Source organism: Bicyclus anynana, chromosome 3 (assembly GCF_947172395.1).
Source record: "Bicyclus anynana chromosome 3, ilBicAnyn1.1, whole genome shotgun sequence".
Taxonomy (NCBI): domain Eukaryota; kingdom Metazoa; phylum Arthropoda; class Insecta; order Lepidoptera; family Nymphalidae; genus Bicyclus; species Bicyclus anynana.
Genome location: NC_069085.1, coordinates 11,636,523 through 11,924,880, shown reverse-complemented (window position 1 = coordinate 11,924,880; position 288,358 = coordinate 11,636,523). Strand labels below are relative to the sequence as shown.

The 288,358-nt window shown below is 35.9% G+C and overlaps 9 protein-coding genes across 15 annotated transcripts in view; 4 read left to right on the top strand and 5 right to left on the bottom strand.

Annotated features, from left to right (window-relative positions):
• LOC112047418 (protein ultraspiracle homolog) overlaps positions 1–10,504 on the bottom strand; it is a 57,349-nt gene extending 46,845 nt beyond the window's left edge. The window contains exons 1-2 of one of the 6 annotated variants that reach the window (XM_052891251.1): positions 10,401–10,502; positions 10,205–10,293 (exon numbers count right to left, since the gene is read on the bottom strand). In XM_052891251.1, the coding sequence (XP_052747211.1) occupies positions 10,205–10,229 (25 nt within the window). In that variant the 5' untranslated portion in view covers positions 10,230–10,293; positions 10,401–10,502. Of the gene's footprint in view, positions 1–3,762; positions 3,959–10,204 lie in introns of those variants that run through there. The other 5 variants (XM_024084541.2, XM_024084536.2, XM_024084540.2 and 2 more) reach the window with 5 other exon arrangements.
• Positions 10,505–11,181: 677 nt separating this feature from the next.
• Positions 11,182–15,959, top strand: LOC112047407 (glucose-6-phosphate 1-dehydrogenase). Its single transcript, XM_024084524.2, has one exon. It carries the CDS (start codon positions 11,427–11,429, stop codon positions 12,909–12,911), a length of 1,485 nt encoding a protein of 494 aa, XP_023940292.1. The 5' UTR covers positions 11,182–11,426; the 3' UTR covers positions 12,912–15,959.
• Positions 15,960–20,266: 4,307 nt separating this feature from the next.
• On the top strand, positions 20,267–52,226 carry LOC112047416 (RB1-inducible coiled-coil protein 1). The gene is made up of 23 exons (XM_024084532.2): positions 20,267–20,460; positions 22,320–22,462; positions 22,845–23,038; positions 23,498–23,742; positions 24,671–24,798; positions 25,648–25,859; positions 27,282–27,493; positions 27,948–28,130; positions 29,147–29,319; positions 29,922–30,108; positions 31,562–31,845; positions 32,120–32,176; positions 32,561–32,687; positions 34,440–34,972; positions 35,705–35,954; positions 36,590–36,760; positions 38,175–38,293; positions 39,639–39,801; positions 41,379–41,516; positions 42,236–42,347; positions 45,833–45,913; positions 46,486–46,705; positions 47,754–52,226. The coding sequence occupies exons 2-23, from the start codon at positions 22,395–22,397 to the stop codon at positions 47,857–47,859; spliced, it is 3,963 nt and encodes a 1,320-aa protein (XP_023940300.1). The 5' UTR covers positions 20,267–20,460; positions 22,320–22,394; the 3' UTR covers positions 47,860–52,226.
• A 2,161-nt stretch (positions 52,227–54,387) lies between these two features.
• LOC112047422 (transcription factor glial cells missing 2-like) lies at positions 54,388–62,649 on the bottom strand. Its single transcript, XM_024084547.2, has 4 exons — positions 62,465–62,649; positions 57,383–57,705; positions 56,541–56,885; positions 54,388–55,998 (listed from the first exon to the last, which is right to left on the bottom strand). Exons 1-4 carry the CDS (start codon positions 62,473–62,475, stop codon positions 55,304–55,306), a joined length of 1,374 nt encoding a protein of 457 aa, XP_023940315.1. The 5' UTR covers positions 62,476–62,649; the 3' UTR covers positions 54,388–55,303.
• Positions 62,650–112,650: 50,001 nt separating this feature from the next.
• LOC112047405 (meiotic recombination protein SPO11) lies at positions 112,651–116,365 on the top strand. The gene is made up of 8 exons (XM_024084522.2): positions 112,651–112,861; positions 112,939–113,110; positions 113,182–113,325; positions 113,612–113,805; positions 113,923–114,068; positions 114,262–114,399; positions 115,020–115,191; positions 116,219–116,365. The coding sequence occupies exons 1-8, from the start codon at positions 112,651–112,653 to the stop codon at positions 116,350–116,352; spliced, it is 1,311 nt and encodes a 436-aa protein (XP_023940290.1). The 3' UTR covers positions 116,353–116,365.
• A 7-nt stretch (positions 116,366–116,372) lies between these two features.
• LOC128199873 (uncharacterized) lies at positions 116,373–117,462 on the top strand. The gene has a single exon (XM_052891173.1). The coding sequence runs from the start codon at positions 116,854–116,856 to the stop codon at positions 117,361–117,363; it is 510 nt and encodes a 169-aa protein (XP_052747133.1). The 5' UTR covers positions 116,373–116,853; the 3' UTR covers positions 117,364–117,462.
• On the bottom strand, positions 117,413–266,990 carry LOC112047423 (inactive dipeptidyl peptidase 10). 2 transcript variants are annotated; one of them, XM_052891171.1, is made up of 18 exons: positions 266,431–266,990; positions 256,730–257,002; positions 149,042–149,287; positions 147,366–147,469; positions 142,202–142,400; positions 138,326–138,400; positions 137,704–137,756; positions 134,281–134,492; positions 133,052–133,272; positions 132,181–132,284; positions 131,966–132,095; positions 131,055–131,295; positions 129,580–129,895; positions 128,686–128,835; positions 127,496–127,681; positions 126,607–126,764; positions 125,599–125,804; positions 117,413–124,297 (listed from the first exon to the last, which is right to left on the bottom strand). In XM_052891171.1, the coding sequence occupies exons 3-18, from the start codon at positions 149,153–149,155 to the stop codon at positions 124,169–124,171; spliced, it is 2,598 nt and encodes an 865-aa protein (XP_052747131.1). In that variant the 5' UTR covers positions 149,156–149,287; positions 256,730–257,002; positions 266,431–266,990; the 3' UTR covers positions 117,413–124,168. The 2 variants fall into 2 exon arrangements, with proteins under 2 accessions (XP_052747131.1, XP_052747132.1); XM_052891172.1 differs by having other exon boundaries at positions 266,630–266,990.
• A 1,151-nt stretch (positions 266,991–268,141) lies between these two features.
• On the bottom strand, positions 268,142–271,155 carry LOC112047424 (peroxisomal N(1)-acetyl-spermine/spermidine oxidase-like). Its single transcript, XM_052891180.1, has 3 exons — positions 271,151–271,155; positions 270,325–270,531; positions 268,142–269,883 (listed from the first exon to the last, which is right to left on the bottom strand). Exons 1-3 carry the CDS (start codon positions 271,153–271,155, stop codon positions 268,530–268,532), a joined length of 1,566 nt encoding a protein of 521 aa, XP_052747140.1. The 3' UTR covers positions 268,142–268,529.
• Positions 271,156–271,723: 568 nt separating this feature from the next.
• Positions 271,724–287,969, bottom strand: LOC112047415 (venom dipeptidyl peptidase 4). Its single transcript, XM_024084531.2, has 13 exons — positions 287,748–287,969; positions 282,690–282,846; positions 280,063–280,154; positions 279,895–279,972; positions 277,816–277,868; positions 277,184–277,374; positions 276,178–276,347; positions 275,256–275,900; positions 274,942–275,167; positions 274,445–274,595; positions 273,659–273,819; positions 272,872–273,077; positions 271,724–272,296 (listed from the first exon to the last, which is right to left on the bottom strand). Exons 1-13 carry the CDS (start codon positions 287,748–287,750, stop codon positions 272,204–272,206), a joined length of 2,226 nt encoding a protein of 741 aa, XP_023940299.1. The 5' UTR covers positions 287,751–287,969; the 3' UTR covers positions 271,724–272,203.
• Between the last annotated feature and the right edge of the window lie 389 nt (positions 287,970–288,358).

Below are 288,358 nucleotides of genomic sequence, written 5' to 3'. Positions count from 1 at the left end.
GACGACTCAGATGATAATGCGCATACTATAGTACCTAACATTTCACCTTTATAACCTGACTGACCGGAAATCTACATAAATATAAATATACTTAAACAATACACATCACTATCTAGCCCCAAAGTAAGCATACAGAGTAGCTTGTGTTATGGGTACTTAAGATAGTTGGAGACATTAAGTCCGTTAATTTAATCAGAACAGTTCAATAATCCAGAACATTCTAAAAATGAAAGCGAAACATTTTAAGTAATTGGCAGGCGATGATGACCTTAAAGATGACGAAAGACCTTAAAAAACAAAAGCTATTTTTGTAGAAAAAATATAACTTGAAGAGGTTTAAATAAGTATGCATGGAGAACCTAGAATTACTCAATCTATACTAATCATAAAAAACTGAAGAGTTTGTTTGTTTGAACGATAATTTATTAATCTCAGGAATTACTGGTCCGATTTGAAAATTTCTTTCAGTGTTAGATAGTCCATTTACCGAGAAAGACTATAGACTATATTATTCCCGTATTCCTACGGGAACTGGAACCACGCAGGTGAAACCGCGCAGCGTCAGCTAGTATGAAATATAGATATTACATAATAATGAAAAAATCATAATTACACGACGCCGAACTTATGGATGATAATACATTATGTTGAAGCTTGCTTAAATTTTGATTCACTGAAGAATGTACCTGACTAACATCAATGAGACGAAATTGGCATAAATGTAAATTCACCTTTGAACAATCTACTCGTACAGATATCTTAATCGAAATGACAAAATAATAAGATAAAAATTTCTCCAAGTCACGTTATAGCGATTGATTGAACTTTGTACTTATTTATATACCGGATACCGATAACTAAATTCCGATCCAATTTTGGTTTAGTTTGCATTCTCGACCAATTAAGCCGAGCTTTTCGTCTCAGTCTCAGCTGATAAACGCCGAGAATATAGGCCATTGCAGAGATAGTGGAAAATTATTTAGTTTTCTTTATAGTATCCCATACCATATGGGCTACTATAACACTTACAAAAATTAAAAAAAAAAAAGATTCTTACAAAGGAGGAAATATCCCAAGTTTAAGAACTCTACCATACACGTACTCCTTTAAGGATTTATAATAATTGAACGCTAAAAAATGTTGATTGTCGTGAAGAACTCATCAAAATAAATAATTACTTTAAAAATGAAACTGAATTTGCGTTAACAGCAATTGTGCTCAAGGAATTCAAAAATACTACCACGCTTAATCCTTGTCCGGACTACTTTAGTATTTTAGTCGAGTACGAACAATTTTAGGATTTACCGCCCAAAAATCGTTCGTACTCGACTAAAATACTAAAGTAGTCCGAACTAGGCCTTAGAGTACCTGCGTAGAACAAGACATGTAATGAGGAAATCCGCAGGAGAAGCAAAGTTCCCGACGCATTGAAGTGGCAACGGACAGATCAAATCTATCGCAGGATTGATGATACCTCGGTGACGTGTTCAGTGAAATGAAAACCGCACGCTGAAAGGGACCGTGGGGTACTATCTGTAACTCGTTACTTCACGTATTGAATGTTACTCAGGTCCAACCTTAAAAAATTAAGAGATGAAAAAAAGCCTTAATCAAAATGATCAGATTTCTAAGTAATTGTGAACGATCACTACTCAATTACCGGTTAAGTTCAAAAAGTAAATTTAAAAATTATTTTTTTAAGAAAAGAAACAACCGACTTTAAAATTATAAAAATAAACTCATTCGATATCATCGTATTCCTCTTCTGATCACTTTGAAGACTTATGTGCATACGATGTTATTTTTCGCTTTTTAGTTTAATTTTGTGATTTTGAAGTCGGTTGTTTTTCATTTGTTATAAAGATTTTATTTTTCTGTTTTTAGTGTGTCCTAGCATAAGTAACGAAAGCGCCACATTACGGGCAATTCGTTATTGTCATTTTAACACACAATTACTGAACCGATTTTTATGAAAATTTAATAGGACCAATCTGGAAGTGTATTCGTTCAAACAAAAAAAGAATTTGCTAAATTGGTTAAGAAATGACCGAAGTTATGAGGTAACAAACATTAAAAATAAAGAAAAACATACGCGTCGAACAGAGAACATTCTCCTTTCTTTTGAATTCTGATAAGAAAGTAAATATATTTATTTACAAATAATATTATTAATTTATAAGCAAACAACTCGCATTGCAGCGCATGGAGGGTCTTCATGTCATTTCTCCTAAAAAGATGGAGGCCTCTTACCGTTTAAAAAGGCTGATAATGACGAAATGAACGAGTAAGTTTTCCAAATAGGTCTTCAACAAAATCATATTCAAATATCAATCATCAATTTCCGAGGAATAAAGATTTACAATCGTTAAAAAGAAAATCTTAGTCCGACACACTCTGGCCATCATCCATCCAGTAATGAATTCGTTCTATCAAGATTATGCAATCGGCTATTGTTTATTTGTCTCCTATAAATGTATACTAATATTATGAAGAGGTAAATTTAGAGGTAATCTGGATCTACTGAACCGTTTTAGAAAATTCTTTTACCACTAGAAAGCCACGTTAATTGTAAGTGTCATGTGCTATATTTTATCGCCATATTCTCACGGGAACGGGAACTACGTGGGTGAAACCGAGGGGCGTCGGTTAGTATCCAATATAGGGCTGAGAAATTCGAAATCGAATTCGATGGTGGTGCGCAAATTTTCACGCACAATAGCTGTAAACTGATATCAGTCATACTAGATCAGATAATTACTTTGGGTTAAAAGTCATGTTATTATTACTTTTTAACCGACTTCAAAAAAAGGAGGAGGTCCTCAATTCGAGTCTATGTTATATAAAAAAATCCATTAAATAAATTACAAGAAATTGGAACTTGGAAATAAGTAATTTAGAATATTTCAATATTTTTCAACTGTGAATTGATATGTATTTCAGACTTTGGACAATCACATATGCACAAATAGTGCAACATATTGTTCACCTAAAAGAGAAATTCTAATTTTACAACATGAAACTGTGAAGTAGATAGATACGCAAACATTCAAAATGTGCATGACATTTCATAGCTAAACAAAATATTGAGGATTTGTTGTTCATGAGTTAAAAGAAGTATGGGCCTCATCTCATCAGTGATCGCGTTGGCACGCTTTCGACAACTAGTTACATCACCCGCACTATATGTCACTTAAGCGAAGACCATTATGTGTCCTATCTCTTAGCGAAAGTGATGAAAAGCGACACAGCAATGAAAATTCAACGACTAGAACGATAGAAAAGATAAGCATGTTCAGGCCGATGGAGTCAATACACTTCCAACCTTGCAATGTTCTTTACGACTCATGTCTGATAAAGACATAGAGCATAAAACATAACAACTTTTTAGGTATGCAATATGCGCGATGTATCGAGGCTTTTATTTCCAGAAGGTGTATTTTATCTCACTTTGGAACAAAAATATTTAGCTGAATCCAATTTAGTAGATGACGAACCAAGTGAAACTGGTCTTCGATAGCGTTGATGCTGATTTGAATTAAATGTTTGTTTAAATGCCAGTTGTGTCGCAAAACGTTTTTGTTTATTGCTCTCCGAAAATATGGATTATCATATCTACCCACTTAAAAACAATTTATATTCGCAACATTGTCTACTTTGAATAAAAAAATGTCTTCGTGTTTAATTAGCTATTGACAAAATAATCACAATTTTTAATTCTTTGCAATTTTATGGATACGAAACAGATGAGGCAAATGAGATTACATTATCAATCAAGAGAGGCGAGGGCGCATGGGGGCCGCCGTGACGTAGGTCATCAAGACTCGATCAAAACGACGATGTATGCCTAGTGTCCAATGCCGGTTGCGGATCGTACATCGATTTTCGAATGCGTCGCGAAAGGCGCCGGGTACACGACGGACGCGAGCGGCGCCGCTGCTCTGACTGCCGCGCCGCGACCCCTCTTTCCCCGCTCCACCGTTTGTTTTGCTGTATTTTCGTTGTTAATCATTCTCCTTGACCTTGTGCGACGACGAGTGGTCCACTGCACACGACTGCGCGCCCCCCACCCCACCGCCCGCCCGCGCTGCCTGTCGCGACTGCGACGCAGCACACGTGCTTCTGCTACCTTAAACCGCATAGTGCAATTTTCACCAAACCAAACCCAGATTGAGATCACATCACACTTTCATGTTTTAGAGGACTAAATCATTGTTGAAGGAATCCAATTCGGTGGATTTTTTACATATGTAATTCGATCAGCTCTTGGTAAAAATTTATGAACCAAAAGGATTCAAGATGGAACTAAACAGAACCTTTCGTTTGTTTTTCTTAAATTGGTTAGACAAATCTAACTTCTCTTCACTAAGCTATAGATACCATTTTTTTTTTAATATTTGTCAATCATTTAAATAGGACCTATATTCCCGTTCTCCTCCAATTAGTCGTAAAAGACTGTGTTAGAAATGGGTACGACAATATTCGTACGACTTATGTTGTGATGACTCCGTCCCTTTTCCTTTTTAGTCCATAGTCCACAAAGAACCCATATAGCTTCGTCATGTCTGTCCGTCCGTCCGCGGTTTAGTGCAGAGACTGTTACTACTACTAGAAATTCGCATGAATATTTACATTAAAATGTGAACATGTTAAATAAAATCTTGAAAAATATTTTTTTAGGGTACATGTAAAGTGGGGATGAATTATTTTTTACTCGTTTATTTCGTAGTGTGGGGTATCGTTAGATAGGTCTTCAAAGATATGTGGGGTCTTGTCCCTATATTTTTTGATTTAGGGATTCGTATGTAAAATATTAAGCTTTATGAGCTAATTCTTGTTAGAGTCAAGTATCCCTTCTTCTACCGGCTAAACGATTATTGATATTTAAACATGAAAAAATTCACAAAAGTAGGATATACATAATTATAATGAAATTTTAAGGAAAACTATAGCGGCTAATTAGCAATTGTTATTTAAAGAGTAAGAGTAAAGTCGGCCAACATAAATACATGGTAATCGAAAATGGCATACTAATAGGGATAAAAGTGCTAATGTAATCTACGGAACTCTACTCTGCGCGTGGTCCGACACGCACTTGGCCGGTTTTAGTGAAGTTTTTTCTAGCATCGTAAACTTACTGAATTACTTGTAAGTAAGACGACTACAGAATAACTTAGCGGTCCTGTAATCGAAGTTCGGACTGTAAGGTAATTTCTGTAATAATTTTAATAATTTAATTTAGCTTTTATTCTTCTGTGTCTTAAAATATAATATATTTACAGTATTTACTGATAAACATACGTAAGAGTGTCATGTACCTAAATACTTATTACATACGAAGCTACATTATAGCCTCAGTGGCAAAGAGACTGAGACTGAGGTGTTGGTTCGATCTCCGCCCACTAGACTATTGTCCTACCCGCGTCTTTTCTGACTTATTGAAGGGAAACGGAAGTTTTAGTAATATTTGAAAAATATGGATATTCTTCAATAAAAATACATAAACTCGTAATTTTTATATTAACACATATTTTCTGCTTATTATTTTCATTTAATTAATTTGGAACGCCAAAACGTCGCCAAAAGCAACGCCTGATGAGACCCGAAGGCTGAAAGAAAGACAGAGGACGTTACGACTCTCTAAGGGCGTCTCCTATGAGACTCGAACCTCGGCTTAGAGGGCCGTTCGGGAGGGAGTAACCGTGACCTGAGTGAATCAGTCCGGACGCCCCCAAGATCGTGAGTTAGAAAACCCACGTCCGGGTGATGTTAAATATCGGGGACCTCGTCTTCGCCGGCAAAGACGCTGTGTAGCTTGTGTTTGTGTTGCCTGGGAAGCATTGTCGGTTGTCCTGTCATCGTCTGATTACTTTTAAACCATTGGCTGACATGTTATGTAAAGCTATGATGGTGAGTAGGCTTCGTTGAGACTAACAGCGTAACATTGTTTGTGATTATGTATCGAGTTAACCGGGTGCTCTATGTAAAATGTGGAAATTAAAATCTCTATCTGTGCCTCCCTATAACACCGTTTTTTGTGCTAAATCTTTTTCAGTAATCGCATTTTCAAAAAAAAAACACATCAGTTGATACCTTTAAACATCGACTTCATGAACACTATCTTTCTTTATCATCATAGATCGTTATATTATATGTATGTATGTATATATGTATTTATTTAGTTATTATTTATATATAGTATTGATATGTACTGTTATAATTTATATATTTATTTTAATTTATTTATTAGTGTTATTTTTGATGTATTTAATATTATTTACTTTTATTATTTATGTATTAAGTATAATATGTTTCCTCACTTTTTTTTGTTGTACCTATCCATTTCTTTTGTTTAAAATCTCTCCCACTGCCAAGGGTCACTGGCAGAGATCTCTTATAGAGATAAGTGTTTCCTTGTCCACTGTTTTTCTTTTTATTTTTGTGTGTTACTAATATTGGTACCAAATAAATTTTAAAAAAAAGAAACTTTTCAGCAACTCGTGTTTTAAGAATCGTACATGTAAATAATATTACCATAGAGATAGCTTAATTGATTATACTCGTAAGTGAAAATCCATTGCCTATGGCATCGCAACACTTTGAAGGGCACGTTAGGAAGCCCTGCGCCTGTCAGCTTTATGAGCTTGGTTAAGCTTCATGAGTCTGTAAACGTAACGGTCTGCATCGTACGTATTGGACGCATTGCATCAAACGGATTTTATATACCGTAAAATTAAAAGACCGCTTGATGCGATGCATCCGATACATACGATGCGGATCAGTGGACGCCTACCATACTATAGATGATGGCAATATATTGATTTTTATGAGACTTTCGGGTAAATTATCAAGGTCAACATTAATTAATTAATTAATACATAAAAAACTACGATTACCTGGATGTTTATAAAATAAAATCACACTAATATTATAAAGGCAAAAGTTTGTGTGTATACATATATGTAAGTATGTTTGTTCCTCTTTTACGCTGCGGCTACTGAAGCGATTTAGCTGAAATTTGGAATGGACATAGATTTTACTCTGGCTTGACACATAGGCTACTTCATCCCGGAAAAATGCATGGTTTCCGCGGGATTTGTGAAAAACTGAATTCCACGCGGACGAAGTCATGGGCGTCCGCTTGTAAGATTATAAAATTTCAAAATCAATTATAAAAAATTATTTAAGGTACCTATTTAGATAAATATTCCACATTTTTAGCTTCCTTACATTTAATGTGACATTTTTCATTATATGAAGTAATAGTCTAGAACATTTTATACACCTGATTACTAAGAAGCAAATTTTTGGTGAGTAGCTTCATCTCGATGAGACGATCTTTTTTATTTCTTGGCAAAGGGAGTGTATGATGAGTTGGCGAGCAATAGAGACGATTAGAACAGATATATTTTTTAATAGACATATTTTCCAACCCCCCTTGAAAAGGGATAAGGGAAAGGAGATGATTGATCTACCTAATTTCTTATGATGCACTGTAATTTAAAGCGGTTTAATAAATCTGTTATTAAACCGCTTTAAATTAAATGAAGAAATTGTACTTTTTTTTTTTGTTCTCATGCAATCAGTCGACAGACTATGAGCAGAGCTGTTGTACTTTTGTAAATAAATGTTTTTTTTTTTTCAATTATCTTGGGGACACCCAGAGACTGAGACAGAGAGACAAAGACTACACCCAGAGTTGCAATATATTAGCTGTACAATGTACATTTATTTTGATTTGGAAGTTTCCCTTTGCATAACTGTAGCGCCATCTATTACAGATGTACGATATTAACTACAGCGCCATCTTTTGAGGTCATATAAAACTGTTCACAAAATATTTAATATTTTGTTCTACCTTAGTTTTTTGCTCTTGCTCAAATTATAAGGAAAAGTTTAAATAATTTTAATTATACTTTTTAATAAAGTTTTTCAAAAAAATCATATTTACCAAATTAAGCGACAAATAGCTTCGCATTACATGGATTCACCTTGCGGATACCGGGTCCATGGCGTAGCAGAGAGAAAATCTCTGAGCAGAACTCTGTACTAATGACCAATGGGAGTAGGGTGCAGGAATTCATTGACAATCGATTAACACTCCCCCTTCTTCACTTGTATTGTTCTTCCTGCCTTCCCAAATTTGGTAAGATCCTACTAGAAAAGCTTTGGACACCCATGCTAATATAGATCTTGCTGCAGATCTAGAGAGGCCAAGGTCTTGAAGCAAGTTATACTGAGATTATAATGGTAATGCTCTCACATCTATATTTACAGTGTACATACTAGAGAGACAAATATCTTAACATTCCATGGATTCACCATGAGAGTGCCAGGTCCATCATGTGGTAGAGAGAAAACCAAGCAGAGTCCTGGACTTGTGACCAATGTATGTAGGGTTAAGGAATTCCTTGACAATCGATTAACACTCTCCTTCTCTGCTTGTGTTTTTCTCCCTGCCTAGCCAAATTTGGTAAGATCCTACTGGAGCAGCTTTGGATACCTGCTTTAATATAGAACTTGCTGCAGTCCTAGAGAGGCCAAGGTCTTTCAGCAAATTATAGAGAGATTTTGCTGGTCATCCCCTTACACCTACTTCTATGGCATATAGAACCACATAGCTATTTTTAGTTAGTTCATTTGTTTAGGTCATAATATTTATTCACTTTTATACTGTGGTCCTTCAAAACTTTAGTCTCCCATGGCACAGTACTCTACTTTATGCTTAGTTTGTTTTTTTGTACATAATTATCCATACAAAGTCCAATCAGGAGCAGAACCTAGGATTAAATGGGGTTTAATAGAGAAATTTGATTTTGAGCCTGCTTTGAAGAAGATAATTTGTCTTTTAGTTGTATTCAATCCTTTTTGAGCTCTAGCTACTGAATAGCTTCACATATAATTTGAAGTGCTCTATCATGACAATGTGAGTAAAGACCCCTAACCAGGAGCACCTTGCATCCAACCAACAAGGTTCTTGCTGTTCCTATTGCTTCACAACAAATATAGCAAGATTTTCAGTTTCAATGGTTTCAGTTTCAGTTATTCTGATTTGGGAGAGTCATTTGAAAGGCATTAAGATAGATTTTATTAAGGCAGGAGACCAGTCATATAGCAAATATATTATCTAAGATATTAAAGTATAAATACTTGTAGTTTTGTTTTTTATTCTTATTTAGCATGGATCATATCACTGTTTGAAGCCAGAAATAAAGCATTTTATGTGTAATATTAGAAGGACAAAATGTCAACAGAGGCATTTGAAAGAAATTTTTATAATTAGAATATGACAGTATGTTACATCAAACCCACATATCTTGGAGAGTTTGTAAAGCAGTCAATCCTTCCAATTTAATATAGTTATCTAACAGCTCACACTACATACATGTATGTGTTATACACAGCAAGTCAGACAAAACTATGAATAAGGTGAACTATGGTGGTAGGGCATTTTCTTTCCAGCCTATCAGTCTTTGGTCTAGACAGGCCCTTTGATAAATTATTGTCTGACATGTTTACTCTTACTTGATTTTAAACATTTTTTCTTTATCTATTTTACTGAATCAGCTCTGAGGTTGTGATATTATTTTATATGGTTGTTGGTTTGTTTATAAAATAAAAAACATAACCACCACAACAAGTTACACAGTAACTATCCAAGTTTACAGCATTTTAATATATACATTTAACATTATTTTCATTTTTGTTCAACTATGTTTTATAAAGGCTCAGAAGTTGAATGTTATCCATAGTCCACTGTGGACTATGAATAACATTCAACTGGAACTGTGTTACTAATGCTACAGATCACAAGGTACTGAGTTTCTGTCCTAGGTTGAGCTATTAATGGCGAAAAAGATGACACATATGTGTAAATCTCAAAAAAAAAACATGTAGAAACTGAATTGTGGGATTCTAATAAGATTTTTAAAAAATATTAAAGCAAATCTTGTTAATCTTATTTACTAAAAAAAATAGTAAATAAACCCGTTTACCAGTGTAGGTTGATGTCTTATCATACAATGCATATACTGGAACAACAATACTATAACAATATCATTGTTGCTTATAGTGCAGTACATAATAAATGAATAGTATCATACTAGTAACTACCAAAAGCATAATAAATATAACCACAAAGTATTCATGACAATGTATAAATTCATCAATTAAACTTAACATCTAACTAAATAAAACTTCTACTCGCCTGCTTCTCTCGAGGGCTCCATCATCTGCCGTAATTAATTTATTTATCTTCTTTAACACCACTTTCATATATTAGATGATACGATGAACCTGTCAGAAACAAGGTCGTTGAACTAAATATACCTATTTACAATGCAAATAGTTCACAATTTTAACAAATCTTTAAAATTATTGAAAGATTTACTTCAAAACTATACCAGATTAAACCCAATGTAAAATTGAAATAAATGCCGCATATTAAACATTAATTTTATGTGAAGTTAATAAACCCGCACAGTGACAAAACCAAAAAGCAAAAACCATTAACCAAAAACACATAGCGTCACGTCATCCAAATGTCACTCTGGAACTTGATTTTTTTAAACCACCCGCAAACTTTGATGCAAAATTGCTATTCAATTCATATTCTGTGGGGATGTTTTTATCTGTAAAAGTATTGTGCTCAAATGTTGCTCAAGCTTCAAAATTACATTTTACACAGAATATTACCAGTCGTTACATTTCGATTTTCGACCTGAGTACAAAGTTGCTTATGCTTCCTTGGTCCGAAAACTGCTCTATAGATGGCGCTTTAAGGCTATATAGCAGCCTTACAAACCCCAAAGAGTTAATATTTCGAAAAACTATAGTAATGAATACCTAATTACCTACTCTACAGCAGTAAATATGTTCCTTGCTCTACAGGATAAATAAAATATCTCTAAAAATATATCTAAAATAACGCAATCTATGTTAGTCGAAATTTTACAGTTTTTGAGTTAAATTGATTTTTGTACAATATTAAAAAATAAATTTATCTTGGAAACCGTAAAATTTATACAGGATACTTTAGTTCAGAGGGTAATTAAATAGATAGCGTTACTACGAACTTTGTGCAAATGTGCAACGCCTGTATGTAATCTGTGGCCTGTGACACAATATTCTTTGGCTCATGGCTGTACATAATAATCTGTGGCTTTTAATTACTTTTTAATTTTATAAAGTTTTGACATTGATTGAGTTTGAGCTAACTTTATTTTATTTTTTATTTTATTGCGGTGCGCGGTGTAAAGTTGAATACCTCGATAACGCTAAGAAAGATAATTATTGTATTTAATCGTATTTATTTACAAGTGCACTTTGTTAAACTGTGAAACATTTGTTTTGTAATACTTTTTTATCGAATATTTTAATTTTAAGTGTTCGTCGTCTTAGTCTATTCCGAATATTTTACATTTACAAAAATGGAGAATAAAGCCGATTTCCAGTACCCACATACCTTTGTGCTTCTCGGAGCTTCGGGAGATCTCGCGAAGAAAAAGATTTATCCTACAATATGGTATTTGTATCGGGATAACGTTCTACCGCAGAATACAAAATTTATTGGATATGCTAGAACCAAGCAAACTTTGGAGGAAGTTAAAGAAAAGTCGAAAAAGTATATGAAAGTTCGACCGGGTGAAGAAAGTAAATTTGATCAATTTTGGGAGGCAAACGATTATCTTGCTGGTTCTTATGACCGAAGAATCGACTATGAATTGTTAAACCAACATATCAGTAAGTACGAGAAAGGGCCTCGCGCAAACAGAATCTTTTATTTGGCTGTACCTCCTACAGTATTTGAAGATGTCACTGTGAATATTAAAAATGCATGTATAGCTATTAAAGGATATACGCGCGTTATTATCGAAAAGCCATTTGGTAGAGACGATGTAACTTCTGAAAAGTTGAGTAACCATTTGGCTAGTTTATTTAAAGAAGAACAGATATATAGAATTGACCATTACCTGGGTAAAGAAATGGTACAAAATCTTCTAACAATACGGTTTGCAAATCAAATCTTCAGTCCATCCTGGAATAGAGAAAATATTGCGTCCATTTTAATATCTTTCAAAGAGCCATTTGGTACAGAAGGCAGAGGTGGGTACTTTGATAGTTTTGGAATAATACGTGATGTGATGCAAAATCACCTCTTACAAATTCTTTCTCTTGTGGCAATGGAAAAACCAGTAACTCTGAATCCAGATGATATTAGAGATGAAAAGGTCAAAGTGCTCCGGCACATCAAACCTATTGAGCTCAAGGATTTATTAGTGGGGCAGTATGTCGGCAATCCAAATGGACAAGGAGAAGAAAAATTAGGTTACCTGGATGACCCAACAGTGCCCAAAGGCTCTGTGACTCCCACATATGCTGTTGCTGGTATTTACATCAATAACTCAAGATGGCAAGGAGTTCCGTTCATATTACGTTGTGGAAAAGCTCTGAATGAAAGAAAGGCTGAAGTGAGGGTTCAGTATAAAGATGTGCCCGGTGATATTTTTGAGGGTCACCCTAAAAGAAATGAATTGGTTATACGTGTTCAACCTGGGGAAGCATTGTATTTGAAAATGATGAGCAAATCGCCGGGTATGAAATTTGACTTGATGGAAACTGAGCTGGATCTCACTTACAGCATGAGGTATAGAGAAGCTGATGTGCCAGATGCATACGAGAGATTAATTCTCGATGTATTTACAGGAACACAGATGCACTTTGTGAGAAATGATGAGTTGAAGGAAGCCTGGCGCATATTTACACCAGTCCTACAACAGTTGGAGGAGCAGCACATCCAACCTGTTCCGTACACATATGGGTCCCGAGGCCCTCCTGAAGCTGACCAAAAATTGGCTGAATATAACTTCAAGTATTCAGGTTCCTACAAATGGCAAAAACCTACATTACATTAAACAATTCATGACAATTTTTTTGGTGAAGGTATTTTTAGCTCAATTTCTATAATTGCTTTATATTAAATTTAAAGATATTGCCATTGCATAATATTAATGCAAAATATAAGTTAGACATTATGTTGCCTTACAAGAGAGTACAGTAATACAGTCTTATCTTGAGGTCATTTTGAGGTCACCTTAAACAATGTTCATAAGCCTTATTAAAAGCAATAATCCGAGTCTTACTTTTAATAAGACTAAATTTTATTGTCAGTGTTAATATTTTAGTACAAAATTACATGTAATACAAAAAATTATAGTTGTATTTAAATAATGTTACATAGTCATCACAACACTATTATTGTAGGAGTTTGTTCTTGTTGTCATGTTACAGTGATTATGCAGAGGTCAAAGATATCACCTTGAAATGCAGATTTACTGATTATAACGCAAACTGCATTTGTATTTATTTTATTCAGCTATACATTAAATGAAACAAAGGGAATATTAAATTATAATATTGCATTTATAATTTAAAAGAAAGAGGTTTTATCTATTACCATTGTGCAGTTATATGAATGGTTATTGAATATTTGAATATCATATATGGCTGTATGGGCTAACAATCAAATAATCAAATAGTGCTTAGTAAAGTAATGTGACATTTGTAGGTGGTCCATAATCTCTGTTTAAAATCTTTATTTTCAATGCTCATGTTTGATATTAATTAATCACAATTCACAGAAATGAATTTTTTACCAAGCATATTTAGAAAAATTGTGTGACAAAAAATTTCCACTATAAAAATTAAATAAAACTATGTCAGTAGGTTGAAATCGGAAATTTTCAACTAAAAAAATTCATGTCATGATTATACAATAATTTCTATTGACAACTGCAATATTTTGTTTTCCATTTAGTGGTATTGTTGACTTTGATTACTAAACAAATAATTTAATTAGATAAATAGATTAGGTCTGTTATTGTTTCAAGTGGATTGGATGATAAATTGACTGTGATAAATTGAATGCATTTGAAATGCTTGAAAGATAAGTTTTATCGCTCATAGGTACCTATTTATTATGTGTGACCATCAGGAATGAAAGAAAAATCATAAATTTAAACGAATATGCTATTTTGAAAAGGGCACATGTCTGAAAAAATAAAAACTAATTATTTTCCAAACCAGTGTATAATTTCTAAAAGTAACTATTGTGTTGCATTTTGGTGTTAACTAGCCTTCATAAATTACAAAAAATATATTTTTTTAATGAATCTAAATAATTATGTTATTAGATATTTTATATTTGTGAGGTGTATGTATAGAATATCCGACTTATGCCCTATTTGAAATTGCATATTCAATAATATATTGTGAAGTTCTGTTACTTTGCCTACCTCTCAAGTATTTTATTTACTGTCCATCATTACTTGCATTTTTTTTTTTACAAAAGAATAGGTACTTTTAAGAAATGCCCACTTGTAAATGAGCCAGTCACACGGTTATAAAATGATTATGCTCTTATTTATCTTAGAAGTAGATATTCAGTAGTCTCGTAAGATAAACAAGTTGTTAAGGAATTGAGTGTGGAAAAGTTAATTGGACAAATTAACATAAAGTTCGATAACTTGTAAACTTGTTAATTAAACAAAAAAAAGCAAACAATTTGAATTTAATTATTGTATATCACTAGCCGACGCCGGTGACTTCATCTGCCTATAGTCTGAGCACTCCCATTGTAAATAGGCGTATGGCTGGTTTTTACCTATTTATTAATCAATATTTCGTTTTGGTGTTATTTTAAAACTGATATCTTCTAAGATATTCATTGAACCAAATGATGTCAAGGGCAATTTCATTAAAAATTAAGTACATTTTATAATAAAACCTTCATATTGCCTTCTTCAATGAATGGATTATTAAATACAAAATGAATTTTTCAATTTGAACCAGTAGTTTCTCAGATAAACAAGTTCACTTCAGCACTTCAGCTTTATAATATATTGCAGATGTTCCTGTTCCTGCAGGAATACAGGGATTAAATATTGCCTGTAGTACTCAGGTATAGTGTAGCTTCCCAACAATTAATGAATATTTCAAATCGGTTTAGTAGTTTCAGAGCTTATTCAATGCAAATAAACGAGCAAATCTTTCGTCTTTATAATATTAGTATAGATTTTCATACTTTTGAATAGTCAGTTGGTCGCAGAGTTATGAAATTATCATGAAGTTATTACTAATTGTATCTTGATAAGCTAATGCTTATATGTGTGTTGTCATACCTAATTAAGGATAAATATTTTATTTTAAAAATATGGGCAATGTAGCAGGACTTCAAGCTTTAATTGAAATATTAAGTGTTACTCTGAAGGGGGAAATGAATTTGTTATTTGTAAACAATATTGTTATTATTATAAGTACACAACACTTTGTAGGTATATACTAAGTGCTTGAGTACTTTATTGTGGTCACATACATATTTGCTCGTTATCAATCATTTGCTACCTATTTATAAACATTAAAAATGTATAAGTTTACTAGTTTTATATGGGAACATAATAAGTGTTTACACAAATACTATATATTTTTACTTGTTTTTATATAAATAATATTTAGACTTCATAGGTATATAATTAAATAATAATTTATATTAAAATTTAAATTGATTTATATTTTAGAATATTTTGTTTTTGACAATATTTATTCCAGACTCAAATATAAAATTGATCAATTTTGTAAAAAAACGAATACTTTAGAATTTCGTTTTTATTATTCTTATTTAATTTGTAACTATTTATAAAACTTCATGATTTGAAAGACTTCTATGTATATTAGTACTATACCAACAATATGGGATAACTCCTTTACACGGATGGCCTCTAAATATATTTTTATTTATTTTCTGAATTGCTGGCTTCGTAGGTATGTGTTTGTGTACTCAGAAATCTCTTTTTGTAATTTTAATTTTAAAAATTTTAAATGGACCAATATAAGATATTATTTTTGATAACTTTACCCAGTTAGTATAATTAAGAGGTGTATGATATTATATTTTTTTTCATAAATTGATTTTTATTTTGTTCATAATAACTATATATAACTATATAACCAAGTTATATTTCCCTTATCTTGTTTTAACTAGCTTCTGTATCTGTTTTCCTAAGTTTCGTTCTTAATTAAAAATAATACACTAGCAGACGTCACGCGGTTTCACCCGCGTAGTTCCCGTAGGAATACGGGAATAAAATATAGCTTATAGCACTTGGGGATAGTGTAGCTTCCCAATAGTATAATTCCCAATTTAAACATACAGAAGCCTCAATAGCTCAACGGTAAGAGCGGTCGGACTCACCACCAAAGGGTGTTGGTTCGATCCCCGCCCCATTGGTCTATTGTCGTACCCACTCCTAGCACAGTCTTTCCCGACTAGTTGGAGGGGAATGGGAATATTGGTCATATTATTATAAAAAAAGTTGTTTCAGTCAGTTAGGTACTATTTTTATTTTTGTGGGAATTCAAAGAATAAATGTTGCATTTTTTATGGAATTTTTTGTTTGAAGAGATTCTACGAGCAGATTCAATCTATTAATATCTATTATACAAAATCTATTAATTCAATTATACAAGTAGATTCAATCTATGTACAATGTACCTACATACAATAAAAAACCGGAAAGTGCAAATCTGACTATAAGACTGAATGTAAAATTCTGTAAATTGAATTAGCACTTTTAACCTTTAAATAAATAACGAATTTCAAACAGTCTAAGCCGCGGCAGCGGGGCGCCGTTATTTGTAACTTTATGCTTTTCTTCTTTTCTTTTCCCGAAAATTGGGTTTTCGTCCGATGTCAACATTTCGAGACCGTAGAAGCAACGACTATGACTATGTTAGTATGTTCCTTGACAGTTGACTATGACTATTTAACTATTTTTACCATGATATTTGTCTATCTGTGTGTGTATGTGTACGTATGTATTTATAAAACCCTTTGGACGAAATAGGAAGTATTTGTAAAATCAAACTTAGATTTCAAAAAAGTGTAACACTACCAGAGTTTAGTAAAGTTCTACCATATATATTATATATATTAATTTACTCTTTGGTTCTGCCTTTGTTCCAATTTTAATTTGGCGCCAAATGAGTGTACATCTTATCAGTTTTTTTTATTAGTTGGCTTTAAGACTCTGAGGTCTAACTTTTTGAGCCTATCACAGAGTACAGAGTAAGATCACAGACTATTGCACTACTGCAACGGAGTTGCTATTTTGTAAAATATATCACAGAATATACCTACCCAGCATGGCACAAACAGCGTTGCCATCTTGTGGTAAACTCTCCAAATCATGGGGTATTTCTATTCAGTAGGAGAACGGTTTGATTGAGAGAAATGGTGAAGGTTTGTCTTGTGCTAGGAAAATGCGGGATTTTTTTAAATCTGTATCTAAACTTTTATGTGTAAATTGGGAATTGACGTCGTGAACGTTTTAATATCAATATGAAACTTCTGTGGATTATAACAGTCAATTTACACAAAGTTTTACATAGTTAATTATGTTGTAATGATAATACGACAAAAGCCCTAATAAATTAATGGTAAGTGGTGGTTAAATAAATGATTTAAAAATTTATTTTGTAGAATAATAAATTCAAACAGCTTTATTTTCAAGAACAACATATTAATTAATACCAAAACCCAACAAGCTTAAAAATGGCCGACAGTTTATTATTTTATGGCAACAAATTTTGGAAGCTAGCCGGCGATATGTGCTGCCGGCAGCAATGGGTCGAATACCGCCATCCTTTTTATTTAAAGAAAAAGGATTAAAATTAGATGATATTTCAATGGGAACCTGGCCCGACAACATAAGATTGACAAGACAAGACAACTTATTTACGAGTGAATTGCTGTCTTCACTGAGAAGGGGACCGGTCAAATCCTTAAGGTGTTGTGGTGACAGCCCATCTAAGCCACCAGCGGATCAGTTTGGAACTAAGAATCCCTAAGCGTATAGCATCTGCGGAAGTCTTGAGTTTTGAGTTGGGTTACGGCATTATGGGAGGGAACGAAGAGCTGTGATGTTGGCGGGGTGCTTATCCTATAAAGAATCTTTTGCAAGGACGTCATCAGAAAAAAGAAGCTTGGTAGCATTTTTAACAATCTCGTCGCATAATTTTTGTTCTATTAATTTAATTAAATTTTGGTGTAATTTTTTTTTAGATAAATTACTTATGTTGTAATTGTAATTGATGATTAATGAATAATGTTAACTATTTTTAAATGTTAGCTTTCTGTATTCTCCGTTGAAAACATAAAATACTCGTGAAAAAAATCGATTCTTAAGGAGTAAACTCCAAAAAGTGTGTCAGCTCCGACGCACGAATGGAGTTTACTCTTTTCAATAGCAACGCCTGAAAAGTGAAAGGTGCGCAACCGAGGTGCAGCGCTGCGTGCGCGCCCGCTAACAGCGTGCACGTGCGTGCGGACGCGCTAGGCATGTGCACGCTATGGCGGCTACGTACGGTGAAAGGTGCGCAGAATAGGTTGCGCACAAAAACGTACCGAGGGGTATAAATGAAAAATCGATTGTTAAGGAGTAAACTCCAATAAGTTATGACATGACATGCGTTACGTTTTTTGTGCGCAACCTATTCTGCGCACCTTTCACCGTGCGCTGTGCCGCCAACAACTTGCACAACGCACCCATGTGCACGCTGTAGGCGGGTGCGCACGCCGCGGCCTGCTGCACCTCGGTTGCGCACCTTTCACTTATAAGGCGCGAGTATTGAGACGTGCTTCGAGCTAACTTTTTGTTTTTTTTTAACATTCACACTTTTTTTTGTTGGTAAACAGTGCACATCGAGTAGGGCTTTAGTAATACTTATGTTAAAGAAGACTAAATGTATAGAATTGTAAAATAACTAATAGACTTTATAATATACTTCACATTATATATTTTACTCTTACAATGATATAATCATTAAAATAAATTAGAAAGTTAAAAACCAAAAACGTGACACTTTTTCGTTAGTTCAGTTGGTTTTACCCCTCGGATTTTTCTCATACCGGGCGCCTTATATATAAAAAATCGATTCTTAAGGAGTAAACTCCAATAATATTACGCTACAACCAATAGGAGCAAAGTACCGATCAAAAATGTGGCCAAAACGGGGAAAATAATGTTCGGTCGTCGGCTAGTCTTCTTAATATATAAATGCGAAAGGTCATTCTCACGAAATCTCGAAAACCGCTTGACGTATAAATATGAGGCAGGGAGTAATAATGTATTTTATATAGGGCCGGGTTAAGGAGGTCTAGAGGCTCTCACAACTTTGTATGGAAGTCTTTCATTTATTCCATTCCATTCTATATACATTTCTCACTTATACAAGGCTCTTGGGATCAGGGGTTGCTAGGGCCTCATGAAGTACAGGCGCCATGGTGTCGATCGCCCAACTGTTGGAAAATGCCCTCAACGAATGCGACAGCACGTTAATAGTTTCGAAAAACATATTATTTGCAAAATGTTAACGTATTTAATCACGATTTTATTTATATAATAAATAAATATTATTTTTGAATATTTTCATTTAAAAAGTTGGCAACCCTAGAGCGAGGGAACGACGCATGACGTCAACCTTTTTCGAGTTTGCATCTGGCTTCATCGAATTTTATGGATTTATGTAAAACTTAAATTAAACTAAACTAAACGCAAGTAATTGTCATATTAAATGGATAATAACTAATTACACCTACTATTTAAATACAAACATATGATGTCGCTCGGTCTTATGTTGGCTGTTACCAACGCTAGGTGACGCAACTTGTTTCCGTAAAGAATAGGGAGTTAGAGAGGAGGATGGAAGGAAAAGGCGAATAATAAATAAATAAATAAAATAATATGTATTAATTTTATGTTCTGTTTTCTAATTTAATTTTAATTATGTTTGATATTTAAGAAATTAAATATCACGTGTTTCAAATGGTAATAAAAAAAACATCATGAGGAAACCTCACGTGAAGTCTGCCAATCCATATTGGGCCAGCGTGGTGGATTATTGGTCTAAACCCTATTCTGAGAGAACACTCGTGCTCAGCAGTGAGCCGAACATGGGTTGATAAGGAAGTTAATTTAGTTAAATATTATTGTTTTAGTTAGTCTTAATAATTGTGGTTAGATTAAGGTTTGTAATTTCGATAAATAAAAACTGAAATAAAAAATGAAAATAAAAATTACTATTTTTTTCTTTATTTCTACAAGTGGAGAATTACGAATTTTTTTTTTCCTAATTTGGGGAATTTCCCTTTGATTCCCGGGGAATCGGGTAAATAGGGGTTGGCAACGCTGATCACAAAATGTCAGTGTCAGAAACAAGCTATGGTGGTCTAATATTTATGAAAAAAGAAAACTTTGACTGTCATAAAATCAGTGTAAAGCTTAAAGTTTATCTAATTATTGTTTTATTAGTACGTTGCATAATGAAAATCACCTGTTAGTTATTTTAGTCACCTCGAGTATTATATTTATACGATGATTGTAGAGTAATATTAAAAGTTGTGTTTGTGTAAGTATTGTGTACCTTTGTTATTCGATGCAAAAAACAATCATCGTTCCAGTAACCAAGTAGACTGTTAGGCGTAATAGTTTTGATTTTGTAGAATTTTATTTTCACTTCACAAATAACTTCGTAAGTTGACGAAGCATTTTACGTTCCCAGTTCTAGTAACAAGTGCAAGAGTAAATAATCGATTTCTTTAATTCCAATACTTGCAGTGACGTCTGTGTTTATTTTGGGAAAAAATTGCGACTTCTATAATGCACACAATAGAGAGGTTAATAAATTAACAGGTATCTTACAATATTACTTCATATTTAAATAGCATATTTTTTGGAATCATTATGTAGTCTTATTATGTCTCTAAGATACAATATTTTGAGGCCACTAAGATAAAGATTATTCAAGCTATCAAATAGTAATGAGTAATAATTATAAGACCTAGTTTTGATACTGTTCTGACTACAGTCTGCCAAATATGTCCTTAATACCATTGTTATCAATGTATAGTCTAAAAAAATTCCTAGCATTTCTAACATAGTTAACATCCAGTGATAAATCATCATAGATATATATTCCATTGTTACATATTTAAATTAATATGGCATGGATTCATTGTTTGAATAACAAACTGAATAAGATTTTGAGAATAGAAACATGTTATCATTCCAAGAGCCATTAGAGCTGTTATAGCCCAGTGGATATGACCTCTGCCTCCAATTCCGGAGGGTATGGGTTGTAATCCGGTCTGGGGCATGCACATCCAACTTTTGAGTTATGTGCATTTAAGAAATTAAATATGTGAAGGAAAATCAGGGTGAGGAAACCTGCAATCCAGAGAATTTTCTCAATTCTCTGTGTGTGTGAAGTCTGCCAATACGCATTGGGCCAGCTTGGTTGATAATAATGACAAATGATCATTCCAAGTATGTAATCAATATTTTCATATTCAGTGAGTTAAACAAGCTAACACTGTAACTGTAATGCTTTGCTGTTTTGGCATTGTAAAAGTGAGAGGATCCTTATAAATGATAGAGTACACCTACCTGCAGCTTTATTAACCTTCTAAGTAAAAAAGTTATAATTATATTTACCAAAAATTAGGTAAAATTACCGTAGGAATGTGGGATGATGTTACCTCTACTAAAACTTGAACCATTGGAATGGTTAACATATTTTTTATGTGGTTTGAAGAGTGTTCTGTTTACTAATTTAACATTCAAAATATTGTCACCTATATCAAAATATTTATTGCTAACTAGTCTGTTCTTCAATGCCCAATTTCTGATTTCTAGTGAGATTCAGTACCTGTTGAAAATTCATACATCTATTTACTCACACATATTCTGAGCCCTGAAAGATAGATAAGGAACATACAAGAAAATTTAGGTTAAAATTCCTACTTCTGTTCATAAGATATTGAGTTGTTTCATTTGATAAGACTTGAAAGCTAGAATTTATAAAACTTAAAATTAATGAATAAGCATTGTATTAATAGCAGTCTACTTTTAAGTTTGTACAATTATAATAAAATTTCCGGAAATTCTTTCAAATTTGTGTTGATTGGTAAGATGTTCTGTTAAAAAAACCAGTTGTCTGTAAAGTCAATTTACTGACAATATTTGAACGTAACATCGTCATAAGAAAATACTGATGGAATGGTTGCATTTTTCAAAAGAAAATTTACATTTTTCTAAAATACTTTCATAGACCAGAATATATTTTATTTCTTGTAAAAAAAGTTGACAACCCTAGATCGAGGGAATGATGCATTACATCATTTTTTTTTGGTGTGCAGCTGGTTATGTCTGATTATAAGACATTGTCACGTCAAAAATACTAATTCAACCAATATTTATCTTTTACAGCTCACAGTAATTTTAACATATATGAATAACCATGGCATAGTGTTGTAATATAAGCTGCAAAAAAATCAAACAAACATGCTTTACGTGTTCCATGTAGATGCTGGTCTGATGACCACATATGATATGAACCTGACCTTACAGAGGTGAGTTATCTATACTTATAATAAAATTGTAGCAGGTTCAATTCTGTACATTGAGGAAATTTTGAAGTTTTGTTGGAGGGCATTATATAATCGATACTGAAGCCAAAACTATTTTTTTACATTTTTGTCTGTTTGTCCAGTGTTTTTTTATGACCAGATATTAAGGTACTGAATGAAACCAAATTAAACTTGGCACAATTTGATAGGCCATATGAAAAAGGTTATAGGTTACTTTATGTCGCAAATTAAGATCAGAAGTGGGTGAAATAGAGATTGAAAGTTTGTATGGGAAGTTCTTAATTTTCAAGACTAATATTTTTATTATTTGTGTTAGATAGAATTTAATTTTCTTTTGATATATTTGCATTTATAAACATTTCAGTGTGGCCAGCTTAAAGGCTGCCATAGAGAGGAAGACCAAAATCCCAGCATCATCTCTTGTACTTCTTGTAAGTGGAGGGGAGGTTCTTCAGTCGGATCACATGGTGTCCTCCTACAGTGCTGGCACTGACACCAATCCAATATACATGTTTAGCAAACCTTCAGTAAAGGAAAGCCACATAAATAAACAATCTAGTAAGTATGTTTTCTCTTATGCAATAATATTAAGTAAAAAGTACAATATTAAGTAAGCAGTGGTATGGGCGGTGGATTTACAAGACAGAGGACCTGGGTTCAATCCCCGGCTGGGCCTATTGAGGTTTTCTTAATTGATCCAGGTCTAGCTGGTGGGAGGCTTCTGCTTGGCGTGTGGATTTCATCCTACCTACTCCTAACAAGTTAGCCCACTTTCATCTTAAATTGCATTTTCGCTTACCATCAAGTGAGGTTGTAGTCAAGGGCTAACTTGTAGAGAATAAAAAAAAAAAATATAAATACATTTAAGTATTGTGTAGAACTAGGAAACATCACATAACTTTGTTTTTAAAACTCTTGGTCTCCATTACATTGTTTGTTTTACAAACTATGCTGCTATTATGCAACTGTTTCATAATCTACTAAGACACAATATTAATACAAATTGCATCATTTTAGTGTGTGACCTTAGTCCAATAATGGAACTGGAGAGTACAGGGGAGTTCAGAAGTGATACCCGCAGTGCATTTGAGGGCAAATCGGTAGCTGAGCTTAAGAGCGCTGTTGACAAGTGTTGCTCCTCATTACCTAATGTGCATACTGTGATATCCTGTGCAACTTTAGCGGAACAGTTTAGTGAACTGGCACACGAAGTGTCCAAGAGTTGTGATCAACTTGTACACGAACAACATTTACAGCATCAGGTACCTGCTGTTTTTTTAATTACTAGCTGACGCCCCGCATTTTCACACGCGTAGTTTCTGTTCCTGCGAGAATACAGGTATAAAATATAGCCTATGACACCACGAATAACGTGGCTTTCTAGTAGTAAAAGTATTTTCCAAATTGGTTCAGTAGATCCAGAGAATACCCCTACAATACTATAAACTACATCTTTATAATTTAGTATAGTATATGCACTAAAATTTATGAGTTTTTATGTTTCCTAAATTGCCTATGCCAACAATGAAAGCATAAGAAATTCACAGTAAAAATTCTCAGGTGAGATGAGGGAAGCTGATGAAAAAGATCCCTTTCTAAAATTGAAAGACACCTAACTTGTGTCATGCATGATATTTGTTTGTCAATGATGCTGCTATGAATAACACAGTGATATCAAATAGTCTTGCTTGAGATTATTTTTATGATGTCACTGAATTAGCTAATAATCCAGCAGATTTTCCTATGATTGATTTGCTGGCTTGATTTTTATTGACACAAATGATAAATTATCAAAATTTAAACCATGAAGTGGCCTGAAAGATCATTGCCTCCTGTGCAGTTTATTATTTATTCAAAGTTCATTATTCTCAAATGATAGATTGGTTAGTTACTCTCATATCTGATAAGCAATATTTTGTAAACAAAGATTTTCTTTTTTATTTCAGTATTCAAAGTTTTATTACAGCCCAATTTAAACTTCATGACGTTTCGAAACATCGAGCGTCAAACTTAGGTATCAACGGTAACGCAGGAGCGCGGCGGCGGGGTCCCCCTCACCTGCAGTTGCCTCATGCGTTTTGATTTTAGTGTATTTTATCTACTACCTGCGTGCGGAGTGAGACGAGGACTGAGACGAGGATGAATCGGGCTTTTACAACATTATGGTTATAATTTTTTTTTATAATACAGGGATGGGCAGCAGTTGTTGCCAACTTGGAGGACATATATACGGAATATTGCGAAAGATCAACTAGTTTCAAGGAATCTTTCAAAAAACAGCGGCAAAAAAAGGAAGACTATCACGAAAAATTAAATACGTAAGTCTTATTTTAATACATTTTCTTTTGCTTAATATTGTGTATGATATCTCCTAATTTATGATGGTAACACACTAACTTGGAAGGAGTTTAGTTAAGGCTTTAGGCGTAACAAACAAAGAATAAAAACTCAAAGAAAAAAATCAAGCCCGCCTTTGGAGCTCTCTAAAGACTGGCTCTGTAGTTATGAGTAAAATAAGTTGATAATGCTGTTAAACATATAAACTTACTAGATGCCCGCGACTTCGTCCGCCCTTAGACCTCCTTAATCCCGCCAAAAGTCCATTCTTAGCGGACGTCTACTAACTGTAAACTACCTCTATGCCAAATTTCATGATTGTGCGTCAAATAGTTTTCGAAATTTCGTAATTTATATTTATTTATACAGGGTGCTCGGGAGTATTTCACATAACTCTAAGGTTATATTCTTTAAGGAAAATTAATTAAGGAACGTGTGTTCCAAAATGAATATTTTTAGAGTAAAAAATATTTCTTTTGTAAATAGATCTTAAATTGTGTATCCCATTCTTATATTATGACCTAGCCAAGCTTATTCATTGATAAATATGATGAAGTAGCTGACTAGTGAAGTGCGGAGTGCCAGTTGCAATATCTCGTCGATATCGACTGACTTACCACTACGATTACGTATTTTAAAATGCAAGGGTAGATAAAGTCGTGTGTTACACGGATAGACAGAATTATTTGAATTACTTGAAAACATAAAAAGCTTTTTTTTAATTAAAAAAAAAATAGTTATGCAGTTCGGCTCTTATATGTGGACTTCTCAACACCTTGAAGTTGAATACTCCGCAACAACCTGTATATTAAGATGATTTTCTTTTGTAGATTGAATGATGTGTTACGATCTTTGGGGAAGATCCAAATACTACCTGTTCTTCAGTTAAATGCTGAAGCGCACAGGTTCTCCGGTTTCGATGTGTTTGAGGAGACAGAGTTTGAAGGCCATCATTACAAGTTTAGCCAACCCTTGGACAGCAGTTCAGAGAACAGAACAGCAGATTTTGGAACTGGAGTTTTCAAGTTATCTGAGGAGGATGGTAATAAATTCCTTTTAACATGAAAATATTATATGATTATTATCATCTCATATTATGGCATGAGAAATTAGTAATTTAATACATTTGAATGTACTTGCTTTTTGTTAATTGTTAAAACCCAAAAACAGCTTAATCAATCGTATATTTTTTGTTGTTTCGTTTATTTCAAACAATATAAAATAGTATGAAAAATAGCGATAGACAAATATCTAGGGTCACACATCCTAGGCCTGTAAGTGCAAACATGCGACCAAGTGCAGAGAAATAGACAAAATGCACAGACAAGCAGTAGCACAATGTTTAATTGTGTGTCGCGCCAGGCTAAAACAATTTATTATCCAGCTTGTTTTTGTCTTTCCACTCATTCTCAAAATCTTGTAGGAAGTAAAATTATTTTAGTTTGTATGAACAATTGAGGAATACATTTAAATAAGTTATCGTCAATGAAGACCTTGATTTGACATAGCTATTTGTAGATTGATAACATTGAATACCTGTTCTTAATAGGTATTTTATATTTTATTTGTTAACATATTTATTTGGCTTTATTTATTGGTTATTTGTTGATAAAAATCTCTACACGCAGTGGTGTGATATATGCTAAAATGACGCCTATCCTAAGAATTCAATACTCTGGGAATTCTCCATTTGGTACAATTTGTTCAAATCCCAGTAAGATCGTTGACCCTGAGTTTTTATAGAGAGAGATATTTTTTAAAGACTCAAGATATTTTTTAAAGACTTAAGATTGATTTTCAGATACAACTTCGCCACTTTGGTACACCGGCGAACAATTTTCCCTAGAAGAGTGATAAAAAAAATATTTTTCTTAAGAAACATACTTTTAAGTCAATTATTTACTAGATACTTATTTATACATCATATTATCATCTCCATACATTTTTAAACGGGTTTCCTGGGCCGGCGTTGTATGGGCCGGTGTCCATTTCCTTTTATTAGTTTAAGCGAGACTAAAGAACAGAAATATTTTTTTATATAAATTGAGATTTTATGGTCAGGGCCTGTATCCATATGTCACGTTGATTTTCTTTTTACGATCGCTTTTTCGCTTCGAAAATTAAATAATGTATGACATTCGTTATCTACAAGTCACATGATCAAGTTATCGATTGGTATGCCTAGTGGGAGTTTTAAGTATTTTCATACTGTTACTATCGCGTTAACGTAAACGCGAATTTATATGGAATTGAAAAAGTCGTGCAGTAGTGCCATTAGATGGAGCTGTTTCAATTCCTTAGAAATTTGCGTTTACGTTTACGTGATAGTTACAGTATGAAACTGCCACTAGGCCCTATGATTTGTCATTCCCATACATTTTTTTAGTTTTCGAAGCGTTAGCGTTTGTAGAATGAGAATAAAAATGGCTACAGACCCAGTATAGAAATAAATTCTTCATTTCAGTGTTTGAACAAAGACACGCTTCGACCAGCCACGAAGGTGCGACATCCTCGGAAGCAGGTCAGCCGGTGGAGGAGCCTGGCGAGGGAGAGTCATTCAAGGTGGCATCCTGCGAGAGTAAGAAGGAGTTCAGCCTGCTGCACTGGATACTGGCGCAGGGGAATGAGGACTCCTTGCAAGATATACTGGATTACTGTCAGAAGGGATTGGCCTTGGTAAGAACTATTTATTGTATCTTTATTAGGTTTTTAACGGCTATTTATTGGGCTAGGCTCTTTCGTTATAGGATATAAGAATTTCGCTTAGTTTAATGGTTGTCAGTCCACCTGGTGGAGGACGAGGTTATAAAAAGTTGTTAATAACCAGCTGTTTTTTTTACTGTTTCTTAATTAATAGTTATACAACTTAACAGGCACGAAGTCCTACAAATTGCGTGGTACATTGTCTCCTTCCGACGCTCAGAAATTTTCGTTACCTGGTAACCCAGTTAGCTACCCAGAATCAAGAATTTTCGTAAATATAAAAGTTGAGCGTCTGATCAAGATAAAGCTATTCATGGAAAATTAACTGGATAGTAATCAATTGTAAAAATGTTCCACGGATTCTGGGCTATCAAATTGAGAAATAGGTGCATATTATATTACAATTGAAAACAATCTTTTTTACCAGATTGATTCGGAGCCCCTAAAAGAGCGCGAAGAGGAATTGTACCACATACTGGAATATGCGAACGTGCACGGCCTCAAACAGATCAAGGGCATCGAAGACCGCCTGTATGGACTCGATCAGCTGAAAAGCGAAGTCAAAAGAATAGAACGAGATCAACACAAGCAAGCGGCTTCTCTTATTCAGGTATATTTCTTACTAGCGGACGCCCGCGGCTTCGTCCGCGTGGAACTCAGTTTTTCACAAACGCGCTGGAACCATAGATTTTTCCGGGATGAAAATAGCCTATGTGTTAATCCAAAGTAAAATCTATTTCCATTCCAAATTTCAGCCAAATCGCTAGAGTAGCCACAGCGTAAAAGAGGAACAAACATACTTACACACTTACACACGAACTTTCGCCTTTATAATATTAGTGTGATACTTTAGTAGGACCATGATTTTTTTGTTATATGTATCTGCAATCAATCGACAGATTTGGCCAAATAAATTAGGCTTTACCACACAGGAAAACCATAACAGTCTTCAAGTCTGCATATAGTCAAGCACATCAGCTCCCTTTAACCGCTTAACTCTTTCAACAAGTTAATAGCCAGTGGATTGGGATGTTTCAGCAATCATTCTTTGTCTTTCAGCTTATATTTGTTTATCACTTCTAAGACTGTAGGCATTTTTAAATACCAGGGCGCATTGGTAATTGTTCTCAGTATTCTATTCTGAACTCTTTGTAATAATAATATGTAAGAGTTGTAAGTGGAAACCCATATCCGGACTCCATAAAGCCAGATAGGTTTAAGAACTGTGCAATAGACCAGTACTATTGCTAAAACACAACTCTGACTGCATGCCCAACATCCACAGTAAGTTTCGGAATCGATTGTTAAGATTGAATATTTCTTATACCTTAGTAGGCCCATGATGATGATAATAACAATAGATGATGATAAAAATGTCGAACAATAGCTAACTGGCAAGTTTGTCAAGGGTTTCCACTCGAAGTCGCGGGCGTCCGTTTGTTACAAAGAAAAATTTGTTTGCATTGAATAGGCTTTGAAACAACTACTGGGCCGATTTGAAGAATTCTTTCACCATTAGAATCTTATATTATTCCTGATGACCATTGGCTATATATTATGCCCGCATTCCAACTCTCTGCTAGTCTGGTAGTACATAATATTCAGGGGAAAAATTATCTGTTACAGTATCGGGATCGTTTAAATTCGGCTTGCGATCCGTCCGTTCTGCCCACGCTCATGGAGTCTCATCGCTGTCAACTGGACAAACTGTTGGAGGGACATCAAATGTTGGTAGACATTAGACGACGCATCGCCAAGTCCAAGGACGAACTGTCACATATATTGAAAGCTAGACTGGAGTAAGTCATTGGAAATTATGTTTATTATCATCCCTTCGGCTTTTAATTCTTGAGTACTAAGGTTAATTTTAAACGCTAAATGAAAAGTTTGTTGATACGCTATAACAGTAGTATATGATCAAGTTAATATATCTCAAGGATTTATTGTGATCTGTTAATAACTCTGAATTTATCATACAGATTTATTAGTTGTTAACGGAATAGGATCTTTTGAAATTTATGAACAATGTGTTATAACAAGAACAAGGTTTGTCCATGATTATAGGTACAAATGGACAAGGAACTCTAGCAATGACCGTTATCGCACAGAAGTCAAAAGTAAGGTTTCTCTGCAGTACAAGAGACGAACTGCCGACGTGAATAGCGGCGATTGGCTCTTCAGTTGTATTCTGTCCCCCGCACCGATACAATGCGCGCTCTTCCAGTGAACTGCGTTTGTGCGTGTCCATTGTGAACGTGCGTGACAGTACCAATGCGTAGATGTGTTACATTTACTTTGCTTTACATTTACTATGCAGTTCCATTGTTCATAATGCATTCAAGTACAAATGGTGTATGTGTGATGTGATATGTATATGTAACGGCGGTGGGCTGTCCGGCAGGGCGGTGCTGCTGATCGAGAACTCGATGTCGGTGCAGGATGCGCACGCGATGCTGTCGTTCCAGTGCTTCAACCGGCTGGCGCGGTACTTCGGCATCGTGGCGCAGCTGCACCGCGCGCCCGCCGTCTACGTGCGCGCCGTGCACGAGGTGGTGCGCCGGCGGACCTTCTCGCAGGCGCATCTCACGGTGAGTGCTTCACCACTGGCGCGGTACTGCGGCATCGTGGCGCAGCTGCACCGCGCGCCCGCCGTCTACGTGCGCGCCGTGCACGAGGTGGTGCGCCGGCGGACCTTCTCGCAGGCGCATCTCACGGTGAGTGCTTCACCACTGGCGCGGTACTGCGGCATCGTGGCGCAGCTGCACCGCGCGCCCGCCGTCTACGTGCGCGCCGTGCACGAGGTGGTGCGCCGGCGGACCTTCTCGCAGGCGCATCTCACGGTGAGTGCTTCACCACTGGCGCGGTACTGCGGCATCGTGGCGCAGCTGCACCGCGCGCCCGCCGTCTACGTGCGCGCCGTGCACGAGGTGGTGCGCCGGCAGACCTTCTCGCAGGCGCATCTCACGGTGAGTGCTTCACCACTGGCGCGGTACTGCGGCATCGTGGCGCAGCTGCACCGCGCGCCCGCCGTCTACGTGCGCGCCGTGCACGAGGTGGTGCGCCGGCGGACCTTCTCGCAGGCGCATCTCACGGTGAGTGCTTCACCACTGGCGCGGTACTGCGGCATCGTGGCGCAGCTGCACCGCGCGCCCGCCGTCTACGTGCGCGCCGTGCACGAGGTGGTGCGCCGGCGGACCTTCTCGCAGGCGCATCTCACGGTGAGTGCTTCACCACTGGCGCGGTACTGCGGCGTCGTGGCGCAGCTGCACCGCGCGCCCGCCGTCTACGTGCGCGCCGTGCACGAGGTGGTGCGCCGGCGGACCTTCTCGCAGGCGCATCTCACGGTGAGTGCTTCATCGGTTGGCTCAAGGTTAAGTCGACAGGGTCACGTCATAAATTAGGGTTCCGTATATATTTCCACCAAATTAATATTCTACATAGAAAATATGAATTTGTTAATAGACCGAGACTAAAAAAATCGAAATCTCTACCTCTTTCTTCTCTTTATTCCCTTTATAGTACATAACCGTACATAAGAGCCGTGATAGCTTAGTGGATATGACCTCTGCCTCCGATTCCGGAGGGTGTGGGTTCGAATCCGGTCCGGGGCATGCACCTCCAACTTTTCAGTTGTGTGCATTTTAAGAAATTAAATATCACGTGTCTCAATCGATGAAGGAAAACATCGTGAGGAAACCTGCACACCAGAGAATTATCTTAATTCTCTGCGTGTGTGAAGTCTGCCAATCCGCATTGGGCCAGCGTGGTGGACTATTGGCCTTATCCCTCTCATTCTGAGAGGAGACTCGAGCTCAGCAGTGAGCCGACGTCAAATAATAAAAAAAATAAATAAATAAAATATGGGTTGATGACGACGACGATAGTACATAACCCATTCACAAATTGCGCTAGATTTTTAAGAGGTTGTTTGTGTTTCTCTGCTAAGGAATCGAATGAGAATGTTGAAATCGTCTCAGCTATCGTTTTATAGACAATCTTATGACATGATTTTTAACACTAAAATTTTGTTTAATATTTCAGTGGGCAACAGATTTGGCAGAAAAGCTTTACAAAATTCACGAAGAGGAAGTAAATCGCCGCCAAGAGTTCAATTCACATTTCGACGATCACTTCCTCAAGAGTCTGTTCCCCGGCATGACGGACCTGCCGCCGCCGTTCGCGACGCAGGCGCCACCGGCGTTCGACGTCAAACTGCCGAAACTCACTAACGAAGATGTAGAATTTATATCGAAAGCTTTTCCGGATCTTGCAAGCGAAATACTTAAATATGACATGGATGCGCCTGTGAAATTCTTCCAACAGAGGTATATGTTTTTTTCTGTAAAATGCATTATAGTTTGGCAAGTTCATTGATAACATTCCCATTATATGCGGGCGACAGGCGGGAAGGACTGTGCGAGTGTGAAGTCGTACGCGCGGGGCAGGGGAAAGACTGCGCGGGTATGAAGTCGTGCGCGCGGGGCATCGCTACCCCCTTCCTGGCCTGCGCGGGCCATAGGGAGTGTTACGAACGAATTTGCAAAGCTATATTCACTTTAACTGCAACATACTATTACCCTAAATATTTTTTTTTTATAGACTAAGTTCGTCAGATCACGAAGAAAAAGATGCCGATGTTCAAGTTGATTTCGAAAAGTAAGTTCTGTTTAAGTACCTTTGTTGTGCGTCAATCATGAATTTGAAATTAACCAACTTTGCAGGAGAGATAAAAAAGATCTCTTTCAAATATATACCAGCGAATGCCCGTGATTTTGTCTGCGTGGAATTCCCACGGGATCTGTGGATTTTTCGTGATGAAAAGTAGCCTTTATGATAATCTAGAATCAAATCAATTTTCATTCTAAATGTTAGCCAAATCGCTTCTTTTTTCAATGAGCGTTAATATCGTTTTACTCAAATTCGCATTTGAGTCGATCATTTCGATGAAACAACGATTTTTTTTATCTTATGACACCGCATAAAAATCTGAAGTCAAGGATAACTTATACTTGAATAAAAAAAAACTGTTTTTTTCAACAGGGACTTTGAATCTGAAACAGAAACAGATTTTGAGAAGCTAAGCAGACAGAGCGGCTCCCATAAGACGAAAATGGACATTTCGACGAGTTGTGTCCCCTCAACCATGGCTGTGTCCACCGTGACTGAGGTTCGAACCCTGCCTATTATACTGGAATGGAGTCCTAGAGAGGAGTTTGTCGACTCCGAGTTTTATATCGAGGAGTCGCTACCGTCAAGTTTGGAATGGGGCTGCGACGAAAGACAGGCTGGTGCACTTATATCACGTCAAACCCACAGAATAGAGAACGATACAGAATGAGTCTTTACAAGTAAAGCCGGTGAAACTTATAAAAAAAAACAAACGTCACGCGTGCGTCTCCATGACATCATCATTGTTGTTATCTATACTAATATTATAAAGAGGTAAAGTTTGTAAGTTTGTAAGTTTGTCACATTTTTTAAATGGGGTAATCTTCGGAACTACTGGTCCGATTTTGAAAATTCTTTCACCAGTAGAATGCTACATTATCGGGGAGTGCTATAGGCTATATTTTATATTGGTATCATATATATTAGCCGAGTTATCACAGTTTTTGTCAAACAGGTCGGACTGAATATCCTCTTAAACAGACTCATTCGCATGCGCTGCCTTAACTATTGTGTAAAATTGAAATCAATGTATGGAGACTTTATGTATATTTAAAAGTTCTACAAAAACCCGGCGCTTTCATTTACGTAGTTCCCGTTCCCGCGTGAATATGGGGATCAAACATAGCCTATGACACGTACATGTAGTGGTAGGGTAGGGGTAGGGTAGGGTAGGGGTAGTGGTAAAGTTGACATCGAAATTTACGCGGACGAAGTCGCGGGCTTCCGCTAGTCTATCATATACAAACTTTTTTCATCATTTGTATTTCACTAACAACAATTACTTAAATTAATATCATAATAGAGTAATAATCAATAATTAACTATAAAAAATACTTCATCTTATTTATTTAGTTTTTGAACAGTTTTAAAATATCTAAAAACATAAGGCGCAATTTTTCTTGAATAATATTGAAAATTACAAATGCGACGCTTTGTGTCGTACTGACTCGAGAATGTATTCGTTTTTGAATTTGTATTTGGATGGCTGCACTGCCGTGTATCGTGCGCTCTATCTGCCTATTATTCTTTAATCTGTGGTCAAACTTTACCACTCATATATCCTCACGTGAGGAGATCTCATCCTCCCAATTGCATTTTGCGGAATTTTTAAGCAACCCCTTTAAGGGTAATGGAAGTTTACCTCTCCTTTCATTGGCTGTGACTGTATATTGGAAATGTTGCCAAATAAAAAATAAAAAAAGTGGTTGTCTGTATACTCGGTTTACTGACGATAGTTGAACGTGACAACGTCTTAAGAAAATACTGTGATGGAATGGTTGCATTTTTCAAAAGAAAATGTTCGTTTTTCTGAAATACCGTTTAATAATCTTCATAGACCAGAATATACTTTATTTCTTGTAAAAAAAGTTGGCAACCCTAGAGCGAGAGAATGACGCATGACGTCATCTTTTTTCGGGTCGGTTGGCTCCATCGAATTATAAGACGTTGTCACGTCAATAATATAAATTAATGCAGCATTATGTATTTATTTGTTAGTGAGCGTATCTGAGTGGTCGCGTTTTTAGTTGTTTTTCGTTGCTCCTGTCTTCGTCGGCCCCATGTAGCGGTTTATTAATGTTGTTTTATAATATACTAATATATATACTATATATATAGTATATAATATATATATACTAATATATAATAGATGTATATTTTGTTATTTATATGCTTGGTTTTATTTATTTTTGTAACTATGAATGAACTATATTTTTTTAAATATTTTATTTTTATATTCTAATATTTTTAGGATAACATGGAAACATATAAAGTGAACATCGAAAAATTGCAAGAGTTTTTAGGAAAAGTTTTCAGTTTGTGCAAAATAAATATAGTTTTAATAAAAGAAGAGCTTGTTAAACTTAAGATAGAAATTGAAGAGCAAAAGAAGTTTGTTCGTACGAAATATATAGAAATCACTGAGGCTTGGAAAAGGAATTGTGATGAAACAGAGATGAGGTTTCGCGAGCAAACGCAGAGGTTGACAGTGGATCACGAATTAGAATTAAGTGACATGAAAGCATCTTTAAGCGACAAAGATGATTCAATAAGTTTATTAAAGACAGAGAAAGAGGAATTAATATTAGCTCATAGGAAAGAAATAGAAAAATTAGAAGGCGATCATCAACAGACGAAAGATTTGCTTGAAAAAACTCGAGAGGAATTAACGGAGTTCGACAAAAAGCTTAAAGATTTTGAAATTCAGAAGCAGAAAGAGTTTAAAGAAGTGCAGGAGAAAATGCACCTGGAGTACAAAGCAGAAATTGAATCACTAAGATCAAGGTAAGTCAGTTTTTAATGTTTTTTTTTAAATTGTCACTGATACCATCATCTCTATAATACGTTTGGCGGCACCAGGTTTAAAGTTTTACCACAGTTTTTCCTGGTTCACAGTTTATAGAATGTTGGGTAAGGTATAGTGCGACATAAAAGAGTAGAATTTCATAAAAATGGAACTAAAACATTTGCTGTGTGGAAACACCACATTTACTGTCATTATCAGAAAGATCTGTCATTAAAGAACAACCAAAAGCGGATATTCGGATAATTATAAGACGAATTACATTAAATATAATTTATTTAGATGAGATTGATTGAAATTTAATAAATGTAAACCACGAAATTACCTATCTTAGTACCCATATCACATAATACTTCTGGGCCAGATAGTATGTATTTTCCAAATATATTTATATTAATATATTTTTTTAATTTTTGATCTAAATACGACACAACCAATAAACCAAGAACGGGTGTATGTATGTCAGTCTGCATTGTATTTATGAATGTTCAATTGTAGCGTTTGAATTGCTGAACCAATTAATTTGTCTTACCAACTTACTGTTACTGATTGATCCGTCCATACAACGATTTGACTGAGCCTGTGGTGCTGCAAATGACTGTGGGTTGCGATATATAATAATCGACCCATATTTTCATTTGCTCGCTGATTTAGCGATAATAAAGAAGCGCGTGGCAGCTTATCAGACTAATAAAAGTTATGAATTTCCATAGGTTCCGATTAGTAGCTTTAACAAACAATATGGACCGTTCGCCATCAGAGTCTAGTCTGGAGAAAATAGAGAGAACAGACGTGATAGAAATAAGCAACCACAACGCTATTGTGATGCAGACGAAGGAAAACGCTGAAGTGGAAAAGGAGGAAGCTGTCAAACAGGCAACTGAAAAGTGTAAAACAGAGTGGGAACAGAAGTTGAATGCCGAGATATCGTTATTGAAGGCGAAGTACGAGGCGGAAAAAGAGGTCAGCTCAACATATTTTCAATTTCAAAATTGCGTGTGAAATTGTAGCGTGACACGTAATTCTAATTTCAAAGGTTTATATTTTTTCTTGCTGGTCAAAAATCATAACACAAATGCTTGAGCTCACTACAGCGCAAGTAACTATTTACACCTTAGTAAGTTATTCTTCTGATGTTGAATCCATTGCTATGCTCAGGTTTAATTTTTTAATTACTTCTTTGGTCGTAATTCAATCTTCTTTTGAAAATTAAGCGGTATCAATACACAAAACCGCGTCAGACAATAATCTGACATATCTCAAGTAACATCTACGTGTTACGCCTCAAATGTCAATCTTTTCATGGTTAATCACAACCTTCAAACAAAATGATTTAGAAATAAGTATCGCGGTAAAAGAGGCTGAGACTCGTTCTGTGAAAATGAGTTGCCTATTTCAAAAGTGCATGTCTTGACGTCTAATACTTACTGTATTCCATGTCCAGAATATGTATGTATGGGTATTCCATGTCCAGATTTGGCGAAAATGATCACATTTTTATTTATCCTAATTAAAGTTCATTTTAATAGCCGTTGCTTGTGCGGCGGAATTCTCACCTATACACTTTGTATGTACTCACAAAAGAGATAAATTTATAGGTGACAATAACTGAAGTAACAAGAAGGCTGCTATCAGAGAAGGACCGGCAGCTAGAGTTGCTACGGGAGCGCGAACACGCGTTGACGCGCGAGTGTAACAAGTATCGCGAGACTATACAGCAATTGGCGGATCCCGAAACCAACGAATTCGACAATTTACTAAAAACTCAGGTAATGGTAGTTTAATGAATGCAAAAACTTGAAATAGTAGTAAAAATTCAAGTTCAATCGCTACTACTAATACACAATACACTAAGAGCCCGTAAACCCCAGACTTGTCATTTTATAAAAGCTGAAAGTTTGTCAGCTCATGCTCCTACCATAAGTAAGTATGGTAGCCAATTATTAAGTTTTAGAGTAATTTGTACAAACGAAAAAAAAATTTGGATCCACGGCTTTACTAGACACGGGCATAAGTTAGTTATTTCTGCATATCGCCTCCAAAGTAAAAATATCTTTTGTTGGTTTGGGTGCTCTATAATAAGATCCCAAGACTGTGATGGACCTGCCAATGCATAGCTTTAAGCAATGTGTTGAAAAACGTTTAGTTAGTCGAGGTTACTGCACCATTGATGAGTTCCTTAATGAAGATGCTTGGAGGCCGTTGGATCAGCTTCCACCACACAGGAAGTAAAACTATAAGAAATTGTAATGTTGTCAATTGTAAATTATAATATTGTATGATTTTTTTAAAAGAGCAACTGTTGAGTTTCTTACCGGTTACCGAACCGGTGGTAGAATCTTTACAAATAGTCAACTGACGTATCAAAAGTTTATAAACTGAACCTACTTGAAATAAATGAATTTTTGAAAGTTTGGACCGTGGTGGCTTTGAGAGGTAGCAGTAGAAAGCCGGTTTTTTTTATTCTTTACAAGTTAGCCCTTGACTACAATTTCACCTGATGGTAAGTGATGATACAGTCTAAGATGGAAGCGGGCTAACTTAACTAGAAGGAGGATGAATATCCACACACCTTTTCCGTTTCTACACGATATCGTACCGGAACGCTAAATCGCTTGGCGGCACGTCTTTGCCGGTAGAGTGGTAACTAGCCACGGCCGAAGCCTCCCATCAGCCAGACCTGGACAAATTAAGAAAATCTCAGTCGTCCCAGCCGGGGATCGGACCCAGGACCTACGTTTTGTAAATCCACCGCGCATACCACTGACGCAGGCCGTCAAAAAAATTAAAAAGGTTTAAGGACCCTCAACCGTCTTATGTAGAAAATGTATTTTTTTTATGTTTTCCTCGGTATAATATGAGAAAATATATTCCCAGTCGCCAGTCACTTAGCTTCGCGGCAACCCTTCGAAAAACACAATTTAATTTGAATTTTCAAGGGTCTTTAGCGAAGGGTTGCCATGAAGCCAAGTGTCTGGCAATAAATAAATTAATAGGCGGTTGAGGATCTGGATCCTTGAAACCTACTATCTTCTAAAGTCACCACAGTACTAACTCCATAGTTGGTTACGGTACTTATCTAGTATCGTCTCGCATAGTAAGAGCATGAACTGACAAAATTTCTGCTGACTCTCCGTCTATATGTATAAATAAATAAAAAGATATTCAAATATGTATTTCCAGCTTGCAACATTTGAAAACGAAAAAGCACTAATTCAGCAACAAGTTGCTGATTTGAAAAAGGAGCTGGACAAGAAAAATGACGAAGCGGAGATGAGCAGAGAGGATAACAGTGATGGCAAGTATGTATTGGACATCTCGATAGCTATAACAAACTGTCTCGTCGGATAAAGTCGGGGTGTTGAGTTATGACAATGGAAGGGATTGATAGGATAAGAGAGGGAGGGATAGGGCAGGAGGGATTCTTGCACATATGATGTTATAGTAGAGGAGCGCTGGATGCTAAATTTGTTTGCAGTTAGTAAAGCGTCAAAAGGACTGATTACATATTTTGATAGATTAAATGATACTAAGATGTAAATGATTATTTACTGTTTTCACTTTTTGCGGTAAAGTTATAAAACAGTTGTAGAATTATTGAACTCCAGTAGCAATATCAATCGACCTCAAATTGCCTTAACTGTAGTCCTTGGTAGTAATGTCATACGTCATCATCGTCAAACTATTTTAACAGCCTAGGTCTACTCTCCCGCCCAACCTATTTGAAAAAGTGTCACTGTGAATATTATATATCATTTATTTCTTATGGATTTTTCCGGGATGAAAAGCAGCCCATGTGTTAATCCAGAGCAAAATCTATTTCCATTCCAAATTTCAGCCAAATCGCTCAGTAGCCGCAGCGTAAGGGAGTAACAAACATACTTATACAGTTACACACACACAAACTTTCGCCTTTATAATATTAGTGAGATGAGATGTGATATAGTGTGATAAATAACAGATGAGGGTATATGATTCTAATGCCGGATCATAGCCCAGTACACTCCTGACTCTATACTGCTTCATGGCGGCTTGACAGTGATGTATTTGTACTTCGACCATTAATAACAGGACCTGCCTCGCTGGCCGTTACCCCTCTGGCAAAGATCAAAAATCAATGATCTAACGCGTTTATAAAAACTGTTGCTATAGAATCGATGTTTCATTGTTGTAATCGTTTTCGTCGTGTAAAGAGCTCCCTAAAAATGCCGGTTTGTGTAGTTCAATAGCATAAAAAACGGCCAAAAACTTGTAGTTTAGTAAAAGTTGGAGTAACGTTACATTCGTAAGTATTTCTACCATAATTTTATCAAATTTGTAATAAAAAAAATTTCTTAAAAGAATCGATTCTTATGACGGAACAGCAAAAAGTCGATCAAGTAATCGAACATTCTATGTATATATTCTGTGGATAGTCTAAGCGATGTTTGGTTAGTCTGTGTTAAAATTACGCGTGTGTGTATTGCGAGTCAAATGAATAGTTGTGTGTAGTGTATGGACACAGAATATATTTGATGGTGTTAAATGTTTTCGATGTGTGACTTTATCTCGTCCTCCTCAAAAAACCACAGACTTTTTTGTTGGTGTGAATTTGGGTGCGAAACAGGTCCATAGTCTAAATAGTCAAAGTATTTGTATGATTTGTAGATCATCGCCAAAGAAGAAGGAAGGCAAGCGTTCGCGGACACGATGTCACAGTCACACCCCCTTGGGTCTGGCGGCTGGTACATTAAGTCTGTCGTCATGTCTACCGGGGCACACGGTACTCGTGTTGTGGGATCCTTCGCATTTGTACTATACGGTTTTGCAGGTAAATACTTGTTTACTTAGCTTTTGTTTACCATGTCTTCATCATCATCATCATTATCAACCCATTTCAGCTCACTGCTGAGCTCGATTCTCCTCTCAGAATGAGAGGGGTTAGGCCAATATTCCATCATTGGGAATTGGCAGACTTCACACACGCAGAAAATTAAGAAAATTCACCTGGTATGCAGGTTTCGTCACGATGTTTTTCCTTCACCGTTTCACCGAGAGACGTAATATTTATTTATTGGAGGTACATGCCCCGGACCGGATTCAAACCCACACCCTCCAGAATCAGAGGCAGAGGTCATATCCACTGGGCTATCACACCTCTTACCATGTGTGTTTGCTTGTAAACTAAGCCTAATGGAAATAAATTAATTTTGACTTTGACATGCAATTAATGTTGATTTAGGACATTTTGTTATGTTATCATACATGTTACTGTTTGTGGCACCATAGCTTCCGAACGGATGAAGTGATTTCGATTTACTTTTTATTGTATTAATGGTGACTTATGTGCGAGTGTTTTAGACATGTTTGATGAAAAACGGGTGAGCCGTTTAAAAGTTGTGAGATGTGAATGTGGGGAAGAATAATTGAATGTTTGCAAATATACTTGAGTGGACTCTAAAATGAAAGCGCGCTGAAAAAGAATAATGATGATTTGATCGAGAGTGTAATTAATAATTCCTTGACCTTCGGGGGATTTTCAAAATTTTCAATTTTATTTAATTATAACATTTTTAGAAATCTAAAGTATAAATGAATTCGATGGGTTTCGCATAGGAAACATTTAACGTTGCAAAATGATAATTATGTTGTAAACGCATGGTGCGTAATAATGTGTTATGTTCATAAATTTTTATGACTATACCTCTGCCCGTTGGACTGTTGTAGTAGGATCAGGAAATGTTAGCTAATATAAAAAATTATGACATTACAGGAAGCGTCCTGAGGTCATATTTCTGAGGGTGTGGGTTCGAATCTGGTCCGGGGCATGCACCTCCAACTTTTCAGTTGTATGCATTTTAAGAAATTAAATATCACGTGTCTCAATCGGTGAAGGAAAACATCGTGAGGAAACCTGCATACCAGAGAATTAAGTCTGCCAATCCGCATTGGGCCAGCGTGGTAGACTATTGGCCTTACCCCTCTCATTCTGAGAGGAGACTCGAGCTCAGCAGTGAGTCGAATATGGGTTGATGACAGGAAGCGTCGATAATGTTAATTAAATGTTTTATGTTCATGAATTTTTATGACTACCTTTGCCCATTGGACTATTGTCGTAGGATCAGGGAATGTTAGCTAATATAAAAAATTATGACATTACAGGAAGCGTCGATAATGTTAATTAAATATGTTATGTTCATGAATTTTTACGACCACCTTTGTCCATTGGACTATTGTCGTAGGATCAGGGAATGTTAGCTAATATAAAAAAATATGACATTACAGGAAGCGTCGATAATGTTAATTAAATATGTTATGTTCATGAATTTTTATGACCACCTTTGTCCATTGGACTATTGTCGTAGTATCAGGGAATGTTAGCTAATATAAAAAATTATGACATTACAGGAAGCGTCGATAATGTACTTCGTGCACAGCGATTGTCTCGCCGCCCTCGACCTTAGCATACAAGTGAAGAAAGAAAGTGAACGGCGACTCTACGCGGTAGCTACTGTCGAGTCGAAAGAATACTGCTATGCTAGGAAGGTATCTAATCTAAAAGTAACATTATGAAGAGGTAAGGTTTGATTTTTGAAGTGATAAGGGAAGGTAAAACGCTTAATAACGTAAGGGGTTTTCGGCCTCCGTGGCGCAGTGGTATGCGCGGTGAATTTACTTGACGGGGCCCTGGGTTCCCTGGGTTGGGGTTTTCTTAATTGGTCTAGGTCTGGCTGGTGGGAGGCTTCGGCCGTGGCTAGTTACAACCCTACCGACAAAGACGTACCGCCAAGCGATTTAGCGTTCCGGTACGATGTCGTGTAGAAACCGAAAGGGGTGTAGATTTTCATCCTCCTCTTAACAAGTTAGCCCGCTTCCACCTTAGATTGCATCATTACTTACCATCAGGTGAGATTGTAGTCAAGGGCTAACTTGTAGAGAATAAAAAAAAAAAGGGTAACGGCGCCAGTCTGTCTGCCTGCCTTCCTTTTCTTCCTTCGTCCACCTTTAGACCTCCGTAATTTGGAATTATCGCTAAATCCGTTCTCAGCGGACGTTCAAAACTCCCTGCTAAATTGCAACTTTGATCAAGCGGTTTTCGAAATATAGTCCTTTCGCTATTATACATTCATATGTTGAATAATGAAACAATCTTTTTGTATCGTAGTAATTACACTTGACTATTCTTTGATATTTTAATTAAAAGTATTGATAATTTATATTAAAGAGCCATTGTATGAAGCAAATATATTGTGAACGATTCGCAGAACGGGAACAGGTTTAAGATGCCCCGCGGTTCTCGCTTTTACCGAGTGTTCCTGAAGCCTTTGAAGCCGCACCCCCCTCATCCGCCGTGCTGTGATCAGCGCCACAAACAGGGTATGTCTTGCTGCAGTGGACAGGCACACACACACATATAAACAAGAAAACACACAATCACACGCGCATACACATCTAGAAGTAGTTGTACGCACACATTTAGATTCGTTAATCGTTTTAATACTGATGTTTGGAGAACAAGAACAAGAAGAACACAAACAGTTGTTGTTAAATCCTCTATGATTATGATTTTCTGATAATATCCTGACAAAAATGCTATACATCTATATATTTTTACTTAGGGTTGGAATTAAACACCTGGTGACTCATATAAGACTTTATTTCACTCCTTAAACCAAGTATTCAAAACACATTTCAAAACGTAGGCAATTCGTAATCCTAGCTCGTAGCCGAGTTCAGTTATGTTCACTTGTATCGCTTGTGTCACTTAATGTTTACTTCACCCCGTTCTGAAGTTAACTGCCCCGAGCGTTGGGTCTGTGTGTATTTATACCCGCCCAACGATTTCCAGATAATTCTGGGACCACCTACACGCGTGTTGTTTATACCACGGAGTTCGCCAAATCAAAACAATAACAATAGTTAAGCGATCTAAACATCTCGTAAACAACTTGAAGGGGCGAGCGATTATGAACCCTATGTCTGTAGTAATAGGGTTCTCGTAACAATATATTATATAAAAATGAATCTTGAATCTTCCTAAGCGCAAATCTAATCTCGAGAACGGCTAAGCCGATTTCGTAAATTCCTTTGAAGAGAAAAATTTAAAAAGTCAAAAAAAGGGTACGCTAGGAGTAGGTTTAGGGGTAGCTTGGGTAGGTAGGGATAGGCTAGGGTAGGTGTTGGGTGGGAGTAGAATAGGATAGGGTTAGGATATGAGTCAAATCGAAGCTCGACCGGGTCCGCTGGTTACTAATAAATATAATACACGTCGCGTAGCTTTTTATAAGTCGTGGGCTTAACTTTCCACGTAATTTTGTTCACTTATTGGTACACAAATCGAATTATTTGTTAATAATATTACTGTTTGTGTTGTGTTTATTTCATAAAAAAAAAATGCAAATTATAGCTAAATTAATTATTAGATTCCCTCACGTTTTAGATACTTTATTAATTTCGTCAATTTTATTCGTGCAAGTAATATAATTATCTTGTGATTTGTAGTCAAAAAACACTATATTTTGAAAAAAATAATCCGTTCACATGACAGATTTAAAGGCTAATCGTTTAAAGTTGACGAAGTTAACGTGAAGGCTATGCTAATGCGATTGCATTACGCGAAGAAAATATTAAAGGAAAAGGCGGAAAATCGCTTATTTCGACACAGTTTCGTGGCAGTTTCCGATTATTCATCATTTTTCTCTACTGAAAACGTCTGTGTGCGCGCTACTGTTTTGATATGCGTTTGTTTGGAAAACGTGATGAGATTTATAGCAGTAGTCAATTTTATACGGGAAGTTCTTTTGGCTTTAAATGTAGTGTTATGAAGACAGACATGTTTGTGTGTATAACCGGAGAAGCGACTTCTCCTCCATTTACACACATGTGGAATCTTTATCTGTGCGCCTTAGCACTACATTCAAAGGCTTGGATGTAGCTCCTCCTCCTAACAAGTTAGCTTCCATCAGGTGTGATTGTAGTCAAGGGCTAAATTGTAAAGAATTAAAAAAAAAACACAGAAGTCAGTACACAACAACGTGCATTTTATTCTGGCATGTCAATCCCTTGGTTCTACATACAAAGCTAACAGACATCCAGGAATAATCTACCTAATGACGAAACTCCTTTATGATTACTGTCACCGCAGATCGTTTCTGCTTCTCGCGCTCGCACTAGCATAGCTCGCTTCTTAGGGTCATAGTACACATATGAACTCGGAAAGGCATCGTCACCGATTGCATAAGAGTCATTATAGTAGGGGAGCCCGGGATGCTAAATTTGCAGTTTCTAAAGCGTTATGGGGACCGTTTGCATTTTTCAGAATTTTAGCGATTGATTAAGAGATTATTTCCATCAAAATAAGTACAAAACTAATCGCGCTCGTAACTGGAGAACTAAAATATAAGGGTTTTAACTTGTAACTTTGGGACCCTCCCATTCCATTACATTTCGCTCAAATCGTTAGATTTACGAAATACTCGTCTTTTAGTAATTAACTAACCTACTATATCCTCTGCTCTGCTCTGCTGTTCTGGTTAAGTATTTCTAAAGTTAGTTTGTTAGGTTGCCCTAAACGTACCCACCAATATTAAGGGCTCATTGGTGGAGGTACTCAACAACGTGCAAGGTATAGTCCCTTATATCTGCCGCGCTCGAGTAACTGCAAAAATCTCTTCGGCTCCCTCGGCTGTTAAGAGTTGTCGCGGTTCGTGTTTATACAGTGCCTAACCCTATCAAAGTTGATATGTGTGCAATGATCTTTAAGATCAAAATCGAAACGTTTACGCTTGCGTTCAAACCTTCTACCAATGAAGATTATACGCATTCTGTAGGACGTAGGACGCAATCTTACACGCAACGGATTTATTTAGATGCGCTTGTCCTCGTGTAGCAGTATGGTGTTGCTTTGTGCATGAAACCGATTTATTTGTTACGTCGATCCCATTGGTATAATATGTTAGATTCTCAGCTAGCAACATTTTCAGTGTCATGTTGACATAAATACTATTTTATTCAGGCTTTATATTCTTTCGAACCCACAGTAGATTCTGTGAACAAGCACTTGAAATAGATCTCAAATGAAGGGTATAGCCACAAAGCTGAGTAACTGGCGACTTATTGACGCGATTACTCATCACATCCCGTAGACAATATAAAAACAATTACGTGTTATACTTTGACAATTGACGATCTAGACAATTGACTATCTAGAGTTTAGATCGTCAGTTGTCAAAGTATATGCTATGGGAGATAGCAGGTTATAGAGTCTAGAATTTAGACCCTATAACCTGCTATGTCTAGAGTTTAGATCGTCAGTTGTCAAAGTATATGCTATGGGAGATAGCAGGTTATAGGGTCTAGAATTTAGACCCTATAACCTGCAAAGTCGACAGTCCCAACTAGTTGCCTACCGTACTTATAAATTAGGTAAATTAAAATTATAAAACAGCAATTAGCTTTTATAAAACCACAAAACTTTGGTAATCACAGAGTTACAATCTAATAAACTTATGTTATATACATAGATATATGTATCCTACATGTTATACCAATGCGTGTTCGAGCGGGGGCACACGATGCGTTGCGGCGGCGGTGCGGCGCCGGAGCGGTGTCGCTGCGTCGTCTTACATAGAAATTTTTGTGGCGTGCACACGATGCGCTCCAGCGCCGCACCGTACTTGCAACCGAGACGAGACAAGGAGGGGTGAATGCGTTGCGACGTCGGAGCGTTGCGACATAACAACGTTGCGGCGCTGCACCGCTCGTGTGCCCGCTGATGCGGTGAAATGTTTGCGATGCGGCGCCGTAACGAATCGTGTGCCTTCAGCCTTCCGGCACTAGTTGAGCGTTGCCTTGCGTTGCAGATGCAATGCCGGGCAGCGTGCTGTCCATGCTCGGCGGCTCGCGCCCGCTCAAGAAATGGTTGACCTACATGCATGCTCCAGGTCTCGCTTTTGTTTCATCCTTCCATTGTTACCACAGATGTTAGCTTGTGTAGATTTTATGTAAATCATTATATTGCTAGCCTATTTTGTTAATTATTGTGGCTAACTGTTATATAACTATCATACACATAACATAGTACTTTAAAATCATTTGAAAATCATTGTATTTAGTTCAGTGCAGAACGAACAGGAAAATTCTTGACAGTATTTGTTTTTGCTTAAACGCTGCGACGCTCAAAGCGAATCAAACTCAATAAGAATTCTAGTGTATCCTTTCTCAAGTTGATAAACAAACTGCATTGCAAACAATAATGACTGTTGTGTCAATGCTTGTTGTACTGCTACCAAAGACAATTGCAATTGCAATGGATTAGTGGGAATGTAATATATATGAAATAACTGAATAATGTACAAATTTGGAGTTGTTGAATCGAGCCTGTGGATGAGTTACCTAAAAATATTTGTCAATAAAGATGTCACAAATACAAACATTATCAAAAAAAATATCCGTAAATTTAATATATTTAAAGAATAAATGAATATACCAAAACTTGTAAAAATCTTGCCAGCAGATTCACAAAAATCAGTGGACACAAGTCAGTCTACGAGTTCGAACACAGACGAAGCGAGTCGGGTGGAGGTGGCCACTGCAACTTTAATTAATCTAGAGTCCCCTGTGTCCACGTGCGAGGGTGCCGCGCCCGCCGTGCCCTCGGAGGACCAGCTCGACTCCATCGAGGCGAGCGAACAGTGGCAGGTTGCGAGGTTGCAGTCGTCCTCCACGAGTGCTGTGTAGGTATTGATTAGATGTTAAGAATTACTCAGGAACGGGTGCTGTTGTGTCAAAAAGCCGATATTTTATCGATAGGCAAAAAGAAACATCCTCTGGTCATATTCATTACATTTTTCAATAGTAATGTGAATTCGACATTGCGAGGTTTAAAGGATTTCCATTATCGACGAAGGAGACTAGGTTGTTTATGTGATTTTGTCACTTATCATTGTTGAAATATCACCCACAGCAAGTTTTCTGAAGAAGGTCATGTCTTCAATAAAAACCGCTATATTTGTGTTTTTTTTTTGATTATTTGATTTTTATGATTTGACAAGCTGACGCCGCGTGGTTTCACCCGTGTGGTTCCCGTTCCCGTAGGAATATGGGGATAGTTTATAGCTTATAGCTTTCCTCGATAAATGGGCTATCTAACACTGAAAGAATTTTTCAAATTGGACCAGTAGTTCCTGAGATTAGCGCGTTCAGTCAAACAAACAAACAAACTCTTCAGCTTTATAATATTAATATAGATGGAAACGGATTAACTTGTTAGGAGGAGGATGAAAATCCACACCCCTTTCGGTTTCTACATGACATCGTAAACGCTTAATCGCTCGGCGGTACGTATTTGCCCGGTAGGGTGGTAACTAGTGACGGCCGAAGGCTCCCTCCAACCAGACCTGGACTAATTAAGAAAACCTCAATTGGCCCAGTGATCGAACCCAGGACCTCTGTCCTGTAAATCCACCGCGCATCCCACTGCGCTAGGGAGGTCATTTAAAACGCTAGATTAAAATGACAGATTATGTATAAACCACTGTCTGCTTTGTCCAATCTGTTCTAACCATAATGCTATTTACCTTTCCGGTACGATGTCGTGTAGAAACCGAGAGGAGTGTAGATTACATCCTACTCCTAACAAGTTAGCCCGCTTCCATCTTAGATTGCATCATCGCTTAACATCAAGGGCTAACTTGTACAGAATAAAAAAAATGTTTTAGTGCTTTGGTATCCAACGTGTACTCAAATAATATGCGTTCATTAACGTCCAACGTTCCGTACCAGCACTGACATGGAGTGCAGCGTTGGGCGGTGTCCGGGCCCCGAGCCGTTGGAGCTGGCGTTGGGCGGCGCGCCGGGCCCCGAGCTGGCCGAGGAGGCGACCCCCTGACCCCTGCCGCCGCCCGCACACCCCGCGACCCCCTGCGCCGACGAGTGAGACACGCTTCCGTTACACATACAAAGACTGCTGTCTGTCATTATGTACATCAACCAATTCATTTTGAATGATATTATGATTTTGTTCTATAGTGATATTTGACGGATCAAGCAGATGGCTCTTCTGATTAAAACTGGGAAGTTATCGACTATAAAAAGAGCTACACTTTGAGGTCCGTTTATATCTACAGACACAGTGCGTCACAGACAAGTAGCGTGGCAGACACCCACAGACACCGTCTATTCACTACTAGAGACACATTCCTTTTCATGAAAGAAGACCCCCAGACGCGGCGCTAATTTCACTCATTGTCGTTTGGCAATGGCGGTCTTATTGTCATTTATGTAAGGCGCTGTCAATTTTAGTTCAGGTTTCATGAAAAGGACTCTACAGACATGAATTTCACGGACAAAATATTCTTTCCGCGAATACTGGCCGGGCGCGGCCCGTGTCTGTCAACGTTGCGCGGCCGCGTTACGATAGATAATAAACACTGTATAGAAGAATATTATTTTGTCTGCCACAGCACGTGTCTGGCACGCTAAATGTCTGTAGATATAAACGGACCTTTATTCGTTGTCTGTAGTTATTGAAAAATCGAAATTCCAGTGGCTTAAAAGTGCTGCTTCGAGGCTGGCGGTAGTGCTTCCCCGGACATGCTTTGTCACAAAAAGCTCTTATACTAAATAAAAGAAAGAAAAGAATCACCGTGGAATTCGCTATACATATACAAATCATTGTTAATATACTTATACAAATATTATGTACTATTAGATATGTTACTAGCGCGTTGAAAGTATGGCGAACAGAGGTGGCTAATTGTCTTAATTTCATTAAGTCGTATAGGAAACAACGAAAGTTATTTAACCAAATAATACCTTAATATTATATACAATGTCGACTTGTGTGTTTGGGAAGTGTAAAAATTATTTATACATAAATATATAATGTATATAAACACAAAATTGTTCGTGTGCGCTGTGTGGAGCAGCTAAATTGGGATTACTTTTTGCGGTGGTTTTGTTGGCACGTAACATATCTATAGTATAAAATATCATTGTACTCAATACTTGATGTATGTATTAGACAGATGGCAGCTTAAAAGTCCCTACACACTAGCGTTTCTCTAGCGTAGTTATGCGAAATGCTTACAAAAACAGCATTGTTAAGGGTCCTTCCACACTGCAATTACAAACGTGTCAAACGAAATTTTGTATAGCATTGTCTCATGTTTCAAAATAATATTTATTAATTTTGTATATATTATGTTTTAATATTTTTTTTTATCATTTGACGTATTGCTAGATTCTTGATAAAAAATTAGCAATTATATGTACAATGCCAAAAGGGGTTTTTATTTAATATGAATAATAAATTAAAATTATTTTGTGTTTCAATTATTTCTTAAAATATTTACTTTAATCGATCATCAATAAAATGAAATAGGTGGCAGTGTGTGAAGGTCTTATTAATATTTAAAAGGCCACAATACCAATAATAAATATATTATTATATCAATGTTATATGTCACATTAATGTATAAGCCGAATTATGTTAAACACACGCAGAATGATATGACTGCTCGCCTTTGATGCATTATGTCGTAGTCGGTTGGCACGCTGGCACGATACGTCTCGCTTGTGCGGTGAGCAGAAAATAATTACGAAATGAACGGGAAATAAGTGAGAAATTATAAAAATATTTAATTATAAATAAGCGAGAAATGACGATAACACGAATGCGAGAACATTTAATTCTATATAAGCGTGATTTATGTTGGCCAAGGGGTCCGCGACTTTGCAAATATAAAGCAAAAAATAAATGTAAATAATGCAAAAAATAAATGTAAATAATTATTTCTGTTGTAAATGTAAATATTGACAGATGTATAAGCCCAAAACACACAATTGACCAATGGCGGCGGAGTAGTCCCAGTATCGGCATTTTCGTCCCAACACAAGGAAAGAGATAGCGGTATTTCCAATTGCACGCCATTGGTTGAAAGGAGGTCGGTCATATTTAACCTGAAAATCGCACGCATTTTTGAATACTATGTGAAAAAATAGTTCATTGTTGGAAGATTAAAGTATATCTATAATAATTTGTTTTTGCAGCAGTTTAAATAAAAGATAATTATTTTAAAATGCCTATAAAATCCTTTACTTTATTTTATTAAACTTTTTGACGTTTATACAAGATATTGATAAAACGTTATCTATGTTATTTGTGGACATGGAATATTACTGTCTGGTCAAAGTTTGTATGAAAGTGGCCGACGACCTTATAGTAGGGGAGTCTGGGATGCTAAATTTGCAGTTACATTTAGTAGATTAAATCATAGGATTAAATTACATTTTTTTTGCTTTCGCTTTTAGTATATCTGAAGTTGGTTTTTTTTGGTTGCCTTAATACCCAGCCTTACCTAGCTATATTAAGGGCTCATACTTGGTGGAGATAATCAACAACGTGCAAGGTATACTCCCTTATGTTCATCTGCCGCGCTCGAGTAACTGCGAACATTCCCTCTTCGGCTCCCCTACTATTTGTCTATATCTTTTCTCGAGATTACCTCGTTGGTCGCATGTTAGCGCCACAGGTAAAAATGCAGTCAACTTTGTTGTGAATTAAAAGCGGTCACTTCAAAGCATAAATTCTAAATTCGCGATTTACTTCCCCTCCCCCAAACCGCCACCGCTCCCCGGTATCGTCCCAGCGTGTCATCCGTCTTAGTGTAAAACTTATTTAAGATGTGATAGTACGCCAATTTGCGATGTTGAAAGTGATCTTGATTGTGTGATGTTATATTGGTAGACTAGACCAATGCAATATTATATAAACTAAGGAATCGGTGATATTTTTCATTTGTTCGGATACGATTCGGTCGAGTGTGAGGGAAATGCTATGTGCGCATGACCTTTGTAAAATTTTGAATTCATTTTAATATTATGACTTACGGTCAATACTTTACGGGCAAATTGTTTAATGACGTACTTTTCATAATGTCCCAGCATAACGGTGGGCTAGATGAATATATTTCATGACTTTGCTGAAGTTAATAGGTGCAATCGTTTAGTGTTTTTTTTGTGCCCAAACACCATCAGCTGTGTTCTTAGGGATATTCATAGAATATTCATAAAATTTTGGAGATATACATAGAAATGCTCTCGTATGAAATTCGTATCAAAATGAATGTACCATGCACTGAAGTGCATTTTGCATGAACCAGTTCAAATTGCCATTCATATTTTATATTGCAGATGCATTGCAGGGGCATTATGAAAGATGCTTGATGAGTCAATCTTGCCACAATTAAGTATATCAAAGACCGTCAAAATTATTTTAATCTTTATCAAAATACTTATTTCCACCTAATTGAAGTCTTCCATGGTTTTAACGACATGGAACGCAGTATTTCAAAATTTGTCTTTTTTGACAAGTATTTTTCGTATAGATATTGCGGAACTGTTAATGGATATTTTTAAAGTTTCGTATATCAGGTGTCAATGAATTTAGGGTGTAAATTGTAATTATTTTTTTCTTCTGTAAATTGTTAAATTGGATGTACTAAGGTAACTCGTTAAGTTGTCGATTATATTATGTTTTCGGTTAAATGAAACCGAAGTGTAGTGCTACGAACTTATCTGACCCGGTGGCCAAACGGCGGGGTTACGATATTTTAACGAAAAACTGGTATTTACGTAATTTCGTTGAAATAATCATATTTGAATGTGAATGGTGAATTTAAAAACAAAAAATCAGTGCCACTTGATGTAAAATGGCGTAGTCAAGGTCATTTCGTTGAAATAACTATGTTAGAAGATCACAAAAATTAAAATACAACGGTAAACGATGTAGTAACTCATTATTTGAATGGTACACCAAAATACATAATAGGCCCGCAGATAAGTTTGTGGCACTATAGGCATACCATGCGTCTACGACATCTCTTGAAGAGAAAATGACATATTGTCCATTAGCGACAGAGTTAAACTATCGCTGTCTCTTTCAAGAAAAGAGATAGCGATGTTTTCGATTCTGTTGATATTCGTCGACATTTGTCTTTCTCTCGTCTCCAATTAATAAGCCGTTGTCTTAGGCTGATGGTGACGCAGATTGTCTTCAGTTCGAATTGTGTACGTGATTATTTTCTTAATAGTACAAATTTATTAATAGTCTTTTTACTAAGCTTTACTTGGATTGTTTTGCGGTTGACTTTTCGTTAAATTAAATTTTTGTCTTATCGTGTTGTGGTTTATTTTGTCTAAACTTAGTTTCGTACGTAGTGAGTTTTACACAGGTCAATCTATTCATATTTTCTTTTCTTACAAAACAATGATACAGTTTCAGTTTTAGTTTTTTGAGGTTGCATATTTGTAGGAAAAAACAGCCTTGTTGCCAGATATATCTACCCTTTCCCACAGAAAGAAAAGTGATTGTGTTCGGAATACTGGTAACTGGATAGTTGTTGTTGCAAGAACTTTTAAGATTACTTGAAATTATCGATGTTTTTTTATTGATTTCAATGAAAGAAACCAAATTATTATAATAGTTATATTGCTTACACACGGTAATTCTATGTTTATTATTCTGCGTTGATTTGGCGAAGTTTCAGACAACTTTTTACGAATTATAGAGAAAATTTGTTTTTTTTACTTTACTACTGTAAAGTTACCTGCTCTTGTTTAATAGATGATGATCTATTTGCCCAGTGCATAAGTCTACATAAGATGTTCAAATTTAAAATAAAAACATCATTGATAAGTAAAGATAAATACACCAGCACAACATTTCCATCCTGTAATAGCAGTTATAAAAATTTAATGGAATCCATGAAAACTATTTTTTTCCGTTTCGCTTCAAATAATAGTAAATATATTATATACTCGCGGACCTGTGTAATTTCACCTCTATATATAAAAGATGATATAAATATATTGTAAATCTAATATAACTATAATTGGTGATATATTATTGTATTATAGCACAAAATCACTATGATATGAGTTAACACTATTTAATTAGTCTGCTCATAGTTATGTTTATGTAATTAGCGTATGTTTAAAAAAAAATACATTTCTAAAATACATGTCTAAATACAACTAGTTAATGCAATGATCCTTAAGATTTGTCCTACCTTATAAGTCTATTATCTTGATACCTAAGTCATAGAGGTTAAAACGTAGAGCTTCGATTTTTGGTTTGGGTATATTTTGATGCGGGATTTTACTCTCGATTCGACTATTGCCGTGTGATCTAACATCGTTACTCTTGATGTTATAGTCGTATGTAATTGTTTAGTCTGAATTTACGACAAATCGCAGACAAAATGACATTGTCGACCAACAGTGCCGAATTGAAAATATCGCTATCTCTTTCGTTGCGATAGGACGAAAAAGAGCTAGCGATATTTCCGGTTCGCCCGCTTATTCGTCATTTTGTCTTGACGAGATGTATCGTAGGTCGCATGTTAGACCTACTGAAATGTAAACTTGCTATGTTGCGGAAAAAAGAGGAACAAAGAGGAGGTCATATTTAACTTGGAAATGTCCTTTGTTGAGACCTACATGAAAAAATAGTTCATTGTTAGAGGATGCAATTATGACTATAACAATTTATTTCTTAAGTAGAAATGTAGAATAAATAAAATACAATTATTTTAAAATTATTGAAAAATCCTTTCCCTTATTTTTTTAAACTGTTTGGAGTCTAGCCCGTTTAAGCCTTAAACCATACACAGACGTGTGACAAACACAATATAACAAATGTTTAACTGTCTGTAAAGTCATTCAACTATATTTTTAATCTGTGTGTCATTGTCATATACTCCACGCCACGAAACAAGTCCCATAGACGCGGCGCTAATATCTTAATGGCGCTCATGGTCATTTGGTAATGGCGGTCTTATTGTCATTGTGTAAGGCGTTGTCAATTTTAGTTCAGGTTTTAGCCGCGAAACTTCTTTCGTGTTTAGTTAGCTTTCCGTTAGAAACGATTCGTTAGTTCATGCGGCGATAAATTAATATCAATCGATGTATAAATCCTGCTTTACAAGAGTGTAGGCTTCTCAATAAAAACGCTTACAGAAAACGATCTCGCTTCAGTTTCAAATCTCCAGCTCCTAAATAGATTTGACACGTTAGATGTAGTTTTCAGGTTGAACATTACGAATTTTACAGTCTTGCAGGTAGTTATAGTTGTTTTTATCGATCGAAGCACAGACTCTTGCGTCCGATTATAAATTATTATTATTATTATAGCGTTTCTAATTTTAACTAATGTACTCGCTAGTTAAAGCGCAAATAAACGGCAATGTTGTTGTATTGAAAAAAAAAATGGAGGCATGCTTCGTTTTTAAATTTGTTTGTGGCCTTATACATGGCCCCCGATGTGGGCTCCAGGTGTCTCTAAGCTAGTTTACGATGCATACAAGAGTGAGCTTGTACATCCTAAACGTGGTTAGAGGCACAGCTCGGCGTTCGGCCGACCGCTGTGATAGTGCGTGCTGTGCTCTCCTCAGTCCTTTAATAAATGATTTTAATATGGCAACATTAATTGAATAGGGCCTACTTTTAAGGACGTAATGTTAATCACAAATTTTTTGTCTATATAAGTCTGCTTTGTACTGCAAAGTTGTTAATGTATTTTAGCAATATGAATTTTGAAAATTGGTCATCACAGTGTGGTCGTTTGATGCTTCGTAACGCCTGAAATGAGACTTTACAGGATGACAAGGTATTCGGGGTTACTCGTAAATGTAAACGACGAAGTATATTTTATCGTCTGGTATGTGATCAGGTTCGATTCCCTCGGCGATAGTCTTGTCAATGATTATACCTGATATTGTTATTGTAAATAGTGATGGGTTGTTGAATCTCATTTTCAAGATTGGGAGTAATCATTATGTTAACTGAGCCTGGAGCATTTGTGCTGGACCTAAAGTTTATATCTACAGTTTGCCGAATACCTTCTATATCGTAATCGAATAGCTGACCGTTGTTACAAAACGCCATGTTATCGTACATGTCGATGGATATATTAGAGGTACATCTCGCGATTGCATATTATATTATTCTAAATAGTGTGATCGCTTAATGGACTATTTTGTAGTGACCAATTTTATCGTTAGAAAATAAAAAATGTTAAATTGACAATTTTAATGTAATTTTTATATACAATAAATAGACCATTTTATAAAAAAAACATTTGTTTTATTTATTTCACAAGTGAGCACTCCCAAAAACGTTTTATTAAGTCTCGTGATGACAAACAAATTGTCTAACTCTTAACTTAAAGGAACAAATCACTTAGCACAAATCCTTAGGTTTTGATTAACATGTGATAACAACTACAATATATACAATTTACAACGGTTATGTACAAATTTACAATATTAACATTATAACAGTGGACTAAAGCCATTGACGGCTTGCGAATGCTGGACGTCGTAGTACTGTTTGCACTCGGGCACCTCGTGCGAGCTGAAGGCACAGTCTGAATAGTTCCACGTTTGCACATCTAAATTGTTTTGCGCACAATCTTGACCGTACCTATAGTACCTTTGGTCCTGCATCTCCATAACAGGAGAGGAGTTCCTTATGTTCTCCATTGGGTAATATTGCGCTTCTTCTGGGTAATAATTCTGATGGATGTAATTCTGTTGGTCGCAATAAATTTCTGTTTGTTGGTAACCATTGCCGAAGAGTTCGGGGGATGGGGTGTCACTAGATTCTGAGCCGCCTGCAGCTCGCTGCCACTCCAGCCAGTACGCGTCTTCAGGCCTTGAATTCTCACCGTTTAAATCCGCAAATGTTGGGGATGATTCTAAAGTGTTTTCTTCCATTGGGAAGTCGAGGCGTATGGGTTGATCGAGTTGGAAGATTTCCTCTGGATGGAATATGTCGTCAGCTGGAAGAGCGTTTGGATCGTATTGCTGGGGCGGAGGAATTGACGGCGTCGGTTGGTTGGGCGGGATGTACGCAGTGTAGGACTGGTGCTCTGTTGGTGTCCATGCAGCTGACGCGTAAGGTTCCGCTGCTGTTTCAGATCGCCACCGGCAGTTGCATTCGAATGGTCCACACGTGCAAGTTAAAACTGCAAAGAATAATAATTATTACATACTGCTGATATAAGAGCAAAATTAATTTAATGTTAATTTTTTATTTAAATACATGATGAAATTCAAACTTTTGGCTGTATATGCCTAAGACATCAACAACTTATGCCATCAGGTACCTATTTACATCTATTATGCAAACATAAAATAGGTAGCTTTGGCTTTGATTTTAATATTAAAGTATAAAAACTACTGCTACTAAGGCTAAGGCAGATTTTTGTGTGAAACTGAAGGTGCGTCAAAAAGCAGAAAATTTTATCACTTAACATTATCATTCACTGTCTGTGAGTGGTTGAGTTTTATCACTGTATCATTAAAGCCTACTTCGGACTACTTTAGTATTTTAGTCGTATACGTACGATTTTTTGATTATACTAAAGTAGTCCGAACTAGGCTTTAGAATGTGTTTCAGCATTCTTTTAATTTACACACAAATGTGTTTGTGCTGTCACTTTGTTACTGCATCAAAAGCTCTTCCTGAAATAGAATTCAAGATTGATTTATCACATTTGCAACTTACGTCTTTGGTTGTCAGGAATAAGCGGCGGAGGTTGTGGGTGCGTGTTCAACTTCTGTTGCATCATATGCTTTTCTGGTTTCACGGTGAGGATTTTGTCTGCGATTGCCGCTTCCCGCGCAAGGAGCAACGCCAGGCCGCGGACTCTCCTGCCAGCACCGAGCGAGCGTCGCACTTCGCTCGCTCCTTTGGCTTCTGGGCGCGGATGGTCGTGGGAACCCTTCGCTTGGAAGAAGATGGCGTGCTCTGTGTGGCGCCAGAAGTGTGTGACCGGGTAGCCGCAGTGACCGCGGCACGGCTGGACCTCGAGACGACCACCGTTGCACAGACGATTTGGACATGGTTTACCTAAAGAAGACAGATAGTTGGTAAGTTTTAAATGGAAATTATGTACCTACATTTTCAAGTATTTTTGAATACATTTTTTATTTAACTATTAGCTAACTCTGTCGTATATACTGCTAATAGGTAGTCTTAACTATTATTTGATTTATTTTAATGCTTTTTTCTGTTTACCGGTAGAAATGTGATTTGTTTTTTAGTTTGGTATGTAGGCAGTAAGTATAACGAACGGACGCCGGTGTGAAATTCAGTTTTTCATAAATACCTACCGCGAGAACCATCGGTTTTCCGCGATAAAAAATACCTAAGTATTTATATGTTACCTTCTCTATCTATCACTGAAAGGCAGACAGACAGATAAAGATAATAAAAAAATTCGGTATATTATAAATCCTACCTGTACCTAAGCATTTTAACAAACAATTGTTTTTTTTCTGACTAGAATACATAGATTTTAGTTAAGTAGGCACCTTTTTTGAACATTTTAAAAGCTAGAAGCTTACCTTGTTGTTTTTTCCTCGCTTTATCACATATCGCTGGCCGTAAGTGTACACGGGAGCCGTCTGGCAACCTGCATCTGGTGGAGCAGACCAGCACGCCGAGGCAGCTTTTCTTCAGTATGTGAACGTTGTGGTTATTCGTGTTCCTCATGGCCCAGCCGGAGGCGTGTCTGCGGGCCTCCTCACACCCGGGGGGATACACTCTGCGCACGTGGCCGTCGCACCACTCGCCGAAGGAGTCGAAGCTGGTGACACGCGGTACTACCGCGTCGTTGATGTCCCACTCGGGTGTGGCTGGACCTTCTGACATATCCGCACGGCTGGTGCTGAAATAGAATATTCTTAATTATTTTATGTTGGAGAAATCGAATTATAACGGTCAAAGTGAGTTTGATTATGCTTTAGAAAACGGACACTTCTTATGCAGAAAAGTATAGTCAAAAATAAGAAATTTAACATTTGTATATTTTAATGTATATTTTAACATTTGTATATTTAACTCATTAATTTGATTGTGATTACGAAAACATAGATATTATACATAGATATATTTAATATGAACAATTGTATCGGTTTATACGATTTAGATGCAAAAGCGTAACAAATAAATAGATATTTGGTACAGTTAGGTTTGTATCCTTATAATACTCGTGGGTAGTAGCATAGGAGAAAGCTCCCCTCTCAAGTTCGTTGAGCCAATTGCCTCGGAATTGCCTTCTGAAGGGGCAGGCGCTTAATTGGATAAATCGCTTTGTAAAGAAATCATTTCAAAGTAAGCAAGTATGGAGGACGACGCCACGATAGCTACTAACGAGCTTGCAAATAAAACGTTTAGATGTTGATGCAAGTCAACATGTAAACGTTTTATAAGGAAATTTATTTTTTTCGAATTCAATCGTAGGTACATGCCTATTTATCATTTCCATCATTTACTAAGGCTTCAAGTTGCAACGTGATACTATGGGCAAAATAATAATGAAATACTTTATATTAAAAGGATACCTAGGTACTTATTAAATTACGAGTATTTAGGTAAATCTACGACATTCATAATTGACGGGAAATGGTGAGAGGAAAACAGATTTTTTTTTAGTAGGTATGCAGGGATTTTGTTTCATCAACACATAGAGGCTAAAACAATATAAATTAGCTATATCGGAAGGAGATACTTGGGTGTTTTAAACATACCTAAACCTAAAGAATAAACGGACTGGTGGACCTTCCAGAATTATTTTTTTACAGGTACCTACATAAGCTTAGGTATTGTTATTAATTTTTTATTTCTAATTTTTTTCATATCTTTGAAAAGTTTTATAAAACACTGTAACTTATCTATATTTTTTAATAATAAAAAATCCGCGAGTCCGACTGCCTTAAGTACAAGGGTTTAGAGCTTTATCTAAAGTTCCTCACAATACACGCTATTACATGGATTACCTACTGCCTTCCCTATCAGATCTTTTATCCAACAGCTAAGCTACAGTGCAAGATGTGTTCTGTAGTTAAAGCTTTAAAGTGTTGGTGTTTTTTTTTTTATTCTTTACAAATTAGCCCTTGACTACAATCTCACCTGATGGTAAGTGATGATGCAGTCTAAGATGGAAGCGGGCTAACTTGTTAGGAGGATGAAAATACACACCTCTTTCGGTTTCTACACGGCATCGTACCGGAACGCTAAATCGCTTGGCGGTACGTACGTCTTTGCCGGTAGGGTGGTAACTAGCCACGGCCGAAGCCTCCCACCAGCCAAAAGTACCTATCTATCTACCTATACTTTTCAGCGGACGAAAAACGGAGAGAAGGTTATAAATATTAAGTATTCGAAGAGACTTGAATCTAACGGTAGGTATCTACATTGAACATTTCAAATGACAAATAATAATAATTAGGTATTAGTTAAGTAGAATGGTATAGGAAACGAATTTATGATAAACTTTTACTCTAGAAATCAAAGAGATGAAATCTGTAAAAAACAAAATCCACTCAAACGAAGTTACAGGCTTTTTCTAGTAATATTAAATAGTTAAGTAGGCGTACAAAAATACTGTTTAATGTGCGTGTGTGTTATTCAAAGGCCCTGCTCGTCCGGTCTCAATAGGCTTCAATTAAACCCAATTGGCGTCCCCAACACCTTCCACAACTCACCCCAGCTTGACTATTGTTAACGTTCTACCAATAAACATATTTGTTGGTACTTGGCAAATTCGTTCGTAACAGTCCCGATGGTCCGCGCTGGCCGGGGGGCGTGTAGCGATGAATGAAAAAACCAACGACTGATGCACCTCAATTTCTTGCACCCACGATTTCACACCCGCGCAGTCATTCCCCCCGTCGCCCGCATATCATGGGAGTGTCATCAACGAACTTGCCAAGCTATATTTTATTTGGTAGAACATTTTGGGATTGTAATGTTTTGAATCCTTCTAGTTCTTGACTAATCTGACACCTAGGGGTTGAGTTAAAAACCATTAAATACAACTATATTAGTTACTAGCTGACGGCGCTGGTTCCCGTTCCCGTAGGAAGTTCCTCGATAAATGGGCTATCTAACACTGAAAGAATTTTTCAAATCGGACCAGTAGTTTCTGAGATTAGCGCGTTCAAGCAACCAAACTCTCCAGCTTTATTGTATTAGTATAGATTAGTTTTTGCGAAATGGTTGTTTTATGAACTCCAAAAATGAAATAAAGGGTTTTCTCCTAAATATCCATTGTATCATTTTCCTGCTAGGATATTAATATTTCGTAATAGGTAAACTCGTTTGACATATATTAATTTAAGAGATTAATTTAAATTAGTAGTTTTATTTATTTACTAAATACATAAAACAAAAATGGAAATATCGTAGCCTATTCATATTCATTTGATACCTATAGGAACGACTTCTGTCCCTTAACTTCTCTGAGTGAGATAGAGTATGGAAGAATGGTAGAGAAGAGCATAGAACTAGCCTACTGTAGGTCTTAATTTAATCTCAGATTAAGCCCCAACACTTAGGTACCTACTTCCTACCTCCTGATAGATACTATCTAACGTCGCAATTTTTAGGATTCAAAGAGCTCGTCAAGACGCACCTAATACAAATTTTTGGTTAATAAACATATGAGAACTTCTTAAGAACAGTCATATTATGAGGGTATGCCACGGATAGGCAGCTAATGACAGCAAAATATAAAGAAGCGCTGCACAATGGTCACTACAGAGTTAAGTAAGTTTAAGCTCTAAATCCTTTATTTTGGTAGATAGGATTTATACTTAGAGGCACAATTATACGCCCACTTTAATACATTCGCGTCATAGTAAAGAGGGCGGATAATTGTGTCACTGAGTATATATTGGGACGTAGACTTGATACAAAAATTAAGTTGCTAGTATTTTATTCAGGAAGTAGGTACCTACTTAGGACATCATGCAAGATAGGGCTTATTGTGCCTTGCTTTTCCCTTATAAATTTCCCTCAATAAATTATTACTATTGTGATAACTTTTGCGATAAATTGTCAGATTAAATATAATATCAACCAGAGAGATTCCCCAGTCTTTGACCCAGAGGAAGGTAAATGGATTATGAAGGGTTAGAAAAAGAAGCACCCAAGTAGTACCTACTTATGGACTGCGGACTCAAGTGGGTTGAACCCGCTGGGTGCTGACGGCGCGAGACCGTCTTGTTTTTGAAGTCCAACCAAGAGGCAAGCTGTTAATGGTGGTGATGATGTAAGTTGTAGGTACAGTCATGACTCATGGCTTATTCCAAAGATTTATATGCCCATGAAGCCTTAGGTACAATAGGAAGATGACTAGGTTTGAATATATTGATTTTTATGATACGTCCGTGTAAATAGGGTCAATGTTAACTAATTTATACATAAAAAGCAAAGATTGTCTGGATATTTGAAATATAAATGAGATTATATAATTTAAAAATCTATTAAAAATCTTTTATCGTAATTAGATGAAAATTCATACAGTTTTAGCTTCCTTACATTAAATGTGACATTTTTTAATAAATGAACTATTAACATAAACGCAGAAATAACAAAGATATTAGTAATTTTGTTTAAACGCCCATACAAATCTAACGATCATTAATTGCCTACGACGTCATTAGTTCGTGCCATTTTGTATGGGGCGTTTTTCAGATATCTTGTTACTTTTACAAAATCGCTTTACTATTAGCATACTCTTAATTTATATACAATTTAAAAAACTGTCATCATCCCTATTGCAGCGCGAGTCTATAGGTAGGTATCTACCTCTAAGGTGCGATTTAAAATACCTGGAGACATCTTCCTCTTCCCAATCGGCATTGGACATCAATTGAATAAAAATTAGTTGCTTTGCATTTTTATCTCTAGGAAAGGGGTGCAGCTGATCTCTCTGTAAGGACTCCTTGGCGAAGCCCTTGTCTAATTCAATGTTAGGAGTTGCATATGATTATTTATATTCTATATGTATATATAGTATATCTATACCCAGTTTTTAGGTACCTACTAGGTAATTCGTTCTAATATTAGGATCGGTGAAACGAAGGATAATTTACCATGGACAATTTTTTTTTTTGTGGCAACATATACTTACATACAAATTTTCGATCTGTGTAAACTATTTTAATAGGTACCTATCGCTAAGTTGGCATAGATAACTTTATTCTATTATAAAATTTATCAAAAGAAGAAAATTAATGTGTAAAGAGAAACTTCGAAGAAGCTTTCTTTTTCCTATCACTAGTTAGTTAGGTAGGTACCTATATCTAAGCTTATGTACGTATCTTTAAGCTCATTATTTCAATTATCAAACATTCTTTCTCAAATAAATATATAGGACTGACGAATATATTTCATTGATTTGCAGAACTTGGCTAACCTTTTTTTAAATTTGTGTACCATTTCTTTCTTAGTTTTTATTCAAAAAAATCTGTATAATAAATAAATCAAGCCGACGGATGTTTCTATCCTTTATTTAAATTTCGTATTTCAAATCTTCCACTTTAGCTAAAGCGAAAAACCAACTTTTTGTTTAAAAATCACAAAATATGCGCTGTTCACAAAATACGAGAAAAAAATAATAATTAACTTAAGAAACTTACAGGATAACCATCTCCGAAAAAGTGCAGTAAACGTGATGCACAATATCAGTTCTTTAAACAATAAACACTGTCCACAGTCACTGCACACACAAATCTTTATATTGTTCTCTATATCCAACGATTATACTATTTTTTTGTATCCCGCAATCATAGAGTTTGCGTAGCACGCAGCTTACGCAACGAAAGCTTATAGCTCACTGACTTTAACAACAAAAATAAACATGGGGATGATTTCTCCCACCGGCAGATTTAGGAGGGATCACCACAGCCAATCGTATGGCGCCATTCGCCAAGCTCCACCCCATAGTGCCGCTCGACCAATCGTTGAACGCTAAGTAGCAACCAATAGAGGCTTTCCGAATAAATAAGTTACAATTTTCAGGAAAACCGTCGGGTAATTTCAGTGACTCGTCACCTAGTTACATATCGCTTTCGAAAATATCGATTTTTCCGTATGTAGCTGAAGGTAAATGAATATGTGAAGTACCGTTTTTTAATTGCCAGCAGACTAGCGGTGTATCCGATTTTACAGTTAAGTTTTTTTTTTATACAATATATACGTTTAGGTATACATATAAAGTTTATGTGAATTTTTCAAACATGACCAATATTTATCTCTTACTATCTAAGCATACATATTAAATTGAGATAGATAGTCTAGCGCGCGGGGGTAAACCTCAATCAAAATCAAACCTTACCGGTTTTATTTCATATAAAACACCGGCAACCGCATAGAGACCGAAACACTGCTTTCTTGTAATACTGCTGGCGGCAGAAATAAGCAAGGTAGGTAGTATTAGTATTAGTAGTAGTATTTCCCCAAAAGAGCTCTGCTTTCACAAAAAGCACTAGCGAAAGCTGTACGTTTACTACGCTGCTTAGCGTAGGTACGTACCTTTGCATAGAGGCATAAGTTGCTTAAACATTATTTTTCAAGAGTTTGCTATTCTTTTATTAGCGAAATATTTTTTTACGCAGACGTTTCAATTTGAAACGGGAGCATCCTTATGATGATCTGCAATGTTCAATTGCGTATTTCAGTTTTGTAGAAAACGTTATCTAGGTAGGCTATTTAGTATTGTATAGTGTTGTGCACAAGCTTTTTAAATGGGGTAGGCACTATACGATCAAAATGGATGTTTTTTCCAACACAAGTTTGTAATGAGTCCTAAAAATAGGCAGTTCATTTTTGCATCTATGAAGTGCACGCCAATGGTATTGTATAGTTTGTATGTGAGAGTAGACGCGCGTCGTCAGAAGGCTCCATAAACCTAGGTATAACCGGGCCACAAGATCCGAGATCTGCTTGAAATATTTCACTGCTATATGCCATGTCACATGGGCCCAATATCCGCACGAAAAATCTATCGAATTTATTCGTCTGTGTTTTAGACGTCTGTCTTAATACGTGCATGGTTAAAGGGCCGGGCTCATATTTGAGAGGTGCTTGGCTTTGTTTTACGTCTGCTATGCTGGACTATTATCGTAACTACTCCTAGCACAGGATTTTCGCGTAATTGGAGAGAAAGAGGAATATTTATCAACAATATAAGCTCTACAATAATATTACGGGCAATATTTCTGACTTATATTTTCTTATATTTTTTTACAAAATAAATTGTTTGCTAAGTATGTCAACCGCAAACGTTCTTTTTACTTCAATATACTTAGGCTTAGGTAATAAAATACCTAGGTAGTGATAACTATTCCAAACCTAGCTTAGTTACTATAACCGGTAATTAAAAGTAATTATCGATAGCAGTTGTGTCGCAAATAGCTTTAATTGTTGGCAGCTCTATAGATATGCATACACGTACTTGGGTAGATTAAAAAAGGGTGCGAGATGCGGGTACGTGAGTACGTAGGTAGTTAGGTATACCTATACGAATGAAGCGCGACGCGTGCGCGTATTCGCGAATAGGGATGATGACAGTTTTTTAAATTGTATATAAATTAAGAGTATGCTAATAGTAAAGCAATTTTGTAAAAGTAACAGTGTATCTGCGATCATCACTTTCGGAGCTACAGGGATTTAAAGAGTCAGATTTGCGGCGCTGCCGCGGATCCCTGAAAAACGCCCCGTACAAAATGGCTCGAAATAATGACGTCATAGGCAATGTAATGATCGTTAGATTTGTATGCGCGTTCAAACAAAACTACTAATATCTTTGTTATTTGTGCGTTTATGCTTATAGTTCATTTATTAAAAAATGTCACATTTAATGTAAGGAAGCTAAAACTGTATGAATTTTCATCTAATTACGATTAAATATTTTTAATAGTTTTTGATATTTTAAAATCTCATTTATTTTGCAAATATCCAGACAATCTTTGCTTTTTATGTATAAATTAGGTAACATTGACCCTATTTACCCGAATGTATCATAAAAATCAATATATTGAAACCTAGTCATCATCCCCATTGAGGCTTTTACCTGACTGCAAGAAGAGTTATTACTGTTTGAACTTCAAAGTCTTAGTTAAGTCATCATCATCATCATATCAGCCGATGGACGTAGGCCATAGGCCTTTTGTAGGGACTTCCAAACATCACGATACTGAGCCGCTTGCATACAGCGAATCCCTGCGACTTGCTTGATGTCGTCGGTCCACCTGGTGGGGGGTCTACCAACACTGCGCTTTGTAGTGCGGGGTCGCCATTGCAGCACGTTGGGACCCCAACGGCTCTTCGAACTATGTGCTCCGCCCATTGCCACTACAGCTTCGCGACTCGTTGAGCTATGTCGGTGACTTTGGTTATTCTGCGGATCTCCTCATTTTTGATTCGATCACGCAGAGATACTCCGAGCAGAACTCGTTCCATCGCCTGCTGTGTGGCTTTGAGCCTTCTTATGAGGCCCATAATTAGCGTTATTTAGTTAAGTAAATATTTAGATATCTACGTACTTTCCATTACGCAGGTGCAGTATGTTACCTTATCCATGTGTAGACTGCTAGGTCATCTCCTCCCAGATAAGAATTCGGGTGGTGGTACGGGCCTCGGGGCTGTGCCTCCTTGCCCAAGTAAGGCGCGGGAGATCTTGCTCCTCCGATCATGTTCTTCCAGCCCCTTTCGAGTCCTAGTGGCCTATGGCTCGTATTGGGTATCAGTCCAGCCCTGCGCTGCTGATGCTGTTGCTCGCTATTCTGCGCCGTAGCGGTGTCATCTCGTCGTCATCTTCGTCGTCGTAGGTGCCTGGTCTCTAGACGATTTTTCGCGGTGTAGTACGATACCGTGGAGGTCCATTGACCGCGAGCATATGACGTCCCAGATTCCGGATGAATTCCTCTACGGTGGGTGTCCAGGTGTCTCGATGTATAATGTCGTTTCTAACGTAGGTACCTCGAATCTCCTGTGGAAAGAAATTGCCTTTTATTTGCAAGTAATTTTTTGTAATGTGAGCTTGCCGCGATTTTGTCGACGTGGAATTTGAATGGTGTTACAAAAATTATTATCTATATTGAGAAATGATTCATAGTAGGTTTTCAATTTAGCTAAATTTAATAAATTTTCCTGTTTAAACTATGACATTACTGTTAAGCTTTATTAAAATTCGTTCAGTAGTTTTTGTATCAAAGAAACATTAAACGCTATTCATCCATACATCATTACAAAGTATCGCATGTCTTTATATTATGAGTAGGATTAAAATTATTATAATTTCATGAGGCAGCCAATGTAAAACACCGAAATATTTTAAAAACAATCCACTGCGTTGGCGAAGCTTACGGAACCTTTTAGTCGAATAAGCAGATAATCTTATTTAAACATTGCATTTACCACCTACCTATGTTTTAGTTGCTACCTTTTATTTATAAAACAGTTAACACTAAATCGGATTAAATTACCCACCTTAGAACTTAATCTCCGAAAGGATGTTGGCAAAATGTACCTACTACCTACCTACCTTTCAATTATTGCAATCATTTAATCTTTGGTCCCAATTTTAATCCGTCTTAAAATTTTATTGGGTGAAGATTATGTTTGAAAGTATCGAATTCTGGAAAAAGTTGGTTCACTTTCTAGGTCGGTGATGCTAAGTAAACAGATCAACTTTAACATAATACCTATTAGTACCGACAAACGTCTTAAAATATCATCTTGTAGCAAAATAGTAAGAAGCTAAATATCATTTTGGACTAGATTACGGCAACGCGAGACCTATATGAGACAGACAGACAGACAAAAAATATAAAAAACATATTTTTGGCCTCAGTTTCGATTATATAACGCCGTGCAACAAAAAAATTCAGCAAGCCCAAGATGTTCTATTGGTGAATTGATGGAAGCCCCCTTCCGTTGCATTCATTATTATCAATTGACGCCCGAATAAAAGCAGTTAGGTATGTAGTAAGAACAATTTGCGTCCCCTCACTTGTGCGGAAGTCATCAATTCGCGAAATTGCCAACAATTCCGTGACAGAATAAGATGCATGTCGTTCGGTTTGCAAGCGAAACTTCTCTAAAGCTGGATCATTTTCACATGATGCGATATCTACCTACCTAGTAAGAAATATTCGAAATAGCCTACAAGCCCTTGAACAAATACCTGTGAAATGACCCAACGTGAAGAACGCTTAGAAGGCTGTTACTATATCAGAAAATATCTCTGAGCACTCTGCCGTCATTTCTGAGCAGTACAGTGGTGAGTACGCGAGTGAATGGAATTTCTCAGGTACAAATGATGAATTACGACTAATTATAACTGTACGGCTTTGTTACAGTCTTAAAGATGATTAAAAATAAATGTCGAAAATCCTAGTGCCGTACTAAAATGGTGGTGCCGGAAGTCAGAACAAATATTAATTCGTCGACAATTGCAGAAGCAAAATAGGCATTTATTACTTACTGTACGGCATTTTTGGAATTCGTTTTGTACACATATACAGATACTTTACCTCTAAACGCCGTACATACTTCCAGCGCAGGAGTCGAAATATAAGGGTCGCAAGCCTTACTCTTCACTCGCGTACTCACCTGTACCGCTCAGAAATGACGGCTTAGTGCTCAGAGTTATTTTCTGATGTAGTAACTATGGGCCTCATAAGAAGGCTCAGAGTCACACAGCGGGCGATGGAACGAGCTATGTTAGGAGTATATCTGCGTGATCGAATCAGAAATGAGGAGATCCGCAGAAGAACCAAAGTCACCGACATAGCTCAACGAGTTGCTAAGCTGAAGTGGCAATGGGCGCACATAGTTCGAAGAGCCGATGGACGTCGGGGTCCCAAAGTGCTGGAATGGCGACCCCGCACTAGTAACCGCAGTGTTGGCCGACCCCAGGTGGACTGCAGGTGGCTCAGTATAGTGATGTTTGGAAGTCCCTACAAGAGGCCTATGTCCTGCAATGAACGTCCATCGGCTGATATGATGATGATGATGATAGTAACAGCCTTCTAAGCGTTATTCATGTTGGTTCATTTCACATGTATTTTTTTTCAAGGGCTTGTAGTCTATACGTAGCGCAGATTTGAATTGTTCGTTCGTTTAACCTGGAGGGCTACTATCAACTTTAACCTAGCGATCCAAATCCGACGCTATTCAACTTCGGTGCCTATATTGAATCGCTTTTAATTCGTACCATGACATCTCCTAAACTGAATAGCATTTGAATCGTCTATTGTGAATGAATGATCGACATTTGTCTCTGATCTGCGGTTGAATAGCAATATGTTTGAGAGAGACAACGCTACAAAAAGTCAAAAGAAAAGCGCGAACTTTGAATTTACTTTGGTTTTAACTTAAAATTGTTAGTTTATCTTTAATATTATAGTTAAATTACTTAACAAACAATGTATGCTGTTAGTATAATATCAGTTACGATTTATTACGCAGTGTAGGTGGACTGACAGAAGTACCTACCTACCACTTCAATACAAGAATTTCAAGTGGTAGTTTTTACAGAGAAACACGAGACTTAGAGGTAGTTCGCCACATCTATGTTTACACTTCTTAAGCCAGAACATTTGGCCCTAATATTTTGTCAAAAAGTTGTTTAAATATATATTATTTTATGAAACTTTTGTCTGGCACAGAATGCACAATGTACCTATTTTTTATTAATACACTGCACTTACCTACTACACGCATTGCATTTTAATTACTTTACTAAATACACTGCACCACATTACGCACTTTTTTGTTTACGCACATACGGCTTATAAAATTAGCACAACTTCTATAGACATTACCACTATAAATCAAACAAAGGATCCTTTTGTTTCCAAATGAAGCGTCGTCTTTGTTTACGCGTACTTACTATTTATTTCACTATCGTTTTTCATAAAATCGAAAAGTATTATTTATCAAACATCACTACAAGCTTCCAGAAATTATTTATTTACCAATACTAATACTAATTTATTAATTTTTAATCAATTATAAGTAAAATACGTGAAAACGATTCAGTTCCAGCCACAATATAAGTAACTTTATTTGGTCGGCTCAGTTTGACAGCTTAACGATTCAGTTTAGGTTACAAGATGACTTCATAGTACGAGAAGGCGTATGAATGGATTCCGTTAGCGACTCAGTTTAGGTTATTTTTCGCTTCAGCGTCAATTGGTCGGATATAGGACTTCGTGGTACGAAAAATCGAAGCAGTTCAGTTTAGGTCTGCAGTTGAGTCGCTATTATAGTTGATGGTAGGTATGCTGGAATACTTTATACCAGCTTTAGTTTTAGCTTAAACCGGTAAATCATTTCTGGCAGGCACTGGAGAAGTTTCCTTAGAAAGATACCTATGTATGTATGTAGGTACGTCAGTCCACTAAGAAGTAGTAATTGTTTTTAAAAAAATAAATATCACGTATAAAACGGTGAAGGAAAAACGTCGTGAGGAAACCTGCACACCAGAGAATTATCTTAATTCTCTTCGCGTGTGAAGTCTGCCAATCCGTATTGTGCCAGTGTGGTGGACTATTGGCCTAACTCCTCTCATTCTGAGAGGAGGCTCTAGCTCAGCAGTGAGCCGAATAAGGGTTGATATTGAAAATGATGATGAACTGCAACCGCCCATAAGAGAGAAGTATCTACGTATCCTTTATACCTACTCGTAATAAGTCCGATATTTTAATTGAGCTTGCTGAAAATTGCACAAATCACAACTTTATGAACAGGAAAGCAAGGTTGTAAGAATTTTCTTTAAGACCTCGAAACATTTAGGTTAAATTACGAGGGTATTTCAAAGTTTTTGACTCCAAAGATACAATGTAGCCGGCTTAAGTTTAGTAGTTGGTAGAGGACTTAGGAGCGGTTTGACTTTACGAAAACCAACCTCACACAACAAGGCACCTAAGTAAGTACCTATCTATGTTTTAAGTAACGTAGTCGGTTTATAGTAGATTTTACAAGGTGCACCAAGACGGTTAATAAATCTGGCTTTACTAGCTAATGTAGGCGTAGCATATAAGGTTTTTCGGATAATCGTTCTTCCGGCTTAATGTAAGCTTTCTCCAAACGGCTTGTTCAAAAGTTAGCTTTATTTAAACGCGAAAGCAGCATGAAACTCGGTCCATTCGTTTTTGAGCGTTATACAAAAAGCAATGTGTCTTTTTGTTTCCGTTTCCGTATAAAAAAAGAAAGATTATAAACTGAAAATTAGTTATTTTCAGTAAACCTACTAATATTATTAATAGGTATTGATATCTCGTAGATTTTTTCTAAAAAAAGTCTCTAAGAAGTACGTATATCTAAATATAAATAAAAATTAGGTGACTATAAAAAGTTTTAAAGTATAAAACGTGCTTTTATTTGCACTTCAAACTAAGTCTGTACAAGGGGGTGCGAGAGTAAACAACAGATTACTCCACATCGTCGCTACAAGGTCCATCAAAGAAACAAAGGCCATGTGACAATGTACAGTTTTTCTCACCGATATTGTCCCTACAACTACAAAATAGGCGTGATAGCCCAGTTGATATTATGATCTCTGCCATCGATTCGTAGAGCGTTGGTTCAAAAAGGCCGATCAGGGGCACGCACCTCCAACTTTTCAATGATCTGCATTTTAAGAAATTAAATATCACTCCAACACTGCACTGCAGGACATAGGCCTTTTGACGGCCTCCGTGGTGCAGTGGTATGGGTGGTAATGTACAAGGCGGAGGTTCTGGGTTCGATCCCCTGCTGGGCCAATTGAGGTTTTCTTTATTGGTCCAGGTCTGGCTGGTGGGAGACTTCGGCCGTGGCTAGTTACCACTTGCAGTGCACAGGGCAGTTAGTTACTGGCAAAGACGTGCCGCCAAGCGAATTAGCGTTCCGGTACGACGTCATGTAGAAACCGAAAGGGGTGTGGTTTTTTATCCTCCTCGTAACAAGTCAGCCCGCTTCCATCAATTGCATTACCACTTACCATCCGGTGAGATTGTAGTTAAGGGCTAACTTAAAAACCTAACCAACACTGTGCGGGGACCCAACGTCCATTAGCTTTTCGAACTGAACTAACTAGTTAGAGTCTATAGATACACATACCTTATTACTCATAAAGGTACCACATTCTATAGTCATTGGTCTACTTATAAATCAAAGACAGGTAGCGATCTGTCGGTGACAACTGCAGATCACCCTTCGCTACTGATACGAAATCTTCATATCCATCTCCATTCAGCCCACCCCAGCCCCATAAGCCTTTCCACACAAGCGGCGTTCAAACAAAGGATCAAATTAAACAAATCCGCAGACAATCGCGTTCCGACGAACACGAACATGAAAGAGAGTTAATCAAACAACTATTTCTAACTCTGAACAAATAGTACGCCCCCGCGTCTGGCGCAACTGTCAACCTACAAATGCGTTTATGATTGACCTCACAGTTAATACTCCAAGAGCCCGTGAACCCCAGGCCTTCGTCATTTTATAAAAGCTGAAAGTTTGTCATCTCATACTCCTACCATAGGTACCTAAGTACCTTAGCCTATTATGGAGTTTGGTTACGTGGTGGCTTTGGGAGGTAGCAGGTTTTAAAGATCCAGACCCTCAACCGTCTAAGTATAAAGTGTAATTTTTTGTATTTTGCTCGGCATAATATGAGAAATTTTATTCCCAGTCGCGAATCACTTAGCTTGGAAAACCACTATTTAATTTGAAATTTCAAGGGTCTTTAGCGAAGGGTTGCATTATGCATTATTATTTTTCATATTATGCCGATATAAATATACTTTATATTTAGGCGGTATTTACTGGATCCTTGAAACCTGCTATCTACAAAAGCTACCACGATCCCAAATTGGGTACGGTCCTTATCTATAGTAAGAGTATAAGCTGACAAACTATCAGCTTTTATAAAATGACGAAGGTCTGGCTGTCGCTGGCTCTCCGTCTATAAATACAATCGGGTATCGGCTATAACTAATCCGATGATTTAGAAATGCGCAATCGTGTGCCATAACGTAAAGGCAGCTTTGCCGGGTGTTGTATTGATAGTTTTATAAAGTCATGCGCCTGATTTTTTTTTGGCAAAATTCTTTTATTGATTGAGTTACATGTGATTTGTCTTCTTCTAATCTATTGTTGCGTTAAGTTTAAGAATGTAATAAAATATGATATTATATTTTTCTTCTACAGTAAACATAAAACAGTCCAGCGATTTGTTTCTTTTAACAGGTCTTCTGCGTCAGAAAGTAAATGAAATAATTGTATAATAGGGTAGGTGACTCATATCTTTAATATAAACAATATTAATTTCGTCTAGTACATGGATTTTGGGTCTGAAATATATCGATATCAATTAATAAAAGTTAAGGATTTCATAGAGACCTTAATTTAAAAATCATTGTATTTTTTAAAATTTTGCAAACGTCAAATACGAGTTTTGATACTTTATTTAGGTCACACAAGTATCTATAGAATATATATTATAATACAGATTTCAGAAAAAAAATACATGATTGTTATGTTATCGCCGTTTAGTATTGAAAATAGTAGTCTGTGACGGATATGACGTCGCACGGTCTCTGTTGGGTGTTGGCTTCAGTGTGCTCGTGGCGTTCGAGCCGTCCACATCTCTTGTTGTGTAATTCTTTATGAGTTACTTGGGATAGGCGGGGAGAGTGACTTGAGTGGAAAAGGGGAGTGTTTGATATCAGTAAAAGGCGCCTTTAACCCTACACACATCGTTCGCAAGTACGTGACTCCACTCAAGGTCATTCTCTGCCATTCTAGGGTCTTATTTTGGTTACAGTTTGATTTGTTAATTAAGTTGTCCTGACAAGTGTTGTGAATCATAACCTTTGTTCGACATTAGTTTTCTTATATTTGTAATCACCTTTTGAGTCCTATAATATCAGAAGTGGGATAAAGAACTTGTGCCCACAAAGTAAACAAAGATAACGACGAAGTTTTAAACTACCCTAAATCAGGCCAATCGTTTTTCATTTAATTGTTAAATCTGGTATGAGAATTATTTTTCATAAAAAGAGGGTAATAAATTAATTGAGTAAAGTACACCGATGAGTTTTACATTACGGTAAAGTTAAATTCGAATATCAATAGTGTGTGCAATCGTGATTCCAAATTTTAAGGATTGACGGTATAACTTTAGTATTGACGGTATTGACGGAAATTGTTTAGAAATTGTGTTTCACGGTGTTTTTGATGAAATTTTGCGTTTTAATATTATGACAAGACGCGAAATGTTGCCGTATAGATTTTGTGTTAATAATTGAAACTTATAACTGTTTGAAATTTGTAAATTTTGGTTACCGGATTAAGTAACCCCACTGCCATTTTTCGATAAATATGAGTCATACACGACGTTACATACAATGGTGACTTGAACTATACATTACCCTAGATACACAAGGCCCATACACACTCATTCGATTAAAAATGAGTCATACACGACCTTCAATAGTGGTTTGTATACGCTCAAGTCGTCAATGTAAACGCAACTGCAGCAGACACGGATGCGATCCAGGGACGGATGCGCCACCAGGATGGCCGAATGTTATCGCCGTTTAGTATTGAAAATAGTAGTCTGTGACGGATATGACGTCGCACGGTCTCTGTTGGGTGTTGGCTTCAGTGTGCTCGTGGCGTTCGAGCCGTCCACATCTCTTGTTGTGTAATTCTTTATGGGTTACTTGGGATAGGCGGGGAGAGTGACTTGAGTGGAAAAGGGGAGTGTTTGATATCAGTAAAAGGCGCCTTTAACCCTACACACATCGTTCGCAAGTACGTGACTCCACTCAAGGTCATTCTCTGCCATTCTAGGGTCTTATTTTGGTTACAGTTTGATTTGTTAATTAAGTTGTCCTGACAAGTGTTGTGAATCATAACCTTTGTTCGACATTAGTTTTCTTATATTTGTAATCACCTTTTGAGTCCTATAATAGTTACGATTTCGACGATGGCTGATGTTAGTTAGATAAAGTAGGTATATCTATCTTACTTTTTTATAAAAGGATAATTACGAAAAGTACTCTCAACGTGGTCTCTCATATGAATATTTATAACATTGTATTATTTAACAAAAATTAACTTCATTACCTACCTATCTATCATCAAAACTATAAATAATGTAGGTAGGAATAAAATACGGCCCGTAAAAATGATACCTTGGCGCAAATAGCGAATAAAAAGACAAGGTGAAAAGTGACATTGTATGGTTTTGTTGTGAAAAGCCGTGTGTTAGCTAATTTATTGTCGTCCGTTATCTGCGCGATGCGGGCGCGCCGCAGCCATGGCGACCGCCTCCACCGTTTCACATGCAGCGCGTGACTGCGAGGCAACTGCTTCATGTTTTTTGCTCAGAAGGTGTGTTCTGAATAGATAAATATAAAAACTTTTTGAAGAGAAAACTTCTTTATGTGTTGGACACTTTAGGGATACCTATGGAAAAGCAAGTCGCAAGCGTGACCGTTACACTCATCTGAGTGTAATGCCGGCGACGTGCAAGTTTTACCCATATATGGTAATCGTGTCACCGCCGTCTTAAACTAGGCTGGGGCCCTTGGGCACACAAGAGGATTAGAGGCCCTTTTGGAAAGTAAAAGGAAGTAATTATACTAACATTTTTTTTAAGCATGACTATTTAAAGGTAATCAAATACAGTGTGATATAATGTGTCATTAATGATCTAAGAATTCTGCTGGTTGGTTGGGTACGATTACGACAACGGTTTCTTTGGGATGTAACTAAAACAGTAAAGATTCTGAATTGTGCTTTTGTAACTTTTCATAATACAGGAAGCTGTGAGAAAAGGATATCTAATCAATTTCTATTATAACTTTGTAGGCTTTTTTGTTTTCCAATATGTAATAATTATATAATTTAAGTTATTTGACTCAGATTTGAAACAATCATATTGTGTGTTGCAGAAGGATGATTATGGCAGTGATTTTTCGTTTTGCGATCTTCTAACATGGTTATTTTTACTGGCAAATGCTGCAAATGTGACATTATTACGTCAAAATACGAGATTTCTGTAAAATGTTAGGTAACCGTGAAAAATCACTCGTACTTGCTGTTAAATGACGTTATATACGTCATTAATTTAATTGAAATACAGTTCTATTTGTTTAAACATTAACATTTCGTTAATATTTAAAAGAATAGAATATTATGATCAAGAATCAAGTTTAATGTAAAATATATTTATCTAAGTTCTAAAAGAATGTTCAATAAAGATAACTACTGTTATCAATATTTTTTATAGTTGCGTAATAACATCTATATCTTTATTTTTGCCTTTGCAATAAATTAACAACGAGAGAACCCTTTTACAATTATTACGATCTCGATTTAAATTTTCCAAAAAGATTCCGCTTTGCATAAACAAGGGCACAGTGCAATATTTCCGCGTTGAATCTTTAGTTCTCTATGATTTACATGGAAATTATACAAATTGCTCGTGTAACCGACGGTGGCCCTTTGTTGATGATTGCCCCATGTAATTTATATTTATTATCAGCATGTATGAATTCTAATATTTTGCATCATCATAATTATGAAAAGTTAACTTTCTTTATCAGTTAGGTATGTTCTCTATCTTTTAAAAGTTATGAGGTGCCTAAGTGGGTAACTGATACTATAACCTTCTACGTAGACAGATATACCTAAGCGTATTTTTTTATACTATTAGCCATGATTATAACTATGTTTAGGCGGAAAGCCAGGACTTATGTCAGAAGTGAGTATGATCGTAAAGTCTAACGGGTATAAGCAGTCGGATACCTTCTAGGATCAGCAATTCAGATTATCGTATTTAATAAGTTATATTATGTATGTTATTTAATATTGCAACATGATTGTAACCAGTTTTGTGATCGAAATAAAAATAAATAATAATATGAATATGCCAACCCAATATGTCGTTGGTTGGCGGCATATTTTGTGCTAAATTGTCATTTGTGTAAGTCGCTGGCAATTTTAGTTCAGGTTTTAGCCGCGGAATTTTTTTCGTGGCGCGCAGTATACCTAAAAGTTTGTGCAGTTGTGTGACCTGTAAAGAAAAATTAAATTGACGCTCAGCTCAGAGACTCGTTTAAGGAAACACTATGCAAGAAATTATAATTTTGCAATTTATCGTAATTTTTCGTTCCAAAATTTAGCCCGTAGTTTTCGTTCAATTGTGTCCGATCTCACGCTAATATAGCACACTGATTTATCCCAAGGGTTATATAGATAAGTATTAAAAATTGATGAGTTATAACACGTTACAAAGTAATTATGGTCAGTCCATTTCACGCTCACCCTCGAAACAAAAGGGTAGGTACGGGGAAGTTAGGGGAGTAATCTAATAAAGGAATAAAGATGTTGCGTGATAGTGAGATATCATGACGTGGGAACCACCTTGATTGGTGGTTTTTAATTAATTGACGCCTCTAATAGTTCATGTGGCTCGGCGTGGGAATACAGTTTACTTATTCATCGATGGCATTGTGATTTTGTTTCACACTTTTCTCTAACTCTATTGTTCTCAAACGATTTTTTTGTTGGCCATTTTGGTTGAGATGAACCATGTACCTACGCAGGACATAATTATAGTGCTCAAGTGTGTGCGCAATCACAGGTCCACTCTCTATTTCCTCTCTTCACTCTCATAATCCGATGGGTCGGCAGACCGACACTACTGGTGAAAGATCAGGCGCAGGAGCGACGAGCTTTACGTGCTCTCCGAGGCACGGGGGTGTACTAACACCGCCAATTTCTCAACTCCAGGCTGCTATTACGATTATTCTTGTAAGAAAAGCCTCAATAACGTATTTTTTTGTAACTCTGGACCTCATTGTCCGTAGCTGAACCAGTTAACCACGGGAGCAATGTGACAGTTGTTTAATTGAATTGTACTATAATCCCGTAACTATAAAGTACCTGGATATAAGCATAGGTATCTATATGCTGGTGGGTATCTTTCAAACTCTACAGACTTAGTTGTAAAGTATAGTAGCGCTGTTTTACACCTCTACATGGTGTCTCGAACTTATTACCTAATATATTCCCATGTGAAAGAAATATATTTTTTCATAATTGGTTAATATACAAGTAATCTGTACAAGCGAGACCCTGGGGCAATTGCTCTATTTACCACCCCCAAGGGTCGCAGTCTATGGTAATATATATTTGTAAATATTCCATAGATAGATCACTTTATTGAACGTAAGCTGCCAGAAAGCTGCAAAACGAAGATGATCTCTAATTGTTGGTTTGCACAATGCCCGGAAATCGGATATTTCGCATTACGTACAATGATTGAATTCAAAACGCACTCGGCGGACCATTAAATTTTATTTCAACCCGCGAGAGGCAAAGGGTGGCCAAATCGGCAGGGCGGGCATATAAATAATGGCAAAAAACATATTGCGTTTGTTGCTCTGTTCATTATGCGCAATTAGCTACGATTGTGACAACGGCAGCATGTGAACGGATTTCATTGCAAATGTATAATAGGTTTGATCTTTTAACGCGTGCCATTTCTTTGTTCGTTTAGCTTTTAGTCTTAAAATTATTTTAAAGTTACTATATATTTTACTAACACAATAATTTTAATAAGCTATTTATCTATAATATGAAGATCAGTTGCAGATGTAATATTAAAAGATGCTATGTAGCAACTAGGTGGTAATACACACGGTTATTAAACGTGCTTAATTTCTAATAAGTAAATCGTGTCTTCTCCGGTATCTAAAGGATAAAATAAAACTAAAACTAAATTACGACCCATTGATAGGTTGAAAGTTCTACAATCAAAAATTCAAAACATTCTAAATTTTACTTACTTACCTGGAATATAAGATTTACTCCAGGTAATGTATAATTCAAGGGTGGAGGATATATAGCATATAGGTTGTAGATACATTAATATGTTTGTTTTTATTTATTAATTTATATCCTCGTAAGCACGTGAGCTAATAAGTTTTAGAGAGTGCTACAAACAATCTGTAAACGTTGAACAACGGTTTAGAGCGTTTGTTTAACCTAATACTTTATTGACCCTCCGTTAACCGAACGCATTAGTAAAATTAGAGCGGTGGGAAAGGGTTACTAATAAAGGGCACCGCGAATACTTTATGTTTATTGTTATTAGAACAATATTTGTACTTTTGAGATCTACGGTTATGGTTATTGTTGAAAACTGACACGTACCAATGTGACAACACATTACTAATAACTTACGTTTTTTTTTTTACTTAGTGCTTTATTCGTATACCATGATATCAAAAAGTTATGAGTTCAATAACAATCGCGGGATCATAATTTTAGCTTACATAAAGTTTTCATCTTAATATTTAACTGCTTTTCTTTGAAAAATTTAATGTTATACCATTTAAGCGATTTGAAGTCTATTAATAAGATCGTTATTTAAACAACTTTTAGCTAAAACCTTTTAACATTTACCTACTTAATTATAAAATCGATTTTTCACATAATATAGGTATTCGTATATTATCTACACATTTCATGAGACTAAAAAGCCAAGTACCTTGGTAAGTACTAACAAGTAATAATCAAACGCTACATCGAGTATCAATTAAGTATTTCCGCTTAATAGCGGAAATGGAAAAGGGGTCGGATTCATCACCGAGATGTGGTGGTTCGATTCCCGCTCGCTGGACTATTGTGTGCCCACTCCTAACCCAGTCCTTTCCGAGTAATTGGAGGGGAACGAGAATATTGGTCATATTTATTTTTATTTTATGATATGGCAAATATTCTTTAAATATAAAAATAATGGATCTAGTTCCTTTCTCATTTCTCGCATGACAGGTATTATACAATACCGTCACGAGTAGGTTTTCAATATTGTTTGATTTGTTTACTAGATTAGCTCAGTCTATTTTCGTATTCATAAAATCCTGTGAAAGTTTTAGTTATTACCAAAATAAATTTCAATGCTTTAGGTTTAATGGGGTCGGTGGGGTAATAGGTTTTGATCTTATTCTTTGCTGAGAGATAGTTTGTATACAAAGCCTGCTTTTTAGTCGGTTCCTATAATAATAATATTGGCATAAATCCAGAATTAGTATCACATTCATAAACACATACATTCATCAATACGCCACCCTCTGGTCAGAAGTTGGTTTACAAAACAAGGTAATGTCATTACAAAGGCATTGATGTCCATTTAGACACGTATTTTAATCCTATTATTGAATTTACCACGGACGGACACGACACACGCCGCCTGAGTGTCATTGTTTCTATTGTTGTATTGGCTACATACAACTTCAAAATAAATAAACGGCTATGAATTTAACTACTTGTAATAATAGTATTGGCAGAAAGAAAGGAAATCTTTTTAATTACGATTTCATTTTATTGAATTTTTACCATAACGGAAATCTAAATAATAAGATTTCAATATTATCATATTTCTTTTCTTATTTTTTTTCATTAAATAAAATATTTTTTTTTTTCATCAGATACCTACAACTTGAACAAATTTTAAATGAGGTACATTGTTTATAATAAAAATTTAAATATAGAATCAAAATTCGTGAAAATACAGGTGTAGATTTTGTTTCGATGAGTTCCCTGATGTCAAAATTGTAGGCATTTCTTCATTTTATCTTTAAATTAAAAGCTGAAAAACGCTTTGCTACAAAATATGTAGATCCATCGGATTACGTCACTACACCTGAAACTAACTTATTATAAAGACAGTGTTTTATATATTGAAAAATATTTGATAATTTTGAGGGTCTTTTCGAAGAATTTAGGCATTTTCGTTTAAATACTCTGAGATACGATAAGTCGTGTAAACTGGATCGAATAATAGAAAAAGCTCCGAAAAATACACTCGTATAAAATTCCAATAACTAATAATTGTGTGCTTCTTTGGTGCTACTATATACAGAAATTGTCAACGGGTTAACGGGTACTAATATTATATAATAAAGAGGAAAGATTTGTTTGTTTGTTTGTTTGCATTTAATAGGCTCTAAAACTATTGAACCGATTTCAAAAATTCTTTCACTGTTGGGAAGCTACACAATTCCCGAGTGCTATAGGCTATATTTTATCTTTGTATTCATACAGAAACCGAAACCGCGCGGCGTCTGCTAGTATTTTATATAAATGCTTCCAGGTGTTATTTAGGTCTTTATTTCACTTGTATTGAGTACAACTTGTTAACAAAAAACTGCGCACTTTTTAAAAGTCAAATGGTATTGCTATTGACAGTTCATTAATGACACAAGATGCTGGGGGGATGATTAGAGCCGGTGATAAAGTGCACGCCTGTCGGTACGAATTACTGGTGTGACTATACTCGTTAATTTCTATTTTATTTTCGCTGCCTTATGATTACCTACTGTTGTATATTTACTGTCAGCTTATGAGTTAAAGTGTTGGATAGTAATGCGATGCTTTACAGAAGTTCATGGTACCTACAGTCCTGTAATTAACATTAACAATCTTATTTTTCCTATTTTATTTTCACAAACACAGTTCCATACGATGTTTATGCAAAAAGTTGAATAGGTATGTAGTGGGTCATGTAGATTTTTACTTATAATGGCATGAAAAGCGTTAAGCCGCATTTTTATTATTTGTCGTTTATTTATTATTTTTCATATCAGGGTCATTTGATAATCCTACATAGCGACTCTGTCGCTTGACACAAAATTCACATGTTCCTCGCGATGTCGCCTGACGTCCCAAGCTATGTTTACGGGTCGCGCAACATGTCGCTAGTCGATGCTCGAACGAGTCATACGTCGCAGAACATTGTCCCACAACTTTTGTTGGGACAACTACGTGTATGTCGAGCGATAAGTATCGTGGATGTCGCCTAGTGAAAATGCGCCTTTAGCTTTTAACGATGTCTGTTCTCTGGCTTAACAAGTATGATTTGAGTAAATACTTATTACTTACTCAATAAGTTCTATATACCAATAAGTACAGAATAATAACATCATGTAGGCTTGTCTTGTAGTCTATAGTAGGTGTACAACAAGCTTGCCGAACTCTGGCGCAGTTGGTAGTGCTGTGATTCTCTACAAGGAGGTTGAGGAGGAGGAGGTTGCTGGGTTCGAATACCAGCTCAAGTCAGTTTAGAATTTCATATTTTCTAAATTGGCTCAAGTCTGGTCGGGTGACAGGCATCGTTCGTGGCTAGTTACCACCCTGCCAGCAAAGACGTACAGCCAAGCGTAACGAAGACGCGTAGAAACCCTTAGGAGTATGAGTAGAATTGCTTAAGCGTTCACGTTTTCTATTTTCTGTAGGTAGAATAAACTTGTACCTACCTACTTCTTCCAAGTAAGCCCAGTTCCATTGTAGACGGCATTATCACTTTACATCAGATGAGATCGCAGTCAAGGGCTAACTTGTGATTGATAAAAAACTACTCTTAATAAGGATACTACTTACACCTTTTTAAATGATAGCGCCTACCTGTGCGCGTGCGAGGCGCGCTTACGGCACGTGGGCACACGTGGGCGCGCCAGAGCGTGCGCGCACGTGGAGGCGGTCATGTGCGTTTCCTACCTTGCTCACTAAAGTACTTTCTCTTGTCAAATGCATTGGGTGTAAAATGACGTCACTTAAGACACATGTTTAAGGATGTATTCATTTTCTTACGCGTGTTTTACCTGATTAACGAGCGTGTGTCCTGCACGTGCGAAGTGACCACAGTCTGATGGATTTCACCTTGTCTTTAAGTAGCTTTATTTGTAGTATTGTATAGAGCTTTTTTCTTGGATTCATCTGCAATCAGTCGACAGACTATAGGTAGATTAGTGGCACGCAAAACATGGCGTTGGCAGACCTGGGGACAACTGTCCTCAAATCAGCATAGAGTGGAGCACATCTGCCTGTTTTAACTTTTTGACTCTATCAGCATTCAGTAGCCCACAAACCAGTGGTTTTGGATGTTTCTGCAAACGTTTCCGATGTTGTGTTTTGTACTTCTTTATCTCGTCCTGAACTGTTGGCATTTCCAAATATTGGTGTTATTTCAGTGTTGCGTGTAATAAATTGTGTAGAGTTAATGTTATGTCGTGTACTTATCGATTGAAAAACTCACGCTCCAACTTAGATCTTGACATTGCTTTCTATTAGACATGATTGTAGTCAAACGTGAGGCCTTGCCAGAGCCTTACGTATAAAAAACTTTCAACCCAAATTCTTTTATCAAACTTATTTCTGCTAGCTCTTTTTCTTTGAGACATACGAGTACGTATCTGTATTACCGTTTAGCAGTAGAAATTACCAGTAGATGGCTATTTTACACTGATCCACCTACTTGACATTTCGATTTTGAAAACGTCACTCCGTTTCAATCCTACAAAGGAGTGAAAAGACACTGGTGTCGGATGTCCCGCGCACAATGTTGTACATCAAATCGATGCGTTTACGTAAATACGGACCGCCTTTTATTATCTGTGAAGTTCGATTGTGGTTTGAACTCACCCCTCCAGGCCATTCACGACGGATGATTGATCTACGGCAGATTGACAGATTTTTTATGAAACCAGCCGAGGGTGGGCACCAGCGAGCGAATATTAAAGGCAATTGTTGTTTAATTTTTACATTCGTAGGGTGAGTGGAGTGTTGTAATAATGTTTTGATAATAGCGGTATCCGTTCAGCTCATATTTCTTATTCAGAGTGCGTGGGATTCGCCCGTTCCACCCGGTGGTTTCTTTACGGTCAGAACTCTGGTTGAATTTAAAACTTCAATTAAATACTTTACGCACCTTGCTCAATTCGTTTTTAATGGAACCCAAAATAGAAATAGGTACAAACCTATTTATATTATATTTAATTTTTGATTAATAATATCAACTTCTACTTAGTATCTTTCCCATTTTCAATAGGAAACATTTATGCATAAGTGGATAATGTTTTTTCTTGTGTTAAGTATTAGGTAATTGAAATATTTCTGTACAAGATTACGTCGCTGCCCAGTTTCAAATATTTATAACGAAATCTATTCTAATATAGCTGAAGAGTTTGTTTGTTTGTTTGCTTGTACGCGCTAATCTCAGGAATTACTGGTCCGATTTGAAAAAATCTTTCAGTGTTAAAGAGCCCAATTATCGAGGAAGGCTATAGGCTATATTTTATCCCCGTATTCCTATGGAAACGGGAACCACGCCAATGAAACCGCAGGGCGACAGCTTGTTTAAATGTAGCTTCGTTTTGTTTCGCAACTTGAAAATATATACGGTCGAATTGAGAAACCTCCTCCTTTTTTGAAGTCGGTTAAAAATGGCATTAATCGATTCCTTATATTAAACGTTAAATAAGTAGATAAAAGAAAATATAGTATTATGTAAGCACAGTGACTTCAATGGCGTAACTTGATATCTAGTTGAATATCGTTTACTAGTAGCATTTGAATAATGAATACCCAACACACCAAACAAACGATTTTTTATTTTAAATCGTGGCGTTAGCCATTTTTTATGCGCCCGGGTCCATCGACAGCTTGCCATTGAGCGTTGACCCTTGGCGGGTGCTTACTGGGCTTATTTTTTATTTTCCTTCACACAAAGGCTGCAGCCATTCGATAGTTTAACACAATGTACCCACTGATCCTCATTGATCGCCAATTACTGGACATTAAGTACCTTAAACGCTTTTCATATCCGCTATTTGTAGCAACAAATCAAATACGAAAAAAATACAATAGCCGTTCGAAGATTTCTATAGATTTATTGTTGGGGAGTTTTTATTCGTTTATAAGCTTGTTTTTTTTTCTGGCGTAGCTACAAAGGTTTGCGGGAGATTAGCGAAAGTTTTTGACATTTTTGAGATTTAAAAGAAAAATTTAGTTACCTTTTTTTTCTAATCTATTCGCGCCGAATTTACTCATTTATGATAGTCGATTAAAAGAACATAAATGTATCTACAAAAAAATTACTGTTTAATTACAGATATTGCTGATTTAATTAATAATAAATAAAATTTAATATTTATGCTATAAACGTTTAAATAATACCTACTTTTCATTTATAATATTTGAAACGTTTATAATATTTATATTTTTAACGTTTTCTTAGAAATCAAGACTTATCCAACCATATAATAGAACAGATTTTATACACCTAGTCAAAACTAACTATTGACGTATTATATTAGATACTTTTATAAATGCAAAACTCGTGTCAGATAACAAAGCTACCGCACGCGTGACGGCCGCACAAGGTGCGTTGCGGCTCCCGGGCGCAGATACAACGCACAACGCACGAGTACAACGCACAACGCACGCCGCACGCGCCGCTGCCTCCATTGTCGCGCCGGTCACGCTTGTTGAGCGCACACGCAAGAACGCATTATTACATTTTTATTGCGCATCTTCAAAGCTTTGTTACCTTTGTTAGTGCTTTTATATTTGTTTTTTATCGACGCGTCCGACGACGATGTATGTTTTCACGCAGTAATACGCCTATGATTCTTTTAGGGCCGCTCACAAAAATTGTATCAAATGTACAATACAAATTGGTTCTGAGTAGCTACATTGTGGAAAATAATATCTTTATTTGCCGGTATATTTGGATGTATTGTGTCTAACGGCGTATTAAGTCTAATAAAGGAGACGCAAGTATTCAAGAGTTTTAAGTTACTTGCAATACATATAGAAATCAATAAACGTAAAAAGTTACGTAGACAAACTTCTACGTAAAAACCTTGCTTTGCTAGTTGCTCATTGTAGTGCTTTGATTTTTTTGCCTGTAAGATAATGAACATTTTGTCCATAGTTTTTAATTACTAACATTAGTATTTTAAGTTTAAAAAATCAGCGTAGGTACAGAGGATTTCAATAATGCAACTGACTACGTCCACAACGCCAATATAAAAATGTATTGCTTATCAATATTTATTTCAAGTAGTTTTTAATTATTTAACAATGTTGCAGCTGTGTCTAGAAGCATTGTTATTTTATAACCACCCAAATAAAATACTAGATTTTCAAAAACGAATACATTCTCGAATGAGTACGACACGAAGCGTCGCATCAGTGATTTTCAGTATTATTCAAGAAAAATGGCGTCTCATGGTTTTAAATAATTTAAAAACTGTTCACAAAAACTAAAGACAAAAGATGGAGTATTTTTATACTTACGGGTAATTATTGATTATTATGTTAATTTACGTAATTGTTGTTAGTGTTAAATTTTTAAATACAAATTATGAAAAAAGTTTGTATATGCGGTTGTCAAGGACACGCGTGACTTTTGGGTTTCGCCGGCGTCCCCGCGTTGCTTGCAAAGACTCATACTGGATCATCTTTATTCTGTGAGCTTTTACGTAAATGATACAAATTGAACAAATATTCCAAAAAAAATCATTAATAAATTGTCTTTGGTATGGGACCTTTACCACAGTAATTCAATTAAGAGTAAGAAGGAAAAGGGTCAGCTCTCACAATGATACAGTTAATAGCATGTGAAGCTCGTACGTTCATTCATAAGGTCCCATGAATCATGGCACTTGAGACGGTCCTCCGATGTCTTGAGCGTGGTCAGTGTTGGTGAGTCAGCGCCGCGCTGTCTGCCGAACATGCGGGCTGCTCAGTGGGTCAGAGCGCCGGAGATGAGTTAGGAAAATACCTTACATATTAATTATTCGCTTGCTGCTGGGGAGAATAAAGAAAAAAACGAAGAAAAATTGCAATTGGTTATTACTTATTTACTTTATTGGGCTGTGATAACCCAGTAGATATGACTTCTGCCTTCGAATCCTGTCCACGTCTAACTTTTCAGTTCTGTGGTTAAAACAAACGGTTAAGGAAAAACAACGTGAGCTAACCTGCATAATTCAGAATTTTCTTAACTCTCGAGCCAGTCAGTGTACATCCGTAAAAATTCAAACCTATAACAAGCCTTAGCAGCGCGAAAAAGACTTTTAATTTGGTGTTTTCTAATATACAAAATTAAAAAGAAAAAGTCTGCAATACAAAGAAAAGAAAGAAATCGGTCGGCGTGTTTAGCAAAAAAACTTTTAATTAATTCAAATGATTATAAACAGTAACTGCTCAATTTACAAGCGTCGCCACACGACCACAGCCAAATATTGTGATAATCCGCCTCTACATTGTCACTCGATGACTTGATAAAAAATCATATAACGGTCCGTCCGCCATCCCCCGGGACCACTCCACCGAGAGTCTTCTTCCCTTCATTCCCATAATCTATTCCAATTAACTGACAGCCGCATATTGTGATATTAACACAATACATTCATTGCCCTCTCACTTTGCGTGCCAGTGTTCCTCAACCCGGGAGCGTAAAGAGTGATTTATTGCAGGCAAAACTTTCAACGTTAATCAGTTATTTTTTTTATTACTATAGACTTATTATTAAGATTACTTACATACAATTATTAAATAAGGAGCAAGTTAATATGATACTCAAAATATTTTATTAATTTATAACAACGTTTTATTTTTTACACAATTCAATTATACCAGCCAGTATTTTAATTTTTCAAGTAATTATAAATTCTTATATATTCTCTACTGAATAACCAACCTTTAAAGTTGTGGTACCATTTTTGTGTTTATAGTCGTTGTGGTACCATTTTTGTGTTTATATTCGTTTTCATAAACAAAATACATAATATATATATTTGAACTTACAATCGTGCAATCAAGTGTGAACAGACAGTTGTGCTCTTAGAACTATCTTCTTTTAAAGGCAAGCGAGTTACAATTTGAGAAACTGTGGCCATACATACTATTGTCAATGGAAAGTCAACTTTAACTGTATTATAGAGCGAGAATCAAATTTTAATGATCTAGGTTGTCTCCCTTGTGAACTGATTTGCTTAGAGCAGCCTTCTTGTAAAGGCATCGCTTGAATTTAACTGTTTATAAATACATGACTTTTACCACTATTATAATATCGTATACCTAGAACAATTTGGTGACAATGTGATCATTCGATATTTTTTGCATTGATTATATTATTAGAACTCCCGTTGTAATCTATATAAATAAACGTTTTTTTATATTTTTAGCGTCTATGAGTTCCTGCATCATCTACATATCGTGATTCTTTAAACACACGGGAAGGTTTTTCAAATTTGTATAATATGTGCATTCATTGTTTGTCTGTAAATGGCTGTAAAACATCACTACATAAAAACACACAGGTAGTAATCAATAAGAAGATTTGTTTCGAAAATCTTCTGGGTCTCGGTAACAGTGACGTCATACCCATCACACTTTTATCGTCATCGGATAACCGTTACCAGCTAATCCTGACAGATAAGCGAGCCCTCCACCCTCCCTTGATGGCAGCTATTAACGTGATGCTATCTACATTGTCTTTGCCCTTTCCCACAATCACACGAATTAAGGGGTATTAAGGTGGGGTTGATCACAATATATAATCTTAATAGAGTATACATTTTGTAAGGTAAACAATACAATATTTAACTTTGGCAACACTCTCTTTAGTCTATAATGCAATGCTGATAGTAATGTCGGCAGGAGATTGTGGTGTGATCTAATACTCCAATACAGTACCTACTAACTAAGTTCTACTTTGTTTTATTGGACTGCAAGGCACATTAGACCTTAGGGGACCTTGGGATCAGATCATTTTATAAATTTGAAACCTGCCAAGCTAAGTAGCCCATGCTCCTATTTTGGTCAGGCTGTCACAGTTTCTTGAGAGTTTTAGACCAATATATTTTCCGAAGATAAAAAATATAAAGGTATCGTTACAGATCACTGAAAAGTGTGTTTATACCCTAACTTGTTTTGATTTTTGATCAGCTTCTGCGTTACTATAAAACTCTTTGGCGTTGCTGCCTATTGGCTATTTAGTGTTTACACATATCATACAATGTATTGCACTACCTCAGGCATTATAATATGTTAGGCCTATATACCTGTAATTGGCGGCATAAAGATAGATAGATAGATTAATTCTATAATGCACATGAAAAATATAATGAAAGCAAGATAGATTAAATATACAGTAATTCTCCAAATGAGGTCTATCACAAAAAGCTTTACTACTATTACTAAACGGATTACGATTTTTACGTGCACTTTGATAGGAGTCTGTTACATTTCATTGCATTATATCCAATTCTCACGCAGAAACTCATGTAAAAGTATATTTTAATTGTACTAAATTTTGAAACCGAAGTAATAGCTGATAACATCGATACGCCAATAATTGCGATCGATTTGAACGTTGTATCGATTCACTATATTTTGGTAATGAGTGACGTTCTCAGGAGCCAGCGGGGCACTCGGGGGAGACGGTATCGCCGTGTGAGATCTTGATATAACAAATCGATCCGCGGTTATAATGTTTATTGCAACATACTTCTTATTACTGCGGTTATTGTTTGGAATATACTGGTTCCTTTGGTTGGAATTACCTACCAATAAGTATAATATTTTTCTTTTCATTCTGCTGGTAAGTATTCATTTCAATGGGATTTTTTTTCTTTATAAATTAGGCTGGTTAACCATCAGCCTGTGGCTCAAGTGGGAAATTGTAAGGGCCTTTAGAAAAAAGGCAAATTCTTTCCAGTGAATCAGATTTTACTTTATTGCCTCGATTTAAAAGTTAAATTTTTACACTTGTTTGTCTATCTGTTCTCATAAAGAAAACTTCTGGAAATGCAGGCTTCTGTTGGATATTTCTGTACTTTATTTACGTGCGTGATTTTACCGTGCGTTTAGTAAAATTATCGGACCAAGCTACATAGCGTTCCATAGATGACACGTAGAAACAAGATAATTAATAAATTTCATTTGAAACCTTCAGGTTTTCAATTCATACTGTAATATAGAATATTGGATACCTTTTAACGGGAAATTCACCTATTACCTTGAGAATTTCTCTTCTATCTACTTATAAAAAGCTAGAAAAATCGGAAGTATGAAAAAATGTTATTAGAATAATCTTTTTAACATAAAAATTGAACCGACTTTAAAGACATATTTCAGTTATTTTGATTTTAACATAAAATTACTAAACAAGTTTTCATGAATGGAAATGAAATGGAATGGAATAGGACCTTTTTCCTTTCTTTCAAACATAATAAATAATTTTCAAAATTGGTTAATAAATGACGAAGTTATGAGGTAACAACTATTAAAAAAAATATACGCGTCGAATTGAGAACGTCCTCCTTTTTTAAATCGGTTAAAAACTACCGAATTTCAAGCGGACGAAGAGGCTGGCGTCTGCAATAGCTTGGTACCTTCGTTCGTAACACTCCCGATGTTGCGCGCGGGCCGGGGGGCGTGTAGCGATGAATGACACGACTGATGCACGTCACTTCCCCGCACACACGATTTCACATCCGCGCAGTCTTTCTCCTGTCGCCTGCATATCATGGAAGATTTATCAACTTACTTGACTATAGTTTAACTATAGTTACAAAATTTTACAGACTAAGACTTTTAGCAGGTGGGAGGCTTCGGCCGTGGCTAGTTACCACCCTACCGACAAAGACGTACCGCCAATCGATTTAGCGTTCCGCTACGATGTCGTGTAGAAACCGAAAGGAGTGTGGATTTTCATCCTCCTCCTAACAAGTTAGCCCGCTTCCATCTTAGATTACATCATCACTTACCATCAGGTGAGATTGTAGTCAAGGGCTAACTCGTAAAGAATAAAAAATAAAAAAAAATAAAAAAAAAATAAACGGAATGTGAATTAACTATTTTAAATTACTTTTTCAACGCACCCTAAAACTGTATAGTATATTAATGTTTTATATATTTGACGTAGACTAGGAGACTCTTACCGCGGTGGAGCGGGGCCGGCGGGCGGCGAGGCGCGCAGGTGGCCGACACACGATACCCCATTGATCGGGCCGATGCTGCTCGGAGCCTCCTTCATTTGTCTCCTCTCAAAGGAATTCCTCGCAGACAACGCTCACTGCGCTACTAATTATTACAAGCGTCCAAAGATTATTATGCGGAAGACAGTTATGTACCTGCCTACAAATGTAATGGAAGTGCTTTATAATCGTCAAACGCATTCATATTTTACAGTTTTTGTTATACTTTAGTATAGTACACTAAAGTACCTATAACAAAAACTGTGAAATACCAAATTACGTAGAGTGGAAGAATCAGTCCTCGGGGCTATCCAAGAATATGTACCTACCTACTAAAACTCTATTGTTTATAGTATATTAGATAATGATATTCTTACTTCATGAATCAAGATCGTAACCTGGAGATTATTTTGGTTTGTAGTTTCATAGGTTAGGTATGTAAAGCAATATTGAAGTGCACTAAAATGTTCTCGGACCAAGGCGAGTTGTAGGTATTTCATTTTTAAATACAAAAGTCCAACGGGGCGGGGATCGAATCGAATCGATCATATATGTGAACCTACAAAATGAACGTAATTTCTCAATCATCTTTAGTTGGAGAACTTAATGTTTGACTATCTGTCTCGCTAATTATTCTTTGCGTTCGTGCTTGAGTCATGTCTTGCGTGCGCGCACAGAATGCGCGAGCGATTCAAACGAAATGAAAAGCGTTTTGTGGAGTCTCTTCAATGTTGAGAGTGGGCATGTGCGCCGATACAAAAGCTTCGCAGTATTTTGAACTGATTCGCTGTATTTACACGCGTCTATACAATTAGATTGAAGATTACAAGCCTTTAATCATAATCATATTTTGTTTGTTTTTAAAAGTTTTTAAAAGATAAACTGAACCGATTAGGCATACCTAGGGTTTATAAAATAACTGACTGATCCTCACGACTTTGTCTGTGTTAAATATTAATATTTTTTCTCAATAAAGTTTTCATCCCTCATCCTTACAGTTTGAATTTTCTACTTCATACTGTTTAAAAGGAACACAATTGAAGGTAGTTCCCCAGTAGTTTTGGTTACACGTTTACTACGTAATCATGGTAGGTTAAACCAGTAGTAACCAATGACATATCTTTTAATAGTATAATAACGACTATTTTAGCAATCCGAATACTGGAATAGAATGAAATATAAGTAAAGATAATAATTATTAAAAGTAATAATCATTTTTAAAATTTTGGATTCTGTGATCATCATCATCATCATACCTATCAGCGAATGGACGCCCACTGTAGAACATAGGCCTTTGAAACATCACGATCCTAAGCCGTCTGCATCCAGCGAATCCCTGCGACTCGCTTGATGTCGTCAGTCCACCTGGTGTGGGGTCGACCGACAATGCGCTTTCTAGTGCGGGGTCGCCACTCCAGCACCTTGGGACACCAACCTCCATCGGCTCTTCGAAGTTTCCCACCCATTATCACTTCAGCTTCGCGACTCGTTGAGCTATGTCGGTGACTTTGGTTCTTCTATGGATCTCCTTATTTCTGATTCTGTGATAATGACTTAATGTTAATGATAATGTCCGACTGTCCAAACGAATGTAATGAACAAAACTGACAGCTTAACATGTTCTTCGAAACACCTAAAGTAACACCACTAACAGATTAACCGCGGACTGAGATAATTTATTGAGAATATGGGTACACAGAGCTCTATATTTCATAGCCTGGACCTAACCACCAGACCAACGAGTTCTTATTATATTCATATTAATAAATTAATAATAAACAGCAGCCGGACACCGGCACGTGTCTCCGCCCGTATGTTTGTACGGATTCTAACGTCTAGTCTTCCGGTAATTACTTTGCATTTGACCAAACGTTGCTTTTCCATTTTGTCATTAGCAATTGACTATTAATACTTAGATTATTATGAGTATAGGACATAGGGGCTCGCAATTTTCGCGGCGCATCTGCCTAGCAAAAAAGTTTTTCTGCAAAAATCACCTGCGTAGTTACGGGCACGTCTGATTCAATGTATCTGGCACCTAATCAGCGCATATGGATGTCATGCCTTATATGACCTAAAAGATTAATTATATCAGATGTGCTCGAGTATAAATAACATCAGGATATACGTCAAAGGGATATATTCGTATTTTCATCGGATCCGTGTTCAAAGGTATTAATATATACTAATAAAGAATAATTGAGTTCTTGTCTTTGATATTGCTCAGTTAAGAATTTGTGATGGCCAAATCTTAGGTATTTATTAGAGAAAGTACTTTTCTGAAGAAAACCATTTCTTCAGGAATATGAAAAATCATGTTCATCCAGTCTTGAAAATATCAAGGAAAACTAGCGACCTCATTAACCCAGCCCTGCTGCAAAATCCGTTTTTAGCGGAAGTCTACTATAGGGGTAGGGCAGGGTAGGGGTAGGGGTAGGAGTAGGGATAGGGAAGAAGTGCACATAAGTCAAAGCTTGACCGGGTCCGCTAGTATTAACATAATTTTCATGGTAGTTAAGTACTTACCTACTACATACTCATTGTTACCGTAGTCAAATAATTTGGAGGTTGTCAACGAATATCAAATTTAAATAAGTAGATAATTTAGTTAAGTAGTGGTTTTACTTATCTGAAACAGTGAAAAACAATGCAGAAACTTAAGGATATTGCTTTAAAAAAAATCATTTTAAAATGTATATTTATAATTTTTCTTCCTTTTTGGAAAATATAGATATGATCAGCATTTAAAACATTTTGGTTGTCTTACGACATATAAATCAGCGTTTCCAAAATTGACTAAATACAACATGTTTCCTCAAAAAAGTGCTAGTTCACTAAAACATTTCCAAGATAGTTGTAAATTTTCACATTCTATCTCATTTGAGTAAACACTGTATTTATAAGATAGTCAAAAAGCACTAACCCCAGATGCTAATTGAGTGTTTACTAAACATGATAATTCTTTAATCGACGTGTGCGTGTACAAACAGGACTGTATTATATTTTGCAATTATTATGCAATGAGCGTACAATAAAATCGCAACAACTGGATAATCTGGTTTAGCGGGAATATTACAATAGGGTTGCCACAAACACTAAAATAATAACAAAACAGTTTGTAAAACTCATAAATCCATAAAATAACTAACTATCATAATATGATATTTAGTTATTTTACGGATGTATTTAAATTAGGTTTTACTAATTCGCATTCGCAAAATTTAATCCGTCCGATCAATGAAAAAAAGCCAAGTAATGATTGCTGTTTCGGTGAAAATCCCATATTTTCCATTCCCAAAATTCGTTAATAACGTGAGTAGACCAAAGATTTTAAATCCATTCATCTTTACTTTAATAATTTTATTTTATTAAAAGTAGGTAGGACCTACTCATTTAAATAGAGGATAATCTATTTATTACATATTTTACAACATTTAACTATTTATTTTGCCATACCTACCAGACATCAGAGATCATACTTATGATACTTGTATTAAAATTATAAATGTACATGGGGATACGTTAGCATAATCGTGTCCACGTCATAACCTTAAAACATGTCGCATTAATAATGGCCTATGAAAAATATGACTATATAAACAATGAAGATTAGTCAAAGTGTCACAGCCCTGTCCATCCACGTGGGTTACACCTGTGTTAGGCTGTACCAGCTATACTAGGAGGCAATCAACTCGCATCTGCCGAATAGATTATTACGCAATAACTCCATGCTAATAGATTGTCGCATCCAGATGTGCTAGGAGCGTTCGACGAACTTGTGATGATTTTTTAAAGTCCATCGCAGATGCTCGTGGACTTGCGATTTTTTTTATTGAACCTATATTCGAGATTTTTTACTTAGCGTTTATTGGCTAATTTCTTTTTGATCAGATGCCGCAAAACGAAATTTGTCGTAGTTAATTTATTTATTTCTAATTATGAATTTCAAAATGATTATTTTTATTTAAATAAAACAAAATTAATCGTTTCATCCAACTGTAAGTCATCCGAACGTTATTTATGTTAATTTTAGCTTGCGTACCAAATTTCAGCTTTCCACGACTTCAGATGAGGAAGGCGGAAGATCGTGTATGGTGGCGCTTTTGAAAAGGCCTATGTCCAGCAGTGGAATACAGGCTTCAGAAAATACCCTAACAGTTTTGCTGATCGTCAGTCAGTGATGGAATATGAATTAATAAAACATGAAGTAGGATCAATGATTTAATATGTAAATACATACTATTATACAAAATCATTGAAGCATCAATACTAGCTAGCTATACATTTGAAACAACATGCTTAATCATTAAGCATGTTGTACCTACTTGTACCTAGTCTAGTACATCATATCCATATAATAGGCCTTCTAATTAAAAACATAAAAGAAGAGCCTTATAGGTAGTATGCTACAATAGTTATCGTCGTCGTTATCAACCCATATTCGGCTCACTGCTGAGCTCGAGTCTCCTCTCAGAATAAGAGGGGTTAGGCCAATAGGCCAATAGTCAACCACGCTGGGCCAATGGGGATTGACTGACTTCACACACGCAGAGAATTAAGAAAATTCTCTGGAATGCAGGTTTCCTTACGATATTTTCCTTCACCGTTTGAGACACTGATATTTAATTTCTAAAAATGCACACAACTGAAAAGTTGCCCCGGACCGCATTCGAACCCACACCCTCCGGAATCAAAGGCAAAGGTCATATTCACTGGGCCATCACGGCTTTTATATAATAGTTATACATTAATAATAATAATATGATCTTTATTTGTGGTATGCTAATGTAATTACACATATCTTTATGCTAACTTTAGAAATCAAATAGAAGTCATGTGTTTTTTCTGTTTCTATTTCTGGAAATGTTCGCAGATCAATTCTAATTAATTCTAAGTTCAAGCGTTCAGATCGAGGCAGGTGCTATACTTCAGTTAAGATTCATAGAATTAAAAAGTAGATTTTCCTGTATGAACACAAACAAAAAACACACGTTTAGCTATTAGCAAGCACTCGCTCCTAGATCATAAAATTATCTATATTTAAATCCTAGGAAATTGTTGGTAAAAATAAAAAGGATTTAAAAATTATGGGCTAATTTATTTAAATGAGTACTAAGACTTGCAGCGCAACTGTTTTAAATTACACTAGCGAGAAAACCATTGGGGTATATTATTTGAAAAAAAAATAGTGCCATTTTTTTACCATTGTGACCTCTTTAGGGTTCTCTAGACTCTTTCTTATAATAGTTAACCGGTTATAAGCTTATACAGTACTTTTGACGTGTCCAAATCAACTAGATGAAACTTTTGATATCCGATTCGACCCGCATGCAATGATGTTAGAAGAAAAAAGAGGTAGTTAGGTTATATGCGGACCGCAAATGACTCGTTAAAACTAAGCTAATTAGCAAACCTGAGCTCGAGCTAGCTGAGCTTGAGATAAAAATAGCTCGATTATAAAATCGAGCAATTTTAATGTCGAAATCTTTGAATCTGTACCTACTGAAAAATCTGTACTGATGTTGATTTTAAAATGTACACAAAACACTGGGCTTCACTGGGTAGTTTGTTGATGACAAACAAAATATGTTTAAGAAAATAGTTTTAATTTTTTTTTAATTTCAGTCGGAAATATTATTTATTATACGGAACACTCCTCACACCATTTTATTTTAAACTTGGTTGATTTTTTACAATACTTTAAATATGAGGTTAAACAAAAATAAAAGCGGGTACCTAGGTAAAAATACCCAAGTGTGTTACAATTACGTATATGTATGGTGATATTTGCAACTGTTTTTAATTTAGTAATTTTGCCACGGCCTCTAAGAACATAGAGTAAGGTATAATTTCTTTACAGATGTAAAATTTTAAATGGAATACAAAATACGAGTACGCAAGTTATAGGTGTCCAGCCGCAAAGATGGTGTTAAGAGACGCTAAACCTGTTTAAAATGACAATGTACGGGTAATTCCACTCATTAGTGTGTTATCTCAATTACAATACAGCGAAAATTATCTATTTTCAGTCGGTAATTTAGGTTTATTATTGCAATGTGTGTGGCAAATGATACTGACTAATATAATTTTATTATTAGGTTTAGGTATTACCACCGAGTATAATTTGACACATCTGATAGGTTTAATCAATGCGGACTGTTCCAGCAGGCTAATTCACTTATCTTTGTCGTATGCTAGTTGACATGTTTCGTATATGTCAACTAGCATTGAATTTCTATGTAAAAAATGTCATCCGGTGCTTACTGGTAGATATCACACAGTAGGTAGGTAAATGACATTTTGTCAATTGATTTGATGTTTAATACTTAGCTTGTTAATAGATACCAAAATAGTAGCCAGCAGTTCGCTTTCAAGTTTCGTGTTGAAAGGTAATTACTAATTAACTTATTCAAGTGTTGACGATATTCTAGTCTATAATGTGTATTGTTTATGTATATTTATTTATTAAAAAAAAAAAACTTTTATAGCTTCAAAGTTTTACGGTAGAAATCCAACACATAAAGTCATAGTCCAGCGGACATGATCGCTTCACATCCGTTGGACTATTATCGTATAGGGGAAAATGGATTATTGGTTGTCTAGTAAAAGTAGTTAATCTTAAAAAAAACATTATACGCATGTAACACTAAAAATAAAAAAAAAACATCAACGAATATTGTCGCCGCCTTTTTGTATTTATCTTCTTTTTTTATTATTTGTTTGTTTCTTTTTTTGTGGTTGACAAATTAAGTGTATAAATGAATAGGTACATCAAATTGTCTTTTTAAAAATGATTAGATTTTCGTTTTAAAAATATTTTTAGAAGTTTAATTGACAAAATTATTACAGCTGTCGATTGCCATCACTTAATCCCATTGTTCGGATACGTAATACGACGTTTTAAATCGGTGTATATGAAAATATATGATTCGCATTCAGTTTCCCAGTGTGGCACGTGTTGGCAATTGTGGACCCGCATCCACTGATTGGCTAGACTCCGGCGAGACGCAACACCGCTACACTTTCTCCTCCCCTGGCTGTACTGCGACTATAATACTTTGTACTTTATAACCACAGATTAACGAGAGTAAGTCTTTACAAGAAACGCACTGAAGCCGATGATCCCCATTAAAAAAAAACAAACGTCACGCGTCTACTTGACAACCGCATATACAAACTTTTTTCATAATTTGTATTTCAAAATTTAACATTAATAACAATTACGTACATTAATGTAATAATTAATAATTACCAATTAAAAATACTCTATCTTACTTCTTAAGTTTTTGTGAACAGTTTTTAAAATATTAAAAAAACAAGACGCCATTTTTCTTGAATAATATTGAAAGTTACTGATGCGACGGTTCGTGTCGTACTGACTAGAAAATGTATTACTTTTGAATTTCGTATTTGGAGCGGCTACGACACCGTCGTGTTCCGTACGATCCCACTGTATATTATTGATTAATCTGTGCTTATAACAAACTGCCTGATGTAATCACGGGCATATACTCGTAGATAGTTATACAAATAAATTATAAATAAAATTGAAGTGTCTGTCTGTTATTTCAAAATACCTATTTTCTTAAGTGCTTACAAATTATTTACATGATAAAATACAAACAAACATAAATAATGTTTCTTTCTATTTGTCCGGGCTAATCTGAGGAAGGAAGGAAGGCTGAAGAGATTTTAATGATACATTTACTGGAAGATAAAAATAAATGACAGCCTCAATAGCTCAACGGTTAAGGGGTCAGATTCATAACCGTGAATCATAACCGTGGTCATGGTTCAATAATCCTCGCTCGCTTGTAATAGTGGTTATATTTAACCACCTGAAAATTCATAAGCGCGCGTCGATGTGTGGAGAAAGGTTTCGAAACTGCCCAAACAAAATCTCTGTCTCGATATAAAAAAAATCCACGTTAAATGGTATCGTACCGCATCTACAATGAAGTATTTTTTTAAAACTAGACTTAGTAGGTATACGTATAAAATGACACCCAAATTAACCAAGACAAAGTACAAATGATGTATCTAGGAAATGACGTCACAGATGGTTAAAAGATTTATGGCAAATATTCTTAAAAAAAATATATATATATACACTAGTTGGTCACTCGAAATGGACATGTTTGCAATTAAAACAATCTTATTAGTCGAATCAAGATTGTACTTTTTGCTGTCATATTATAATACGTCATGTTTGGTATTCCCAACGATCATTGACGTCAAACCAGGTGGCCTGACGCGATTCTACTGCCCGATGCAGCTTATTTCCATATATATAACTAATGCTTTATTTTATTTTGTAATCTTTGATCCTGGGACAATTTGTTTTCTGAAACTTGAATTAATTATAGGTACTTTAATGTCAATGTCAGAATTCGAAATTCGAAGACGCGCGATTTTGTGTCATAAAGATATAGAGCGCCATAAATGCGACTGCGTAACCTAACTTTTTTATAAAAAAAAGTATATTCGCGCTTGAGTTTTTGTAAAATCCAAGAACCCAGAGCTCTAACTGTAGGTACTTTAATAGTAACAAATACTTTCTTTTTATTATCCTTTTGGGGAGCAGTGTTTTGTTATAAATTTTAATTTTTAAACTGTCTCTTATATTTTTTTAGTTTTAAGACACGAGATTAGAAAATAATAATTTATACATACCTAACTCTCGACCGGGTTATCGTCATTAATTCAACTAAACTAAACATATAGTTTTTCATAATTTTTTTATTAACTAGAAAGACATTATTGCATGATATAAAAAAAAAATTGACGCGAAGTAAATTGCAGACGTCCCTAGCGGATTTAAATAATTAAATTTCTAGTTGACTGAGAATTTAATGTAAGTTTAGAAAAATGTAATTTTAAATATAGAACTTGTAAATGAAAATTAATATATATTTAAATTAGAATATGCTGTGCAGATATCAATATTTGTCTGTTCCTTAGAGAATAAATAAAAAAAATAACAGCTATTTAATATGATGTGTCTACTGTCTATGCTTACACCTTTAATTGACGTAGCCACGACGTGGCCTACAATTAATATTTTTAATGTAGTACCTTGTTATTAATTTTAAAATCGTATTTACATAGCATTTTTACGTTTTCTGAGTTTTTAACCGACTTCCAAAAAGGAGGAGGTTCTACGTTCGGCTGTAGGTATGTATGTTTTTTTTAACTGTATAGTTACGACTTGAATATATTTCATAGAGTTAGTGGCTAATGAAAGTAGAAACTGAAAACGCCCGACAAATTAAAAAAATAACTAATCTTTAAACGTAAATAAAAACGTACATGTGTGAAAACATGACTAATTAACGAAAAAAAATTAAATTGCAATTATCAAACTCGAGTTATTTAAATATTTGCACTATTTTTTTGGGAACGCCCTCCATTTTGTTTTAAACTTGCCGGTCGATTTCAAACTATACGTTCACTAGCCAAACTCTATACCACAATAAGCATAATTAAGTTTAGTAGGTACTGTTGTTGATGTTTAACTTCTATCTTTGTGGTTTTTATATTGTTTCTTATGTAGGTTAAGCATTACTTTGAGCAATATTTTTATTGTTCAAATCTTCTTGACGCGGGCAAAGTTGAGAACAACAAGTAAGTAAATGAAACATTTTATACCATTTAAGATCGAAAAAAAGTAAACATTTATTAATCAAAAATTATTATAATGGAACTCTTTTTTTTTTTATTCTTTACAAGTTAGCCCTTGACTACAATCTCACCTGATGGTAAGTGATGATGCAGTCTAAGATGGAAGCGGGCTAACTTGTTAGGAGGAGGATGAAAATCTACACCCCTTATGGTTTCTACACGGCATCGTACCGGAACGCTAAATCGCTTGGCGGTACGTGTTTGCCGGTCTTTGGTCTTTTGTAGTATTTTTACCTGACTACGGCGAAGCAAAAAGGAAGTGTAATGATTTTGGCAGTCTATGTATGTATGTATCTATGTATGTTCCACCGAAGCGCCTAAACTACTGGACCGATTTTACTAAATAGTGTTGTTCGAAGTTTTTTACATATTACATCCAAAGCTAGTAAAAATACAATGATAATAATTTTTACAAGTATCGCTTATTTAATCAATTTCAGTATTGTAATGTGCCGTAATGTAAAGAAAAATGCACATGTGCCGTAATGTAATATAAAACCTTTATCATCCGTCTTAAAACGAACGGTACTTTTTAAATCTCAGCAAAGAGTTTTTATGTCAGAAAAAGTGCTCAACATTTAATGAACAAAATTAACTTAACTAAATAAATCGGTTACAGAAACACAAAAATATGAATTTACTTTATTAGTAGTACTGACTGTTTTGGTGTATTTGCCGAAAAAAAATCGCACGCACTTGTGCAAAAAATGACAATGTTATGTTTTCCGATGACATCGAAATGTCATCTTATGGAAAACAGGCAAATTTATTATTAATCGTGCTTGCAATATCGTCTCGGCTGTAATTTTCAACTTACCGTACGAGTAAAAGCGATTAAAAAGGATCAATACGCAGTAGGTATACGATATGTGACCAAGCCACAGTACTTACGCTATCTGGAAAAGGCTTTTCCTAATTACTTGGGGTGTTTTGTTTGGTGCTATCAGCGTGTAACGAGCCGCAAATGGGTCTACGGTGATCGCGCGATCATGCGGGCCGCCCTCCGCCCCGCCCGCGCCGCGTCAAAGGCCTTTGTGCCGATATGACCTGGGACATTGTGATAAGCGGAGCGGTTTTTGTAATTTTTTTTATAAAAATTGGTTCATTGCAGTATCAGTGTTCAAGAGGTATTAATGTTTTTGGGTTTAAACAGTACCGACTACAGTATTGTATTGTAAGTACTTTACTAACAATACAAAAAAATCATGATCGTACTGTTACAGAAGTAAAGAACTTCCATAACAGTATAACAGCAAGAATATTCCTGCCAACGATCATAAAAAATGTTTGACATATACGATCAATATACTACTAGCGGACGCCCACGACTTCGTCTGCTTCTTTAATCCGCCCCTATCTCAAAATCCAATCTTAGTGGATACCTACTAACTATAAACTACCTACCAAATTTCATCTTAGTACATCAAGCGGTTTTCGAGATTTCTTGATGAATGACCTTTCGCATTTATATGTCAAGATAGCAGTCCCTACATAGTATATTATGTAGGTTCCACCAAGTTAAGTTCTATTTTGGCTAAAAATTTGCTTAATATTTTTAAATTTTAACCATGATACATTACAAAAACCACCACAAACAACAGTTTGTTTGTTTGCGTTAACAATGCCGAATAGTTTGAGGGGAACACTTTTAATATCGGTCATATAGGACAAATATTCTTTTATAAAAGATATTCGATCGCGGATTAATTGCTACTATGGCAGTGTCCTTAATAGATAAGCTCGCAATACCGAGCGACGGAATCTCGTGTCTATCCTTGTTAATTAGTTTATCTCATATGAGTGCAATTAGCGCTGAATCTGGCACAAGGATGAACGGTGCGCGGTCAAAGCTTTTGTCTTCGCCCCTTTTCAGTTCGTTTATGTGGTGTTGTTTAAACTACCTTTGTAGAGGAAAAGGAAAACAGTCACCAAAATATGAAAACTTTACCCACGTCGTACAATAAAATAGAGTGGAATAGATAGAATAAGTTAGATAAATAACTGTAGCTTACGATAATAATGATCGCATTTTTTGTCGAACCCACGACCTTGTATGTAAGCAGAGCCACCACCCACTGCACCACTTGGTCATCAAATAAAAAGTTGCTGCAATGACTAAATTCATAAAATAAATTTATAAAATTGAAGCTGTTGTTACGGTATCTTGTATTAGCTTATTGACCTGTAACTTTTATCTCGCAAAGTAAAGAAAACAGAACAAGTGCCACTCAGACTCACTCTCCGGGGATTCTGTACTTAGGATCATGACAAATAGTTCAGTAATCGATTTTTTTCGCAGTTTTTGCCGAGCTTTCCGCGAAGTTCAGCTTCAAGCACTTATTCTGTTATATTTTTCATTATAAATAAGAAATAATGCGTCCGAAAAATAAATAAAACATATTTTTCAATGCATATCAAGCCTTTTTATATGAGACCCCATTTGATCTTGTCGCTTCAATTTGAAATTCCAACCGAAAAAAAAAATATATTCCCCTGTTTTTAAGATTGTTACAAATGTATAGTTTGAGATTTTTCCTTTTACTTGTGGTCTAACGATATTACTTGCCAAAGTTCATAGTTTTAGATCAACGAGAAGATTTTACGGAAAGATTTTACAAAAATTATACTAAAACTAGGTAATATTAATCACGAACCATATTTTAGGAACCTCCTGAATTTAGCTTTACTACATTAAGTTAACAAATTATTATTTATTTTGATAAAGAGCAACTGCTTTAGTTACCAGAAATTTGGGAAAATTTTTCTGGCATAGAGCTACTACAAAAATTATACGAAACATTTTTTTTTTGTATTATTCAAAAAAACGGATGACACGCAGCAAGAAGAACCTAATTACCTTCAAATAAAATATATCGTGCGGTGAAAGATAAAATGCCTTTTAAGGGTTACGAGCTATTAAGCTCATTTAAATATCTGCCGTCGCAGGAGTAGGACGTTGCGTTGTAACAATTATGATAATGATATGGATGCAATATGGCCTGTGAAATGCACTTATCGGCCATCGGCACGCGACGGTCCATTTTACTGTGCTCTATGATTATTTTTATATGCTCTTAAAATTCATCATCGTCAATCTAATCATTTAATGTCGTATAGGGTAACAGAGTAGGCTTCATTATTTAAAAAATCATGGTATCATTAGGCTATCTACAGATTAATAGATTCAGATTAACTGCTTCATACATAATTTTCAACAAATAATTCAACCGACTTCAAAAACATAAAATTAAGCGAAAAATAACATCAACAGTTTTAGCTGCTACTATTTGCTGCTACTAAGACTACTATTTTCTATTTCTTTTTAAACACTATCTGAAAACTTAAATCTCTATGATATTCTTACATGGCTGGGAATTAATACATCGCCGGCTTAGTAACCCCTTCAATCTGATCAGCCGGTCGTCTGCGGAACGTCTGTTTTATTTGTTTATTTAGTATTTTTTAAAAGGACTGTGATTGCTTTATTTGAGCCTCAATCGTTATACTATAAAAGCTATAATATTATATAGTAAGTGTAGGTGGCGTTACCCGTGCTCTTACAAAGTTCGCGATGTTTTGTTTGCTCTCTGGAGAGATGCGGATGACCACAACGAGGCCTTGACAGTTCAAGAAGTCTCTCGCCTAGTCGCAAGGGTCCTTGCTCCTGATTTATAGCCTCCCGAAACCACAGGGATTCAATGTGCCTTTGTTGCTACACACTTTTATTGAATAATAAAATTTCTCCACTAAATGAAACAATTTTATTGGTAATAATTTCTTTTTTAAACTTTAAAAGAGCTTAGTAGAAACCATAATGGGTAAGAAAAGTTATTTCTAAATATATTAAGTTTATGTTGCAACTATGTGTTGAGCCTTCTGAAATTATATACTATACGTAGGGTAGTTTTTAACAATACCTGAACGAATAAATAGCTAATTACATACAATACAACTGATACAGGTTTTAATTTAATCATTGTACCTATAGGTATGCAATTCAAACTACTTTAATAAATATTATTATAGAAAAGCTATATAGTTTACAGGCGGTAGCAAGACTTGATTCAGATAACTAAAAACAATCGGTCAAGTCGCCTTTGAAACAAAAGAAAGATTTAAGATATCAAGTAATAAATAGAAAAGCTCTTAATTAAAACATATATTTAATTCATACAATGTTTTTATTTCATTAAGTTTTGTAATGTCTTTATTGCCTGATCCTTTTAATTCCTCTTCTAAATTACGAGATATGAAATAAATAGCATGACGACAATAACATAATGGTAAAACACATTCGTGTTTAAGATAACATCGTTTGGTAGAACGCGAACACGGGGATAATGAGTCGATGAATAATAATGAGGTTTGTAAGTGTGAATCATCAAATATATTTAAATTGTTATCAATTAAAAGCAATATAATAGCGATTTGAGTCGGGTAGGTCCGGCCATATGGCGCGGTGGCGCACGGGTGCAGTTGGGGCCATGAAATGTGTGAACTAATGTTACAAGGACCTTATGAGCGGCGTTAGCTATGCTTCGCAGCTTCACTCGCGTAGACCCTTTTAGCCATTCTTGAGTTATAATTTTATTTAGATAGGTATAGGTACCATACGTACTATGACTAGTAATTCACTGACTATTTTAAGACAATGAAGACTTCACCAAGATGAATGTTTAGCTTCTTGGGTTTGAGTAGACAATGGAATAAAAAACAACATATATTTATGTAGTGTGGGAAATATTAGTCTGAAACGGATATGACGTTAGGTGGCGCGACTTGTTTCTGTAAAGAGTGGGGAGTTAGAGAGGGGTACCGATCGGTTGGCGCTCGTTGTGTGCTCGTGACGTCCATATTACTTGTTGTGTAATTCTTTATACTTGGGATAGGCGGGGACAGTGACTTGAGTGGAAAAGGGGAGTGTTTGTTAACTGTCAAGGGGCCCCTTAATCCTACACACAGCGTTTACAAGTGCGTGACACCACTCAAGGTCATCATTTTCTGCCATTCTAGGGTCTTATTACGGCTACAGATAGATTGATTTGTTAATTAAGTTGTCCTGACAAATATTGTGAATTATACCTTACCTTAAATTTACCGGGCTGTTATTAATAAGGTGCGCAGAAATTTGTAAAAAATACGTAAACTCTAAAGATATTTTATAATAAAGATGCATCTCAGCGTATTCGTCCGCATGGTTCCGCTATTTTAGTGACTCCTCGTGTTCATGTAAATTTGTCGGGCTCAATTGAAGTTAATAGGAATGTTCGGAGGGTGAGGATCGCCAGCTGACGCGAGGTGTGAGGGAATGTGGCCCTCCCTTGATACTCGGCGACGGCTCACAATTGATGGTCAAATAAAAAAAATATTGTTGATTATAGGAGGCCATATACCACAAAGCGCAATGATATAAAGTGTGTTTTACAGCTTGTAAAAGTTATTTTTAATATCTTTTACTACAATCTAGAAGGTTTTATGGTTTTGTATAGTTTTTGTACCTTCTACATACGAGTATATACTTAGAAGTATTATTAGCTCATTCATATTATTTCATAATAAATGGATATGGTTTACATTCATGTCATATGTTTTAGATAGAAAAACTAGGTAACATCAAATTGGCAAAATGCCTATTCACTTCAGCCTTTTATATTAAGTAAATATATAACTATTACATAAAATAATACAATTTGTATTTCTCATCAGCCAAGTAGATGATGATAGATGATTAATGATGATGAAAAAAAAAAATAAAAAAAAAAATTAAAAAAAAATATCGTCATCATCATCATCAGTCGATGGATGTCTGCTCAGCTGCACGAAGTCCTCTTGTAAGGACATCCAATCACTTTGTCCTGATTTCGAATAAAGATTGAAAGAAAGAAAATAAATTTATTGAAATTCAAGTGTTTAAGACAATCTTACACAATCTAAGCATATCTGTCTGTATCCGTAAAACAAAATATGTACGTAATCTTATATGGAGAGAACATCGGTCCTCGATTAACAATGTAATAACAAACAAAATGGATACGAATATATACCTACCTACCAAAGAGTAAATTATTATATAGGGTATACCTATCTACTCATACGGTCAATACATGAAATACTAATTTCCATGCATTGTCTATGGAGGACGAGTGGCAGTGACAGCTGTACAGATAACAATCATGTCGGGGACACGTGGAGTAGGTGGATGCAGCACGCGCCGATAGCGAGCGTTTCATTTAGGAGAAATTGTTTTTTTTTTTTTGTTAACCTGGTTGGTGGCCGATGTTTTTGTTTATACTGGGAAGTCACGCTGTTCCTTGTGGCGATTGATTTGCGTGACACCTTTTAGAACTAGGATCTAAAACAGTCACTTTTTATTATAATATTGACGTTGACTACAATATGTTTTGATTTTTGGTAGGCTGTGGCCATGGTTAGGTACCAATTTTCCTATTAGGGATCATGGCTTCAGTAGTTACCTAGTAGGTATTCGTGCTAACATCCTAGATTGCATGGTTACCACGAACATAGCCATACTAAGCCAAAAAATTTCGTACAAAAAATATTTCGATTGTTTTTTGAAATCTTTTAGTCTGTTAATTTTGAAACTGAAAATATTTATAATAGCCGCACATGCTGGTAAAATGAATTTTTTATAAAACAAACAAAATATAATTGATTTCCTCATTAGAAATAGAGAAAAAATTAAAAATTAAGTCAGTTGGCTCCTCCTCCCATAGTTATAATTTTAAAAATCGAATTTACAGAGACGCTCGTCTTTGATATTTTGTATCAGTTAACAGTTATTCAATAAAGTTTATGTACTCTATGGTCTGTTGACTTCTATGTTTATCGTCCTGAAAAAAAAAAACATTACATGTTTAAAGTGTTTACATACCTACATTTTAACAAGATTTTTACATTGAAACTTAATTAAAAGTAAATACAAGTAAAGATAAAGGTAATTTTTTGTGAGTTTAAGTTAGCGTAATATAGGTTTTTAATGCACTTGTTCCATAAAAGGTCTATAAAATGTTTATGTTGCAGAGGTTTCTAGATTTAGTTTTTACGTCGTCAGCAGCTGCAATCACACCTGCTTTTGCATACACATCTAATGCAACTCACGGATCTTGCGTGGAATAACATAAACATTTAATAATGTATGTATCTCTATTTATCTAACATATTCGGATAACAACCCTACATAGAAAGAGCGACCAAAGACAAATACCTACCTAATACTTGGCAAGGTTGTAGTACCTAATGCATGTGATTTGAATTAAGATCAGATGTTTTTCTTTTTCGTAGGTATATGTAGTCATACTGATAATATTATTTTTATTATACTAATTTTGAGTTGCGTGATAAGTAAGATCTCCGGGAAATTTAACAATAGTGAAACGTTTGGCCCGTTCGAAAGTGATATTTTTTTTTCACAATTTTCTTTTCCACGCTAACAAGTTCAGGCAACCAACGGAAAATTTTAAACGTTTTAAATGTTTAAAATATGTCATATTTTAAGACTAATTTTTCAGAATATAATAATATTTTGACGGCCTCCGTGGCGCAGTGGAATGCGCGGTGAATTTACAAAACGGAGGTCCTGGGTTCGATCCCCGGTTGGGCAGATTGAGATTTTCTTAATTGGTCCAGGTCTGGCTGGTGGGAGGCTTCGGCCGTGGCTAGTTACCACCCTACCGGCAAAGACGTACCGCCAAGCGATTTAGCGTTCCGGTACGATGACGTGTAGAAACCGAAAGGGGTGTGGATTTTCATCCTCCTCCTAACAAGTTAGCCCGCTTCCATCTTAGACTGCATCATCACTTACCATCAGGTGAGATTGTAGTCAAGGGCTAACTTGTAAAGAATAAAAAAAAAATTGATCTCGGAAATTTACATTTATCATATCTTTGTATATTTTTGAATACATTCAGTAATATTTACTTGCATGGGTACTTAAAAATTGTATTTGTTATACTTGCAGAGGTTAGCATATAGGTATACTTGCTCTTTGCTCGCATTTGTAAAATATTTTTACAATTAAAGCAAAATCATTAATAGCCTGTTTTAAAAGCCCCCTACAGGGTCAGGCCTTCCTACTAGGATAGGTGATATGAAGCTTAACCCACCACGCTATTCCATTGCGGTTTGGCGGGTTAGGCATAATATATGTTTTTTTCTATTATTCTTTACAAGTTAGCCCTTGATTACAATCTCATCTGATGGTAAGTGATGATGAATCTAAGATGGAAGCAGGCTAACTTGTTAGGAGGAGGATGAAAATCCACACCCCTATCGGTTTTTACACGACATCGTACCGAAACGCCCGTCAAAAATGTGGAATCAAGGTAAATGAAGTAGGTAGGTACTCGCAAAATTTACTTAGGTAGGTTACAACTTATTTAAATAAAGCCATATATTTTCTTTTTCTTTAGAAGTTAGCCCTTCACTAAAATTTCACCTGATGCTAAGTGATGAAAATCTAAGATGGGTGGTAACTAGCCACGGCCGAAGCCTTCCACCTCTGGCTAGTGGCCGGCGTCTGTCTCCTGGACCAATTAAGAAAACCACAATCGGCCCAGCCGGAGATGGAATCCAGGACGTCAGTCTTGTAAATCCACCGTGCCTACCTCGGCGCCACGGAGGCCGTCAAAAATATCTTATGTAACTCGTATGTAGTATAACAATGTGACATAGTTATAATCGAAAATTATTGCTCCATAAACAACTCAATAGATTCTAACTCTAAAATGAAAAAAAAAACAAACCAGTATTACTAGAATGGTAGACGATAATTCACTAAAGGATTAATCGTGGCAGTCAACTCCTTAGAGCCCACCTGTCCACCGCTGTGCCTACCTCACGTACATCTATTATTTATTACAGATTTCCCACTTAGGGCAAGATAAATACAAAAGGAACTGAATATGGTGCAATGTTTACCTTTTGTTGGGCTATTAAAACCAGTCTGTTACGAGACTTTGTTTTTGATATGCTTTTTATTCGATATAATTGATTAAGGAGACCAGTGCGGACATAGATGGTGTTGCTAAGTTGATTTACGAAGAAAATCTTGGTAACAAAACCTACCCTGACGCACACCTGTCCGCTACCGGCATTGATAGACGTGTACGAGTACATTATAGCCATACCACTTAGGCTCAGTCCATAAGTGTTAATACTGTGACTTGGGTTTAAATAAATAACTTGTTCTGGATCTTGCGATTTGAAGCTCAACAACATATGTTTTATTTTTATTCTATGGACGTTTAAGTTACGTTTAAGGTGTTTACTCGTAAGAAGGTTTTATTTATTCAGTTCAAAGTTGTAATTTAATACATAAAATGTTATTTCCGCATCCGGTCGAAAGGGTAATTCACAAATAATATTAAATTCTCGTTTTTCTTTATTAATTAAGAATTATTGTATCTTCTAAGTATATTTTAGAGTCCAAAAGAATATTATATTTGAGAATCAAGTTTTAGCAATAGTAACTTTAACTTAATTAACGCAAATCTGGAAAAGTGGAGTTTTATAAACATTAGTCCTTAAAAATATGTCATAGCGACATTAGATACCTAATTAATAATTATCATATTTTTGACTTAATAAACAGTATTAGCGACGATGTTGGTACGCGACATGATATATGATGAAGTTACTGTTTATTTTTGTTTTATTCGTACTTGTTACGGTTTTTAGAGTCCTAAAATTCATAACCAGTGAGTTGTTATTTTTTTTTTTTTACATTCGTATTATTTTCTACATCCCAAAAAATTGTCCCTATATTTTCAAAGAGTGTGAGAAAAATGCCACGCAATAAATTAAAATAAACTGTTAATATAAACAAAGAGATTATTTCATCTTTTGTCTATTTTTTAAACAGAATGACATTTTTTAATTGCCAACGAGTGTCCATGAGAACGTTTATGTTAATTACCCCCTAAATGATCAAAACGTTCGTCGCTCGAACTTGTATACTAAACAAAAGGGTTGGCCACTCCAGTTCTATTGTTTTCCAGCCATAAATCTAATGGATTGCGTAATTATGACCTTTAATATGTGACAGTCGCTTTGTAACATGTAAATTTATCCGGCAGCATATTGCGGGGTGAAGTGGGGTGGGAAAGAACCAGCTTCAATGTTGGGGAGCGGCGGGACGCCACTTCACTGCCCTGTTTGGTGATGGGGTTACGTTTATTAACACTAACAATATATTTAGCACTTAAATCTGGATAGGTATGGTATTTTTATTTAATGAAATCTTAGACTGCATCCATCGCTGCATCGTCACTTAACATCGGGCGAGATCGCAGTCAACACCTAACTATGAAACACAACTTTTAAAAAAAAATTGCTGTAAAATAATAATCTTCAGCGCAAAAGATCTCGTTATAAAAATCGTTGTGTGAATTGTCAATTTAATAACATGGAAAGATCCATAATTTTCATATCATTTTACATTGAAACTGCAATAATTACGTTCTCTCAGTCAATATTAGACAACTCTGCCGTAACTATATTTCACATAATTTTCATTTGTCTGTAGCTTAGCTAGGCTATTCTCTAACGATATTTTTATAACTCGCAAGTGCGAGTTTCGAAGTCATCCTCTATATCTATGTGTATAACTCGCACTTGCGAGATAGACACAAAACATCGTTAGAGAATAGCCGTGCAGTTAGCAATCTGCATTTTCAATGCACAGACATTTTTTACTTGTGTCGTTTATTCTTATCTAACGCGTTATTATTATTATTATATATATTTCTAAATCACAATCAATGCGTATTTATAATACCTTCCACGTGAACGAGTTCTTCCATACTACAGTATTGAATCTCTAGAACCATTCCAAACGTACCGATCATACATAATTGCTTTCAATCGTGGTATGAATTTACACTTAATATTTCGTATAATTGTTCGTTCTTTCTACAATTCCTTTCATAATGCATTCATCGATATATTTGCGTATTGTACTCTGGGTACCTTGGAGATCGTTTACACAAGAAACAATGCTCATAAATGAAAGAGCGAAACTGTATGCCCCCAGCACTGGAAAACCACTCGAGCAGTGAGCCTGTAGACGTTCGTAGACTTATTGCGATTGTTGCATTGTGTTGCACAAAGCCGTAAGTAGCCACTCGATGTGAGAAATTGTTGCGAATTTACCCACCGTGTGGGAATGTGGGTTTAAAGCTAGGATGCTAAAACCATTTTTTTTTGGTGTTACAATGTCTAGGCAACTGTAACTAATTAAATATCTGACGATACTATGATGTTGATAAGTTACGCGCACCGTTAAAAGATGTATCTTTATGTTATGTTACGTACCAGAATAGAAGTTAAAACTGATATTTTGTACCGTCGTACTTACTCATTCTAAAAATTGGTGTGACTATCTGATTTAGTGTTTAGCTAAATAACTAGTTATTAATAAACTTTAACGTTTCACTGAAAAGTAAAGATAAAGCAAGTTTATAATTAGACTTTAAACTCATGTTTTTTAAAAAATTCTAACGTTTATTAAATGTTCGAATAATTTAATATATAAGACTTGACACCCGCACGGTGAATTCATGGAAAGATAAGATATTCGTCTCTGTCAAGAAGTGGTTAGGTATATGAAATGTATAGCTTAAGCTATACATACCTATCCCAAGTTATTTGGAAAAGCACGAAAGCTTCAGCCTTATGCGCTCGATGTTACAATATTGGAAATATACAAATGATACAGCACCCTAATCTGAATTCAATAACAAAGTATTAAAGTGACGTTTGAGCAGTCAATTGGGCGGCAACGTATCGTCCATCGAGATACCGCGATGGTGGTCCATTGTTGGGCGACGCCCCGCGGCTCGCGACGCACTCTCGCCGCTCGTACAATGTGACGAATGTTTTATTCCTATTTTTATAATTGCCGAATTTACTTCCGCTTAGATGACCACTTCGTTGGAGCAATTTTTGTGGGAAGCTTGTAACTTACAAAACTAATGAATTCCGTTTTATACGCTTCAATATACCAGCATATATTTTGCAAGTTATTGAAGATTGTTATATTATTTTACTTGAAATTTAGTATTATTGTTAAATTGCAGATCTTAATAGATCGTAGCGTATTGATATTAATCGTAGATCGTGACAAAAAGTAACAGCATATACAAGAGTCCCGCGGCGATCTCCCTTCGTTAACTTTTAATATTGTTGACTCACACCGATGTCAAAGAGTTTGGTAGTTGCAAAGAGATCAAGCGTACAGATAAGTGCGTTCTCACTTCCCCGTGGCCGCTAACTCGTGAAAGGGTTCGCGGAATAATTGCAACAATCAATACGAAGGAGCTATCGAACAATTTGTATGGTATTTGTGCGGGCTGTCTCCCGCTGATGCTATCGACGCGCTTCAGGGTGCCGGCCCTCAATGGGAAGCCCTTTGTTAGGGTTACTTTCTCACACTTCAAGGGTTTGATTATGCAATTAAAATCGTAGCTCAACAGGTTAAATTATTTGGCAGCCATTTGCAAATACAAACGTGAGATAACTAAAAATAACAATAAAAAGATAAAGTCGTAAAATCTTGTATAAAAACTAATTCTAAATTAAAATATTACTCAAAGAAATAAGATGTTAATCCTTATCTTACGATATAATCTAATAAGAAAGTAAAACGTGCACAATTTTTAGTTTTACTAAGAAACTATGAACCCAAACGATAACTCACCTCGTTCCATAATAAGACATAAACATCACCTCGTTGCAATATGTCACGAGCAACAAAGCGCTGCGGTAACGGTCCTCGTCATTTGTCTGCCGTAACCCTGTTATTTATGATCTTCGACCAAAGAAGGAGGACAAAAACGGAGCTGCTGTTAAATATTTGCCTGAGACAAGAGGGGGCGATAATTCGAGACTATTATGACGTCATTTCACGCCCTTTGTGCGGTCGTCACGCCGTGTCATCTGCTCCTCGAGACGCCTGCCTCTACTATCTCTCGATTATATCTATTGTGTCATTTTTTCAGTGCGCGCGAGTCGGATGTGCCACCGACGATGAATTTGTCTCGTTCGCATCGTCGCTCGACTTCGCCGTAAAAACTGTTGAGGAGCTGCCCTATTGTCTCCAGCTTCTTTTACGAGCTCCGTTTTGTGTGCGTGTTATTGTTTGCGGTCGATAAACATCTCGCCACTAGGTAGGTAGGGATCATTACTACTTTGGCCGGTGGTGTATTTTAATGGTGCTTTATCGGATTTGTTTGTCAATTATTGCTTTGAATGGTTTGAGAGATATCAACTACTTATTTTTCAGAATGGAGTTAATGAACAAAGATGCATTGATGCTTAGAATAGACTTAACGTCGCCTATGATGTCGTCTTTCAAACAAGACCCTAAGCTAGTCGCAGCGATAAATAGGCTATATAGTAGAGAAGAGGTAGTAGGATCAGCATTAATATTGCCTGAACGTAAATTGAATTTTACCGAGGTTCAAGATCTTGTTAAACAAGCTTGTGATGTCAAAGGTACCTTAATTTATTTCGATAATATGCCCGAGTACATGATTTGTAGTGCAAATTAACATTTATCAATTTGAATCTAGGGAAACCAGATGATATATTGACGAATCAAGCAAAACTGCCTCGAATTGGAGTAATTAAGAAAATTGAAGAGATCTTGGCAAATATCAACAATAGCGCTGCAGAAGATGGTCCACCAAAATTAATTTTGAGGAACCAAAGGCTCTGGAGCAATTGTATTTATGATTTGGACCGGTTAGATTTTTTTATTCATGCTATAACAACTCGAAAAATTAAGATGTTTATAATAAATGTATGTTTTTCAGCGTAACACTAAAAGCTTTCCACAACGCCAAAACTACAACATTGTGTTACTCAAGCGCTGAGGATAAATCCCGTTTTAATACAATTATATTTATCTTAACAAAAATTCATGAATTACTTTCGAAGAACTTAACCGTTACTAGAAGGTAAGCTCTATATAGTAAATACCTCTACAAAAATCCTCTATTCAAGTAGACTGACAAATTGATTTTGAAGCGTCGACAAAATTTCACGTTACTGTTAATTATGCTAAAAGCGTTTTCTGTTCTTTGGTTAATAATGATAAATAAATTCGTTATACAACTAAAGATTTTATCGATTATTCCTTTATTTTGTAACAAACATATTTTGCCAGACTTGTAATCTTGCATTAAACTACTTTTGTTAAATTTTAGTCTAAAAGTTGTTCTTAACGTAAAATTAATTTCACAGAGAACTATTCTATCAAAATGTGACTAGATTTGGTAATCAATCCAAACTAGATGTCGGTGTAAGGGATGTATGCTGTTTACTGGATTCACCACCTTGGGATTTAGGTATTGTTGCTACTGCGAAAGGTCTTATCGCTGGCCCTCTGAATATCTACCAAAGTGATGGAACTATTGTAGACTGTATGACATCTGGAGGTGAGATAAACACGCAATAGCTTTATATATATCACGTAAAGTCTTATATTAAAAGCGAGGTAAAGAAAAGTATTTGAATAGAATACCAACTTATTAAAAAAAGTTTTAAAATTGTAGGTACATTAATACCACAAGACATCAACGGTATTAAAGAATTTAAATCAACAGCTAAATACATATTATTGGTGGAGAAAGACGCTATCTTTCAAAAATTACTCGATGAAGGTGCATTGATTCGACTAGGACCAGTAATTATTTTAACGGTAAAATAAATGTTTAATTTGTATTGTTGAGTATCTCTGCTTCTGAAACGTTATTATGGTAATATACTATGATATCTATATGCATGATATATGATACCTATATGCATACATTGATATCTTCTAACTTAACGTTTGAAGATATCAATGTATGCAAAGTTGTTGCACTATAATATTACGTTTTGTTAATATTTAGGGCAAGGGGTATCCCGACGTATGCACCCGTCAAATGCTTTGCCGTTTAGTCAAGGAACTAAGATTGAAGGCTCTTGCGTTAGTGGATGCAGATCCTCATGGATATGAGATTTTCTTAACATACAAGTATGGCTCTTTAGTGAGTATAGACCATTTTTTTGTTTACACCATAATGGGTATAATCTTGCAACATTTACTTTTATATTTAGTTTGCTAGTTATGGTTGAGTTCTTATAATATGAACATCATATAACTGCATCATTAGAGTAGAATATAATCCGGTTAACTTTCATTGCACATGAGATGCTTTTATGCACAACTTACCAACCAATATTAATTAAATATGCCTGAGGGATTCCTGGCGAATCCTTCAGGTATATTAGAATGAAAGAAAGAAAAATAATTTATTCAGATTTAAAAGTTACAGAAAGTATATAGGGTGTACAGCTCAGCATATGCCGTGCACTATATACAAGTATAATACACGCCGCTGATTTTCTGCTGAGACCCATATGACGCCACAGCGAATATAAAAAAATATAAACAAATTCAAATGAATTAAATTATTATGCACATTTGCACAATATAATACTATAGCAGTTATTTTCAACATAATCTTATATACAAGCGACTCAAAACTCTGTCGCCGATAGCTTTCTTGCGATAAGATGCTTGCGAAACTTTCAAAGCGACGCTTGTCTGTGTCCGCTACTGTATAATATCTGCTATTAAAATAATACTTACCTACTTGATTTTTAGGCTCAATCCCATTTGTCGGAGTCACTGGCGTGCAGCAGTTTGTTGATGCTCGGCGCTCGGCATCACGACATCTTGACTCTTGCTCCCAAGGAGGCCCAACTATCTCTCACGCTGCTAGACAAACGAAAACTTTCATCTCTGATTAAACGACCTTATTTGAATTCACCTGTAGGTAAGGAACCGAATATTTCTGTTTATTTTGAAGTTTACCAGTCTTGCATGGTGAAGGTAGGCATTTAAAAGTTTGTCCTTTAGTCTTATTAAGTAGTATCGAGTTTTGATAACCTTTTTGGAACTTAGTTTAAAACAGAGTAGTACTAGGTGCATCCCAGCAGAGGTCAATATATTTTAATAGTTTGAGCTATCTATCAGTGATTTCGTATCCAGCACGATACAATATTAGATCTCATTGTCATCTTTCATTCAGTAACAGGTGAAAACGCAGAGGTAAAAAATGTTTTTAATGGTTATTGCTTGGCATTCGAGTAATTTTGACGGCCTCCGTGGCGCAGCGGTATGCGCGGTGGATTTACAAAACGGAGGTCCTCGGTTCGATCCCCGGCTGGGCGGATTAAGAGATTCGTAATTGGTCCAGGTCTGGCTGGTGGGAGGCTTCGGCCGTGGCTAGTTACCACCCTACCGGCAAAGACGTACTGCCAAGCGATTTAGCGTTCCGGTATGTCGTGTAGAAACCGAAAGGAGTTTGGATTTTCATCCTCCTCCTAACAAGTTAGCCCGTTTCCATTTTAGACTGCATCATCACTTACCATCAGGTGAGATTGTAGTCAAGGGCTAACTTGTAAAGAATAATAAAAAAAAACATGATAACAAAATTGAATGCCACCTTACCTGCCTTATTATTATATGTGGTTCAAATACGTAAACATTGAGCTTCCAGGTACTACTTTCTGAAGTTCGATTGGACTCAAATGTGCAATACCTATGCTATGTCCTGTGGTATAATCCTAATTATTCTTCGGTAACAATGCAATACTATCGGGTACTCACACTATCTATTGTAAGATGGCCATAACATTTTTAAAGAAAATACAACATACTTAACTAAGCACATATAGTTTGTGATCCTTAGTCATGGCAAACTCATTGTACATGTATTAATATAGAATCGTGTTTTTAATGTGTGTTAAACTAAATATACATATAGTTATTTTTAATTTTGGTAATTTTGGTTTGTGTAGGAGTCCGTATAAAAAGTGATCTAGAAGCTATGCAGACCAATGGTGTTAAGGCTGAGATTGAAGCCGTAGCTGCTACAGCGCTCTGTGACTCTTACATACCTGCAAAACTCATACAGGGTGACCATTTAGGATAACTTTTAAAAATCCTTCAAGAGATAACAATATTACTTCATCATCAGTCTCCGAGAGTTTAATAATTAAAGGTTGATTTGAAAATAACTACGTCCAAAGGGTTTACAGACTACTGTCGACATCTAGCGTAAATAAGAAAACAACGTTGTGTTGAATTTATCGCCATCTATCGCCCTAACGTGAAATTACAATAACATAGCTGGCGAGGAGTGAATAGAAAACGACTGAGACTATTGAGTGAGCAGTGTTACGAACAGATTAAAGATGGCGCTCTGTACGGTTGTTGCGTGCTGATTGCTGCGCTGCCCCGGTAGCAAAAACGGTTTTAAATACGTTAGAATTAAATATAAAAAAAGTGTCGTGTCAAACATAGACAAATTGTTGACACACACTAGTGATATGATATCTACGAATGTAAATTTAATGTCTAATTTCTAAGTGATATTAATGCTTCAGTGATTTTAATCAAATCTTAGTATTTCTAAATTATCCAGTCACGTGCAATGGAGCATAATACAAAAGAAACATCTAACGACAAAAAATTGCTCAACAAAGCCAAATCCCAGTACAATGAACAATCGAAAGCTTCATGTAATCCTGTAAAACATAAATCATTTAATATGAACGAAGCTGTTAGATCCCTGGATATTGCGTTAGGCAGGTTAAAGAAAAGTAAACTTGTGAATGGCGAATGCATAGGAAACAAAATTTCAGTGTGTCCCGGCAGAAGTGGAGCTGATAGCATGTTCATAGATAGTCCTCAAGTAAACATGTCAGACGTGGAAAACACATCGGTAATTTCTATGGACTTTTCGCATTACGAGCTCCTGCGTAACGTTTCAGAAATCAATTGCAATTCTGACGACACTCTCGGCAATACTACGAGTAAAACATTTTCTAGCCTTTCCGACATTACTTCAAAAGAAGAGCAATTGGAACGATATTTTCGGAGTGCTGAAATTTGGAACAGAAATCGTAAAGAAGCCGGTTCTAGTGGTCTTCGAGATAACTGACAATGTAAACAAACATGCACAGAGACTTGTTAAATAAAAATATACTATGAACGATTATGAAAATTTTATTTATTTAAAGAAATTTTACATTAATAACAGAATAATCTCAGAATTTACAAATAAACATACTGATCTATACAACACTGTAACTCTTAAACGAGACGATAAGATTTATAACACTGATTAACAACAACGTAGAATATAATTTTCTCTATGGCCATCAAACGGCGCAATGCAGAATACAATAATTAATATGTATGGGGTCTATTCAAATTCAATAAACGTGAATTAACTAATGTTTCTGAAATATATATGTACTTGCATAGTATATACTCATAAAAGTATTTTAGAATTGCCCAAGAAATTAAAATAATCCTAAACAGTGGTTGGTACGATAATATTAGTCATGCAAATCTAGCCAACAATATACTAAATTATCCATCAGTTAGGTATTTAAAAAAAATATTTCACTTAAATAATTTATTGTATTCGACATCGCGCTTGCCACCGATCTAATTGCTAAGGCGCAATCCGCGACACTCTATAGTTACGAAGGCGGACACTACACTGCAGTGCAAGTAAACTGCACTCTGCACATTATTTTTCCATATTTTTAAGCTATATTGCGAATCGTGGATGGATTGAATTATATCAAAACTTGCATCAATGTGCTGAGTCCAGTTCAGTTGCGCAGAAGGATTCTAAAAGACGCGTTACTGATCGACATTTATTACTCGTACCACATCCATTGAATCTGAGGAAACTAGGATAGAAATCTAAACTAATTTACAAGAGAAATGTTACTTACGAAATGAACAAAAACGTAGCTGACCAGGTTTGAGATAAGGAAATAATTGACATAGTCATCACATAGTTCCCTACATTCTTGCCCCAAAAGTATTATATATAGTGTCGGAAGCTTTCGCTACTCTGGAAGACTAGGGCTTTATTTACGAAAAAAGGGTGACCATAGAGAGAAGCGGCGTGCATTAAATCGAGTTTGTAGATCGATTTGTGCTATTATTGGTTAATAACAACCTGTCATATAATTTAATACAATTATCTACACGTATTAAATTGGTGTTATTTACTGAAAACTTCATTTCCTTTTATTTTAATGGAGTCGATTCTCAAAGTACAACCTCGTAAGTGAGCACGATCTGCAAAATGTATTATACCGTTATATACGTAAAGTTTATTCAATACGGTACTCGTATTTGGCATGCCAATATGTTTCATAATAACTATTATTATTTTGTATAACTATAGACCATCCGCTAAAGAAATGAATATAACATGATGTAAAATTTAAAGCACCCGGTTTCCGAACTCTCTCGTTTTATAATAACTATAAAATTTCATATGTTTGTGATGTATACATAGCCCGTAATATATTGTCTAGGTTTGTTATACAATTTTTGGGCAAAGCAATATAGTTTATATTTTAATTATGGAAGAATTTCAAAAGTATTAAATTCACGTTTATCTTAGAAATATTATATTTAATAATTACAACGAATTCGATTTGACTAGGCCCTACGTATATCAGATGCAGATATAATTTTATTTAATATATCCAATACAATATTGATAAAATTTTGCAATAGAAGAATCACAGCATCCTTAAGACCATAACGGCGATTGAAATTAACGTCTTCGACATATCGTAGGTATTTTAATTGTAAAATTTAGACCAAATTGGCAGTCTTCACAAACATGGAATGTACGATATGCGTCTATGCAGGTATCCGATAACACTTAACAAATATCGGCTGACAATTATTTCTATACAACAACAACGAATTACCTACTTACGTCAGTTAGATTTAGATGAAATTAACAACATCTACATCGTTCATACACATATCCAATTTGTTTTACAGCACGTGCTATCTCTTATCAGACCAATTAAAAAAGGATCAATGAAACACGAGAAAAGATTGATGCAGTACATAATCGATCTTCAAATTAAACTAAATTAACGCGATCGAGTTTAAATCACAATCCTTGTAGAACATTAGATAAAGCTAATTTAGTTTAGTATGAAGGTTTACGATTGGCGCCACTATTGTTGCATGAATTTCTCGAACTACTTTCATACTCGTGTTAATTTTGACGGACAAATATAATCCATTTTGATTGGTCGCAATATTATATTTTTATTAATTAATCTATTCCAGGAAGTCGTCTCTGGTTTTGGATATACAAACAAACGTTTACAAGCAGTATGTGTGTAAAACTAAAGCAACTGACGTTGCTTAATTTATACCCACAAACGCTCATGGTCTGTCACCCTCATCTTTTCACTACATCTTAAACCACATGGTAGTCCTGGAATAGATTGACTTATATCGCTTGCCAAATTCGTTCGTAACACTCCGTGGTCCGCGGAGGCCGGGAGGAGGGTAGCGATGCTCCGCGCACACGACTTCATACCCGCGCAGTCCTTCCCTATCGTCGCAGGCATATCATGGAACTGTCATTAACGAATTTGCCAATATAATAATTTGTGCTCTTAATTTCAAGGCATATCTCGTCAGTGGATACTGGATAGCCTAGAACAATATTATCGCATACAGTATCTTATTATTTATCATTGCAAACGGTTGAACAGTAGATTCACACCAACTTTTCATTGCCTATAACAAGAAGGCGATTTCTAGCTCATTTTATTCTACTTTGTACATGCTTAATATTTAAAATTGTTAACCCAGTATTGTTGAGTCTATTACGTTACATATTACAATTTTCTGAGATTACACAAATAATAAACTGTCTGATGTACAGTGCCCGCCACGAGATATTGTGTTTGTGAAGTTAGCAACAAATGACTGCGCAATGAATCAATAACGGTACAAACGACGCGGGCGGGGAGCCGGCTAGACACGATCTATACTCATTCTGCAGCTAACTTCACAAACATAAAGATCCGTGGCGAGCACTATAACTTTTGGTATCCGCTATGTAAATAGGCTAAGATTCGGTTGGTATAACAGTGTAGGTACCATCTAAGCTTTAGGGTTTTAGAGTCTGCTATGATTCTTGTGTATAAGTAGCGATTTTAGGTTTATGATACTTACATTCACACTTAATTGCCACTAAAGTTTGTTACAAAGACGTATTTGCTTTAAAAAATTGAAATGTAAGAATTGTTTTACAACTTATCGACTAAGAGGAAAGATCGGAGATGATTTAATGGAGCAAAAGCAGCTGAGGATCAGGGATGATCAAGGTCACTTCATTTCTAAAAATTACAATATGAAACTTTCGATTACACATCTAACTAATGTTATTTTAATATATTTTATCGTAAGAGGTACTTTAAACAGTGTTTTTTACTGTATAAAAAGTAACTTTAAAAATCTGTAACTCATGATCAAACAGAACTGCTATCTTGTAAATGCCTAATAGATTCCCTAAATGATAAGCTCCTCATTATTCTTTATGAAATATTTTTTATTCACTATGTATATTATAAAAATCAAAGGTAGGTAGCTATAATCATTAACTCTTCATTAATGTATCTAACTGTTCAGGCAATGTGGCACGTCCATTCCTTTTCTACAAAACTAACAAAATGTACGGCAATGACATTCACCATCGACAGTCACGTGATCAAGTTGTCGATCGGATCTGTCATCCCCATACATTTTGCTAGTTTTCGAAGCGTTAGTGATTGTAGAAAGGGAATCGACGTGCCACATGGCTACAGGCCGTGGATTTATAAAGATGGAAGTAGAAAGGACTACAGGTTACAGTAAAGCCTAGGAAGTAAAGCTCGTATCGCTATGAATATGATCACATTATAGTATTAAGGTATCCAGGTAAAGTTCAGATTAGCTAGGGTGGCGCAAACCTCTTTAAAATGTTTTGTGAAAAAGGATTGGATGACAAGTCTTATGAATCTGTTCTATTAGGATCTCAATAAAATTGATACAGTTGTCGACGCAATATTTGTTTTACTATCTTTTATTTTATATCTTTTAGGTATATAATATCAGTAAGCTGCAGGTTCGCATTCTGCATTAACGTTCTATGTCAAAATGAATAATTTATAAATTAATGAAGTGCTGAAGTGTTACATTCGTTTAACATACGGCAGGACAAATATATACCCTTAACCGTTATTTTTATTAGTGATAAAAAATAAGTGTTAGATAATATTCACAATGACACATTGCAAGTCTCTAAGTCACTCCTAGTTAAATTGCAGTTGTCTGGCAGCCATACAATTTTTTTTCACAAAACCTAGGTAACTTTGGACTAGATCAAGGGCAACTTAAATAAAATAAGCTTTCGTTTGACATATTAGACCATTAAATAACTGATGGGTTTTTAAATAATTTAGGATTAGGGTATTTAATTCAAATCTTTATATCTGGCAACCCCACAATTGCAGCGTGAAAGCAGGCATCTTTTACGTTTTCAATTCTGTTAGTGTAACTAGTGTACTATGTCTTAATTAACCAATGAATGAAGTAGATTAAAAAAAAAACTCAAGTAGCTTTAATATTATTCGTCCGCAATTTTAGTATGCAACCTATTTGCAATGTGTCAATGTGAATATTTTTGCTCTTATATTACCCCCCTTACCCCAAATAAATTACAGATTAGAGTATGTATTTCTTCTCGTACTACATGGTCGAATAATTTAAAATTTCCACGAAAGACTTCCCTATCAACGCCGTCGGAATACAAAATTGACTTGGATTGAATAGAATGGCAACCATGATGAGATTTTTTTTAGTTAAAATCTAGATTTAAGTGAAATTTAGTAAAGACGACATAAAGGCGAAAGTTGCAAAAGCCGCATTTTATTGACATTACTTTTAAGAACGATTTTGTTAAATAAATTACTTATTCCGATTTTTTGTATCGATATCCTATAAAATACATACTTTTTACATTTTGATTTGCAAATTTATAACGAAGTGAACTCTTTATAGTAATCATAAGATGATTAAGTAATACATACTTTTATTTACTAAATATTGTATACTAGCAGACGATATCGACTTTACCTGCGTAAAGTTTTCGTATCTAACTTGAAAACTATTTGATATTTTTGTAAATAGGTTCTTTTGTAAGCAAGTCTTAATGATTTCCTGTTGTTTTACGTTTATATAAAAACACTTTTTCTGGTGTAAAATCAACTTATTGGTATTCAAGGTTAGAAAGTAAAGTTTATGCTCTCTGATAGGAAGTAGAAAATAATTGCTAATGTACTAAAACCGCTTCAGGATTCAGATGAATAATATATCTAAGAAATCATATCGTCGGCTTAGATGTGATACCTCGTAACTAACAATTTTTGGTTTTCAGCTTTTCCGGTGGTAGCCCGTAAATATCTTGTAGTACATACATTATAAACGTTTTTGGTCGCATAAAACGACTTTTAGTGACACCTAAAAGATGTTTCTTGTCTCTCCTGTAAAGTTCGTCAGTTTGCACGTACGAGCTATTACATCTCGATCGACGATATAGAAGTAGAGCATACCTCCAGATTATATACAAAATTCAGCATTGTTAACAAATCATCGTCTCCAGGGTTCAGATGGAGGATTCAAGTTTTGGTTAGATCGTCGCACGAGTTGTATAGTGAGGGATATTAGCTGTAGTATCAAAGAATTAAGTAGCTACAGTGGTGTGCACGGAATTTGTTTAGGGTAAGCACTAAATACTTAATAATCAGTACAAAAACAATATTAAACCTTTTTTAATACCGGCCATGATAACCTTTAGTTTGTATACTGATGTCACAATGGACAATTATTGTTAGATGATTCAGTAACAACATAGGTTAGGTCTGAAGTCTTTTTTGATATCCATTTTGACACCCTCATTTACTTTCGATATTTAGATTAATACTCGTAGTTACGTAACGCTTCAGTAGGCCTAACATACTACCCACGACATTATCGCGTGAAAGCAAATCGTTCAATAGCGCAGCACTGGAAATATCACTTTTGCTTTTTTTTATTCATTTTAAGTTAGCTTGATCTGATCTCACCTGATGGTAAGTGACGATATAATCTAAGATCAGCGGGCTAACTTGTTAGGCGTTGGATGTAAATCCACACCCATTTCGGTTTCACAACATTGTACCGAAACGCTAAATCGCTTGATAGACGTACCGCGTCTTTGCCGGTAGGATGGTAGCCACGGCCGAAGCCTTCCACCAGCTAGACCTGGATCAATTAAGAAAACCTCAATCGGTCCAGCCGGGGATTAAGCCCAGGACCTCAGTCTTGTAAATCCACCGCGCATACCACTGCGCCATGGAGGCCACCTCTGTCGGGACGAAAGAGAGTACGATATTTCCGTTGCGGCCGCTATTGGTCGATTAGTCTTCACGAGATATGTCGTGGCGCGCATGTTAGGCCTGCAGTTTACATTTGTCCTAAATTATTAACTACATACATACGTCACCATATTTTTTTCTCTATCTAACTTCAATTGAAGGCGTAAACTAAACTTAACATTATGAAGAACACAATAATTTAATTTACTATTTCAATTTACATATTTACAGAATAATAATTATGATAACAAATATATCACGTAACCTAGAATGGTATAGCTTGGCAACTTCGTTCGTAACACTCCCGATAGTCCGCGCGGGCCGGGGGGCGTGTAGTGATGAATGAAAAACCCACGAATGATGCACCTCACTTCCCCGCACGCACGATTTCACACCCGCGCAGTCTTTCCCCCCGTCGCCCGCATATCATGGGAGTGTCATCAATGAACCTGCCAGACTATAGAATAGTGTTTTATGCGACACTTTGTCTAAGTGGGTATAATTTTATCTATCTGGCGGAGGCAGCTTGGTGTCTTCGGGGTCAAGAGACAGGCACTCTCGGAGATAATCTTCCATGGATCGGTAAACGTGCTCGATGACGCCTTTGAGGTCGTGCCCTTCGTCAGCGTAAGCCTGTAAAGAAAATCATTCATTTTATCAATTAACTATTTACTAATGATATTATAACACATATTGAGACTTGATAGCTCAAGTGGATATGACCTCTGTCTTCGATTCGGAGAGCGTAGGTTCGAATTCGGTCCGGGCATGCACCTCTAACTTTTCAGTTGTGTGCATTTCAAGAAATTAAATATCACTTTCCTCAAACGTTGAAAGAAAACATCGTGAGGAAACCTGCATCTCCTCTACTATAAAGAGGGAAGCCTGACCCTGGTTATGGTTAAGTTATCGTTTTTTTCATCTTTTTTAAATATGATCAATATTCGTGTTTCTCCAATTAATTGGTAATGACTGTGTAACACTTCTAAAAGTCAGCTGGACCATAGTGCAGTAGCCAGGGATCGAACCCAAGACCTCTCGGTATAGAGTCCGGCCCTTATACCGTTGAGTTATTGAGGCTTAAAGGCTCAGACTCGTCTGTGAAGATATGCACAATCCAATTTTCTAGTATTGGCTATCTGTTCACTTAAGACATGAACAGAAAACAATTTCGATCCTTGTGACCTGTTTTGACATCTAGAATTGGGTTTATTAACCATTCCAGTTAGACAAAAGTTCCTAGAACAATATGGTAAGTTTTGACAATTGTATAGGTACTAAGTATATTTTTTTATTTAAGTTTTTTGCCTGTCAATAAAAATTATTATCTAAATTAGCTTGTAATGGAAAATTAGTGTTTTTTGGTTTCCATATGACCATTTTTATTACGTTGAGACATGTAGTTGTAGCCTACTTGACGAAGTTAGGTGCGTGTGAATTTGGATAACTAACTAACTTTTGCCGCGGTAGTGGACGATAAAATTATCTAGATATTGAAGTGCATAGTGGCTGGAAGAGGATCGCTGTGGCCTGAGGACGGGTGACAATTAAAATACACCATTCTCGACCTACACTAGACACATTATACTCATAACGCCCGTCAGCTAGGGTCAATCGACCTAGGTCAACTCGTGACCCTACGACCGCAAGTAGTTCATTGCCTATCAGACGAATACTTGAAGGCTTTCGTTTCGCGATGTAGCGTCGTATTTCGACTACCCATCTTCCCCGTTGGGGCATCTGATGGGTCCGTACATCCACTTGTGGGGAAGCCGGAGGTTTGCCCACACAATAATATTAGTGTGATAGTGTGATTCCAGTTAGACGTAAGATCCTAGAACAATGTTTTGACAATTGTATAGTATACTAAGCATATTTTTGTATTTGAGTGTTGAGTGAGCCTGTCAATAAAAATTATTATTATTTTTAATTACCTGATGTCGGAACAGCACGCCGGCATCAGTGAGCGCCCGGGCCAGCTGCAGCGCGTGTGGGTAGGGCGCGCTCATGTCCGCCATGCCGTGGATGAGGTACAGGGCGTGTCGCGGCACGTGGTGCGCGCGCTGCGACGCGTCCGCCTCCACGTACCCCTTGTAGTTCACCGATGGCTGGCCCAGGATGCGCTCCGTGAATGCTACGTCTGAAACACAAATTAAAAAAAAGTTGATTATCTACTAACTAATATTGTACATGAAGAAGATTTGAAGAATCATCATCATCAAGTCAAAGCCAGAAGTCAAAGTAAAAATATTTTTTTTTCAGTTAGGCTTAGTTAACAAGCACTTTTAAAACGTCAAATAATAGAATTAGTCATCATAATTGGCCTTTTGCATGGATTTCCAAACGATAAGATCTCGAGTCGCCATTATCTAGCGGCTCCCTGCAATCCGCTTAGTTCTCGGTCCACCTAGTAGTTAGTAAGTAGGTAATTAGGAAGTGGGTTATTATATTGTTTTGCGGCTCGGTCTTGTTTTAGATTGTATTTTGTATGACGAGACAGTGACACCGCGTGTTCTGGAAGCCTCGCTGAGTTAGACCAAACACCGGATTTCGAAGTGGCTCTCTAGACAACACGCATTATATACACTTACTCAACACATATGACAGACGTCAAAGCCCAGTGAATATGACCTCCACCATTCGGAAAGCGTAGCTTCGAATCCGGTTCGGGGAATGCACCTCCAAGTTTTCATTCATGTGCCTTTTTGAATTTAAATATCACTTGTCTGTAAGCTGTCACTGTCACTGTCACTGTCAATAACCAGCACCACCTGAGAATTTTCTTTTTTTTTGTGTGTGTAAAGTCTGCTAATCCGCATTGGGCCAGCGTGGTGGACTATTGTCCTAAACCCTCTCATTCTTAGAGGAGACTCGTGCTCAATAGTGAGCCGAATATGGGTTGATAATGAGATAAATGACTCTCAGTAAGATAACGAACTCACTATAGTACAACCAGTCGGTGATGGGCGACACGGCGATACCGCACTTGAGCGTGGCCTGCTGCGAGCCCAACAGCATGGCCGTCACGTAGCCGCCGTAGCCCCAGCCCCACACCGCCACCCGCGTCACGTCCAGAAATTTGAATGTGTCTAATAAATATCTGAAAAATTATACACAGATAATTGAATACTACAATCACAGCGAAACAAAAGGCCAAAGTAATTTCTTTTTTTATGTTAACTTAGAAATAAAAACGATAGGTAAAATTATAAAAAGTTGAAAATAACTTTAAATAGTTTAAAAAACTAAAAAAAATACCCACTAAAAATTACAAATATTGGATTTAAGTCACGTGACTATGTTTTCGTATTCCTGACAGCAAACCATCCATTTGATATCCACATCATGGGGGTGGATTTCAAACAGCCAGTCCGCTATCTTGGGGAGGCCGCCATATTGGATTTGTAATGACGTTTCTCATCTAGTCACGTATTGTCATCATGACTAAGAGCGTGTGCAAAATTTCATCCTAATCAAAGACCGGGAAGTGGGTCAAATTAAGATTCCAAGATTTTCTTACATACATAGTTACAAGTGATTGGGGAGGCCGCCATATTGGATTTGTAATGACGTTTCTTAGCTAGTCACGTATTGTCATCAGAACTAAGAGCGTGTGCAAAATTTCATCCTAATCGAAGACCGGGAAGTGGGTCAACTTAAGATTCCAAGATTTTCTTACATACATAGTTACAAGTGATTGGGGAGGCCGCCATATTGGATTTGTAATGACGTTTCTTAGCTAGTCACGTATTGTCATCAGAACTAAGAGCGTGTGCAAAATTTCATCCTAATCGAAGACCGAGAAGTGGGTCAAATTAAGATTTAAAGTACCTAATAACAGCCAACTGATCAGCCACCTCGACCCCGCCGAGGCGACCACGCAGCAGCGCGCGGGGAAGGCCGCGCGCGCCCGCCACGTCTAATTTAACGTACACTACGTCGTTACGTGAGGACATGTACGTTCCCCAGTCTAAGAGGAACTCGTCGGTGACTTGCTGACTGCCGGGTCGCCCGTCCCTGAACAAATAAATCATAATCAATAAAATAATATTAGATATGTCAATCAATGAGGTAAAGTGTAATTATTCTTTATTATCTTAATTTATTAAGCTTACATAATAATCAATTGTTTGAACACCCATACAAATAAAACTACCTCAGTAAGCGACAACGTCATTCCTTCGTACCATTTCGTTTTTCAGCGATCCGTGACAGCGCTCCAAAAATTGGCCCTTTATATCTCTGTAGCACCAAAAGTAATGATCGCATATACCCTGTTACTTTTACAAATAAATTGGCAGGTGTTTCTTTGCGGAAGTTCATCATGAATGATAATAATTTATTTATTTTGCTATCATTCGCGAAAAGCCGACGAACCCATACGACAACGTCACCCAGGTCCGACAAAATACTCTCTACGTACGTTTCACCCCGAAACCGGAGCATCCTCAGAAGTTGTTGACTAAAATACTATATATACATGTCGCCTACTCTCTACATCGTGCAATAGCACGTTGTAGAGTCAACAAATACTTTACAACATTGCTTTAATATTAGCATTCTCTTTATTTATATACAAATTAAAAAACTGTCATCATCCCTATTCTCGGTAGAAACTCACAATAGGTCACGAGACGAGAGAGACAAATGTCGACCAATAACAGCGGAAAATTTTGCTCTCTTTCGTTGTGCTGGGACGAAGTAGAGTGGGAAGTTGGTAAACCCGCATTGAATCAGCCATTTAATATATTATTACTAGCGAACGACAGCGACTTCGATTTCGTGAAATTAAGTTTTTCACAAATCCCACGGGAATCATGAATTTTTCTGGGATGAAAAGTAGCCTATGTGTTAGTCCAGTGTAAAATCTATTTCCATTCCAATTTTCAGCCAAATCGTTTCAGTAGCCGCAGCGTAAAGGAGGATCAAACGTACACACCGAGATACACACACACACACACAAACTTTCGCCATCATAATATTAATGTGATAGTGTGATGCCGATAACTGGAGGCTCTTACACTTGAACGAGGACAGGAAACGCAGCGTCCCGCAGCTCCTCCCGCCACGAGGGCGGCAGGAACAGCTGCACGCGCGCGCGGGACCCGCTGCTCAGCTGCACGTCGAAGGATCTCCGAGTGGGCAACGCCAACTCACGTAATCGTACTGATCTACAACAACATATACATATAGATAATCCTAAAGCTGACGCATTTATTAGTTGCTACAACAATTCAAAATGTTAATCCGTGAATGGAGTAGGTATTTTATTACCCGACTGCAAGATGGTTGGTGGTTGGTTGGATGGGTTATGTTTTTTGCGCGTATCTTGTATGTATATAAGTATGTATGTATGTAATATACTTTATTACTCATTTCTTCCAAACCGCTGAACGGATTTACGTAATTAAGATATCGTTGGGTTTGTCTTAATAACCCAAGTGTTCTTAAATAGGTGGAATTAAAAAAAAAACAAGACGACTGTGAGACGCTTTAGACTCAATGTGATTTTTTTTTCTAATTTTGCATTAAGGGTATCAAATTCAAGGGCTTATTGTGACGATTTTAAAATGGTTCTTCAAGTCACTTCAAGGAATTGTAAAAAGTACTACGAGTGGTTTTGATTTTAATTTGATACCTACACGCGTTCATAAGAGCCGTGATAGCCCAGTGGATATGACCCCTGCCTCCGATTCCGGAGGGTGTGGGTTCGAATCCGGTCCTCGGCATGCACCTCCAACTTCTCAGTTGTGTGCATTTTAAGAAATTAAATATCACGTGTCTCAATCGGTGAAGGAAAACATCGTGAGGAAACCTGCATACCATATATATATAATAATGATTTCGTATTTTTCCTTTTGAGCTATGGAACATTAAATAGACAAAATATTGCAATCATTATTAATTTCACTCACCTATAAGGCCTCGTATCGTATAATATTCTCTCTAACTTATGTGTTCTAGCGTCGTGAAGTCCCGCGAGTGGCGGTCCCGGCCCCCCACATTCCAGAACATAATGGGTAATACCAAGCTTCGGTCTGGCGGGGGAGAATATGGCACTCCAGAAGGTGCAGTTAGCATAGTGCAACCGAGCGGGCCACACTGCCAGCTCGCACGTCAGACAACGGGGTTCTTCGCGTTCGGCGCGAGCTCTCACAGAGTTGCTCCCACCACCGTAATTTGGATCGCGGACCACGTAAACTTGTCTTTGGCCCGGTCTCTCTGCGCTACCTGTTAGCAAGACGAGACGTTTAGTTACATAATCACAAAAAAACCTTAAATCTAACACAAATTACGAGGAGCACATCGCAACAATTGCCAGAATCGTTTCAAATTGTATTCAACTAACTTTTACGTCGGCTAACGGAGCCATGGCGATTGTATACCGGTTGACCATAAATTTAACAACGAATAGGCATAAAGCAAGCGAGTCCCAACCTATTCCTTATCATTGTTTTTCATAAGGTGCTGGTTGTCGTCAAGCAAGCCAAGCTTCTTGAACAAAAAAAAAATACTAATTTACGTAAATCAAAACTAAATAATAAAAAGTACTGTAATACGATCTCCTCAAATGCGACAATATTATGTTGAAGGTAAAACACTACACACTAAAAATCCTATATAAAGCTCTATACACACTTAGGTAAATTGAAATCAAAGATGTTATCAACATTGGTAGGGAATATTCATATCAGAGGAATACAATCAATGAGTGATGTTTAAATAAATTAATGCGAATGTATATATTTGTATTTGATTGATTTTGAAAAGATGTTTGGTTAGTAAACGAAGCTATAGCACTTCAATAGGAACACCACACGGCAGCGATCAATTTTAATACTTAATTCGATTAGCCTCCGTGGTCATATTAGCAGCTCCAAAATTATGAGGGTAAAACGTTTCGACGTCAAAACCTTTAATTAAAAAAGAAAAATGTACATCAATCAATGCCCATACCAATTAGCGGAGAATTACGAGTACAAAATGAAGTTTGGAGCACCAAGCTACAAACATTAATAAATTTAAGAAAAAAATGTTAATAAGCAATCATTTTGGCACTATGAGCAAAGATAAATTTGTAGTGATATTTGACTAGATATTTAAAATGTATACCTAACTCGTGTAAAGTAAATACTTGAAATGTGTAGGAGTATAAGATTACTATAGTATAGTAGATATTGAAATAGAAAAGAAGTTGGAAATTATTGCTATCATTTGCTATTTTGTGCAAATCTTGCCTTATTTGACAAAACATCCTCAAGGGACAAAGGCCAAAGATGTTTCGTCGAGTATACAGTGCATGGCATACAAGAAGTTATAGATTCTTTATCGTAATAGGATACTACTTCTCTTATATCGTTTAATTCAAATGCAAAAGAATACGACTTACCTAAATAATAAACTAAATGATTCTCCTGGTCCCATGCCAGGATTTTGGCGACTTCGACTTTACCATGTGATAGGACAGCCATACGTTGTCTCAGAACATCTACATGTTTGATGTGTGTGTAATATTGACCACCGCCTTCTTGCACTGCCGCTAAAAGTAGGAAGGCACTGCCATCTTCCGAATACACGGGCTGTTCGTGAACTTCCAACCAGGGTTCGTCAGTAGCTTTCTCTGAATGCGTCTAAAAGTTTAAGAAAACGCAAGTATAAGTTTTGCATGGTCGATCTATACCGAGAAGTCCTCTTGACTTTGGATGCAGTGGCGCGGCATGCCTTGATAGCTCTGTATCAAAAATTCTTGAGGAGCCCAAAAGAAGGGTAAAGATTTCTACCCAAAGACATAAAAAATAATTACTGATTAAAAGTAATCACTTCCTCCTAGAAATTGAGCTAGCAAAATTCAAATTGAACATTCACTTTTCTTGCCTCTTTTCGGCAAATTTAATTATTAATTAATTTAGTTGAAAAGATTTCAGTTTTTCTAAAGCACATGTTAGGGGCCTCTGTAGCCTAGAGGCTCCTTATCATTGATACGACCGTACGCCCCTGATGCAGTGCTAACATGGCAGTATAAGCGAAATTATTTCAAAGGTTCTTCAGCATTACCGTAGAAAGAGAAGTTTTAGCGTGTTTTTATGCATGTTTGTATGTAAAGTGTACAGCTGTACACCTTCCCACTGCATCCAAAGCCATAACACACTTTCAAAAGTTACGAAAACTGTAATCGGGAGTGCGGCGACTGAGCTTAGGTTTGCTAATTAGCTTAGTTTTAACGTGCCACTTGCAGTCCGCGTATAACCTATCCACCTCTATTTTCTTCAAACATCATTCATAAAAGCCATTAAAAATTACCTCTGTACAGGTCCAATTTGGTGCATAACAGCTACTGTACACAGTGAGATTCTGCGCTCTATTCATCCAAACTACACCTATATGAGAATTTTCTTTGCCTACCCACTGAGCTGATATGAGATAATATTCCCTAAAAAAAGAAAAAAACAGCAGATGTTAATAGAAGTGATTTTGTATAACTGAACAGTAATTCTACAATAGACTGTAAAACTTACATGCCATCTAAAGTATTAGGAGGTTTGACTTCCCATCTTGGAGGTGAAGTTACGTTTTGGACTGCCACAATCGATAACTTCGCTTGTGGTATAGAACTGCCAGGCTAAAATAAAGAGAAGAGAGTAAACGTAGTCACAGTTAACAATAGATTTGAAATGTAAGAATATAAATTATCATTATGTTCACTTTATACAGTGAAGTTTGTAAATAAATGAGTTAATTCAAAAACTAACACATTCTCGAGTTACAAACACAAAGCGTGTCGCATCAGTAATTTTCAATATCATTCAAGTAAAACGGCGTGTTATGTTTTTAAATATTTTAAAAACTGTTCACAAAAACTAAAGAAATATGATGTTTTATTTTTTAATGGTAATTATTAGCTCTCATTTATTTTTTTCTTCTTTTTTACATTTTTAACAACGTTATATATACAAAATATAAAAAAAAACACTATTAAAAACTTATAAAAAAATATTGGTATATTGATTTAATACGTAATTATTGTTAGTGTTAAATTTTGAAATACAAATTATAAAAAAAAGTATGTATATGCGGATGTCAAGAAGACGCGTGTCGTTTGGTTTTTTATGGGTTTGTCCGGCTTCACTACGCTTGTAAAGACTTACTCTGGATCATCTTTACTCTGTGTAATTACAGTAGGTATATAGCTTCTCAATCCTCGTTGTCCTGTCGGTCCTGGTAATTATCATTAATATGATAATTCACATAATTAACATGCTCGTTAAACAGTTTAACATTATCACTGCAAGCCTGCCAAAACCCGCATTGAAAAAACGTGAGCTTTGTTGTTGAATCAACAACAACAACAAAATCTTCTTGTAATGGGCTGATAACGATGATATTTACCGTAGGATACCTAACAGACACGTGGTCAGGAAACACAGAAGGCAGGCTATTGTTAGCGGTGGGCAGCAGGTAGCCGGATCTGGTGGCTCCAGCGCCGCCGATGCCGTTGGACATGCGGGGGAACATCAGCTCCGACACCTTGCTGTCGTCATACTGCACGTACATCACGAACGTGCCGTCGGACGAGCCCCAAGTCGCTGATGAGGTTTTTGTCACCTCTTCTGCAATAGGAAATTCGGTAGTATTAATACTATGCTACTTTATGATCAAGAAGTGTGCTGGTTGTAGTAATGAAAATTTTAAGCCATGTAATATACTCGTATGTAAAGTATTGTAGCTACCTGCCAATGCTTGGGAGTTGGGATATATGCACGTATATGTAGGCAGATAGCTACACTATAAACAATCTAAATTTCAGTTTTCTTTTTCAAGATGAAGAAACGTTTACATTCGTGTAAACAATTTGTATCTATACTTACTAATATTATAAACGCCCGCGACTTCGTCTGCGTGGAAATCAATGTAAACTTTCAAGCCCTATTTCACCACTTTAGAGTTTGAACTTTAAAAAATTTTGAATCCCATTTTGTCTGTCTATCTGTCTGTCCATGTTTTTTGTTTTTCGGGCATCGAACTGAAACTACTGAATGATTTCAAATGAAAATTGACACGGTTTAAGACCATAATACCGAAAAGGTTATAGGATACTTTTTATTGCGAATATAAAATAAGAAGGGACTGAGATAGGGGTTGAAAGTTTGTATGGAAAGTTAATCATATTAGAGTTACAGTTTTAAAAATTTGTTCATAAATTATAAAAAAATACGAAATATAATGTGATTCAAGAATTATTAAATTCAACCCCTATGAAGTACAATAGGGGTTGAAAGTTTACATTGATTTCCACGCGGACGAAGTCGCGGGCGTCCGCTACAGCACCGGGCCGAAGTAAATTTTAAAATGGAGCGAGAGCCAACTATGGCGCCTCTCCTGTTTGCTCCTAATAATATGCAGATAACTATACCAAATTATGAGTGTAAAGTAAGAATGGAACGCGAAGATCTCGACCATACTCTGGAGTGATCAATTGAAAATCAGGCGCAGTACCGTCAACAGTTGACTAGGATTATCATTTAGGCGCTCTCTAGGATTTGTCGCCTGGAGCGACTGCTCCGTTCGCCGTATGGACGAGCCGGCCCTGGTCCGCTAGTATAATTTATGTGTAGTACCTTGATATAACCAATCGGAGACACCATTGTAGACGCGGCCGGGGCTGGCGTCGGTGGTGAGGTGCAGCAGAGGCGCGCGGCGCGCGGGCGGCGCAGGCCGGTACAGCACCTCGTTGTCGGCCGCCAACACCAGCGCGCCCTGCGGGCCCAGCCACGCCGCGTGCTGCCACTCCCAACTGCTCTGGCCCTCGCCGAACAGCGGGATGTGGTGGCTGACGGGATAAAACATTTTTTTATCTCATTTACTTATCTCTCTATGGGCCTTATAGGCTCAAAGTCACTCAGCGGGCGATGGAGCGAGCTGTGCTTGGGGTTTCTCTGCGTGATCGAACCAGAAATGAGGAGTTCCGCAGACGAACTAAAGTCACTGATATAGCTCAGCGAGTCGCGAAGCTAAAGTGGCAATGGGCAGGCCACATAGTTCGAAGAGCCGATGGGCGTTGTGGTCCCACGGTGCTGGAGTGGCGACCCCGCACCGGAAAGCGCAGTATTGGTCGACCCCCTACTAGGTGGACCGAAGACATCAAGCGGGATGCAGGGAGCCGCTGGATGCTGGCGGTTCGAGACCGTTTGGTTTGTAAGTCCATGCAAGAGGCCTATGTCCAGCAGTGGACGTCCATCGGCTGACAATGATGATGATGATGATTTATTTCTCGTTTTTTTTTTTAATTTCAGTAGTTCCTGAGGTTAGCGCGTTCAAGCAAACACGGCCTCCGTGGCGCAGTGGTATGCGCAGTGTACTTGCAAGACGGAGGTACTGGGTTCGATGCCCGACTGGACCTATTGAGGTTTTCTTAATTGCTCCAGGTCTGGCTGGTGGGAGGCTTTGGCCGTGGCTAGTTACCACCCTACCGACAAAGACGTACCGCCAAGCGATTTAGCGTTCCGGTACGACGTCGTGTAGAAACTGAAAGGGGTGTGGATTTCATCCTCCTCCTAACAAGTTAGCCCGATTCTATCTTAGATTGCATCATCACTTACCATCAGGTGAGATTGTAGTCAAGGGCTAACTTGTAAAGAATAAAAAAAAACAAACAAACTCTTCAGTTTTATAATATTTAGTATAGATTTGTAAATTGTTTTTCGTCTCCAATATTCATTTATAGCAAACCACTTTTATTTTAAATGTTATGATCAGTATAAAATCCGAGGGCATAAAAACTCCGGGTAAGTTCTAATGATAGCAAGTTACGTATTCTTGACGATTACAATTTTCATTCGTTAATGGAGCGGAACTGCTTCCGACCGTTGAAACAAAAGAGCCCTTGACTGAGATATAGGGTTGGCACAAGTGAATAATAAAATTCAAATTAATTAATTTGAAAAATACCCAGAGAGACAATAGTTTAAGTAGAATGACCTAAGCACCAGCTTTGCGTTCTAACGGATTTACGGAGTTTATTACGAGTAAGTTTAAGCCCTTTTGATATTAAATGTGTATTTTTCAAGTACTTGAAACTCTTACATTTTTTGAAATAAAGCAAGACTGGTGGCACTTGTCTTGTTTAATTGAAAAATGTACTCGTAATAAACTCCGTAAATCCGTTAGAACGCAACGCTGATCCTACTAATATTTTAAACGTGAAAGATTGTTTCGATGTTTGTTACTTTTTAACGCCGTAACTACTGAACCGATTTGGCTCAAATTCTAAATGAAGATAGATAATACCCCCGATTAACACATAGGATACTTTTTATACAGGAAAAATCCATGGTTCCCTCGGGATTTGTGAAAAACTAAATTCCACGCGGACCAAGTAGTTATTTCATATTATTTAAATTAACTGCTAATTTGAATTATTTCCAATGGCATAAATACACATATGTAGTTAATATTATGTATATGTACGTGAATAGGAGTTTTTGTTGTAGAGTTCTTATTCTTATTAATACATATTGTAAAATACTCCTCCGCTGCGTCAGTTCGCGATAAACTGAAAAACTACTAAACGGATTTTCAAGCGTCCACTAGTCAATTTCGGGAAATAAAAAATCATATTTATCACACTCATTATTAATTTTAGATTGAAAAAGTAAATTTTCTTTATTAGCATTGGTATTTAGAATTGTTTTATTCTAGAGAATATACCCAATTATTGCCCTAGAATCCAGTTTTCAGTTGCAGTTTAAATACTATATTATTCGATCGAGATCCGAAAAATAAATACTGTCTTGTGGTAACCCTATCAAAACCATTCAGCTCACCCTCTTTTTTGTGGTTTGATATAAGTAAGTACTAAGCAGTTATATTTAGGAGCGTTTTAAATCTTGAGGCTTCGTTATAACTTATCATTGCATCTATTTATGGTTTATTTGTATGATCTCGTTATAAACCTCTCCTCTCTACTTCATATTATAAAGAGGTAAAGTTTGTGGTAATGTAGGGCGTACTCTCTGGATATACTAAACCGATTTTGAAAATTCTTTTACCACTAGAAATCCACGTTATTTGTTAGTGTCATAGGTTATATAGAGATAGTCGTGATAGCCGAGTGGATACGACTTCTAGGTAGGTTCGATTTCGGTCCGGGGCATGCACCTCCAACTTTTCATTATATGCATTTTAAGAAATCAAATATAACGTGTCTCAACACGAAAACATCGTGACGAAACCTGCATTCCTGAGAATTTTCTTAATTTTCTACGTGTGTAAAGTCTACCAATACGCATTTGGCCAGCGTGGTGGACTATTGGCCTAATCCCTCATTCTGAGAGGAGACTTGTGGTCAACAGTGAGCCAGAAATGATGATAGGTTATATTTATTTTGTCCCCGTGTTCTCACTGAAACGGGAACTACGCATGTGAAACCGCGGGACGCGGCTAGTATATTTATAAAGAAGTCGTTCATAGAACATAGCTAAAGTATATTGTAAAATTACAATGGAGGAACAAATTTTCTAGGAGAAACAACTGAACGAAAAATCTCTAATATCATTGCTGGAATGAGATTTCAGTAATTGGATTACTGTGAAACAGAACGAGAGCTACATATCTACTTGTAATTTTCTGCAAAGATTGGAGTTCTCACAGAACAACCTGCATCCTTTTTCTAACAAACAATCATCATCATTATCAATCTCACTATCAATCACCCACTTTAGTGCCAGACCTTCCTCTAGGAGCTTAGACTAGGGTTGCCAACATTTCTTAAGTAAAATATATTATTTTTCGGATTTAGCCATAAATAAATATAGTACGCTTAAAAAATATGAAAAAAAAAATTCAGTCTAATAGAACGATAATGAACTATTTAAGACCATTAAAAAAACTGTCAATTAGCCTATTTTTAAATCATAGTAATATATGCAAACAAATTTTCCTGACAATCATAACATTATGAATTGATAAGCATGAATTAATAATAAATATAAAATTACAGAAAATCAACTCTATGTAATCACAATTTTTTTACTAAAACTTACTCATTTGTGACGTCATAAACTGTGTAGTGCGCTGTAAAAGTCCGTCGATAAACCTGTAAAAGAGATTAAGTTTTTTATAGACTTTTAAAGTTCAAGATGTAATAAAATACGAAATATTGGCGTTTTATATTAACAGTTGACGGAATCAAGTTGATTGCAAAGATGCTGGTATCCCTATCCTGTTTATCACAGCAATGCTGATAGGCGGCAGTAATATATATGGTGGCAGTACCTCCTCTGACGAACTCAGTGACGTAGAGCTCTTTGTGACAAAGAGCTACTATCTACTTAGTAACTACTTAAACGGCTTAGCAGATTTCGATGAAATTTGACAGACACTGAATTAGTACACATAGGATAATTTTATTTCTGGTCTTATTGTCTGTTGAATCTTGTCTCTTTCTCTAAAACTCTAATAATATTTCCTAGCTGATTTTTTATTATTAGACTGATAATTGAGTAGTTAGAGCGATACAAATATCGTTAGCTTTAGTTGAAGCGTTTGTTTCGTTTAATAAGGATCAAATCATTAGATAAGAATCATTTAACATAAAAAATAAAATTAATTACACATGAAGTCGTTTTGTTTTTATGTAATTTTAATTAAAAGAAATAAATATACCTCCTTGATATTGTGTTGGAAGAGCACATAGCGCAAGTTTGGGGAACACTGGTAACCGCGAACGTTGAGTTGCCTCTAAAAAGAGAATAACATGATATATGTTGCAGTCGGCATTACATTATGCCTAATATATACTTATAATATATACTTATAATATATACTTATAATATATACTTATAATATCTATAAAATGTTGAGCTGACATAAAAACTTTTTTCTGAGGTTTAAAAAAGTTCCGTTCGTTTTTAGACGGATGATATAGGTTTTATACTACATTACAGCACATTTGCATTTTATTTTACATTAGGCACATGTGCATGAGTTGATACATTACAATATTGAAATTGTTAAAATAACAGATACTATACGAGCAAAATGTGTTATAAAAGAACTTACTAGCTACCGCTACCGCTAGTAAAAAAAACAGGAGTACGGTTTAAGTAAAAAGTTGCATAGTACGAGTTTTACGAGCGGTTTTTGTCACAGTTTAAATTAATTACTATGTAATTTAATTGAAAAGTCTCATGTTGTAGTTATCCTAGATATATCGGTCCTTTTAATAATTATTATTGCAACTACAGCGTATGTTTTATTAAACACTGTTTAATACTAACTAGCAGACCTCCCACCCACACACGTAGTTCAAATTCCTGTGGAAATACGGTGATAAAATATAGTTTATGACACTCACAAATAACGTGGTTTTGTATTGGTAAAAAATATTTCAAAATAGGTTCAACAGATCCAAAGAATACCCTCTACAACACCATAAACTTATCTTTATTAGCTGATGCCGCGCGGTTTCACCCGCGTGGTTCCCGTTCCTGTAGGAATACGGGGATAATATACGATTCACCTTCCTCGATAAATAGGCTATCTAACACTAAGAATTTTTCAAATCAGACCAGTAGTTCCTGAGATTAGCGCGTTCAAGTGAACAAACAAACAAACAGTTTTGCTTTATAATATTAAGAGTAATATCTATACTTATAATAAAACTGGTCGAATTCTATACATTTATTCGCAATTTGAGATTTTACTTATACCATTTGTAACAACAAACGTTAGCGTTGTATTACGGACGACAGCGCCATCTAGAATCTATTCACATTCAAGATATTTTGTAAATTTTTGTTGGGGGGCATTATTTAATCGATACTGAAGCTAAAAATATTTTTTTCGCAATATTTTATCTGTCTGTCTGTCCGTGTTTTTTTGTTATACGGGCATCACGCTGAAACTACTAAATGAATTCAAATGAAACTTGGCACTGTTTAAGACCATAATACGGAAAAGCTTATAAGATATTTTTTATAGCTCAAATAAAATGAGAAGGGGGTGAAATAGGGGTTGAAAGTTTCTATGGAAAGTTCTTCATTTTTAGAGATACAGTTTTAAAAAATTGTACATAAATCATAAAAAAATACGAAATATAATTCAATTCAATTTTTTTTTAAATTCAACCCCTAAAGCGGTGAAATGGGTCTTGCAAGTTTACATTGATTTCTACGCGAAGTCGCAGGCGTCCGCTAGTAGATAATATTAGCTTAAAAGTATTTTTTTTATTCTTCGCTTGACTACAATTTCCCAGGCTAGATCTAAGTATAGATTTATTAGACCTGTGACGGCATTTGTGTTGCATTATTTACCTGAGTCTGATTAATTTGATCGCTTAGCGATGCGCATGTGCAGCAGTTTGCCTCGGCAGGCAATTCAGGTGGGAAATTGAATTTGCATTGTTTCAAAGTCCAGAACTTTGACCCGACTTAGTTTCGAGGAAAATTTACGGGATAATTTCAAGAGCCGCTTTTGCTAGTCTTACGCTGCATAACAATTTAAACTTTGTCGGGGATATTGAAAATTTTTTGTATAGTGTACGAGTAAACTGGCTTGAAACTATTTCTCTTGCGCTGACAATAACAAGCTGAGCTTTGCCGATGCGATATTATTTTTAGTGTATCGTTGTAAGTTACTTTTGCCTATAGTTAGAGGCAATAATGTCACTAGATTTTAGTGCTATAAAACGATGCATCTACAATATAATTTTTAATATTTCGTTGTAAGTTACTTTTGCCAATAGTTAGAGGCAATAATGTCACTAGTTTTTAGTGCTATAAAACGATGCATCTACAATATAATTTTTAATATTTCGTTGTAAGTTACTTTTTTTCGTTGTAAGTTACTTTTTTAGAGGCAATAATGTCACTAGTTTTTAGTGCTATAAAACGATGCATCTACAATATATTTTTTAATATTTCGTTGTAAGTTACTTTTGCCAATAGTTAGAGGCAATAATGTCACTAGTTTTCTTTTAGTGCTTTAAAACGATGCATATATTACGGCACTATATTTAAAATATGGATAAATTTGATCCACTAACTGCTAAAATTTTAGACGGCCAATTAATTTTACAAGTAAATCAGGACACAAAATTAGACATCTATTTAAAAAGATAATCGAGGTCGAATTGATATGCTCTAAACATCGTAGAAACAATAAAATTTAAATTTAGTATATTTCCTTTTTTATTTTTATTTTATGTACCTAGTTAAAATAGCTGTAGGTAGTTAATATAGATAGGTACGTAATTTTAATATCATTGTATTAACACATAAACTTAAAGTTACATAAACTTAAACATTTTATTTTTTGAGTAGGTATAGAGCAGGAACAAGGTAAAGTCTACAGAATTTATATTCTGTAGACGTTTTTTTAGACGATGATTCGTATCTCCTAGCTAACCTTGATAAAACACAGTAAAGTTAAACAAAAAAACGCAATAAGACTAAAAATATCCAAGGGTTAAAAATTAAAATTTGGTTAACAATTCTACTAATATTATAAACGCGAAAGTTTGTATGGATGTTTGTTACTCTTTAACGCCGCAACTACTGAATCGATTTAGCTGTAATTTGGAATAGAAATAGATTTTACTAGGGACAAACACATAGGCTACTTTTCAGGCCCAAGGGATTTGCGAAAAACTAACACAACACGCAAACGAAGTCTCGTTGAATCCGCTAGTAACATAATAATATCAGGGATAATATAGGTTTGCATCTTGTAAACCACTCAGAAACTTACAAGTGGGAACGTTTAATATCCGCAACATACCGGCAACATGGAGAGCATTGTCGCCGCCGGTTAAACGGTGGAGTAGGTATTCCACTCTAACAGGTAATTCATGTGGGAAATTGAATTTGCTTTGTTCCAAAACTGCGGAACTTTCGCCGGACTTACTTTTGGGAAGAATTTACGGCATGATTTCAGCGGACGCCTTTATCAAGTTGTGTAACAATTTTATATATTATGTTTGGGATCAACATAGATATGTATTTTTAAAAATAATTTAATGAGTTTTTTTTTAAACAGGAGTTAGTTGATGTGGAAAATACGTGGTACAGTAGTATGTGTATGGTACACAGTTTATGTTTACGAACATATCTCAAAGCACAGATTAATCAATTATAGGCAGAAAGGGGGTACGGAACACGACAATGTCGTAGCCGCGCCAAATACAATATACAAAAACGAATACATTCTCGAGTCAGTACGATACGAGGCGTCGCATCAGTAACTTTCAATATTATTCAAGAAAAATGGCTTCTTAAGTTTTTAAATATCTTAAGAACTGTTCACAAAAACTAAAAAAATCCAGTATTTTTTATTGGTAATTATTGATTATTAAATCAATTTACGTAATTGTTTATAAAGCCAAGGAGACGCGTGACGTTTGCTTTTTTTATGGGTTTCACCGGTCTCTCCGCGCTGCTTGTAAACACTCGTTCTGTATAATCTATATTCTGTGCGTCAAAGTTATTGAATAGGCCTGCTGTAGTGGGTCGTTCAAATAGATTAACAATGAGGCATACTAACTAGCGTGTGGTTGGTGACGAGCACGCTGAGGGTGTTGTTGAAGGTGTCGAGCGCCAGCAGGCCGCCGTCGTCCGCCTGGTACACCAGCTGGTGCGCGCTCACCCACGTGCTGGGCAGCCGCTCCCCCGTCAGGTCGCCGCGCAGGAACTCGTCCAGCCGCATGCGCCGCCCCGACCAGTACAGCAACTCGTCCACATAGCTGGAATTGAGGGATATGTGAGGATTTTTTAGCAGACTCAGAGGTGATCACAAAAATATGAAAGCTAATGTCGAACTAAGGTCACAACATTCACAACATTTGTCAGGACAACTTAATTAACAAATCAAACTGTAACCAGAATGACCTTGAGTGAAGTCACCTGTGAACGATGTGTGTAGGGTTAAAGGCGCCTTTGACAGATATCTAACACTCCCCTTTTCCACTCAAGTCACTCTCCCCGCCTGTCCCAAGTAATCCATAAAGAATTACACAACAAGAGATGTGGATGGCTCGAACGCCACGAGCACACTGAAGCCGTCCGTACCGCAAGTCGTTGCAACGCGGCGATAACAGATATACAAGAATCTGACTGTGTGGCTTCTGATTATGAATTCATGGGTTCGGGACGAAGGACGAAATCCTTGCCGGGCGGAAAGCAGAATTGGAACTAATGTGAAGTGCATGGTGTGAAGTGTATCTTTGTGTTACAAAAAGGATTTCCCACTTAACATTAGATAGGCCATTTGTTTGTTTCGTCAAGTATTATTATGGGACCGTGACCAAGTTTTACACAAATCCCATGCGAACCGTGGATTTTTCCGGGAAGCGTATATTTTGTGTCTATTTACCAGTTATCGAGAAAGTCTCATAAAAAATTAACCGGACAAACAGAAAGACAAACAAAAATTTAAAAAAAAAGCTTAACGTGTTTTGGTAGGTAAATATACCTAAGCATTTGAAAACTTATGTCGCCCACTGTTATGTGTGGTTATGTTGAAATCACAAAGTAACACTTCAATTTTATTTATATGTAGGTACCTATGTATATTTTTTTTTGATCTGATTATTGGGTTTTTCAGAAATGAAAATTCGTTTGATGCGTGTTGTTATTTACGAGTATATAGTAGCTACAAAAGTATCTAAGCCAGACTACCCTAACTGTAGAAGCGTAAAATTTGAATCACACGCAGTAGCCTACAGTGTAGGCCATGAAAGAAATGCTAAAATTGAGATCTGATGATGATTGATGATGATTATAAAGCTGCCAGGTATCCAGAAGGCGATGGCGGCGCTGTTCTTCTTTATCGCTACACTCTTGACAGAGTGGTCATCGTCGTTTAGGGGCAGTGGCAAGCCTCACGATCCGTCGTCATTGCGTATATGGAATTTATACCTTCACACAACGCTTCTGACGTCACAGGCCTTGTTGCCTGCGGCCTGTTGTTGTAGGCGTGTGTTTTTTTTTATAAAAAATAAAATATACCCGAACGTTACGAACTAACCGGACCTGATGTTGCAGTCGGGAATACTTTTAATACGGGTTCTAAATATAATTTTAACGTATATACGAACTCAACACTATGGAGCGTTGCGTGAATAAATTTCATATACGCGTCGCCATTCCTCCCGTAGTGTAGCTCTCCAAGCACATTCGTGGAGTGAACCACGGAGAGCGGTGTTGACTTGGTCAGTCCAGCAAACGAACGGTTTCGCTGGTGGGAGGAGCACCAAGTGATTTAGCGTTGCGATGTCGAAACCGAAAGGGGTGTGGATTTTCATCCTCCTCCTAACAAGTTAGCCCGCTTCCATCTTAGATTGCATCATCACTTACCATCAGGTGAGATTGTAGTCAAGGGCTAACTTGTAAAGAATAAAAAAACGAAGGAATAATATTTAAATACAAATCTATTGTTTTAGCCTTCGTGCACGAATTCCAAATTCAGACTGAGTTGCACACAAATGCATGAGAATTGTTACGAAATATATTTTCTCACTTTATTTACATATCTGTATTGCAGTAAACTAAAATAAATAGAACGAATGGCTTAGTGTAGTAATGTTTTAGTATTTTTAAGTACTTCCTTTGCCAAAGCGAACTTTGAATTTATATAGAGAGTGGATTAATTAAAACTTATCAGATTTAAATTAAAGACATACGTTTACCGCCATATAATAATTATTTAAAAAAAAATACAACCGACTTCAATACATTAACGTACCCACGAGACTAAAAAGGGGAAAATAATATTTTATACCTATTAATCACTTTGAAGTTGGTGCCAGGCCAGTGATCTATTAATTAAAGGTAGTTAAGGAGGTTCCTCACTCTGGAGCCCTGACTACCGGTTGCTTGGGCTATCAAAAATCCCGCAGCGGGAGGGTTGATTCTTTTTTATAAATTTTTAATTGAAATTATGTTTTGTATTATTAACATTGTACAAAAAAAAATGACAAATAAATAAATGAGAGCATATTATTATTATTATTGTTTACTAATCGTGACCTGTGGGTTGTCCCGCGTAGATTCCGTTCCGGTGAATACTAGGTACCACAATACCTAGGTATACGATTTATGACAGTTTCCGTGGCCCAGGGGAATGCGCGGTGGTTTTACAAGACGGTAAAACCACCGCGCATTCCCGATTGAGGTTTTCTTAATTGCTCAAGGCCTGGCTTCAGCCGTGGCTAGTTACCACCCTACGGATTTAGCGTTCCGGTACGATTTGAACCTAAGGGAGTGTGGATTTTCATCCTCCTCCTAAGAAGTTAGCCCGCCTCTCGCTCCTCCTAAGAAGTTAGCTTGCATAGTCAAGGGCTAACATGTGAAGAATAAAAAAAAAGGATAAGAAAAAAGAAGAGCTTTTTCGCTATTTGCAAGAAGTCATTTATTTTATCCAGATTCGTTCACCTGTTCTAAAGTAATTGAGTTACTTTAAGTCTTACATTTACCCATCCGTCTTATCTATTGTGTATGTAGCCTTTTGTCCTAGATGTAATCTATCTTTGCTGTTTCAGATATATGGCACATGTACCTAAACCGGTTTCCACATGCAAGCTTGCATGCGATCACACTTGCTCAGCTGTTAACACCGCACACGAAATGTCGGATGTGGTATGGCGCTTAAAGACATGTGAAATATTACGTCGTGGAAACGGAAACATATGGTCAGATATACAGAAATCACTTTATTTGGTGACTAAGTTATTCATATCTGCATTGCAGCTGTGATATTCTAATATATCTATATTACTGGCATTTTCAATTCAGTAAAAGCTCCCTATTCACGTTTTCACTATTCGCGGATTAATATTTCGCTATTCGCGGATATGATTGACGAAACTGACGTAAAACCTGCAAATTTAAACTTTAACCTATTGCCGAAAATGCGAATGGATGGTTTAAGAATGCCACTGCTTAAAATCACCCTGAATAGAAGCTTTTAAAAAATGTGAAGCAAGAAATAATTTCAAAATTCTTTAAACCATTGTCTAAGACTGAATAGTCAATAATCAATAACTGAAGAATCAATAACTTCAATTAATTGTTTTTTCTTTATAAATTTGTTTTTTTATTTTGTCACCCAAGAACGTATCCCATAGAATCCCATATAAAATACCATTCCATATTCACGGTTTTTGTATTCGCGACCCATTTAAAGAACGTATCCCCCGCGAATAATGAGCTTTTACTGTACTTATAAATGTTACATCGGTCGGTTAAGCAATATTCGAATTTTGTTCAGTATTGTACGTTATTTTTAACCTCCGACGTAAATAGTAGGGTGTTGTTAGTTTGACGTGTCTGTCTGTCAGTCTGTCTGTGGATAGCTCCCGAACGGATAAAGCAATTTCAACTTAGTTTTTTTTTATTAAAGGTGACTTATGTGCGAGAGTTTTTTATCATGTTTGATGGTTTAAAAGTTGTAGGGGGTGAAAGTGGAGAAAGAAAGAATAACCAAATGTTAGCGAATATATTCGAGTGGGGTCTCAAATGAAAGCGCACTGAAAGAGAATATTGATGGCTTAATCGAGTGGTAATAATATATTAACATTATATACACTCATTTTAATTTATATAACTACAAATTATGAGTTGTCGGGGCAAGTACACACTGCCATTGGATTGAAAAACAGCTACAACTGTGTACTACAACTGTATTATTTCTCTACTAATTTATTATGAATCGATATCAAAAATCTGTTTTGCCTTTCTCCTTACTTTAAGAAATCTTTGTACGGAGAAAATGTTTAAAAAAGTTAAATAGAAATGTAAAGTCTCAACATATTTATTTGTCGTGCACTTTAGTGAGTCGAAAGAAGCGTTCAAGGATTTGTTATCGCCGAGCTACAGCTAGCTTCAGTCGTACAAAAGTTTCTTTTTAGAAACTTGTATTACTTTTACCCGTTACTTACGAGTTTTAAAAGGAATCGTGACTTGTTGAAGAACGTTTAAACAGGCAGGAATTGGATTTTTCTTAGCTATATTCGAGATCAACACTACAATGTTTTAGATACTCATCTATAGGTAATACTAATATTATAAACAGGTAAAGTTTGTGATCTCTGGATCTACTGAACCGATTTTACCAATATTAAGGGAAGTTATGTGTGAGTGTCATTGGCTATATTTTATACCTGTATTCTCACGGTGCCGTGATAGCCCAGTGGATATGACCTCTGCCTCCGATTCTGGAGGGTGTGGGTTCGAATCCGGTCCGGGGTATGCACCCCCAACTTTTCAGTTGTGTGCATTTTAAGAAATTAAATATCACGTATCTCAAACGGTGAAGGAAAAACATCGTGAGGAAACCTGTATACCAGAGACTTTTCTTAATTCTCTGCATATGTGAAGTCTGCCAATCCGCATTGGGCCAGCGTGGTGGTCTATTGGCCTAACCCCTTTCATTCTAAGAGGAGACTCGAGCTCAGCAGTGATCCGAATATGGGATGATAATGATGATTCTCACGGTAATAGAAACTACGTGGGTGAAACCGCGGGGCTAGTATAAATAATATAAGGAGTTTCTTATAGACATGATCATATGAAGTATGGTCGTAATGTAACCCGCCAACCCACATTCGAGCAGCGTAGTGGGTCTAAGCTCTATAATAATATGGGAGGCCAGGCTCTGAAGTAGACCGTTAAAACAGGCTGATAATGATGATGATGAGGCGTGTACTCACCCTAATAAGTAAATTGCTGTCACTATGCCAGCTATCACAAAACTGATGACCATCAGCGAGAATATGATGCTCCTCCAGTTGTGGCCATCTCCCGGGTATAGATCCTGCAACAAGACACAATTTGAAAGAAATCTTTAAAAAACGAGTGTTCTTTAGACCACACGATTGAAGTAAAACTTCTTAACGCTAGTTACTAAACTGACGGTATTTTTGAGATTTAGCGATCGCTAAGTCTAAAGCCACATTGTTTATTATACATATAATAAATCTGTAGAGGTCAATTCTGTACATGAAAAATATATTTCCAAAATAACTATCAGGGGGTGATTAGTGATCGATACTGATGCCAAAAAAGCAATCAGTAAAATTTTCGTCTGTCTGTCTGTAGGTATGTTCGTTATAGAAACAAAAACTACTTGAAAATGGATTTTAACGAAACTTGGTACAATTATTTTTCATACTCCTGGGCAGATTAAAGTATACTTTTCATCACACTACAATCAATAGGAGCAGAGCAGTGAAGGAAAATGTTGAGAAAACGGGAGAAGTTACTCCATTTTTACAGCGATACCTACTACTGTAAGGGCTGGATTAAAGAGGTCTAAGGGCGAACGAAGTCGCGGGCGTCCGCTAGTTATTAAATAAAAACATACTCTTCTCAAGATACCTTCTTTACTTCACCGGCAAAGTATCATCATCAAGCAAGATAGTGATCGCTAAGTCAAAAGCTAACTTTCCATTAAATATATAAACACTTTTTATACATCAAATGAGTCAAGGGCTTGTCTAAAAGGCTTAACACGTGTAAAAGGTACTTTTACGGTAGCTACGAATAACCTACGTAGTAGCAAAAATGAAAACACAAAAATTAGGAGAACCACTACAAAATGTTGTGGAAAAACGTACAACATTCCTCTTGGCAAATTTTCGCATTTTCGTATGGTTTTACTAAAGTTTACCCGCTCTTAAGCGGTGGGGTCGGCCGCCGACAAACACTTGAAGCGAGAGGCTCGCACTGCGAGGACTTATTTTGCGAGCTTTGGAATAACCGACACGTCGTAATTGGCTTTTACGTTATATTTCAGTGAATTCGATTACTATTTTTTAGTCAGGGAGCTTGTGGTAGACAAGCCTTCGACATTTCGTCAAAAGTTTGTCAGCTCAAGCTTCTATCATAGGCAACTATAGTATATATCCCTGGTGGGCAGAGTGTGGACCAGTTCCAGCAGCTCCCTAGGGATGTTTGCTGAGAGGCTCGACTGTCAGTATTTGAATCACTGTTCTATGATTCATGTACTGACAAGTCGATCCTGTCATAGATTTTAAGTAGATATAAGCAGGCTAAGTATTGTACTTACACCTAAATTAAGTTCATGTTAACTAACACTACTATGACCCTCTTTGTGAGTCGACATATAAGATTTTTATTTTATTTAATTTATATTTATAGGGTTTGGATATACCTATTATTATATTATTATTGTCTCTGAGACTGGAACAGTTTTCAAAGTCGAAGTATAAATCTTATTTTTTAGGGTTCCGAACGTCTGAGTACGAAAACGGAACCCATATAGGATCACTCGCGTATCCACCTGTCATAGTAAATAATTTTGTATAAAAAGGTTTGTTAGAGAAATAAAGCTACAGCTTGAACAGTAGCACAAAGTATCACTCACGTCTTCCTTGGCAGACTTGGGGTCGGCGACCTGCAGCGTCTCGTCGGGCGGGAGGCGCCAGGAGCCGCCGCCGCCGCCGCCGCCCGAGCGGTCCGTGTGGCCGGTGGCGTGCATGCGCCGCCGCACCCGCCGCGCGCGCAGCCGCCACCGCGCCGCCCTACGCGCCCGCGCAAGCGCCCGCCCGCACGCGCGCGCCGCCCGCCCGCGCCGCGCCACTAGACCGCTCTAGCCACGACACCCCCATCACTGCGACAAACAAAATAAAAAGTTAATCAATAATTAAGATAAATAAATGTCGAAATATCCCACTACGACAATAAATTAAATAAGGTAATGAAAAAACTCGTTGATTAAGTACCAAAAATCAAGTAAAACCGACTACATAATAGTAATAGTCGAAAAGCTCGTGATGTAATTTTATAAAATCTAAAAATTCGTCAGCCCATGCTCCTACCATAATTTAAGTACAGTAGGCAATTATAAAATGAAGACCAAGATGGCGTTGGAGATAGCAGGTTTCTAATGTACCTACAGGTTTTTAATTTATAGGTACTAATATTATAAAGATTAAATATTTGATTGTTTGTTTGTTTACATTGAATAGGCTCCGAATCTACTCCGATTTTAAAATTTCTTTCACTGTTGGGAAGCTACATTATCACCGGGTGCTATAGGCTATTTTTATCCCCGTATTCTTACGGGAACGGGAACTACGCTGGAGAAACCGCGAGGCGTCCAAGTATAAAATTAAAGCCTTTAAAGAATTTATAAAAAATTGGCTTCTCCGCTTGGTATGCTTTTGAAAGACTAAAAACCGTGATGGCTCCAAAGTAAAGAACCACAACACAATACGTGACATTCAAGGACCACTGCATTATTTACCCAACAGAGTGAGAGCTTCTTAAGTCCTTAAGGTATTGGTTGAAGTTTTCCCTATAAGACCATTTATTAAAATGACTGTATTTAGTGTTCAATACTTAATTAACAAGTTGTTGAATATAAACTTTCTTTAATGTAAACTTGACTAAAGTAACCAAGCAAACAGAATAAAGTATGACCGCGTAGCGTTCTCTAGATACGGGTAGGTAGAGTTAATTGTAGCGACTCGCCCTCTCTACAAATCTCTATTAAAAGCCTCTCTTGGCGCCGCCGGTGCATGAAAAGAAAGCATTAAATGCGTAACAGCCTTGAAAGAAAGAAGAGTAATTTTGCTGGACGAAATTTATTTTGCAGTGGAAAATAAAACCAAATGAGTAAAATCTTTTTCGAAATGTGTGAGTTTATTACTTTAGTCTGCAGGTGCAATCTCAGCCGCAGAATTACGTTAGTACGGGTATCCCATCTAGGAGACGAAACATAAAATAGTTTTATAGCTTTTGTAGTTTATTGTATTTAAACTGTTATTGTAAATTAATCTTGTAAATATATAAAACAATAACATTAAATTATATGACGGCCTCCGTAGCGTAGTGGTATGCGCGGTGGATTTACAAGACGGAGGTCCTGGGTTCAATCTCCGGCTGAAGAGACTGAGATTTTCTTAGTTTGTCCAGGTCTGGCTGGTGGAAGGCTTCGGCCGTGGCTAGTTACCACCGGCAAAGACCGCCAAGCGATTTAGCGTTCCGGTACGATGCCGTGTAGAAACCGAAAGGGGTGTGGATTTTCATCCTCCTCCTAACAAGTTAGCCCGCTTCCATCTTAGACTGCATCATCACTTACCATCAGGTGAGATTGTAGTCAAGGGCTAACTTGTAAAGAATAAAAAAAAGAAATATTATCTTTCTTAATTTTATATGTGTGCAAAGAGCATGAAATGTAGCAGGACGTGTAACGTAGCCACACTACGTCTCTGTCTACTTCCCATGCTACTCGTCGAGTGTGGCCCTTTTAAAGATAAACATATGCTGTCGCGAACTCTTAAGAACTTTTAAGGGGAACAATGGGTCATACATATTTTGTGCGAAACTTTACCCGTTTACGCGGCGCACGCACCGGAAGTGCTCAAAAGCTATTCCCGTTATCGCCTCATTTTTCATTGATGCTTCTATTGGGCGTAACGTAATATTATATAACCCCTAAGCTTCCTCGATATACGGCCTAACCAACACAAAAAATATTTTTCTATTCGCATTCAGCCAAACAAACATAACTCTTCAACTTTACAATAATAGTACTAATAAGTAAACACGAAAGTTTGTAAGAATGTTTATATGGATGTTTGTTTGGATGTTTGATTGGATATTTGTTACACTTTAGCGCCGCAACTACTAAACCGATTTGGCTGAAATTTGGAAAAATGGAAATAGAATTTACTCTGGACTAACACATAGGCTACTTTTCATCCCGGAAAAATCCATGGTTTACCGAGATTTGAGAAAAACTGATGATTTTGATGGTATGCATGTTTGTTACTCTTTCACGCCTCGGCTACTGAACCAAATCTCCTGAAATTTGAAGTAGAGTTAAATTATAGTCTGGATTAACACATAGGCTACTTTTTATCTCGGAAAAATCCATGGTTCCCGAGGGATGAAGTCGCGGGTATCCGCTAGTTTTAATATAAACGTTGAAAAATTATTTAATAAAAATATAAACAGTGGTTTACAGCTACTTCAATATTAATATACAGTTTAAACCAACAGCACCTCATTCAATAGATATGAAAAATGTATCCCATTCCAATCGAATTCTACTGAATAGGATTCACCGATGCAAGCTGAGTGCAACCTGTGCTCTACATGAGAGAATATGAAAATAGTTCATTTTGAAATGTCCGTTACGTAACGAAAACTGAAATGGATCACTTAAATATGAATTAAAATTATGAAAATGCAACGCAATGTTGGTGAACTGAAATTTTAAATTAGTATTAAATATCTCATTTTTTACCCACATAGTTCGAAGAGCCGATGGACGTTGGGGTCCCAAAGTGCTGGAATGGCGACCCCCCACCAGGTGGACTGACGACATCAAGCGAGTCGCAGGGATTCGCTGGATGCAGGCGGCTCAGTATCGTGATGTTTGGAAGTCCCTACAAAAGTCCTGCAGTGGACGTCCATCAGCTGATATGATGATGATGATGATCTCATTTTTTTAATTTAAATTATCTATATAACCTCTGCCTCCGATTCCGGAGGGTGTAATAACGGTTTAAATCCGGTCCGGGGCATGCACCTCCTACTTTTCAGTTATGTGCATTTAAAAAGTTATATATCACGTGTCTCAAACGGTGAAGGAAAAGCATAATGAGGAAACCTGCACACTTGAGAATTTTCTGAATTTTCTGCGTGTGTGTGTCTGCCAATCCGCATTGGGTCATCGTGGTGGACTATTTGGCCTAACCCTTCTCATTCTCAGAGGAGACTCGAGCTCAGAAGTGAGCCAAATAAGAAGCAGTGGGTTGATAATGATGATGATGATGATGATTAAATATCTTCTTCTTTCACCTCGCATATTCCCGTTATACGTGGTCTGCTTTCCCAATCTATCGGCGTCACTTCGAACGCTGGAATTTCATTGAATGCGTTTCGTTAGAAAGTCCCGGTTCTTTCAGACCCTTTTGTAACGTAGTCAGCCAAGTAGTCAGAGGTACCTACCCCTACCTCTTTATCCGTGGCAAAAAAATGGCACTTTTTTACCAGTTGTCAGGTCTATGTAAGACATGCGTATTCGTTTTATAATATTCCCAATAAAGTAAAATCTCGTTTAAATTCTGAGTGTAAAACTTCGCGTTATCCCGTCCAGTGGCACTCGTTGTTACGACTTTTCTTTACGACGTTGACGTAATAATGGCGCCCAGTTGGCACTCCTCAAATTGAGAAAAACTTGTCAATTTAATCGAATGGAAATTATTTAAATAATGCAAATCCTAGGATCTGACATAAAGTAGTTTTCTTAATAAATATTTGTGAGTAATAAACTGATGCGCAACGTCAAAGGAAAGAGGTATTGGATGGACGCCAACCCCAACGCAAGCTTTCATTAGTTTATATGTTTTCTCTACACCAACTTTACGACTCAGTGGAACTTATACGAACTTCTCTCAGATACGACTTTTAGATGGACAACGGTTTTTATTGCGAGAATATTCAGATACACTCTTCATTTCATCATTCCAATTCAGTGAACATAATAAAATCATAGAACAAAAGTATAATTGTTCTACAATGAACAACTTGTATGCGTTACAGTTTGGGCATGGTGCCCGTAGGCTGAATGGCGACAAGAGAAAATTGTGCGGATTTGGCAAGAATAACGCTGACACAATTCCCGGTTTTTTGGAACAGAACAGACCGAAGTGTTAATTGTACCGACCGGCGAGCGGCGCGCCGATGCGACCACCCCTAATGGTTTTATCTAGCCCAAAAAATGTCGACACTCCTGTAATAATTCACAGAGATTCACATCTGAGGCGCGTTAAAAAGTTAACGAGTTAAAAATATTAAAATGAAAATTCTCAGCGAATATTGAAACCACCTGGAGCAATCTCGCTTGCAAATGAGATTATTTTACATAGTTTAATTTTAAGTAGTCGCAAACTTCCCACCGAAAGTATGTGGAGTGGGTAAAGTTTTGTGTTGAAGAAGTAAGTTGGCGTTGTGGACTAAGATTAATTGGATGCAACAGACGAAGTCCGAAGCGATAAAGCTAACGTCGATAGAGAAATAATTGATGGTGCTCTCAAAAATATTCTCGTGTCGGATTCGCATTGCTGTATTTCAAGTTTTATAGCTCGCGGAGCTCAAACCTCGGAGGGCCTTTGCGATGGACAAAGCTGCATTGCAGATGTTGGGCCCCCGAGCCGCGTAAATTATAACTAATCCTGTCGACGAACGTGTTTGGAAACTTAATGGTATATTTGTTTAATACACCACATTAGAACAATTTCACTCAGTAGGTACAAAGGTGCGATGATATAAATAAAATAAAATAAAGATACATAAATACTATCAGATTTTCTTACTTGGTATGGTATGTCTTCTTACAACAAATAACGGCCAGGAATTAAGTTAAATTCAGTTAAAGTATAAAAAGTATAATTTGCTATGCCCTTAAATAATATTTAAAGATTTGCAATTAAGTAGCCAAATTCAAATCCTAGAGGTATATTCTAGGAATTGAACTCGCGTTACACTATGCTTAGACAAATAATAGACATAAGTATATTCGAAAATGCCTTAAGGGAAGAATTCGACACCATAAAACCACCATGAATGCCGGTTTGCTTAATATAGGTACGTTTTACATACGCCCGTTTAACTTTGTATATACTTCGTTACAAGGAAACTTTTCCTCCAAAGAGATTACGGTAAAACGCCAGTCTATCGAACATAAAACAGACATAAAATAGAACAGATAAAACTGAAATATTATCCCGAATCCGTAAAAGGGTTTTTAATGATTCCATAGCCGTCAGCGTTCAACGAGCGAAATTAAAATGAAATTCCCATCACCCGCAGCGATGGGATCGTTTAAAGGCAGAAAACTATTTTCCCCAACGAATCCTGCGTCCCTTTTAATGCTGATCGTATGCTAGTAGGCTTAAATACCGTAAGACCCATAAAACGCCGTAAAACTGAAGAAAAGCTTTTTCAGAAGATGCTAACTAATAACGACGCAGCATGCAGCAAAAACACAAACATTCAGTTGTGCGTATTTTTTTTAGTAGACGTAGACATATAAGTCAATAGACGATTGAATTGCATGCCGTTGTAAGTCAAAAGATAAAAGATTTTGCATCCCGAAGCACTAGGTACATTGAAACATTTTTTCAACAATGGATGTGCAACAAGTTGGGGCTGTAATTTCATACCCACAATACGTTTACTTATTTGGACTATCGTAGTTGTACTTGTAAAAACGGCACACGTCATGAAACCAAATATCAAATCGGCTGTTGTTCTGTGTGAGATTCCACACATAAGTTGGTTTATTTGTCAAGGGAATGTGATGGATGATTTCTATCTGACTATTTACTTCTCTGTCTACTGCAAAATCTATAGGTAATGTGAAAGCATCTTTATACATAATCGTTTAGAAATTTCACATAAAAACATGGATGTAATCATAAAGCGATGACTTTGCAGATCAGCTACAAATATTTTCACCTTGATATCCCATAAGGTTTCGCTTATCTATCCCTAATGCAGCTGACGGAAGTAATAATAGTTTAAAATAATGATATTGATATTGGACCTTTTTATTATTATGGTTATAGTGCAACTTTTTACATTAATTATGGATGTATAAAAACAAAATAAAGCAGTTATATTATGTTATACCTATATAGTGCTTCGTATAATTTCATAAGAGAGATAAAAGAAGTAAGTACGAAATATATATAGCAAACTTTGCTTCTGCAAGTTAATTTGAACTAGCAAGCAGCAAGGTGGAACCAAGTTTGTAGTGACGAAGTTTTGCTTAAGTGTTTATCCTTACTAGGTACGAACATAGATACTTACTTAACACTACCCACGAGTACATTTTGTAAAATTGTGTTTGTGATAATTATTGTCTTTATTGCCGCTACCGGTTTAACGGTATATTTTATGTAAGTAACTTTGTTTAAAATACTGCAAAAATAAAAATGATCATTAGATTTTACTGTCATGTCTATTTAGGGAAGTACAGTATGGATAAACTGAAGGATCTTTGTCTCTACACACACACACACACACAAACACAAACACTCCAGCGCGTCAATCTATAACTAACCATTGGTGGTTATAGATTGTCTATTGTCTTTATGAACAAATACATAAAGAGTAGACTTTTTTGAAACAAGAAATAATAGCGTTTGTTTAAAAAAATAAAAATGTTAAACTACGTCTTTATATCATCAATATTGGCAAAATGTCGTCGAAAGTAAAACGACGGAGTTTAAAAAGTACCCGTTTACCTCTGAAGCCTGTATTGTCTTTTGTTGTAAGATATCTTGCATCACTTCAAAAGTTCGTCGTCCGAAGGTGGCTTTGTTTCGGTGGAAAGCTTTCTTGTGTACCTACTTTAAGACTTATCTCCTGAGTATAGTTTAAGGGGATGTTTAGGAGGATTAAATTGTCATCGTAAAGTTCCATCGCACCGGGCGACTTTGATATAAATAAATATACTTATTTATATCTTCCTATAATACTCATCGCAGATTTGTTTTTATGTTCTGTAGATCACAGAACATAGAAACAAATCTGGATAAAAGTTTTCTTTACAGAGTATGTCGACAGCATAGTTCATTTGATTACGCATCTTGCCGCTTCTCTGTTGTCATAATTTAAGTCTAAACTGTGACATTTATCGTAAACATAGAAGACCACTGATTGGTTTACTTTTGTAATTCAAAATATGTACCAGTTTGATATCCCAAAACATTGTGTTGTTGTGTTTTTGAAAACAGATTCCATGCACAAATTGTTCTATTTTTGAGATAATGTGATCCTTTCCATCTTTTTTTTTTAATTTTTATTCTTTACAAGTTAGCCTTTGACTACAATCTCACCTGAAGGTAAGTGATGGTGCAATCTAAGATGGAAGCGGGCTAACTTGGTAAAAGGAGGATGAAAATCCACACCACTTTCGGTTTCTACACGACATCGTACCGGAACGCTAAATCGCTTGGCGGCTACTAGCAGCTATCTGTCTATTTACTTCTCTATCTACAATCGACAGCATAATTCAAATGATCACGCATGTTGTGTAAGTTACTCGCACAAATCTTTAATTTCCCTACCGAAGCTGCGAGACTATTTTGCATTAACAAACCTAGGAACCAAAAAAATCATTTAGGGTTCAAAACAAATTATTAAATTATAGGAAAATGCTACTGCATTCTGTGACATCAGTTCATAAGTTACACAAATATTTACTTTTCAAACTCGGAGACTATTTGCATTCTCTTCTGAGGAAAGTTACATTTCAAGCTCAGCGATTTAGCATACTAAAACTAGGGATTAAATTATAGGATAAACATTTACTTGGAAATAGTGAAATTGTAAGATTTGTTTGTTTATCTACAAATTTGCTAGTTACCGAAGCCCCGCGGTTTTACCCGCTTAGTTTCCATGTCAGTAAGAATACGGGAATACAATACAGCCTATGAAACTCACAAATAACGTGGCTTTCTAATGGTAAAAGAGTTATCAAAATGGGTTCAGTAGATCCAGTGAAAACCCAATACCACAAACTTCACCTCGTTATATCATTAGTACTCGTATATAAAGTTAGACAAAAACTTCTGAATGATTGTGGGTAAGATTTTGGTCACAAATAGTAACAAATAGATTAATAGACTCTTTTTAAACATTTTTTTCTGAGATCAATAAGTTTATGTTTGTTTTAGAAAAATTGGAGGCAGAGATATTTATTAGAAAAACAGAGATTTCTATGCGAGCAAATCTTAATTATATGTAAGACAGGACACTGCATGTGTACCTATCTAATAAAGGTTACTTTGTAGGTGTAATGTAAGCATTGGGCTATAAAATAGGGTTATAAAATTCTCTAGCCGTTAAACTTGAGTCATATTGAAGAATTAGAGTAGCAATATCGTTTCTAGGTAGCAGCTTATATGATTTTTATAGGACAGTTTCATATTTCTATCGATGAAGAATTTTTAACCGATGACAATTAATTTATACAATAAAGCTGAAGAGTTTGTTTTTTTGTTTGTTTGTTTGATTGAATGCGCTAATCTCAGAAACTACTGGTCCGATTTTAAAAATTATTATACTGTTAGATAGCCCATTTATCGAGGAAGGCTATACGCTATATATTATCCCCATATTCCTACGGGAACGGGAACCACGCGGGTGAAACTGCGCGGCGTCAGCTAGTAGGTAATATCATTCGTAGCTTAAGTGTTTTATGTACCGTGAATATTACTTTGTCAGGTATCAAGATCTAAATTAATAAATAATTAAAATGTAAGACGTTGCATTTTTAACTTGCAAATATTGTTGCAACAAAAGGGCATCATTTGTGTTTTACATTTTTTTTTATTAATACAAAAGTTTATTTTTAAAAAATATTAATTTGATTTTACGAGTAAAATATTAAATTTATTTTAATTTTAATTTTGTAGTTGTAGTTTTATTGATATTTCCTTATATTTTATTTTTATAATAAGTTTAGCCTATTTAAGTAAAATATGGTATTCAATAAATAATTGTCAGTATTATCTTTGGAATTTGTCATCCATTTAGATCTCAATATTTTTTTTGGCAAGGTCGAATTTCACATACGTTTTTAGAGTTCCGTAGTGCACAAGGAACCCTTATAGTTTATTAATTTTTAGTTTGATTCTCTTTTCATATTTATGTTTTGATGGTGTAGTATCTGTACTTCTATCTATGTCCGTTGTAGCTTCGAAACTACGAGTACATCCATAAATCTTAGATGTAATAGATACAGCATCACCTGCTCGCTGCACTGGACATATCGACATATCATAGAGACAGGATAAATTCCGTATCGAAATATGTTGTAGAAAAGCTATCAATTTTTCCGTGCGTTCTAAGAGCATGTCATTACTAGACCTTCGTCATTTTGTTCACCTTTTGTCATAGTCAAATTATGCTCCTACCACAGTATAGTGTTTCCCATATTTCTTTATGGTGTTGAGACGTGGACTCTGTGAGAAAGCGAGAAATAAAAGATAGACAGACGCTCCTGAAATGTGGTGCTGGAGAAGAATGCTTGGCATATCTTGGACTCAGTTCTGATCCAACATTTCAATCCTCCAAGAACTATCATCAAACAGGGTCTTTCTTCCATAGTCCAATGTTGCATACTGACTTTCTTTGGTCATATTACACTAAGACATGACACGTCCATAGAGGTGCAAGGAAAGGTGGAGGGCACAAGAGCACGTGGCAGGTCACTAATGCGTTGGACTGACCAAGTAAAACCGCTCTCCATGGATCGCTTCACGAATGTGCTAGGAGAGCCACACTACGGGAGGAATGGCGACGGATAGTGAGGCTTGCCACCACACCCAAATGACGACCACGACCACTCTGTCAAGAGTGTAACGACAAAGAAGAAGAAGAAGACAGTATAGTACAGTAGGCTTTGGACAAACGTGGCTTTGGGTGATAGCTTGTTTCAGAGGTGCAGACCATAATTAAGTAAGTATAACGCGTATTTTAATATTTTTTCCAGAATAATATAATAGATCCCTATGAAAATTGAATTTTTATTTTTATTTATTAATTGTAGAAAAGAAATACAAAAATAAGTCAATACAATTTAAAAAATAACTCCTTTCTACACATTGTGTTCTGTTATAGTTTTCTCTAAACGCTTCAAATCCAATAATGCCTATTCTATTTAAAATGTTTACTTTCCCTCAGCAAAGAGCGTGTTAGTACGCTCTGCATAAATAATGCAAGACCTGCTCGTACACAAACACGCTGCATGCTACTAGTTGCTTGCGCTATTACCGTTTCAAAAGAAACTCTAATGGAGATGAGCGCATTATATCATGAATTACTTAACTTACCTTGCCTTATCTACTTAAATTTTCAGCGCAAGTTTGATATTAATATGGATATTAACTATACGGTTAGTAAGAATTTCTTGACGTGATTTTTATTTATCACTTTGTGACTTTAGCGACGTTTGCGTTACTAAGGTCACACTAAGGTGATTTCCATTTGAATGGTAATTCTTCCTTCTTTCTAACGTGAAATTGGAGCGATGTTGTGTATAGTAAACAGGAAATGTGAAAAAAAAAACGTTATAGTGTCCATAATTTTAGGTAATATTAAAATAGTTTGTATTTTGTTATTCTAGCTACGTACGAGTACATGAGCCGTGATAGTCGAGTAAATATGACCTCTGCCTCCGATTTCGAAGGGTGTGGGTTCGAATCCGGTCAGGGGCATGCACCTCCAACTTTTCAGTTGTGTGCATTTTAAGAAATGAAATATCACGTGTCTCAATCGGTGAAGGAAAACATCGTGAGGAACCCTGCATACCAGAGAATTTCTTAATTCTCTGCGTGTGTGAAGTTTGCCAATCCGCATTGGGCCAGCGTGGTGGACTATTGGCCTAACCCCTCTCATTCTGAGAGGAGATTCAAGCTCAGCAGTGAGCCGTATATGGGTTCATAACGACGAGTACATGAATGGGGATGATGACTAGGTTTAAATATATTGATTTTTATGATACATTCCGGTAAATAAGGTCAATATTAACTAATTTATACATAAAAAGCATGGATTGAGTGAATATTTGCAAAATAAGATTATAAAATTTCAACCTATTGTAAATTTATTGTATTTTCTAATTTAGGCTTTCCATTCTTGTGGACTTGTCACTACACACAATTTTCGTTGGATCGATAAGTGTAATATGAAACGTTTTTCTTAATTTTATTGTAATTACAAGTATACGAATAGTAATACTATATGAAACAAGCTTATAGCCAATTTGATAATCAGTACATTTCACAGTGCATGCAAACGATGTCTTGTACAATGTACACAATGACTTTCACAACAGAGGCGTAAATGAAAAATATTAACATAATTAAAAAAACCGGTGTTGGTATTTCCTCGAACGATATCTGCTATTAAAAACTTTACTACTAACAACTCACAAAGATTACTTCCTTTCTTCCGTTACTTCAGTTTTTACATTCTATCACAAGTTAAACTAAATTTAAATCCAATAAGTAGATACATGTCTCAGAAAGAAGCATTGCAATAATCCGAATACATAACATTATAAACAGACTTAACAAGATACATTTACGAGTCACCGATAAAACATTTAACTGAACCTTATGAATAAATTCCACCCGCCTCATCTCGGCAGTGGATGCTGCAGAGCTTATTTAAATCTGTATTTATCGGTTCCCTCTCATTTGCATACTGTATTCAATAAGTTTGCTTTATTCAAATGACTTTCACTTAAGGGGAGAAAATCAAGTAGGGAGTATTCTGTGTCGGATTCGGGCTTCTTACTCGTACATGATTTCCTTTCAATGTAGTCGTAACTTTGTGCTGACATTTAGCCAGTTTCTGATGTAATCTTGTGTATTAGTGAAAAGCTCACATTAAACTACAGGCAACTTCTAGGCAAGCGCGTTTCACCATAGATTGTATCACCGCTTACCATCAGGCGTGATTACAGCTCATAAAATAAACGATTTCTATGATTAAATGAATGAATCAGGGAACTCCGCGGATCCGAGTCTTGGTCGCTTACTGTGCCCTCACAAGAAGGCTGAAAGTCATTAAGCGGGCGATGGAGCGAACTATGCTTGGACTTTCTCTGCGAGATTGAATCAGATATTAGGAGATACGCAGAAGAACTAAAATCACTGATATAGCTCAGCGAGTCGCAAAGCTGAAGTGGCAATGGGCAGGGCACATAGTTCGAAGAGCCGATGAACGTTGGAGTCCCAAGGTGCTGGAATGGCGACCACGCACTGGGAAGCGCAGTGTCGGTCGACCCCCCACTAGGTCCACTGAAGACTGGCGGCTTGAGACCGTTTTGTTTGGAAGTCCATGTATGAGGCCTATTACCAGCAGTGGACGTCCAACGGCTGTTAATGACAATGATGATGATGGTGATGATACTTGTGTGTGATGTTAGGTAACCAATTCAAATGTAAAACTTCAGACAGTACATTGAAGCTCAAAACAATCGGATGATTTGTTTAGAATTGCTTATATTATAGAAGACACACATACCAAAATAAACTCTCCTTTTTGTTTTCCTTGAGAACCTTCTCCTTTTTAGACGTCGGTAAATAAAATGAAGTTTTCAATTTAAATCTTTGAATCTTAAGACTTATTTCCACAAAATATAAATCCACCATTACATTGGCATTATACAACTACTTATTGTTTTGTTGTATTGAGAGCATTCAGTTAGAGGGGATCAAAGTTGCATTGCGGTAACCTTCTTAGCTGCTATTAGCTTAGAGCAGGGTTTCTCAAACTTTCGGCTCCACGAACCGCTGTTAATTTCCAAGTGACAGCGAACCCCTTACTAAATAATAAAAGAAAGAAAATAATAAAAAAAGACTGTTGAAGAAAATAAGGTTTTTATTTAAATAAAAGGTAGCATAAAGTACCAAAAGAAATATCTTTGTAATAATAATGATATGGGTGTGCTTGTTTCTTGTCGCAAATGGATTTTACCTTAATTCTCACTTGATATCAGTTATCAAGTCATCAATACGTAAATCTTGTCACGAGCCCCCTACCGTCGAATGGCGAACCCCTAGGGTTTCGCGTACTCCACTTTGAGAAACCTTGGCTTAGAGAATCCCACCTTAATGAGCTGCGCTTGTGATGAGTTGCGGTGTTCCGACGTCGGCTTAGCCTTTTAGCCTTCAGATTGTGCGACGTAAAGCGCAGGGGCTTTTACAGAAACAAAGTCATGTCTAAGTTTTGTTTTGTAGCGAGTCTGATATACCTTAAAGACGGAGACTAAGAAGTAAATAGACAAGAAAACATCCGTTATATTATCTCAAAATTGAGATTTTTGTAAAGAAACGAGATTAGGTGAGTTGATTTTTTCTCGCGCACTTTCATTTGATTATGTCACACGATGTACTCGTAGTTTGTATTTTTGACGACCTCCGTGGCGCAGTGGTATGCGCGGTGGACTTACAAGACGGAGGTCCTGGGTTCGATCCCCGGCTGGGCGGATTGAAGTTTCTTAATTTGGTCCAGGTCTGGCTAGTGGGAGGCTTCGGCCGTGTCTAGTTACCCTGCCCGCTGGTAAAGACGTACCGCCAAGTGATTTAGCGTCCCGGTACGATGTCGTGTAAAAACCGAAAGGGGTATATTCATCCTCCTCCTAACAAGTTAGCCCGCTTACATCTTCGATTGCATCATCGCTTACCATCAGGTGTGAACATGTAAAGAATAAAAAAAATGTTTTATTTTTCATCTTACCCCCGTATTCAGATTTTCTCTATTCACGACACTTCTATTAACTGAAACTATGTACTTGTTTTGTGAATGGAAGTTTCATCTATACAGTAGATAATTGCATGGTCTTGAAATGTTTGGATATTTTCACAAACATGTTAAGTGATGTTTGAAGAACTTAGTGGAAAGATTTAGCTAATTAAAGGATCAAATAATTCAATGTTGATTAAGTAACGGTTTTTTTAAAAATTATAATTGCGTCGCGTGCATTAATCATATAACAAATCTGCTTTTAAAACCGTATTTTTAAGTGATCTACGGTCAAAAATTGGGCGTAATAAAAAGCTAATCTTATTTGCTTATCTTATTAATATTATATTAGGTAAAATTTATTTTGATAAATTACCGATAGTTAATTCAGTAACGATGACGCAACTTTCATAGTTACTAGTATAATAATTAGAGAGTCAATTTTACCAAAACTGTGCAAATGATTCCGTATTAACAGCAATATTGTACCTACTGCTTGTCATCGCAGTCCTAGATTTATTCGCGCATAGCGACCTCTGTGGTTATCGTTTGTGCCATTTGTGTTGCGGTTTAATTCACCATAATCCGATTACCGTTTTATATTTAGCTGAATTTTGTAGTTTCCAGGAATTAGTTGCTGTGACACAAGGTTAAAAATAGTCTTGACTTCAAATAATAAATACAAAATTATTTGACCCTTTCCGAGATGCTCGAGAAATACTTCTACAATTCTACATTATAAAAGAAATTGCTTTTTGTTAATTGTATGTAATACAAGAAGTATAACAGAAATTTTATGAAAGTCTTGTCGTTTGGCAATAATCTCACCCAGGCAACTTTAGATGAACCTTGAAGTAGATATGTCGGAAAGCAGTATGTAAGTGATTTTATTAATCTCAAAACTTAAGCAAAATGAGTTGAGAGCAAAACGACGCATGACGTCATCTTTTTTCGAGGGTGCAGCTGGCTTCATCGAATTATAAGACGTTATCACGTCAAAAAAGCTTTATAGAGAATCGTACTTCATAACGAACTCATTTATAGTGTTGCATTCTCTCTTTGACTGTCCGAGGCTGAGCTCAGAGACACAGTTCTAGAAAGGTCAATTAATATCATAATTTAATATGTACTAGCAGACGCCCGCGCTTCGTCCGGGTGCAATTCAGTTTTTACAAATCCAGCGGGAACCATGGATTTTTCCGGGATGAAAATTAAAGTAAAACTATTTCTTTCCAAATTTCAACCAAATCGCTTTAGTAGCCGCAGCGTAAAAGAGGAACACACATACAAACACAAACTTTCGCCTTTATAATATTAGTGTGATTAAATTATAATGTTAAAACGGCAATTCAAAAGTTTCAAGATCTCTAGTAGAGCAGCACAAACCTGTAGCCAAAGCTATTTGTGTTAGGTTTTGTTTTGCGCATCATAGCCAGACCCTAGGAGGTCTGCTCCGAGGCTCCAGTTTATTTCTTTAATTTGACTGGACTGAAGTAAAGTAATATAACTAAATGAACAGTAATAACATACAAATAGTGCCGTTTTGACGGCCTCCGTGGCGCAGTGGTATGCGCGGTGGATTTACTAAACGGAGGTCCTGGGTTCGATCCCCGGCTGGGCAGATTGAGATTTTCTTAATTGGTCCAGGTCTGGCTGGTGGAAGGCTTCGGCCGTGGCTAGTTACCACCCTACCGGCAAAGACGTATCGCCAAGCGATTTAGCGTTCCGGTACGATGCCGTGTAGAAACCGAAAGGTGTGTGGATTTTCATCCTCCTCCTGCATCTAAGACTGCATCATCACTTACCATCAGGTGAGATTGTAGTCAAGGGCTAACTTGTAAACAATAAAAAAAAAAAAATAGTGGCAGCGTGACTCCAATGAAACATCTAATTCTACCTATAAACCCTGATTCTACAAACCCTACTGCTTGGTAAAAAGGTTGGATTCACCGTTTAATTATAAATGTTCTCGTATTAAAAATATTATAGACTTACTTGTTATTATATGTGAAAGTCATATATAACAACATAACTCGGCCAGCAGGCTAATTCACTAACTCTAACGTATGTTAGTTGACATCTACGAAATTGAGATTCTATGTAACATTTGTCATCCTTTGCCTACGTACAAGTCTACGCGGATATCATACAGCAGATAGATACTATTTCTCAGTTGACTTGATGTTCATTTTAATCCTTTATTAATAAAGAATAAAATAGTGAATAGGCCAGCAGGCCTATTTCGTACAAATTACTTAGATAATAATGTCGGTTGATTAAAATAAAAAATACATCGAAAAAAATACTTAGATAATAATAGTTGTGTATTACAGGTAGTAAACATTTGTTTATGAACCGTATATTATGGTTTACAATATCCATAATAATACTACTAATAACAGTTATAACGTGTAAATGGTAATACCTAAGCTGCCTGTGGCCTGACACGCACTTGGCTAGTCATTTTTATGTTCTGCTTCAACTTAAACTGTCGCGGAATAAGTAATACTTACTTGGATTAAACTAGTTATTAACGAGATTAAATTCGTGATAGCCCAGTGTATATGACCTCTGTGTCATAAACGGTGAAGAAAAAACATCGTGAGGAATTCTGCATACATGAGAATTTTTTGAATTCTCTATGCGTGTAAAGACTGCTAATCCGCATTGGACCATCGTGGTGGACTATTAGCCTAACCCTTCGCATTCTGAGAGGAGACTCGTGGTCAACAGTGAGCCAATGATGACGAAACAAGATTAAGTATACTCTAAAGAGTACCTATACTTAATCTTGTTTAATGATGTAAATAAAAGCGTCGGTGACAAAACTAAGTACAAAATGTACACAAAATTTTAAGGTAGCAATGTGATCAAAATGATGATAATGATGATCTAAAGCACTGGCAAACTAAGCATAGTACTTATAGCGTATACTTGTACCTATAAAAGTATACAAGGCACTTAAAATAATTGAATTTATGAATTGAATTTTAATTTGAAAACGTCTCTTCAATCTAACCTATACATTGATCGCCTGCAGCTAAGCAAGCATACTGCGCCGTATTCACGTCAGTCTCAAATGGCATGACATGATCACGTAGTGACGCAGACAAATTAATGCTAGGCACACACTCGAAACACTATTCGTAGTATATCGACACTTAACCACACTGTTCGTAGGACATTATGCGCGATTACATGAAATACATCTATCATCATCAAGTACATCGTTCGTCTATTTGATATTGGGGATGGTGACTAGATTTAATGACTTACTGACAGTTGCGTGCTCAAAGATTTCAACTAGGGTAGGCAGTAGGCACTATAGATACAAATTGTACTGAATGAATAAAATCTTTAATACAGGTTCATAAAATGTCCTAAAGGTTTAGGCAGGGCATATTTACATCTATGAAGTGCACGCCACTATTTACTGTTTTCTCTGACTCTGAAGCACGGGTGTATATTACTCTACTAATCTCTCAATGCCAGGCTGTATCTGAGAATTTAGAGAATTTTGATAGAGATAAAGAAACCCCATATTTCATACCTAAGATTCATGGCCTCATGTTCTAAAGAAGCATGGTGGTAACAAAGTTCGTAGTCCTGACATCAGACAGGTCCGATTCCAACTCGAGTGACTTTAGGATTTTATATCAGATCGGGACTGGTTGTAAATAGTTCTTAGATGCCGTGTAGAAACTTTCAAATGTATGGTTAGAATAAACTTTTCTAAAGTGTGTCCATTACCATCTTAGCCTACAAGTGAGGTCGCAGCCAAGGGTCAACCCATATTCGGCTCACTGCTGAACTCGAATCTCCTCTCAGAATGAGAGGGGTTAGGCCAATAGTCCACCAGGCTGGCCCAATGCGGATTGGCAGACTTCACACACACACAGAGAATTAAGAAAATTCTCTGGTATGCAGGTTTCCTCACGATGTCTTTCCTTCACCGTTTAAGATAAGTGATATTTAATTTCTTAAAATTTACACAACTGAAAAGTTGGAGGTGCATGCCCCAGACCAGATTCGAAAATACATTCTCCGGAATCGGAGCCAGAAGTCATATCCACTGGGCTATCAAAAATACTACGTATGATTTTGAGCATCGATCGTAGATCGTTAGATGGGCCTCAAAGCGTCGCGGAATTGTCATTGGCTTTGCAAATTGAGTACGTCATCAATCGTAACACATTTCTTTTTATTTATGTTGTGGCTTGTGTTTTTACATTTCCAAAATGAACACGAAAGCACAGGGATTAAAATAAGAAAAGACCAAAAATATTTTTTGAAGTCCACGTCCACTCACAGCATGCGCTTTGTTACGTACTAAGATAAGATGTGTGTGGACGTCTTTGGGTAATGACATAAAATTGTGCGTTCTTTAATATGGAGGGGCCCATCTAACGATTTATATCGATGATTTGAGCCAACACTCATTCGTCGGCGGGGTCTTGCAAATGTGCCCGCACCATTATACTGCTATTAATCCCGAGTTGGAGTGTTTGTTAACTCGCTTTTCATTTCTGGCTTCTACGCAACAAAAGCTTAAATGAAAAGGGTTTAACGAAGGCTTTTATGGTTGCTTTCGAGTGACATTCGATGTACAAAATTGTGTTTTCGTCGTTTAGAAGCAGACCGTATGGGAAAACGGTTGGTGTTGCCCTGATTTTACGGTCTCATAAAGTTTATCCTTCGGGAGATTTACAGACCCTTTACATTGGTTTGTCTACATGCGCAATGCAGACGTAGATAGTTTTTTTTTTAAGAATATATTCCATATCTTTTTTTTTAATATGACCAATATTCCCATTCCCTTCCAACTAGTCGGGAAAGACGGTATTAGGAGTGGGTAAGACAATAGACAAACGGGGCGGGGATCGAACCACCACCCCTCGGTGATGAGTCCGACCGCTACCGTTGAGCTATGGCTCTAAATGATGAGGCTATGAGGCTCTAAAGTTCGATAAATCATTACAAACTTATTTAGTGCCCATTACATCAAGTTTCCCTATTTAAGAGAGCTTAGACCCACCATGCTGCTCCAATATGGGTGTTACAAAAAGCGTTCAACTTGCTTTTGTAAAATTCATTATGAGAGTTTAATGATAACAAACTGCAGGCTAATTCTCTAACTTTGACGTTCCAAGTAAGCCTGCTTATATCATAGACTGCATCGTCACTTCGCATCAGGTGAAATAGCAGTCAAGGGCTAACTTGTCATACATGTAAAATAAAAAAAATTTAATAAAAAAAATTCAACCGACTTCCAACTCATAAAATAACTTTAACTGAAAAGTAAAAAATAACATCCTACCTATGTGCTACCGTCTGATCAGTTTGAAGGCGGTGCCAAGCCAGTGATGTTTTAATTAAATACGTTTAAACTACAAAAATTCTGTGGTTATTCCAGAAACAGCTTTAATTAAAACACGACACTAGCTTGGCACCGCCTTCAAACTGATCAGAAGGTAGCACATAGGTAGGATGTTATTTTTTACTTTTTAGTTAAAGTTATTTTATGAGTTGGAAGTCGGTTGAATTTTTTTTATTAAAATTTTTATTTTTTTATTTTTAGTGTTAGCATACCCATTGCGTGTGTACAGTCACAACCTATCTAAGTGGAAAGTTCTTATCAATACAAAATTATCAAGTCCAAACACAAAGTAGCTACTGTGAGCCGTCGAGGAGTTCTCTTCACTGTCCCTCGTCTTCATCATCAGACCCTTAATACAGTCACAATCCATCTAGGTGGAAAGTTCTCATCAATACAAATTTATCAAGTCCAAACACAAGGTAGCTACTGTGAACCGTCGAGGAGTTCTCTTCACTGTCCCTCGTCTTCATCACCAGACCCTTAATACAGTCACAATCCTTCTAGGTGGAAAGTTCTCATCAATACAAATTTATTAAGTCCAAACACAAGGTAGCTACTGTGAACCGTCGAGGAGTTCTCTTCACTGTCCCTCGTCTTCATCATCAGACCCTTAATACAGTCACAATCCATCTAGGTGGTAAGTTCTCATCAATACAAATTTATCAAGTCCAAACACAAGGTAGCTACTGTGAACCGTCGAGGAGTTCTCTTCACTGTCCCTCGTCTTCATCACCAGACCCTTAATACAGTCACAACCCATATAGGTGGAAAGTACTCATCAATACAAATTAATCAAGCCCAAACCAGGATGCCATCATCAGATCCTGACATGAAAAAAATGGGACCACCCTGGAAGTAAACCCTACAAAACAAAAAAAGAATTTTCAAAATCGGTCCATAATTGACGGAATTATCGCTGGACATACATAAAAAAAAAAAAAAAAAACATACATACATACAGCCGAACGTAGAACCTCCTCCTTTTTGGAAGTCGGTTAAAAATAGCAAATTACATGAATGACAATTTACTATTAGATAATACATTTTTATATTAGATAATACGTTTAGATAATACATGTAATACAAAAGCGGTATTATTGCAACTCAAACTCTAAATTCATTTATTTCAATTAGGTTTACTTTACAAGCACTTTTGATACGACAACTCATGTCATGACTAGCAGACCCCGCGCGGTTTCACCCACGTGGTTTCCGCTCCCGTAGTAATACGGTGACTTATAGCCTTCCTCGATAAATGAGCTATCTAACACTGAAAGATTCTTCAAATCGGACCAGTAATTCCTGATTAGCGCAAACAAACAAACAAACTCTTTATCTTTATAATATTAGTATAGATTTAATGGTGATAATTAAAGGTGCTGGATGCTGGAGGTTGGCGGCTCGAGACCGTTTTGTTTGGAAGTCCATGCAAGAGGCCTATGTCCAGCAGTATATCGGCTTTTAATGATGATTATGATGAAAATAATAATGGGAATCGAACCCACGACCTCTTTGTTGAGATTTACAGCACTACCAATAGCGCCAGAGAGGTCGTAAATCCGTAATAGTTTGTATTGTAAAAACGAATCCGGGAAACCGACCTGGTTACCTGATAACTGTCGTTGTGGTTTTGAATTGATGCAGGAAATTTGTATCTGACATATTGGTTTACCAATTATTATTTAATTTACTTCTGTTCTACACTGTGTACTTTTGTGGTTTACAATATAGAATTACTAACGTATTTTTTAATGATTGCTTTAACTATCTACTGTAGGTAAGCAAGCAAAAGCCCGGAGGGTAAACCCGTGAGGTGTTGATTTCAGTCATAGTAGTAAGTCGTAACTGAAAGAAAAAAAAATGTCTGAGAAACAATAATCTTTACGATAGGTACGCCTTGAATTAATTCACTCGCTTGGCACCGACTTCAAACTGATCAATATGTAGAAAATATTATTTTTCCCTTTTTAGTTTCGTGGATACGTTAATGTTTTAGAGTCGGTTATATTTGTTTTAAATAATTATTGTTTGAATTTTAGATGATAAGGGCCATTTTTAAAGTAATAGTACAAAATATTTTCCCTAGGTAAAAGTTTTCATGAAATGTAAGTCATCTGTAAAGATAGAATGAAGAAAGAAGCATGTTACTCAAAACTAAAGCCTTTTTACAAACAACATCTACAAACAAACACTATTAGGTACTTAAAAAAATACTCGTACAACAAGCGATACGTTTATAAAACTATCATTATTTTTTACTCCAATTGAGGCACCTCATAAAATATCAACATGCGGCTTTTGGTTCACCACTGGGTAGAAAATGTACTTTGTTTTTCAAGAATTTCTTTTGTAGGTCGAATAACAAACAAGCTCCCAGCGCGCCAGCTGTTTCTAATATCCCAGCCGACAACCTGGACCGAGGGCCAGAGGGGAAACTAAACCTCATGGAAATTGATGGCCGCAATCTTTCTTATAATCGCGGCGTTAGCCTAGTAACAGTAGTATTTAGTGTTAATATTTTAGTTGTGAGGGTCGAAGTTGAGGTACAAAATATATCTACTTTTCTTACTGTTACAGTAAATTAACCGGTTAGGTCGATTACGACAAACATCGCGTGTAATTATCATGCTCGTCAAACTATATTGATTTAAATGGTGGCATTGCAATACAGAGTAAGAAATTAGTTAAGCCCTATTCATAGTATGTTTTTCAGTTCTTCATGATTATTCAGGCTTGTATTATAGTTGATTTTATTGTTCTTAGGCATTGTTAATTTAGTTATACGAGTATGTTATGTTCTTGTAGTTACATTTATTGTTTTAAATCATTTTAGTAATTTTTTGTAACTTAGCTTAGTATAAGTTTTTACTGACCAAAATAAAAACTTTGCGGTGCCAAAAAAAATCTGAATTATTTCACTGTGGCTAGTTGCCTCGACTGGTGACAGAAGGGCTCGTTTTTTGCGCAAAGGCAGCATGGGTTTCAAAGGCAACTGGGAAATTAAGCCAGTATTTTTGCCACCAATCTACGCAGGCATGGTTCATATAGTTATTAGCATAAGTTAGCGACCAGCGAAATCCTGTGACTCGCTTGAAATTAGGTAGGTATGCAGTGCAGGTTATGGCTGACAAGCCTTCTAAAATTAAAGTTTTTCAATTCAGTTTTTCTAAAATGTTCACTCTTTCTAACATGATGTCTATCTTGATATAATAATTATAAGCCTCGGAAGCCGTAACATATTTAACTGAAATGGATGACCACATTAAGCACTCTCGACCGTCCATGAAATAATGCATCACTATTTAAATAAAATGAAGCTCTACAAGGTTTAAGGTTTTTCTTTCTCCTTTGTTATTTAGTATCTACTTTGAAACTAAGGAACGAGTGATTTCAGAGTAAAATAACTTTGAATTACATGATACTACGGACAGAGCGCAATAATATTTGCAACTTTTATTTCACTTCTATTGCGTATTATTACAATGTTAAAAACTTCATTTTACCTACTTTATCAAGAAAGAATTGGAAATAGTTTGCTAACGTGAAAAAGAAAACTTTGCAAACGTAATCATATTTTATGGTTTTAAAAGAGGATTTTAACTTATTACATAAAAAGTTATTCTATCCAACCTAATTAAAATTTGATTCGAAAATTGTTTTAAAAAAAACACAATTTTACGCGAACGGAGTTGCAGGCGCCAATGTTATAAACACCAAAATTTATACAGACTATTATATGTTTTCAGAAAAACGTTTGTAAGTTTATAAATGAAGAATTATTATTATAAGCAAACTGGAAAAGATTAATTTTAGAGACGAAAAAGAAAAGATCATTTACTTAAGGTGAAGTAATATTTAATTTATAGGAAACAGTATAACTTGTATTTACTATTAGGTATCCCTTAACAGAAGCAATAAACCTGTTACAAAGTAAGATTTTTTATCCAATTTTCCAGTTTCGCTCGGAACGGCTATCGAAGTAAAAAAGTGTGGTACACTAATTTATGTTCCATAAGCTTTGGAAAAATGACTCTTTTTAAAGCCTTCCCGATGCACGATATATTTTCAATTCACGTTTCGCTTTACTGTGGCGCAATTGTACTAGTGCCAAGTTCGGAGGCAGCTAAATTCATGAAACAAAAAAGTGATAGAGTGCCGGGTCAAAGCGCTCAGAATAAAAAGCTTGCAGTGCAGGAGCAGGCCAAAAGCTGAGTTACGTCACTGATGGAGGCACAAGGCGTCCAGTAAATATGTCTGCATTATTGATGAGGTTGGAGTTGTAAAATTGTCGGATGTGACTCGAATGTCTTTTAACATTGGTTTATGTTAAACGAAAATATTTCTTAGTCACTTGGAGTTTAGCAACTCAAAACCGTGACACATACGAGTAGAGTAAGTTTTTAATCGAATGAAGTTTTTAAATTGTATCTCATACAATTTAAAAACTTCATTCAATGTGTGAATACTTCAAGTGTGAATATTTCAATCGGTATTAATGTTGATACATTAAATTAATTAAATTACATTAACGAGTCGCGAAGCTGAAGAGGCAATGGGCGAGGAACATAGTTCGACGAGCCGATGGACGTTGGGGTCACAAGGGGCTGGAATGGCGAGCCCGCACTTGTTTTCGCAGTGTTGGTCGACCCCCCGCCAGGTGGAGTGACGACAAGCGAGTCGCTGGACGCAGGCGTTTCAGGATCGTGACGTTTAGAAGTCCCTTAAAGGCGTGAGCGTCCATCGGCTGATATGTTTGAATGATTTGATTGAACGAATCATAAAAAGTAATGAATTTTTTCTTTCTATTCTTGGATCATTAGTAGTTTCTTTTGAATACATATAAATAAAATTGAAGTGTATGTCTATGATTTCATGATAACTGTGTTTTCTCAATGTTTATAGTTATTTACATGATACTATATACACAATAAAGCTTTCTTTAAATTTGTGTCCGTCTTTTAATTTAATTTTAATGTTACTTTCAATGGTAGGTGAAAGAAGACTAGGTAATAATTTTCATCCCTGAAAAATCCATGGTTCCCGCGGGATTTATGATAAACTGAATTTCATGCCAGCGAAGTTGCCGGTGACCACTAATTGTAAATATATTTACAAAAATCTATGGTTTTATTATTTGTAGACCTTACAATAGTATCTCTTCTATAATAAAGGAGCTTCACACTAACTTTACGAGCCTTATGGTTGGGATAGTGCTATAATATCCAGCACTTATGTCATATATATCAAGCTTTAGACCGCAAACAACCCTGTGCTTGTCACTCGACTAGCACGTGTGGTTTGTGCTAACATGGAACGGTTCATAAATCAGATTCATTGCTTGCTAACACGCTCTTTCTTTTGAAGGTCGACTCGCTTCAATTAAAAACTAGGAAATTTCGTATTGCTCTTTCTTTATTTTAGAGGTAATGTTCGTGGTATTGTAGGGATAATCTCTGGATTTACTAAACCGATTTTAAAAATTCTTTTACTACAAGCAAGCTACATTGTTTGTGAGTGTCACAACTAGCGTGAACTACGCGTGCAGAGTGTCAGTTAGTAACATAGGATGGTTCATAAATCAGATTCATTGCTTGCAAACATGCACTTTCTTTTGAAGGTCGACACGCTTTAATTAAAAACTAGGAAATTTCGTATTGCTTTGTTTGTATTTTAGAGGTAAAGTTCGTGGTATTGTAGGGATTATCTTTGGATCTACTGAATCGATTTTAAAAATTATTTTACTACTAGCAAGCTACGTTGTTTGTGAGATTCATATGCTATATATATTTATCCCCGTATTCGCACGGGTACCGGCTACTAACATGGAACTGTTCATAAATCAGATTCATTGCTTGCTAACACGCGCTTTCTCTCGAAAGTCGACTCGCTTCAATTAAAACCAGGAAGTTTCGTATTGCTCTTGTTGCATGTTGTATTTTAGTTGTGCACCCTCGAAAATCTGATAATATCTACCTACCTATTTTGACTTTAACTGCCTCGTTTGACCAGTGGTTTGCGTATTTGGCTTCGGAACAATGTTCAAGTCCTTGCTATCATCATCATCATCATATCAGCCGATGGACGTCCACTGCAGGACATGAGCCTTTTGTAGGGACTTCTTTGTCCACCTGTCCTTGCCCTTGTCCTTGCTATGAAGTATATCTATTAAATCTTCTGACAAGTATAGAGTCCACACGATGAAGTTACCTAATATACGTTATAAAACTATCAAGGACATACTCGTAGTTATGAATTCTTCATCTTTAACAACCCATATTCAGCTCACTGTTGAGCTCGACTCTCCTCTCAGAATAAGAGGGGTTAGGCCATAGTTGACCCACGTGGAAAATTAAGAAAATGCACAAGGTAGGCATGCAGGTTTCCTCACGATGCGATGTTTGTGCTTCATCGTTTGAGACTCGTGTTGTTTAATTTCTAACTGAAAAAATGGACGTGCAAGCCCGGATCGGTTTCGAAGGCACAGGTCATATTCACTGGACTATCATAGTTTTCTGTAATAAAATCATTATTTGTCGCCAAAATTACACACATTATTATTGGGTTAGGTGTATTCGACGAGTCGTGCAGAGCGTCTACTATGTCTTTGTTCTTGTGTATCCGAGTGTACGGCTTTGATGTTCCTTCCGTTTAATCAGTTACACTTCGGTTGACGTATAAACATAACATACGTGTGCTAAGAGTAATAAAAAAAACTACAGTTTGAAAATGGAAACTTGATACGTAAGCAAACTTGTTTTAAGCAAACAAGTAGAGTAGTGGACAATTGAGGATCTGGAACCTTGAAATCTTTTAACTTCCAAATAAACAAATGGTCCATAAAAAACTACTTATAGTTTGAAAATGGAAAACTTAACACTCAAGTACTTGTTTAAAGCAAGTAATGGTAGAGTAGGGGAAATTGAGGATTTGACTCCCTAAAACATGCTAATTTTCAAAGCCACCACGATCCAGACTCCATAATCGGCCTCCGTATTTACTTATGGTAGGAGCATGAAGTGAAAAACTTTCTCACGTTCTATATACCAGTACTATCGGCCCTTAGACCTCTTTATTCTGACCCTCTTGCTCTTCGTTCATGGCGGACGTCTACCTACTTCTACGTTTAACTACTTCCCTACCAAATTTCGTCCTTGTATCTCATGTGGTTTTCGAGATTTCATGACGTAAAGATAGAACGCGATTTTAGGTATGATAAGTATTATATTTTAATTGTTGTAAAGGAAAATCGTTAGCTTTAGCGTTTAGTATACTATGTTAAAGCTAGTATAGCAAGTAACATTAGTTAATTAGAATAGATATTGCTAAAAGTTATTTAATCATTAACTAATTAATTCACAAGGTACTCCAATAAATCAAAATATATTCAAGTAAAATCAACTATAATTTATTTTCTGAAGTCTTCATGCATACGACCGACTATCTTGTTCATCTTCTCAGAAGATTTAATTAAACTTTCGTGTTCAAGCTACTCGTAGGAACTAGTGATGGAGTTGTCTAAAGCCTAGTTGTAAAACTTCTCTGTTAAGTCTCCTTGTCTAAATTTTTGTTATAATAATTTATGGTGTAAGATATGTAGAACGTATGATAGCACCTTTGTCATTTTATAATAATATAATAGTTTAAAAAACTAAAAAACATGCTCAAACCCTTTCATTGACACCCATAACATGGGGGTGCATTTCAAATAGCCTGTCCGCCATCTTGAATGTCATGTCACATGTTTGGATTTAAGTCACGTGACTATTAAGTAAGTAAAGAAGTATGTCAAATTAAGATACCAAGATTATCTTACATACATAGTTAGTTACAAGTCCAAGAAGCTATTATATGCGAGTTAAAAATACGAAATTTTTATTAGTTACGTACTAAATTTCCAACGACTTACGAAATTTAATTAGTTATTTTAATGTCTTAATTTGTGAAACTTGTAGGTCGTATTCTGTCTATGCACAATTTTGTCAATACTATCTTATACGGTGAAGCCGTAATAATAACAATGTGATTATTCCGTTTTCAATAATAATAATAAAATAAATAAAAATAAAAACGCCCTATATAAAGGGCTTATAAGCGCGCCCGAGTAAATCTCAATATCCCCTCTAGGGTATTATTACTACATGGTGTCAGGAAATAAACATTTACGAAGTTTTCTAGACATTTCGAGAACACAATATGACAAGGATCAAGGAGCGTGTCAGCTGAGTTTAATGTCTCAGTCAGGCGTGAAACCAACCCTCTTTGCCTGACTCTGCTGAGGTATACGAGTAAAAGTGTCCTTTATTTGATTCTTACGAGTACCTTTTTTTTATACTCTACAAGTTAGCCCTTGACTACAATCTCACCAGATGTTAAGTGAGGATTCAATCTAACATGGAAGCGAGCTAACTTGTTAGGAGTAGGATGAAATCCACACTCGTTTCCGTACTTCTACACGACATCGTACCGGAACGCTAAATCGCTTGGCGGCACGTCTTTGTTCGTCTTAGGTAACCTATGTTGAATTCATTTCTAATCAGCGCGTACTCCATATTAGTCTGATTAAATAATAATTATTGTTTAGGTATTATTATTTCGGCACGCATGATTAAAAATTTTCTTTCTTTTAAATCCGACAATCTTGGCAATAGGTACTGAAATTGACAGTAAAAACAAGATATTAATAAATAATTAGTTACGAAAGTATCGATACGATCGTTGTGCTTCGAGCTCAGACCAATTATTATTGTATAGGACCTGCCTCGCTAGACGTTACTTTTCTGTCAAAGTATATGATCAACGATCTAATGCGATTATAAAAACTGTCTCTATAGAATCTATGTTAAATAGTTGTAATCGTGTTCGTCGGTTAAAGAGCTCCGTAAAAATACCTATTTGTGTAATTGAATTGTGTAAAAAACGGGCAAAAACTTCTAGTTTAGTATAAGATATATACCAAAATTAAGCTCATTTTCCTCAGAAAATGGCAGAAAATTTTGGATAGAAGCAGGCGTCACTTTGCGGAAGTTCATCATGATTATATAATGATTTATTTATTTTGCTATCATCCGCAAAAAGTCGACGAACCCATGCGACAACGTCACCCAGGTCCGACAAAATACTCTCTACGTACGTTTCACCTCGAAACCGGAGCATTATATAATGGCAGAAAATTTTGTTCGTGACTATGAATGCGATACAGGTCCTTCTATAATTGGTCTGAGGCTTGGAGGTCCATGTAAGAGGCCTATGCCCAGCAGTGGACGTCTATCGGCTGATAAGGTAAGGTACGAAAGTATGCTTCCTATTAAAATAATAAAACTGATATCTGCATTGTGTAAATTGTAAGACCAATCTTTTATTGTTAGTCTTAACCACTGAGTTCCCATTTTTAAAACATTTTTTTATTCATTGCCTCTAGAGTACCTACTTATTGTATTGTATTGTTTTGTGTTACAGTTGTCCGTGAAATGGAACCACTTTTCTTTTACTCTTGACAATAATAGGAATGTTTCATTATAAAAGCAAGAAAAGTAAGTACTTATTTTCATTCTTTGTGTAGACCGAGTCACAGAAAATATAATAGTACAAGACCGAGTAAGAATCGTACGAAGCATTGAATAAAATGTGTATTATATAAAACTTTACTTAATATAATTGGTCTTATTGCGAAACGCTTCAACAAGAAGATTTCGCTTGGCTTCTGGATCAAGGATCGGATACAGAGTACAGTACTTCTTGGAACCGCTCGTATATACAAGAAGTTCTTCACTCTGGAGCCTTTAAGACCGATTTTTTGAACCCTCAAGCTTCGCAGATGCTTTAAGCTTTCGCAAAAATTAAATTTAGACATGTAGACGGACAGTCTTTTAGTTTGGGCTGTGAGTTGATAATTTATACACAGAGGCACAATTATCCGCCCTCTTTAATTATGACGCGAGTATATTAAAGTGACCGGATAAATGTGCCTCTGAGTACAGGATCGCCAAGTAAATTAACGCTCTGTTTGAATGTCAGTGAGAAACTGTGCAAAAATATTGGGAATTTCCAAATTCAGTTATTATAATTATTAAGCTGCTGCACCCGAAAATTAATCAATGATGCATATAATTCTCAACGCGCGCGCATTGTTAAGTGATAGTACCTACCTTATTTTTATTTTAATATAAAAATTGATGCTTAGCTGTTTTAGGGTCATAGCACCCTATCCTCTAGGTTGCGGTAGTTTATGAAATGTTCCCGTGGCTCAGTCGTCAGGCGGCGAGTCGGAACACCGTGGGGTTTTAGTCGGTTGAAGTCCGACATAACCTTCTTGCCTCCCCGTGGCGTGAAGGTATCCATGAGGATTTCCCCACGTTAAAAAAAAAGGTTCATAGCACACGTATTAAACTGAAATCAGCAACTCGGAAAAGAATCTTAACCGCACTATTCGCTTAGCTGACCATAGATTGACGGCGAGGTGGTGCTACGAAATTCGTAGCACCCTGTTTATTCTACAAGATGGTGTTTCTTAAAGGAGATAGATTTTTATTTAATATCAAATGGGTTATTTACTTATTCTTTCAACTGTACCTAATAAGAAATCGCAGTAAAGCTATCTAATAAAAAGTCTTAACTTACCTTAAGTACTACTTACGTAAAAGTTAAGTAGAACCTATTCTAACTGTCCTCTTAAAAGGCCATCTGTGAGACGCCACGACATTGCGGGGAATAATTGGGTGTGCGGGCTTACGCTAAAGGATTGAGGTCAACACGCGTTCTTCTCACTTAATGTGCGGAGACACAGATTTCTTCTTGTTTTTCAACTTTTCACATAAATACGAGTAACGCCATGTAAGAATTCTCAAAAAGACAATCTAAATGATAGTATGCATACTTACATTAAAAATATTTATTGTTATGTTTGGTATATTTCAAAGATCTTCATTTAGATGATACCTGAAACAATAAAATAAACAAATTAAAATATGTTGTTAATGATCAAACGCAATGACATTTTAGTCTGTGTGTTTTAAGCAATGCATTTGCTCTGTAAATTACTTTTAGATCTTTAATTTTCTCGAGTGGGTAATTTAGCATACTGTAAGAAGTACATCATTCAAATACTTCATAATTTTCGACTACTTTCGATACTAAATGGAAGTGTCGCACAAAAAAGTCATAATACGTGGAGAACGCATGTGATACAAGTATACATGACTAGCGGACGCTGCACTTCGTCCGCCTAAAATTTAGTTTTTCACAAATCCCTCGGGAACCATGGATTTTTCCGGAATTAAAAGTAGCCTATGTGTTAATACAAAGTAAAATCTATTTCCATTCCAAATTTCAGCCAAATCGGTTCAGTACTTGCGGCGTTAAAGAGTAACAAACATCCAAACATCCATACAAAATTTCGCGTTTATAATATTAGTAGAAAGGATTAGTAGGATAATTATTGTACCTAAATATTTAGGTACAACCAGTCATATGGTAGTTATATACATATATTCTACAGTTTATTATATATATATTTCTGTATATTTGTGCGTTTACTGAAAGCCGTGTTGTGCCGTGTTGTGCCTTTACTTTTTGACGGCCTCCGTGGCGCAGTGGTATGCGCGGTGGATTTACAAAACGGAGGTCCTGGGTTCGATCCCCGGCGGGGCATATTGAGATTTTCTTAATTAGTCCAAGTCTGGCTGGTGGGAGGCTTCAGCCGTGGCTAGTTACCACCCTACCGACAAAGACGTACCGCCAAGCGATTTAGCGTTCCGGTACGATGCCGTGTAGAAACCGAAAGGGGTGTGGATTTTCATCCTCCTCCTAACAAGTTAGTCCGCTTTCATCTTAGACTGCATCATCACTTACCATCAGGTGAGAATGTTGTCAAGGGCTAACTTGTAAAGAATAAAAAATAAAAATAAATAAAAAGCCTCCTTGAATTCTAAATCATTAGATAGCAAACTTGTTACAAAAACAGGCTTACTAAAAGAATATACCCAGTCATTTTATCAATGAAGATGAATAGACATTTTGTCAGCGTACCACACGGAAGATACACGTATATCCGTAACACATTCTGTTGAAGGGAATGGGAAGTATCGAATAAATCTTAAGTGTTTTCGCAAGATTAATCCATCTCCAAAGGAAATGCTAGAGGTCGGGTAGGGCGTGACTGATGTTAACCTCACTTAGCTAATGATGAGTCAGGAGTCGGGGAAAAATATCTATAACACAGGCACTTTGTTTAAACGGCCATTAGCAGCTATCACTAACATTTTTTCACTATAGCGGTTTATTTGACAATTTGTCATAGATACACAGGTATCTCGTCAATTTTATGGCCGGTATCAATTTGTAGGAAACAGTCGCGACATTGATAAACAATATTTTTAAACAGAATAAGATAAGTTACTTTCGATAAAATTAAAAATAACACTGTTTTTTTTTATATATTGAGCCTTCTTAGAATGAGTATAATGAAATTCATTTGAATATTTTAGAAATTAGTTTTGTTAGATGGATAATTTCTAAAATATTCTAATGAATTTCGTTATACTCATTCTCAGAAGGCTCAATATATAAAAAACAGTGTTATTTTAAATATTGTTTATCAATGTCTCGACTGTTTCCTTACAAATTGATATTTGATATACATGAGCCTTCTTAGAATGAGTTTAATGAAATTCATTTAAATATTTTAGAAATTATGCATCAAACAAAAATCCTGACTTGATCCTAAAAAAGTAAACATTTCCCTTTCTCTCCAATTAATCGTATAGACTGTGTTAAGAGTAAGAACATCAATATTTCAACGGATGGAATGGAACTCATGACTCTAAAGAGTCCTGCTCGCGGAGCTATTCAGTTTGAATAACAAAACAAACAAAACACTGTGTATAAATATCATTTGCAATCAAAAATTCAACAGTTTTCAATGAATGTATATGATTGACTATTCATAATTAACAATTCAATGGCAGAGAGCAAATAGTTTGAAAAATTATATCCATGGAATTTGAATTATTTGAATGGAAATTATGATATCAATTTAAATTATAAAACGTTTATAAATGGAGAGGGTGAACTAATTAAATGTAACTGAGTCGAGTTGAGTCAAAAGCTGAGAGTCATCGTGAAATTTCCTTTTTAATGCCAGACCTCATTGTGTTTTATTACAATAATTAATCAAGTGTTCAGCCTTGTGATTTATGAAAAAAGCTTCCAATGAAACTACTTGCTGTTAGTATAAAGTAATACTCGTGTAATTGACTTCTTTATTATAACTTACCCAATTTACGAGTATATTTCGTTAACCTTATATTTTAATTGCAACAAAATGTGCGTAGGTATTCCATATTTAAAAGTCTAATATAGAAAAAAAATCGTAGTACGGTATTAGTGGTTGCACCCCTCCGAAGCGGCTCGACCGATTTTAGTGTATTTTTTTGTACTTGGTACCTACAAAAAAAATACATTAAAATCGGTATGACAAAAAGTAGGTAGTAGGTATAATTATACAACACATAACAAGTTGATAGCTAATTGAACGTTAGCAGTAAACAGTATATTTATGTAGAGGGATCTGCATATTCTTTTCCGAAAAAAGGGGTAGGCATCAAATTTCTATAACAAAAGTGATAATAAATATTCAAGATTTAAGCTTAGGCGTAAAAGTGCTTCACAGTTTACAGGCCATTCGTTCGAAGCCGTATCACAATAAATCAAATCAAAAGCCAATCAATCTACAAAACAATGTGCAGTAAAGGAGCGGGCAATAAGTCAAGGCATCGAATAAAGCCATTTGTTAAGATCGGCCTACAGATTCGGTTCGATCCTCTCGGGCGTGATATTTCCCCGGCCGGCGAGCGCGCACCAAATTAATCGGCTTAAAGCAAATTCCGGCGACGATAAGCCCTTAATCTCTAACAAACAAAATACTAATTGATTTATTGATTTATCGTTTGGTTGGCGATATAGTATGAAAGTACGATATAGTCTTTGCCTACTTTCAAATGATGTTTGCCTGGTGGTAAGGTCGGACTATAAAATATTGCGATTTTATCTCTTTAGAGGTGTTCTCAGTAACAACCTGAAGTTGTAACGTTGGTAGGTGTATCTGGAAGATCACGTTCAGCAGTCGGTAACTCGGCACAGATCATTATCATAAACATCCGATAGTGATATTTACAATATCTCCAACATTATTATCTAGCCCACAGAACATAAAGCAATTAATTAAATAACAAAAAAGCAAAATATCCTTAGACAGTAAATGTGGCGGCTTTAAACTATAGCCTTTTTTCACATATTAATCATTAATTAATGTCCACAAAGTTAGCTAGTTAGTTAGTCTTTTTAATTTGTCCTTTCTTGTCAAAAAAGGAAAATATAATCAATTAAAACCACTATGGTTTCTGTCCGCAAGGTCCGCGTCATCAAACTTGATGTCATGTTTCGCTTGCGAGTTGCGACTTGCGAGGCAAGCATTTTTATTGGTCAATAGATTACGACGCGAATGTTTCAGCAAATGAGATGAGAGCTGTCACTTTCATTTACACAGACCAAGGAGTGATTTTGAACCATATCCACAGAGAAAAACTAAAACGCAACATCCAGAATTATGACGTAATGATTGAAGTGATGACAGTAATATAGTGGATGAAGTGAAATTAGTCCGGATGGTATCAACCAAATGTCTTAAAATTGGTTTTGCAGTATAATCAGAAAACGTGCGTTATAACGAATTTCGTTTTGTTCTACTCACAATTACTTTCCATTCTTTTAATACTTATTGCAAGTTTCGTACATTTAATTACGGGGTGTAAAGGAAAGCCACATTTCCCGAACAATAGTTTCCCTCAGCACGAACTCAGAACATTGAAGTCTTATCAAGCTCCGCGAAAGACGAAGTTGCTTACAGCTTTACGAATATTTTCTTTTCGATTTAACAAACCTCGTATTCATTGTACAAAGGGGATTTGTTTCGAGGAGTGCAATAAAAGTATTCAAAGATAATATTTGTTGGTATTCAAAGTGTTCTTTGAGTAAAATACCTACTATTTTTTCTTCGTTTATCAAATAATATTAAGGAAATAGGAAACCTTTTAACTAATAACATCCACTCATGATTGAAGGTTATTCATTTTCTTCTTAATCTCAATTGCCCGGAATAGTTATTTGATATGATAGGCAGCAAAACTAAACTAAACTAAATAAAATAAAAAAAAACTGATTTTTACTGCAAGTGCGCGTATGGTATGGCGAGCAAATGAAGGATTTCACGAGCACGTAGCATTGGATTTCACGAGCGAAGCGGTTCTAACCAAGAATCCTGTGAGCGTCGCGAGGTTATTCAAGGGCACGAGAGGTAAATTTTATTACATTTATTATTTTTCAAAAGATAATAATATCTTTTTATAAAGTGGAAATTAATTTAAATTTAAATAAAATTAATGACCATCATATAAATACTACAAGGACCAACATTATTTAAAAACTTTTTCTTTTATCCTTTTAACGCCAAAGCGCAATTTTATTTTATAAATAATTTATATTAAAATATGCTCAATTACCTACCGATTTTGCCTACACCGATTTTGTCGCGGACGAAGTCGCGGGCGTCTGCGAATGTTCCAATAATTGTAGAATAAAACGAACATTTATTTTCATTAAAATCACACCGCAATACTACACCACAGATCCCATGGGCTCTCAATTAATGTACATTTTGCATTAATGACTAACTAGTTAGTTCTTTTTACATTAAAAAATTTTAAATAAAGCCACGTATTACACTTTTATTAATGAAGTCTATTATTTTTCTATGTACTTGCAGTAACTTAATAAATACTTCTGTTTCTGTGGCCTGCGATTACTAGTACCATCTTTATTAGTTTTTCTTTTTATTTTTAATTTTCAATTTTTCTACTGTCTGACCTCAAAGGTACAATACCCGTACCTCGGTCCAATCTAAGCTCAATGTACACATTTGTAAGTTGCCTTAATACCGCCTGGTGCTAACTGAAAAACCATGACTTTAAACGATACATTTACCTCTAAAATAATATCCTACCTAAGGCAAAAGAGGCATGTCTCCTAAATAAATATATCTCTGAAACTGCAACCCAAAAGCAGTAGTTAACCAAAAGATTATCGTAAATTTTAAATCGCCGAACTATAATTTAAAATATTTTAACATAGACTACTATATGTACATATTATCGTTCGTTATCAACCCATATTCGGCTCACTGCTGAGCTCGAGTCTCCTCTCAGAATAACCAATAGTCCACCACGCTGGCCCAATGCGGATTGACAGACTTCACACACACAGACAATTAAGAAAATTCTCAGGTATGCAGGTTTCCTCACGATGTTTCCCTGCCTGAATCACTGAATTGAGAAAATTCTCTGGTATGAATTCCTCACGATGTTTTCCTTGACCGTTTGAGGCACGTGATATTTAATTTCTTAAACACAATTACACATAATACTTAACTATTATTATCTACATTAGAACAAAGTTTAGTTAGACACAAAACCGACAACATATTTAACTCAAAACGAGTGAGTTGATTTAGTTAAAGCTCGGCTAAGTGGGGATAACAGTGATTTTGCCTGTCAGCCGGTCTTAGCCGGATGTTGCCTTCTATTTAGTAGCCGCAAGCTTCCTCACTTCTACAACAGCTCACCGCAACCGCACCAGCATGTTTATCTTTGTAAGAGAAGCTTCAACACTCTAGCACACGAGTATGCATGAAAATTTCGTAGTCTATACTAACATTACAAAGAAGTTTGTGGTATTGTAAGTAGCCCTTACAATCTCTGAATCGATTGAAACGATTTTGTATATTCTATAACTAACTAACTAATAGGAAGCTACGTTATTTGCGAGTGTCATAGGCGTAGTCAATACTAATATTAATTAAAAAGAAGTTAAGTTTGTGGTATGGGGTAATATCTGGATCTACCTACTGTACCGATTTTGAAAAATAATTTTTCAATAGTAAAGCTATGTTATTTGCGAGTATCATAGGCTATGTTTTGTACTCTCACGGGAATGGTAACTACGCGAAACAAACCGCGGGGCGTCCGCTAGCTTATTATAAACTAGCAGGCAATCTCCTTTACGAACGTTGGCTAAGAATTATTTATTGATAAATCATAATTTAGTATGCTAGTGATGTGTAGCCTGGCAATGTACCTTTAATAAACCCAAAACTGTATCTAGTTTTTGTTAAAGTACATTCTGAAGTGCGATCAAATTATAAAATCTTAAAGAAACATTCAACTGACTTCAAACACCCAAAAATGACACTAAAGAGCGAAAAATAGCAATAGTTTATGTGATCTCTAGTGCTGGTTTTAAAGGCGGTATCGGGCCAAATATACCTATAGATAGTGCCACGATTAACATCAGTGACTCTTAAAAGAATATCTAAAAAAAAAATTTATTATCTATACTAATGTTATAAAGCTGAAGAGTTTGTTTGTTTCTTTGATTGAACGCGCTAATCTCAGGTCCGATTTGAAAAATTCCTTCTTCTTTCGTGATAACCCATTTAACGAGGAAGGCTATAGGTTATATATAATCCCCGTATTCCTACGGGAACGGGAACCTATAAGGTGAAACCGCAAAACGTCAGCTAGTATAGGTATATATATTTATTTTACTCGGGCACCGCATTTAAACGCCGCCGACCAGAGCACATACAATTCTTTGTTTCGTTTTCCAGTGTGTTTTTGAAATCAGTCGTTTTTTTAAGTTTTAATATTAACTAGTAGGTACAATATAAAACAGTCGACTACAATATTTATAATCTATATCGCTGGCAAAAAACTTTCATACAACATAACTGGAACCGAGTTGCATTTTATAAAAGTTTTACATCGGCCAAATGATAAAAATTTTGCACCAAAACTGCTAACTAAGCCGCATCGTGCATACAACTGCACTGAACTGCAGTATCCCACGGGAATGAAATGAAACGAATAGAATTGTTTAGTGAAAAATACAGGGTGTCACTTTTTTTATAGCCAGTGCAAAACGAGGTAAAACCTTCGGTATGACGAACCAAAATTCTCAATTCAATTCGTATTTTTTTGTTGGTATCTACATTCACATATTCCAGTTTTCGTTTGCTATTTTTCATGATTCCCGGTCCGGTTTTTTTCGTTTTTATGCAAAACAAGAGTGAGTTATCTCCTAGGCAAGCACGCCCCAACTGAGACTTCTTCATTGTTTTTCGTCAGCCATGATTGTAATCAAGTGCAAACATCTCAACTTTAAGCATGTATATTCTTACTAACTATACCATATCTGTTTCTAAAGAAAATATAAAATACTAGCCGACGCTCCGCGGTTTCGCCCGCATGGTTCCCGTTCCTGTAAGAATACGAGGATAAAAGATAGCATATGACACTTACTTATAACATGACTTTCTATTCGTAAAAGAATTTTTAAAATATTCTAATATTACATAAATAAAGTTCGTGGTATTGTAGTGGTAATCTCTGGGTCTACTGAACCGATTTTAAAAATTATTTTACCAATAGAAAGCCACGTTATTTGCCATGTATGCTAAGGTATAACGTAATCTGTACTATAGATTACGTTTCATACTTGGACGATTGAGAGTCTGGTGTCTGGCTGCCTTTCAAAACCAACATGATCTAAGCAGCTAACAGTTGCCTATCGTACTCGCCTGATATGGGACTTGGCCATGGGCAGACTAGCTTTCGGCTTTTATACATCATCATCATCATCATCATCATCATCATCATCATCATCATCATCATCATCAATATCATCATCATTAACAACCGATGGACGTCCACAGCTAGACACAGGTCTATTACATGGACTTCCAAACAAAACGGTCTCGAGCCGCCAGCATCCAGCGCCTCCCTGCAACTCGCTTCAAGTCCTCGGCCCATCTAGTAGTCCACTTTTCTACATAGTTCATATCACTAATCATATGCTCTGGTTTTAAGAGTGCTTGCTATCTATACTATATACTATACTATAATATTATAAAGCTGAAGAGTTTGTTTGTTTGTCCGATCCTGGTCCGATTTGAAAAATTCTTTCAGTCGTAGATAGCCCATTTATCGAGGAAGGCAATTATCCCCATATTCCTACGGGAACGGGTACCACGCGGATGAAACCGCGTGGCGTCAGCTAGTTTGTCATAAATGCACTAATATAACTTGTATAGTTAAATAATGAACACATAAATTGCTTCTTAATAACAGGGGATCACTGTATAATATATATACAGTGCTTATAAACGTGAAATATGATTACATCGAGCATAAAAAGTGTAAGGGAGAGGCCCCTTACAAATGAATTTCTTGTCTACTGAGGCTGCAACGGCCTGTAATTTAATTAGTTGGCAATTTCTGGTGCCGACAGTGCGCGAACGTGCACCGAATGCCACCCTGTTAAGCAAATTTCATTACCGCATAGACCGCTGCTGCATAACCTTAAGATGCTGACTAATTAATATGATGTTTCATATACAAAGAAAATAATATCTAAAACCAAGTACGAGTATTAAGAATAATTTCTTCTTTCATGCCCTCTGGTACGTAAATAAATATGGGTAAATAGATCTTAAGTACCTTTGTATGTCGAAAAATATATGTATAATTAATAATTATGCTGATTACTATGCTAATAAGCTGTATGTTAATCATGATAGTGCGGGGTTGCCATTCCAGCACCTTCGGACCCCAACTGGCTGTTCTAACTATGTGCCCCGCCCATTGCCAATTTTGCAATGTAATACTTGGAAAAGACGCCAAATCTCAACATAAGTATGCTGCCGTGGAAGAAAATCAAATAATACTTATTAGCTGATTAGTGAAACAAACCTCACTCCTTTTTTTTCCTCACTTTTTTTCTGTTATACCTATCCATTTCTTTTGTTTAATATCTCTCCCACTGCCAAGGGTCACTGGCAGAGATCTCTTATAGAGATAAGTGTTTCCTTGTCCACTGTTTTTCTTTTTACTTTTGTGTGTTACTAATATTGGTACAAAATAAATTTAAAAAAAAAAAAAAAAACAAACGCCACACAACAATTTTATGTTGAAGATAGTTCCTACTTAAAAATACAACTTGATTGTGGGAGTATCCTGTTAATTGATTAAAGCTAGATCTAGCCCAGTACAATGTCTGCAGACGGAGAGCGATAAAGGTTATAAATCAAGGCGATAACGAGTGGAACAATAGTGAAACTTTGACGATAACGAATTCCCTTATCGACAAGGATCGGACTTCGAAATAGTTCAAGTATTTTTATTTTGTAAGGCACAGCTATTAATATAGTTCAGTTTAGAAACTCATGGCCATTTCCACAGTATTTTATGTGTTTCTATATCCAAAATCATATTCAGCGTGGACACCTGCAATGACTTAGACCTTCGTCCTTGTATATAAGCCTAAAATTCGACAGCTTCGGCTATCATAGTTAAGTATGGTAGATAAATATACAGACCGTGATGGGTTCGCCTGTTTCTAAAGGTTAACTAATTACTTCCAGCTTCCGTTTTCTCCACCACCTACAATATGGGTCTCTTTAAGTCAAGAGTGAATAGACATCTGCTAGACAAGCGCGTTCCAACATAGGCTGCATCATCGCTTGCAAGGCGTGATTGCAAGCGCTTACTTTTACAGAAAAAAAAAATATTGTTTTTTGAAGCGCTACCATGTAATTGAGTGTCTACCGGTTAAATACGGTTTAATATGGCCAAGAAAATGTAAAAAAAAATCCGGTTTGTAGTTGGACGACTGTCTGGTGATCGGTTGGACGACTGATCTTTGGCCACCAGCTACTACTACCGCATGAAAAATGAGGCGCTCAAAAGAGGAAAATAGTCAACTCAATGTTAGTTGTGGTCAACAACGACCGTTATTTAAGCGAATAATACCTAAATATCATCTACAATGTCGAGTTGTGTCTTCAGAAAGTGTAAATACTATTATAAATATACATAAATATATAATGGAATTAAAGACAAAATTGTGCATGTGTGCGCTCAGTGTTGTAGTTGTATTATTCGGATCACTTTTTGCGGTGATTTTGTTGGGATGTAACCAACCTATAGTATAAAATTAACATTGCCTCCCATCATATTCCAAACTCGCAATAGTTATCATCATATTAAGCTCTTTAACCAATCAATATTTGGTTTTCATTGTTATGGTAATTCAGAAATCCACCAAGATCGTAACAAATTACACACGTAGAGCGGTTTCAGACTAACGTTTTATACGCGCGTGAGCTCGTTCTTGGAAGCGCATGTAGGCGCATATAGGCGCACATAGGCGCACTTTCTGGAACACGCTCAACTCGTACGAGCGTCGAAGCTCGTATAAGCGAGAGCCGCGTGTATGTTTCTTCGTCAGAACCCATGTTGATACTGACACGACACCACCGGTTCGAACGAACACGCTAATTATATTATATGCGTGTTTACGCGAGTCCGGTTTTTGAAGCGTGTAATGTAGCACGCGTGTAAGCGCGTATGCTGAAACGACTGTATACGCGTAACAAAATACGCTAGTCTGAAATTGCTCGTAGGTACACGATTAATTCTAGATGGCATAATAACTTAAATATGCCAGCAAGGATAATAAATGTCTAGATTTGAATTTCTACTCGGTGAATAAATGGAAACAGTTTTAAAGATTTTTTGTATCCAATTTCTGGGACCGTCAAGCTGACAAATGCGGGAACTGTGTGGTCCCGATTACGTAAGGGACAGGAAGAGAAAAGGAAATGTAGTATCAAAGAGAACTTGAAATATTGCCAACTACACGCGTCGGTATTCGAATTGATTTCTTTGCCTTTTGTTGTCCTCGATAAGATGATCTGTTATTTTATAAATTTAATCCCTGACTATGTTGCGAAGAACTGTACCAAAAATATATATAAGTATTAAGAATTTAAAAATGATAGTTTCTTACTTTATATGTCGTATGTTTCAGTCCCGTTGGGTAGAATACTTTTGAAAATGTGCTGGAAAGTCATTTAGTAATCTAGCGCGATTGCCGCTTCAAAACAGATTATTGTTTCATCATCCTCATATCAGTCAACATATCAGTCAACATGAACATGAACCTTTTGTAGGAACTTCCAAACATCACGATCCTGAGCCGACTGCATCCAGCGAATCCCTGAGACTCGCTTGATGTCGTCAGGTCAACGAGCACTGCGCTTTCTTGTGCTGTGTCGCCATTTCAGCACCTTGTGATCCCAACGTCCATCGGCTCTTCGAACTATGTGCTATATTATAGCGTGCGTATAACTATAGCAAGCTATCATAGATTTCAACATGTTAAAAGGAGATTTTGCAATCCAATGCAGTCTTGTTATAGCAACTTGTTATATCAATCAAGACTATTTATAATCTATTTATTAGAATACAGATATATTTTATACATTAATAATTATATAGAGTACTTCACGGCTATTCCCAAACGATGTTTTGTATAGCTCGCAAGTGCGAGTTTCGAATTCACCGCTATCTTTCTCATTCTATAGTACTGTATTAGAGAGAGATATAGAAGAATTCGAAACTCGCTCTTGCGAGTTATAAAAATATCGTTACAGAATAGCCTCGCTTCTCTGGCTTTCAAGCTAGTGTAAACTGTACCTCGGGAGTCAGTGAATAATGAAATATACAGTTGTAACAAGTCAGTAGCAAAAAGTCTCGGTTAAAGAACATCTCATTAAAATCTTAATTACAGCGGTCGAAAAAATAATGCGGAAGCCTTTCGAGAAAGAATACTTTTCTCAGCTTTTCCGATTTTGTGTAAATAAATACAACAGGAGAATAAACGAAGAACTGGTTTTTCTATATTTACATTGCATATTACTTCTCGTTTTGTTTGCTTAAATAATTATATGTTAATTAATAAATAACATTAATAAATGAAAAGCAAAAATTAAAAGTATACTGACACTACAAAGTATATAATTATATTTATTGATCTGTGATATTTAATTTTAATTGAATAAATTTACACGTAAATGAAAATAATGATTCATTGTATGTTAACGATATTTTTTATATTATAGATATGTTACTGTATGCTATAATTATAGTATACTATATATATATATATACTGCAACCTAAAACTAGCTCAACAAATCCTATTTAAGTAACTAACCTTTAGAACTTGAATATTACCTACCAGCTTCTGAAAATCTTTTCAGTTTGTATTTAAGTAAGTAATGCGTTACTCTTTATTTGTTTGTAAATATAGGAGTTAATATATAATGCTCAGAAACAGCTCAGACCATACCATATCAAATAGTATGTAGAATATTAAAAAATACGAAACTAACCGGTCATGCTGGGAACATGCTATATGTTTATTTCTGTCAACTTCGTATATTACGACGTCTATATTGTATTAAAAAAAGTTAAATACATGCATACAAAGATAGGACATTCGCTATGCTAATGTCTTTGACTCCGACCACGTGATATCGAACTATGTCGTATTGTATTTATGTAGGTATATTACCGCATGCCGGTATTTATGAGCGAATAAATGTCTAGCTTTACTTATCGTACGCCGGTTAAGCTTCTTATAATGAATGTACCTAACGGTAATATATTGTGCTGCGAATGATTTTAATCGCCTCACGTGTAAAGCGAGTTCTAATTATTGCCTTACTATTCATAAGATTGCCTTGTATATTGAATAGAAACAGGCGTTACTTTGCAGATGTACTTTAAAGATTATCAGCGAATAAGGTAGCATAAATATTATAACAGCATTTAAAATTAGGCCTTTTGTACAAAAGGCCTACGTCCTGCAGTGGACGTCCATCGGCTGATATGATGATGATGATTTAAAATTAAAAGTTACAAATCCTTTCAAATCTAAAAAAAATAAAACATAACTTACTTTTTTTATTCTTTGCAAGATAGCAGTTGACTACAATCTCACCTGATGGTAAGTGATGATGCAATCTAAGATGGCAGCGGGCTATTTTGTTAGGAGGTTAAAAATCTCCACCCCTTTCGGTTTCTACACGACTTCGTACCGGACGCTAAATCTAGGGTTAGGTCTACCTAAGTAAAGTGGTAGCTAGCCACGGCTCAAGCCTCCCAACAGCTAGACATAGACCAATTAAGAAAAACTCAATCGGCCCAGCTGGGGATGGAACCCAAGACTTCCGCCACACCAAATGCACCAAATCAAATCAAATCAAAAATCATTTATTTCAAGTAGGCTCAGTTTACAAGCACTTTTGACACGTCAGTTGACTATTTGTAAAGATTCTACCACCGGTTCGGAAGGCAGGTTCTGCTGAGAAGATACCGGCAAGAAACTCAACAGTTGCTCTTTTGAAAAAGTCATACAGCCAAACATACCGCTGCATCACGTAGGCCGTAAACGTAAGCGAAGACTTTATGATCGACACAAAATAAAAATAAAAACGTCTTAAAAACCGAGCAACAATTTACTGTTAGTTATTTTATCAAGCATAAATGCTCTGCGGTAGCATTTCACTAGGCTATTTAAACACTATCATAAACTTCATCTGCCATGATATGGTCCGTGGGGTGTATTTTCGCAGTAAAATCATTTAACGAGCCGGAAACGATACACACGTAACACTCTGTCAACTGCTATGTCACACAATTATTTAATGCGACTATAATTTACTCGGATTATTCGTTCATGACCGGACAATGAAATATATCTTTTACATTTGATTAAAATTCTTGTTTCCCTTCAATTAGTCAGTAAAGACTGTGTACGACATTTAGTCCATCGGGCGGGGATCGAACTACGACGGTGATGAGTCCGGAGATACTAATTTCTATCCAATCAAAAACTTACTGAAAAACTTATTGCATAAAACATATTCAGTATTGTTTTCTTCAGAAAATCTTTTATGCCTAATGCCTATACAATAGGGATGATGACAGTTTTTTAAATTGTATATAAATTAGGAGTATACTAATAGCAAAGCAATTTTGTAAAAGTAACGTAATGTAATAATGTAAGGAAGAAAAAACTGTATGAATTTTCATCTAATTACGACAAAAGATTTTTAATAGATTTTGAGTTTTTATAATCTCATTTACTTTGCAAATATCCAGACAATCTTTGCTCTTTATGTATAAATTAGTTAACATTGACCTTATTTACCCGAATGTATCATAAAAATCAATATATTCAAACCTAGTCATCATCCCCATTCGAAATAGACATATCTTAAATATTGTAAACATAATAACGATAACTTTTCGCAATTGTAGCAAATATTTATTTACTCAGCATGTTTTCTTTAGAAGCATACGTTATAAACTCAAATTCAAAATTTATTTATTTCAAATAGGCTTAGTAAGTTAGCACTAGTTGAAACGTCAAGTTATGTCTTGATTTAATGGTGGTAATTAAAGTCGAAATTTTAAAATTAAATTAACGAGGGTTCTAAATACGTACGTTTGTACCGTGAACTTATATTTTTTTAAAACTGCATAGAATATTATAAATGTATAATATAATTCTATGATAAGGATCTCGCTTTACAAAATCTATCTCTGACATACTCGTACAGTGCGATTTTGTGATCCCGTGACCGCGTTTTGCATTCTCAGTTGGTCGTTCTCGGCTTAAAGACCTTTGTACTAACGTTTTCTAGCGGAAATTTTAGTTGAACGTATGCACAGGGCAAAAAAAAAACAGAGCTAGGCATCACGAAAACGTGACGAACTGCTTAAAAATACTGCTGTTGTACACAATGCCAAAGCTGCTTTAAAAAAATTGTGAAACCATTGATTCCTTGTTAAAATGGGTCTTTATTATAATATTTCTAAAAGTTTTTATGATGATTTATTTTAGTTGTAGAACTACAGAAAACATATCTACAAGTAGAACTAAGTAAGTTTAAGTGTCGTATAACTCGTAGTAAGTCATTTAAATAGGGTGTTAAATTTAATTTAAACACATTTTTTAAAATAATTATTATTCACATTTCAGTTAAGACTATCGTAGCACGCCTACGCAATATCAATATGAAGACCCTGGTCTTGTATTGATATTTATCTATACTACGCATAGTACAACGGTATCACTGCCCCTATATCTTTGAGCCTAAGGCTTCGTTTACACGAGACGTCGCCGACTACAGTCGAGTACCGTTGGCTGCCGCCGAGACATCGCTGCATCGGTAGCAGCTGCCGCTCGTGGGAATGAACACTGAAGAAGGCTCAGAGTCAACGAGCGGGCGAAGGAACGAGCTATGCTCAGAGTATCTCTGCGTGATCGAATCAGAAATGAGGAGATCCGCAGGAGAACCACTTTGGTACCGACATAGCTCAACTCAAAAGGCCTGTGTCCACGCGTGAACGGCTGGACCGATTTCACTATTTTATTTGATGTGTTTGTTATTGTCGAGGAGAGGTTCTTATGACAGAAAAAATAAAAAAAAAATGCGCGGAAAATTAGAAAAAGGGGTAGTAGGGTAGGAGTAGTTGAAAGTTTAAATCGAGTTTCACGCGTACAAAGTCGCGGGCGTCCGCTAGTTTTATATAATATATGGTTTCCGCGAAAAACAAGTTTGCAAGGGCGCTATTTTTCGCAAAAAAGTCATTTCATAGCCACGTCGAGTTGAAGCGTCATACACTTATATCAGACAAAGTTGTCTATCGTGAGTCGTTACCAGCTTACATACAAATGCATTTCCACTTTCAGACGCGGTTGAACATTCCGTAGCAGGTTCATTAGCGCTGGCCCGATAATACTTACGTTTTGTAAAAGGAAAAAAACGGAGTAAAATGGTGCAGTCGCTGCGTTTGCTAGGGGAAAAATCTCATAGAAATGGATTACAAAGAGGTATGACGGAACATAATATGATTTCGTTGCTTTTATTATATTTGTGGGTATAGAATTAATGAATGCTTCCAAAAAATATTATAATTGGATAGGTACCAAGTTTGATATAAATATGTCGGCGGAGCAGACTAAATTGTACTTCTGATAACGGAGAAGCCGTAGCCTCAGAGCAGGTTCTAAAGTTTACGTGTCAAGGATGGCAGATACACAAAGTAACACTATCAATTGTTAGAGGAATGACCGCTGAACTTACTAATACAGCTCTACCCTCTAATTACACTTGATCAAGTATAGCGCTGATACTATCAGATGTAAACCAGGATTAACTAGCGTTTGGCAGTAGGTAAGGTCAAATTACGGACTGGTAACCGCCAGTGGCAGGGTTATAGGGCCCTTTTACAGTTAACTAATACTTCCCTTCTCACTAGTGTCGCCTTCCAGCTAAGTAACTAACAATGCAATGGCCTTACTTCTATTAACTCACCACTGACTCACAACCAAACCGTCTCGAACTAACACAAGTGTTTAACTAGATAAACCTGAGAACTACCGCGCGCTCTGTCCGAGATCGTCAAGTCAACTGGCGCTATCAAATTAATTAATACTCTAATTGATGTAAGATGGCGCTATTATTATCTAACTCTCCGACAAATATATTTGTCTCATTTTCAAGCAACTAATAGAGTAACTAAATCATTACTATGTAATCTATGTTATATCTATGATATACAGTATTGATATTGAACCCTGGATTGGATTGTTACAATTATCTTGAAAGACAAGAAAAATTACCTAAAATATATATTTATTTCTTTTCTATCAAGATTTTTTTTTAGTACCAGAGTGGGAAAGTTTGTGGTGTTATACCTGTACCTCGGAGAGCACGTTGAACCGTCACTAAGTGTCACTATGAAAAATAAATAATAACAGTATAAAGCTTGGCAAGTTCGTTGATGACACTCCCATGATATGCGGGCGACGGGGGAAAAGGACTGCGCGCAGGGCAGAGGGAAGGACTGCGCGGGTATGATGTTGTGCGCGTGGGCCATCGCTATCCCCATCCTGGCCCGCGCAGACCATCGGGAGTGTACCGAATAAATTTGCCAAGCTATACATACCTATCTGAAACTACGCCTCACGACCAGTCTAAAAGTTATTAAGCTTTTGTACAACGATTTTTCTCTCTGTATTTCAGACGGAATTCTTAAAACGTCGGTATGCAAAAAGAAAGTTGGAACCACAAAAAACTATTGTGATTCAACCATTCGTACAATGCGCTTAGCAGGTGTAACTTCTCTTGCTATTGTTCAAACGGACAAGCGCTGAAAAGTTCGGAGCTTCGTAAAGTCTAAAACACTATCGTGTGCAAAGTAGACTTTGCAACTATAAACTAACAGTTCGCTCAACGAAACAATTTATATAACAGTTTCCATATATATTGCGTTATGTAATAACTTACTGCATGTTATAATATATTGTCTGTTACGTCCGTTACTTTATTGTGCTACTTATAGTTTAACTGATATACACATAGATTTTAAAAATCAAAATGTTTTTATATTTGGATGTTCGTTCTTAAATCAATCAAAAATAATGGACGTGTTTTAATAAAATTTGGTACAGTGTTAGATTATATATAAGTAATCAGACATCAACATACTTGGAAATTCAGCCCATATTGTTTCGTAGCTTTAAGCGTAAGTCAGATTCCAAAATCTCCCAGAAATCATCATCGATCAAATGATTGCATTATCAGTCTTTTTTAACATCCCTTTTATTAGCCAGCCAGGCTCTTCATCCTTACTGGAAAGGAAATGGAGCTTAGACCTACCGCGCTGCTCCGATACGGATTGGCGAAGAGGAACAGCAGTTGAATAATACCCATTTCTCAACTCCGGACTGAAGACTTTAATAACACAAAATTTTAATTATTGAAAAACACCCGATGGTCATGTATTAGTATGTATAACATACACGTTGGACTAAATTGAGAGAAAATCTAGTCTTCTTTTTCTTCCTTCTTATGTCATGAAATGAATTACTAAATGAAATGATTACGAGAACAACGTCCATTAGTCAGAGTCTCGTATATAAAACAGTTTGACTGATTTTAATTTTTAATAAAGAAAAAAGAAAGAAGAAAACCCAAGGGAATAGCTAAAGAAGAATATTTTTGAATTTATTTCGTTAAAAATGTCAATAGTGACGGCAGTGGCAAATAGAAAGCTAGAGGGGCTTGTATTTCTATTAGCAATGGGCATTCGATGCCTACAAAGCTAATAAAGCCCACTGACCATAAACCACTGCGCTTCTGATTCAGGAGTTAATGAGCTCTAATTAAGAACTAATGGACCGTGAAGTGTGGTGTTAAAAACCAATAGACACTGTTCGGTGCTAAATTTTAATCAATCGACACGCTTCGTATTCCAAATTCACAGTGGACTTTTTGAAAACAAAATCGATTTTTTCGATTTGAATTAAATTTGACGGCCTTCGTGGCGCAGTGGTATGCACGGTGGATTTACTAGTTGGAGGTCCTGGGTTCGATCCCCAGCTGGGCTGATTGAGGTTTTTTTCTTTCCTTCCAGCAAAGACGTACCGCTAAGCGATTTAGCGTTCCGGTGCGATGTCGTGTAGAAACCGAAACGGGTGTGGATTTTCATCGTCCTCCTAACAAGTTGAACCGCTTCCATCTTACATTGCATCGTCGCTTACCATCAGGTGAGATTGTGGTCAAAGGCTAACTAGTAAATAATAAAAAAAAATTTTTTTTTTTAGATTAGATTTGTAATTTGATAAGAAAAAAGTATGTATTGAACTTTTTCTACAACTTGTGAGACTTCTATTATTATGCCGACGTATACCCGTTTTCCTGAAAATACGGAGATAAAATATAGCCTATAACAGTAACAAGAAACGTGGCTTTCTAGTGGTAAAAGAATTTTCAAAATTGTAGTAGATTCAGAGATTGTGTAGCAACACAACAAACTTCACTTCTTTATAATATTAGTAACTGTAGATTACAGAATGTTAAATTTGTTTATTGACGCCATTTCAAAAATACTAAAAATTGGAACTTAATACTGAAATAGAATCACGTCAAAGATATTTCGAAGGAAATTCATAACATTTGGAACACTATCAATGTTTTCTAAGCGAAGACATTAAAAATGGGATCATGTAATATGTCACGATGTTATTGGTGTGACTGATACAGATCGCGGAGAGAATGTTAACAAATAGAGAGCGGAGAAATAAATATGACTTCATCTCATATTATTTATTTTCTCTCTATATTATAATAAATTAATTAAAAGAAATGGCAACATGGTAATAGTAAACTTGTTATCCACCTATTCCATTAAGAACTCATTTTCTGAAATCTTCCAATAAATACGAGTAAATATATAAATAGTTGTTTCACAATTTTCATGCTTAGTAACGGGTATCTACGCGATTTACGCGATAAAGTATCTACTTTTACCGAAATGTTGTCTTAGTAAAGCGTTTTGTAACTGTAATGGCAATGCTAATTTGGTAGTTTTAGTACGCTTAGCGGGGTTTATCATCGTAGCTAAATTAACGCCCATTGTAAAGTTCAGGTCGCGTGCTCCGCCGGGCCCGCACTCCGGAAACGTACTCGCGATAGCCGGCCTCACGTACCAGCCTTTGTGCACCGACACAATTCTATTTCAGCCGGGATATTGGTGTTCTCTGTATTATTCATTCTCCTATAAGAACCAGAATTATCTTGGCGAATTCTTTTTGTTCATTATAAGCTTGTAATTAATTTATTTTTTGATCCATAGAATAGCTCTTATTATATTTATAACTAGCTGACGCCGCGCGGTTTCACTCGCGTGGTTCCCGTTCCCGTAGGAATACGGGGATAAAATATAACCTATAGCCTTCCTCGATAAATGGGCTATCTAACACTGAAAGAATTTTTCAAATCGGTCCAGTAGTTCCTGAGATTAGCGCGTTCAATCAATCAAACAAACAAACAAACTCTTCAGCTTTATAATATTAGTAGGTATAGATAAATTCAAAATTCATTTATTTCAAGTAGGCTCAGTTTACAAGCACTTTTGATACGACACTAGACTATTTGGGAAAATTTCTACCACCGGTTCGGAAGGCTGGTTCTGCTGAGAAGAACCAGGTAAGAAACTCAACAGTTGCTCTTTTTAAAAAAATCATACAATATTATAATTTACAATTTACAACATTACAATTTCTTAAAGTTTTACTTCCTGTGTGAAGGTGAAAGCTGATCCAATGGCCTTCAAGCATCTTTATCATTGAGGAACTCATCAATGGTGTAGTAACCTCGATATAGTAAATGTTTACATAACATAAGAATAGTTACATAGCATAAAATTGAAAATTTTGGTAAACCCCCGAATGTCATGAAATTATTAATTACACTCTCGATCAAGTCATCAATATTCTCTTTCAGTGCGCTTTCATTTGAGACCCCACTCAAGTATATGAGCAGACATTCGGTTTCACCCCCCCAGAACTTTTAAGCGGCACAACCGATTTTCATCAAATATATTTAAGAACACTCGCACAAAAGTCACCTTCAATACAAAAAAAACTAAATTGCAATCGCTTCATCCGTTCGGCAGTTATGGTGCCACAGACAGACAGACACGTCAAATTTATAACACCCCTCTTTTTGCGCTATGGCAGCAAAATTTGAGGTTAGAAACAAGCGGTGATCTTGGGGGCGAAGGCTAGGCTAGGCTCACACTAATATTATAAAGGCGAAAGTTTGTGTGTAAGTGTGAAAGTGTGTAAGTATGTTTGTTCCTCTTTTACGCTGCGGCTACTGAAGCGATTTGGCTGAAATTTGGAATGGAAATAGATTTTACTCCGGGTTAACACATAGGCTACATTTCATCCCGGAAAAATGCATGGTTTCCGCGGGATTTGTGAAAAATTCCACGCGAACGAAGTCGCGGGCGACCGCTGGTATTATATAGAGCTTGATTATCACCAACATATTTCATATATCCCTCTGTTTCGGACAATGAACGTGATAGTCACACACACGAGAAAATTCGGGCTTAGGACAACTGTAATTTTAAGGTGTCCGGAACAGTGAGATAAAGACTTACCGTTTATGATGTCACGTCAGAAACATGTGTCACGCTGACTTAACATTCACAGTAGAACTGTTATATAAACGTGTACGTGTACGTGTACTTTGTTATAAATTTGGATTTTTTTGGAACACTATTAAAATTATTATTATTATAGTACCCAATTTAAATATCATAATCGACATTTTAATATCCACATTTCGCATCTTCTGTATTGAACTTTTCTACATATTGTCTCTCTGCATAAATTTTCTGACTCAAAAAGCATTAAAAATATAAACAATATTGCGTTTTATAAGACCTTATCGCCTCCGTTTAGTTTTTGTGCAAATTAACCGATTTCTGTCTACACTTCGGAGGAAGTGTCTGCTTATGGAGCTTTAGCAACCAAGCTAGTTTGGCAATATTTCTTAACTTAAATCTTTGATTTAAATGTAAATACATTCCATGTAAAAATTAAAAAGTAGTTTGAGTTTTTGTTTTTTCGTTAAGCTTATCAATTATTTGAGTTTAACAGATCCCCATAGAGTTATTGTTATTGCTAGTTTTTCGCTACTGACAATATTATAATTTGTAACGGGATAACAAAAGTATGTTTTCTATTTAATGACAATGTATATTTTCAAATAGCAAATAACATGTCTGGTAAGCTGGTATGTCCGCCGCCGGAGTGGAAAAAGCTCGGCACGTAATCGATCATCTTAGACGTGTGCTGAATAATGGTGCGCTACGATGTAATATTGATAAACTTTCTCTACAGTTATGTAACGACAAAAAATGCCTTTTATATACCTATTGTTATTTACGCCCTGACATTGAAAAGTAATATGAAATGACAAGTTGTGTAGAAAGTATAGCTTGTTAATTCTGGTTATTTTAATAAAGTAACGACCATTTTTTACCCAACAATAGTTACTAAGAATTAAACAGATGGTGAAATAAAAAATCTGTCATCTGTTATGGAACGCCGGTTTACCCATTGCAATTTGCAATATAAATTGCCTGTAATATCGAAATTTTGCAATAGCCAAATAAATCTGAACTAGAAAATGGTTTTTTTGTGCTTACATGCTGACAGTTGGCATGGCAGGCGTTCAACGGTTTCATTCAACATTTCCACTAATTGCGTTGCTTGATGTTTTGGATTTAACTGTCATCGCTTTTTCGAACTACGAGCTCTAGTTTTTTAGTTTGATTTATCATGTTTTCGCACAAAACTCCTTACATCCCACCCTAAAAATTGTGATCTTTATTATACATAGGTATAGCCCATAACCAACCTTGTGTTTTTAAACAACAAAAGTTTCCATGGCTAATTTAACTGTATTATTCAATTTACGATACAATCATGTAGGTAGTTACCGCCATTATAATTAAAGAACATGAATTTCGTTAACGAACGAATAAATCATAAGTATGAAACACATCAGAAAAAAAAACGGAAAAAGCTTCGCTAAAAGCCATTATTTCGATTAAACGCGTCGCAATGAATCGTCAACTTCTAATTACGGCCGTGTCGACATATTTTTGCGCTCGCAGCGTGCCGCTATTCTCTGCTCGATTGTCACTTTAATAACATCGTAATTTTTGTCGTGTCTGCCATTTTTTCTCTTCACTGCGCAAACGTTTGTTTACGGGCAATCACAGAAATTACTTTAATTATGGACGAATTAAAGAATGTTGTGATTTCGCAATTTTCAGCTCTTGAGGATCAAATTCCATTTAATTGCTTCAGCTTACACTCATTTATAATTGAATTACATGTCTCTATGATTGGTGCTATAAAAATGTGCTATAAAAATATTGAAGTCGGTTAATAAGCAGATAAATTATATTCGCCGCATAACCTTTTTGGAAATCGGGTGATAAGTAATGTTTTAAACAGGCGTTAAAATAACTCGTTAATATTCATTATACAAAAGGGATATTTGGATTTATAAATAATAAAAAGTAATTTATTCCAGACCTTACCAATGAAACATATCAGTGTAATCATAAATATTGAAATATGCAAAACTCATTTCAGTTTTATCGTCAATTGTATTAATATCCGTATGAAATGCGATCCAATGAATTGTAAACTCGGTGCCTGCCATTAATTTAATAGGTCGTCCGTATATAAGTATGTTTATATATTGGTCTGCACTATATACCTAATGTTAAAAGTTAAGTTATAAGTTATCTAAAAATCAGTTTCAGATAACTTTTATGCTTCACCCAAAAATATTGGGTGCGCAAATATATATATACGATGTGTTTTTATATTTGTAAAGTCGTATTTCTTCTTTCTTACCATTATAAAGTTACCAAAAAATTAAATAATTTGTTATCAAAAAATAAATGTAGGTATGTACTTAATGTGTGTAATACATCTACTTACACAACTTAGAAATACAAGTACCATCTCGTACAATTATTAGATTTATTTCATTTTTTTTTTTATTTCGCTACGTATTATACGTATATATGGCGCCGAAATTATACTAAATTTCTCTGACCTACATTCATCCCAAAATAAGTGAACATCTAAAGAAATTATTTATTTTTATTTATGTGAAAAAAATACAAACGCTAGTACGCATCACTGACAAAGCACAATCTATCATCTCTGATGGATGCTTGATGCACTCGCGTGACTGCGGATTTGTTCATATACGCCTGCACTGATCGATTTGATACGAACAATATACGAGTAGGTATCATTTATACTTTAATAAACTGTTTGTAAGTTAAGTAGACTTTCTTGCTATTATTTTCTTTCTTAAACTTCTTTCGCGGGAATGTGTGTGAATTCTAACTTTAGTTCTTTGTCTAATATCAATGAAATAAAGCTAATGTTTACAAAGTCCACTTGCAGTTAAAATCTCTTAATGAAAATATTTTATAAGAGACCATTTTTACCAAGGTATGTTTTTTAGAAGTCATGACTGGAAATTGGCGAATAAACTTTTATAAATAGTTCTTTTTTCAACTACATATATTACCATTGATACCTCTTTTGTAGAACAGTCCTATAATATAGGAGTGTTTTTTTAAAAGAAGTGTAAAAATACGAGATATTTTCATGACGTGTTTTTAGTTTAACGTTTCACGTATTTTTAGTTTTTGACGTGAGAACGTCTTATAATTCGATGGAGCTGGTTGCACACTCGAAAAAAGATGACGTCATGCGTCGTTGCCTCGCTCTAGGGTTGCTAACTTTTTTTACAAGAAATAAATTATATTTTGGTCTATGAAGATTATTAAACAGTATTTTAGAAAAACGATCATTTTCTTTTGAAGAATGCAACCATTCCATCAGTATTTTCTTATGACGTTGTCACGTTCAACTATAGTCAGTAAACCGACTTTAGAGACAACCGATTTTCGTTTAAGAATATGCAGCGTTATTTAAGAAAGCAATTCAAAACATTTCGTTATTACAATCATTTCAATGCAAATATTGTTGACTACACAGCATAATATCAAATTCCAATACAGCGGAGTTGTGATTTATACATAATCTCAGAATCGGCAGCGGACTCGATGCGTCGTATATCAATCACAGAACGGCCATCAATCAACACTTGACGTCAAGTTTATGCATTGGTGTATCTACAGGTTTGTATATATCAACCAAATTAAGAACATCATTAGTTCTTTCTGTCAAACATTTGTTTTACTTACATAATTTCGTAATTAACACAATTATAATAAAATAGATTGTAAAGATATAGCTACATATTTTCACATTTTAAAATAGTTTAATGTAGTTTCTAAGTTGATTTCTAAGCTAATAAAGACGACGTAAACTTTTTTTGATTTTTATTATTGCTTATCAACAATTTACTTTCGGATGGTATGGGACGCTTCGTAGCATGTAGCTCGGAGTTGTGCAAGTGTTAAATACATTTTCGAAATTGAAATTACGTGATATTACATTACGAGTGATAGCCCAGTGGATATGCCCTAGGCCGATTCCGGAGGCTGTGGGTTCGGGTCCGGTCCGGGGCATACACCTCCAACTTTTCAATTGTGTGCATTTTACGGTGAAGGCAATCATCTTGAGGAAACCGGCATACCAGAGAATTTTAATTCTCTGCGTGTGTGAAGACTACCAATCCGCATTGGGCTACCGTGGTGGACTATTGGCCTAACCCCTCTCATTCTGAGAGGAGACACGAGCTCAGCAGTGAACCGAATATGGGTTGATAATGATGATTATGAATAGAAATTATTTGAATGTTTTGTATCCTGCGTTGCATTTGACTGCAAGCACAATTGCATAATATATTTCTGAGCAATGTAACATAGCGGTGATTACATCACCTCGGAGTCAGCAACTGGCGGCGCGTCGTATATCAATCACACATCGCTCATCAATCATCACTTTATGGCAAGTTTGCACCAGCCAGATTTCGTAACTTCGATGCAATTATTGCTATCTATCACTTAAATCTTTATTGTTGTGAGAGTTTCTAACAATTACGAACTTTTATTTAACTTGGTCCACTACCTACACTATGCTACGAGTATTTTAGATATTAGAATCTTGGTTTGGGGTATGAAATATTCTTTCTTCTAAGAAATAATTGTCAGCAATAACCGGGAGCTGTTGGAGAGTGATTAGGCATAGATCGCGGTCAAGCGCGAGCATATTCCTTATTTTAAAAATTGGAGAGTTAGTGGTGTTACAGCTCTATGATACTAGAGTCCGTTATTATATCAAACCTTCGGCTAGCCTATTGGATCCTCCTGAGGATGCTCCGGTTTCGGGGTGAAACGTACGTAGAGAGTATTTTGCCGGACCTGGGTGACGTTGTCGCATGGGTTCGTCGACTTTTCGCGGATGATAGCAAAATAAATAAATCATTAAATAACATCGACTAGCCATTATCATTAACAACTGATAGGTCAAATTTTTTCGCCTGAAGTCCGAAAGAAGAATAATGTTTTAATGCACCAAGGGTTAAATATTTTAAAAGGTAAAAAGTGATAATAGAACTGCTGCAATTGTGCAACAGTTCTATTATCACAAATAAATTTCTCGTGAATAATGTAAGCATTATATTATTAATAAATAAATTAAATTAACATAACCGTAATATTTGCATTCGCGTTTAGTGTATAATTTAGTTACGCGACTAATAAATGCATGGTTACTTAAGTGACGCCACCCCAAATCCAGTTATATGGCAAACACCCAAAGAAGGCATCAGCAGTTATTTTTTATCACCAAAGATATCAAATAAGTAAAAGGGTTTGTTGAAAAGAATGTATAGAATGACGTCACTTTGAATTCAGTATTCAACATGGCAGACGCCGAAGCTTGCGGTTTAACAGATTTGAATGAAAAGTATAAGAAATCTCTATCCAGGTTACAATTTAGATAGCTTGCATTAACTAAAGGTTACGAAAATCTACTCATAATTTTAATTCATATTCTTGAAAAAGACTTAGTGTCTCCTCTCAGAATGAGAGGGGTTAGGCCAATAGTCCACCACGGTGACCCAAAGCGGATGGGTAGTCTTCACACACGCAGAGAATTAAGAGAATTCTCTGGTATGCCAATGAATCAATGAAATTTACACATTTGCGTAGAACTTTGAGTTTTTAAATTCAAAGTATTCCTAGAGTGTTTTAAAGCTTAATGAACACTTAGAATTTCTAAAATTGTTAGAACGTTTAATAAAATATTATCATGACCCTATTACCTTGGAGTTCAATAAATAATTTTAATGCGATTTCACTTGAAGTGTTAAAACGTTTTTATAACACGCTAACGATTAAATTAAATTGATCTAGTTAGTTTGTCATATAAAAGGGCTACGAGATACTGCGAAAGGAAAAAAAAATACGCCCAATATAAGGCCGTACCCAGCAAGATGAAAGAGATTTTTATATTATATTACGATTTGAATAGTCCAAGAGGAGCCCATTATCTATTCTGCTTTTTGCTATTGCTCATAACATTCGCATTATTTTATTCAAGTTCAAGTTTGTTCGTGACCTTTACATTTTGCTTAATCAAGACAACAATTAGTCTCCGTGCTCAAGATTTTGCATTGTTCTTATTGTGGGTTACATTTGCGTTGTGGAATTGCTGCTCACATTTCAAAACTTTAGGTACAGCACAGCTACATTGTTTCGCAAAGTTTTAATTTCAGAATACATAAAGTTTGTTGTAGTAAAGTTGGGATCGTGTCAATTTAGTTTGGTCAATTAAAGTTTATCGGTTCTCCTTTACTCTGCTTACTCCACTGCAGTAGGCAAGATTTACGATACACATATAGTGAATATTTAGCTCACATATAAGAATATTAAAAAGCTGTGTTTTAGGCATGACTTTTCTTTTCAGCAAAAACCCTGTGATAGGAGTAGATATGACAAAAATTTATCCATAATCATCATTCATTTAATTTGAAGCCTTTTTTAACGTTAATAATTTATGAAATTGGATCTTATCCGGCCCGAAGGACCGTTTGTATCTTATGTTGGTTATTGATAACTAAATGATCTATTAAGTTAATACGTTTCAAATAATGCATACTTGAAATGAACATTGTTTGGTTATGTTTGAATTGTTTGATTCGGAGTTAGAAAGTTGTTGGTGTTACATCCCGTGTCTTGGAGACCATTTTAAGAGCTGTGTCGCCCAGGTTATTATTACAGGTTATTAGTAACATCTTATAACGATCGTCACAGAGTCAAACATTATAGAGAGAGAGCCAAGAAGTGAACCAAAGAAGTTATATTTGCTTTGCGCAGACGTAACACGTCACCATCGGTAAAGGTTGGATGTAAGAAAAGGTCGAGTCCTTGCCATTGCCTTAGAACTTGCGTAATATTTTCTGAACACTTTGTATTTAATGTTGCATTGCATGCAACAGATGATCCAATTCTGTTTTAATAAATCGTTGCATTTGTAAACTACGTTGCGTTATCTTATTGAAAATCCGAAACGTATCCTAATTTAGTAGTTTTAAGCGCAGCAAGCGGGTCTTATCATCGCAAGTAAATCAACGCCCATCGTAAAATTCACCTCGCGTGCTTCAACTGGTACCCCGGAAATGGCCTTCGCGATAGCCCGCTTCGCATTGAGTTTCGTCCGGTATAAAATAGAGTTAACATTATTTTAAGTAACTCTGAACTAAGAACTTATGTTTATATTTCTATAATATTTTTCAAGCTCTATGTTCTTGTTGAAACTGTATGAAAATGCGTCCAGTATTTATGGATATTAACTTCACTGACCTAGCTCAGTGAGCGAACCAAAGTCACTGACATAGCTCATCGAGTCGCGAAGCTGAAGTGGCAATGGGCAAGCCACATAGTCCGAAGAGCTGATGGGCGTTATGGTCGCAAAGTGCTGGAATAGCGACCCCGCACCGGTAAGCGCAGTATTGGTTGACCCCCACTAGGTGGACCGAGGATATCAAGCGGGTTGCAGGGCGCCGCTGGATGCGGAGGGCTCGAGACTGTTGTGCTTGGTGGTCCCTGCAATAGACTTATGTCTATTAGAGGACGTCCATGATGACGTACTTTAGTAGTGGCTTGATTTTCGTAGTACGCTGATGAATGCGTTACAAAACGTGTCATCGGGCGAAGCGAATGGTCGCTGAGAGGCTCATCGGCCATTAAAGAAGTTTTACTTCAATCGTGTGGTTTTAGGAATACTCGTTGTTTTTTCATTTTTAGCTTCTATCTTAATTTTTATTGTAATCAAATTACGCAGTTTCTTGTCTTTATCATACGAGTAGATTGTGTAGATTTTATGACTGCTGAATGTAAAGTTTGCTTGTGATGTAAAGGCTTTTGAGACAGACCCTGAGAGAACTGACTTGATACATTACCACTAACATGGGGTATGGGGCTACACTAGAGTATTTTCGATAATAAATTACGATTATACAAAAAACAAGCAATAAGCTCGATTACCCAGATATTGCTAAAAAAAATCCAATAAATCTCGGAAAGGTTTAAAAACTATTAAGTAATGAAAACGAAAATGAATTTAGTTAGTTAGTTCAGTCACATTTATTTATTCCTGAGAATGGGTGTGAGCCCGTTTAACCAATTTATTTCTTTAAACCTGTTAAGTTTCCTATCATTAATTTGTAGTACCTTCAAGTTTTATTACTCACAAAGCTTGCGTGCTCGACACGAACGGACGGTCTGTATTTATAGCATTTTGGATAATACCTTTTTAGAAAGTCCGAGATAGCGATGTGAGTTACTTAGACAAATTTTAATTAGAATTGCAAAAGCCTTACACTGAGCGAGTTTTGCTTAGTAATTAACATGCCTTCTTTGCGTGATTTATTATCCGATCGAGGTAAAATGGAATACGTGGAAAATGTAATTTGTCAGCGAGCAGCGTTGTTACACTTTTCCGGGCTATCATTTGTAATTGGAAATTAGAGTAACGAATGCTATTGTGTTTGTAGGTGCCTCCAAATATCCCCTATTTTGTATGTCAATTATTTACTACCCTACCCTACTCTTCTTCTTTTTCGTTTTCGTTTTCCTAACGCATCATACTAGGTGGGGTCCGCTCTCCGTCTTATACCTAGTGCATAACTTTACACTTTTTGGGCATTCGAATTTTTTATTTTCTTGGCTCCCATCTCGGGCCAGCGCTTTTTGGAGCTGCCTCTGGTTTAGCTGATTGACGGTCTGCGATTCCGCAACATTGTGCATTTTTTTTAACTGACTTCAGAAGGGATGACTTAAATTCTTTGCGTACTTTATTTTCAAGTTTAATATTTGTTACCCAATCAATTAGTAACTGATTTTATTTTATTTTTATTTGAAAGAGCCTTCCAAATTGTTTGAAAAGAATTTTAACTAGCTTGTTTGATTTAATTTAACAAAATAACTGGACAAGCTATGTTCGAAATTCCATTTTTTACTGCTTTTCTATGACTTTATGTATGTCTTGGCAGTAAAGTGATTCGGTCACATTAAACATGCAAAGGTGGACTGACGACATCAAGCGAGTCGCAGGCATTCGCTGGATGCAGGCGGCTCAGGATCGTGATGTTTGGAAGTCCTTACAAAAGGCCTAACGTCCATTTGCTAATGCTGATATGATGGTGATGAAAAATGAAAAAATAAATTCTAAACCGATGCCCTGATTCATTTAGAATGCGTTTTTTATAAATTGACTCGATTCGATTGGTTGAACTTCGGTCCGCCAATCGATTTAGTGTTTCAAAACAAGTCTTGCGAAAATAATAAGTAAGTAGGTATATACCTCTTTCAAGATAGTCCATTTCAATTAAAATCTAATGAAATCCCAGTCAATAGTTACCTTGTCGTCAAATGAAAAAAAAAAATAAACACTCCACAAAAAATCCAGCCAGGATTTTTCGAGGAAAATATACTCGTAGATTTTACAATTTCTTTTCTTTTTCAGTTGGAACTGTTAGCATTTACCGATATAAAGCGACCGAGTTGATTATCCGGGAGGGCACGTGCCGGCTGGATGTTTTAGCAATTCTAAATTAATTCTAATTGAAAGCAATCCACACTGCAGCCGTGGAGCTACGCTACGTCGTGCTTCTCATTTCATATAAATTACTCACCAACCGCATCCGCCTTGCAAACTTTGTGAATGATGAAACTGCTAATATTATTTGTGTAGCAAAACAGTGAATTTTGACTTTTTAACCCCCGACGCAAATAGAGGGGTGTTATAAGTTTGACGTGTCTATTTGTTAATCTGTCTGTGGCACCATAGCTCCCGAGCAAATGAAGCGATTTCTATTTGTTTTTTTTTTGTATCAAAGGTGATAGACTTACGGGCGAGTGTTCTTAGACATATATTTGATGAAAATCGGTCGAGCCGTTTAAAAGATGTGGGTTTGAAAGTGGGGAAGAACAACCGATTGTCTGCAAATATACTATATATTATGGGGTCTCAAATGAAAGCTCACTGAATGAGAATATTGACGACTTGATCGAGAGTGTAATTAATAAGTTCATGACATTCGGGGGTTTTTCAAAACCTTCAATGTTTTTTCCAATTTATTTGCTTATTTCATTCTCTAAAGAACTCTTTTAAACTAACGGACATTTTTTAGGTTTTGATGTAAGTATTTTGCTACTAAAGACAATCGGGTATTTACCTACAAAATAAAATCAATTTCTGTTTTTGATTAAAAATAATTGATGTTTGTACTATTACTGTAAGGTTCAAAAATTTATCAAGGCATACATACAATTATTTTTTAAGCTTAATAAGTCAGTTACAGTCTTTTATGAAATAATTCAATCGAAGCTCAACCGCCCAGATAGAAAGAAGTTCGTCAAAGCTCAAAAAGCGTTGGTTAGTTTTAGCGTTTTCTAAGTTCTCTTCTGTTCTGTTAATTCTAAGTCAAAACCTTACCATATTAGACGCAGTATCGATAAATATAACTTAACTCGGACCAAAAAAACACTAAAACAACAAACGAATAAAATAGACTTTTCCCGTTATTAAACTAAGTACCCGTTATTAAGCACTGTATTATATAATTTAACAGCTTATTTTCAATTTAAAACCTGATGCCGCAAATAATACAATTAATTGGATATTGGATTAATCGAAACAACAAATTAAAACTAAAAGTACATTTTAATTAGTTCTGCACTCATTCTATCTACAAATCGCCATTGTAAAAAGCAAAGAGGTTCTTTTATTCGATTTGTATTTTACAGAGATTAAACACTGGTCAGAGTTTACGTACTTACAAACGTAAATAAGAAATTCTAAATTATAAAAACTACTTTTAACGAGGTACCTCTAACCGTAGGAAAATATTTTGTGAAGTTTAGATTAAATGTACTTTCATCTCTTAAAAGAGTTCTGGTTAGATTTCGAGCCCGGATTACCCTACGAGTAGTAATTTAAAGTTTTATAGATTGACTTTCTTACCGCATAATACTCCTGTTGTAGCCAATCTTTAGAGTTTCGGTATAATAATCATCGAAACCAGTCCAGAACAACGATATTATATACTATTAGATATGTTACGTGCTATATTTATGTATACATATATAGTTTTTACACTTTTCGAACTAACAACTCGACATTGTAGACAATATTTAGGCAAATTTGGCTATGCAGGGAGAACAACACGAGCGGAGAAGGGGAGTGTTAATCGATTGTCAAGTATTCCAAAACCCTACGACCATCGTTACAATTTCAGGGCTCTGTTCGGAGTTTTTCTCTCTGCTACGCGATGGACCCGCAAGGAGAATCCATGGATTGCTAAGATATTTGTTTCTTATTTGCTTAAATAACCTTTGTTGTTTACTATGCGAATAAATTAAATTATGTCAATTTGGCGCCTTTGTTCGCCTCAGTTTCGACGCGCTAGTGCCATATCAATAGTATAAAATATCGTTGGTCCAGAGCCTTCTTCTTTTTAAGTACCTACCTCCTAGTAACGCGCCGTCATCTTGGCTGCATGGATCATTGAAGATAAACGTATCATTGTATTTAAAAAAATGTTTATATAGAAATATTTCTAACAACTTTCTGTTTAAGAAGATGTTACAATTGTTATTTCATTGATATTGATCATCAATAGATATTGCCTACAATATGTCTGAGAGAAATATCTACATACCTATAAGATTTATACAAAATTCAGTGTGCAAATTTGGTTTGATTGAGAAAACTATAAATTTATTCAAATTGAATGCATTAGGTAAACTTGTTAGCTGAGTTCGAGGGTCTGACTAGCTTAAACAGATTTTGCCTCAACAGAACTAATATTTGCATGCATTTAGAAATAATTTTAACTTTAAATTATTATTGTTTATGCTTTATCAATAATATCAATTCAATTAAACAAAACTATTAACATATTATTTATAAAGACACATTTATTAATCTTGAGTTGTATGTTTTGGATAATTGTTACTTAATCACGTAAAAATAGTATCACAGATTTGGATAAAATTTGAATCACAGTTTACGAGTATAATCTTGATTACAATGTAATCACACTAATATTATAAAGGCGAAAGTTTGTGTGTGTGTGTGTAAGTATGTTTGTTCCTCTTTTACGCTGCGGCTACTGAAGCGAATTGGCTGAAATTTGGAATGGAAATAGATTTTACTCTGGATTAACACATAGGCTCTACTTTTCTTCCCGGAAAAATCCATGGTTCCCGCGGGATTTGTCAAAAACTGAATTCCACGCAGATGAAGTCGCGGGCGTCCGCTAGTATATTTTGAAAACGGTTTCCTATTCTAGATTAAGCGTAGTTGGAGCATCAATTAGGTTTTGATTCATCGATATTGAATTTTGGAATCTGGCATGATTACGAATATAGGTATTATGTAAAATATTCTAGCTTGGCTTCTGAATATTGAGGTAAACTCTTTTATTGTGGAAAGGGTGAAGAGAAAAGACGTGACGTGGCACTGAAAAGTTACGGAAAATTACACCCTTCATTCATTCAAAGACAATAATTTTGACGGCCTCCGTGGCGCAGTGATATGCGCGGTGGATTTGCAAGACGGAGGTCCTGGGTTTGATCCCCGGCTGGACCGATTGAGAGTTTCTAAATTGGTCCAGGTCTGGATGATGCGAGGCTTCGGCCGTGGCTAGCTATCACTCTACCGGCAAAGATGTACCACAAAGCGATTTAGCGTTTCGGTACTATATCGTGTAGAAACCGAAAGGGGTGTAGATTTTCATCTTCCCAACAAGTTAGCCCGCTTCCATCTTAGATTGTATCATCACTTACCATCAGGTGAGATTATAGTCGAGGGCTAACTTGTAAAGCATAAAAAAAAAATAATCACCCAATTCAATATGTCATGATGTTGCTATGCTAAAAATAGTAATTTAGATAAACAAAAACCATTCTATGCCAGGTCTGCTGAGTTAATTAGAAAAAAGAACTACATAAAAGTATCCGTACAATTTTTCAAACTAATGAACAATAAAAGCCAGTTGTTGGCTAGCAGTTCGAAACTATTGTTTCAGTATTCCAATAGCCTTTGAGAGTGAACCAACCAATGAATCGTATAGACTAACTTTAGACCAGCAATCTAACTAGATCTGTCCCTAGAGACCCTGTCTCTCCTTCGATCGGAGCTAATATTTCACGAATTGAACTTGAAGCTATTATATCTTTCGATAAAGTTTGCACATTTTGGCTTTACTCTAAATCTAGGTATATCTGACGTTCTTTTTTATCTTTAAACATGAAAGATGTTCCTTTCTTTTGAGAGTAGTTTTAGGTTCTGTGCGTTGAAAGGAACAAACTTAGATCCATAGTTCTGAGCAGGGTGGCATATTACCCTGTAACTAGTAGGTACACCAAGTACACCAAGTACAACAACCTAGACTTCTAATGTATTTCTTTAATGTAGTAAAAAAACAATCAAAATACGTTAAGTTCTAGAGTCTATGTAACACTGTGGTGCACAAACAAACACACATTTAGTTTTGTAACTTTCGCGAGCGAGCGAGCGAGTAACATTTTACAAGTTTATTACGAGTAATTTACTAGTGTTTGCCTCACTGCTTTGCCCAAGTGGTCAAAAACACTACAAAAAAACAACAAAACCATGGTCAGCCGCTCAGGGTGGTATATTTTTCTTCTTTGTTAGGATTACATCGAAGACGATGGTTTGAGCTAGTTCATACTCCGACTCGGACTTTGCTGATTTTCGAGTGGCTATGACTGTGTACTGAAACTGGTGTAAGCGTGCGAAAATTAAAAATAATAGTTATAATTTCTAGGTCTATTTAGTTTTTAGATTAATTTTCAGTATATTTTTAATTCTAATATTAATAACATTACAGTGGCTTTTTCGTATTCCACAAAATGTAATTGTTATAGCGCTAGGTTACAATTTCGCGTGTCAGTTCTCATTAAGGTGCCATCTGCCTAGATTAATTACGAAGCTTTTTAATGGTGGTTCACACCAATTACTTTCAACCCTTCTAAACTACGAGAGTTCGTTGCTATCTGATTTCAAGGGTATATAGTTACTGAAACTGTCTTTTATTTTTCAAGAAGGGTTCCATAATGTAAGTAGGAGTATTTATACTGTTATTATTTCTATTTGTTAAAAGAAGAAAAAGATATCTAGATTGTGTGAAAGAAGATTTGCCAAAAATACAAAAAATAGCTGTGTGGGAAAAAAGCGCGAAGAAAAGAAATGAAAAGGTTGTATTGTAGCGCCAAAGGAAGTAAGTAAGAAGTAGGTAAAGCTATTTGTAAGATAATCTTAAATACTACTTTTGCTTACATCTGCGGCTAAGTTGCTTTGTTTTTTTTTTTCTTTAAAAGTTAGCAATTGCTAAGATGGAAGCGGGCTAACTTCTTAGGAGTATGATGAAAACCCACGCCTCTTTCGGTTTCTACACGACATCGTACCGTAACGCTGAATCGCTTGAGTGTATCTCTTTGCCGGTAACTAGCCACGGCCGAAGCCTCCCACCAACCGGACCTCTTAAGAAATCTTCAATCTGCCCGGCCGGGGATCGAACCTAGGACCTCGTCTATGTTGTAATATATTTTTGACATAGATGATAGATACCTGTTGAGTATCTTGTGGACTTATTTTTAGAGTTCTTTTTTTTCGAAACTTCCTAACTTTAATGAATGAAGCCGCGGGCATTTAAAAAATCAAGTATAACTGTGCTTAATAAAAACACAAACTTGACCACAAGTTTGTGTTTTTAATTGATAAAAAGAATATGAATTTAATTTCAAAATAATAAAATAATGTAAAGAGAATATTGAACTGAATAAATTTACACATCGAAATACAAATTACAAAAGAACAATTTCAGAGATTAAAATTTTAATAACGTTCTATTTTGAGATCGTGTATATTTTATCGTTAAAATTTTACAGCGAAGTATGAACATTGTCCGCCAAGCTTAATTGAATGTTGAGGAACAATGAAAATACGGACAACCAAATTAAATGGTAGAAACAGAATACCCGAATGTAGGCCTAAAATAGAATTGTTGCTCGCTAATGTTGCCAAATGAAGGCCAGTTATTTACTGTCGAGTAGGGTATTCGCCAATCGATCTATTGTTTGCTGCGGACTTATGGAATTGACGGTATATGCGATGCGGCTGCACGGGTTTTAAGGCTTAATCATAAATTGATTACTGCTGGATATGACAATCAATATAGTTCAGCTTGCAGTAGGTACCTGCCAGTCAATTCGCTAACATTGAGGTAAGTTATCTGTGATGGACCTGCGAATGCATAGCTTTAAGCAATGTGTCAAAAAACATTTATAGTCGAGGTTACTACACCATTGATCAGTTCCTCAATGATGAAGATGTTTGGAGGCCATTGGATCAGCTTCCACCTTCACACAGGAAGTTAAACTTTAAGAAATTGTAATGTTGTAAATTGTAAATTATAATATTGTATGATTTTCTTTTAAAAGAGCAACTGTTGAGTTTCTTGCCTGTTTCTTCTCAGCAGAACCAGCCTTCCGAACCGGTGGTAGAATTTTTACAAATAATCAACTGACGTATCAAAAGTGCTTGTAAACTGAGCCTACTTGAAATAAATGAATTTTGATTTTTTTTTATCTAATAGAATTAACATCAAATCCTGCACCCTGTATACAATGTTTGCCTATTAATGAAACATCAAAACCAAAACAACAAAATAACAAACCATTACTCAATGTGTATTCCTATTACGGGTATCTGCTTAAGACGTAAAAATGGCGCAAAGTCAGAAACTCAGTGGGACTCCAAATTGATCTTATATAATTTTCAATATGCAAGAGGTCAGATTCAAGCTTCATTAACTGACGGAAATATTATAAGCTTCAAAGTTTAAAAATTAAGTTTAAAAATTAATTACATAAAACACAAAGTATTGTAAACTTCATACCGCTCTTTGAAACGAGCCTAAATGAATGGCAAGACTTCATCCATTCACACATCAACTCTTTTGTGTCACAGTGGAGGATTACTCCGTGCCTCCTCATTATAAGAGTGCCCTTTGTTTGGAAATGAAGCATTCACGATCCATTATTCATTAAAATTGCACGTAATTTTCACTTTTTCAAAATGAAAAACTTTTTACTTTCTACAAATTAGGTCGTGACTTAATGGAACTTTTTAGAAACAAAAGAATATGGTTGATTGAATTGTTCTGTCATAGCGAATTATTAAGTTCAAATCTTATAACATATTTGTTAAAAGGCTATTCAGTATTCACCTTTGCAGGCAATTAATAACATTTTATAAAAGAAAATTCAATGAGAAAACTTAATAATTTAATCTGTGATTATTAAAGATTACATAACCATTATCAGGGATACATAAAAATATGTAACAGGAACGGTTCAATAAAAAAACACTTCCTGGTGAGTACGAAAATAAAATCAGAGCAAAGCTGCGGCCTTCAGTTTGTGAATATACCTATACGTACTACATGTAAAGAAAAAGGTTCGTCTGATATTATGCACGGCATCGTACCGGAACGCTAAATCGCTTGGCGGTACGTATTTGCCGGAAGCCTCCCACCAGGCAAACAAAACCCAAAATAGACTGACAGAAATAATAACTAATTCTATCTTTCTAAAAAAAAGTCTTTGTAGTTTGGATTCAGTCGTCACGAACTGATTCGACTGTAAAATTAAATTTTTTCGCTTACAGTCGCGTTCCGGTGTAAATAGGAGGCGGAATTTAATTAATTTTGGCGTTTCGGCGGGGCCATTCGTCCTCCCGAGTGAAAGCCATAAAACCTAATGGACTTTCGCTGTCTAACGGTACTTTCGTATGCTCTTAGCGGGACCTTGCCATCTTACTGGAATTCACAAATATATATTCAGCCAGCGACTAGTCACTGTAATGTAGAACTTAGTTCTGACTTTAAATTAAAGCAGCCAGAGATTCTAGATTGGTAGCTTTCATTTAATTAAAACAATTTATGAATATTGCCAAGGATTGGGATGGGATTGTACCTACTTTGATAAAGATCAACGTTTCTGCTTCAAGAGTTCAACTGTTTACGGTAGAGGGTAATTTAAAAGGTTCACTTTTACCCGTTAAACCTTGTCCAAAACAAAGATACGAGTATTTACTCGTATATCGGAAGAAAAAGAAGAACATTTATAAAATTTGAATCAAAAGTGACATCATTTTACCTTATTTAGCAGAAAAAGATGACCCAATTAAATAAGAAGTGGAAAACGAAAGTCTAAAGCATCACTTCAGACGCACTTATAATTATTTTTCGTGACAATGTCCTTCTGGATATTTTTTGCAAAAACCTTTACCTAACCTACTTTTACTTAACTTACTTTAAATTGAACCGTATATAAAAAAAAACCTTTTGCAAGAAAAAACACTAATAAAATTAATTAAGTGGTTCTCAAGTTATGGCATGGCCAAGAGAAATAAGGATTAATTTAAATACTTAGTAAGTATATAAAGGTAATGTAACAAAGAAAATCTTCAATAAAATAAGTCTATGTAATTAGGTATACAAAAGTGGTAATACAACACACAATCAGTAGGCCCATAAAACCAATTCTGTCTAAGCTTTATCCGACTAATTTATTAGTCAGTCAATAAGCTTTCTATTCACGTCTATATGTAACTTTCGGATGGCGATAAGTCTCCATTGAAACGCTTAATGGCAGCCATTAATTTGTAAACAGATTCGTGATTAGTCTTCTAACACTAAAGTGTAAGGAAACAAAAGTAATAATTCGTAAACCTTGTCAAGAACTCAGACCTACTATCGATTAAGTTACTTTAATCCATATAAACATCAATGATATGATTAATTAATTGCACTGGTAATCTATATTATATTTTTTTTATATCTATACAGGGTGCTCGGGAGTATTTCCCATAACTCTACTAGGTTATATTCTTTACAGTAAATTAATAAAAAATTTGAACATGGGTTCTAAAATGAATATTTTCGGAGTAAAAAATATTTCTTTTATAAATAGATCTTAAATATTGTGTCCCATAGATCGCATCCTTATATTATGTCATAGCCAAACTTATTCATTGATAAATATCGTGAAGTAGCTTACTAGTGTAGTGCGGAGTGCCGGCTGCAATGTCTCGTCGATATCGACAGCCGTACCACTACGATTACGTATTTAAAAATGCAAGGATAGGCAAGTGTTACATGGATAGTTAGAATTATTTGAATTACTCAATGAATTTTCTCTGCATGATTTAACGACTGGACCTGCTGGCCAATTCACTAACTTTGAGTGACTTTAGTGGATATACACGAAAATTACCAACTAGCTATTGTTAGTTATTCTTAAGTCATGTGATTTCGCAATGACTAATATGCTCACTAATCAAAATAATAATATTATAATAACCTAACCAGTGTATTTGGCTAGTATTTATAGTATTTTGTATATGGCTAGTATTTTGTAAATGGCTAGTATATCTAAATTTGTGAATAGGCCAGCTGGTTAATTTTGCGTGATCGGGTTCAGTATTTATATTACTATCTAATAAGACACATAATGATCTATCTAATATCCCTTTTTTTTAATAACAAAACTATCATGCCAACGATTGGACAAGACAATGTCTCATATGTCTATTCGTTTAAAACAAGGTAATATCGGAAGAGTACCCTTACCCTAAATGTGACGTATACATAATATATTAACTTTGAAACATTTACGCGATTCAGATTTCTAGATTTTTATCCTACATATTATTATGAACAATGCTTTTTCTCTTTAAAAAGCTGGAACTTCATAGTAGCATTATTTCAATCGAAAGTTTTATTTTCTTATTCTACACGATGATACGAAAACTAGCCATAGACAACTCAAGGCCAATAAGAGGACGTCCCGGGAACAACAAAAGGAAACTTTGCAATTCAGATAGGGTAATTGTGAGGGTCGGATATGACGATAGCTTGGGCCTATTCATAGACGAACGTACTCCATATAGTCGCTGAAACTAAAAATAAACACGTCTATGTGGGTAGCTTTGGTAAAAATTGTTTTTAAGACCACAAAGTAAATGAAAATCTATACTAATATAATAAGCTGAAGAGTTTGTTTGTTTGTTTGATTGAACGCGCTGAAAAATTCTTTCAGTGTTAGATAGCCCATTTATCGAGAAAGGCTATAGGTTATATTTTATCCCCGTATTCCTACGGAACCAGAAACCACGCGAGTGAAACAGCGGAGGCGTCTACTAGTGAGAAATATAGATGCAACTACTAGCCTTATGACTAAAAAGTATAACGTAAATCAATTTTTAAAAGTCCAAGACATAATTTTTAAACTCATATCAAATTGGTTCGTTTAGATTCACATCGTTTAGAGGTTATTCCCTCGGTTCTAAACACTTTCACTTTCAAGTATTGAGTATTAGTTTAATCATTTCGCTAAGCAGCTTTAATACAGTTTTAGATTCGTTTTAGACAAATAATACTTCTCGCTCTGGTAATACCAGCTGCTGCTAGCCTATTCATTATTTTGGTCTATAATATCAGCCTCAATAGGCTGATATTATAGACCAACAGTGGGCAACAAAGTATCTATTGAAGTGGACAACAAACAAACAAGTTGATAATAAATATTGGCGGGCACATAGTTCGAAGAGCCGATGGACGTTGGGGTCCCAAATGGAATGGCGACCCCGCACTAGTAAGCGCAGTATTGGTCGACCCCCCCACCAGGTGGACTGACGACATGGCTCAGTATCGTGATGTTTGGAAGTCCCTACAAAAGGCCTATGTCCTGCAGTGGATGTCCATCGGCTGATATGTTGTTGATGATGATGATGATGATAAAGACCAAAATACCCGCAGAAATGAACTTATTTTATTCTCAATCTATGATATTTGTGTCCTCTTCCTGCTACTCGGTAGACACTAAAACGTTTGGCAGCTGCGTCAAATTGCAATATCGTAATTTAAATTCAAAGCATACCTTCTATAAAACCTTAACAGGGCCACCAAAACTAGCCAAAGGAAATTTCAGTCCAATAACAGTGCGCACCGGGGACTACAAAAGGAAACTTTTGAAATTCAAGATAGGGTTATCGTGAGGGTCGGATGTGACAATGGGCCTTTTCGAAGGCGAACGTGTTGAATTGATCAGATGTGGCTGCACGATCTGGTAGAGGACTGTTTTTTTCTATGTTCTTGGGTAATACGTCTATGAATATCGGATTTCAATTATATTTGTACTTCTTTTATATACATCATATTTGTTATAAGAAATATTATTTATATATTATTATAATTATATATAACTATAATTCTACGACGCTTGAGTTTTTAGATTAAAAAATTAGTATATTTTCTTTTTTTATTTTTATTATATGTAATACTAGGTGACGCCGCGCGGTTTCACCCGTGTGCTTCCCGTTAGGTATACATCATATTTATTATAAGAATAATATATAGCCTATAACCTTCTTCGATAAATGGGCTATCTAACACTGAAAGAATTTTTCAAACCGGATCTGAGGTTAGCGCGTTCAATCAAACAAACTCTTCAGCTTTATAATATTAGTATAGATTAATATAATAGCTGCTAGTATGTAGTAAATATAGGTACGTAGTTTTAATATTATTGTAAGATTTTATAAAAATGAACAAATTAAACCTGTCATAAGTATTTTTACATTTTTTTGATAAATTTTATTTTGTTATACATTTGCGTACTAAGAAAAAATATCTGTCTACATGCATAATCAAATAAAATTTAAAAACATTGACTAGGAATATTGATGCAGATTTGATAAGACAATAAAAAATTGATATTTTAAAGCAAAATATATAACACCAAAATTTCACCATCCTCTCATATTATTAAAATTAAAAAAAAAAACAATTTCATGAATCTTTTATGTTCAGATATACATCTGTTGGATCTGCTATTTTACATAATTATCAATTATACCTACGTCCTTATATCCTTCGTATAATATATTATTCGCAACATTAACTAAATTAAACTAATGACCAGTTAAAAGCTCAACAATATTGCAGTTTCTAAATGACGTTGTACAATAAAGTTTGAAAGTTTCATCTAACAAGTGTACTTTAATAATTTATGCCGTCGTAAAACAAGCCGGGCTTGTATAACCAGTGTCTAGATCACAAGCTCTTGATTTATTTATGCTCCAACTACCAGCACGTAAAATAAATACTACAGGAAATGAAAGAGTGCTGATTAATTATAGTGTTTACGAGTAAAATGGGTGTGAACGCAAATTACACGCCACGTTTATTGTGCTTTGGGAATGCACACATGGCTACTGGTGAATTAATACGATATTCATTTAAAACTTAAATATTTAATCAGCATTTTAACATTCTAAAGACGAGCGCTTGACTGCAATGCCTGCCCCCCTAGCCAAGTGGCACGTCGATTCTCTTTCTACGATCGCTAATGCTTCGAAAACTTAAAAGATGTATGGGAATGACATTTGGTAACGACAGTTCACGTGATCAAGATCTGTCATGCCCATACATTTAACCAAGAAAAAGCTCATTGAAATTTGTAAAGGGTGCATCTCGAGCGGGTTCGCAAATGCACTTCGCTAGGCACCATATTTTATAATGCCTAACTGTGTCCCCACAGTTAGGCATTATAAAATATGGTGCCTGATTGTGTCCCTACTGTGTATAGGTAATTTTACTTTATATAATAACATAACATAATGGTGAACTCGCCATCCTCGCAAAAACGTCAAGTTTATGAGGATGGCTATGTACCTAATTATGTAACATTTTTTGTTTTTTGTACAATAAAATTTAAAAAAAAAATGTTGTAGTCTATGGACTATGGTGAAACGCGTTTGCTTAGAAATGCCTATTCACTCTTGAGATACCCATATTAATTGATCATGAGACACGACTAAAAACTCACGTGATACAGCGTCAGAGTATGCCCGACTAGTTTCAAAGCCATACGGGTCCTTAGTCATGAGCTGATTCTTGCAACGCGGCACGATCCAAACTGATGTCTGGCAGTTTCAGTAGTCATTCAGAACCAGCTCCTGACTAAGGGCCCCGTATGAGTTCGAAACTAGTCGGGCATACTCTGACGTTGTCACGTGAGTATTAGCCGTGTTTCATGATCAATTAATATGAATACTCACGATAGTTTAAATTCTAAAAAATAAAGATACCCATGTTGTAGGTGGTAGAGAAAACGGAATCTGTAAAATTAATAATTATTATTTACTAACCTGTTAAATTCTGTTTTTTATAAATTCGAAAGAAAGAAAGAAAAAACATTTATTTAAAAAAAATTCTCGTGAACCATTTTATAAATTTTTTATCAACATAAAAAAGAGCATAATTATGTGTTAATTCATGTTATTCCTATTTAAAATTTCAACCAAATTGGCTCAGTACTTGCGGCTTGAGGAAGAAACAAACATACATACACACACTAACTTTCGTACTTTATATACACACACTTTATCAATTGTAAATCATCAATTGAAAAAAATATAATAAATAAATAATAAACATACCGTAGCTCTAGGATTACTCAACAATTTAATTAACTTTTTTGAATGTATTATGTAATACATTCATTCCCACCCATGACTTCATTAGCGTGGAATTCCGTTTCGATTCAATTAAACAAAGCCAATATGTTCCACCTATGTTTAATCTACCTGCTACTATATTATTATATAAAAACTGCATACAAACTTAATTTGCTCTATGTTTAAAAAAAACAATCTTTAATAACTTTGGTTAAAAACGAAAGTTCGCAGTAGCGTGATTACTAGTTATTTAAATCTTAACAATCCTTAATGAGCTTAATGTTAGCAATGTATGGAGCTAATTACTTTATTACGTTTAAATATTTTAATGGTTAGACAGTCCGGAAACATGGGTCACACGCAATGTTGTGATTTTTGTGTTAAAAATATAACGAGTACCTAAGTACATACAAGGGCGTGTAGGCACTTCTATGGAGTTAATGTTCTTAGTGAGCCGTGATAGCCCAGAGGGTTAAGGCCAATAGTCCACCACGCTGGCCCAATGCGGATTGACAGACTTCACACACGCAGAGAATTAAAAAAAAATTCTCAGGTATGCAGTTTTCCTCACGATGTTTTCCTTCACCGATTGAGACACGTGATATTTAATTTTTTAAAATGCACACAGCTGAAAAGTTGTAGGTGCATGCCCCGGACCGGATTCGAACCCACACCCTCCGGAATCGGAGGCAGAGGTCATATCCACTGGGCTATCACGGCTCTACGTGATATTTAATTTAAGTTAATATTGGCTCCACAATAAATAATGTCCAAAATTAACTTTCCTTTCCTCTCATATGCTGTTGCAATAAACGAATTATTCGTACAAACGTACTTCCTATGTTTTTCGAATATAAGTTTAACGACTGTTTATCTCGAAGACGTGCGTGAATGTTTAGTCTAAGGCCTAGCACAACAGCTCTCGGTTTAATGTGGCATTAAAATTTGCATAAGATACATAATTAGGTTTATGATTTAAGCAATAATGTCTCGTAGTAAAATATTTTTAATCTGGCGTTAAACATTGTTGCGGTGGGTTGTACATCGTATTACACTATTAATTGACCAAATGATGTCAGAGGTTTCGGAACACCGGGATGAAGTATTTTTTTTATCTTCTGATTATTTATTCGTGTAGGATACGTGAATTGTTATGTTTTATGCGAAAACAAATATTGATGGGATATTGTAGATAATTATCAGTGAAAGTTTTTCATTTTTTATTTTAGTTTCCTCGTCATTGTTATAGTTTTTTCTCGAGTTAGTTTAAATTCCGAATCAGCCATTTAAAAAAAGTTATTGATGGGTTACTTTTAAAGCTTCTCAACAGTTACCTAGCCTTTGGGATTATTTCAATTAAAACGGTAGTATTACTTGATAAGCGTTCTGGAAGGGTAAATAGTTAGATAGTAGATACGTAAACTCAACTGTCCCATCGGAATATTGTACTGATGGAATAGTAAGCACAGTTTCATATAGTTTCCATAAATGTATAGTGATAGATTTTCATTTACCTATACCTATTCAATAAAAAGTTAGTACTTACGTCACCATATAATCACTTGATAAATGTCGTCACTTAGGTGATCGTATCGTGTTTGTTTGTTGATCAAAAAAAAAGGCAAACACGATAATGACGATAAGTGCTCAGGCCCATTGGTAAACTAAAGAAAATATTTCAGAGAAGACTTTAGCGCAGAAATAGGCGCAGCATAATACATTATAGTACGATAGGGGCATATAAGATGTACATTCTCATGTATCCAGATCAAAAGACAAATACAATAATAACGATAAGGTCACATTGGTAACCTACCACTAAAGAAAATATTTCAGAGAAGACTTTAGTTCAAAAATAGGCATAGCATAATACATTATGGTACGATAAGGGCTTATCAGTGACGTTTTGTTTAAAGGCAAAGCCCGACAGCCATTTAAGTCCATTATAAATTTCAAGACGTAATATGTTGCATTAACTTGATGGTAATACGTGCCAAGGTTGAACATTATTAGACCTTCAATGCTCCTTGAAAATTACAGTGGGGTGCAAATTTATGTTTGCGAATAAACTGTTTATGGGGGCCCATTAAAAATAGTAGAGGAAAATTATACACTCAAGCAATGTTCGCTTGATTATACGGAAGAGAAAATAATTTAAAATTATTATGAAGTACAAAGAAAAACGTCCTAAAAAGTAATAACAACTGTAACACTTCACGAGTAATGACGTCTTATAATAATAGAGTAGACTTAGTATTTCAAAATATAACGGAATACAATATTTTCAAGGAAAAACTAATCGTCCTTTCTTACATTTTCTCTTCAAAAGAAAGTCCTGTTAATTACACTATTTATAACTAAAGAACGTCTGAACCGATATGGCTGAAAATTGTTGAGGAGGTAGTTTTAAATCAGGAAACCGACATAGGATACTCAGGATAATGGATAGAGTAGGAGTTGGGAAGTGCATTAGTCAAAGCGGACCTTGACCGAGTCTACTGGTATACAATAAAACTTTCCCAAAAGAATGTGCAAAAAGCATCCATCTATATTGTACCTGCATTGTTGTTAAAAAACCCCGGACGGACGGAAAGACGGACGGACATGGCGAAACTATAAGGGGAACCCTTATGGTTTGTGGACTCCGGAACCCTAAAAATGAAGAAATATAAACACCGTGGTGACATTTGGACCATGGTGACTTTGAAAGGTAGCAGATTTCAAGGGTCTTAGCTTTAAGGAAACCTTTTGCTAGAGAGAGACCCTTGAAAAATCTACCTACCAAAGCCCTACTCCAATAGTATTCCATTGAAGTAAAGCTTTGGAAGGTAGATTTTATCTCTACCCCGTAGCATTACAAAATACCAAAAATATATGCAACTGTTTTAATACATTTGTCTAAACGGAAATTACAACTCCAGATTCCACATCCCATTTAAAATAGTATACGTTTTGTAGAGCTGCGAGCTTTAAATACGATTGCCTAGAAAATCCTTCAAAGCTATCAGCATAAAGTACTAGGCTAACCACTAGAGTAGAATAAAACAGAGCCGATGGAAATTAGCACGAGATCAAGGCGGGATTCTTTAATGCTGGCGTGTTTGTCTCGACGCAAACTCTCCTCGTAAAGCTATTTAGATGCAATCTTAGCCGCAGCCCGCAGTCCGTATTTTATACCTAAAGCGGAACAAAGCGCAAGAAATTCAATGAGTATTATATCTATAATATATACAATATTATAAACGTGAGAGTTTGTATGGATGTTTGGATGATTTTTTGGATGTTTGTTACACTTTAACGCCGCTAGTACGGAAGCGATTTGGCTGGAATTTGGAATGGAAATAGAAAAATGGATTAACACATAAGCTACTTTTATCCCGAAAAAATCCATGGTTTCCCGAATTTGCGAATACTGATGATTGATGACATGAATGTTTATTACTCTTTCATGCCTCGAATTCTAACATTTTATATTGAGATATATTATAGCATGGATTAACACATAGGCCACTTTTTATCCCAGAAAAATCTATGGTTCCCGTGGTATTTGTCAAAAATCAAATTCCACGCGGTCGAAGTCGCGGGCTAGTAGTAAAATATTTCTTCGTTATCTTATTAAGCATTTGTTTAACAATAAAATGATATATCTGGGCGCATGGTGATATTTTGTAAGACCTCGATTTTACTCTTAAAGTGTTTAAATCAACTCAAATGAAAACAAAATACATTTATTTTAATAAGGCTTAGTTTTGAAACGTCAAGTTATGTCATATTTAATATATAGTTTACATTACTGCAACGGCCGACAAGAGAGGCATTGATGAACGTATTATATTAACTAAATTATTAAATATTTAATAATAAAAAATAATTTAGGACATCCGTATTATCAAAAGAAAAACATTATTATGTCCAGTACGTGTAAACAGCTAAGCGATACCTACTGTTTGAATAACAGATTCGCACCGTATTACAAAAGTTTCCCTCCACTAAACTTGGGAATTTAGTATCCAAGTTGTAGGATATCATAACCGCGCATACATTCTGTAATACACGGATGTATGTAACAACCAAAAACTTTCATTATATTAATATTATATAATGATTTATTTATTTTGCTATCATCCGCGAAAATTCGGCGAACCCATGCGACAACGTCACCCAGGTCCGACAAAATACTCTCTACGTACGTTTCACCCCGAAACCGGAGCATCCTCAGGAGATGTTGACTCTACAACGTGCAATTGCAAAGTAGTTGTAGAGTCAACATCTCCTGAGGATGCTCCGGTTTCGGGGTGAAACGTACGTAGAGAGTATTTTGTCGGACCTGGGTGACGTTGTCGCATGGGTTCGCCGAATTTTCGCGGATGATAGCAAAATAAATAAATCATTATATAATCATGATGAACTTCCGCAAAGTAACGCCTGCTTCTATCCAATATTATATTAATATCCAAAGTTTGTTTTATTGCTGCGATATCAAGACTTGGCTTACCTGTATCGGGGCACTGTAGTCCCAGAATGTTTATGCAATATCCAGCATATCTCTCTGTATATCATAGGTGACTTAAAATAAGATCCCAGATCTTCCTATTTAATGTACTAATTCAGAAGGCAATGACCGCTCGCGTTTAATATATTGCATGCTTGCCTTTTTTTAAAGTGAGGAATAAATATTCATGGACCTTTTCGCCACTGGGAAGTAAGATGACAGACTTCAACCGACTAAAAATCCAGGGTATTCCGACTAGTCGCCCGATGACTGAGCCACAGGAATATTTCGTAAGCTACAGGCAACCTAACCGACACACGTATATCAAGCTCTCCTCTAGTGTTATTGAAATCGCATCGGGAACACTAAATGCGTCAACAACTCAAGGTCTTATCATGCATGCCTGCCTGCCTATTGCCTCTTACGTCCTTTGCTCCGCGTATCAGAAATGGTGGCACCAGATCCAGCAGAACAAGTCCCTGCTCCCTGCCACTTCAATGATACGCCTTGCCACAAACTTCAATAATTACACTCAACATCACACCAGGACGCCTACCGTGAATTCGTCCGAAGTACATTTAGAGGGTCAAAAGAAGTTAACAATTCGTCATAGCAGTACCGCATTTAGGTTTATTTTAATAGGCTTCGTGTTCGTAAGAGTTCGTAAGAGCTACAATAATCGGTGATACTTAGGAACTCTTCTAGATCATCTATTTTTGTAGTAGCATTCATATGATTATTAAATTATGAACTGCAAAACATAACAATTGTATAGATCTCCACTTATACACTATGTGATTTAAAAAATTAAGCAACAGCAACTTTTATTTTTAGTGATAACAATTTTCATTAAATGAAAAAAATCGAGGCAAATGTTAGGTATACAGCTTCGAACCAGATTTTAAGAAAAAAATTTAGATACAAATTGAAACAAATCGGATTTGCGTTCAATTTTCTAGACTCTCGGAAGCTTTCCGAATTGGGCTAAAAACTTGACCCAAATACAAAGATACGAGTCTCCTAAACCTCCTCCGCGCTACAACGGAGCCTTGCTAAGATGTATGTGTTCACGAAATCCCGTTTTATATGTATTGTATTCAAATCGATGCGTTTTAAGTAACGAAGAAAAAATAAAACGCATTAGCTTTTCACAAACAGTCCAATTACTTATTCTGAAGAGTTACTTAGTGTAAAACTCGTTCCAAAATAAAATTAACTATTCCCGGCCGATTGCGAATTTCCCTTAATAAAATCTGTTAGGTCTTGAACTTTCTCTGCTTATCCATTTATCTGACTATGCGTTATGCTGAACACTGAACTCTGACTCTAAAACCATAACAGAATAATGCAATTTGATATAACAACATACCTAACACGAACATTTAGGTGGCGTGCTGGTGGATGCAATAGTTTGTTTGAAAACAAATAAATGATAGATAAAGCATTCCAACCCATTTCCATTTAAAATAAAACTGAAACATTGCAGATTAAACGCAATTTACGTTTTAATAAATTTGACAGAGCGCGACGACTCGTAAATCTGCCGGGACATTTACACCGACATTTTGGAAGGAAGGGGAGCGAATATATTAAAACTTGAGTCTCGAGAATCATATACAGACAGGAAGGAGCGAGGCGAGCAGCTGGATGTACTCCGTATCATCTGTCGTAGAAGTGAGGCGCTGCGAGGCCAAGTCGAGGCGGACTGCCTCCCGTTCACATTTGTTACCTTTACGACCAACATTTATTACCTCTTCTGACGCCCGACTCGCTCGTCCTGGCAAATATACTTAATTAAAATTACCACACGTGACTCAGAAGGATAGCGCTTATAAAGTGGGAATATTTAATATGGAAGCTTCGATAGTCAATTTAGTATTCATACGAGTAAGGCGAGCTTCTTCTATAAGTGAAAGAAAGGAAATTCGTGAAATCTCAATTTAATATTCTCCTTACATTTTAAAATACAATTAATTAATGACTTGCAATGCCCATACTTACGCAGTATGCTTACGAGACAAAATTTTCTTTATAAATATTACAGAACCTATTGGCAATGAAATCTATTGGCGATTAACTCACACGCGTCTGGAAAACTCAGCTCTATTGGAGACTGAGAAGTATTCTATACTAATATAATAAAACTGAAGAGTGTGTTTGTTTGTTTGCTTAAACGCGCTAATCTCAGGAACTACTGGTCCGGTTTGAAAAATTCTTTTAGCGATAGATAGCCCATTTATCGAGGAAGGTTATATTATAGGCTACGAGTATAATAACTCCGTATTCCTGCGGGAACGGGAATCACGCGAGTGATATGGCATCAGCTAATAGAAAATAAAGTTGAACAGAAAAAGACAATATCTATAAAATACCAAAACCTACCTAAGTATTAACATTAGATGAGGAGATTGAGCAATAAATCTCTCATCAAAAATCGAAACTGTAAAGTACTGTTCAAGCTGACAGTTTCGATTTTTTTTATAAGAAGTATATTTTTATTTTTAGACTATTTAAAAAGCACGATGTAAATTTTAATATGTAAGAATTCAAGGTTTTTAAGAGAAACCTAGGTCACTACAAATGTTCCAACCATCACAAGTGCAAAATAAATGTACACACAATATATCACAGTCACCTCTCAGGGCAATTAATTAGCCGCAGTCGTTTGTCGATTACGAGACCGCTAATATTAATTTCGAACGGCCTGTGCCAAGACACAGGTGTTCCCGGATCGGGTGATTAATCTCAAACATCACCGGTATCATTAGTCATGATGATCATCGATTAAAAGTCGGAAACTAAAATGATTTCGCTATAGTCAACCACGTTTAGATGAAGGTCGAGAAACTTGTATTGATGTAGATACCTTTATGTAATTGAATTGACAAAGGCTACTTAAGGCGGTTTATACTCTAATATTATTAGAAAATATGTATTTCATTAACCTGTTTATTGATAAGTACCTAAGGTTGTACGACTAGTTTGATTTTTATTACGATTGTATGCACACCGAAGTGTTGCATCTAAAACTTATCGTTGTTAAGTATTTAATTAAGCAACAGTAAAAACTTCAGCTGATTAGTAACAATTCTTGATGAATAGGCACTACATTAAAATACGCCATTAAGTAATAATTTCCTGCTATCCCTATTCACTGCCATATTAATCGATTATTCTATAAAGGAGAAAGTTAAGTGTCCCTTTATAAGTTACTTTGATAGTAATCAATAGGGATGATGACTAGGTTTGAATATATTGATTTTTATGATACATTCGGGTAAATAAGGTCAATGTTAACTAATCTATACTAATATTATAAAGCTGAAGAGTTTGTTTGTTTGTTTGTTTGATTGAACGCGCTAATCTCAGGTACTACTGGTCCGATTTGAAAAATTCTTTCAGTGTTAGATAGCCCATTTATCGAGGAAGGCTATAGGCTATATATTATCCCGGTATTCCTACGGGAACGGGAACCACGCGGATGAAACCGCGCGGCGTCAGCTAGTTTACACATAAAAAGCAAAGATTGTCTTTATATTTGCAAAATAATTAAGATTATAAGATTTCAAAATCTATTAAAAATCTTTTATCGTAATTAGATGAAAATTCATACAGTTTTAGCTTTCTTACATTAAACGTGACATTTTTCAATACAATCATAAACTATAAACATAAACGTGCAAATAACAAAGATATTAGTAATTTTGTTTGACCGATACAAATCTAACGATCATTATGTACATACGACGTCATTAATTCGTACCATTTTGTATGGGACGTTTTTCAGGAATCCGCGGCAGCGCCGCAAATTTGACACTTTAAATCCCTGTAGCTCCGAAAGTAATGATCGATACCCTGTTACTTTTACAAAATTGCTTTACTATTAGCATACTCCTAATTTATATACAATTTTAAAATTGACATCATATAAAAGTTACCCGGTTCCTAGACTATACGAGTAGGTACTCCAGACGTAACGAAGTTGGTATGCCGTCCGTCAGATGTCCGATTCGCCCCACTGAAAACGTAGGACTTCTTAATTAACTGTGAAATATCCTTTACAACTTTGAGATATTTCAGCGAATTATGCCCTCTTAAATGAGAGAATAATTTCTCATCAATCATTGTACAAAGCATTTTCATTATCGTTGGAACAGTAAACCTTTAGATTAAAATATCAGAACCATAATTATCAGCATATTTGATTTTTTTATAATTATAGCTAGCTGATGACGCGCGGTTTCACCCGCGTGGTTCCTGTGCCTATAGGAGTACGGGATATATAATATATAGCTTATAGCCTTTCTCTATATATGGGCTATCTAACACTGAAAGATTTTTTCAAATCAGTAGTTCCTGAGATTAGCGCGTTCAAGAAAAGCAACAAACAAACTCTCAGTTTTATAATATTAGTATATATTGATTAATTAAGCATCTGACTACCAAGTAGAAATCCATCGTCTAACAGTTTGAAGGGGAAACAAGGACCACGTCCTACAAAGTGCTGCCCTGTGTCTACTGTCTACCAACCTGAGCCGAAGGTGTTAAACAAGCAATGCGGTTTAGCGGCAATAATAAGAATGGAGTTGTGTCACAAATAACTCATTTACTATTGAGAGGACACTATATTAAAAGAGAAATTATACACATAGGACACATAGGAAAGAGAAGTTAGACCTACCACGCTGCTTTAATGCAGTTGACAGGCAACATTATCGACGCATATTCGGCTTACTGCTCAGCTCGAGTCGCCTCTTAGAATGAGAGGGGTTAGGCCAATAGGCCCAATGCGGATTGGTAGACTTTACATACGTAGAGAATGAAGAGAATTCTCTGGTTCCTCACGCTGTTTTTCTTCACCGTTTGAGACACGTGATATTTATTTTCTTAAAATGCACACAGCTGAAAAGTTGGAGGTGCGTGCCGGATTCGAACCTACACCCTCCAGAATCGGAGGCAGAGGTCATATCCACTGGGCTATCATGCGTGGGCTATTGGCAGGCTTATTATTTTGTTAATAGAGGAGGATGTAGGATACCTTTCAATGACAATGATTGGAAAACCTACACTTTTTTAATATTTTGTTTGGTAGGAACAAAATCTATTTGTTACGTCGCTTATAGTGTGTCACAGAAGTGTCTATAATTATGTTAAGGTGATTAACACTTAAATAGAATTACAATGTGATAATAAAATAAGACGCTTAAATATAACATGTATTACACCCAAAGTGAGCCAAATTGAGTGGAACGGTGAAGTAATAATAGCTGTGTTTAATCTTTTTATTAGCATGAAACAAAAATAAAAAGAAACTTACAGCCCCACTCGGACGTTGTAGGCCGCTGTTTGCCTTACAAAGTTTTAATTGGGTAAACAAATCACTGTTAATGAAACACTGGGAATGGTTGCGGCTAAAAATAAACCTGTACCTATTAGCAGTTGTTTAAGCTGCCTACTAAATAATTTGATTACATATATTGTATATCATTTATTTAAATATAAATACATTTAATATACGTATAATTAAATATGGTGGGACAAAATCTCAATTGTACTTAAATATATTTTATAACACATTTGTTCGTATCTCTTATTTCACCAATTTCAATATCGTAATGTATCTCAATACGCACATGTGCGGTAATATAACCTTTATCATCCGTCTAAAAACCGAACGGTACTTTTTAAAATCTTATCAAAGAGTTTCTATGTCAGAAAAGTGCTCATCATAATTTAATGAATAAAATTAACTTTGTGAGATGAAATAAAATAAACAAACATTTAATTCTTTAATTTTAATAATTTTGTCAATAAATGATAACCATTTATAATTAACAGAAACACAAAAAAATAATTTACATTATTAGTAATACTGGCTGCTGTTGGTGCATTTGCCTAAAAATAACGAACGCACTTCGCTATCTGTGCAAAAATTACAAGCGTATCAAAATGTCATCATATGGAAAACAGGCAAAGATGCAAATTCATTTTCAGAAAGTTTGTTCAAAGTTTGTTTCCTCGGAAATGTGTTATAAAGCGTCGTATGACATACGTGCGATTTGATAATTACAGCCTCTGCTTCCTTACTATTAGCAATATCGCCTCGGCTGTAATTTTCAACTTACCGCACTTATATCATAATGTACTATTACGAATATTTTTTTAGAATTTCGGAAACGGGTCAACAACGAATCTGCAACGACGATTACCTAGTTCAAAAGTTGTGATAATAAATAACAATCAAGTAAGCCTAAAAACTTGCCTTCTATTTTTTATACATTCTTTATCATGATATCGTTTCGAAAAATAATACAATATCAGTAAGCAGACTGTGTATTTTTTTTTTTCAAAAATAATTTTCATCGAGCAACGTATTTGTATTGATAAAATCTGGCATCCGCTCTTCCTGTCCAATGCATTTCACATTGCAGACCTGTTTAGCGGCTGGGAAATTAATCTACTCGGGAATATTGGCAGGTTACCAGTTTCAGTATAAAGCGACCGCTATAAGCACTGGGCCTAATTAATTTCTTTCTGTTGAAAATGTTACGAATTTTTACTATGTTTATACGTTTATTTTATGAAATTTAAATATTTCTTTGCATTTTTATTATGAAAAATGTAATTAAACGTTCTCTTTACCTAAAAAAACCCTTGCAGTATTTTCATTTTTTACAAGTTCTGTTTTAAAGCGATAAAGTTTTTCTACTGTTTCAACTAACTCTATGTAGGTATGTTCAATAGGTATCAACATTGTCTGTGCATTTCACTTGTAGGTTACAGACAATGTACCAAAATCGCTGTACCTAAGTACTAAGTTTTCTCTACGTTTTACGTTTCGCCGCGTCATGAAAAAAACTCTGTTCTGGACTTTTTATACCACAAAATTATTTAAAGTTCCATCCATTATCTAGTGCAAGTATCTATCAATGTTAGGTAAACTGTTATTGGCCTTTTATACCACAAAATAACTTGAAGTTCTATCCATTGTAAAAGACAAGTACCTATCAATGTCAATGATATTTTATACTAGAGATGAGCCACTGGCGCATCAAAACTGAGGCGGACAAATGAGGAAAGTTCAGGTTCAGTAAGTGTAAAAACTATATATAGATAAATATATAATGGAATTAAAGACAAAATTGTGCATGTGTACGTTCAGTGGAGTCGCTAAATTCGGATCACTTTTTGCGGTGATTTTGTAGGGACGTAACTTATCTATAGTATAAATTTATCATTAAACTCTGTTAAGTAAACTCTGTTGACGACATTTTATAATACGCAGAAATTAAAAGTTTTATCCATTAGGTACACAAGCATTCAATTACAATGTCTTTTTTAAACGACTTCAAAAAAAGAAGAAGGTTCTCAATTCGATGCATATATGTTATTTTTAATGTATAATTTTTTTATATCTTTAAAGTCATCTCATAATTTCGTACCACAAGTATTTTGTACAATGATACAAAATGAATAATGATTCTGCACAAATGTGGACACACCACTGGAACACCCGAAATCCAAATGTGTGTAAAGTAAAAGAAAAGAACTTGAAAAAAGCTTTCTCGCTACAAAGTGCATTTCATCGTTTTTCATGTGGTGCACTTAAACTAATGGGACGGCATTGTAGCGACTTCCTAGCGGCCTTATAACTCGATAGCAGTGATCATTTAATCAATTTAAGCTTTTAAATTCGTTGTATTGCATCGGGTGAATTTAATTTTCCCCGGCTATTAAAATTGTATTAATGAACGGAAGAATTTTATTATTATTATTTTCTGTTTTTTATTTTGCAGATAAAATAAAACAAGGATGATGTAGACTATATAAGCATGACATATATAATAAGTACCTAAAGAAAGAGTAGAAGTAAATTATAAGACTAAATAATTTTCAAAAAAATATTTTTTATTATCGGTTAATAAATGGCGAACACATGAGGTACGAAGATATGAGATTACGTTTAAAAATATAAAAAATAATATATTAAAAATAACATTTGCATCGGATTGAGAACCTTACCCTTTTTTTGAAGTCGGTTAAAAAAGGGCATTATGTATTTGATATAAGTAAACTAGCTAAGATAGCTGACATCAAGGCGTCATAATTTACACGTAAAAATTCTTTTATCAAATTAATAATTTTCTACATAAACAGATCTCCTCTTTAAAAATACAAGTATCACGAATATTGCGCCAATCTTCCGACCAAAAGACCCTTTCTAGTGCCATTCTTATGAAAATCCTTTATATCTTTGAACCGGACCTTATTTGAAGAGTATTGACTCATATAGTACGGAACGTTATTGTCTAAAATACTATCGTCCGAGTTCTGGAGACATGGGGACACAATCGATCAACGAGACTATTTCATAATAATTCATGAACTGTATGTATAACAACTATTTTGTCTTAATCTATTATCGTAGAATTCAAACCAACGAATTTATTTATCGTCACTAAATTATGAAGAAGTAGAATCTTCATTAAAACTTATATCCTGAAAAACACACACACACAAACACACACACACACACACACACACACGTGCTTACACACGCAGAGAATTAAGAAAATTCTCTGGTATGTAGGTTTCCTCACTATGTTTTTCCTTCACCGTGTGAGACACGTAATATTTAATTTCTTAAAATGCACATAGTTGCAAAGTTAGAGTTGCATGCCCCAGGCCGGATTCCCACACCCTCCGGAATCGGAGGCAGAAGTGCTATCCACTGGGCTATCACGACTTTTCACACACACATTAATGTTCATTATAATCTGTTATTTTTGTACTAGCTACGGAAGAGCGGAGCCTTCTAATACAGAGATACTTTTTACTACTACTAAAAGAAGGTTCTAAGCTCGCACGTATTTCTGTAAATTTAGAAACTAAAATAAACGATTTTTATTATTATTTTAGCGAAAGATTATAGTGCTTAAATACTCGTTGGTACATAAAGTAAAAAGAGTAAAAGCTAGGAAAACAAAAAGCTTTCATTAAATAGACAAATTTATTAACTTTCTTACTTCATTATGCATCTTCTAGACAAGCTGCTTCAACTTGATTTCAAGCGTCTATCTTGCTTATAAAAAGTGTAGACAGACAGGCACCAACATGGTGTGGAAATAAACCGAAGGCAATCATAAAAGGCCTTCAGTGTTTCCAAATCGGTTGAACTACTGACAATGTGGCGAACAAGGCAACCGGCAATTTCGCTAAAACGTTCCGCGTAATACACCGAACTTTGTACTTTTACTGGCGTACTAGTGAACTATGCATAAATGGGAGTGAATTTTTATTAGCAATAAGGTGTGGGTTCCATAGTAAAACCTTATTTACGTAGAAATGGAATATTCTATACGATGTCGTAAACAGGGTGTATGTGATGTAATCTGACCGCGACCTATTATTTTATGTTCGGCCGTAAAATATTTTTGTGACTAACCACTAACCAAACAATTGAGTCTTGTTATTTAGTAACTGGAGTACAACACAACAAGGAACATATGCCGAAGTTTTCTGAACTATAATTAAGTGATATTTCATAATTACTAACACATTTTTGGTAGGCCGGAATCGTGTAATTACGATTAATGAATGACACATGTGTTCATTATAATTAACAAAAACAAAGAATACTAACTAACTAGGTGGATAAAAATCAAAATTAGCCGCAGGTTTTGAAAATTAAAATAAGAAGTAGAACCTACGTCAACTAGTCGGGAAAGACTGTGCTAGGAGTGGGTACGATAACAACTATCCACTAACAACAGAATTTGCGATAGAGCCGAATTAGGGAGGTCTAAGGGCGGGCGAACGAAGTCGCGAGCGTCCACTAGTCTATACTAATATATAAAGCTGAAAAGTTTGTTTGTTTGATTGAACGCGCTAATCTCAGGAACTACTAATCTGATTTGAAAAATTGTTTCAGTGTTAGATAGCCCATTTATCGAATAAGGCTATAGGCTATATATTATACCCGTTTTCCTTCAGAAACGGAAACCACGCGGGTAAAAACCGCGCGGCGTCAGCTAGTATAATATATAAACACATCCAGACACTGTATAATATCCCCATCACACAAATATTTTCCAGTTGTGTTAATCGAACACACGGCCGTGGATGCCGAGAGCAGGGTTGCTACCTACTGCGCCACGTGACCGTCAATACTTTCCTGGCCGCAAAACAATCACTATAATGCATATTTCTATATATTTGATACACAAATTGAAACCTTAAAGAATCTGCGACAAGGCATCACAAGTATTGAACAATTAAGCATACAAATATTTTATTAGTGTGCACAAGTTTACAAGCGTAGTTTGAAGGCTTGAGATACGAAGGGGTAGACCGCGTAGCGTCGTAGCTCGTTACTTCGTAGGCCGTAGACTTTGCTACGCCTTAACCCGAGCGACAGGCGGTATGTTGCACCTCTCACACTAACTGGGCAAATATTTCAAATTAATTAAATTAATTTTTTATTACTTTATGAAAATTCATATCATAGAAAAATACTAGAATAATAACTATTGCAATTTTGCTGTCTCAAAAAAATTATTGTTCTATTCAAATATTTCGCAACGACGTCATTTTATAGGATTGAAAATACGAGATTTGGTATTATACGATTTAAGAGAAAAAAAAAAGAAAAATAAAACAGCTTTCAATAATATTGTCACTTGAGTTCTTAAGTCGTTACAATTTACATCAATTCCATTTCATAATATTTCTGTTTTGCATAAGAATAGCGTCCGAATAAAATTTCTAAAAACCTCGCTCGAGCCGCATCCCATCGTATTTCATTGTAAGCTATTTTTGTTCATTTTATGCGGCCCAGTGACCACTGTGTCAGGCCGCAAGGCAAGGTAAAACGTATTTTATTGTTGTACAGTCGACATAAATATACCCTAACGAAGTTGTACAGATTCATCTGACGTGGTTGATGACGTCACAACCGCGCCCCCGTCCCGCCCGCGCGTGCGTCACTGCCTCCCTTCACGCAAAATGTTCGCCAAAAACAACATTGATTAAATGCTCTTCCAATGAAACTTTGTTTTTATGAACTCAATTCTATGGTTATCAAAAACTCTTTATTGTATCATATTAGATTTATTTACTTCTCGACGGATATAATAATTGTTTCGTTTGGCATCTTAGCCGATTGTTTATAGGTAAACTTCTTAGTGTGAATGACCTGGGACTGAATATCAAAAGAGAAGAAGCTTATCATCACCTACAACGTAACCGATTTACACGTGAGAGTAAAGAGTTTACTACTCTTATTTCGACCACGAAGAAACGTCGCTGTGTCGTCGCCGCAACCGATTTGGCTAAATTATGAATGGCGATAGATTTATACCCTGTGTTAAGAGATAATCGAAAAAATCCATGGTTTGCCGGTGATTTGTAAAAAATATTTCACCCTAACGGAGTCACGGACATCATTCAAGTTATATTTTAAAGTAAAGTCAAAAGAAGTTGGGGTCTGTAAACTAGTATTTATATAAATGAGAATTCTAAGAGGGCGGCTCTTAAGTAGGCTCTCTGCGGTTTATTTTTTGGCGAGCATTTTTATCTTATAAGCAGGGCCTTCCATGAGTGGGTATAATCGACCGAGATCGCAAGTCTGCAATATCTGAGCCCCTTACGTAATGAACTTTCTTTAAGTACCCGACAACGTTATTACGGCTTACTTTCATTAAATTCAATTCACGGTCGTATTGTTACTCAATACGCTGAATCAGTTTTCTTCAATTCAATATTTTGATTGATTTCATCGATAAAACATGTGTAATATTTATTTACTGAAAACATAATACGCATCTGGCCAACAAAGCTCGGCTCAGTGTTTTAGTGATTTATGGGTTTCAGTTTTTTTTTTTCACAAATCTCGCGGGAATCATGGATTTTCATGAAAAGTAGCCTATGTGTTAATCCAGAATAAAATCTATTTCCATTCCAAATTTCATTCAAATTAATAAATATTTACACACACATAAACTTTAGGCTTACACACACATAAATGTTAGTGTGTGATGTGCTGACAAGCGAACGCCCGCGTCCACGTGAAATTCAGTATTTACAAATCACGTGGGAACTATGATTTTTTTTCGGGATAAAAAGCAGCATGTTATATTGCTTAATAACCTCCTCTATCTTACAGTCAAAAACCATTAATATCGGTTAAACCGTTCCAAAGATTACCCCAGACGAACACAAAGACAGAAAGATGAAAATTTTAAAAAGGTTGTATGTGTTTTAGTATAGTGTAATAACTATAACCATGGCCATATAATACGAAGGACGGACAACAGGTGGGCTACAGAAATAAATGCCTGGTGCCCAAGATATATTAAGAGAAGAAGAGGAAAACCATTATGTAGATAGAGAGACGTCCTAGACCAAAAGACAAATCCAAAACTGTGGAAGAGTTTGGGAGAGGCCTTTGCCCGGAAATGGTGGAATGGATTATAATTAAAAAATTTATAATAATAAATAAATAAATAAATCACCAGGCAAAAATAAAAATAATAAATAAAATAAATAACTATTAGCACTTAAGAAAACACAACAATCTCGAAATCACAGACAGACACTTTTTTATTTATATTCATTTATGATCCAGAATGGTAATACTTATTTAATAGGTAACTAGACATAGTTGGGTTTTATGCCATGCAACGTATCATATTAAATTTATTAAAAAAAAAACTATTGAACCGAATTCGCCGAAGCTTGGAACAATATGTAGACTAGGTCTCATTAAAAATGGAAACAGAACGACGATATGTGAAAAAATAAAAATAAAACTGAATTTCACGCGGACAGCCACGGGTTTCCGCTAGTTACTCGTAGAAATAATGAGCACTAAACGCGCCGCTGCCCCCACAGTTAACGGCTTCGAATCGTAACTAAGGACCAAGAAACTATATAGTTTAGGATCCGGCGAACATTTTTACAATTGATAACTATAATTATTTTTTTTTTTCATCAAAAATTTACGATTGTGATAGCTGACAGAGGAAGCAGGGACAATCTGTCCATTTTTATAATTAATTAATAAAATTATATATAAATTACTAAGCAAGCAACCCAATATTATGACCACATTGTCGATACATGTTGTTTTGAGACGATGGAGGAAGTTTTTTTTGTAAAGGAATGAGTTGAGCGTCTCATCAAGATCATCATTATCAACCCATATACGGCTCACTGCTGAGCTCGAGTCTCCTTTTAGAATGAGAGGGGTTAGGCCAACGGTCCACCACGCTGGCCTAATGCTGATTGGCAGACTTCACATGCGTAGAGAATTATCTCACCTTCACCGTTTGAGACACGTAATATTTATTTTCTTAAAATGTACACAACTGAAAACTCATCAAAATACTACTCAGAAAAAATGCTTAATAGTATTTAATGAATTGTAAAAATGTTCCTCGGATCTTGGACTAATAACAACGAAGTCACGGACAATACTGCACTGAGGAAATTCATATAATACTAGCGGACCCGATAGACGTTGTCTTATTTGGAGTTTTGGCTTGATGTGGTGTAAAAAAAAAAATTGTGATGTTATTAAATAATCCATAAAAAATGTATGACGATCTATTTATTTTTTTAAAAATTTCCTACAGTTATTTGGTTATTTGGGAGGAGACCAATCGAACAAATCAAGATCATAAAAATCTGTCCAATTCCAATTTTGACCTCAATTACAATTTAATTTTCCAGCCGATCTTGATTTTATAACTAACCCGATTTTGTTTTATATGTATAGGTAGATTAGAGAGTGATGGGGATTTGAAAAATTAAATATTGAATTCTGGGCCTGTAACCAAGTGGCACGTCGATTCTCTTTCTACGATCGCAAACGCTTCGAAAATGAAAAAAAAGGTACAGGAATTACATTTGCTATCGATAGGTCACACAATCAAGTTGTCGATCCGATCTGTCATTTCTATACATTTTGCTAGATTTCAAAACGTTAGCGATTGTAGAAAGAGATTCGACGTGCCACTTGCTACAGGCCCTGATACGAGTATGTAGTATATCAACGATGAGTTGTTGCTTTTTTAGATTTCTTTACAAGGAAGAAAAAGCTAATATTTCAAAACTCGTTGTATACAGATACTTTTTAACATTGTTATGAACTCTACTAGCTTAGTCTACTAGCTTAGTAGAAAAATTACATTTAAAATTCAAATTCATATTAAAATATAGCATTAATTTTAACAGTATTATGTTTACTGTTTAAATATAGCTCACGTCTTCCTTGATATGATTAAGTTACGAGTAACATAATTATGATTTGGTGCGCTTCAGCTAGTCGGAAATTTTCACAGCTGTTGTTCACTGGATATTTCACACTCACGTTAAGCGCAGAGTTTCCTACCTATAAAATACACAACTCAACTAAATACAGTTCCTAGCCTATAATTTTTTTTAATACTAGCAGTAGACAATTTATTTTTAATGTTTAATTTTTTGTTTACATTTAGCTAATTTAAAATTTAAATAAGGAATTAAAGGAAGACAGATGAAACGTCAGCAAGATTATTTTCAGAAGGTCGCAGAACGTGAATTGATATGAATGGCAAGGGACTGAAAAGTGGCGTCCGATAGTGGAGGCCTAGTCAAAAGACATGTTACTAATCATTATGAGTTATTAGACTTTATATGTTACCGAATACCATTAGTAAATAATTATATTGTTATATTAAATCGGTGAAAATACGTGAATGACGAAAATGCATTTTCATTTTTAAAACCCTACCCCTATCATACCCCTACCTTTCCCTTTTTGTATTTTTTTCTCTCCGTAAAAACCGTCGTCGTATAGAATATTTACAAAAAGAATTAGCCACTCGATTAGCAGACCGACACGGCCGGTGAAAGATCAGGCGCCTTAATGTACATTTGTCATACATATAGGTACGGCATATACCTTATCAGCCGATGGACGTCCACTGCTGGACATGTGCCTCTTGCATGTACTTCTAAAAATAACGGTCTCGAGCCACCAGCATCCAATGGCTCACCGCAACCCGCTTTATGTCATCAGTCCACCTAGTGGGGGCTCGACCAACACTGCGCTTCCCGGTGCGGGGTCGCCATTCCATTTTGCTTCCTATGCTCCTTCCTTGGTCCGCCATATATTTGGCTTAAAATTAAGTTATTCTCTTAACTCTCGGAAACAGTAATTTATAGAATGAATTAAATTAAATACCTAAAGTTTAAAAAAAATGTGAAACTACCAAAAGACTTTATAACAGTAAATGTTTAATTTAACCGACATTAAACAGTTACTAAGATTGAACCATGATTTCTTCTTCTGTTTTAAATTTTCGGCACAAACATTGTCTCGTATGCTTCTGAACGCTGATGTGTATAGATGTGAAATCTATTGTCTGTGCATTGTCCGCCATGTTACGCGCCGGACACGTTAAGCGCAGAATATCTTCACTCAAAAAATACTGTTCAAAAGTTAGCTTTTAAAGAACAATGGGAGTAGTCGGGCAATGCATGGGAGTGAGTGAGATAACTTTGATGTATTTATGAGATGCTGTCCATCTTATTTGTCCGGTAGATTGTTTTTTTTTTTTTAAATAAAAAGCATAATTCCGATTTATTTTTGCGACACCACCCTGTCGCAAAATTGTAGATTGTTATACAAGGGTCCAAAAAGACCCATTATATACAAGGTATTTTTAGGGCACGAGCCGTAAGACGAGGGCCTCTAAATAGAAACCCAGGGCTTAGCCCCGCGTGTTACACTCTGCTTTTCACTACGATTGCGAGAAAATAAATTAATTTAGTACAGTATTAATAATATTTGCCTCATTTCCCGATTTTAAAATATAGAATCTGATCTCTTTAAAAGTATAGTGACAGTGTACAAGAACGAATCTTCTCCATATCTGTTTCGTGTCCGTTGTAATCCGTTTGTATATTCTACCTTATCATAAGCAAATGATAAAGTATATTTAAACAACATTTGCTCGTAAAGTATCGCTTATTTCACCAATTTCAATATCGTAATATATTACGCACATGTGCTGTAATACCTTTATCATCCGACTAAAAACGAATGGTAATTTTTAAAATCTAGGCAAAGAGTATTTATGTCAGAAAAGTGTATCATTCAATATTATTTTTGTTAAGTTTTGTTTTGTTTCGCAATTTTTTTATATGTTTATTGAGAGATTAAACAAGTTGAGCTTCTTGTTAAGAAATTATAGAAGTAATACAAGAGTACAAGTACATTGTAACACGCTAGCCAGTACGTTAGAAAGTTCTACGAGTAGTTGAAGGGTTAACTCTCCTAATGCAGTTGCCTTAACTATTAGGCGAGTCTGTAACTTGTTCATAACATAATTTTATTAATTACACGAACTAGAAAGTGTGTAATATTATATTTAAAACTTAATGCAATTAACATGACGCTTTCAGAACCAACGATGCATTTCAAGGAGATAATTATTTTATGAGTGACCGTTGAGCAAGGTAAAAATGTTTTACAGTTACTGTTCTAACGAAGGTAATTGATCTAGTACGTAGTTAGATATATCTACTTTGTATAAATGTAAAAGGAACACATGTTTTCATGTTAAACTAATTAAGATTAATTACACTAATATAGTAAAGGCTAAAGTTTGTGTGTGTGTGTTAGTGTGTACATATGTTTGTTCCTCTTATAAACTGCGGCTGCTAAACCGATTTGGATGAAACTTGTAATGGTAATTTTACATAAATTTTGTTTATCACAAATCCCACGGAAACCGTGATTTTTCCAGGAAGAAAAGTAGTAGTGATAAAAAGCATTTTTTTAAAGCATTTTCTTTCTAGATCTTACTTATAGTATACACTTTGGCATAGATATGTATAATGCAGACGAAACAGTAGAAACTATAGACAGTTCGTTAATTAACTTTACGTACAGTTTTATTGACATTCCCAGGGTGGTGAAGCGCTCTCGGCAGCTTGTTTGATGTCGTCTGTCCACAGTAGGGGGTCAGCCAACACTATGCGCTTTCCCGTGCAGGGTTAACAGTATTTTGTAGTAGTTTATATCAAACTACTCCTCTCTAATGGGGTGGGTATCCATGCATTGTTTAAAAGTTGATCTCAAGGTGTCTTAGGTTCGAAGCCTGGAATTAATTAACGAATTATTAAATTTAAATTAGAAAAAAAGAAACATTTATTCCAAAAATTGTGCCACACTTGACACTTTAATGTAGTGTCTGATACTTTGGCAAATCAAAAATCAAAAGTAATATAAGTATTAGAACTTATATGTCATATTTAGCACAACTTTGAAAAAAGATCCGGCTCAGCATTGTGCTGCATTTTCCAAGCAAATGTTGGACATACAGCGCTGATTTTCAGCTGATAACCTTGAACTAGGTGGCTCCATGGAAATACATCAAATCGGAAATTAGGATTCAGATACGGTACGGATTCAACCCATGCCCTTTTTAATTAGGGCTTAGGGCTCATTATATAAATAATTTTCTAGTTGTGGGAATCGAACCCACGACCATTGGATGTAGTAGGCAGGGTCACTACCCACTAGGTTAATCGGCCATAACTTTTTTGCAATGTGAAAACGAGTATGTTTCTCGATAAAGTTAAACATACGCCGTGAAAAAGGAATAAAATCTAGTGTGTTTTTGAATATGCTGAATTTGATTATAGCTACCTATATCAGTGCCTAAAATGTTAACCCAATTTGCTTGTTACGTAGAGTCCATTTAGAATGAAAATTCGATCCAAATAGAGCCGAAAAATGCGGGACTCGCTTTATAGTCATATTTGCTCACGTCCGCGGGCACAGTGAATGCATGGGATACGGGCCAAGTCAATATTACCCGAATCCCTAAAAGAAAACGTGAGTGCCTGTCACGGACCCGTATTATCTTTCTATTTTAAACATACCTATTTACGTCACAATAAAAAAATATCCTATATAGCATATCCTTTTACAACATACACGTTTCTAGCACGAGTGGCACAGTCTACTGTAAAATTTTCTGCCTTTTTTATCCTTATAGTTTCGCCATGTTTGTCTGTCCGTCCTTCTGCGGTTTAGTGCAGAGACTAATACTTCTAGAAAGCTGTAATTAAGCACGAGTATAACAATAATAATAAAATAAAAAAAAATACAACCAACTTCAAAACCTAAAGAGGTACCCACTAAACTAAAAATAGAAAAATAACAGCATAATATTATTATGTTCTATCTGCTGATCAGTTTGAAGACGGTGCTAATCCGATGTCGTATTAATTTAAGCCGTTTTTATAAGAACCACATGAAAGAGCAGTGTCTGAAATACCTAAAACTTTTCAATATTCATAGCTTTAATTAATAGATCATCGGCTTAGCACCGTCTTAAAAAAAGGGTTCCTCTGAGCCTCGGACTTCGAAGCCACTTACATGGAATATGAAGAACAAAGACAAGCAACTACCACCTTTTAGTTCATATGTCAACAATATCCTAAAGAACAACCATAATGATCATTATAACGCCAAGCTTTGTTTCCTGTAGGAGAGGAGATATGATTGGGTTAATCAGATACAACAGAAACAGTATCGATATTTTCAGCTCAACGTCTACAATCACCAATTAAAACAACACTTAATTGGCACGGCTAAGTGTCCCAGTACAAAAACGGCATTCGTGTACCTGCTATTCATATAATATAATAAGATTAATCCACTCGTAAACATATTCGATTATCACCGACAGTCAACTGCCATTACAACGACTTAGAGGTTGATTTATGCCCACACGTGTACTTTATTTTTATTTATTCTATTAAAGAACTCAAACATGAGAAAATAAATTACATCATATTTCTTGGAAGAAAGAAAAACTTAGTATTTCAGAGCCCGACAGGACTCGCATCCAGAACCTTGTCATCCGTCACCAGATAGGCTAACTACTGAACCAACGAGGCAGTCCTACCAATCCATCCCCAAAAATAGAGCAACACTTCGAATGGCATGCAAAAAACGTCCAACAAAAGGCCGCTCTGTGACCATTGACAGTGTCGTACATCATGTGGCGCAGTGGTATGCGCGGTAGATTTACAAGACGGAAGTCCTGGGTTCGATCCCCGACTGGGCCGATTGAAATTTTCTTGATTGGTCCAGGTCTGGCTGGTGGATGCTTCGGCCGTGGCTAGTTACCACCCGGCAAAGACGTACCGCCAAGCAATTTAGCGTTCCGGTACGATGCCGTGTAGAAACCGAAAGGAGTGTTGATTTTCATCCTCCTCCTAAAAAGTTAGCCCGCTTCTATCTTAGATTGCATCATCACTTACCATCAGTTGAGCTTGTAGTCAAGTAACTAACTTGTAAAGAATAAAAAAATGTGCTGGTAATCACACCAGCAACTATGTTCTTCAAACCGGAACACAGCAATGCTGCTTGGTATAGAAAATAAGCATCCAGGCAGTGCTTTCCCGGATAAGCTCAAACTCTACTACTACTACCAAAAGCTCTTTTGCTTATATCAATATTCAAGGTTTACGTTGCTTGTTTCGAATAAGTCGTTCGTGAAAAGCACGATTTTACAATATTTCGTGCGTACTGTTGGATCGAACTGACGTGCCTGAGAAAATCTCTTTTCAACATCGCATCGATATTAAGCTGCTTTTATTTTTGTTCTATGCCTAGATACGTACCGTAGAAAATGTGCATTGCCAGGCAAATACATTTTAATATTCATACATGTATTTGTTGTGTATGAAAACAACTCTCTTTGTTCGGTCTAAAGTTAATCGTATGCTGCTGCAAAAACCGCAAGCGGTGCAAATAGAAGATGTCGCACGCGGACGCTGCAACAGGTTTGATGGACGTACACAATTCATTGCGATGGGCCAAGAGAAAGAGAGAGTGACATATTAAATTCATCCGCTATTGGTCGAATATAATGTATTTTTCTATTCCCGAGATATTTGCGCATTCCCATTTTCCTAAGCCCCGTATTTATTAATATATTTTTTCTGAATACTTAAAATATTAATCTTTAAGTTTCAACAACCGCAATTAAGAAGATAATATACACATTTGATAATAAATTATCGTCGGATCATTTTCGAATCCATACGAAGCCCATAGTCAAAGTCAAGTGAACTTATTCATGAAAAGAACCGAACTCACTGTGAACGATGATAAAATTGATAAAAACATCGGCAATCTCGACTCAAAATATTTAAACGAAATCTTTATTTTAATTCTATTGCAGTTATCACAGCAATGTGCGACAATCTTATGTAGCATTTTGCATACTCACGCTCTATTTGTATAAACTACGGCGGGCAACGGAAAAGAAAAATCTTAAATTCTAATGCTTTGAATACGTTGTAACATCCTTGGCAACATCACTGCAGATGCTCCGGGTATGTTACTGCAGTGTAGAATGCTTTCGAAATCAGAACAATCCCCTTTAAAAATAGAGGTGTTCAACAAAACTTGAGTCCGTATGTAGGCAAGGACCGACAATATTAATATCCTTCAAAATGGTGACTAATAGAAGACTTTGGTCAACAGAAATCCCAAACGAAACCGTTGTCGTAATCGTAAACAAAAAACCAGCCCCATTCTAAGACCATTAATGACATATTATATCATACTGTATTTGATTACCTATAATAAATTGTCATTCTTAGAAAAAAGAATTTGTATAATTAGCTTCTTTTACTTTCCAAAAGGGCCCCAAATTCTTGTGTGCCCAAGGGCCTCAGCCTAGTTTAAAACGGCGGTGTATGTAGAACCTGTCTTGATTAATTCACTACCTCACTATTAGTGTTGAAAAATAACACTAAGACTTTAGGTTAAATCTGCTTGTATTAACTTGAGTATGTTATGCATGATAAAACCGAGCCTGTCGGGCCACGATCTTAAGTCGTGGGACCAACGAACGGTGTGGTAATAATGATCATGGCCGTCTTGCCGTGGCCCGTGGCGTGAACTACGGCATTCCAAATTCAAAACGATGGATCTCGAAGAAGCGGCCGTGGGTTACCAGTTGGTAGTCAAATGTATGCCATCCTTATATAAAGTATACTAAAACGTAATACAGGTATACTAAAACTTTATTACTAATTAGTTACAAAAATCACCTCGCTTATTTGTAATACAAATTATTATCACGCAACTGTGCGATAACATTCTATGGAAAGTAATAGCCATAATAAAAGTTATGTTTTATATCCGGCCTTTGATTGAAGTCTGAGCCACGCCCTTCTACGAAAATAAACCTCTGTAGGAACCTTTATTTACCCTTTCACGTTATAAATAGTCTAATTTAGACTCCATTCCGAGCGCGTTGTTTGTAAATTAACTTTATTATGTGTTTAATTCAATTACTCGGATGAATGTAGCAATATAACGAAGAAAAATTTTATATCATTAAGAATAACATAAAGCTACAATCAAACATAATATAGATATGAAGTATGTTAATAGTAAGCATCGGCTAATTTAGTTACAGTTTATACCGTGGTGGGTTTGAGAGGTAGTCGGTTACAAGGGTCGAGACCCTTATTTTTCCAAGTTTTTGTGCTTATATGAAAAAATTTATATAAAAACATATCTACTATAAAAACAATCAGTATATTTTGTAACCTATATTTGATCAACGGAGTAAAATAAAATATCTTGTTTACAATATTGCAATTAGGGTTGCCAGAGATTGTAAAACATATGCAGATTTTACTAAGATGTTTATATTTGAGTCAATAAGCTGATAAAAAATTAAGTCTTGAATAAAGTGAAATTCTGTACACATGTTTTGATGCAAATAAATAATTTGAATTTGAATATATTATAACTGTAGGGGGCGACTGTGTAAAATTTGCAAGGAATCGGGAATTGTGCAAAAATTTGGAGGAGGCCATTGTTCTAAAGAACAATCAGACTAACTCTGAAAAAGGGCTCATTATTATTATTAATTTAATTAAATTATTAATTTGGTTCTGTTCTTCAAAAAAGGTGACAACACCTTGCTGAAGAATTACAGACCCATCTCGCTGCTAAGCCATGTTTACAAATTGTTCTCGAGAGTCATTACGAATCGTCTCGCTAATAGATTTGACGACTTCCAGTCTCCCGAACAAGCCGGTTTCCGAAAAGGCTTTAGTACCATAGACCACATCCATACGCGGCAGGTTATACAGAAGACTCACGAGTATAACCAGCCACTTTGCTTAGCGTTTGTGGACTATGAGAAAGCCTTCGATTCGGTGGAAACCTGGGCTGTGCTAAGGTCATTGCAGAGATGCCGAATTGATTACAGGTATATCCAAGCGTTGAAGTGCTTGTACGAAAACGCCACTATGTCAGTCCGTATTCAGGATCAGACTACGAGGCCAATCCAGTTGCAGCGAGGAGTGCGTCAGGGAGATGTGATCTCTCCGAAGCTATTTACCGCCGCATTGGAAGACGTCTTTAAGCTTCTGGACTGGGGCGGACTTGGCATCAACATCAATGGCGAGTACATCACTCAACTGCGGTTCGCGGATGATGTAGTCATCATGGCACAGACTCTGGATGACCTTAGTACCATGCTCAATGACCTCAGCAGCGTTTCTCAACAGGTGGGTCTGAAAATGAACATGGGCAAAACAAAAATAATGTGTAATGCTCATGTATCGCTCCACCCAGTTATAGTTGAGAACGCTGCACTCGAAATTGTAGACGAATACATATATCTAGGACATATGATCCAATTAGGTAGGTCCAATTTCGAGAAAGAGGTGAACCGTCGAATCCAACTCGGCTGGGCTGCATTCGGGAAACTTCGCGACATCTTTTCGTCCGAAATGCCTCAGTGCCTGAAGACAAAAGTCTTCGAACAGTGCGTGTTGCCAGTGATGACCTATGGTTCCGAGACTTGGTCGCTAACTATGGGCCTCATAAGAAGGCTCAGAGTCACACAGCGGGCGATGGAACGAGCTATGTTAGGAGTATCTCTGCGTGATCGAATCAGAAATGAGGAGATCCGCAGAAGAACCAAAGTCACCGACATAGCTCAACGAGTTGCGAAGCTGAAGTGGCAATGGGCGGGGCACATAGTGCGAAGAGCCGATGGACGTTGGGGTCCCAAAGTGCTGGAATGGCGACCCCGCGCTAGTAAGCGCAGTGTTGGCCGACCCCCCACCAGGTGGACTGACGACATCAAGCGAGTCGCAGGGATTCGCTGGTTGCAGGCGGCTCAGTATCGTGATGTTTGGAAGTCCCTACAAAAGGCCTATGTCCTGCAGTGGACGTCCATCGGCTGATATGATGATGATGATGATTATTATTATTAATACTAGCGCACTTACCCGCATTGGAGTGCGTGGTGGGTGTAAGCTCCATATCCCTTCTCCTTTAAGAGAGAAGCCTACAGTGGAATGCTAAAGAGACTGGTAATGATGATGAATACTAGGACAATAAACCTGTTTCAACTTGACAACCCTATTTCCAATCAATGTAGCACGCTAGTTATCCCAGATACCAGGTGATTTTCCAGACATCAACGTTCGAAATTGGTGTCTCTGTTCGAATGGCTGTCATTACGGGCGATTAAATTGTCGACACAGGGCGTCATACTCGCCGATGCGATTGTTACGACATTATTGGATATTGGTAGCAACTTGTGTTTGATAGCGAATTATCGAGTTAATTGGTGACCTTATTAACGTAATATTTGGCCATTCGAAAAGTATGGGATAGCGGACGCCCGCGATTTCATTCGCGTGGAAACCTTTGACAAAAGTCAACCTTAAAGGATAGACAATTATAGTGTAGCAGATATCTAATAAGAACTTTAAATGGAAAAGGTATAATTCCGTTTTATTTTGTGTTTGTGTAACTTTAACGGTTTAGACAGCGCACGCAACGGAATCTCACAAAAAAATTCGTTTTTGCCATATTTTTCGTTGATACTCCACTCCTACTTGTCGAAGCATGACGTTATAGCTAATAGATAAATGAACTATCCCACACAAAAATATTTTTTCAATTTGAATCCAATATTAATTCCAAATTTTTTACCTTTATAATATGCTGGGATTTTATATCTTTGCGACGAATAGGAAACAAAGTAATTAGCGACTCAAAAAGCTCGCATAGCGCAATGCTTCAAACAATTATTTATGCACTGCGTCTCTGCTATGGTCTCGATGCGCCTGGACTGCATAGCATTTATACAAAATTTACAGTAGCTATTGTATAAGGAATTTTGTAACGAGCCTCGCCTTGGAATTTTAATCAAAGGAGTAAAAATATCATAATCATCACAAGCCTCCTTCCTTGAGAGGTTATTGAGTGAGGGGATATGGTTGTGGACGTCAGACTTACGACTTTGCTTCAAAGCAGGTTTGCAAGCTTAGGTTGATAATGTTTGATTTTCATGACATTTACTTTGTCAAACATATCTTTAACTTTAATTTAAACTTGATTATTTGTTATTAAACTGCCCTATTTTCATTTTTATGTTATATGTAGGTAAGTTGTTGTATGCCAGAAACGGCTAATCATGTGTTAATCTGTATTCTCAGTAAATTTATACTTAAAAAAATCTGTAGAGAGGTCAATTCTGTAGATAAAATATAGTTCCAAAATAACTATTAGGGGGTGATTAGTGATCGATACAGATGCCAAAAATGCAATCTGTAAAATTTTTGTCTGTCTGTCTGTATGTTCGTTATAGAAACAAAAACTACTCGACGGATTTTAACTCCTGGGCAGGTTACAGTATACTTTATATTACGCTACGATCAATAGGAGCAGAGCAGTGAAGGGAAATGTTGGGAAAACGGGACGAGACGGTTACTCCATTTTTACAGCGCACTACTGTAAGGGCTGGATTAAAGAGGTCTCAGGGCGGACGAAGTCGCGGGCGTCCGTTAGTGAATAATAAAATGAAAACTGGAACGACCACACAAAGCAGTACTTTATTTCTGAATTAAAAGTCTAAGTATGATTAGTAATACTCTTCTTATGTATTTTCACGACGTGTGTGCAAAATATCATAATGATCTATTAAGTAGTGACTAACAAATTCAAATAGGAAATTGCTAGGAAAATGTGTGTAATCGAAGTTTAATTACATTTCTGACATTGTACCTAAGTGAATCGTGGAAAATCTCGCGCGCGTAGGAAGCATAAATCCAAGTTCAAATTCAAAATTCTTTATCGCATACCTGATTCAGTGGAGTTATGATCTTGTAGATAAAGAACTAATTTCTCGCCAAGTTCCGCATCACATTATAACGTTATGAGGTTACTTGCCGTCGCCCAGCGATTTCACCCGCGTAGATCGCGTTTCCGTGAGAATACAGGCATATAATGTAGTATTGGATATAGTAGTCTGGGACGGACATGAGGTCGCTCAATCTCGTGTTGGCTCGTGCCGACGCTAGGTGGCGCGACTTGTTTCGTAAAGAGAAGGGATTTAGAGAGTGGTAGAAATTAGTTAACGGAAACGACTTGCGTTATAAAGCGCTCGTCGACCGGGCGATGCTTCTGCGCTCGCCCACCCCTCCGCCGGTGTCGTCGTAGTGGTTCCGCATGAAGCCAAACGGCATTTACTCATCAGGAAAAAAAAGGTCGGCTTCAGTGTGCTTGTGACGTTCGAGCCATCCACATTACTTGTTGTGTAATTCTATGGGATAGGCGGGGAGTGTGACTTGAGTGGAAAAGGGGAGTGTTGGTTAACTATCAAAGACGTCTTTAACCCTACACACAACGTTCACAAGTGCGTGACTCCACTCAAGGTCATTCTGTCACTCAATCTGTCATTCTAGTAGGGTCTTATTTTGGTTAAAGTTTGATTTGCTAATAAAGTTGTCCTGACCAATAGTGTGAATCCTTTGTTCAACATTGGTTTTCTTATTTTTGTAATACACTTCCGAGTCTGCTAAAAGTAGCCTATGATACTCGCAAATAAAGTGGCCTTGTAGAGGTAAAATAATTTTCTAAATTGGTTCTAACTTTACCTCTAAATATTATTATAGATAGGTTATAATATTCTAATAATAATTATTAATATTACAATTTAATGTAAAGTTATGTAGATACCCAGCAATGACAATACTAACAATCAAAATTCAAATTGTAATAATAATACTGAACTTTACTAAGATGGGCTATAAATTCATTGCAACACCAAAAACACGAACATGTCCATTAAGTTATTAAAGTTGCAGTTTACTAAATTATATAGAGTGCTCTTTTTGCACCAACATCATGTGTTTACTTATTAAGGGAAAATGGGATTCATTTTGAATTTGCATACAGTTTCAGTCAACGAATAAATTAGTTTCTGAATATTTTATTAACTAAAAATATTTATAGTGAAAAATTCAATCGACTTCAGGCATCAATTATACGATAAAAAGCGAAAAATACCATCTTATCTGTGACTTATCTACTGATTGGTTGAATCTTGGGGAGACCGCCATATTAGATTTGTAATGACGTTTCTTAGCTAGTCATGTATTGTCATCAGAACACAGAGCGTGTGCAAAATTTCATCCTACACGAAGACCGAGAAGTGGGTCAAATTAAGATTCCAAGATTTGTCTTTCCTACATAGTTAAAGTAATTGGGGAGGCCGTAATATTGGAATTGTAATGACGTTTCTTAGCTAGACATGTATTTTCATCAGAACTCAGAGCGTGTGCAAAATTGTATCCTAATCGAAGACCGGGTAGTGGGTCAAATTAAGATTCCAAGATTTTCCTACATACATAGTACCAAGTGAAGCTAATTTAAGGCGTGTAAAAAGAAAAGAAAATATTTTTTATGATTAAGTTAAGTTTTATGTCGTTCTTTTGAAACTGATGAGTAAAATGTTTTTTTTTTTTATTTTCTGTTTTTAGATTGTCCTGAAATAAATTTACTGGCAAGACCAAAACGATTACGAACTTTCCTAACACACCTTAAAGCTTTGTCATGAAGTGATGGTAAAAACGGAAAGTAGGTTTCATAGCAGGCCGAAGCTAGGGGGTGACAAAAAATGCGCGTCGACTTGAGAACCTTCAGATTTTTTCAATTCAGTTTAAATATCCCGAAACACTTTGTGGAACATCTTGAAGATGGTTGATGCATTGTAAATAATACATATACGGATATAACTACCAATTGAAATAATAAATATTATGATGTAAGTAACTTATATTTCCATTTTTTACCGCTATTGCGTATCCTTAATTGTATGTCTGTCTTATCTCATGGCGTATTAAAGTACTCTATTAATACGCTGGCGTCTTTCCAACTGTCGCGACATTTGCCGTGGCCTTCGCGAGCGTTAATTATATTAATTTTCTCAGTATTTACATGTACTACGCGTAACGTTAAGATGTTTTTGAGGGCGTCTATTAAAATAATCTTGAGAAATTGACAACTAAGTTTACGTTGGATCATAACTTTTTGTGCGTAGGTACTCGTATGATTGGCGAGTCAATAAAAAGCGATAATGTTAAGTATCAGAACAATAAGTTATAGTAATTATTATCAGTGAATAAACCTAATAGTAATATATACGATATATAATCACCATCATTAATATTGGGCTCACTGTTGAGTACGAGTTGCCTCTCAGAAAGATTGGAGTTAAGCTAATACTTGTAGTCTACCACGCAGACCCAGTGCGAATTGGAATCCACACACGGAGAGATATATGAAATTTTCAGGTTATGCAGGTTCACTTACGAATTATTTGCCTTCACCGATAAAAAAGTAAACGATACAGTAATATAAATTAAGAATCGAATGAACTTACCTTGTGTGTGTGATATCTAATAATACGAGTGTCTTGACCAAAAATTATTACAAATTACGATTAATTTGGAATTAAAAATCTACTATTTAAACTTAGGTGAGATTGCAACCACAAATCCTTTGTTACGATTTCTTAAAACCGACTTATCAAGTGGTTATACTGAAGCCAAAAATCTTAATAAGCTTTAGTTAAAGCGACATAATCAACATGTCGCGTATATTTCGCGGTAGCTTATGTGGTCACAGTCTGAAATTTAATATCAACCGCTGCAGAGAACACTAAACGATCCATGAAAATAATATTTGCAGCGACCAAGTAGCGCTCGTAAATCTTGCTTACTAATTGGGAAACGAATGCAAACTGAAATTATATCGCTAACTACTATGAATGGGGGTATTAACTAAATTATTGCATTTGCAATATTGCACTCCGATAACACCGCGATAGTGTTTTCTAAGTTAAATATTTTATTTATGAATTTTCGTACACTACTAAAACTAAGTGGTAATATAAGTTCTATAATAAATATTAATTTTCATCCCTCATAACTTTATTTTTAACTTTTCGACTATAATTATCACTCTTGAAACTTCATAAGCATAATTAAAATAAATGAACCTTGACTTTGACATCCATCTATCTAAGCTGAGAAAAGAATATCTTGGTAATTTCGTTCGTAACACTCCCGATATTACGCGCGGGCTGGGGGGCGTGTAGAGATGAATGAAAAACCCATGTCTGATGCACGTCACTTCCCCGCACGCACGATTTCACACCCGCGCAGTCTTTCCCCTGTCGCCCGCATATCATGGGAGTGTTATCAACGAACTTGCCAGACAATACACATTTTTTCCTCATAAATAAATAGCCAGTAAGTTAACGTGAAAGAAGCATTTTTTACATAACATTCTGAAATCGTTGCGAGAAATAATATAAAAGATCTTTAAGCTCAATCTGGATGAAATTTCGTTTCAGAATTTTGAAAACTACGTAGTGTCAGTAGAGGTGGGTGGAATTTACATATCGCAGAATTTCTCTTGAGATATGTAGATTTTCGCGGATCGTCGAATCGAATTTCAATGTGTACCCAAGTTCTCGCGTGGAATTGAAAATATTTTGGTTAGCGCAAAAATCGACACCTCAACATGTGGTCAAAACAGATTTTATCAGAAACACGAGATTGTATAGTGTTTGGCGTACCTATCTAATGTTGCCGCCGTATTTTGGAATATAAAACAAAATATCAAAAACATCATATAAAAAGGGTTTAAAAATTAGACACGACCTAAGAACAGCACTACGAAATTAAGCTAGTATGTTTGTTTTTTGAATCTCGTGTTTTATATAGGCCCTCATGATTCGTGAAAGTTGTTGAGCCGTTTATAACTATCGAAAATAGTGTACACTATTTTTGATAGTTAGTTAAACATATCTGCAAAATATATTTAAGGCATATAACGAATTACGTCTTGCGTTATAATATACAATCTAATTTTACAAATTTTTAATTACCGAATATCATTGTACAAAATTTACTTTAACATTATGTATTTTTTACTGAAACTGTGTGTAGTCAGTACAGCACTAAATTAACACTTCTTTCGAAAATGTTGTTAATAAATATTGTTTATGGTTTCTAATAGTATCAAAACATATTAAATATCGAGAAAAGCAGTTGAACTCACCTTTATAACATCGTTGAATGATTTATCAGCTTCGTGGAATAAATCACTATATCTCGTTCAAACAAAGTTATTATAATAATAAGATATTTCGTTACAACACTTGAAAGAACGGTACTCTAGTGTTTCTAATTGATCAATTGATCAAACTTGTGAACTTAAATTATGATCAGAGCATTAATGGAGGCACTTAGAGTATTACTAATTGAAAGCACTATATAACAATAGTCTATTACGGTATATTGTTATGAACGGCTAGTTCGAAGCGTCCAGTATCTGAAACAAAAAAATCTTGTGTTAAAAATAAACTGTGAGTTGTGACAAAATATTTACATCAACAATTTTAAAAATAGTTCCGTCTGCCGGACTGTGGAAGTTATGTGGCGATCGGAGTATGTCGTTTGAAGCAGTTATTGTTACATTGAATAGAGAACTGGAATCTTGTAAATTATGAATACAAACAGGCGTTACTTGAGCAAGTTCTAAGCAGGCGAAATCATAATCATAATCGATTATGAAACACGGCTAAAACTCACGTGATATTACGTCGGAGTATGCCCGACTAGTTTCGAACCCATACGGGGCCCTTAGTCATGAGCTGGTTCTTGCATCGCGGCACGATCCAAACTGCGAAGCGGCTGCGCGACGCGCTGCTGCACGCATTGCGCGCGCGGAGTTTTAGCCGTGTTTCATAATCAATTAATATGAATAACACTCACGATAGTTTAAATTCTAAAATAATCATAATCATAATTTACAATGGCTATGTTGTAGGATTTGCTTGTTTGACTGTTTAGATATTATTATGTCCGTATATGATTGGCCACATCGATGAGATATACGGCGATTTGTATACCGCACCGGAAAGCGCAGTGTTGGTGGATCGAGAATATCAAGCTGGCGGCTCGAGACCGTTGTGCTTGGAGGTCCATGTAAGAGGCCTATGTCCAGCAGTGGACGTCTATCGGCTGATAAGGTAAGGTAAGGTATATTTTATTTATAAATAAATATAATTGTTCAAAATATAGGTAGGCACCTAGGTACTCGTATTTGTGGAAAAATTGGTTTTATACTGGCCAACCTACAAATGCAAGACTTATAAAAATGAAAAACAGTTCGAAAAGATTCTATTATGGCCGCCGTCCTGAAATCTAATTTTAGCATCTGATAACCTGTACCTTGATTTTATTTATTTCGCTCCAGAAGATATCGGAAATCAATAAGGATTCTCCATATTAAAGCCGAACACGCCCCCGTAAAGACGCGGACGTGATGGTGGCAATTTCGGCTGAAATATATTTTGGAATTCACCGTTACACGGGCCCGGTTTGCATTACTGCCTTCTACATTATAAATGAGTAAGGCTGACTCTACACGACACGCTCAATTCACGTTTATTATTACGAAAACGTTCCTTGTACATTTCCATCTATATCTATCTATCTTCTATCTTCTATATCTAACCTTACAATAAAACTGGTCGATTTCTATACATTTATTCGCAATTTGAGATTTTACTTATACCATTTGTAACAACAAACGTTAGCGTGCCATAACGAAAGACAGCGCCATCTGATACTGAAGCTAAAAATATTTTTTTTTCGATTTTTGTCTGTCTGTCTGTGTTTTTTGTTATTCGGGCATCACGCTGAAACTACTGAATGAATTCAAATGAAACTTAGCACGGTTTAAGACCATAATACGGAGAAGGTTATAGGATACTTTTTATTGCGAAAATAAAATGAGAAGGGGGTGAAATAGGGATTGAAAGTTCTTCATTTTTAGAATTACAGTTTTAAAAATTTGTTTATAAATTATAAAAAAAATACGAAATACAATGGGATTCAAAAACATTTAAAAGTCAAACTCTAAAGTGGTGAAATGTGGCTTGAAAGTCTACATTGATTTCCACGCGGACGAAGTCGCGGGTGTTCGCTAGTCGTTTATAAGGTTGTAAATATGTAGGTTTTAAGGTCGAAAACTACTAGAACCTTCGAATTAGGAACTTTACAGTAAGTTATAAGGCGCATGTATGCGCTGCGTCAGAGAAATGTCATCATAAAAGTGTTTGAATGAATGAAATGAAAAGGCTTTTAGAAATTAACTAGGTAATATAGCAGTAAGCAGAAATTAATTATTAAAGAAAATCCAGAAATTAGCATTAAGTTTAATAATTTAAGAGACTTTCTGCAAAGCAGTCATTTGGGTAATGTGCTTGCATAAATATGTAGGTGACGGAGCTTTATGTGATATTTTTTGGAAGTGTATTTCGAATTTGTTACGCTCTAGTTATGTTATAATCATAACCCCATGTAGAGATTTGACGTATAATTAATGTCCTAGTAAATACTTCAAACTTCAACCCTTAAAACTAGGAAGGTAGAATTAAGATTTACGATAAAGCATGCTACTGGCACAGAATAAAGACTGATCCAGAATGAGTCTTTACAAACAGCCGGTGAAAGGTAAAACCCATAAAAAAAACAAACGTCACGCGTCTCCTTGACATCCGCATATACAAAATTCTGTAAATTAATATAATAATCAATAATTGCCAATAAAAAAATACTTCATCTTATTTCCTTAGTTTTTGTGAACAGTTTTTAAAATGTTTAATAACATAAGACGCCATTTTTTTTAATATTATTGAAAATGACTAATGTGACGCTTTGTGTCGTACCGACTCGACGAAAGTATACGATTTTGTATTTGGAACAACTTGGATACCGTCGTGTTCTGTGCACTCTATCTGCTACTCTTTAATCTCATCATCATTTTTAAAATTCACTTCTGAGTAGTTTTCTAACTAAGGATACAGTATACACCCACGTCCAAATTATTACAACACGTGTTTAATTCAGTGAACAGTGATCTAGTTTAGGAATGTTGACAAGATTCACATCATCATCTAATTTTATAAATCTCCTAAATACCTGGAAAGCGTTGGACCTAATAAGATGTGATTATTTTAGTAACACTGCAATTATATTGGCATTCACATTGAAAATGTACCGAATATGTTCCACTCGTACATCCGACGATGTAATAACGAATAAATGGAACGCAAAATTAACATGACAGATGATAAAGTAGAAATTTCATGCGGGCATGTTGTGTCGGTGAGCAAATGACGTTAAAATAATTTTAAAGCGTATGTTTAATGCATGCCATTGCCGAGTGAAATTTGAATGCCTTTAGTTTCATTATAGTTTTTATTTTTATTTTATTATACAACTAGCCCTCTTAGTATAAGATAGTTATACTGAGCTTGTCAACTCAAGTTAGGTTTACCTGAGTTTCCTTGGACCCAGCGGTATCAAAAATAAGATGGAGAGGCTTTTAAACAAAAAACTTACTATACCGAGTATGGACTTATTTGTCAATACTTTTCTTTTTATTTATATTTTTACCCGACTGCAAGAAGGGTTATGTTTTTCGCTCGTATCTTGTATGTATGTTACATACAAGATACAATATTCTTTATTACCTCGGGTCGGGACCTTAGATATTGGATAGAAAGATTTTCTTCTACATTATTTAATAGGTCTCTACTGTTTTCTAATTGCTTTTTTTTAAAGAGCCGATGGACGTTGGGGTCCCAAGGTGCATGGCATGGCGACCCCGCACCGGACAGCACAGTGTTGGTCGACCCCCCCTCTCTGAGGATATGAAGCGAGTTGCAGGGAGCCGCTGGATGCTTGGGGCTCAAGACCGTGTTGTTTGAAAGTCCATGCCAATCCAAGAGGCCTATGTCCAGAAGTGAACGTTCATCGGCTGTTAATGATGATGTTATCTACATATTATTTTCTCTCTAAACTCTGAATGAAGTGAAAAACTACTGGACCGATTTGAAAATAATTTCATCAATAGAAAGTTACATTGTCATGGAGTATAACATACTCGTAGGCTTTATTTATCTCCGTATTCCTACGAGAATTGGAACTGCGCAAATGAAAGTGGCTCAGTATCGTGATGTTTGGAAGTCCCTCATCATCATCATCAACAGCCTGTATGCGTCCACTGCTGGACATAGGCCTTTCCGAGAGCGCGCCACCACACACGACCCTACGCCATTCTCATACAGCCACTTTCCACTACCTTCTTGATGACGTCGGACCATCTAGCTGGAGGTCGTCCTACACACAAAAGGCCTATTCCTGCAGTGGACGTCCATCGGCTGATATGATGATGTTGATGATGAAGTGATATCGCGAGTTTCTACTAGTCATTTATACATGGCAGCTGTTAAAAGGCACGCATATACTCATTTATTTGTATACAGTATACACTTAATCATGTACATCGAAAAGTCAGAGCGCCCGCTCCTATTTACGTTATAAGAATTGTCTAAATGTTCAAAGAGCCTTGAGAGCAATTAGGCGGAAAGAGGAAATTGCATCTCTTGGGGATAACTCACAAATTGCCCCAAACGTCAGCAACATTCCAACTGAAATGACAATTTGCAGTTCCTATTAGTTTTCCGGGCTCGCAACTTCAGAAATGTTATGACTTGTTCTCTTAAGTCAGTAACGGGTATGTCTTTTTCTTAGTTCTTTGAAATTGAGGAGCCCGTGATACTGCGATTTTTATAACTTTGAGAGGATCGTTCGTTCGTTATCAACTCATATTCGGCTCACTGCTGAGCTCGAGTGTCCTCTCAGAATGAGAGGGGTTAGGCCAATAGTCCACCACGCTGGCCCATTGCGAATTGGCAGACTTCACACACGCAGAGAATTAAGGAAATTCTCTAGTATGCAGGTTTCCTCACGACGTTTTTCCTTCACCGTTTGAAACACGTGATATATAATTTCTGAATTATTTCTTTTTAACATGAAATCCTGTTTCAAGTTATCTAATTTAGCTAAAAATAATTAATTAAATCATTAACTTAATATTCAGGCAATTTAGTTGGACTTCTCAGGTAGACAAGTTTGGAGGTCCAAAATCCTGTTAGATTTACCTTAAAAAACACGCTAAGTCAAGGTTATTAAGTGTAATAAATATCTGAATCAACTATGGTGGGTATTAGGTAAGTTCTGTTTATTATAAAAGAGGATATTGCTTATAAACTACACCGCAGCAGACGCCCCGCGGTTTCACTTGTGTCATTAAACCTATCTTACTCGACGATAATGTAGCTTTCCATTGGTGAAAGGTTTTTAGTAGTTAAGCCGTTAAAGCTTAATAAAAAACAAATCACTTTCGAATTTATGATACAATTATACATTTACATTTACATTGATACTAATATTAAGCTGTATTTATCCCTATTGTAAATGAAAGCCGTCAAGTTATCTTGTTTATATTATTTGTTGAAGACAAAAGAAAAGCACATAGCTTATCGTTTCGTGTGTATTCCCCATTTCCATGCTAATAGAAATATAAAAAACTTGAACAAAGCTAAGCGGAAATCACGCTAATACAAAAATGTGACGAAAATGTGAAATGTGGATTTATTTTAGTTAAAAAACTAATAAAACACATAATCACCGGTTGAGTAACTTTTTATGGAGATTACTGCCCTTTGGTGCCAGGCTTGGCTCGGCACCGTGAGGTGTTTTTATCGAGAAAATACCTACAAAACAAAGTGTATAAAAATGTTAAGGTAAGAGTTACTTAGATAACAGAACTAACGTTGAAATATTGGTATATTCGTGCTTAAAATGAGATTTTTAATAACTCCAAAAAAGGACGAGGTTCTCCGTTTGTTTTGGAAAATCCTTATGCTTCCAATTAAAAAAAAAGAGTTACTTTTATACATAGTTTTCCCACTTCTATCCCTCTTTATAAAAGCTATGCACTGCTCATCAATCATAACACAAAATATTTTTCTACAACATGTAAAACATGAAAAAGTAACAGCTGGCGCTGTACCTTGGAGGCAATACGTACCTACGTACCGGAACGCTAAATCACGTTGACGGTTGGTTTTTAGCGGTAAATACTGTAGCCACGGTCGATGCCTACGACCAGATTAGACCTGAGTCTATTTAGAAATTATAAAAACCTTAACTGAGCAGAGCTAGGAATCGAACCCAAGACCCCTGTTGAGAACTACAGATTTGTCAATACCAACTGCGCCAGAGAGGTCTTCAGAGATTTTAAGGGCCCAGTCGCTCAACCGTCCAAGTAAAAAGCATATTTTTTATATTTTCCCGTTATAATTTTATAAGCTACAGAGACGTGAATGTCATACATGCAAAAATGTACTGCCTACCTTGAGGACACTTTTAAAACCCATTATTGGAGAAGGAATGTTCCGTTTAGTTACCAACCCTAGATAAAAAGCTTGGGCACGCCCCTGATGGGATATCATTTATGTCCAGTCGCCAGTCCCTTAACTTCGTGGAAAACCTTTCATGACTGATGGAGACTGGGAATTATGTGTTTTATATTTGAACAATACAAACGGTTAGTCTTGCATATAGATTTTGAACATTTGGAATAGTACCAACTTCTCCCGCGCTGAATGGCCAAATATTAAACTAGATACAACACTACAATAGATTACTTCTTTGTTACCCACCTACCCACCCTCGCGTAAAGAACTAAATAAACTTCGAATGCTATTACTAACTCTTTTTGATGGCCTCCGTGGCGCAGTGGTAAGCGCGGTGGATTTACAAGACGGAGGTCCTGGGTTCGATCCCCGGCTGGGCCGATTGAGGTTTCTTAATTGGTCCAGGTCTGGCTTGTGGGAGGCTTTAGCCGTGACTAGTTACCACCCTACCGACAAAGACGTATCGCCAAGCAATTTAGCGTTCCGGTACTATGTCGTGTAGAAACCGAAAGGGGTGTGGATTTTCATCCTCTTCCTAACAAGTTAACCCGCTTCCATCTTAGATTGCATCGTCAGTTACCATCAGGTGAGATTGCAGTCAAGGGCGAAATAAAAATAATAAATCTAGAAAGAAATTATGCTTTTTTTAGGTTTATGATTAGTACTTATGAAAGAAAGATGAATCTTGACAAGACATCTTTTAGACAAGCACGATCCAATATAGATTAAGTCATCACTGATTTCATCGAGAAAAAGGAAAATGAACCCGCAGTGCCCGCAAAGCAAAAAGCTCGTGACAGGTATTACGAGTTATTATTATTGTCAACCAATATTCGGCTTACTGCTGAGCTGGAGTCTCCTCTCAGAATGAGAGGGGTAAGGCCAATAGTCCACCACGCTGGCCCAATGCGGATTGGCAGACTTCACACATCATCATCATCATCATTATCAACACATATTCGGCTCACTGCTGAGCTAGACTCTCCTTTCAGAATGAAAGGGATTTGGCCAATAGTCCACCACGCTGGCACAATGCGGATTGGCAGACTTCACACACGCAAAGAACTAACAAAATTCCCTGGTATGCAGGCTTCCTCACGATGTTTTCCTTCACCGTTTAAGACACGTGTTATTTAATTTCTTAAAATGCAAGCAACTGAAAAGTTGGAGTTGCATGCCTCGGACCGGATTCGAACCCACACCATCCGGAATCGGAGGCAGAGGACCACATCCACTGGGTCATCAGGTATATTTATACTTAAACAATAGTTATTTATTATTTCATTTTAAAAGCAAAAAAAAACTTTACATGCCTTAGAGAGACCATAAGTTTTGTAGAACTTTGTAAAATGTCACATTTTCCTTAAAACGAGTGACTGTAGTTCTTTTCGGCTACAGTTCGGCCTTCCGAATCTCTAGTAGAGTTACTAATGAGTTTTCAAAAGTCCTTCTAAAGAATATTGCTTGAAGTAAACGAACTTGATTTCATATTACTCAGTAGCGAAGTCAGCGAATCGTGAACGAAAAATGCAAATTATACTGCTTGAAGGCAGAAGAAAGCAAGGTAGTCGGTACTTCACAGGACGAAGTAGATCTGTATCTATTACAATTTTTTTTTTAGTTTTCAGAATTCAATCCTGGACCTTACTGCTGCTTATTCATTATTTTGGTCTTTATTATCAACCTATTTAAATAAACATCAAATTAATTGACAAAATGTCATTTACCTACTGATACCTATCCACCAGTAAGCACCGGATGACATTTTTACATAGAATCTCAATTTCGTATATGTCAACGCATACGTCAAAGATAGTGAATTAGCTTGCTGGTCTTGTCAGTCCAACGATATTATTTGTTCTGTATTATTGGATAGAAGCAGGCGTTACTTTGCGAAAGTTCATCATGATTATATAATGATTTATTTATTTTGCTATCATCCGCGAAAAGTCGATGAACCCATGCGACAACGTCACCCAGGTCCGGCAAAATACTCTCTACGTACGTTTCACCCCGAAACCGGAGCATCCTCAGGAGATGTTGACTCTACAACGTGCAATTGCACGATGATATGCAATGGATGATAGCAAAATAAATAAATCATTATATAATGTTCTGTATTAGTTCATATTCTTAAATATATTGCACCTACATAGATATTACACTTATTTAGTGTTCATTACAATACCTATGAAGGTACGACAATTTATCATTACATAAGTTAGGGACAAAAAATTCAATTACAAGATTTGTGCGTTTGATTAACGAATCAAAGTTATTAACGTATATGAGCACCTACAACTAGATTAGGAGAGTAATAAATCATAATCAAGCTAGCGTCACTGATTTCGAGATATTATGGTATAAGTAAGTTAAAGTCTGAAATTGGCAAAGTTACTTTATGAAGCTATTTTTCAATGACTCAAAATGAAATAAAATACCCACGCTATATTATGGTTTTTGAAAACATGGCAACCATTTTTACGTAAGAAATATAAAAGTCGCATTGAATTTTGGCACGTCTAGCTAGAGCACTTACTCTCAGATTCGATTCTCGGTTGAGGATATAAAAGACAGAGACTGTCTTATAAAGGTTAAATTATTATTGCCCATTATATGATTATATATAACATTATATAAAATATTATGTATAACTTTATATTAACCAAATTATATTTCATTTCGTCTATAATTCGCGAAAAGTACCTAGCGTACTTAAAGCTACACTGAATTTATTGTAGACACTCTGATTTTCGAAAGATATTTGAACTGTAACGTTAAACAATATAACACCACGTGGCTAGCGAAATAAATGCGTAAATACATGGGCGTAATGATGCTGCCAAAATATCGATCACTGCTTTCAGCGAGAGTTACATTCGAATAACAATTACCAGTATATCATGTAACTTTGTATTGTTTTGCTTGAGGCAACCATCTTACACATTTTAATTAAGGTGTTGGAAGATGTTGAATGGTTTTAGGTAATCGTTAAGTATTATAAACAGTTGAATTTGTATACAGAAGTAGTACAGTGCTATAGCGGTCAAACGAAATCCACATTTTCGTAAATAAAATGCGAGACCTATTTCAATCTTTGTCTTAATAATATTTCCCCAATTTTCTTAAATATTTTCCTGATGTAGATGCGCACAATCGAAATTTGGCTCTAAGCCAGTGGTACTGCTCTTTTCTTTCTAGTGACATCTTCTATGATAAAGACACATTCCTTAATGATTTAAATAATAATGAGTATATTTCCAAACAATAATTTTGTTAATGCAATCTTACCGTATAAAACAATGCATTGTATCTATTGCAATAGTATCTACTACAAAGCTTTCTAATTCAATTTTAATACTTACAGCATTTCATTTTACATTAATGACTTGAGATTTGGTGCAACAAAAGCATGTTCTCTTACCAGTTTATGTGAAGAAGCCTTAATCTTCCTCGCGATAGAACCGGGATCCTTACACGAACGCACATGCGACTACATGTCCAACAGATGCGCTAGTGGCATTGTGTGGATATCTACGATGCGATGAATGAAAAGTGCATATGTGTTAGCGGGCCAACGGTAAGGGGTCGCAGCGGGAACGCACCGGCGCGTCCGTCCGTACCTGGGGGTCGGTATCGCGAGCGCGTGGGGCCGACTGCCGACTGCCGAGCGACCCGAGCCGGCCGCCTGCTGCGAGCGACTGCCGCCCGGGCCGCGCCGCCGCGCCGCGCGCCACGCACCGCCTGCACTGGCACCACGCACTGGCACCACGCGCCGCGCTGCACACCACCGTCCGAGGCCACCTGCCACCGGCCCACCGCTGCAGCCTTACGCACAGAGCGAATATCGATATTTTTTGCCAGGAAACTTGTGGCAGCGGGGAGAGCAGCGAGCACGCACCGCGCGGGGGGCCGGTCCTGCGCGCTGCGTCACGCATCTCGGTGATGTCTTGCGTGCCCCGCAGCCCGCCATCTGCAGAGACGCAGTCTGAGGCGGAGCGCGCGCCGCCAGTCACACTGCCTCGGTGTTAATGCCCTACGTGTCACTCACTTTTGACTTTACCCCTGACATCTCTCCATTAAAAAGACTCTTATGTTTAGTTACTTATATTTAACTTGGAATATTTTAAGGACAATACAGTAATAATTCATTTGTCGATACTGATATTGTGATAAAATTTTAACTAACTGTACTGTAGATAATATACATTTTCAATTTGAATAGATATAATACAAAATTACAGTTGATTTGCAGTTCGCAGATTTCAAGCAAAGTATTACTAGAATTCAGAGTAATAGATTATAACGTATCAGAAATAACAACTAGAGACTAGTGGTTTTTTATTTTTTTTATTCTCTACAAGTTAGCCCTTGACTACAATCTCACCTGATGGTAAGTGACAATGCAATCTAAGATAGAAGCGGGCTAACTTGTTAGAAGTAGGATGAAATCCACACTCCTTTCGGTTTCTACACGACATCGTACCGGAACGCTAAATCGCTTGGCGGTACGTCTTTGTCGGTATGGTGGTAACTACGTAAGGATACGGGGATAAAATATAGCCTATAGCACTCGGAGACAGAGTAGCTTCCCAATATTTTTCAAATTGGTTCAGTTGTTTCAGAGCCCATTCAATGCAAACAAACAAACAATCAATTCTTTCCTCTTCATAATATTAGTATACTCGTAGATAATGAAAAACCTGCCTCGTTGGTTCAGTGATTAGCCTGCTGCGACTTTGGATCATAAAGGTTAGGATTAGAGTCCTGGATATGAAATATTGGGTTTTTATTTCTTCCAAGAATGTTTCAGTAAGTATCAGCCCGAAGTAGAGAAATTGGTAACGTGTTCTCGGTAGCATAGATTTACATGATATATGCTATGTTGTAACATGTTAAGGCATCTGTCCCGGTGATTATTACTAACATCTTGTACGTATTGAAACACTATTCTCTAAGCCTTGCAATTAACATTGGAGGTGCGTCTTGGGATCCAAGTTCTCTTCTACTAAAATAGTGTTGCCAAACGCGCGACGATGTTCGGTTACATGATTTTGAATAAAACTTCGCTTTAAAAAAAAAAATGCGTAACACGTAATCTTATTACTGCATTTATAGCAATTTGGCAGTAATCAGTTACGGTGTTATGTTTAGTTAATTCATTGAATTAAGTATATGATCATAAATCTAGTTGAGTTCATTAAACTAACTATATGGTCATAAATTTAGCTTAGGTACTTGTACATATGTATTCTGTGGCTTAGGTACCTAAGTTTTCCGCGATGTTATAATAGTTGCGAGTAAACTATCGACATCAAGGGTCTATGAAGGTTTAGAAACATACTTCAGAAATATCGTGAAAGGTCGTTTTACTGTTATGTTGTATGTAGAAAACGAAATTTAAAAAAAATCGATGTTATACATACATTGGTAGTCTATTAATAACTTATGTTAAAACCAAACGCCATTAGTTATCTTAGTCATAGTTCACAGTAACGGGGAATTATCTCACAATATCATCGTTTAATTTTCACATTCGATTTTCTTTTTCGGTTGCATCGTTTCCGTAGCTGGTAATGGAGGACCTTTATAACGTAAAGTCAGTTGTATAATTCGTTCGGCTTCTCTTACTCCACTTATTTTAGCGCCCTCTATTGTTGCAAAATAGCCAGGAACTGTTGCCTCGCCAGCGAAAAGAAGAATAGGAGGGATTGAGTCGGCTAAACCTGGTAACGGACAAGCCAAAGCTCTTTGGGTGTTACCATCAGTGGAGTTACAATCGTAGGAGTAAGCGCCTAGAAAGTATGGATCGGATATCCAATGTGATCGTAATAAAGTTACAGGATACGGGATATATGCATTGCCTGTAGATGTTCTTAAGACATCTGTGAGACCTTCGGCTATATCTTTATCACATAGACCTTCCATTAGCCAAGCCTCTTTGCCGACAACCATTGCACTAACCACATGTTTACTATTAGGTACAGCTCGTATATACCTTATACCACGAGTCCAATCCGTTCGATTCATTAATGAGCTTGTAGAGTATTTAAAGTTGATATCACCTTTGTGCCAAAACCAGAATTGATGGCAGTACTCCATGTAAACTTTATTTACATAACCATATCCGAGGCATCTGATTGCATCTGTTTTTGAACTTGGTAATGCTGGACAAAATAATTTATTAGCATTCGCTGCTAAAACTCCCATCGAAACTGTAATGATAACATAATCAGCTGGGAACTCTTCACCATCGGTTGTGCACACTGTGGCTCGGTATCCAGATTTTTGACAGGTACCCCAATAAACGCAATTGACAGGCTTACAGTATCGAATGGTTCCTTCTGGTATCTGCCGTAATATGGGTGCAAGTGTGCCAGCTACTCCGAGTGGGACACGTACGTCTCCGCCGGGCATATTCATGTAACAACCTGTATGATCACCGTACAACATGGCGGTGTCGTATCCACATCGTGCACTGAGCATGTGCGCTAGACCGAACATAATTCGCGCTGCATCGTGTTGTTGATCTTCCGGATATTCGTGCAGTTCTTGTTGTATCCTTAAACTCATGAAATTTATTAACGATCCATGTTGTTTATTTCCACCTAGGCAAAATATTTTAGAAGCTTCATTCTCGATTTGACGAAATTTATAATAAGCTGAAATTGTCGAAGGGAATGACATTTTTCCATTTACCACTCTCTCGAATAGTCCTCTCGAATGCTCTACCGCTGGTAAGCCAGGACGTGGAGGCATTTCTTTAGCAGACATGGTATAAATTGGGTGCGGAGAACAATAAGTAGAGTCTTGTAAATCAGCACCGAGCTCAGCTACCACATCACCTATCCAACAGGAGTGTATACGGCCTCCAGGTCTAAAAGCAAAATATTACAATGTACCAAATATGTACAAACACAAAAGATCGTTTTCAAATAGCAATTAATATTAAGAGGCATTTATTTCTGTTGCTATATATATTTTCTTTCTTTCTTTCTTTCTTTCTTTCTTCTTTCTATAAGATAACGTATAGCTGTTGCGCCTATTTACTAATGTTTCTCATTACTAAGGCTAACTATAGTCTGGCAAGTTCGTTGATGACGCTCCCATGATATGCGGGCGACGGGAGGAAATACTGCGCGGGTGTGACTCGTGCGTGCGGGGAAGTGAGGTGCATCAGTCGTGGATTTTTCATTCATCGCTACACGCCTCCCGGCCCGCGTGGACCATCGGGAGTGATATGGACGGAGTTGTCAAGCTATACAGGCTAATATTATATTTAAATAAATAACATTTTAGCTGATAAACTAATGCACACCGTTCATACGCTTCTAAAACAACGAGATTGGTGATACCGCGTTGGGCGAGTCTCGCGGCCGCTGAAAGGCCTGCCATACCAGCCCCTATGATGACCACGCGAGGTTCAGCGTAACATTTTTCAGGATCGTCAGGATCTATCGCACATATGCTTCGGTCTTGTAGATCTGGACCACATTCGAAAAGTGCTGGGGCTTTGTCGGACTGCCTATAGTGCAAAATAAAATATTATTATTAAAATCTAGCGGACGCCCACGGTTTCGTCCTCCTATAAACTACCTCCATTCCAAATTTTATGTTTCTACGTCAAACGGTTTTCAAGATTTCGTGATGTACTCTCTCTCTCATGTACCTTTCGCTAAGTAAATAATATTAAGATTAGATTTACAGTACTGTCTGAGTAAGTGCACTATAAATTAGATTTTTCCCATTTTGTATTGCATTCTACACAATTATAAATATATTTACCATCTTGTGAGTATCCTCGGCCATAACTTTGCGATTCTAACAATATTTCCACTTGAAATTTTCATAAATGTGCTATAAATAGTAAGGTGTCCTCAAATTATCATATCTTAAAAGTCAATGTCAAATTACTTAATATTTTTTTTCTTCTAGGAAGCGATAATTAAAGAAAATATTTCCTTCTTGGTTTTTATTTCACTTGTACCTACTAACGCTATTGCAGCAATGAATCAAAACTAGAATTTTGATCTAGATTATATTTTTCAGATATTTCTTTTTCTTACACCACTTTCTGATAAAACAGAATAAAAATGTACCTACCTACTTACCATATTCCTCCTGAATCCCTTATCAGTAATTACGACATTGATTCAATTGACTGACTTAATGAACTACTAGCCGTGAGAATACGGGGATATAATATAGCCTATAACACTCACAAATACCGTAGCTTTCTATTAGTGATAAAACGATTTTTAAAATGTTCAGATCGTTTCAGTAGATCCAGATCCAGCAGATATTATATTTTTTTTTAATCTGTTCATACTGCATTTGCAATGTATTTTTAATAGAAAGTAATTTTTTGGACATATTTGGGTACCTACATCAGATTTGCCAATCCGAAGAAGTAAAAGAATAAGAAGAATTTACCTTTGTAGCGGTTTACCAATAGTAAAGTAAAAAGAGAAAGAAAAGAGCAAATCAAAATCTATAGAATCACAAAACTATCGAAATACTTTAAATACCAATTTATCGGATTACATCCCGAAAATAAGGAAATATAAATAATTATATCTTTTGTGATCACCAGATTGTGATGATGAATGAATTGTGCTCATATACAACATAAAATGTATTATTAAAAGGGATTCCAGCTTGATGGCGGAAAATTAATGAAGGTTTTAAGTTATTCCCAGGGATAAAAACAAAACAACTTTATAATAAGTAGTCGGTTTTATTATTATTATTATAAAACAACCAGTACTTATACAACTGAACACAGCAAAAGATTTTGTTTTCGTAATATTATTCATAGCGCAATGAAATAAAGTTAATGAAGTTGAAGGTCGAATGTAAGATTTTGTTTTCGTAATATTGCAATAAAATGAAGTTTAAGGTAGATTTCTAAATTAAAATAATTCATTAACAATACTTCTGTTGTCTACGTTTTGAAAGTTTGTCTGAAATTTATGAAACATCTATATTTTGGAACGTATTCTAATTAGGTAGTAAAGATGCAGTTGCAAAGTAATAGTAATAATACAAATAAAAATATTTTTTTTGGTCCTCATTAATATCACATTGATTTAAACACTCGTGGAAGACGTCATAAATAATCTCATTTTAGTCACCATAGTCAAATCACAGTCTTTATCTTCAATTCGATTGTACCGATGGGTGAGTGATACTTTCAGTTATGAATGAAAGCACTCTGTCCAGAAGTGGTCTAATGTGTGATAAAAGTGCCGACTCACACCTCTTAACGAATGGTTTTCATCAGCGTAACTCTGTAAAAACATAAATGGATCAGTACCTAAATAGAGAACAATTTCGTATATCACTGTATTTTTATAATAAAGACAATATAGTTGTAAGAGAGTTAAATTTCATATTGACAAACTGTGAATATAGGCGAAACTGCCTATTGATAATATGTCAGAAGGTATTTTACCTACTTTATTTTTTTTCTGAAAAGACACAATTTTAGGAAAAGTATGCTCTGAAATGCTCCTTGAGCTTAAGTATTTCTTACCACCTTAAGCTGGGTATCTTAAAACTAGTCTAGTGAATATGCACCTTCTGGGCAAACGAGTTTCATCATTGTCGTTTACATTAAGGCGTAATTGCAATCAAGCACTACAATATACCATAAAGATAAAGAATAGGCCACTCAAATAAATCGAGTTGTGTTTGTTACCTAAGTTTTATTGTTTACGAGTACTAATGTAACCTGACACGTGCATGTCCAGTGCCTATTGCTTGTCAGAAGTTACCACAGAACAAAGATCACGTATGCTGTTATAATATATCAATACTTGTAAAAGACTACATAGTATTGTGTAGTATATAAAAGTATCAATACCATTTGTTCGAAGGCAATATCAGCTCGCTGCAATTTCTTCGCAAGTTGCATGCTGTGCTGGAAATGCACATTGTCATCACCTGTGCCGTGTACTAATAGGTATTGACGGCCTCGCAACTTTTCTGCAGCAATCATCACATCAGAATTATTGTAACCTTCTGGATTGTTCTGAGGTGTGTCCATATATCGCTCAGTGTATATTGAATCTGGAATAAAATAAAATAATTAAAAAATATATATTCGATACTTCTGTGTTTCACTCAGTAGAAATATTAATGTCACCCAAAAGCCCTAAATAATTGAACACCTGCCAGGTGGGTTTATTAATTTTGCGTCAAATTCGACATATTTTCTTACTCTCGATTCAATTCATAGATCTGTTCCTTATTGTCACTCTTAGTGTGAATGAAATCATGATTATTTCCATATTCAAGAATGAACTTACGCTCATCAAAATATCTCCAGAGTTATTCCTCTAAAAGTTTTTTTATTATTTTTTTTTTAATTGTTTACAAGTTAGCCCTTGACCACAATCTAACCTGATGGTAAGTGATGATGCAATCTGCAATCTATACCTACTAATATTATTAAGCTGAAGAGTTTGTTTGTTTGATTGAACGCGCTAATCTCAGGAACTACTGGCCCGGTTTGAAAAATTCTTTCAGTGTTAGATAGCCCATTTATAGAGGAATGCTATAGGCTATATTTTATCCCAGTATTCCTACGGGAACGGTAACTACGCGGGTGAAACCGCGCGACGTCTACTAGTGACATGATATATACAAACCATAGTACAGCCAAGATGTAACAGGTGCGACTGCTGCTCCGCATGCCAGTAACTTTTCTTCGTCCTTGATGAGCAACATGGTGGTCGCGTATCCGCCATAGCTCCAGCCCCATACACCGATTCGTTTGGGATCAATGAAATCGTATGTGGCAATAAGACGCCTGCAGGAAAATGGAAGCAATCAATTACAAGAGTACCTAGGCCATGCATTATAGAATAAAATATATTTTCTGAGGTAAAAAATCCTCTTATTTCATGATTAAAATCCATCACCATCCTCATCATCATCATCATCATCATCATCAAAGCACGAATGATAGGGATTAGGCTATTAGTTCATAATACGGATTGGCAGACTTCACATACGAAGAGAATTAAGAAAATTTTCACGTATCCAGGTTTCCTCACGATGTTTTTCCTTCACCGTAAATATTTATTAAATATGTTAAAGTGCTCTTATATTTATTATTTTAAAATGCTCTTATTTGAAAAGTTGAAGGTGCATACCCAGACTACAGAGAATAATAGAAATATTATAACTAACAATTCGAAATTAAAGGATATTTATATAAAGGTAATATTTATCTACATTAATGTATTTATAGTGTATTATCTGATTTCGACTCGTCTAACAATTATTGTTGCTAAATATTACAATAATTTATCGATTTGGTTCCACCATTATTCATTTTTTAGATTTCAAACTATTTCGTATAACCTATGATTTGTAATGACGAGCTTTTTACACGTAATACACGAAAAATATTTTTTCCAGAAATATTTTACCTTATAGCAGCTAAAGTATCAGTAATTTCAACTGTCCCCAGAGCGTTGTTCAGCGCGTGCATTGCCTCTACTCCCATCGCGCCTGAGCCTCGAACATCGATTGACGCTACTATAAAACTTCGATTGCTACTTAAGTACAAATTGTAGTATTCTGAAATAGTTCAAATTTACTGTTAGTTTTATTTACTATCAACGAATGAATCACTTGTCCTATAGAGAGGTTTAAACAGCTATACACATATTATTGATTTGATGATTGATTTTCAAATGCCAATCGATCTATAATAGTTTCCTCAAATAGAGAGTTCCAAACACTTGAATTAGCAAATAATACTTTAACTTTATTGTCATCGTTGTTAGTATTGTGTGTAGAAAATTTTGTTCTTGTGCAATTATGTTACATGAAACTTTTATTTACATAGCAATGTTTTTGAAATATGTATTAGCATAATTCAATGATATACGTTTTCTTCGTCCTATAAACTTTTTATAGTTACCCATATCATAAACATCTTTAACTCTAGACGTTCCTGGTCCAGAATATAATCTTATAATCATTGGATACTTTTTCCCAGATTCCATTTCGCTTGGCAATAATAACTTAATATGTGACATCGTTTCTTCTTCTAAAGACATCTTATTGAACAGGACCATAGGAATCTTATAGTGACTTAATAAATTAACAAGTCTAGAGTTATCAGTGAGCAATTTCATTGAATCGTTCTGAAAAGAGTTATTTATAAGATGTAATATTATGAATTGTTATGATTGATATAACATTATAAGACAACTTACTGTATAACTCACTCACCTGACTAGTATAAAAATAAGAAATTGGAGGGACATTAGTTTCAGCACAAATTATTATTCCGTAGCTGCCACCAGGTGAAAATGCTCCATCGACATTATTACAGTGAGGCTTTTTACATGTAATACACTTGGCATTTCCTTTCGAAGTTGCCCACAATTCTCTCTTCCAAGGTTCAGTGCCAGGCGAAATAATGTAATAAACGGTATCTGTGTCATGATTCCATCCCAATATCTCAGTGACTGTCGAATTTCCTGGACTTAAATCTTCTGTGAGCTGAGTGTTAAAGTCAAAACGGCCCACGTGCATAAATCTCTGATCGTTATAAGACAAAGGTTGAACTTCTAGCATTTGAGTTCCAGAAGGATCGAAAAATGGCTCCCGGATATCGACCCAGCCACTAGGCTCTGTTTCTTGTTTTAAAATACTGCACTTATCTAATTTCAAATCGCAGTTAGTCAGCACGCTAATGCTTTGTCGTCTGTTGAGCCATAATACAATGAGGTTTTGGTCAGTGGCCCAGTTAACTCTGCCTAAGATGTGATCCAATCCAACAATATCAACTGGCGCAGGTATAACCATTGGCTTGCTCTCAGACTCATTTAATTTGAAGACTCGTAGCTGCACATCAGGGTTAGTGCGACCTACCTGACAAACAAAATAATTATTGTTTTATTTATTTTAAAGTCAAATTAACTTCCAATTGAATACGTCTTTCATTAAGTTTCCTTTAAATTTTAATAAAAATAATTTTATACTAAAATTAATATTTTTTTTATTGTAGTTAGAAGAGATCACTGCCGTTTTTACTATTGTTTAATGTGTGTTCTATTTATTTTATTTTTTCTTTTCATTTTGGAATAGTAGTATTATTATTATATCTTTTATTAGAATATGATAGGTAGTAAAAGTGTAACGAACTAACCTTAGGATACTTAAATTGGACCATCAGAGGGTACTGGTAGTCAATTTCAGAAGACTCCCCGTAGTAAGGAAACACGGCCGACTCGACTAGAGTATCATTGAAGGAAGCCACAGCTAAGGAGGTTCCGTTAGGCGAGAACCACATTGCTTCCGCAGCATTAAACACTTCCTCTGAAATTTCATAATATCTCTAATCATATATACTAAAAATAAATATACAGAATTAAGACAACTAACAAGCAGTTACCAATTCGATTTATTGCCGGACCAGGCACTACTGTTTACACATTTTTAAAAAGTCCAAAAACCATTTTCTTGTTTTAGATAGATACAAATGTTTAGTGGGCTCTATAATATTTCTATGCATATATTATCTAAAGGCTTCTGTTTTTAATTCTAGACAGAAAATTAAATTGATTGCCTCGTTGGCCTAGTGTTTAACTCAAGTTTCGAAGGTCGAGGTCCTAGGTTTGAATCCTGGGTCGGGATACATGAGATACTGAGTTTTACTTTTACTACGAAATTTTCAGCTTGGAGTTGGAGCAGCGTGGTTAATAAAGCTCCATGTCCCCTCTTTTATGAGGCAGGCCTAGCCTTGTGTGGACCGTTAAAATGAGCTGATGTTTATGATGATGGTGACAAAATAACATGAAATTGAAATTTTTGAAAAAGCTCCGAAGGTCATGAAATTATTAATTACACTCTCGATCAAGTCATCAATATTCTCTTTTAGTGCGCTTTCATTTGAGACCTCACTCGAGTATATTTTTAGACATTCGTTTATTGTTCCCCACTTTCAACCCCCACAACTTTTAAACGGCTCAACCGATTTTCATCAAACATATCTCAGAACACTCGCCCGTAAGCCACCTTTCAAACAAAAAAAACTAAATTGAAATCGCTTCATCCGTCTGGGTTATGGTGCCACAGACAGACTGACAGACAGACACGTCATACTTATAACCCCTCTATTTACGTCGGGGGTAAATTAAATAAAACCTAACTACCTTCATAAATCCAATCCGTGACACCATGATAAATCTGTCCGTTAACACCATCAGTAGTAAGGGCTGTTACCACTGTAGGATTAGCGACATCAGGAATATAATATACATTATTATTCTGCACGTAAGCTAGTGAATCATCCTTGCCCCACACGACCACCTGTAGTGGGCCCTGGCTGATATTTCTGATAGACCTGCAAATTAAAATAGATATAAAGCTTAACAAAACATAACTTTGTAATCTAATAATAACTAAAATAAGCGTTTACGTATCATAACAGCTTATGTGTAATAAAATTTAGTTATTATTATTCGGCACAATCCTAAACCTAACTGCTATAAATGCTAATATGAGTTTGCTTGTTTGTGACGTTTTCACGCTTAAACTACATGACCGATTTATAAAATCCTTTCAGCAATGGAATGCTAATACAAATAGCCTACACTACTCGCTGATAGATTATAATCTATCAGCAAGTAATATAGGCTTACCTATACTATAATTTTATCTCTGTATTTCAACGTAAAAGGGAACCACGCAGGTTCTTAGTGTAAACACTAACAAGAACGTAAGTTTTCTACAAAATGATATAGTTATCTTAAACTAGTATTTAATTAAAAAAAATCATTCTCACTTGTCTTCAATATTATAAACGGAGTATTCCGCCACAGCTGAATATCGATACACCTGAAAATAAAATCAAAATTATCATTTATATTTTATATCATTTATATTATATTTGTGTTCCCTGCGTTCCTTAATCATTCATCGATTCTGATAAAACTTTTATTTACTTTTTTATTTATAATTTGCATACCTACATCCTACGGCCTCAAAAACTTGAAGACCTTCAAATGAATAAACGGCTAAATCCCCTTACTTTATTACAATTATAATCATGAACGGCTTGTGTCTATGCATTACTAAGTTCCTTGACCTCGAATTGCTTGTTTTTAAAGATCACCAGTCCAATTGTCCCCATTGAAGCATGAATGTATTTCACATTTTAGTACCTACGAGTACATTTTTAACCGCTTAACTAGCAAACAAGCGAATGCGCTATATTATGAAAGTTAAGACCTGTGAGTTGTAAGAAAATAAAGCTAATGATGGTGATGAATAAATGAATAAATAAATAAAATATATGATAATAAATAAATAAAAGGAGTAGCTATATTCGAATGTTATTAAATCGGATTTATTTTTATATGATAGCCAGACCCATGAGAAGTGATATACGCTTATTAACACGCTTTTATTCGCTTCACTTGTATGTATGTAAGAAAATCAAATCTTGGAATCTTAATTTGATCCACTTCCAGGTCATCGATTAGGATGAAATTTTGCACACGCTCTGAGTTTTGATAATTTGACAATACATGACTAGCTAAGAAACGTCATTACAAATCCAATATGGTGTCGTCCCCAAGATGGCGGACTGGCTGTTTGAAATCCACCCCATGATATAGATATCAAATGAAAGGGTTTGCTGTCAGAAATACGAAAAAAATAATCACGTGACTTAAATCCAATATTCTGTGCGTGCTAAAAGCGTGTTTTTTAGTTTTTTAAACAATTTAAAGTTATTTTAAAGGTTGAAGGGATAATAGGCAGGGAAACTTATAAAAGTCATAAAGTTCTTTAAAATTTGAAGGTTCTCAAATGGTTTTCTATGCGTATGAAGACGGGGTATCTGCTAGTATACCTATAATCTTGTTGACTATATTTCCATTTCTAATGCTCGCGTAGGTGTCTAATTTCACGTGTATAATAAAACTATTTGTAACTGCATTGCAATTATCTTTTTTATAATGACACTAGGGGTATTTAATTACTAAGATGTAAACAATATTAGCATTTTATCCGCGTAGCATTTAAACTACCGTTTTGACGTGTGACGCCGCCATATTTGTATAAATTAACATCTACTACAGATTTTTTTAATAATTGCTGTACATACTTTAATGTCCATTGTTCATAATAGCATTTCGTCGAAAAAATATATATTTTTTTAACTATCGTAGTTGTCGTTATATTCGTTTATAAATTATATGAAATGCTAAATCGTGGGGTACAGTATCAGTTATTGAATAAAAATATTATATACCTATATTGCATATTATAAATATTTAATTTTTTTTTATATATGATTAAAAATTCACTATTTCCAACTTATATATGTAGAAATTTGTCCTAAGATAGTTTTCAGAATATACATATAATTTCAAAGGTTAGAGTAAATTTTACCAACAAGGGTTACAATGGTAACATTATTATAGTATTTTTTTATCTCAGGGAAAACATTCTATAATTTCTTGTTAATAGCCTGAGGTGTATAAGTCATCAATACAGTATTATTAATGATATTTTTATCGCGGCGTGAATATAAAAACTATTAAACAAACATTCCTATAAAGCTTAATTAACTACATTGAGGTATTATTACTCAGATAAATAACAATTTGTATTTGGTATTCACGCGTTTTGCACACTTGACTACCGAAGCGAATCTCTCTGAATATAGAAGCCAAGACAATGGATTCACTTGTTACGTGAGTAAGATTAAACTGTTATTCGAAAATATTGTAACTAAAATAATATAAAAAGAGTTAATTTTATTTTTGTGATAACTTCTTATAGGAGGCTAAACCGTAACGTAACGCGTTACGGTTTAACCTCCCATAGTTGACTTTAGTCTTACTATTGTGCGTACCTTTTGTCTATTTTTTGTCAATAGCAGATTTTTCTGGTCATTTGAAAACGATGACACGTCATACCGGCTTAAATTTAACTGGAAACAAAAAACACATAGGTAATAAGCACCACACTAAGTAAAAAAATTATCGAAAATTCAAGTTTAAAGATATATAAAAAAACTTACCAATTCTGTTTGGTCTAAAATCGTGGTATATGTATTAGTAAGAGCGTCATATTTGTTCACAGACCCCGGCTCAGCGACTATGTACTCTGTATCTATAACAAGAAAAAAGTTTAAAAATTGTTACCCGACTACGGAAACAAATCGGTTTAAATAGGGGAATTCAAGGTAAAATCAACTCCTCCTGTGCCTGACGACGATTAAAATATAGCCCATGTTACATATTCATGAATATCGGATAAATTGATTGGAATCAAAAAATGTAGAATTTAAGACGTACATACGTACCTAAAAACAAACGTACATACATAGACTGCTTATATGATAACATTTTCTTTTCGTTTTGCCGTAGTCGGGTAAAAATAAAAAAAATATATATTGTTAAACTTATTCTCATAATGAAACTAATATTTACAATTAATTTATTTTTATGAGCATGAAAGAAAATATATTAAACAATTAAAAATAAATGACCATAATATTTTTTACACGCTTTTATTATCTTCACTTGTAACCATGTATGTAAGAAAATCGAAATTTGAAATTGGAATTGGAATTTAATTTGACCCACTATCGATTAGGATTAAATTTTGCACACGCTCTGAGTTCTGATGGCAATACATGACTACTTAAGATACAAATCCAGTATGGCGGCCTCCCCAAGATGGCGGACAGGCTGTTTGAAATCCACCCCCATGATATGGATATGAAATGAAGGGCTTTGCTGTCAGAAATACGAAAAAAATAGTCAAAAACGTGACTTAAATCCAATATTTGTAATTTTTAGTACGTGCTAAAATGGTGTTTTTTTTTTGTTTTTTTAGACTATTGAAAGTTAGTTATTAATTATGATGACCTCTTCGGCTCAGTTGTTTATAATATGGGTAGATACATATACAAGTACATGAGTTCGATTGCCAGCTGAGGACAGTTTGGGAAATACATCTTCTAAATGCATGTATGATGATAGTACTATAGTAAGACCAAGCGACTTAGCGTTCTGGCAGTGCCACAAAAAATTAAACAAGGAATCATTGATATAAGATAGGCGCAGCGGCGCGAGACCTGCCTATACCTATCCTATGTAAATGCAGAGAATTATTTCAATAAACCATTTTGATCTTTATTATCAATATATTATTATAATAAATTATAATAAACATCAATTCAATTGACAAATGTCATCTACCTACTGAATGATATCCACCAGTAGGCATTTTTGTTACATATAATCCCAATTTCGTATAAGTCAACCTAGTATACGTCAAAGATTGTGAATAAGCCTGCTGTTTACTGACATATACTGTCTGTCAATCGTGTAACACGATTCGTGTTATAGAGTTGTTCTCTTCGTTAATTTTTCGTTTAATAAATCAATTCTAGCCATCTTCCCCCATTTCATTAGACTCTTCTTGTTATGAGAGATTCTTTGTTGATATTTTATCAGAAACGAAGCTCTACCGCCTCACCGAGTAACGGAAGACTAATCGAATTTGTGCTGCAATTTTCCTGTACAGCGTAAACACATTACGTAACTCTATTCATCTGATGAGAAGATGTGTATCATTTCGATAAAAAATATTGAGCAGGAAAGATTGAGAAATAAGTGACTGAGATTGTAACATTTAACGAATCCGGATGAATTTATTTAAGACCAATTCGAGGTCTTTTACTTTACTTGTTTTAATGACTGATGTGTACGATCGGAATTTGTAATTTTAATTGCTTGGGCTATTCTGAATTCAGCTTTAGGAATCCCCGGTGTTACGTACTGTCCAGCGTTTCTATTTATAACTTACATAGCTTTTGTTATATTAAGACGGTCTTGTCGCTTTTTAGGTGACTTCGAAAAGACAACGCCCTCTTGGCAACTAAAGAAACCTCTGCGTCAGCACAACATCTTCACTAGGTTGCCGATTTTTTAAGTCACCATGATTCAACCACGGTCATGAGAGCATTAGGAATAATCTCAGTCAAAAATGGCAAGGTTTTTATACTTCTCCGATCTCCCGATGACGCTGCTGCCTACATTATGCTTACATTTCTATTATGGAGCCTACAGCATACGTATACAGAGTCAGAAAAGAGAATTGTCAAAAATAGTCCCAGTCAAATAGTAGCTTGTCATTGAATAAAGCTAATTTAGAAACCACCAATAAAAACCACTTAAATTAGTAGTTTAGTATGGGATGATTTATATTAGACATGGCCGTACCCGGGTCGTGTCGTATACGTGGTCCGGATAGGGCACGGATATGAAACGTTACATACATTTTTTATGAAGCAGTTTATAACACAGTACCAGTGCACAGTGCGAATAGACTTGAGCATTCAGTTGTAATAAGCATTCCTGCGAATGTTCATCAAGAATATATTTGACGAACGTCGAATAGAGCATTCGCTAGAATTCTCAATTTGTTCGTAGCAATATTTGGCTCTATCCTTGGCTCGGCTCGTTGTTTAGTTCGACAAATATAAAAACAACGAATGCTATATGTTCTGCTACAAGTGATTGCTCAAGTCTATCAGCACCTTATTGTCCGACGCTCGTTTACACCACCATCGTTCTCGGCCTCGGTCCACGGACATGGCCCGGTCTAATATAATATTATCCCTGCTAAAAAAAATACCTGATATCCACTGAACAGCGACTCGCTCGGGAAAGAATTGTGGTTGCAGAGGCACTATCTCTTCAAGTGTAAACGGCTTACGAATCAGTTGTGGTGAAGAAATTGTGTCTGTTATGCCACATATTAGTGCCACAATAAATACAATTACTTTTTGTACCTGTAACAAATAATATAAGTTATATTTAGAAATTATGAAAACCCTGACAATCGGGAGTTTCTTTTTATAATGCCGGATCATAGACTTTTGGTCTATGATCCGGCATTAGAAATATATACTCTCTATATTTATTAGTGATAAGAAATAAATGAATGAATGAATAAATGAATGAATGAATAAAATAGGTTGCCTAGTTAAATTGCGGCGAAACAATGAACTAGATCAAATTCAACTTAATAAAGTTACATTAAGCATAAAATAAGCTTTCATTTTAGCCCAAGAGCCCACGACAGCCAGACCTTCGTTATTTTATAAAAGTTGAAAGTTTCTCTGTAGATGTCTCCTATACAGGTAAGAACGACCAGCGACTATGAAGTTTGGGTTGTGGTTACCTGGGCAGGTAACAGGTAGTAAAAGTGTATAAAATAGTACTTGAAATTCGTTAAAGTATAAAGCTCAATTTTTTAATATTTCCTTTGGGATAACTTTAAAAATCTCGTCATCCATTGCCGGACACTTATGACAGTTGCTACCCCCTGCCAGACACCCCTAAACTTTAATAAATTATAATTATACTTTCGTTATAGTATAAAAGCTAAATTTTATATATGTTACTTGGGGACTTATAAAAAGATGTTACCTCAAAAGCCGGACAGTTTTCGTGGTTTTTACATCTTGCCAGACACATCGAAAGTCCACTATAGGTGCGAGCGCGAATGCTTAGTCGATTACTATTTTTTAAGATATCTAATAAAAAAAATTTTATTACGTTCATAGCCATGTTGTATAAAGTAAAAAATGTTTGTTTAATATCATAAAAATATAAATTAAACCTATTTATTAATTTAAACACTGTCGTCGATGTTTTCATTTTCTTCATCACTACTACTCCAGTCGATGGCAGAATCGTCCTCAACATCACCTTCTTCAGTGTGTGAAAAAAAAAATAAGCAAGTTCAAAAATTAAGCAAGTTTATACAATTATAAATAATTCAAAAATTATGTATCATAATTTGTCATCTATACTAATATTATAAAGCTAAAGAGTTTGTTTGTTTGTTTGTTTGATTGATTGAACGCGCTAATCTCAGGAACTACTGGTCCGATTTGAAAAATTATTTCAGTGTTAGATAGCCCATTTATCGAGGAAGGCTATAGGCTTTATATTATCTCCATATTCCTACGGAAACGGGAACCACGCGGGTGAAACCGCGCGGTGTCAGCTAGTAATAATTATATACCTGATTGAGTTTTGAGTGAATCACTAACATAACTCGGCAGTTGATCCCCTTCAAACCATTTGAACTGGTATTTGTCATCTTTTAATACCCAGCCATTATTTTCTGGTTGATATGTGGTTGGATTTTTTAAATGAGCATTATTCCAAATTGTACATATATAATTTGCTCGCAGAAATTGCTGCAGTAGTTCGCTTTTGCAAGGTGGTGGTGGTTGCTAGCGTCAAAATTAAGGTAATCGGGTAAGACAAAATCTTTGAAATGTCTACATTAAAATCCATTGAGATACCCAGCATGCGTCCAAATAGATCTCTTTGGATTTTAATCTCTAATTTTACCACCTACGAGAACTTTCTTCTTCTTCTTATAATCTATAGAAAAATTGTCAATTGAATTTTTTTTAATAGCTTTTTCAAATCTGGTTATCTCTGATAAACATTCGGAAATAAATGTTTTACGAAGATCATCTCCATTTTTTTCAATGTTTAAAATTCCTTTTAAACATTGAAAAAAATGTCTCTACCGATGGCGATGCAGATTTTCCAGATGAAATATTTATTAGTTGGTCTTTCGGCACTTCTGAACTGAAGGGATTAATAAATCGATCAAAGGTATCGATCAATTGTGTCAATTGTTTGGTATTTTTCCGGATATTATGAAGATTTAAGTCTGTTGAAACATCTTGATGAGACTGAAGTCCTAGTTCATGATAAGCTTGACTTATTATTGTTGACCTAACTAAGCATTCGCGCTCGCACCTATAGTGGACTTTCGATGTGTCTGGCAAGATGTTTAAACCACGAAAACTGTCCGGCTATTGAGGTAACATCTTTTTATAAGTCCCCAAGTAACATATATAAAATTTAGCTTTTATACTATAACGAAAGTATAATTATAATTTATTAAAGTTTAGGGGTGTCTGGCAGGGGGTAACAACTGTCATAAGTGTCCGGCAATGGATGACGAGATTTTTAAAGTTATCCCAAAGAAAATATAAAAAAATTGAGCTTTATACTTTAACGAATTTCAAGTACTATTTTATACACCTTTACTACCTGTTACCTGCCCAGGTAACCACAACCCAAACTTTATAGTCGCTGGTCGTTCTTACCTGTATAGGAGACATCTACAGAGAAACTTTCAACTTTTATAAAATAACGAAGGTCTGGCTGTCGTGGGCTCTTGCTCTATTTGACATTTTAGACGTATACGTAACTCATGAGGGTATTATTTAAATGTATAAAAATAATTAACTGTTTATATCTGGCAACCCCATCGTTGCATAGTGAAATCAGTCAAAATGAGAAATGATCTAACGCGTTTATAAAAACATAAAAACTGTATAGAAACGACGTTTCATAGTTGCAATCGTTTTCGTCGTGTAAAGAGCTCCCAAATTGGATACTAATATTACAAATAATTATCGCCACACTTCCAAACATCAGTAAGCACGAGTAGGTACAAGTAGACATGTAACAGGAAAGTATGTTTCCATTGTTTGAAAATACGTATTGTACTAAAAGAACTCCATTATCTTTTCTGTTTCTTTTAATAAGTAAGTAAGAATGCAATCATCATCATTAGGTGCCTTCTTCCAGCTGAAGTTTGGCGGTCATGTGTAGAAAACTCTAAGAATGCAACACGCCACTTAATATGTAGGTAGGCACTTGTATGATATTATTTTTCAAGTTACATAATTTTACTAAAAAGAAATACACAAGAAGTTTTGCTTATAATGAAACCTTTGAAAACAACTTATCAGTTCTTTTAAACAAATAATTAATCGGTTAGCTACTATCACTAGGTAATTAAATATAATTTAATTACGTAATGATAGTGGTTGCAATAATTAAATCATTCACACACAACCCTGAAATTATTATTATTAACACTCTAAGTTAACAATTATTATTAACCAGTTAGCCCGCTTCCATCTTAGATTGCATCATCACTTACCATTAGATGAGATTGCAGTCGAGAGCTAACTTGTAAAAGAAAAAAAAAATGTAAAGGTACTAAATACGGTAAATTAGTCATATTATGAGAAAGAAGGTTCACTGTGCTTTTTCTGTTAGGAGTAGAACTTAATCTATAGAGACATAGAGACTAATAGGTATATTAAAGAGGTGATGTTTTGTGTTATTGTTGGGGTAGGGGTAATCTCTGGAACTACTGAATCAATTTTGAAAATTCTTATAAGCCTGGTTTTTTGCGAGTATCATCGTATTCTCACGGAAACGGGAACTACGCGGGTAAAATCGCCGGGTGTCGACTAGTCATAAATACGTACAAAAGATACTTATCGCTGTATACAAGTTGGTTTATGTTAATTAATAACAACCTGAATGCTTATTATTTTAACCAAAAACCGCATTAACAAATTGTAAAGATAAGGTCTCAAGGAGATGGACTGAAATTTTAGGTTATACTCTCTTCTTTTTACCTATTTGTGTGCTCCTGGTAGGTTACTTAGTTGAAAAATAAATGGAAATTATGTAGTATGTAGGATGTTTCCAAGTTTTGGCCTCACGCTTTACCCAGGAAAAAAAAATGCTTTTTGTTTTAATTTAAAAATTTTAAATTATTGTTGTCATTTCTGAAGTGAAACTCCATAGGCAAATTTTTCTGTTTTTTTTTCGGGAAAGCACCGGATTCAGTGAGATTGTGGATTACATTTTACTAATTTTTGCTTTTACACGTAAGGGGGCCCTGTAGTCCGAAGGCCCCGTATCAATGACACGGCTTATACGGCGGTAGCTACGCTCCTGCTATCTACAATTAAAATTTAATCGCTTATTGTGAACATATTGTGTTAACGATAATTTTAAACGTATTAGTACCTACCAGCCTACCTACTTGCCTAAGTTATTAAAGATTTATCAACGCTGAAATAACATTATAAATAACTAGCGGACGCCCGCGACTTCGTCCGCGTGGAATTTACTTTTTCACAAATCCCTCGGAATCCATGGATTTTTTCGGGATAAAAACTAGTCTATGTGTTAATCCAGACTATAATCTATCTCTACTTCAAATTTCAGGCGATTTGATTCACAAACACTCATACCATCAAAATCATAAGGTTTTCGTAAATCTCGTGAATCCAAGGATTTTTTCGGGGATAAAAGTAGCTTATCCAGAGTAAAATCTATTTCCATTCCAAATTTAAGCCAAATCGGTTCAGTAGTTGTGTAAAGAGTAACAAACATCCAAAAATACATACAAACTTTTGCGTTTATAATATTAGTAGGATGTCATAAAATATTTTTAACCCAATTCAAAAAAAGAGGAACTTCTCAATTCTACTATATATTTTTGTTCTGGATTATTATAACATGCCCTAAAATTAAGTTCCCTAGAAACCTCAAGGGAACACTTTGTATCTAAAATAGTACTTACAAATGCTGTAGGTAGGTAGGTATATACCTTATTTATTCAAAGTGCCTGCTATTTTTTAAAGATTCTCATGAATTGTAACATTAATCGCTATTGTACCTACATAGGTAATATGCGGTATGGTTATACACATTACAATATTAAGAAATGAAAACATACCAACTTGGATAAATTAACTGATAAACGAACTAAGTACCTAGTTGATGAGAGTAAAAAACAGTGCAGTTTACATTCAAGTTCAAGAGATAAATTATTAAGAGTACTCACCATTTTACGTGAATGAATGTCAAGTCACAGGAAGATAACCCCTCGTCAACTAATAAGTCGTCCAATAAGATCACATCACACACTAACGAGACGATTGTGTCGCGAACGCAGCACGAGACGAGTCGATTTTGACCCAAACACTAGACGAGAGCGAGACAATTCTGACCCACGAGACGAGCTCGCCACACGCCGCGCCGCCGAACACTGCGCCCGCGCAGGCGATTGTGATTGTGATTGCCTCTCGTTAGTTGTTACGATTGGATTTTTACGTTATCACTTTTAACTGGAAGTTTTTTAAATATCCTACACGAACAACAAACCTGTACTCCATCTGCGTTACACTGATGTGGATAATCAGATCATCATCATTATCAACCCATATTCGGCTCACTGCTGAGCTTTATTCTCCACTCAGAATGAGAGGAGGTAAGACCAATAGTCCACCACGCTGGCCTAATACGGATTGGCAGACTACACACACGAAGAGAATTAAGAAAATTCTCAGGTATGCAGGTTTCCTCACGATGTTTTTCCTTCACCGTTTGAGACACGTTATACCTATTCAATTTCTCAAAATGCACACAACTGAAAAGTTGGAGGGGCATGCCCTG

Coding starts and splice junctions, on each gene's coding strand:
- LOC112047405 (XM_024084522.2), top strand. CDS start 112,651: ATGGAGTTAATGAACAAAGATGCATTGATGCTTAGAATAGACTTAACG. Junction 113,111..113,181: donor TGTATTTATGATTTGGACCG/GTTAGATTTTTT, acceptor TATGTTTTTCAG/CGTAACACTAAAAGCTTTCC. Junction 114,069..114,261: donor GACCAGTAATTATTTTAACG/GTAAAATAAATG, acceptor GTTAATATTTAG/GGCAAGGGGTATCCCGACGT.
- LOC112047422 (XM_024084547.2), bottom strand. Junction 56,886..57,382: donor AGCGAGGAAAAAACAACAAG/GTAAGCTTCTAG, acceptor TGTCTTCTTTAG/GTAAACCATGTCCAAATCGT. Junction 55,999..56,540: donor TATTCCTGACAACCAAAGAC/GTAAGTTGCAAA, acceptor TATTCTTTGCAG/TTTTAACTTGCACGTGTGGA.
- LOC112047424 (XM_052891180.1), bottom strand. Junction 269,884..270,324: donor GTTTTAGAAGCGTATGAACG/GTGTGCATTAGT, acceptor TTTTGCTTTTAG/ACCTGGAGGCCGTATACACT.
- LOC112047416 (XM_024084532.2), top strand. CDS start 22,395: ATGCTTTACGTGTTCCATGTAGATGCTGGTCTGATGACCACATATGAT. Junction 28,131..29,146: donor AAGCGGCTTCTCTTATTCAG/GTATATTTCTTA, acceptor TATCTGTTACAG/TATCGGGATCGTTTAAATTC. Junction 38,294..39,638: donor GAGGATAACAGTGATGGCAA/GTATGTATTGGA, acceptor TATGATTTGTAG/ATCATCGCCAAAGAAGAAGG.
- LOC112047407 (XM_024084524.2), top strand. CDS start 11,427: ATGGAGAATAAAGCCGATTTCCAGTACCCACATACCTTTGTGCTTCTC.
- LOC112047415 (XM_024084531.2), bottom strand. Junction 275,901..276,177: donor TCCAATTTAAGTATCCTAAG/GTTAGTTCGTTA, acceptor TTTGTTTGTCAG/GTAGGTCGCACTAACCCTGA. Junction 273,078..273,658: donor TACATCTTGGCTGTACTATG/GTTTGTATATAT, acceptor ATTTTATTCCAG/ATTCAATATACACTGAGCGA.
- LOC112047423 (XM_052891171.1), bottom strand. CDS start 149,155: ATGCACGCCACCGGCCACACGGACCGCTCGGGCGGCGGCGGCGGCGGC. Junction 129,896..131,054: donor TCATTTAGTTTATTATTTAG/GTAAGTCGTATT, acceptor TCTTGCTAACAG/GTAGCGCAGAGAGACCGGGC. Junction 127,682..128,685: donor TTTCCTGTCCTCGTTCAAGT/GTAAGAGCCTCC, acceptor TTATTTGTTCAG/GGACGGGCGACCCGGCAGTC.
- LOC128199873 (XM_052891173.1), top strand. CDS start 116,854: ATGGAGCATAATACAAAAGAAACATCTAACGACAAAAAATTGCTCAAC.